General features: G+C 48.8%; 10 protein-coding genes, 1 non-coding gene and 2 pseudogenes across 18 annotated transcripts; 4 read left to right on the forward strand and 9 right to left on the reverse strand.

Moving 5' to 3' along the window:
- Nucleotides 1-6,967: 6,967 nt before the first annotated feature.
- GPR3 (G protein-coupled receptor 3) lies at nucleotides 6,968-10,150 on the reverse strand. The gene is made up of 2 exons (XM_054498727.2): nucleotides 10,035-10,150; nucleotides 6,968-8,988 (listed from the first exon to the last, which is right to left on the reverse strand). Exon 2 carries the CDS (start codon nucleotides 8,978-8,980, stop codon nucleotides 7,991-7,993), a length of 990 nt encoding a protein of 329 aa, XP_054354702.1. The 5' UTR covers nucleotides 8,981-8,988; nucleotides 10,035-10,150; the 3' UTR covers nucleotides 6,968-7,990.
- Nucleotides 10,151-19,615: 9,465 nt separating this feature from the next.
- CD164L2 (CD164 molecule like 2) lies at nucleotides 19,616-23,774 on the forward strand. Of its 3 annotated transcripts, XR_008504149.1 has the most exons (7): nucleotides 19,616-19,802; nucleotides 20,285-20,452; nucleotides 20,551-20,622; nucleotides 21,130-21,174; nucleotides 22,756-22,900; nucleotides 23,442-23,519; nucleotides 23,640-23,769. XR_008504149.1 is itself a non-coding variant. In XM_054498738.1 (6 exons), exons 1-6 carry the CDS (start codon nucleotides 19,715-19,717, stop codon nucleotides 23,446-23,448), a joined length of 525 nt encoding a protein of 174 aa, XP_054354713.1. In that variant the 5' UTR covers nucleotides 19,616-19,714; the 3' UTR covers nucleotides 23,449-23,774. The 3 variants fall into 3 exon arrangements, 2 of the variants coding, with proteins under 2 accessions (XP_054354713.1, XP_063523319.1); XM_054498738.1 differs by having other exon boundaries at nucleotides 23,442-23,774; XM_063667249.1 differs by lacking the exon at nucleotides 21,130-21,174 and having other exon boundaries at nucleotides 23,442-23,769.
- A 4,349-nt stretch (nucleotides 23,775-28,123) lies between these two features.
- Nucleotides 28,124-33,686, forward strand: FCN3 (ficolin 3). Its single transcript, XM_054498788.1, has 8 exons — nucleotides 28,124-28,220; nucleotides 28,497-28,592; nucleotides 28,939-28,983; nucleotides 29,283-29,315; nucleotides 29,541-29,668; nucleotides 31,825-31,954; nucleotides 32,067-32,201; nucleotides 33,319-33,686. Exons 1-8 carry the CDS (start codon nucleotides 28,130-28,132, stop codon nucleotides 33,558-33,560), a joined length of 900 nt encoding a protein of 299 aa, XP_054354763.1. The 5' UTR covers nucleotides 28,124-28,129; the 3' UTR covers nucleotides 33,561-33,686.
- A 1,811-nt stretch (nucleotides 33,687-35,497) lies between these two features.
- Nucleotides 35,498-47,249, forward strand: MAP3K6 (mitogen-activated protein kinase kinase kinase 6). Of its 4 annotated transcripts, XM_054498776.2 has the most exons (30): nucleotides 36,111-36,228; nucleotides 36,613-36,742; nucleotides 37,584-37,723; nucleotides 37,812-37,835; nucleotides 38,101-38,291; nucleotides 38,410-38,578; nucleotides 38,950-39,056; nucleotides 39,475-39,645; nucleotides 39,743-39,855; nucleotides 40,246-40,405; nucleotides 40,629-40,791; nucleotides 40,869-40,976; nucleotides 41,101-41,150; nucleotides 41,244-41,339; nucleotides 41,486-41,573; nucleotides 41,655-41,788; nucleotides 42,155-42,282; nucleotides 42,530-42,666; nucleotides 43,002-43,107; nucleotides 43,658-43,815; nucleotides 43,913-44,105; nucleotides 44,205-44,343; nucleotides 44,648-44,813; nucleotides 44,948-45,124; nucleotides 45,410-45,515; nucleotides 45,781-45,940; nucleotides 46,030-46,142; nucleotides 46,335-46,408; nucleotides 46,690-46,766; nucleotides 46,964-47,249. In XM_054498776.2, exons 3-30 carry the CDS (start codon nucleotides 37,664-37,666, stop codon nucleotides 47,040-47,042), a joined length of 3,447 nt encoding a protein of 1,148 aa, XP_054354751.1. In that variant the 5' UTR covers nucleotides 36,111-36,228; nucleotides 36,613-36,742; nucleotides 37,584-37,663; the 3' UTR covers nucleotides 47,043-47,249. The 4 variants fall into 4 exon arrangements, with proteins under 4 accessions (XP_054354726.1, XP_054354743.1, XP_054354734.1 ...); XM_054498751.2 differs by lacking the exon at nucleotides 36,613-36,742 and having other exon boundaries at nucleotides 35,498-36,228; XM_054498768.2 differs by lacking the exons at nucleotides 36,613-36,742; nucleotides 39,475-39,645 and having other exon boundaries at nucleotides 35,498-36,228.
- A 1,242-nt stretch (nucleotides 47,250-48,491) lies between these two features.
- Nucleotides 48,492-60,602, reverse strand: SYTL1 (synaptotagmin like 1). Of its 2 annotated transcripts, XM_054498798.1 has the most exons (15): nucleotides 60,474-60,602; nucleotides 57,078-57,306; nucleotides 55,043-55,191; nucleotides 54,732-54,804; nucleotides 54,600-54,645; nucleotides 53,300-53,372; nucleotides 52,954-53,054; nucleotides 52,687-52,800; nucleotides 52,320-52,480; nucleotides 51,967-52,063; nucleotides 51,501-51,659; nucleotides 51,117-51,195; nucleotides 50,912-51,011; nucleotides 48,936-49,141; nucleotides 48,492-48,711 (listed from the first exon to the last, which is right to left on the reverse strand). In XM_054498798.1, exons 2-15 carry the CDS (start codon nucleotides 57,266-57,268, stop codon nucleotides 48,572-48,574), a joined length of 1,689 nt encoding a protein of 562 aa, XP_054354773.1. In that variant the 5' UTR covers nucleotides 57,269-57,306; nucleotides 60,474-60,602; the 3' UTR covers nucleotides 48,492-48,571. The 2 variants fall into 2 exon arrangements, with proteins under 2 accessions (XP_054354773.1, XP_054354780.1); XM_054498805.2 differs by lacking the exon at nucleotides 48,492-48,711 and having other exon boundaries at nucleotides 49,024-50,815; nucleotides 60,474-60,600.
- A 5,554-nt stretch (nucleotides 60,603-66,156) lies between these two features.
- Nucleotides 66,157-80,383, reverse strand: TMEM222 (transmembrane protein 222). 2 transcript variants are annotated; one of them, XM_054498822.1, is made up of 6 exons: nucleotides 80,022-80,383; nucleotides 71,778-71,862; nucleotides 70,478-70,509; nucleotides 68,522-68,618; nucleotides 68,295-68,425; nucleotides 66,157-67,207 (listed from the first exon to the last, which is right to left on the reverse strand). In XM_054498822.1, the coding sequence occupies exons 1-6, from the start codon at nucleotides 80,213-80,215 to the stop codon at nucleotides 67,120-67,122; spliced, it is 627 nt and encodes a 208-aa protein (XP_054354797.1). In that variant the 5' UTR covers nucleotides 80,216-80,383; the 3' UTR covers nucleotides 66,157-67,119. The 2 variants fall into 2 exon arrangements, with proteins under 2 accessions (XP_054354797.1, XP_054354791.1); XM_054498816.1 differs by having other exon boundaries at nucleotides 68,295-68,618; nucleotides 80,022-80,259.
- LOC129042612 (actin, alpha skeletal muscle-like) lies at nucleotides 71,874-80,010 on the reverse strand. The gene has a single exon (XM_063657896.1). It carries the CDS (start codon nucleotides 77,213-77,215, stop codon nucleotides 76,622-76,624), a length of 594 nt encoding a protein of 197 aa, XP_063513966.1. The 5' UTR covers nucleotides 77,216-80,010; the 3' UTR covers nucleotides 71,874-76,621.
- LOC129022953 (U6 spliceosomal RNA) lies at nucleotides 77,093-77,199 on the reverse strand. Its single transcript, XR_008496613.1, has one exon. It is a non-coding gene; the product is annotated as a U6 spliceosomal RNA (small nuclear RNA).
- Nucleotides 80,384-94,128: 13,745 nt separating the features above from the next.
- On the reverse strand, nucleotides 94,129-167,290 carry WDTC1 (WD and tetratricopeptide repeats 1). The gene is made up of 16 exons (XM_054498840.2): nucleotides 166,945-167,290; nucleotides 139,658-139,804; nucleotides 137,522-137,605; nucleotides 118,365-118,411; nucleotides 117,202-117,313; nucleotides 112,810-112,997; nucleotides 110,015-110,197; nucleotides 108,276-108,370; nucleotides 107,763-107,878; nucleotides 105,944-106,019; nucleotides 105,216-105,324; nucleotides 104,265-104,438; nucleotides 100,918-101,153; nucleotides 98,574-98,748; nucleotides 97,176-97,368; nucleotides 94,129-96,174 (listed from the first exon to the last, which is right to left on the reverse strand). Exons 2-16 carry the CDS (start codon nucleotides 139,703-139,705, stop codon nucleotides 95,977-95,979), a joined length of 2,034 nt encoding a protein of 677 aa, XP_054354815.1. The 5' UTR covers nucleotides 139,706-139,804; nucleotides 166,945-167,290; the 3' UTR covers nucleotides 94,129-95,976.
- Nucleotides 157,236-157,482, reverse strand: LOC129042625 (small ribosomal subunit protein uS14). The gene has a single exon (XM_054498851.2). It carries the CDS (start codon nucleotides 157,452-157,454, stop codon nucleotides 157,284-157,286), a length of 171 nt encoding a protein of 56 aa, XP_054354826.1. The 5' UTR covers nucleotides 157,455-157,482; the 3' UTR covers nucleotides 157,236-157,283.
- Nucleotides 167,291-192,991: 25,701 nt separating the features above from the next.
- LOC129006849 (nucleophosmin-like) lies at nucleotides 192,992-193,981 on the reverse strand. Its single transcript, XM_054437085.2, has one exon. It carries the CDS (start codon nucleotides 193,979-193,981, stop codon nucleotides 193,280-193,282), a length of 702 nt encoding a protein of 233 aa, XP_054293060.1. The 3' UTR covers nucleotides 192,992-193,279.
- Nucleotides 193,982-196,869: 2,888 nt separating this feature from the next.
- On the forward strand, nucleotides 196,870-200,284 carry LOC129006900 (MICOS complex subunit MIC19-like; annotated as a pseudogene).
- Nucleotides 200,285-223,428: 23,144 nt separating this feature from the next.
- On the reverse strand, nucleotides 223,429-223,984 carry LOC129042632 (large ribosomal subunit protein eL20-like; annotated as a pseudogene).
- Nucleotides 223,985-231,872: the final 7,888 nt, after the last annotated feature.

Below are 231,872 nucleotides of genomic sequence, written 5' to 3' on the forward strand. Positions count from 1 at the left end.
TATCCCAGACCTTTAGAGCAGGAAGTGCCTGCACCCTTGGCTACCTAAGAAGAAAGTGGATTCCCTGTTACAGGTATGGGCTGGGGCTTCACAGAGACACGTGAGTGGGCACACGAGGACCGGCGCACATATCGTGCACAGATCCCTGTTGTTTGCACAAGGACACAAACCAGCACATGATTACAGGAACCCATAATCGCAGGCAGCCCTCACACATTCCTCAGGAGCCGCCCTCCCTACATGCTGCCTCCACCAGTTCCTCACTGCCCCCTCCTGGCTGCCCAGTGGCCAGGGCAACCTGGCACCATTTCCTGGAAGTTCTGCTCGGGACTAGTTGTCACCTAGTTCCCTCCTAGATCATGGGGCTGGGAGCAGTTTCAGGTGCTCCACCTGAACTGCCCCTCAGCCCCAGGAGGTATGGGAGCTTAGAGGGTGCTCTTGAAGCTTAAGGACAAAAAGCCTTTCACGGGCCAGGCGCGGTGGCCTACACCTGTAATCCCAGCACTTTGGGAGGCCAAGGCAGGTGGATCACTTGAAGTCAGGAGTTCAAGACCATCCTGGCCAACCAACATGGTGAAACCTCGTCACTACTAAAAATACAAAAATTAGCCAGACCTGGTGGCGTGCACCCGTAGTCTCAGCTACTCGGGAGGCTGGGGTACAAGAATCGCTTGAACCCGGGAGGTGGAGGCTGCAGTGAGCTGAGATTGTGCCACTACACTCCAGCCTGGGCAACAGAGTGGGACTTCATCTCAAATAAATAAAGAAATAAAAAGCCTTTCACATTCAAAGGAATCTTTTATGGGAGAATTGCCAGTCCCTTGATGACAAGGAGAGCAGTTAATATTTGGGGCAAGGGGTCCTGCCTAGCTGCCTTCCCTGCCTTTACCTAAGAAGCTGTCCGTGCATGTCCACAGTATGCACACACGAGCTCACACTGCACACATCATTAAAAAGGAGCAGATTTCCTGGCTGAGAAGTCAGAGGTCAGATCTAGCGCCCACCTTGGGCCTCAGCTTCCTCACCTATTCAACAAACAGTTGACTGTGATGTATGCAGCCCCTCCACTCTGGCGTTGCACCATCTTGGGAACTGATGCCGCTCCCAGAGTGTGTGTCTTGGAAGGATTACAAATACAATGCCTTTTGTTCTATTTTATAGATGAGGAAACAAGATACAGAGAGCCACAGCAACTTGCCTGAAGTCACACAGCAAGCTAGCAGCAGACATGGAAATAGAAACCTTTTTTCCAATGCCCTAGACTGCCTACAAGAGAGCAGAACACCTTGTGGGCTTGAGCCACAGCCAAGGAGACTGAAACTGCAAGGGAAGCCAGAAGCTCTGGCCTTTGTCTTGGAACCATGACAGGGTCCCTGTGGCTGCCTGAAGGCTTAGGGGGAGTCCAGAGGAGGTCCCAGGACCTCTCCCCAGGAGGCTGGGGAGAGACAGGTTGGAACTTGAGTGGGTTCCATCACTTCCTATCCCCACCAGTAGACTGAGCAAACCTCAAGCTTTTATGTAAAGCCAGAGGCTAGCTAAAGAGGGTTCTCCCTAGCGTGCGGCCGTTTGGTAGCTTGTTCATCAGGGCATATACACGCATGTGAGCGGTGTGCGTGGATGGATGTGCGTGCATATCTGGACTCCACATGTATAAATAACAATGTGGATAGTAGTTGGATGTTGGTGCATGCCTGCAAGTACACTTAGAACCTTCATGGGCATGTGTAATGTGTAAGTGTATGTGTTTGTGAGCCCATATACATGCGACTGCATTTGTGTGTTTGGATGTACATATATAAATGATGTCTGCATATCTGGCAGGTGACTATGAACATGTAAAATTTTGCTTGCATGCATACTTGGTACATTTATGAGTGTACTTGGGTATGTGCAGATGTTCACCTGTTAGTGTGCCGAGCGGGGTGGAATATATCTGCACACATGGCTGGTGAGTGTGTGTAAATGCGCATGCAGGGCTGGCTTCAGGTGACTGTGTAGATAATGAATCATAGGAGTGCCCTCCCAAGAGAGTATGAAGCCAGTGTTCTGCCCAGCCCTGGAATAGGGGGTGCACTGCCTGGCTCCAGTCAGTCACAATGCAGGGCTTGCAGTAGCCCCACCCTCACCCTCTACATGCATAGTATTCCCTAGACCCATCCTGCTTGGCCAATTTGCAGCCTCTTGCTCCCAGCTCCTGAGAAGGCCTGCAGCAAAGACAAGGGGCTGGTGGCCAATTAGCAAGGGGGTTAATCATGGATCGGGGCCCCCCCGGGGGGCGGGAAGCTGAAGGCAGCCATTGGGGTTGGCAGGGCCATGAGCTGCCGGTGATGACGCAAGGGGAGAGGGGAGACAAGGAGCGGAGGTTGAGCCAGCCCGTTGGTTCTGGAAACCGAGGGTCAGCCTGTAAATTCAGGATTGCTGAGCACTGCCAGCAGCGGGGAACATTTGCGAGTGTGTGTACGCTGTGTGTGAAAGGGCGTGCACATGCATTCAAGTCCTTGAATCTGGTGCTGCCTGCAAATGTGTATATATGACTATGGACATTATATACACTTGCAGTTGTGTGTATATGTGACTATGCTAATGGGTTTAGGTATACATGTTTGTTGTTTCTGTGTACACATACACAAGGGTGTGTACATGTGTGCAAGGGCATGTACATTGAAGTGTGTGCTTTGGCACTAAACATGCACAGAAAGTTGACATGGTCAGTGTACACATGTGCAGTGATGTATCTGTGTGCACAGGTGTGTGTGTGCTAGTGTGCAGGTGCGTCTGGGTATACCTACATACATGTCTGCGTGTGTGTGTGTTCTCAGAACAGCCAGGTGCCTAGACATGTGTGCCTGCATGTGACATGAACATGTGTCTGTGCACGCAGGTCTCAGCATGGAAGGAGCTGGGGGATGCGGGACTGGCGGTCTCCAGGCTCCAGGAGGGAATCTGACAGCCGAGCATTGCCGCAGCCCCCAGCCCTGGGAGCCTGTTTTCCAGCCTGCGGAAGCTGTGAGCCCGTGAACTCATCTTATATTAATAGCTACTGTCTCCTCACTTATTGCAAGGAGAGGCGGACATGGCCCCGGCAGGGGCTCAGCACTCAGGGCTGCCCCCACACACCCACACAGGACCAAGGGAGGTGGGGAGGAGAGATGGGCTCCAGCCCCATCCCAGGGCCTACCCCAGCAGGAAGGTGGGGCTCTTGGCCCTAGCCTTGCCTCCCCCAATTCAGGGGGCCACGTCACCAGCTGACCTTCCTGGATCCCTGTAGTTGGGTGGGATCAGGCATGGGGGTTGGAAAGCTGGCAGAGGCAGAGAGGCTGGGAGGTGTGGCTACCCCTCCCCAATTACACACAAGCAAATGCGCATACACGCGTACACACACACACGCGTACACACACACACACACACACACACACACGCGGTGCTGAGCAGCTCCAGGCTGTGAGCACCAGAGAACTCTGAGGCTTGAAGGAGACACAGGAGGCCTCAGTCTGAGTGGGGAAGACACAGTCCTACCCTCAGGGATCCTCAATCTGAGGCAAAAGACATGACCCTGTTCTCAAGAGGCCCCCAGCCTAAGGGAGGAAGCAGCCCAGCTCTCAGAAGTACCCAGCCTGAGGGGGGAGACATGACTTTGTATTCAGGAGCCCCTAGTTCTGAGGAGAGAGAAAGATCTGCCTTCAGGAGCCTTCGGTTTGAGCAGACAGACATCCCTTCTCTCAGGAACCCTCAACTGGAGGAAGGACATACAGCCCTGTCTTCATTCTGAGGAGGGAGGGAAGACTTCTCTATAAATGTTTACTCAGGGGAGGTGTAGTAAGGCGTATTGTATGGATCACGTTCTCACAGCCACAAAATGGCTCAGGCAGGGAGGCTTCCTGGAGGAAGCATGGGGTGGAGGTACTGGGAAGAAGTGCTAAGCTGATCTGCAGAATCCTGGGAGGAGGGAAAAGTCAGCCAGCCCCACCACACACACAGGGACCAACCTGAGGGACAGATTCAAACACCGCTCAAGGTAGGCCCAGGACCCAAAGCAGAAACCCCAGATCCAGACTGCCAGAAACACCTCAGCTCCAGCCCACAGCCACCCCCAGAGAGACAGAGGAAGCCCCTCGGTGCAGGGGCCTGACACAGGCCCTCCCAGACACAAGGATGGCCGCAGGTCCCTTCTTGGGCCCTGGAGCTGGAAGCTGGGCTGGGGAAGCAAAGGGCTGAGCCTCACCCAGGGTAGGTTGGGCACCTGGCCCCTCTCCTCTGGACCTTGGTGGGGCTCCTCAGGAGCATGATGGTGGAGGCAGCAACAAAGCCCTGCCCTGTGCCGTGCCTCCAGAGGTCTGGGTTTAACCTGGAGACCCCCTGCTTTCCCCCAGACTGGGGATTTACCCCAGCTTCCTTGCTTGATGTTTCTGGGTTGTTCCTGAAACACGCTCCCTCATCCAGGAAAGAAAGAGATTTAGAGTCAAATGGACCTGGGTTCAAATCCCAGCTCATCTCCTTACCAACCCTCTGACTTTGGACCAATCCAATGTCACCTCTCAGGGAGGCTTTTCCTGGGCACCCTCATTTAAAAATTACTCACATCCTCCCCATCCTTCTTCCCTTGCTCTTTCTCTGAGGACTCACCACTGTGTAATATTACATTTTTGGAAAAACTTTGTATTACTATTTCCCCCAGCTAGAATTTAAGCTGTCCACAAGGACAGCAGTGAATGAATGAAGGCCCATTACTCTTGGAGCCTCAACTTCTTTTGTAAAATGGGGAAGAGCAATGGTACCCATCTGACAAAGCCACAGTGATGGTATGGAATGTTTGGCGTAGGGGAGGGGCCTGCTGAGTAGGGACTTTTCCCAGGGACCTCTCAGGAGGGTGGGGATAGAATAAAGCTTGGCCTGACCTGGTGCGGCCTCCCGACTTTGTGCCTGGGCCTATTGGCATGACAACTCTCCTCAGACTACTGGGCAGGGATTTTTTTTTTGGAGGAGGGGACAGAATCTCACTCTGTTGCCCAGGCTGGAGTGCAATGGCGCGATCTTGGCTCATGGCTCACTGCAACCTCTGCCTCCCAGGCTCAAGCAATTTTCCTGCCTCAGCCTCCCGAGTAGCTGGGATTACAGGATCCAACTCCAGCTAATTTTTTGTATTTTTAGTAGAGACAGGGTTTCATGATGTTGACCAGGCTGGTCTCGAACTCCTGACTCAGGTGATCTGCCTGCCTCGGCCTCCCAAAGTGCTGGGATTACGGGCATAAGCCACCGCACCTGGCCAAGGGAGGGATCTTTACACCAGACAAAAGGGCTTTAACTCTGCCAGGGAAATGGAGAAAGGCCTGTGTCCTAGCCTGGCACAGCTGTGCGAGTTTGAGCAAATGGCTGCTCCTCTTTGGGCCTCGGGCTCCCTGTCTGTATACGGAGGAGTGAGCCAGAAATGCTCTGAGAGCCCTACCTCCAAGCTTTGCCCAACAATAAGGCTTGGGAAGCTGGGAGGCTTGGCCAGTCAAAGCTTCCTCTTCAGCCACACCCCAAACCTGCGGCTGCCCTGGCCTGATAGACACATTCTTTCTGGGGTCAGCTTCCTCTCCTCAAATACCCAAACTCTGGGTCCTGCACACATATGTCCCCAAAGGCACACACTGATAGTCACTCACCTTTGCGTAGAAAAGCTCTTCTGACTCCAAAATGACCAGACCCCCTCCGACCACTTCCCAAATGTGGCCCTAAAAATGAACCCCAAAATAAATCAGGGTCCAGCTGGGCACGGTGGCTCATGCCTGTAATCCCAGCACTTTGGGAGGCCGAGGCGGGCAGATCGCCTGAGGTGGGGAGTTCGAGACCAGCCTGGCCAACATGGTGAAACCCCCGTCTCTACTAAAAATACAAAAATTAGCCAGGCGTGGTGGCAGGTGCCTGTAATCCCAGCTACTTGGAAAGCTGAGGCAGGAGAATCGCTTGAACCCGGGAGGTGGAGGTTGCAACGAGCCAAGATCGTGCCATTGCACTCCAGTCTGGGCAACAGAGCAAGACTCCTTCTCAAAAAAAAAAAAAAAAAAAAAAATCAGGGTCCAGAATGTCCGAAGCTCCAGGCTTGGGAAGGAAGGAAATTGCTCACTACACAGCACAGATTCTGGAAACAGATGTTCCTGGCTCTACCATTTTTTAGCTGTATGGCCTTGGGCCAGCCACTGTCCCTCACTCAGCCTCAGCTCCCTCGTTTGTAAAATGGAGAAGACACTACCGGTGCCATGGGATGCTTATTAGGCATAAGAGAGGTAGCATGTGTGCCAGACACACAGTAGGTACCCACAATTAGAAGGACCTATTATTGGCCAGGCGCATTGGCTCACGCCTGTAATCCCAATACTTTGGGAGGCCGAGACAGGCAGATCACGAGGTCAGGAGATCGAGACCATCCTGGCTAACACGGTGAAACCCCGTCTCTACTAAAAATACAAAAAAAATTAGCCCGGCGTGGTGGTGGGCGCCTGTAGTCCCAGCTACTTGGGAGGCTGAGGCAGGAGAATGGCGTGAACCCAGGAGGTGGAGTTTGCAGTGAGCCGAGATCGCGCCACTGCACTCCAGCCTGGGGGACAGAGTGAGACTCTGTCTCAAAAAAAAAAAAAAAAAAAAGACCTATTATTATTAAGGAAACTGACATGCTTTGAGCATATTCATCATGCCTAAGCCCCACAGTGGCCAATGTGGGCAGGATGTGAGCATCCTTGACCCAGGAACAGCCAAGCACCCAGGTTCCTGTCACCAGGAGGAGGTAAGGTCCTTGCCAGTCAGTGCCCAGGTCTGAGCAGAGGGGCACTGACATCTGAGAAGGAGTCACCTGCCAGCCACCCTCCACCCTCTGTCTAGCTCCCCAGATCCCCCAACAGGCCCCCCAGGCCTGGCTTGACCCTCTCATTCCAGGCCATCCCCCATCAGGCGCCACTCCATACCCTCCACACACACATAGGGAAACATATTTATGACAAAATCATTTTTTATTGAGTTGGGTTGGAGACAGGACCAGGGAATGCACTGGGGGCCATACCCAGGTTGGCAGAGGGGTGGGGTGTTGGCTCGTGCCCCCCCTCCTTTAGGGCACCGCAGGGTGAGGCTTGGCCCCCAGGCCATGGCTGTGGCCCTGGACGCCAGGCTGGAGTGGAGCTGGGATTGCATTCTGGTCCCAGCTGCCTGGCCGGGCTGCAGTTTTCCCCAAATGGCCACCAGAGGGCAGTCGGACCCCAGCGCAGAGGAATTTTTGGTTGCTCAGGTGATGGCTTCTTAAAAAAATAAAAAACCAGAGGCTGGTGTGTTCCCCTTCCAAACCCGCGGAGGGCAGGCCTGGGGAGAAGGCTCTGGTTTCTATGATCTCTTCGATAAAAAATAATCCAAAATAATAACAAAATACGTGGTTTCTCTTTCTCCCTTTCCCCCCTCCAGGAACTGAGGTCAGAAATGGGGGTGAAGGGACAAGGGATACCCTGGTATGGCCTGGATATCAAGGTGTGGGTCTCTTTTTCGCCCCTTACCACCCATAAGTAAATTTATAAATAAATAAATAAATCATAAATAGACACTCTCTTTGTATGTGTGCATATATAATCTTTCTCTCTCCTATTTAGGCAACTATGTGACTAATCTCTCTGACTCTTTAGCTCAGAAATTCAAACGTAAAGTGACATGGTCAAGGTCAAGTTTGGGGGAAGAGGGACATCTGGGACTTGGAATGGCACTGTAAAACTCCCAGCATTCTGGAATTGCAACCCAGCTGGGTTGTGAGACATTTCTGAGTAGAACCCTGACCACCTGAACATTCTGGAACCATGGAGCCAGCTGGGCCCCCATAGAGATCTGAACAGAACCTTGAAACACCCAATGTCCTAGAACTCCAGAACCAGCTGGGTCTGGGGGGTGTGGAGCTGGGGGTTTGGAAAGAAGCCCTGGAGAGCCTAACATTCTGGAATTCTGTAGTAATCAGGGTTGAAGGGTCATGAAGACTCAGCTAGACATCACTGGGGGAGCGGGATCGGAAGGGGATCTTGGAAGAGGAACAGCAGCAGCAGACAGCCCACAGCACTTTCTGCACATCCTGGTTGCGGAAGGCGTAGATGATAGGGTTGATCATGGAGTTGTAGGTGGCAGGGAGCAAGGTAAGATAGGTGTAGAGAGGTGGAGAGTGGGCATCACCCAGCAGGCAGTAGACAGTGAAGGGCAACCAGCAGGCGGCAAAGGCTCCAAGCACCACGGCCAGTGTGGCAATGCCCTTGCGGGTGGCCACATAGTGGGAGGCAGGCAGCAGGTGCCGCTGAAGGGCAATCTGCTGGGCATGGCGGCAGACGATGCGGCAGATTTGGGCGTAGAGCTGCAGCATGATGCCAAACACCATGAAGAAGGCAATGGCCAGGACTACCAGATGGTTCTTGGAGAGTGGATAAACCACGCCACATGTGGTCAGGCCATCCAGGCAGTTCCAGGCCAGCACAGGCAGCAGCCCCAGGCCCAGGGCACCTCCCCACACTAAGACCAGCATCACATAGGTCCGTGTCACTGTTGTCTCTGAATAGTAGGTGAGGGCATTGTACAGAGAAAGGTAGCGGTCGACAGTGATGGCCAGTAGACTGCCGATGCTGGCGGTAAAGGCCATTGCCAGCACACCAACCAGCACCAGGCTCATCTCCGCTGAGCCGATGCAGAAGACAGCAGCAAAGTGCAGGACCAGGCCCAGGCCTGCCAGCAGGTCTGCCACGGCCAGGCTGCCCACCAGCAGGAACATGGGGGCACGGAAGGCGGGAGTGCCCACGATGATGGCCACCACTAGCGCATTCTCGCAGGACACCAGGGTGCCTGAGATGCAGAGCACCACATCCCAGGCCTTAGGCGAGGGCAGTGGTGCGGCTGGACCTGTGGGCCCCTCTGCTGGGCCCACGCTGCTTGCATTCACGTTGCCTGAGCCAGCTGAGAGCCAGGCCAGAGGGCTGCCTGCACCCCACATCCTGGTACCTGCAGGAGAAAGGCCTTGTGAGAAGCTGACCAAGCTGGGTGATGGGAGTTGGGGTCTAGAGGGGGTGAGGTGCCTCTCAGGATACGTGGTGGGAGTCTCTCCTCAGGATACCTGATAGGGTCCCAATGCCTTATCCCCACATTCATGCCCTGGGGCTCTTCCCAGGATACCGCTGTCCCCTCCAATGCCCCCAGGCCTCTAAACAGGGGTCTCTTCCTGGGGATCCCTGTCCTAGGTCCTGCAGGTCTCTTTTTCCCACATGTGTGACCAGAGGAGAGACAGAAGAAGGGGTACTATAAGTGGAAGAGGGCCATAGGATCCAGGGGATGCCCCCGAAGGCTCAAGATTGGGGTAGGGAAACATCTACCCCACCAGGGAGACTGAGCAGCTCCGCTCCCTCCCATCAGAGATGATGATGCTAGCTCGTGCCTGAGGCTCCCAGACCCCTCACGATTTTCAGTACTGCCAGCCTTAGACTCCGCCCCCAGGGAATGCGCGTGAAGCTCCCGCCAGCTACCACCCCGCACTCCCGCGGTAACACCTGGGAACTCAGCTCCCCACCCCCTACCCTTCCAGACTTCTGTTCCCTTCTTTCTGCCTGAATCTCTAGGTCTCTGGGCAGAAACCCCTGCTGGAAGCCTGGATCCCTGAGTCACATGCCTCCTTCTGCCCGGACACCTGGATTTTGGGCCTGACTCTGCCTCCTGCCTGAATACCTGGATTCCTAAATTGGACACCTCCTGCTGTTCGGACCCCTGGGTCCCTGCCCCAGACGCCTTCTGCCGGCTTAACCTCAGATGACCATCAGTCCCTCCAGGGCCTCGGGTCCCTGCAGGAATGCTCACCCTTCGCCGGGTCATCCAACTCAACCCCAGCACTCGAGCACTTGGGCCCACGCCTGCTAACCCAGAATCGCCTAAACCCAGAATTTCCACCTCGAACTCGAACCCTGGCCGGCCACTAGGAGCCTTCCGCCGGCCCAGTGCCCCAGCATCCTGCGTGCCCTCCAGGACCCCTGGTGCCCGCGGCGGGGCCCGCTACTCACCGCTCAGGACCAGGCGCGGCCGGGCCGCGGGGAGGCTCCGCTCGGGTCCTGGCGGCGCAGGGCGTGCGTGGACCCCGAGAAGCCCCCGCGGCCGCGGGAGAAGCGGCGTGAGTCACCCCGCCCCGCCCCGCCCCCGGCCACCGGTTCGGTGACGTCAGCGGTCCGATCAGCCAATGGGCGCGGGGCGCTGGGGCGCAGCGCGCATTGCGCGGCATAGTAATGAGGCCTCGCACCGCCCGCTCCCCCATTCATAAAAAGCGACCGTGGCTGCGGCCCCGCCCCCTCCCGAGTCGGCCAGCGCTGTCCTTGACGCGGCGCCCTCTGCGGGCCGGGGGTTTCAGAGGCGCCGGTGCGAGAGCCTTGAAGTCTCAGAGAGGCTGCAGCGAACGGGGTGGAAGAGTGGAAAGGGGGCCCGGCTAGGCTGTGGGGTGATGGGACCCTTGGGTGGCAGAGAGGCTGACAAGATCCAGGTGACGAAGGAAGAGCTTGTGATGGGGTTGGTTGGGCGTCCCTGGTGAGGATGACAGGGTTGCCAAGATGATGGGGCCCTGAGGTGACGATGACGGGGAGCACGAGGGAGCAGGGAGGTGGGTGGCAGTGACGACATTAGCATGGTGACAGAATCTTGGGGTGGGGGGTGACGGCCGTGGGACGCTAACGGTAGAGGGGAAGCCCTCAGGGCAACCATGGCAGTGTCAGGGTGACTATGCAGCAGGGCCGAGTTCAGGGACTCCGGGATGGCAGAGGCAGCGGCCTGGGAACATGGAGTGTCCAGGTGACTTCAGGTCACCATGACCCTGTCAGAAGGGCTGGGGTACTGAAGCGACAATGCTAAGCCATGAGGGTTGTGGGGCCCTGGAACGAAGATAGCAGGTGGCTGTGGTGAGTGGGCTCCGGGGTGAGGGGCACAGGGTAGAGGGTCTGGACTGACAGTGACCAGGCAGGTAAGTTGCTGCCGGGGCAGGTCCCGTGATGCTGGGACTGGGATAAGAGCTGGGTGACGTCACTCATGTCAGCCCAATAGCGCCCTCACAGCACCGGAGGGGTGGGCCTGGCAAGATTTCAAAACCTGAATTATTTATTCCAGGATCTAGAAAGCCAGTGTGGAGGGGGTGAGGGGTGCACTTCCCCGAAGCAGGAGGAGATGGGGAGCCGGGAAGAACTTGGGAGCAGAAAGCCTGGCAGCTCAGTCCTCAGGGCAGGCCCCTCTCAGCCTCCTATTTTAGGCATCCTGATGGGTGGAGCAAGGAGAAAGAGCTCCCTCTTCCCCAAGGCCGTCTGCCCTTAGTCCAGGGGAACCACTCTGGGCAGACTTCTCCAGATGTGACAGATGTGGTCAGTCCTGCGGCAGGGGGACTGGCTGCTCCTTCTCCCTGTGTCTCTTGCCTTGATGCTCCCTGGAATCATGCAGGCCTGTGGGAGGGGAAGATGAGGTTAAGAGGCCTGAGGATCCCAGGCCCCACTGGACACCCCCATCACAGCACCATCACTGCAGCCCCCATGGTCAGCCTCCACCAGGCAGGTTTTGGGTTTGAGTGCGAGGCAGCAGAAGGTCAAGTGGCAGGGAACATGGGAAGAGGAGGGGGTCGGAGCTGGAGAAGAGGATTCATTTCAGGTTGGATGTGGTGAGTTTAGGGGGCTTAGGGGGCGGAAGTGGTCAAATCTCAGTTTCTCCATTTCCTAGCTGGATGACTTTGGAGAGTTTCTTCAGCTCTCTGTGCCTATTTCCTCATCTAAAACACAGGGATAATATTAGTACCGGCCTCATGGGGTTGTTGAGTGGGTTCTACACACCGTTGGCCATCAATGTTACAGCTGGCTAATGAGGGACACCTGGGAGGTGTAGGCATGCAGGTGGCAACTGATGTTTTAGGGGTAAATGATGTCACCCGGGGCGGGAGCAGAGAGTGAGGAGTGGCTTCAGGGGCTCCTGCTCCTAGGCTCTTGCACCTGACCCTTCTGACAACAACCCTTCTCTTCATCCAGGTCTCTTCTCCCAAGTCACTTCTGAAACACGCTGCTCTGAACTCTCAGATTGCCACTGGCCTCCCCATCACTCTCCCTCCCCTTCTCTTAATTTATTCATTTTCAGAGGATGAAGCGCTCTTGAAATTATAAATGAATTCATGCTTGTTTGTTTTACTACATGTCAGCCCCACTAGAATCTAAGCTCCAAGAGGATACTGACTATGTCCCATTTCTGCTGGAGAACAGTGCCTGACATGTAATGGGTGTTGAAGAAATAATCATGGACTGGATGATTGACCTAAAAGGGAACAACCAGAGGAAAAAAGGAAAACAGACAGAATAGTAATATGCCTGGTTTCCAGGAAGGTGGGGTTGTCAGAGAGAGGATCCAAGGGCATCAGGGCCCCAAGACTCAGGGATCCACTTACTCCCCCATCAGAGCTGGGTCCCTACAGAGTTCTGGTCTCAGTGATGGGTGAAGGCTGCTGGGACGTTGGCACCAAAGGGGAGTATCAGGGACTATCTTCTGCTACTCTGAAGGGCAATTATATATTTTTTAAGTTTTCATAGTTTATTAATCCTCTGGTGAAAAATCTGCACCATTGCTGCAGATAAAGCCATTCCTGTTTGCCAGCACCAGCACTACACCCTTGTGACTCCCTGGCTGTCGTCATTCTGTTCTTGAGTTCCTTTAGCTGTTTTCTTGAGGTCTTTTTCTTTCATGTCTTGCAAGTCTGTGTTTGGATTAATTTTTCTTTGCATAATCCAAGGAATCATAAATCATACCCAAGCCAGTTGTCTTAACACCACCAAAATGGGTTCTGTGTTTTTTTGTTTTTGTTTTTGTTTTTGTTTTTGTTTTTTTGAGACAGGATCTCAGTCTGTCGCCCAGGCTGGAATGTAGTGGTGCAATCACTGCTCACTGTACCTCAACCTCTTGGACTCAAGCAATCCTCCCATCTCGGCCTCCACAGTAACTGGGATTACAAGCACATGCCACCACGCCTGGTGAAGGCGTGTAATTTTTGTAGAGACAGGGTTTCGCCATGTTGCCCAGGCTGGTCTTGTACTCGTAGGTTCAAGTGATCTGCCCACCTTGGCCTCCCAAAGTGCTGGGATTACAGGCATGAGCCACTGTGCCCAGCCCAAAATGGGTTCTAAATACAAAGATGACATCCAGAGTGGTCTTCTACTTTTTGACTAGTTTTCTGTCTTAGGTATTTTTGTCTTCCCAGGGTGAAGGACACGGAAGACCATCATTTCCACTGAAGTATTGGTCATGAACTTCCTGATCCCGATAGTTATCCTGTTGTTTGCAAGGGAAGTTGATCCTAAGGCAGCCAGGGAGGAAAAAGTGCAGTGACATTTCTTTTCTTTCCTTCTTTTTTTTTTTTTTTTTTTTTTTTTTCGAGACAGAGTTTTATTCTTGTTGCCCAGGCTGGAGTGCAGTGGTGCAATCTCGGCTCACTGCAACCTCTGCCTCCTGGGTTCAAGCGATTCTCCTGCCTCAACTTCCCAAGTAGGTGGGATTACAGGTGCCCGCCACCATGCCCAAATATATATATATATTTTTTATTTTCAGTAGAGACAGGGTTTCACCATATTGGTCAGGATGGTCTCGAACTCCTGACCTCAGGTGATCCACTCTGCTCAGCCTCCCCAAAGTGCTGGGATTACAGGTGTGAACCACCACACCCAGCATGCAGTGACATTTCTAACCCTGAGAAACCCAGGAGAGCCAAGAGACTAAAGGGGGGCTATGGGTTTTCACGTGAACCTCATGTGCTCTCCCTCACGCACCGAAAGTGCTCATACCAATCAGGTCTCCATTCCCTGCATACTTGCTCTCTAAAGGAAGAGATAGTTCCTTCTCTCCTATTCTCCTCATGCCCTCTGTCCCTACATCCTGGACACCTCCTCCAACCCTTCCCACCTACCAGGTGCCCAGCCAGAGCCCAAGGCTTACAACAACCTGCAAAAGTGAGGGACTATGTCCCCATTTCTTGGGTGAAGCCCAGGAAAGCCAAGGGACTTGCCCCAAATCACATAGTAAATGGCAGAGCTGGGATCTGAAGCCAGGTCCATCTGTCACCAAGTCCAGTGTGCCTTCCATTCTGGCCTAGATGTCACCTTCTTCCCAGAAGGGGCTGAGGCTAAAGTTGACTAGGGCTGACAATATCTGCAGTTCTCCAGGTGGCCACCAGATGGCTGTGAGGACTCACTTCCAGGTGAGACTTTTTTCCTTGCCTCTTCTGTCTTTACCAGTCGGAGAAATCCCTTGGGGAGGGAGGAATTGGTGGGGAGGGGGTGTTCGTGCATGCGTGCGTGTATGTGTGTGTGTCAGTCATAGATAATCTCCACACCTGAGTCCCTTGTCTAAGACCCAAGGGTCTAGGCATCATCAGTGCCCATATTCTTAGCATAGACCCATTCATTCAGCCATTATTTACTGGCAGTTCTCCTGGGCTTAGGGTTTGTTCAGTGGGTGCCAGGGACAGAAAGATGATCTGGCCACATTCCTGCCTTTTCAATAGTCAATAGACACATTTATTGAGCATCTACTATTTCCCGGGCACGGAGAATACAGCAGTGAACAAAAATCCCTGCCATCTTCAATGAGCTTCAGTTTTACTAATTAATTTATTTAGTTAGTTATTTTGAGACGTAGTCTTGCTCTGTTGCCCAGGCTAGAGTGCAGTGGTGGGATCTCAGCTCACTGCAACTTCTGCCTCCCATGTTCAAGCGATTCTCCTGCTTCAGCCTCCCGAGTAGCTGGGACTACAGGTGCATGCCACCATGCCTGGCTAATTTTTGTATTTTTTAGTAAAGACAGGGTTTCACCATGTTGGCCAGGCTGGTCTCGAACTCCTGGCCTCAGGTGATCCGCCCACCTTGGCCTCCCAAAGTGCTGAGATTACAGGCATGAGCCACTGTGCCAGGCCAAGCTTCAGTTTTAATCCGGAGAGATGGACAATCTACAAATAGATCCTTAAAATCTATTCAAGTAGGGAGCCTTGAATCTATTCAAGTGGGGGCCTCACAGACCAGTGGGACAAACATGTACACAGATGGTCACAACATGGCATAGTAAGGTTACTTAATAAACATCTGGCTGGGCATGGTGGCTCACGCCCATAATTCCTGCACTTTGGGAGGCCGAGGTGGGTGGATCACCTGAGGTCAGGCGTTCGAGACCAGCCTGGCTAACATGATGAAACCCTGTCTCTACCAAAAATGCAAAAAATTAGCCAGGCATAGTGGCAGGCACCTGTAATCCCAGCTACTCAGGAGGCTGAGGCAGGAGAATCACTTGAATCTGGGAGGCAGAGGTTGCAGTGAGACGAGATCACCACTGCACTCCAGTCTGGGCAGCAAGAGCGAAACTCCGTCTCAACAAACAAACAAACAAACAAACAAAAACCCCAACATCTGTTCAGCCCTTACTGTGTGCAAGGAGTTCACTAAGGAGAGAAGATCAACATGGTTCCTGCCTTCATGAAGCTTACAGCCTAGGAAACAAATGAGTAATTAATTATACATTAGCTACCTGCTCTGAAGAACAGAGCAGCTGTTGGGATGTAGAATCACCAGGTGGCCTCTTTTAGGGAGGGAGGTCATGGAACAAGTCACATGAAGAGAGAATAGGAGTCTTAGGAGAGGATATGACAAGTGTAAAGTCCCCAAGAAGAGAAAGCATTGATGGGTGTGAGGACCAGAGAGAGGAAGCTAGTGTGTCTGCAGCTAAATCAGCAAAGGGGAGATGGAGGAGAGGCGAGATGGGTAGAGGCAAGATCATGTGAGGCAGAAGGGAGCTCTTGGGGGCTCACAGACCAGTGGGACAGACAAACATGTACACAGACGGTCACAACATGGTACAGTAAGGTTAACTAATAAACATCTGGCTGAGCACAGTGGCTCATGCCTGTAATTCTTGCACTTTGGGAGGCCAAGGCGGGTGGATCACCTGAGGTCAGGAGTTCGAGACCAGCCTGGTCAATATGATGAAACCCCGTCTCTATTAAAAATACAAAAAATTAGCCGGGTGTGGTAGCGGGTGCCTGTAATCCCAGATCAGTGAGACAGACACCATTGGTGGGAGGCAAGTGTTATGATCTGACCTGACACGTTATCAAAGGGTCACTCTGACTGCTGAGTGCAGAACAGGCTGGAATGGGGAGCAGGAGACCCACTAGGAGGCCACTGCGGTCATTCAGGCAAGAGATGGGGAGGGCTCTCAAGGGAAAAGCAGATGGATTTAGATCTCTAGCTAAGTGCTGCAGCAGCTCAGCCTCATTCTGTGACAGTCACAGAAGGCTTCCTGCAGGAGGTGGTCTTGTAGTGGTGTCCTGAAGAATTAGTTTGCCAGGCAAACGAAGTCCAAGGTTGAGGAGGACCCTCTAGGAGAGAGAACAGCCAGGATAGAGGAAGAGAGGTATGGGGGAAGGCACTGTTCTATCTTCTTAGAGGGTAGGAATGTGATGGAAAGCACCCAGGCTAGGATAGAGAGACTTCTGGAGCCAGAAATCAAAGGGTTGTGGAGGTCAAGCCATTGTTGAAAAGTTGTTAAGTGGGGCCAGGCATGGTGGCTCACACCTGTAATCCCAGCATTTTGGGAGGTCAAGGTGGGTGAATCATTTGAGGTCAAAAGTTCGAAACTGGCCGGGCACGGTGGCTCACGCCTGTAATCCCAGCACTTTGGGAGGCCGAGGCAGGCAGATCACCTGAGGTCAGGAGTTCGAGACCAGCCTGACCAACATGGTGAAACCCCCGTCTCTACTGAAAATACAAAATTAGCTGGGTGTGGTGGCACATGCCTGTAATCCCAGCTACTTGGGAGGCTGAGGCAGGAGAATTGCTTCAACACGGGGGGCAGAGGTTGCGGTGAGCTGAGATTGCACCATTGCATTTCAGCCTGGGCAACAAGAGTGAAACTCCTTCTCAAAAAAGAAAAGTTCAAGACCAGCCTGACCAACATGGTGAAACCCTGTCTCTACTTAAAAAATACAGAAAATTGGCCGGGCACGGTGGCTCACGCCTGTAATCCCAGCACTTTAGAAGGCCGAGGCGGGTGGATCACGAGGTCAGGAGATCGAGACCATCCTGGCTAACATGGTGAAACCCTGTCTCTACTAAAAATACAAAAAATTAGCCGGGCGTGGTGGCAGGTGCCTGTAGTCCCAGCTACTCAGGAGGCTGAGGCAGGAGAATGGTGTGAATCCAGGAGGTGGAGCTTGCAATGAGCCGAGATCGCACCACTGCACTCCAGCCTGGGGACAGAGCAAGACTCCGTCTAAAAAAAAAAATACAGAAAATTAGCCGGGCATGGTGGCACATGCCTGTAATCTCAGAATCTCAGCTACTTGGGAGGCTGAGGCACAAGAATCCCTTGAACCTGGGAGGTGGAGGTTGCAGTGAGCTGAGATTGTGCCACTGCACTCCAGCCTGGGCAGTAGAGTGAGACTCAATCTCAAAAAAAAAAGTTGTTAACTGGAAGAGATATGGTCAAATATATCATTTGTGAGGACCAGCATAGGAGGGGCCTGGAAGCTGCTGAGATGCAGTGAGGTGTACAGAGGGAATACAAGGGGACAGAACCTGAAGGATTTTTTAAAATTAATTAATTTATTTTATTTTTTATTATTTTTATTTTTTTATTATACTTTAAGTTCTAGGGTACACGTACACAATGTGCAGGTTTGATACATAGGTATACATGTGCCATGCTGGTTTGCTGCACCCATCAACTCATCATTTACATTAGGTATTTCTCCTAATGCTATCCCTCCCCAAGCCCCCCACCCCCCAGCAGGCCCTGGTGTGTGATGTTCCCCGCCCTGTGTCCAAGTGATCTCATTGTTCAATTCCCACTTATGAGTGAGAACATGCAGTGTTTGGTTTTCTGTCCTTGTGATACTTTGCTGAGAATGATGGTTTCCAGCTTCATCTGTGTCCCTGCAAAGGACATGAACTCATCCTTTTTTATGGCTGCGTAGTATTCCATGGTGTATATGTGCCACATTTTCTTTTTTTATATATATAATATATATTTTTTATTATACTCTAAGTTCTAGGATATATGTGCACAACGTGCAGGTTTGTTACATATGTATACATGTGCCATGTTGGTGTGCTGCACCCATTAACTTGTCATTTATATTAGATATATCTCCTAATGCTATCCCTCCTCCCTCCCCCAGAACCCGAAGGGTCTCTTTTCCCCTGAGTGGGGAAAAGAGACTGGGCAGTTTTGGGGGCCTCAGGGACACTCAGGTGGAGGTGCCGTGGACCCATAGGAGGCACAGCAGAGGGAGCATGGCCTCCAGCATCATTCAATCCTAGCTCTACATCCTGGCCTGCAGCATTGAAACCCTGTGCCCCTGAGCAGCCTGCAAATGGGAGATGACAAAACTCATGCCTAGAGGGTAGCTGTGGACATTAGATGAAGTTGCATGTAAAAGCTCTCAAAATGTACATTCTGCTAGTAAGGGGTCAATAATTGCTAGCTATATATTGTCAGTTACAGGTGTGGCAGTTGTGAAGTCAGAACTGGCCTGGAGATGATTAAGAGATCTGTTGGCTTAAAAAATTTTTTTAATGGGTGCATAGTGGGTGTATATATTTACTGGGATACGTGACCTGTTGGCATTCATTCATTCATTCAAGACAGGGTTTCACTCTGTCGCACAGGCTGGAGTGCAATGCCATGATCACAGCTCACTACAGCCTCAAATCCCTGGGCTCAAGCGATCCTCCTGCCTAAGCTGTTGGGTTTTAAATGGGGACTGATGGTAGTGGAATGTCCAGGATGACCCCAGGAGAATGTGGAACAGGGCTTGGGACTAACCTGGGCCACCATCGATTAAGAGAGGGTTAGGAGAAGCAGATGGGGGAAGGAGGGGAGAGGAGGGGAGGAGGAAGAGGAAGGAGAGGAAGTGCCCCCTAAGGAGCCTGAGGAGAACCAAAAGAGGCTGGTGCCAGGGCAGGAGTGGTAGCCGTGGGGAAGACTGCGGAGAGGCCCAGTTGGCCTAGTAATGGAGTCACCCCTGACCTGGCCAGAGGGTGTGGTAGGCCGGAGGCAGGCACAACGGATGAGGGGCAGAAGGGAGGCGGGTGGAGGGGTGCAGTGAATGGAGAGGGAGCACCGAAGCTGAGCTTGGGCAGCCAGAGGGCAGGGGCCAGCTGGGGCCCGGCCCAGTGGTCATGGGGCCTGGGTGGAGGGTGTACAAAGCGGGGCCTGCACCGAGCCCTGAAGACAGGGAAGTGACCTCGTCTCGAATCCAGATTTTTGCCACTGCCTCTCTCCGTGACCTCGAACGAGTCACTCATCTTGTCTGAGCCTCAGTTTCCTCACCTGTGAAGCAGGGATCAAAGCAGTCGGTACTTACCAGAATTTTCAAGAAGCTGCCCTTGGAGGCACACAGTAACCACGCCAGCCACCAGTCCTGGACCCCACCTGCTTTAGTCCAAGCCCCGCCCCAGACCTCCGAACTCACCTGGCCGCGCACACTAGCCTCGCCTCTAACTGGCCCCGCCTTCACCTGGCTCCGCCCCGACCGACGAGCCCCGCCCCACCTGCCACTCCCACTGACCACGCCCCCACCTGGCCACGCCCCGGTTGTCCAGGTCTCGCTCCGCACAGGCTCAGCGGAGCCCAGTCTGGGAGGGACGCGCCTGGCCGCTGTCCACCGCCCCCGACCCCCGCCCCCGAGCCCATGGAGGCGCCGGGACCCCGCGCCTTGCGGACTGCGCTCTGTGGCGGCTGTTGCTGCCTCCTCCTGTGTGCCCAGCTGGCTGTGGCTGGTAACTCGCGGCAGGGTCTGGCTAGGGGCCCGACGGGGGCGAGTGGAGCTTGCACCTCAGCCAGCCGTCTCCCCAGCCTGGGCTTGAGGGGAGGGGGCTTTCCGGCCGAGTGCAGGCCTCCAGGAGTGGGAGAGGGGGCTCCAGCTCTGTGTGGAGCCCTGTGTGTAAATATAGGCCCCAGGTGTGGGGGCCTAGGGAGCTTCAGGTGGTCTGGGGGAGGTGGCTCCAATTGAATCTGGGAACCCTAGGTGTATGCAAAGGGAGGGGCTCTGAGTGAATGTGGGGAGGCTCTAGGTGTGTGTAGACCTCTGCTGTGGAAGCTCCAGGTGTGCGCTGGGGCTTGGGGATCCAGGGGTGAGTGTATGTGAGAGCCCAGATGTGTGCAGAGGGGCGAGGGCCACCGGAGTGTTGGGTGGGAGGGTGGGCGGGTGCCACAGCTTGGCTTCGAGGAGTTCTCCCTTCCCACTCCATCGCACTACCAGGTAAAGGAGCTCGAGGCTTTGGGCGGGGAGCCCTGATCCGCCTGAATATCTGGCCGGCGGTCCAAGGGGCCTGCAAACAGCTGGAGGTCTGTGAGCACTGCGTGGAGGGAGACAGAGCGCGCAATCTCTCCGGCTGCGTGTGGGAGCAGTGCCGGCCAGAGGAGCCAGGTATGGAGCTGAGCCCTCCCCAGGTTGAGTGCCCCCAGCTCTGAACCCCAAGGCCCTGGCCCCTCTCCCCAAACCTCCCCCCTGCACCTTCTGCACAGGACACTGTGTGGCCCAAGCTGAGGTGGTCAAGGAAGGTTGCTCCATCTACAACCGCTCAGAGGCATGTCCAGGTAAGGGGGTTCTTGCGCCTAAGCCAAGTTGCATGGGTCTCTCCAACCATAGCCTGCCCCCCAGGAGGAAACAGCCTCTCTCAGGCGGTGGATTTTGCTCACCAATACCTGGGCCCGGTATCAGTTCTACCTTTAGCTCACTGAGAAGTCCCCTCCTCTCTCTGCCTATTTCCTCATCTGAAAATTAGTACAGGTGTGTGGAGGGAATGGGAGCGTTAGCTCTTCTTCTAGTTTAAGGCATAGCAAGGACTTTGGAAGTTCAGAGGGAATGAGAGGGAGTGCTTCCTGGAAGAAGTGGCATCAGTAATGAGCCTGGAAGGTAGAGATGGAGAGAGAGCACATCTGGTGGAGGGAACTGTGTGACTGGGGCTTGCGAGTATGTTGGATGTCTAGAGCAGGGACAGGGCTGCATCTGAATCGGAAGTTTAGTGGTGAGTGGGGGCTGGGGTCTTGATGGGAGTCAACGGGTGGGAAGGCTGCTTTGCTATGGATCCCCTGTCTCCTCAGCTGCTCACCACCACCCCACCTATGAACCGAAGACAGTCACAACAGGTGAGTACTCCCTGGGGACGGGGCAGTGGAAGGAGCAGAGGTGCAGGGGAAGACAGCTCTGGGCTCAGGCACTGACATGCTCTGTGACCTCGGCCCTGCGCCTTCTCCCTCGGAGCCTGTCTCCGCATCTGTGAAATGGGCTGGATGATGGCTTCCTCATAGAGTTGCTCTGCAGGTTTTATGAGAAGCTGTACAGTGCCCACTTCAGTGTCTGACTCACTGAAGGCAATCAAGAAATAACAGTTCCCATCCCTCCTCCCCATGGCCAGTTCTGGGAACTCAAGGTCACCCCTCGGGACTTGTCCTTGGAGGTGAGGGTGTGCGGCTCGAGTTGCTCAGGAGACATCCTCAGTGCCTGCCTACTGCACCCTCCAGGCCCAGAGAGGGTCACAAGGCATGTTCCTGGCGGAGCAGAGGCGAGAATGCCACCCTTTGCTTCCCACTCCCTCTTAGGGGCTGGAGGTCACCAGACTTGGCAGGGATGGCCGAAGAGGCCCTTGGTTAATTAAAGCCAGAAACCGATCTCAGAAGCTGAATTATTGATGGCTCAGCTGCCTCAGCTGGAGCCCCGGGTCAGCCTTGTGTGGCTCATTTCTCCCCTCTTCTGCTCCTCATCCCCAGCTTCCTTTTCTGGGGCTCCCTGAGCGGGAGCTCGGACCGTTGTTTGCCCTTCGTATTGTCAGACTCCTTCCACCCCTTACACCTTCTGAGAGGTGGACCCAGTTCAGGCTGGGCACCTTTCCACTGTCCCAGAATGATCTTCCATCCACCAGCCCTGCCCTGTTCTGGGCACCCAGCCCAGGGCCTGAAATCGAATCCCTGCTGGGAGTGGACAGGTACCATGGCACAGCTGGGAGCCACCCAGGCATAGCCTGGCAACCATGGCCCTAAGGCCCTACCTTCTAAGGAGCAGAGGAGATGGTCAGGGGACCCTGTGTGAGTCTGGCTGTGTCCTGTGAGGTGACTTTGGCCAAGCCTGTCCCTCAGCCGTGTTCCCCCCGACACACGCTGTCCAGTCCTCACTTACCCACTTAGCAGGGTGACAGTTGGGTCCTCCACTTCTCCCCCTGTTCCTTCCCTCTCTGAGGGCTCTGACATTGGGTGACACTGAGGTCTTAGGGCTTAGGAGTCCTAAAAAGGGACTATATCATCTGCATCTTGGCTCTGAACCCTGAGGTCCAAGGCTGAAAGGAATTGTGAGCCGGGGGGTCTGAGTTCTGGCTCTGTCTTCACCCTATTGGGCTAGTGAGGCCCAGGGAGGGTGGGAGCCCAGTCACTGGTCTGAGCCACCTATTGGACCATGTGATCACGAGGCCCAGAGAGAATGTGGGTGGCATAAAAGCCACAGAGCAAGCCAGGAGCAGAGCCAGGGCTGGACAGCACCCCACCCTCCCCTGCCGCTGTTCCCCCCACCAGGCGCTTCCCAACTGCCTGCGGGATCTGGACTAAACTGAGCCCAGGGTTCAAGCACCCCATATTGAGGACCGGGGCCTCCAGGTTACTTGTGCTGGTTATGAGGGTGGGACTGGGATCCTGGTTCACAGTGACTGCTATGACCCCTGCCCTGCCTCACCCCTGCAGGGAGCCCTCCAGTCCCTGAGGTCCACAGCCCTGGATTTGACGGGGCCAGCTTTATCGGAGGTGTCGTGCTGGTGTTGAGCCTACAGGCGGTGGCTTTCTTTGTGCTGCGCTTCCTCAAGGCCAAGGACAGCACCTACCAGACACTGTGAGTACCTGGCCACCAGCAAGTACCTGAGTCCCAGCTCACCTCCTGGTTCCTGCCCCACCGTTCCCCTTCAGTACCCAGGGTGCTGTCTTCTCCATGGGCAAGCCCTCAGGATGGTGACAGCATGCCCCATGTGAGCCACACCCTCTTTGTCTCCTCCAGTTGGGGGGTTTCCTTTGTCAGGTTTTGGCTGGGACCAGGACTCAGCCTGGGCCAGTCTAGGAGCCCAGCTGAACCCTCCTGTGTCTTTTCCCTTCATGCTGCCAGCAGGGAAGAGAACCAGTAGGTGCCAGCCCAGGCAAGCCTGTGGCCCGCGTTTCTGTGGCTGTGGGCAGGAGCTGGGCCGTGTGTCTATTTGGATTTTGCTCTGAGAAGGGGAGCTGTGCCTGAGGCCCTCTGTGTGCCGTGTGTGCTGTGGGGCGGGTCGCCGCAGCCTGTGTTAAAGTGTTTGCTCTTCCTCTGCTGCCTCCTCTCGAGGCAGGGGGTCCTTGGCTGGCTGAAGCAGAGTCACCTCCCTGAGTGTCCTCTTTGGCCTCTGCAGAATCTGACCCCTTTGGGCCTGGACTCCATCCTGAGGGGAAAGGAGGATGCAGAGGCTGGCCTCTGGGCACCCTTGTGGGTAAGCGGGGGGCGGGGGCGGGAAAAACTCTGGCCGCCAGTTTTTGGCTCCTGCGGGCACCAAGCAGGCTCAGTGTCTGATGCCTGACATCTCCTCCTGTCCTGGTCCTGGAACCTGCAGCTGAGAGCATCCCTCAACCGCCTCGTCTCCTCCATCGCCCCTGCTGGGCCCCCCAGCCTGACACTGGGTTGTGTCCCTTCCTCTTCCCACCAACTGGCCTGGGCACTGCCCCCAAATAAAGGAACTCTGCACTGCGCTTCATGTCCTGTGTCTTGGGCTGTGTGTGGATTGGATGGGGTGAGGGTACAGCCATTGTCCTCTTCTTAACGGGAATTCCACCTAGGACTGTCGCTGTTACCTTTTAAAGTATTTTCATCTGGCCAGGCACAGTGGCTCATGCCTGTAATCCCAGCACTTTGGGAGGCCGAGGCGGGTGAATCACCTGAGGTCAGGAGTTCAAGACCAGCCTGACCAACATGGTGAAGCCCCATCTCTACTAAAAATACAAAATTAGCCGGGCGTGGTGGCACATGCCTGTAATCCCAGCTACTCGGGAGGCTGAGACAGGAGAATCCCTTGAACCCGGGAGGCGGAGGTTGCAGTGACCCAAGATCATGCCATTGCACTCCAGTTTGGGCAACAAGAGTGAAACTCTGTCTCAAAAAAAAAAAAAAAATGTTCATCTTTGACACCTGCTTAACCCCCACCCCTTGCCCCTTTACAGATGAGGGTACGGAGACTCAGGTAAGTACACATGCTCAAGTCACACAGCTGGACAGGGCAGGGCTGGGGTTTCAATTCAGGCTTTTCTGGGCTGGGCGTCGTAGTTTGTGCCTAAAATCCCAGCACTTTGGGAGGCTGAGGTGGGCGGATTGCCTGAGTCCAGGACACCAGCCTAGGCACCACAGTTGAGACCCCATCGATTAAAAAAAAAAAAAAAAAAAAAAAGTAAAATTAAAATAAAAAATAAAATGAATTCAGGCTTTTCTCACTCCAGAGTGAGCAGAACAGCATTCCGGAGGCATCTCCAGGCTCTCTCAGCCTCCAAAAGTTAGGTCTGTGCCCCCGCGCCAAGGGGCAAAGGGCCTCAGGGACTCCACGCAGCCATTCCTGGCCTTCCTCTCTCAGGCTGTCCTGGGAAGCCCTGCCTTCTGTCCCCAGGCACCGAAGTCTTCCCTGATGGTAACATCGCCCATGGATGGGCGCTTGCCAGGAGCCAGGCATGTAGCTGCGAGTTTTATAACTTTTTATTTTATTTTATTTTATTTTTCCTTTTCTTTTTTTTTTTTTTTTTGAGACAGTCTCACTGCGTCGCCCAGGCTAGAGTAGAGTGGTGAGATCCTGGCTCACTGCAACCTCCACTTCCCCCTGCCAACCACAGTCCACCTCCTCACCCTTCCCTTGCACCCTCACTTCCGCCAAAGCTCCAAGCCTCTGGAAATCAGCCTCCCCTTTGTGCACTCCCCCGTCTTCCTAGAGTCCCTGCTGCTTCCCCGGTATGGGATATGATAACACCCTGTCTGCCTTGCCTTCTCTCTTCTCTAGGCTTCTGCATGAGCAGCTCCTCCTGCCTGGGTCACCCTGCCCTTGTTTCTCCCCCAGCATGAGTTTTCTTCTTCACCCTCTTCCTTTATTGGATGCTTTCTTTTTCTTGCAAAAGTAGTAAATGCCTGTGAGGGTTTGGAAAAGGACTATACAGAAGTTTATATGAAGAGTGAGAACTGGGCTGGGTGCGGTGGCTCATCTCAGCACTTTGGGAGGCCGAGGCAGGAGGACTGCTTGAGCTCAGGAGTTGGAGTCAGCCTGGTCAGCCTGGGCAGCATGGCGAAACCCCATCTCTACTAAAAGTATAAAAATTAGCTGGGTGTGGTGGTACACACCTGTAGTCCCAAGTACTCAGGAGGCTGAGGTGGGAGGATCACTTGAGCCCGAGAGGTCCAGGCTGCAGTGAGCCAAGATCATGCCACTGCACTCCAGCCTGGGTGACAGAGTGAGACCCCGTATATATTAAAAAATAAAAAACTGGCCAGGAGGTAGAGTGGCTCACACCTGTAATTCCAGCACTTTGGGAGACTGAGGCGGGATGATTGTTTGAAGCCAGGAGTTTGAGACCAGCCTGGGCAATAGAGTGACAACCCATCTCTACAAAAAATAAAAATTTAGGTGAGGCGCAGTGGCTCACACCTGTAATCCCAGCACTTTGGGAGGCCAAGGCGGGTGGATCACTTGAGGTCAGAAGTTTGAGACCAGCCAGACCAACATAGTGAAACCCTATCTCTACTAAAAATACAAAAATTAGCTGGGCGTGGTGGCACACACCTGTAATCCCAGCTACTTGGGAGACTGAGGCAGGAGAATCACTTGAATCCAGGAGGCGGAGGTTGCAATGAGCCAAGATCGAGTCACTGCACTCCAGCCTGGGCAACACAGCAAGACTTTGTCTCAAAATAAATAAATAAAATAAAAATTTAGCCCAGTGTGGAGGCTCTGCCTGGAGTCCCAGCTACCTGGGAGACTGAGGTGGGAGGATGGCTTGAGCCCAGGAGGTCAGGGCTGCAGTGAGCTATGATCGCACCACCACACTCTAGCCTAGGTGAGAGAGTGAGACCCTGTCTCCAAAAAAAAAAAAAAAAAAAAGAACCACTCTTCCCCTGGTCCTACTCTCCAGAAATAACCACAGTTCACAAGGTCTGTGTCAGACCTTTTTCTGTGAATTTACAAAATACATATATACACACCTCTAGCATTTTAAAAATACAAAGTGGGATAATGCTGTGCATATGTTTTGCATTTTTGCCCCGCTCATTTTAGATCAGATTCACCCTATGAGTTGTCTGAATGGTCCTAATTCATGTGAATGCCATCAATGGCTGGTTGGGTCATTTCCACGCTGATGCTTACCAAAAGCACCATGGTAAACAGGCTTGTCTGTAGATCTTGGCATACTCATGGGACAGTCTGGGGAAGACAGATTCCTAGAACTGGAATTGCGGTCTCAGGATATCCCTCTCGCGGACACATCCTATCAGGCAAACACAGCCTCCACTTCCCCTGACACCTCTTGCACCTCAGCCCTCTCCACCAGCACTGGGGAGGTGCAGAGGAGGCCTTGAGGAAGGGTTTGCTGAATGAGTGAATGAATGAGCCCTTCCTCTCCTCCCTTATCACCTGAGGTCCCTATCCAGCTCAGGCCTGATCCTTCACATCTGGACCCCGGCTGCTGCGTCCTCCCTGGCCTCCTGGCCTCCAGGCCTTCCTACTTGGGCTTCCCGCTTGATTGGCCTACATTAGCAGCTGTTTCCTAAGCCTCATAGGACTCAAGGTTGAGCATGGAGTCACTTTCTTTTTTTTTGAGATGGAGATTTTGCTCTTTCGCCCAGGCTGGAGTGCAGTGGTGCGATCTCGGCTCATTGCAACCTCTGCCTTCCAGTTTCAAGTGATTCTCTTGCCTCAGCCTCCTGAGTAGCTGGGATTACAGGTGCATGTCACCAAGCCCGGCTGATTTTTGTATTTTTAGTAGAGACGGGGTTTCACCATGTTAGCCAAGCTGGTCTTGAACCCCTGACCTCAGGTGATCTGCCTGCCTCGGACTCCCAAAGTCCTGGGATGACAGACATGAGCCACCGCAGCCAGCCAGAATCACTTTCTTAATGGTGCTTTTCCCTGTTGGGGGCATGGGGTTTGGGTAAAACTCTGTGGCTCTCAGCATATAAGTGGCCAAGAGAACAGAAGTCACGTCCCATCCCTGGGCCTCAGTTTCTCTTTCCTTATTCATTCAACTCTTTCTTACTGAGCACCCATTTTGTACCAGGCCCATAACGCAATAATAAGGATTAATAGCAAGTCCACGTGAGGATCGGAGGTGACGTCAGTATGACGCTGGAATGCAGTAGATGCTCAGGAAATGGTAGCAGTTGTCACTATTCATAGCATTGACAAGGATCAGGGAAGGACTCCCAGTGGAGATGGCTGTAGAGCTAGACCTTCATGGACAATGGGGCTTCACAGGTAGAGATGACTGTGAATGTAAAGGTCTGGAGAGATGGCTGGGGAGCCCTGGAAGCCAGGATCAGAAGTTGGACTCTTTCAGCGTGCGGTGGCTCACGCCTGTAATCCTAGCACTTTGGGAGGCCGAGGTAGGTGGATCACCTAAGGTCAGGATTTCAAGACCAGCCTGGCCAACATGGTGAAACCCCGTCTATACTAAAAAAAAAATACAAAAAATTAGCTGGGCATGGTGGCGTGCACCCATCATCCCAGCTACTTGGGAGGCTGAGGCAGGAGAATCACTTGAACCCGGGGGGCAGAGGTTGCATTGGTTGCATTGAGCTGAGAGCACACCATTGCGTTCCAGCCTGGGCAACAACAGTGAAACTCTGTCTCAAAAAAAAAACAAAAAACAAAAGGATGTTGGACTCCATCCTGGTTAGATAGGGCAGGGATAATGCCCTTTCTCTCTAGGGCTGAGGGAGGAAATACTCCAACCCACTGCTGGCTCCAGTCTGGGTAGGGTGTCCCTGGGGGACAATGGGAGGAAGTCTTGTTTCATGTCCTCCCACCAGCCTGGCCCCCTTATAATCTGGCATCCTTCCCCTGGTGGCCCCAGCAAGATGGATCTCCTGTGGATCTCGCCCTCCCTGTGGCTGCTCCTGCTTGGGGGGCCTGCCTGCCTGAAGACCCAGGAACACCCCAGCTGCCCAGGTAGGCACCTAGGGTGCCCTCCTCACCAACCCACTCCTCATTCCCTCGCTGGGTGTCCCCCCACCAAGGCTCATCAACCTCAAGGAGCAGGGTGGGAGTTTCATAATCTGGGCTTTGCATGTAAATATATGCAAATGGATGCAAAGCACGTGAAACCTTGCCAGCTCAGGAGACAAGCATCCTGACAGTGGGAATCTGGGAGACAGGAAGAGAACTGAAGAGGGGTCTGGAAGAGACAGTCTACCCTGTGTCCACCCTGCCTGTGTCTCCCTGTAGGACCCAGGGAACTGGAAGCCAGCAAAGTTGTCCTCCTGCCCAGTTGTCCCGGAGCTCCAGGAAGTCCTGGGGAGAAGGGAGCCCCAGGTCCTCAAGGTGAGAGAGGCTGGGGAGGAGGCTGGGATCTTGGGAACGGGGAAGGCAGGAATGTGGCAAGTTTTGTCTGTGCTGAGGGGCCACGACAAAGGAGCAAGGAACCTACTCTGTGCCAGCTCCAGGCTGGGCACCCGGCATCCTAAGATCAACTCTGCCAGGTAGGTGGTTTCATCCCTATTCTGCTGAGGAGGAAAGGGAGGTTCAGAGAGGATAAGATATTTGCCCTCAATCACAAAGTGAGTGAAGGGTGAAACTGGGATTTGAACCTCTGGCTCCAAGTCTCTTGTTTCTTTTTGGTCCTGGGCATGGGGTGGGACTCAGGAAATCTCTGCCTTTGAGATTTCAGGGCAACCTGGACCACCAGGCAAGATGGGCCCCAAGGGTGAGCCGGGTGAGTAAGTGGGGCTGGAGGCCTTCCCGCTTTCTTTACCTCTGTCCCTGGACTCTAGGGTGGGATCTCTGCTTGGTGCTGCACCTATGATGGCTCTCTCACAGGGGAATGGATGGCTGGGAGGAGTGGAGAGGATTAGGAGAAGGGCCTGGGTACCCTATGATGGCCCTCCTACAGGGTATGGAAGGCTGGGAGGAGTGGGAAGGATTCGGAAAAGGGCCAGGGTACCGGCTCCGCTGGTGGCTCAGCGCTGGGGTGCAGAGACATCAGAGCCAACACTCGTCCCTTCTCTGGGGCAGGAGATCCAGTGAACCTGCTCCGGTGCCAGAAAGGTGAGGCAGCCCTTGCAGGAGCCAGGAACTTGGGATCACACGGTGTTGGGTGTTGGCAGACCCCCAAGTGTGGCCAAGCCCCTCCCCACAGCCTCCTTAGAACCCTTCTTCAGGGACCTGAAGGAGCCAAGAGGGTCCCTAGGGTCCCACGCTTGTTCCAGTGCCTGGGGGTGGGGGTCAGGGAATAACCTGGGCACCACCCCCAGTCCATCTCCCCTTTCCCAGGCCCCAGAAACTGCCGGGAGCTGTTGAGCCAGGGCGCCACCTTGAGCGGCTGGTATCATCTGTGCCTACCTGAGGGCAGGGCCCTCCCAGTCTTTTGTGACATGGACACTGAAGGGGGCGGCTGGCTGGTGAGTGTCTGAGAAATGGGCTAACAGGCCAGGCCCAGTGGTCACTTCTCCCCCTTGGCCCCTAGGGGAGCCAGAGCCCACCAGAGCAAGGCATTTCCTAGAGGAATTCACTGACAAATGTTTAGTGAGCCCCCAATGGGACCTGAAGAAGTATGAGGGCTTCACAGAGGAGGTGCCATTTGAAAAGACCTGGAGTCAGGTGCAGTAGCTCACGCCTGTAATCCCAGCTACTTGGGAGGCTGAGGCAAGAGAACTGCTTGAACCCAGGAGGCGGAGGTTGCAGTGAGCCGAGATCTCGCCATTGCACTCCAGCCTGGGTGACAAGAGTGAAACTCTGTCTCAAAAAAAAAAAAAAAAAAAAAAAATTGGGTAGGGAGGGGCATTCCAGCTAGAAGTAAAGATAAACTTAGGGAGGCAGCAGAGTAAAAGAAGGTTTGCAGGGAGCGTGTGAGTGAACTGAGAGCAGGCGTGGGTGTCGGCTAAAGTCTGCCGGCACTGATGGAACATGGATTGAGGACCTCTGTAAAGGCCAGTTCATGGAAGGCACTAAATGATCAACTTAAGAAGTGTGCAGGGCACCCAGGCGCGGTGGTTGGCTGGACATGGTGGCTCACGCCTGTAATCCCAGCACTTTGGGAGGCCAAGGTGGGCAGATCACCTGAGGTCAAGAGTTTCAGATCGGCCTGGCCAGCATGGTGAAATCCCATCTTTACTAAAAATATAAAAATTAGCCGGGCATGGTAGTGCGCGCCTGTAATCCCAGTTATTCAGGAGGCTGAGGTGGGAGAATTGCTTGAACCCAGGAGGTGGCGGTTGCAGTGAGTCAAGATTGAGTCACTGCACTCCAGCCTGGGCAATGGAGTGAGACTCTGTCTTAAAAAAAGAAGAGTGTGCAGGGCAATGGGTAGCCCCAGGAGAGTTTTAAGCAGGGGAGGGGCCAAGTAGAACTTCTATTTTAAAAAGATGATTTGGGCTACACCATGAAAGATGCACTGCACGGGGGGACCAGTGGAGGCAGGGACATGGTTTAGGAAGACAGCAAGGAGCCAGGCAGTAAAGACAGTGGAGCAGGCCTGACGCAGTGGCTCACGCCTGTAATCCCAGCACTCTGGGAGGCCGAGGTGGGCGGATTGCCTGAGCTCAGGAGTTCAAGACCAGCCTGGGCAACATGGTGAAACCCCGTCTCTACTAAAAATACAAAAAATTAGCTGGGCGTGGTGGCAGGTGCCTGTAATCCCAGCTATGCAGAAAGCTAAGGCAGGAGAATTGCTTGAACCAGGGAGGCAGAGGTTGCAGTGAGCCAGGATCACGCCACTGCACTCCAGCCTGGTAACAGGGTGAGACTCTATCTCAAAAAAATAAATAAATAAAATAAGACAGTGGAACAATGGAAATAGAGGTATTTAGGTTGACAACTCTACAGGACCTGGGGCCTGCTTGGCTTGGAGGCGGAGGTGGAAGACATTAGGGTAAGGCCAGGGGTCCAGCTTGGGCTGTGGGGGTGGCCTCTCTAATGTAAATATCTTGGTTCTTTTTTTTTTGAGACGGAGTCTTGCTCTGCCGCCCAGGCGGGAGTGCAGTGGTGTGATCTTGGTTCACTGCAACCTCCACCTCCCAGGTTCAAGCAGTTCTCCTGCCTCAGCCTCCCAAGTAGCTAGGATTACAGGTGCATGCCACCACACCCAGCTAACTGTTTTTGTATTTTTAGTAGAGATGGGATTTCACCATGTTGGCCAGGCTGGTTTCAAACTCCTGACCTCAAGTGATTGGCCTGCCTCGGCCTCCCAAAGTGCTGGAATTACAGGCATGAGCCACCGAGCGCAGCCAAATATCTTGGTTCTTATAGTAAATGAAATTGGGTTATTTTGACTGACTCCCAGCAGTGCTGGCCATCTCCTGTGGGTGGGGACAGTGTTTTGTCAATTAAATCTTCCCAGGGCTTGCAAGGCTGTGGCATGAAGTTGAGTGTTAGTAAAAGTTAATAAGGGAATGTAGAGTTCATAGAAATATTCTAAGCTAAATTGAAGGATCCCCATTTTATCAACAGGCCCCAATCCAAACAGAGAGTGGGTATCCACCCACCCCTCACAGTTCCTGCACCCTCAGCTGCCAGTGCCCAGCCTGGAGTAATAGCTGCTGTGCCTGCCCTCCCCCAGGTGTTTCAGAGGCGCCAGGATGGTTCTGTGGATTTCTTCCGCTCTTGGTCCTCCTACAAAGCAGGTTTTGGGAACCAAGAGTCTGAATTCTGGCTGGGAAATGAGAATTTGCACCAGCTTACTCTCCAGGGTGAGTTCCCAGCAGGGTCCTGGAGTCTGGGGGTTACTGTCTGCCATCCTGAATCCCTGCCCCACCCCCAAGATCTGAGGATTCCTCCATCCCTGCCTCCCCTTCTTTCCAGGTAACTGGGAGCTGCTGGTAGAGCTGGAAGACTTTAATGGCAACCGTACTTTCGCCCACTATGCGACCTTCCGCCTCCGCGGCGAGGTAGACCACTACCAGCTGGTACTGGGCAAGTTCTCAGAGGGCACTGCAGGTGAGTGAGCCTAAGGGGAGCAGAGGAAGGAGGCTGGATCCTTTCACAGTGCTGCCACTGCCCCCATGAATGACCCAGGGCAATCCTGTCTCCTCGGTGGGCCTTAGTTTCCGCATCTGAGAAATGGCAATCACGAAGCAGGATGGTGCAACAGTGAAGAATTTGGGCTCTGGAGGCAAACAGACCTGAGTTTGAATCCATCTCTGCCATTTAGTACTTATGTGACCTTGGGCAAGTCCTACCCCTCCACTGAGCCTCAGTTTCCTCCTCTATAAAATGGGCAGGGAGGCCGGGCGCAGTGGCTCATGCCTGTAACCCTAGCACTCTGGGAGGCTGAGAAGGGCAGATAACTTGAGGTCAGGAGTTCAAACCCAACCTGGCCAACATGGTGAAACCCCGTCTCTACTAAAAATACAAAAAAATTAGCCGGGCGTGGTGGAGGGCGCCTATAATCCCAGCTACTCGAGAGGCTGAGGCAGGAGAATCACTTAAACCAGGGAGGCACAGGTTGCAGCGAGCCAAGAGAGTGCCACTGCACTCCAGCCTGGGCGACAGAGCGAGACTCCATCTCAGAAAAAAAAAAAAGCAGTGGCGGGGGCAGGGAGGCAAGGAGGAAGTTTTGGGTGCCGCCTGAGGCTCTGTTGAGTGTTAGTGTTCTCTGCTTTGGAAGAGGAACCACGGAAGTCTTCTTTCAGAGAAATAGTGACTGTTGGGGAGAGATTTAAAAGAGGGAAGTGGTTATGAGGGAGTGTCTCAGGGAACCACCTTTCCCGGCCAGGCACCTAAGAGATTCCTCCCAGCTTTTCCTAGCAGAGTTGCTCAGACTGGATGGGAGCTGAGAGAAGACAAAGGAGCTAGAGGGAGGCTGGGGATTCTGGAGGGGGTAAGACAGGGGGAAAAGCTGGGAGCTTTGGAGCCAGACAGTCCCGAGTTCAAGTCCTGCCGCTGCTTCGACTAGCTGAGTGACTCTGCGCAAACAACCTGGCCCCTTGGTGTTGCTCGTGGGGCCTGATAAAATTCAACTCTTAGCTGCTTTGAGATTCCCATGGCATTATATCTCCAAAGGTGCCAGGCATGGTGCTGGGCACCAAGGTGCTTTCCATCCCTTCCCTGCTAGGGGATTCCCTGAGCTTCCACAGTGGGAGGCCCTTCACCACCTATGACGCTGACCACGATTCAAGCAACAGCAACTGTGCAGTGATTGTCCAGGGTGCCTGGTGGTATGCATCCTGTTACCGATCAAATCTCAATGGTCGCTACGCAGTATCTGAGGCTGCCGCCCACAAATATGGCATTGACTGGGCCTCAGGCCGTGGTGTGGGCCACCCCTACCGCAGGGTTCGGATGATGCTTCGATAGGGCACTCTGGCAGCCAGTGCCCTTATCTCTCCTGTACAGCTTCCGGATCCTCAGCCACCTTGCCTTTGCCAACCACCTCTGCTTGCCTGTCCACATTTAAAAATAAACTCATTTTAGCCCTTTCAAGACCCTTTTGTTTGTTTTTTTTTTTTTGAGATGGTCTCGCTCTGTCGCCCAGGCTGGATGGAGTCCAGTGGCGCGATCTCGGCTCACTGCAAGCTCCGCCTCCCGGGTTCACGCCATTCTCCTGCCTCAGCCTCCCAGGTAGCTGGAACTACAGGCGCCCGCCACCACACCCGGCTAATTTTTTTGTATTTTTAGTAGAGACGGGGTTTCATCATGTTAGCCAGGATGGTCTCGATCTCCTGACCTCATGATCCGCCCTCCTCAGCCTCCCAAAGTGCTGGGATTACAGGCATGAGCCACCGTGCCCGGCTGCCTTTTTTTTTTTTTTTGAGATGGAGTCTTGCTCTGTCACCCCGCCCAGGCTGGAGTGCAGTAAGCCAGAGGGGCATACAGTGGAAAGATTGGAGGAGATTCAAGCATCCATTGACAATTTCCCAAGGCCCTCTGGGTCCTGCAAGTGGATGGCTTTGTGGCAGGAATTGCACAATTGCATAGCTTTTTTTTTTTTTTTTTTTTGAGATGGAGTCTTGCTCTGTTGCCCTGCCCAGGCTGGAGTGCAATGGCACCCAGCTACTTTTTTTTGTATTTTTAGTAGAGACGGGGTTTCACCACGTTGGCCAGGCTGGTCTCGAACTCCTGACCTCGTAATCCACCCGTCTTGGCCTCCCAAAGTGGGATTACAGGCGTAAGCCACCGCCCCGGCTGGGAATTGCACAGCTTTCTCAGCCTGTCGGTTGCCCATGCCTGTCCCTTGTAAGTTGTCTGTTTTCCACTCCAGCCTCTGTTGCAGGCCAAGTTCTCAAACTCTACCACTTCCTGCCTGTCCCATTGCGTGCTAGTTCGAATCCAAGGTCAAACCAAGGATTTGCTTGGATTTACTTCGAATCCAAGGTCAAACCAAGGAAGGTTTGCACCCTCCAAGGTACATTTTTCTTCCACAAGGCAACAGGGCAATGAAACAGCCATTGAGTAGCATTTAAGCAGTTTATTTGCCCAAAGCCACATTCTAGTAAGTGGCAGAATTAAACAGTTAAGAGTCTGACAGGCGGTCCTGGGTTTGCACCCTGCTCTGTCATGCGCTGAGTGATCCTGGACAAGTTATTCAACTTAAGTCCCCAGTTCTTGGTTTCAGGGTCCACTGAGGCTTATACCAGGTTGCTGCCTCACTCATTAATTCACACAAGAAAGTTGGGGATTCTTGGGGATTTGAAGCTGAGAAGCTGTTGTAGTGCAAAGGGCTGGGGTTGACTCCTTCAAGGGGTGGCTAAAGAAATGTTTAGAGTTGTTTAGAGTAGGAAGTGCTTCTCAGGTCCCATGGTCACGTTCTGCATAGAAGTCAAAGGTCAGCGGGGGTCCACAGCAGGTTGGGTCCTGGGGAAAGCAGCCCCCTAGCGACAGTAAAGGCTCAGATGCCAAGTCCCACTCCAGGACTGAAGGCTTTCGGGCAAGCGGCCTAGGGTGTAGGTTTCCCCCATCCCAGTCCCTCCCTGCCTTCACTCACTGGGCCCGGGAGGACACCCATTGTTCATCATGCTCTGCGCACCCTGATGTCTCTAGAGAGCCATTCATTCAACAGATACCTGCAGAGCAGGGCCTGCGTATCCAACCTTTTCCCTAGCCCTGGCCTCCTCACACACTTTATGTGCGCTTGCTGTGAGCAGTCCACAGTCTTTGGCGTGCATAGGGGCACAGGCTGTTCCGGAAGCCGCCAGTCTCCAAAGTTCTGGCGGGAGAGAAGGGAGGGGAGAGGCTGAGTCTCAAGCCGCTAGGGAGCGGCTCTGCCCCAGGGCCGAGGGTGGAGCTTTCTGGGTCGGCCGGGAAAGGGCTGGGCTCAGCCTACAAGTGAAGGCAGGACAGCGTTGGCGGGCGCTCCCTTGAGAAGTCCAGGTGGCGGGCACCTCCGGGCCGATTCCCAGGATCCCCCAAGTGGCTCTGAGCTGCCGATCACCGGATGCCCCAGATTTCTGGGACCCAGTCCCGGATTTCAGAACCTCAGGACCTTGCAAGTCCGAGCTAGGATTTCTCCCTGGACTTTAGATTCCTGGAACGGGACGTCAGGCCGGATTCCGGATCCCTAGATCCCGTGGGAGATTCTCCGATTCCGAACGGATTCCGGATCCCAAGATTCCTGATCTGCCGGCCCAGGCTCCTGCCCTGCCTCGGGTTCCCAGTGCGCGGCGCCCCGCGCCTGAGCGCCCCCGCATGGCGGGGCCGTGTCCCCGGTCCGGGGCGGAGCGCGCCGGCAGCTGCTGGCAGGACCCGCTGGCCGTGGCGCTGAGCCGGGGCCGGCCGCTCGCGGCGCCCCCGGGCCGGGGCTGCGCGCGGAGCCGGCCACTCAGCGTGGTCTACGTGCTGACCCGGGAGCCGCAGCCCGGGCTGGAGCCTCGGGAGGGAACCGAGGGGGAGCCGCTGCCCCTGCGCTGCCTGCGCGAGGCTTGCGCGCAGGTCCCTCGGCCGCGGCCGCCCCCGCAGCTGCGCAGCCTGCCCTTCGGGACGCTGGAGCTAGGCGACACCGCGGCTCTGGATGCCTTCTACAACGCGGGTGAGCGCGCTGGGGGCGGGGCCGGATCCAGGCGGGACTCGGTCCTGGGAGGGGACCAAGCCGGGCTCGAAGGCTCAAGGGAGGGGCCGAGAGGGGTACCGGGTCTAGAGGACTTAAAGAGAGCTAAAGCTGAAGGGCTTGGGACAGGGCCTTGAAAAAAGTGGGATTTAGGGGATCTGGGGCGCGGCCGGGCTCGGGACGAGACAGGGATCCGGGCGCGGCTCCAGGGCTCGAGGTTGGGGCTTAGGCACCCTTCAGTCGGAGCGGTGCCCAGCCAGCGGGGCAAGGATGGGGAGGGGCTTTGGAACTCTGGGGCGGGGCGGGGAGCGGCGCGGGGCTGTGGTGTCTCAGGGGTGGGGTTGGAGAACTCAGCCTCACCCTCAGGAGAATGTCACGCGGATCTCTTGAGGACAATTACTGGGAGAGGAGCTTGGACTTAGGGAAAGGGGCTGCACCCGGGAGGCTGGAGTTCAGGAGTCCTAGCATACTACTTCCGAGGATCGGGCTAGGAAAGGTAAAAAGAGAAGCGAAGGGGCCCCGACGGGACTGGATACTGGGTGAGGGAGCTTAGGTTAAGTGGCCTCAGTGGCCAAGAAAGAATGGGCGGGGAAGGGGCGGGGAAGTGGGCGGGAAAGGATGGGTCAGGGGCGGGGCTAGAAGGAGGCTATTCCCCCGCGAGTCACTCCTCCCTCCAGCCAGCCCGGATGCTCGGCCCCCACCCATACTTACTTGCTCATGCTAGAGTCCAGTAGCTGTGCTTCCTGGATGTCCATGAAATCGTAGCCTAAAATGAAGGCTGACCCGACCACTCCGACACAAAAATACAATTATCGACAGACACAAATCGCATACATGTTGACTCATGCAGGCCCTAGCAGACGCTGTCATACACACAGATACAGTCAGACATAGTAAGCTATACATGTCACAGATATACACATACATACATTTAGGCACAGCGTTGTCTATGCACACTGATGGTAGCCCCTTTCAAGAGCCTGTGCTGAAGACCAAAGGGAGGGGGACTTCTATGTTTGCGCAACTCCCACCTCCTAAATGGCCTGTAACAGACTCAGCTGGTCCACAGCCTCCCTTCCCCCATGCCAGGTGCTCACAGGCTCTGAACCATGGCCTGAGGGTCCCAACCCAGTGAGCCCAACTCCTCTCCTGCAACACCACAGAGATCAGTTCTGTGAAAGTGCCAGGGGGACCCTAAAAAGGGCCAACTGAAGCCCAAGGCAGAACCAGACCCTACTGGAGTCCCACAGCAAGGCAGGTCAAGCCAGGATGGACCCCAGCTCCTTCCCCATCAAGCTGGGCTTCAGGGATCAGCGCCACCCCCTCTGTGCCTGCAGACGTGGTGGTGCTGGAGGTGAGCAGCTCGCTGGTACAGCCCTCCCTGTTCTACCACCTTGGTGTGCGTGAGAGCTTCAGCATGACCAACAATGTGCTCCTCTGCTCCCAGGCCAACCTCCCTGACCTACAGGCCCTGCGGGTAGGTGGCCTGGGGCTGGTGGAGGCAGGCACAGGGCTGGGGTAAGGCCTACACAGAACACCAGTATCTGACTGTCTGCCTCCTGCAGGAGGATGTTTTCCAGAAGAACTCGGTGAGCAGAATCCACCTCTCACTCAAAAGTGCCCTTTGACTTCCACTATGACCTCTGACCTCCACTAATCCTCCTGGCCTCCTCAGTCACCTAACGCCCCCCGACATCCCAAGTATTCCTCTGTTTCCTGTTGCCTCCTCTCATGATGGGTGCCCCTTTCCTGCGATTCCAATTCCCACTGGTGCTGACCTTTGATGCTCTCACTCCCCTTGTCTAGCCCTGTGCTGACCTCTGACCTCACTGATTCCTGCCTCCCTCCCACCAGGATTGCGTTGGCAGCTACACACTGATCCCCTATGTGGTGACGGCCACTGGTCGGGTGCTGTGTGGTGATGCAGGCCTTCTGCGGGGCCTGGCTGATGGGCTGGTACAGGCCGGAGTGGGGACCGAGGCCCTGCTCACTCCCCTGGTGGGCCGGCTTGCCCGCCTGCTGGAGGCCACACCCACAGACTCTTGGTAATGAGGGCCCCCAGGGAGGGTCCTCCAGGAGGGGGCTGGTGAGGGTACGGTGGGCTGGGGTTGAGGTACAGGCCCCACCATTCTCTCTCCCTGCCTCCCCTGCCCTGGGCATCAGTGGCTATTTCCGGGAGACCATTCGGCGGGACATCCGGCAGGCACGGGAGCGGTTCAGTGGGCCACAGCTGCGGCAGGAGCTGGCTCGCCTGCAGCGGAGACTGGACAGCGTGGAGCTGCTGAGCCCCGACATCATCATGAACTTGCTGCTCTCCTACCGCGATGTGCAGGTGCCTGGTGTTCAGAGAGGCAGTAGGGCAGCTGGCATTTGAGGTCAGACAAACCCAAGTTCAGTTCCTGGCTGGGCCACTTGCTCACTGGTGGCTTTGGGCAAATTATCAAATGTCTCTGAGTGTTGGCTTCCTTATTTGTTAGAGCGGATGAGCATGTCGCTGCCTCCTGGGGCAGTTGTGGGGTTGGGAACGCCCAGCATGGGGCATACAGTAGGTTCTCCCTGTGAGGTGTGGTGTCCGCTGGGCCTGAGGGAGGCGTGCAAAAGATGGTGGCTGGGTGGGATGTCAGGGATGGGACAGGACCCTGGCTCAAGGTTCCTTGGGGCCTGAAGGCCCATGATGCCAGTGCTTGCCGTTCCCTGATGCAGGACTACTCGGCCATCATTGAGCTGGTGGAGACGCTGCAGGCCTTGCCCACCTGTGATGTGGCCGAGCAGCATAATGTCTGCTTCCACTACACTTTTGCCCTCAACCGGTGAGTGGCAGAGCAAGGGTTAGGTCTTAGCCACATAAAGGTTTCCGAAACCTGGGTCTCTGCGTGCAAAGCCATTGCTGTCTGGCATCACTGCTGTTCGGGGAATTTGCTGATCAGGGTCACTGATGTCAATAGGTCCCTGTTGTTCTGAGTTACTGCTTCCTGGGTCGGGGTGGGGGAGGTGGTGCTGCCTGTGGTATGGTCACCACTGTCCAAGATCACTGCTCCTAAGAGTCATTGCATCTAGGAATCACTTCCATCTAGGTCAGTAGAGAGGTCAGTGCTGGCCAGGGTCACTATCATTTTGAGGTCATTATTGTCAGGCCCCTGGAAGGGTCCCTGCTGTTCAGTGTCTAGAGGTCCCTGGACAGAGTAGGCCAGGGCCATCAGGGAGGGCCTGAGCCCATATTTTCCCTAGGAGGAACAGGCCTGGGGACCGGGCGAAGGCCCTGGCCGTGCTGCTGCCGCTGGTACAGCTTGAGGGCTCTGTGGCGCCTGATCTGTACTGCATGTGTGGCCGTATCTACAAGGACATGTTCTTCAGCTCGGGTTTCCAGGATGCTGGGCACCGGGAGCAGGCCTATCACTGGTAAAGAGCACAGTGAATGGCTGGTGGGCTAAGCTGTGAGATGAGGGATGGTGCTGTGGGCATCAGTCTGGCTCTGTTCCCCCTACCCCCACCCCAGGTATCGCAAGGCTTTTGACGTAGAGCCTAGCCTCCACTCAGGCATCAACGCAGCTGTGCTCCTCATTGCTGCCGGGCAGCACTTTGAGGATTCCAAGGAGCTCCGGTTAATAGGTGAGCACAGATCCTGGCTCTTGTCTCCTCACTCACAGGGGTTCAGAGGGGCCTGGGAAGAGGGCAGGGAGAGAGCACACTGGGCAAGAGCTAGGATGAGCTCATCCATTTCGGACTGTCCTGCCCCTACCCACACCTGGGTCCTAATGCCTGTTCTGGGCCCTCAGGAGCCCTCAAACCCACAAATGTTCCCAAACTCACATCTGCGTGTTCATTACATCCTGAATTCCACATATACCTGTGCCTGAGCTCCTGTTCCCACCCGAGATCTTGCCATACCCAATGATTTACTCATATCTATGTTCATGTCCACACTCAGGCCCACAGAAATGGTGGGCCTCACTCACCCCTGCACCCACACTCACTGGAGCCCATGCCCCTCTCCCCCAGGCATGAAGCTGGGCTGCCTGCTGGCCCGCAAAGGCTGCGTGGAGAAGATGCAGTATTACTGGGATGTGGGTTTCTACCTGGGAGCCCAGATCCTCGCCAATGACCCCACCCAGGTGGTGCTGGCTGCAGAGCAGCTGTATAAGCTCAATGCCCCCATATGGTAGGTGGCCCCCTCTGCATTCTTGGCCTGACCTGGGCTGTCGGCTCCTGCACCTATGTCCGTTGGCATGCTAGACTGAACCCTGAGCCAATGACCTGGCTACTTTTAGACCAGTGCCCATGGCACCCCATGCCAACGTTCTAGCTATATCCAGGCCAGTTTCCTCTCCCTGGCAGTGCTGTTTGGTGCCTGGGCTGAACTGAGGATGCGGCTTTGCGTGCAGGTACCTGGTATCTGTGATGGAGACCTTCCTGCTCTACCAGCACTTCAGGCCCATGCCAGAGCCCCCTGGAGGGCCACAACGCCGTGCCCACTTCTGGCTCCACTTCTTGCTACAGTCCTGCCAACCATTCAAGACGGCCTGTCCCCAGGGCGACCAGTGCTTGGTGAGGCCTGTAGGGGTGGTGGACCTGGGAAAGGGGTAAGCCCCTTCTGACTCACCCCACTCCCCCACTGCCTGCAGGTGCTGATCCTGGAGAGGAACAAGGTGCTACTGCCTGCAAAGCTCGAGGTTCGGGGTACTGACCCAGTAAGCACAGTGACCCTGAGCCTGCTGGAGCCTGAGACCCAGGTGAAGTTGCTGCTGAGGCCCCTCACTCACCTTTGCTGGGACTTTTTCTGTGGAGCCTTTCTCCCATCCTCAGACCCCTCTCCTGTCACCAGCACCCCCCATCACACCCCATTTCTTCTTGCAGGACATTCCCTCCAGCTGGACCTTCCCAGTCGCCTCCATATGCGGAGTCAGGTGATAGGCAGGACCTGGGGCGACTGGAAAGACGGGAGGTGAGGGTCGCTGCCACCCAGCCTGACACTCACTGGGTTCTTCATCCCTTCCCAGCGCCTCCAAGCGCGACGAGCGCTGCTGCTTCCTCTATGCACTCCCCCCGGCTCAGGACGTCCAGCTGTGCTTCCCCAGCGTAGGGCACTGCCAGTGGTGCGCAGCCTTTCATGGTCGGGGTACTCTGAGGGCCAGGATGCCGGGGGGAGTGGGGGAAAGAAAGGGACGACGTCCCTTGGATGCTCCGGCTTAGATGGGGACCAAGACGCCCCTCCCGCGGGTCTGACCTCCCCCACCTTCAGGTTCTGCGGCCTGATCCAGGCCTGGGTGACGAACCCGGATTCCACGGCGCCCGCGGAGGAGGCGGAGGGCGTGGGGGAGATGTTGGAGGTGAGGACGCGGGACTGGGAGCTCGCGGAGGGCGAGGGGCCGCGGGCTTGCTGAACTCCCATCTCACCCCGCGCCCGGCAGTTTGATTATGAGTACACGGAGACGGGCGAGCGGCTGGTGCTGGGCAAGGGCACGTATGGGGTGGTGTACGCGGGCCGCGATCGCCACACGAGGGTGCGCATCGCCATCAAGGAGATCCCGGAGCGGGACAGCAGGTGCGGTGCGTGGCCGCGCGGGTGGGGCTGAGGGCTCGCGAGGGCCGAGTGAGCCGGGCCACGAGCGGAGCGGCTCCTGTGGGCGGGGCCACGAGCGGAGCGGCTCCTGTGGGCGGGGCCTAGTGGGCGGGCTCGTAGGACCTGAGAGTTCGAGCCCTGTGGACTGGGCCCGTGGGCGGAACAGCCAGGACCGTGCGGGCGGGATTGAGGTCTGGAGGGTCCTATGGGCAGGGTAGTAAGGGTGGGGAAGGTCGGAGAGGGCTTGTGGGCGGGGCGGGTCCTTGGGGCGGGGCCAGGCTGGAGTGGGATGGGCGGGGCTTCTCTGCCCACCTCGGTCCCTTTCCTCTCTCCCCTACCTCCCCCCAGGTTCTCTCAGCCCCTGCATGAAGAGATCGCTCTTCACAAACGCCTGCGCCACAAGAACATAGTGCGCTATCTGGGCTCAGCTAGCCAGGGCGGCTACCTTAAGATCTTCATGGAGGAAGTGCCTGGAGGTACCTGCCCTCTGTGGGATGGGAATGAAACCGAGGTGTGAGGCACGGGACCGAGGCAGGCAGGGGTAGAGAGCCCTAGGGGGAAATGTACCCTAGTGCGTGTGGGTGGTGTAGCCTAGAATTAGCTGAGGAGTGGCGCTGGGTGATGGAGTTGGGGCTACAACATGGGTGTGTCTGGGCCTTGAGCAGAGAGATGTGGGCTGGAGCCAGTGGGTGGGAAGAATCAACTTGGACTGTCCCCATCCAGGCAGCCTGTCCTCCTTGCTGCGGTCAGTGTGGGGACCCCTGAAGGACAACGAGAGCACCATCAGTTTCTACACCCGCCAGATCCTGCAGGGACTTGGCTACTTGCACGACAACCACATCGTGCACAGGGACATCAAGGTAAGCCCTGGGGCTGGCCCGCCCTCATCTGCTGGGGGTGGCGGGGAAGGAGACATGGTCCCAGACGCAGGCTGGCAGTTTAGATTAAGTGAGCAGAACTGTTGCAAAGGGTAGGGAATTCATCAGGGAGGCTCCTTAGAGAAGGAGGGGAGAAGTTCAGCTCTGAAGCCAAACCAATTGTCAGCTCCCAGAGGGGCATATAAGTGGGATGGCAACGGGAGAGTGTTGACAGAGGCAGGACCAGGCTGGGATCTCCAGGAGATGGGATCCCAGAAAGAGGGTCTAGTTCTGCTGGCAGGGGCCCAGCCCAGTGTCCACTAATGGCTATCAATCAGGGGGACAATGTGCTGATCAACACCTTCAGTGGGCTGCTCAAGATTTCTGACTTCGGCACCTCCAAGCGGCTGGCAGGCATCACACCTTGCACTGAGACCTTCACAGGTAACAAGGTGTGGGGGTGGTGAGTGGGGATGCTGACCTGGGGCAGAAGATCTCTTGGAACTTTCCAGGGAATGCAGTTTCTCCTAGGCATGGAGTTAGAGTCCTAATGGGGAATGAAACCCAGGGTGAGTGATTGGGCCAGGGCTGAGGTGATGGCATCTAGAACTGGAGCTTGGATAAGTGATGAAATTGACTTTAGCACTTGAGGAGTGTTGATGTAGGCCAAGGTGGGAGTTGGAGGGAAAAGCGGGTGATGGAGTTCCGGGGGATGATGCAATCCAGTATGTGTGCTGGAGCGCTACTGTGGGTGATGGAGTCTGTGAATGTGGTGGAGCCCAGGATGAATGACGGAAGCCTTGGCAGGTGATGGAGCCCAGGGTGGTGATGGAACTCAGGATAGATGTTTGATGACCAGGATAAGTGTTGAGGTACGTTTTGGATGATAGGTTCAGTATGGGTGCAGTCGGCCTGAGGATGATGGCATTCCCCTCCCTGCTCCAACCCCATGATGAAGCCTAGGTGGGCATTGGTGCTCCTGTTTCTGTGCTAGGAACTCTGCAGTATATGGCCCCAGAAATCATTGACCAGGGCCCACGCGGGTATGGGAAAGCAGCTGACATCTGGTCGCTGGGCTGCACTGTCATTGAGATGGCCACAGGTCACCCCCCCTTCCACGAGCTAGGGAGCCCACAGGCTGCCATGTTTCAGGTGAGACCCCTTTGGACCTGGCCCATGGAAGTGGCATAGGGCCAGCCTGGGCCTTGGACACCTCTGAATGTCACCCTTGTTCACCCTCCCCCAACAGGTGGGTATGTACAAGGTCCATCCGCCAATGCCCAGCTCTCTGTCGGCCGAGGCCCAAGCCTTTCTCCTCCGAACTTTTGAGCCAGACCCCCGCCTCCGAGCCAGCGCCCAGACACTGCTGGGGGACCCCTTCCTGCAGCCTGGGAAAAGGAGCCGCAGCCCCAGCTCCCCACAACATGCTCCACGGCCCTCAGGTGCTTGGGGGTGGCGGGATGGGCACACTGGAGGGCAGAGGAGTTGTGGAGCTGTGAGGGTGGAGGAGAGCCCAGCTGACAGCTCTGTCCCTCCCTCAGATGCCCCTTCCGCCAGTCCCACTCCTTCAGCCAACTCAACCACCCAGTCTCAGACATTCCCACGCCCTCAGGCACCCTCTCAGCACCCGCCCAGCCCCCCGAAGCGCTGCCTCAGTTATGGGGGCACCAGCCAGCTCCGGTGAGACCTAGGTTCCTGGGATGGGTTCCCTTTGCCTGGTTTTGCCTTTTTCTCCCCTCCTACAAGAGCCCTCCCTGGGGACCTGGGCACCTTGACCACTTGTGAATGTGGCATTTGGTGCCTCCCCATGCCCTGTTCTGGCAACTCTAACTTGGACTTGTTGTGTCCTCTCAGTGCGGGGTTTATCTATGTTCATGCCTGTGAGGTAGGCATAAAAGTAGGAGAGCCAGGATTCAAACCCGGCAACAGAGGTGACTGGCGGGTTGCTGCCCGTCCTCAATCAGCAGCTCGCCCTTGTGCCCAGGGTGCCCGAGGAGCCTGCGGCCGAGGAGCCTGCGTCTCCGGAGGAGAGCTCGGGGCTGAGCCTGCTGCACCAGGAGAGCAAGCGTCGGGCCATGCTGGCCGCGGTATTGGAGCAGGAACTGCCAGCGCTGGCGGAGAATCTGCACCAGGAGCAGGAGCAAGAGCAGGTGGGCGGCCCACCCTAGCGCCCCCTGGTGGTCGCACAGGGTCAGGACACCTGTTGATGTCCCCGCCCCCCACCTCCGTGGCAGCGTCTCTTTTGGCTGAAACACTCGCTGACAACCCCTCTCTTCCTTCTCAGGGGGCCCGTCTGGGCAGAAACCATGTGGAAGAGCTGCTGCGCTGCCTCGGGGCACACATCCACACTCCCAACCGCCGGCAGCTGGCCCAGGAGCTGCGGGCGCTGCAAGGACGGCTGAGGGCCCAGGGCCTTGGGCCTGCGCTTCTGCACAGACCGCTGTTTGCCTTCCCGGATGCGGTGAGGGCGCCTTCTGGTAGTTAGAGCTGCCCAACAACAGGTAGTGAGCTCCCCGTGCCTGGTGAGGTGCCAGGACTTGACGTTCCAAGATTCCCTGTCTCCTCCGTGAAGATCAGGCCTGCAGCAAAAAACCGTCTGCCCAGTCCTAGCTTCCCAGGCCTTCCCTGGACCTCAAGCCCGCCCACCCCACTCGCCTCTCGCCGAAGACTTTCTAGGCCTTTCCAGCTCAAGCCCTGCCTCTAGTTGAGGCTCAGCTGTCTCAGCGGCGCCTCCCTCCCCCTGCAGGTGAAGCAGATCCTCCGCAAGCGCCAGATCCGTCCACACTGGATGTTCGTTCTGGACTCACTGCTCAGCCGTGCTGTGCGGGCAGCCCTGGCTGTGCTAGGCCCGGGTAGGAGGGGAATGCCACGGGCCTCCTGCCAGCGAGGGTGTGGTGCTTGCTGGGCGCGGTGAACGTCGAATGGGGCCAGTGGGGGCCAGGCGGGACAGGGGCGGGCAGGCGCCGGTGGGGGCGTGACTAAATGGACATCTCCCATACCGGCACCGCCTGGGGCCTGCCCAGAGCTGGGCACCCTACCCCCGCACTCCCTTGCTGGGGTCTGGGGTTCCTAAACGGGCGTTGTAGCCTTGCCTGAGTTCATCGCACTGGGCTGCAGAGGTGGAGAAGGAGGCGGTCTCACCGAGGTCAGAGGAGCTGAGTAAAGAAGGGGACTCCCAGCAGAGCCCAGGCCAGCAGAGCCTGCTTCCAGTGGAGCCCGAGCAGGGCCCCGCTCCTCTGATGGTGCAGCTGAGCCTCTTGAGAGCAGAGACTGATCGGTAAAGCCCCTTGGAATCGCTCATAGCCTCTGCCGGGCTTCAACCTACTCACCACTCACCGCTCCTTCCTACTCTTCTGCGCCCCACAGGCTGCGCGAAGTCCTGGCGGGGAAGGAACGGGAGTACCAGGCCCTGGTGCAGCGGGCTCTACAGCGGCTGAATGAGGAAGCCCGGACCTATGCCCTGGCCCCAGAGCCTCCAAGTGAGTGGGCCTTGGCTGGAGAACATTATTGGTGGGTTCGAGGCAGCTTCTAGCACAAGGCACCCTTGGGCTCATCACCTGACTTGGGCTCATCACCTGAGCTGGCCTTGGCTGGAGAACACTGTTGGTGGGTTCGAGGCAGCTTCTAGCAGGAGGCACTCTTGGGCTCATCACCTGACTGCTTCTTGACAGCTGCTCTTTCAACCGACCAAGGCCTGGTGCAGTGGCTACAGGAACTGAATGTGGATTCAGGCACCATCCAAATGGTGAGTCGGGGAGTGCTTGGCTATCCCTGACCTCACCAGCCAAAGCCTCCATCTCTGTCCATCTTCCTGCTCTTCTCACTGTGCCCTCTGATGCAGAGAATCTCACTACCAGAAGAACACTTAGTATTCTCGTCCCATTGTATGGATGAGAAAACTGAGGCCCAGAAGGGTGTGATCTGCCTCAGTATTTTGGCAACAGAGCAGAGCTAGTACCTGGGTCTCAACACATCTTTCTGTAATTTCTTATTTCCCTGTTTCTGCGGGTCTTTGACCACATCCAGCTGTTGAACCATAGCTTCACCCTCCACACCCTGCTCACCTATGCCACTCGAGATGACCTCATCTACACCCGCATCAGGTACATCCGGGGCCCCCCAAGTGAACCATGCATATGGCCTCATCCTGGCCAACTGCAGGCCTGCCTCGGTTCCTTCCTGGAAACCAAAGGGGCACCTAGGTCCCCTAGGGACAGAGGGGGCACTGGGCAGACAGTGGGTGCAAGAGAGAGTCCAGGGCCACCTTCTGGCTGAGCCACACTGAGTCCATTACCCCCAGGGGAGGGATGGTATGCCGCATCTGGAGGGCCATCTTGGCACAGCGAGCAGGATCTACACCAGTCACCCCTGGACCCTGAGAGCTGAATGAGGGCATCATAGGCCAGACAGACCCAAGGATGGATGAATGGAGAGGACAAAGGCAGCTTCTGACACACCAGCCCCAGGACCTGGGGCAACTGGAGGAAGCCAGGCGAGTGGGGGCCAGGACTGGTTCCAGTGAGAGAAACCAACCACAGGCACCCAAGCACTACCAGATAAAGCGTATTAAACAGAACACTTTTGAACCTTTGTCCTGGCAATTTTGGAGGTGTATGGGGGGAGGGGTATCCTGGGAAGAGCCCCCTAGGTCTTTTTAAAAACATTTTTTTTGCTGTCCGGGCACGGTGGCTCATGCCTGTAATCGCAGCACTTTGGGAGGTCAAGGCGGGCAGATCACGAGGTCAGGAGATCAAGACCATCCTGGCTAACATGCTGAAACCCTGTCTCTACTAAAAATACAAAAAAATTAGCTGGGCGTGCTGGCGGGCACCTGTAGTCCCAGCTACTCGGGAGGCTGAGGCAGGAGAATGGCGTGAACCCGGGAGGCGGAGCTTGCAGTGAGCCGAGATTGTGCCACTGCACTCCAGCCCGGGCAACAGAGCGAGACTTTGTCTCAAAAAAATAAAAATAAAATAAATGAAAAAAAAATGTTTTTAGGCCGGGTGCGGTGGCTCATGCCTGTAATCCCTGCACTTTGGGAGGCCGAGGTGGGTGGATCATGAGGTCAGGAGTTCGAGACCAGCCTGACCAACATGGTGAAACCTCGTCTCTACTAAAAATGCAAAAATTAGCTAGGCGTGGTGGCGTGTGCCTATAATCCCAGCTACTCAGGTGGCTGAGGCAGGAGAATCGCTTGAACCCAGGAGGCAGAGGTTGCAGTGAGCCGAGATCGCGCCATTGCACTCCAGAGTGAGACTCCGTCTCAAAAAAAAAAAACTTTTTTTAGAGACAAGGTCTTACTCTGTCATCCAGGCTGGAGTGCAGTGGCATAGTCGTACTCACTGCAGCCTCAAGCTTCTGGATTCAAGTGATCCTTCCTCCTCAGCCTCCTGAGTAGCTGGGACCACAGCTGTGCACCACCACACCCACCTAATTTTTAAACATTTTTTTGTAGAAATAGCATCTCGCTTTGTGGCATAGCTCACTGCAGCCTTGAACTCCTGGGCACAAGCAATCTGCCTGCCTCAGCCTCCTGAGTAGCTGGGACTACAGGCATGTGACACCACCACCTGCAGCTAATTTTTATAATTTTGTAGAGATGGGGTCTCATTATGTTGCTCAGACTGGTCTTGAACTCTTGAGCTAAAGCAATCCTTCTGCCTCAGCCTCCCAAAGCATTGGGATTACAGGCGTGAACCACTGTGCCTGGCTTCTCTGAAGTCTTTGTGGCAGAGTCTGAAGTTCCTTAATCTGGCCCCTCTTACTTGCCTGACTCTTTCCTACAATCACCTTTCTTCCTCCCTGCCCCAGCAGACACCAGCCTTCTATTGCTCTTAGAACAGACTTTATTGACTTTAGCCAAGGGCAGGCCCTGAGATGGGGGTCCAGAGAGAGAGGCTTGGTGGGGCTACGTCCTGGGGGCCAGGTTGGTTCTGAGGGGTAGAAGGCCGTCCACCCACTCGCGTGGCTGCTCCAGGAGGGCTTGCCACAGCCGCTTCTCCTCAGGTGTGGAATCCATCCAGGGCACCTGCAGCCCATAGCTGCTGCCTGGATGTGGGCGGGCAGGGGTTGAGGGCATGATCACACTGGACACCTTGGGGCCCCCAAACACCTGTCTGGTCCCAGATTATGCACTGTCCCCCGTTACCACCCTCAGTTCTCAGTAGATATCAAAGCTCAAGAAAGGACAGAGAGGTATCCAGGGCCACACACTGAGCCCCCATCTCTCAGGGCCTGTCCCAGGGCCTGTCTCAGGGTGCTGTCCCACTTACCGGTGCCCAGGCTGAGGCGTGTGCCCCCCAGCTGGCGGTTGGCCAGGGCCCCATGGTCCCAGAGGGAGAGCTCGGCACAAGCCTGGCGCAGGTCAGCAGGCCCAAAGCCATCGTACACCATGGTGTGATTGAACACAGGGCTGAGGCTGCGTCGCACAACCCTTGTACGCTGGCGGCTGGCCCGGCTGTCATCAGGCAGCACGAAGCTGTGCGGGAGGTGGCCTGGCATCAGGTGACCACCCCTCACACTCCCTAGAGTCATCCAGTCACCATGTCCCACTCATTCTCCCTCACATATGTCCATGTCCCCTGGCTCCTGCCTGCCTGGCCTTAGACCCTCACTGCCCTGGGAACTTTGCACCAGCCTCCTCTCAGGTCTCCTGGCTTTAAAAGTTACAACTCCTGGCTGGGTGAGGTTGCTCACGCCTGTAATCCCAGCAGTTTGGGAGGCCGAGGTGGGTGGATCACCTGAGGTCAGAAGTTCGAGACTAGCCTGGCCAACATGGTGAAACCCCATCTCTACTAAAAATACAAAAATTAGCTGGGCATGGTGGCATGCACCTGTAATCCCAGCTACTTGGGAGGCTGAGGCAGGAGAATCGCTGGAGCCCAGGAGACTGCGGCTGCAGTGAGCTGAAATCACACCACTGCACTCCAGCCTAGGCAACAGAGCGAGACTGCATCTTAAAAAAAATAATAGCCGGGCGCGGTGGCTCATGCCTGTAATCCCAGCACTTTGGGAGGCCGAGGCGGACGGATCACGAGGTCAGGAGATTGAGACCATCCTGGTTAACATGGTGAAACTCCGTCTCTACTAAAAATACAAAAAAATTAGCTGGGCGTGGTAGCGGGCGCCTGTAGTCCCAGCTACTCAGGAGGCTGAGGCAGGAGAATGGCGTGAACCCGGGAGGCGGAGCTTGCAGTGCTCCAAGATGGTGCCACTGCACTCCAGCCTAGGCAACAGAGCGAGACTCCGTCTCAAAAAAAAAAAAAAATAATAATAATAATAATAAAAAAAATAATAATAAGTTGCAACTCCTATTCACAGGGCTGCAGAACAATGTCTCTGAAATGCAGCTCTGCTATTCTCACCGGCTCAGTGACTTTTATTATCTCCCTGTTGCTCCACCACCACCCCTCCTCAAGCAGTTTCCAAGGTTTTTTTTTTTATTTTTCGAGACGGAGTCTCGCTCTGTTTTGCCCAGCTGGAGTGCAGTGGCCCAGGCTGGAGTGCAGTGGCGTGATCTTGGCTCACTGCAGCCTTCCAGGTTCGAGTGATTCTCCCGCCTCAGTCTCTCAAGTAGCTGGGATTACAGGCACCCACCACCACTGCCGGATAATTTCTTGTACTTTTAATAGAGACGGGGTTTCACCATGTTGGTCAGGCTGGTCTTGAACTCCTGACCTCAGGTGATCCACCCGCCTCAGCCTCTTAAAGTGCTGGGATTACAGGCATAAGCCACCGTGCCTGGCCTGTTTCCAAGGTTTTCAAAGCCTGGGAACCCCCTCTGCAAAATACAGTGTTGCTCAGAAGTACAGTACCTCTGTACTGCAGCCTCTGGCTGCATCAGGGTGGACACCCAGAAGTGACCCGCCCACCTCCATTTCACTCTCTAAGAGTGGGGGCAGCACCTGGAGGCACCCCTAGAAGTCCCCTAGAAGCTTACACTGAACTATAAGTTCCCGGCCAAGCCCCACAGCCTGGCCTCCCAGGTTCTCTACGGAAGGACACTTGCAGACCTCAGCCTCAGCTTTTCAACAAGTCCTATAGGCGCCAGTCACGCTGAAATGCAGCTCCTCAAAGGTGTCCTCAACTTTCCTGACTCCAGGCCTTTGCTCAAACCGTCCCCTTCACCCCTGCTCAGTGGTGAAAGCCCAGGCTGCGTGATCAAGGGTTGATTAGTAAGGGTTTGTCGAGGTTGGGCACTCCACTGCAGGCAAAAGAAGGGGAAGCCCGGAGGGCCAGCACTCCTCACCATTGTACGTAAGTGTCCAGGGATCCTGCCCGCAGCGGCAGGAGGTCCCGAGCCTCTTTCACCCAGAAGTGCAGCTCCCCGCTCGGGGGCAGTCCTGCGCCTGCGGAGAGACTCGGCTCAGGTCCGCACACGGATGGCGTCCACCGCCCCCAAACCCGGGGACAGGAGTCTCCCGCTTTTCAGGGCCTCTCCGGCTGTCACTCACCCTCGGAGCCGGCGGGGACGTACTTGATGGACAGGGCGAGTAACCCGCGGCTCGGAAGGTCGTCGGGAGAGGGTGGGACCTGCGAGAGGCGGGCTTATGGTGGAGCAGGGGCTAATGGAAAGGGGCCTCAGGAGGGTGGGGTCTGCAGACCCGGATGGGGTGCGGCTAGCAGAGACGGCGGGGCCTGCAGGGGCAGAACCTAGGGGTCCTAGCGCCCTCAGAGAAGGGGCCGCGGCCGGCCAGGCTTCGCCTGGGGCCGTGAGGTTGAGAGGTTGAGGGGAGGCTCTGTCGAAGGCGGGGTGTGAGGGGGCTGCGGGAGAGCCTGGTGGGGTAAATGCAGGAGACCCGGGCCGCAGGTCTCCCCACGCGGTCTGGCTGCCTCACCCGGGGCTGCAGGGGGAGCCAGGTGGGCTCAGAGCCCCAGTCCCACGTGTCCAGGGGCACTTCAACTTCGCCCAGAAAGATGTTGCGACCCAGGCTTTCGCGGTGCCACACGGACAGGCTCAGCACGCGGCCCTGGAGCTCGGCCTGAGGGACGGAGTACTGAGGACAGGAGGTGCACTTTAGCGGAGCACTGCTGGTGGCCCAAGTAGATGCTGCGCGAGTTGGCTGGGGCGGGTCCTACCGCGTTCCTACCATGATGGAATTCTGGGGAGCCCCGAAGGGCATTAATGGGGGCCTGCACTATCACCACGCCCACCACAAGGCTGACAACACTGGATAACGAGTTAATGGGCCCCCCCCGCCGATCCTCCGGGCAATGACGTTACTGGCTGCCCTTGCCACCTAGCCCCGCAGGAAGGGGCGTCCTGTTCATTAACGGGGAACCGCATCGTGGTCGCAGCCTCACCCGGAGAGTCTCGTTGAAAACCGGATTCTGATTCCGTTTCTTCACCGCCGTCTTGCGCTTGCTCTGCTTATCCGGGAGGAGGTAGCTTTTGACGTAGCTGGGGAGGTGAGAACCCGAGGTGAAGAGGGGCCCTTCCAGAGCCTTCTCCCCTGCCTGTGGGCTCCCCCAGCCACCACCCCGAACACGTGCCAGCCCTCGTGCTAAGCGCTTTACAGGGATTGTCTCACTTAATCCCACGCCTCCCAATAACGCTGTTGTTCCCATTTTGAAGATGAGGACGAGGAGGCCGAGACCCTGTGAATGGTGGGCTGGGCTGTGACTGCCGCTCCCCGCTTGGCTGGCTGGGCACTCACGGGTCCGAGCGGCGGCGCCGGGCGGCGGCCAGGCCCTGGCACTGGATCACGTGCACGCGCAGCTCGGCGGCGCCCGGCTCGTAGTGCAGCGCGAAGTGCACGGAGCCGCGGACCTGCACCGCCTCCGCCTCGCCTGACAGGCTCATCTGGCTGCCGCTCAGCTGCAGACGGTAGTGGGTGGGAGTCAGGGCCGCTCGCAGGGCTCACGTCGGGGCCGGGGGCAGCGCGGAGGCTTCAGACCCGGGTCATGGGTGGCAGGCCGGGGGGCTGCAGCGTTGGGTCCCGCGGCGAGGGAGGGGCAGGCAGGGGCTACGCATCGGAACGGGTCCACCCCCCGGCCGCCTGGGTCCCCTCCCTCCCGCCTCACCGTGGAGGAGTTAAGGCTGGACACGGAGGAGCTGCTGCTGAGCATGCGGTCGAGTGAGGGGTCGGGCCCCGGGGCCTCCTCCCCGTTCTCCAAGATCTGGGACGCGGCCTTGGTCTGCAGAGGGGGCAAGTGACGGGGCGCCCCTTCTTTCCCCGCCCCTGCCCCGAGCGCCCTGGGTCGAGGGCGGCTTGCAGCCCTGGGCAGGAGCCCTCCCCGCCCGGAGTCCGCTCCGGATGTTGAGAGCAGCCACGGGCCACTCCCGCCTACCTGGGCTTGCGGGGGCCGCGGCTCCTGCTCTCCCCCCGACGCGGGCTCCAGCTCCGGGTCCGCCTCCTCGGCACAGACCTGTTGGTCTCCTTGGCCAGGATCTGGGGTGGGGCACGAGATGCTAAGCGAGCCCTCTCCTGCCCGCCCCTAAGCAAATTTGGAGGAACTGGTTTACAACCCCAGCGAGCTGCAGATTCAGGCCCCGGTGCTGCCCTGGGATCATCCCCTCCTCCGACGCGGGGTGGGAGTGCGGGTGACGAAGGTGAACACAGGTGGTTGGGGCCCCTTAGGGCTGCCTCTGACCCGCGAAACCTCTCCGTGCTCCCCAACAGGCGCTCCCACTCACCTTCCTGGGCCTGGGACGCCTCCTCAGGATCTGAAGCCTTTAGGGGGACAGAAGGCGATGGGAAATCAGGTACCTGAAGGAAGAAAGGGGTAGAGGTCACAGTACGGGGGCTGGTGAGGAAGAGGTCAAAGGTCATATTGGGGTCAGAGATCATAGGGCTTCAGCCAGCTACCCCAATTTCAGGTTTAGGGCAGCCCTCCGGGCAGGGCTGGCAGCCAGCTGCAGGAGCGGTGAGACCAGTGCTTCATAGCCCACCCCGCAGGGCTTGTGCCGCCTGACTCCCTGCTCCCATTGGTGGGGGCATTCGTACCTGAGTCCTCCACCTCTGCCAGGCCAGGCCAGTCCCAGTCCTTCCTCACTCCTTTTTTTATTTTTTATTTTTTATATTGACCCATTGGTAGACAACCTTTTTTCTTTTTTTTGAAATTTATTATTATTATTTTTAATTGAGACAGAGTTTCACTCTTGTTGCCCAGGCTGGAGTGCAATGGTGCGATCTTGGCTCACTGCAACCTCCGCCTCCTGGGTTCAAGCGATTCTCCTGCCTCAGCCTCCCAAGTAGCTGAGATTCCAGGTTATGCACTATCATGCCTGGCTAATTTTGTATTTTTGTAGAGATGGGGTTTCTCCATGTTAGTCAGGCTGGTCTTGAACTCCTGACCTCAGGTGATCTCGGCTTCCCAAAGTGCTGGGATTGTAGGCATGAGCTGCCATGACGGGCCTTTTTTTTAAATTTATTTTTTATAGACATGGGGGGCATTTTGCTATGTTGCCCAGGCTGGTCTTGAACTCCTCGGCTCAAGCGATCCTCCCGCATCAGCCTCCCAAAATGCTGGGATTACAGGCATGAGCCACCGCACCTGGCCCCACTTCACCCCTTAATAGCCAGATTCAGAAGTTCCCTTAGAGGCTGGGTCCATATACCACTGTTCACCACCATTCACCACTGTTTACCACTGTTCACCACCATTCACCACTGTTTACCACTGTTCACCACCATTCACCACTGTTTACCACTGTTCACCACCATTCACCACTGTTTACCACTGTTCACCACCATTCACCACTGTTTACCACTGTTCACCACCGTTCACCACTGTTTACCACCATTCACCACTGTTTACCACCATTCACCACCGTTCACCACTGTTCCACCCAGGAGGTGATGAGGTGCAGACACAGGAAGGGACATGTCCAGGGTCTCCCCATTCCCAGGCTGGGGCTCTTTCCCCACTGCCCCTCCACATTCCACCTCCCCTCCAGGGACACTGTACTCACATGTTGGCCCATTCACTCTTACCTCAGTCTCCCTGAGCCTCTCCTGAGGGGCCTCATCAACGGTGAGCCTAGGAGTAGGGAGAGGACGCTCTCAGAGGAAGGGACCCTGGTGACTGGTGGGCACCGTCTCCCCCTTCCTGAGACTCCTCCTCACCTGGGCTCTGGCCCCTCTTCCTTCTCTTTCACAGCAGCCTCAGCCTCCCCATCGCGGCCTGGAGCCTGGTCTCCTGGGCGCAGGTGAGAAGTTCTGTGAGCCCCCATGCTCAGGAAGCCTGGCTGTGACTCGGGAGAGGCCCTGGGAGATACCCACCCACCCCATGCCCACGGAGGGGCATTGCCCACTCAAAGACACACAGTACTGGGGGCAGCCAGGACTGGAGCCCTAGTGGTCCTCTCTCCCTGTCCACATACAGCCAGCGCCCTGGATGGCACATGGCTTGCCCTGCCCCAAGGATCTCCTCTCACCCCTGGCGCTCTTCTTCCTGCGCATAGACGCTCGGACAAGGTCAGAGCCGAAGTGGGCATTGTGGTGCCGCTGGGAGCGTGCTTCCTGGAACCAGTCCCCTGTCAGGATCTTCAGCTGCCCAGGGTCTGCCAGTGAGGCCCGGAGCTTGCTGGAGGAAGGGGGAGGGTGTGGCTGTCATGACTCACCCAAGCAACATTCCCGCCACCCACATTGTAACAGGCTTGGGACCAGGGGCCAGGGACCCAACAGCAAATCAGACTTGATCTGTGCTGTGGAGGAGCTCAGGCTGCTGGGGAGACCAAGTCCAGAAGAGACAAGTACACTATAGTGAGCTGGATGATGTGATAGAAGTAAGAAGAGCCAGCTCTGCCTATGAGAATCCAGAAGGGCTTCCCAGAGGAGGTGACATTTGAATTGCCTTTATTTACTTATTTACTTAATTATTTTGAGATGGGGTCTCCCTCTATGCCCAGGCTGGAGTGCTGTGGCGCAATCTCGGCTCACTGCAACTTTCACCTCCCAGGCTCAAGTGATCCTCCCACCTCAGCCTCCTGAGTAGCTGGGACTACAGGCGCGTGCCACCATGCCCAGCTAATTTTTTATATATTTTTTTGTAGAGACAGGGCTTTTCCATGTTGCCCAGGCTGGTCTCTAACTCCTGGACTCAAGCAATCCACCTGCCTCAGCCTCCCACAATGTTGTAAGTCACCATGCCCAGCCTTGAATTTCTTCTTAAAAGACAAATTGGAATTCTCCAGGTAGAGAAGGATAATAATTATTATACTTTTTATTTTATTATTATTTTTTTGAGACAGGGTCTTGCTCTGTTGCCCGGGCTGGAGTGCAGTGGCATGATCATAGCTCATTGCAGCCTGACCTCCTGGGTTCAAGTAATCCTCTCACCTCAGCTGCCTAAATAGCTGGGACTACAGGCACATACCACCACACCAGGCTAATTTTTTATATTTTGTAGAAATGGGGTCTCACTGTGTTGTCCAGGCTGGTCTTGAATTCCTGGGCTCAAGCAATCCTCCCGTCTCAGCCTCTCAAAGTGTTAGGATTACAGGCGTTGCCACTATCTCTGGCTGATTCCTCTTAAATCAGTGAAGTAGGACTCCTTAGCCCCATTTTACAGACGAGGAACATGGTGCTCAAGGAGGTCAGGTGAGTTGCCAAGGCTACATAGCTAGGAAGTGTCTGTCCCCAAACATTGCTTGTAATGCCCATGCTCTTCTACCACTGTGCTCTTCCAGGAAGAAGTGCCAGCGTAGGCATAGAACTGAAGAGTGGGTTCAGGGACTGGGGAGCACCTGAGCGGCTGGAGGGGTCACTTTGTGTCTGTGTGTCGGGTCGGGGTTATGGTGAAAGAGGAGATGGTGGGGGCTGGCAAGGACCGACCAGGGAGACCCAGTGGACCATGCCTAGGAGCTTGCCCTTGACACTGGGGAGCCAGGGGAAGTTTTCAGCGGGGATATTAAGGACAGATCTGGCCAGGCACGGTGGCTCGCGTCTGTAATCCCAGCACTTTGGGAGGCTGAGGTGGGTGGATCATCTGAGATCAGAGGTTCGAGACCAGCTTGACCAACATGGTGAAAACCCATCTCTACTAAAAATACAAAAATTAGCTGGGCGTGGTGGCGTGTGCCTATAATCCCAGCTATTTGGGAGGCTGTGGCAGGAGAATCACTTGAACCCGGAGGGGTGGAGGTTGCAGTGAGCCAAGATTGTGCCACTTCACTCCAGCCTGGGCGAAAAAATGAAACTCTGTCTCAAAAAAAAGAAGACAGATCTGGGGAGCACCAGCTGCAGGAGGTGGGCCCAAGAGGCAAGCCTGGAGGCAGGGAGGCTGGCGAGAAAGCTGGTGCAGTCACCCCTGGAGAAGTGATGAGCTGTGAGCTGGCCAAGGCCAGAGGAGACTAAAGGGCGAAACCAAGAACCACACAGACATCTGACAGGCAGTGGTGTCGGTAGGGAGCAGGATGGGGGCCACTCAAGCCTCTTGGTGCTCCCCGGCCAGGGTCTGCCCTGCCTTACCTGACTCGCCCCTCCTCCAGCTGGCGCAGGCGGGCATCTCGTTGGAGGACGCCAGCAATGGCCTCCTGCTCCTCCTCTGTCAGGAAGCTGAGGTCCAACAGTCCTTCAGTCTCAGGCTTTGGCCCATGCGCCATGGGGAGGGAGGGCAGAGCCCAAAGCCCCTCTTGTGATGGGTGGCCCCTCTGGGGCATCAGCTGGGGCTGTGCCCCAGCTGGGCACACGTAGCTTCCTGGGGGCAGACCGAGGGTCAGGTCAAGCCCTGCACAAATGCTTGGCACATCCTAGAACCAACAGCCCTTTTCTCCCCAAACACTTGGCCGGGTATGGGTAGGGTGCCACCCCAGGACGGCTGAGCTCAAGGTGGGGTGAGAGACACTCATGCACACATGCATACACTAGCCCTTGAACACACTCAGGGACACAGTGGAAGAAGCAAGAGACACACATGCACACACCCTGAGGTAGGGCCACACCGAACTGCAGCGATGGAACACACAGACACACGTGCACACGTGGATCCATGTAGGCATAGATATGCTCACACATGCACATGGACACCTGCATAAAGACAGGCGCATGAACAGCTGTTCCCCCAGAAAGGTCCCTCTGCAGACACAGACCCGGACCCGTGCCCACGAGAGACATGCACACACATTCTTTTTTTTTTTTTTTTTTTGAGGAGACTTGCTTTGTTGCCCAGGCTGGAGTACAGTGGCGCGATCTCATCTCACTGCAACCTCCGCCTGACGGGTTCAATCCGCCTGACGGGTTCAAACCTCCTGCCTCAGCCTCCTGAGTAGCTGGGATTATAGGCACGCACCATCACGCCCAAATAATTTTTGTATTTTTAGTAGAGACGGGGTTTGACCATGTTGGCCAGGCTGGCCTTGAACTCCTGACCTCGTGATCTGCCAGCCTCAGCCTCCCAAAGTGCTGGGAGTACAGGCGTGAGCCACCATGCCCGGCCCTACACATGTTCTTAAATCTGCACACAGTGGCCAGGTGCAGTGGCTCATGCCTGTAATCCCAACACTTTGGGAGGCCAAGGTGGGCCGATCACCTGAGGTCAGGAGTTTGAGACTAGCCTGGCCAACATGGTGAAACCCCCGTCTCTACTAAAAATACAAAAATTATGGCCGGATACAGTGGCTCACCCCTGTAATCCCAGCACTTTGGGAGGCCAAGGCGGGCAGATCACCTGAGGTCAGGAGTTTGAGACCAGCCTGACCAACGCGGAGAAACCCCGTCTCTACTAAAAATACAAAATTAGCTGGGCATGGTGGTATATGCCTTTAATCCCAGCTACTCGGGAGGCTGAGGTGGGAGAATTGCTTGAAACTGGGAGGCAGAGGTTATGGTAAACTGAGATCACACCATTGCACTCCAGCCTGGGCAAAAAGAGTGAAACTCCTCCAAAAAAAAAAAATGAAAAGGAAAGAACAATTAGCTGGGCGTGGTGGCACATGCCTGTAATTCCAACTACTTGGGAAGCTAGGCAGGAGAATCACTTGAACCTGAGAGGAGGAGGTTGCAGTGAGCTGAGATGGCGCCACTGCACTCCAGCCTGGGCAACAGAGTGAGACTCTGTCTTAAAACAAAAACAAACAAACAAAAAAACCTGCACACAGCATATGCACACCAATGGGGATAGGCCCACCCGGATGGGTTCACCTAGACAAGAACAAGTCTGGGGACAAATATGTCCCTCAATAAAGATGTACATAAAAATCACACAGACTTTGGCACACATACATTGCCCAGCTAACTGGGTTGTGAGCTCCTTGGAGGCAGGGAGAGGGAGTCACCCTCAAAGCCATTACTTTGCACACAACAGATGGTTGGTAAAAGTTTGATTAATTAAATGCAGAAATATGCCTGCACACACATGGGAATGCACACATACAACCACCCACCTAGACAGACAGACACACACACACGTACACACACACACATCTGCTCACTCCCCTGCACCAGGAACCTCACAGCCTGGGTCCCCTCCTGCCACCACCTCCACCCTGCCCTAGCCCGCTTGGCCTTCCTGTCTGAGGCAACCTCCTCCTCAGCCCACACCCCCAACTTCCTCTCCTGAGGTAACTGCCGCACCCACTCCCATGGAGGCCTCCAACCCAGGGATGCCCCGGCCTCCAGCCCTGCCCTCTTGCCTGGAGCCACCAGGCCCCTCTGCTCTGGCCACACAGTTCTCCCAAGACCAGTCTGGGGTCCCGGCGGTGGAGGCCTAGGCTGGCACAGCAGCCCATGCTCAGGTACCACAGTGACTCCGGAAAGAAAACATTTGCCCAGCGCTGAGGGGCATGTAGACGTGGCAAGGGGCCCATGACTTGGTCAGGGCTGTGTGCTGAGTCCACTGGGCGGCCTCTCCTCTCTTTCCCGCCCCTTCCATGCCACGGCTCCAGGTGGGGCTGAGACCGGCGGAGGCAGCTTGGCGGGCAGGTCCTGGCTTGCGTCCGCCGCCTGCTATGGTCTGTCCCCTCCCAGCTGAGTCAGTGGCCGAGCCCCAGCGATCCCTCTTGACACCCTCAGGAGCAGAAGGCCTTGGCATGGCTGCACGGTGTGCATTCACTCTGTGGATACCTGTGTGCTCCACAACAGCAGTTTCCCTGAACTTCTATGGCCAAGGTGTGGGTCTTGCAAACGCACAGTTTGGCCTCCCCTGTGTATTGGGGTGTGAGCCCACGTTCGGGCTCCCCTGTGGATTGGGGTGTGAGCCCACGTCCCTCTCTGTGCCCTGTTGTGTGGCTCTGTGGGTCCGAGTCTGGTGGGCATGTCTGCATAGCGTGGGTCTGTGAGCTGAGTAGTTGCTGCGTGTGTCTTTGTGTCCTGCTGCGGTGTGGTGCTGCTGCAGTGTTATTCTGCATGGTGACTATATTGTCTGTGTGGTGTGTTCAGTGACTTTCTAGGTGACAGCGCCGTGTGGGGTGTGTACAGTATGCATTGTGCATTTCCTCCTGTGCTGTACGTGTGACTGGGCTGTGTGCTGTGGGGTGTCCCCTCATGCCTTAGGGGCCACCAGGTGTGTGTGTCTGAGTATGGATGGAGGCCGGGGGGACGTTTGGCAGAACTGAGCCTATTTCTGTCCTGCAGGCCTGCCTGAGCTGGGCCATGGGCATCAGCCCAGCGTCCTCAGCAGTGCCCCCTCCCTGAAGTCCCCTCTCCTGCCAGAGGCAGAATCAAGTGTTTGGTCTTCCCTGCTGTTTTGACACCGTGGGACAGACCCATTGGTCAAGAGGAGGGTCTGTCCATCTGTCCGGCTGTTCCAGTTCCAGACATGTGCCCACCTCCCCCAACCCCAAGGTGCTGGAGGGTGCTCAGGATACCAGGTGGCAGTGCCTGCGTCTCTGGACCCTGGCAGGGGACCCTGGCACCGACATGTGTTACCTGTAGGGGTCCAGTATGGGAGGACACCTTCGCAGGTGGCTCCAGCTCCCCTGGCAGCCGAGTTTCAGGGACTGGGAGAAGAGCCGTGAGGGAAGAAGGCTGACTCAACAGGCAGCCCAGCCAGCAGCTGCCCCACACTGAGGAGGAGGAAACACCTCGGCAGGGCCTGATGCAAAACCGGGCCTGGACTCCCGGCACCCCGGGGTGCGCCCCCGCAGCTGACTGGAGAGGCCCGGCTTGGCCCCAGCTCCACTGAGCAGGCCCCAGCCACTCTCTAGAATGGGTAGCAGCCCCACCTTGCCCACAACAGAGCTGATAGGAACTCACTTTGAAAGCAAGTTAGAAACCTTTCTTTTCCAGCCCCAAGGGGAATGGAAGGATGGCAGACTTTGCAGTTAGACCACCCTGCGCAGAGTCCCTGCTCTGCCACTGGGCGTGCGACCTTAAGCAGGTCTCTTCCATTTCTTCTGATGCAAACTGTGGGTAGCAGAGTGCAAGGAGCTTATACTAAGGGAAGTGAAAGTGGCCGGTGCGAGCTGACATAGTCGGGGTGAGGTGTCCCCACTCCAGCACAGTCTAATGCCCACGGCCATTTCAGCAGCTGCTGCCCTCTATACCCACATGCACTTCTGGGACATGCTGGCAGAGCAGCCCTCTCTGTCCCCTCTGCTGTCCTGGGCCCCATCTGTTTGAGGAGGCCTGAACTCTTCCAGTGCCAAGGTGAGGGTCCCACATCCTCTGTCTATGGGGAGCCCCCCTGAACACCACATTCTACACCCAGATTCTGCCCACCCTGAGATTAGAAGGTTTGGGCCCTAGATTACATTGGCTTCAGGACCATGACCTCCTGGGTTGTCTTGGGCACAAGAGGCCACACCAAAGCTTTCTGACTCCCCCCAAGTCCACTTCACTTCCCATGGCCTGCCCTGGCCCGACCCCCTCCCCTGAACCTAGGGCCATGGATTAAAGATTAGTGGGCTCCTCATAGACCCCTGGGAGAGGTAGGACAAGGGGTGGATTCTAAGAACCATTCTGGGCACGGTGACTTATGCCTGTAATCCCAGTACTTTAAGAGGTCGAGGTGGGCAGATCACTCTAGGACAGGAGTTTGAGACCAGTCTGGCCAACCTAGTGAAACCCCGTCTCTACTCAAAATACAAAAATTAACTGGGCATGGTGGCAGGTGCTTGCAGTCCCAGCTACTCGGGAGGCTGAGGCAGGAGACTTGCTTGAACCCAGGAGGCAGAGGTTGCAGTGAGCCGAGATCGCACCACTGCACTCCAGCCTGGGCAACACAGCAAGACTCCGTTTCAGAAAAGCAAACAAGGCTGGGTGTGGTGGCTCACGTCTGTAATCCCAGCACTTTGGGAGGCCGAGATTGGTGGATCACGAGGTCAGGAGATAGAGACCATCCTGGCTAACACGGTGAAACCCCGTCTCTACTAAAGATACAAAAAAAATTAGCTGGGTGTGGTTGTGGGTGCCTGTAGTCCCAGCTATTTCCCGAGTAGCTGAGGCAGGAGAATGGCATGAACCCGGGAGGCGGAGCTTGCAGTGAGCTGAGATCGCACCACTGCACTCCAGCCTGGGCAACAGAGCGAGACTCCGTCTCAAAAAAAAAAAAAAGAAAAAAGAAAAGAAAAGCAAACAAAACACCCACTCTTCCTCCCTGTAATCAGAACCGGCTCCCACCACCACTGAGAGACAGAGGACCCTTCTCCACCTCAGCCCACAGTGGAGGCTTCCCTACTTATTTTTTGCAAGTTAATCTTATTTTTCTCATCTGTTAAATGGGGGTAATAATCCCTCCTCAGAGGGTTTTCTTGCAGACTTTTTTTTTTTTTTAGATGGAGTCTCACTCTGTTGCCCAGGCTGGAGTGCAGTGGCACGTTCTTGGCTCACTGTAGCCTCCACCTCCTGGGTTCAAGTGATTCTCATACCTTAGCCTCCCAAGTAGCTGGCACTACAGGCATCTGCCACCACGCCTGGCTAATTTTTGTATTTTGAGTAGAGATGGGGTTTCACCATGTTGGCCAGGCTGGTCTTGAACTCCTGGCCTCATGTGATCTGCCTGCCTCAGCCTTCCAAAGTGCTAGGACTACAGGTGTGAGCCACCTTGCCCAGCCGCAGGAGACTCTTGATTAATGCATTTATGCACCCACACACACAGTACCCATTGAGCAGCTGCTGTGGGACCGTTACTGTGATGCTGCCTCCTCCATTAAGGCCCTCAAAATGGAAGGAGAGTGGCCAACAACATCCGCACCCCTTCCTGCCCTCCTGGTCCTGGCGCCCCCAAGGATGTTTCTCTGTCCCCCTCTCACCTCCTCAGCAGCTCTCCTTCCTGGAAGGCATGAAACTTCATTATCTGGTCTTCGGGTTTCTAAATTTCCCTTCCTTTCTCTGCTCTCCTGTCCTTCCTATAGCTGTGACTCCCTGACGCTGATACTTCCAGCCATCTCTCCTGCTGTGTCTCAGCCTGCATTCCTCTGGCCTCTTCCCCACTTGAAACCTATTTCCAAGTTTCCACCTCTGTAACCAGTCCCCATCATCCTGGCCCCTGGCCTCCTGGGGCTTCCTGACACCTCCAGGTGCTGTCCACACTTCACTCCAGGTGCCCTCCCATCTTTCTGTCTCCGCTGTCCTCCCCCTGCCCAGGTCTCAGTCCCCACTCAGCCTCTTCCGGAAGCCTCCTCTTCTCCCGCCTCCTTACGGCCACACGAGGCCCCTCTGGCCCTTTGTTGTACAACTTTCGAACATAACTTTTCTTTGTCATCCTCTGGTTTGGAAGGTGCCAGCAGACAGCCAGGCCATCCCTCGGGCCCATTCACACATTTCCAAACCAGTCCAGTCCCCTTTAGACACGTCCTGAGATAGATGGAAGCCTCACCACTTCCCAGGACGGCCTGGCCCTCCGCCTGACCCTCAGGATTGCTGCCCTTACTCTGGCTTTCTCCCCTTCGTCACCTATACCCGTAGAGCCTTAGCTATGGGCTATTTCCTGTCCTTCAACACCCCTGGGACTTCTGTGCTCCCTGTGGGAATACTTTTCCCCAGCTCCAGGCCTAGCTCAGCCTCCTCCAGAGTTCAGTGCCCCTGCGCTGCAGCCAGTCTCTAGGCAACATCCCTCTGTTAAGAGGGACATTAAGAGGCAGGCTCCTAGAGGCCAGCAGATCTGGGTTAAAATCTGGCTCTGCCGCATGGTTCCCTGTGGCCTGGGATCAATGACAATCCCTGTAAGCCTCACTCTCTTCCTTTATGAAGCGGGGACAACAGCCATCTCACAGGCCTGCTGCTGTCAGGAGAGCTTGTTTTTCACCTCCGCGGCCATTCTCCTTTTGCATCACAGCACCTCTCATTTCCACTCCTGTGCTCCAGTGAGGCCATTGCACAGGGTGGCTCTGAGTGGGGACTCTGGAGCCCAGCTGCTGGGTTTGAACCATAGTTCCACTCTTCCTACCTCTGTGACCTGGGGCAAATCACTACTTCTCTGCTTACTTCTTCATGTTGCAGGGCTGTTGTGAGGCTAAGATGGTATTTTATTACAAGGCCTAGCACAGAGTAGGCACTCACTAACTGTTGGTGACTTTTTTTTTTTAAGAGATGGGGCTTTAGGCCGGCATGGTGACTCACACCTGTAATCCCAGCACTTTGGGAGGCCGAGGCAGGCGGATCATGAGGTCAGGAGTTTGAGACCAGCCTGGCCAACATGATGAAACCCTGTCTCTACTGAAAATACAAAAATTAGCCGGGCGTGTTGGCGGGCGCCTGTAATCCCAGCTACTCGGGAGGCTGAGGCAGGAGAATCGCTTGAATCTGGGAGGCGGAGGTTGCAGTGAGCTGAGATTGTGCCATTGCATTCCAGCCTGGGTGACAAGAGCAAGACTCCGTTTCAAAAAAAAAAAAAAGAGAGAGAGAGACGGGGTCTTGCTCTGTCACCCTTGACCTCCTGGGCTCAAGCATTCCTCCCATTTCAGTCTCTTGAGTAGCTGGGGCTACAGGTATGCACCATCACGCCCGGCTAACTTTCTTTTTTTATTTTTTGTAGAGATGGGATCTCACTTTGTTGCCGAAGCTGGTCTCAAGCTCTTGGGCTCCCTCCCTCCTCCAGCCTTGGCCTCCCAAAGTGCTGGACGCTGTGGCTGACCCTGTTGGTGACTTCTATGGCACAATTTTATGTCCTGTTTCCCCCAGGCAAATTTTAAATTCTGCTAGGCTAACGCGGGCCTTAAACCTTTTTTCTATCTAGTCTACTGTGGCTGTCTTCGGGGTTTTTTTTTTTTTTTTTTTTTTTTTTTTGAGACGGAGTCTCACTCTGTCGCCCAGGCTGGAGTGCAGTGATGTGATCTCGGCTCACTGCAAGCTTCGCCTCCTGGGTTCACGCCATTCTCCTGCCTCAGCCTCCTGAGTAGCTGGGACTACATGCGCCCGCCACCACGCCCGGCTAATTTTTTGTGTTTTTAGTAGAGATGGGGTTTCACCGTGTTAGCCAGGATGGTCTCGCTCTCCTGACCTCGTGATCCGCCTGCCTCAGCCTCCCAAAGTGCTGGGATTACAGGCGTGAGCCACCGCAACCGGCCCGTCTTTGGTATTGAATTTGTCCCCCTCAATCAACTCTTGATGGACCCAATATGCAAAACAGGTTTTTGAAAATGGAATTGCTGGGGCCAGGCGTAATGGCTTATGCCTGTAATCCCAGCACTTTGGGAGGCTGAGGCGGGCGGGTCACCTGAGGAGTTCAAGATCAGCCTGGCCAACATGGTAAAACCCCGTCTCTCCTAAAAATACAAATATTAGCCCAGCGTGGTGGCGGGCACCTGTAATCCCAGCTATTTGGGAGGCCGAGGCACGAGAATTACTTGCACTCAGGAGGCAGACGTTATAGTGAGCCGAGGTCATGCCATTGCACTCCAGCTTGGGCAACGGAGTGAGATTCTGTCTCCAAAAAAATACATAAATAAGTAAATAAGAAAGAAAAAAAAAGAAAAATGGAACTGCTCTGAAGTGGGGAGAGGGCACCTCTGCCTTGCCCAGGCTTGCAGACCACAGCACTGCAGGGTCTGGGGTGAGCTGGCAGATGCCTGACCAGGGACCCCATGGCCAGCTGCTAGAGCATGTCCTCAAGGCCACCTTCGAGACCAAATCCTTGGCTAGTTCAACTGAAGTGATGCATGGACAGGGTTGGGAAAGGCTTCAGGGAGGAAGCGGCTTTTAAGCTGGGCCTTGGTTAGGCAGGGCCGCCATGAGAGGGATGGTGGAGAGCAAAGGATCAGAGGCAGGTGAAGGCTGGATGGATGCAGGGGCCAGAGGCTGGCAGTGCTGTTCGCTCATCCCCAACTCTGCACCCCGGGGGCAGTGGGGACAGCAGTGGAGGCCCTACTCAGCCCTAACCCCAAGCCTACAAGTCCTTCCCAACAGGGACGATGGAAGGGGTTTCAATGCTCACCTGCCTCAAGAGGAAAGCTTTAGAATGGGGAATGCAGAATGGCAGGGAATTCCCAGACTGCAGGGGTGGGATATACCTGAGGGAGGCTGATGGCTCCAGACACTGGACACAGACTCAACCACGGCGCTGGCAACCAGACCCTTGTCAAGGGTAAGAGAGTCCCAAGAATACCAAGACGCTATGAACTAAGGGGCAAGGGGGCCCCAGAGAGGGAGAAAACAATGACAGGGCACCAACTGGAGTCAAAACTTTATTGTCCTGCCCAGGGAGCCCTTCCCAAAGGAATCCACAGAGCAGGGGGGCGAGGCGGGCGGCACAGAGCCTTGGTGACAACGTGAAGAAAGGGGGAGCTGGAGTTAGGTGGGGGACAACCCCTTCAGCTCCCTGATGGCACTGGCTGTGATAGCAGGCCACCCAGGGGAGCCATCACCAGCGTGAGGTCCACACCTGGGGCTGGGGCTGAGTGCTGTCTACAGTGCTCTGTCTACACGGTTACTCTGGCACTTGTCAGGTCCACTCACCTCTCTGGCCTCAAACTGCAGGGGGAGATGGGTCCAATGCTGGGAGGCACTGGGAGGCTGTGGGACAGTGACGAGCGGACTGCACGGGCTGGAGGACGCCAGATGGGCGCACATGTCCCCCAGGGCGGCTGCCAGCAGAAGTCTGACAAAGGGACTCAGCCAGCCCCTCTGGACCATTCTAGAGGCCAGTGGTGAAGGTCCTGAAGCAGCTTGGCTTATAGAGACACGTAAGTGTACCCCACCCCATGCTGGGACCAGAGCTAATGCAGAAAGACAGGCTCCCAATCCAGCTCTGGTCCCAGGGCCACCTTGACAGGTGAGCCCAAATGTCCTCCTCTCCCTGTACTGGGCACTGGGCTGAGGCAGGACCCCAGCAGGCGGTGGCGGGAGCAGCTCTACAGAGGGAAGCCAAAGCCTTTCAGCAGAAGAACAAAGGGGCTTCCAGGACCGGAGTCACAGGCCTGGGGAGGAGGGGACAGGGTGCTTCTGAGAGGCAGGGAGACAACAAACCCCCACCTCATGCTGGTCCTCAGTCCTTCCATCCTGCCAGCCCCGACCCCCGGTCCGCAACAGCAGGCCCAACCCTGCCTTTTGGGGTGAGGAGAAAAAAATCTGGAACCAAAAGGGATGGTGGCTGTTTCCTCGGGACCCTGGTGGGTGTGAAGCCACCAAGCAGCCATCACCGGAGGTTAAAGACCAGGCTGACGGTGAGGATGATGCCCAGGAGAAGGATGAAGGGCAGCCAGGTCTTCACGAAGGCCCCAACGCTGACAGAGAGAAAGGAGCGGGCATAGGTGGGCAGGGCCTGGTGAGCAGGCATGCGGCCTGCAGCCCTGTGCACCCACAGACCCCAATAGGGCTGCCATCCCTAAGGAAAACCCTACAACCACCCCCTCACCCTAAACTTGGTCAATCAAGGAAGCAGGCTGGGCCTGGTTGCCCACTATGGGGGATCACCAGCTACGGTCCCAGGCAGGGGCTGCTCTGTGCTCCTGGTGATTTACTGACACCTCGCTGCTTGGGAACAGGAGACATGCTCCCCATTTCTAGGCCTCACTGGCTCCATTTATAGCCACACCTCTGGGGTCTCCAGCAAGAGGACCAGGAATTGCAGTTTGGGTATGGAAGCCACGTGTGTCCTCTGCCTATGGACTTCATAAGGGGGACTACTGGGAGCTCTGGGGCTGGAAGGGTCAGCAGTGTTGTGGCTGGAGCCAAGCAGCTTGGAGCCGGGGGTCTGGGTTCAACCTCTGTGTGATCACAGTTATTTTCAGGGGACTTCTAAAAGCCATGCAGTACTTAAAATATCCCTAAAAGTCTTCTTTTCAGAAGCTCTTAATGATGAACATGGCTAAGAGGAAAGCTTGGAGAGGCGGCCAGATCAGCACTAGCCTATGCTGGCTCACGAGTCTGGGCTCTGCTGTGGGGACCATGGGCGACTCACTCAATCTCTCTGCCTAGGAAGGGATCTGTGGGGCAGTCATTATGAGAGGATCTATCTGCTCACTTTACCGGAGTGCAGGGATCTGTAGAAGCCTCCCTGAGGAGCCAGAATCATTGCCTGCATTTCACCAAGGACAGCTGTGGCTGAGAAAGACCAAGGCAGTTGCCCATGGTCTCACAGCGGGCAAGTGCCAGAGCTGCATTTGGGGCCCAGGTGGAGCTGGACTTCAGCACAGCCACCTCCCTCTCCATCAGGCCCTCAGCTCGTCACTCTAGAACCACCATGGCTCCAACTGGCATCTGTTCCAACTGTCCCGGCTGACTGAAGGACACTAGGAATGGTCTTTCTAGGATCCTTGGGAGAGCAGCCTCTGGACAGTGTGTGGGTGGGCGGGCAGGAGGGCAGCTCACCTGACGTACTTCCCATAGAGCAGGCAGAAGAAGCAGAGCGTCACCATATTCCAGTTGGTGCTGTTGTTGTAGCGCATCAGATTCAGGGCCAATGCCACGTGCGAGTGGCAGTTGTCACAGCAGAGATTGTGCTGGAGGCACCGGAAGGGCTGTTCAGCATGGGCTGCAGGGGAGCCTCCCCCCTGGTCCCCACCTGGGGAGTGCTGGTGCCGCCCTGGCCCACCTACCATGCGGTGCTTATACTCCTCAGAGGCGTCGTGCACAGCCGTGTCCCATGCGTTGGGCCCGCTAGCATAGACCTGAGCAGGGTCCAACTTCCAGTACCTGGGGGGAGAGAAGGGCTCTGGACACTTGCTTGGCTCCTTTGTGCCCTCAGCTCTATGCACGTCCTCTGAGGCCTGCCCCGTGCCCGGGCCTGACCTGGATGCTGAGGTGTACACTAAGCCAGATCTGGGGCAAGTGTTATGTGGCAGTCAACTGTGACACAGGGTGAGGTGGCCGGGGCCATGGGGGATCCTGGGGGGATATGGAATGAAATTGGGGGTGCTATGCTCTGAAAGTCTGTGTCCCCAAGTTCATATGTTGAAATCTTAACCCCCAAGGTGATGGTATGAGGAGGTGGGGCCTTTGGGAGGTGATTAGGCCATGGGGTGATTAGCTCTCACGAATGCAACCCGTGTCCTTATAAAAGAGCCCTGAGGGAGACCCCTCACCCCTCCACCATGTGGGGGACACAGTGGAAAGGCACCTCAGGCCTTCACCAGACACTGACTCTACCAGCACCTGCACCCAGGACTGTCCAGTCTTCAGAACTGTGAGAAATACATTTCTGTTGTTTCTAAGATGCCCAATTGATGAGATTTTGTTATGGCAGCCAGAATGGACTAAGATGGGGTGTGAGAAGGCTTCCTGGAGGTGACACCTGGGTCCAGTCTGAAGGAAGAGGGTTAGGCAGGCATAGAAAGAAGAGGTGGGCACTCCAGGCTGAGGGAACAGCTTAAGCTAAGTGACAGGCATAAAACTGTGCAGCATGTCCCATAACTGAAGTGACTGCGCCCTCCTGGAGGATGCGGAAGGAGAAACACGGTGATGGAATGCTGGCAGCTAAGGCTGGAGATGCAGGTGAGGCCACATCATGCAGGGAGTTTACCCAGCAGCAAGCACTGTCCTCTAGTCTCCACGCAGCTTGCCAGGGTGAGTGGCAGGGAAGCTGATGGTGCTAAAGCCCATAAACCTCAAGGTGGGTGAGAACTGCTGTTCCAAGCACCAGAGTGCCCGGTGGGTCTCAGGCCAAGGAGAGCTGGGAGGTCAGGTCGCCCCCTGGCTGTTGTGTAGGGGAATGGCTTGGTGGAGGAGTCTAGAGACCATGGCCTGGACTGGGGCCGCTTAGGGGCTACTGCTTGGAAAATGATGCCCTTAAAACTATCCTTGAAGAGCAGTCTGGCAGCGAACACCTGGTGGCCCAGAGACTCCTGGACTACAATGCCGCCTGCCGGAGGAAGCCAGAGCAGGCAGCAGGAAGCCCTGCTCCAGGCCATCTCGGCTGTGTGGGAAAACCAACTCCTCCTCGGCCCAGTCCCTCCTCCCATTGCAGCCTTGGGCAACAGGTCACCTGAGGACACTGATGACTGAGGCACTATCACCAGGCCCACAGCTGAGGTGGGCACCTGACACTGCAAAGATGAAGACCAAACGTCCCAAACCAAACCAGCAAAATAGCTCCCAGAAGGCTGAACGGTTTTTATTCTCTCCAACCAGAACTTTCCAGCAGAGCTCCAAACAATGCCTCTCTTCTACCTTCCATGCCTCATTTGTTCCCAAAGGGCAGGAGAGTGAGTCTAGAGGGAGACAGATCTGGGTGTGGGTCCCAGCTCTGCCACTTCCTATGTGACCTTGATCAAGTCCCTTCCCTTTCCTCACCCTTGCCATGGAGTTAAAAATACAAACCTGAAGAGCTGTGGCAAGGCCCAGATGGTCTACAGGTAAAGGCCCTAGCCAGGGGCTGGTGCGGCAGGCACTCTGTACGGGGCTGCCATGCTCTGGTGGACACTGGCTGATCTCTCCCCCGACCCCAAATACTCTATTCTCAGGGTGCTGGCTCCTGCTGTGCCCCAGAAGCCCTGGCCCGCCCGGGCAGGAGCAATCTGCCTCTACAGCCAGTCACATGGGTGTTCATCACTTACTTGGCAGGCTTTCCAAAGGCCATATTGTCCTCCTGTTGAGGGACAAAAGCAGAGGTCAGTGAGGAACTTACATTTGGGCCAGATGACAAACCTGGGTAGGTGGCAGAAGTGCAGTGACTTAGAAGAGGGTATGTCGGGGGTTGGGGGGGCCAGAAGTGGGGCCTGGGCCCTGCCCCGGGGCTGGCATAGCATCTAAAGAGCTAGCGGCTGTTCTGCAGGAAGAAGGCAGTGTGGCACAAGTGCACAGAGCACTGCATCAGGGACCAAAGACCTGGGGCTCCAGCTGCCACTGTCCCTTGGTGTGGCACCCAGGAATTCTCTTGCCCTCTCTGGGCCTCATTTTCTCCAAGTTCTCTGGTCAGTCTTTCTCTGATCTCTGAGGACTGGCAGGAGGTTTCCATCATGGTCTGGCCTCCTGACTCAACAGTGGTGGCCCACATGGAGACCATCTCCGCGCCCAGCAGTCTGACTGCATTCATAGCAGGGCGGGGGCGCTGGGCCCAGAGGGACTTCCTGTGAGGGAGACACTGCAGTGAAGTCCTAGGCTCATCACATTATTCCTGGGGTACAGGAGTTACACAGAGACAGACTCTGGGTTCAGATCAGGGAGACCCTGCTGACAGACCTGGTCAATGATTAATCACCATAAAAATATATGATAAAGTAATGGATGTGAAAGTATTTTTAAGTACAAAGTGACAGACCTTTGTCGTGTTAAGATGATCATGACAACTATTAATATAAACAGGTTGGTGCCACCACACCCCTTCAGTCCAGCCTCTGACACCTGGAGACAGGATGATGCATGCTCCTCTGCTGCTAGCCCACTGGACCAGTCTTGGTCACATCCCCAGGGAACAGACCTGAGAACACAGCTGGTTCATTCTAAAGCCCCACCCCCTCTTCTCCATGGCCACACCCAGGGAACCGAATCAGCCTCCCCTGTCCCCCCACCTTGACTCCCACCTTCTGAAGGTCCAGAGATGTGGTTCCTGGATGGTCTGACTCTCCACTCTTGCCTCTAATCCCTACCCATGTCTCGGTACCCCAGGGGTGGGGGCAAAGGGCTGGGTCAGTTACTTAAGAATCCTTCTGGCCACACTGCCCTCCCGGCCTGTCCTGGAGGCAAGAGAAGGGGGAAAGGGGTCAAACACTGGTGAGGGGCAGAGGGCCAGGGCCAGGACTGCGGGTTATCTGCATTCTCCTGGGTCTGGGGAGACGAAGCCTGCCTGCAGGCAAGACAGGACAGCCTTCCACTTAAACCTTGGAACCCCCCGGGGTGGGCAGAATGGGGACTCACCGAGACAAAGTAGGGGCCCGCGAAGTCCCGAATGACTCCTGTGGATGTGCAGATGCCCATGTGGCCGATGATGGGGAAAAACCACCTGTGAGGAAAAGGACGGGGAAGGGACAGAGCTTAGGAGATCTTTCAGCCAGTTAGACGGACGCCGGGGACCCTTCATACAGTGCAGAAGCATGTGAATATTACGTTTCATTGATGAGTGGCCATTAGGGTGGTCCAGAAGGCTGGGGAAGCACAGACAAGGGTAACTGCAAACAGAGAGCACAATGGGATACCTCGGCACCCCGCCAGGATGGCTGTAACTCAAACGACAGCAACACCAATGCAGGTGAGGGCAAGGGACAATCAGAGCTCTCATTCACTGCTGGTGGGAGGGATAAACTGTTTCTACCATTTTTTTTTTTTTTTTCAAATGGAGTCTCACTCTGTTGCCCAGGCTGGAGTGCAGTGGCACAATCTTGGCTCACTGCAACCTCCTGAGTTCAAGCAATTCTCCTGCCTCAGCCTCCTGAGTAGCTGGGACTACAGGTGTGCACCACCATGCCTGGGTAATTTTTGTATTTTTAGTAGAGATGGGGTTTCACCATGTTGGCCAGGATGGTCTCGATCTCTCGACCTCGTGATCTGCGTGCCTTGGCCTGCCAAAGTGCTGGGATTACAGGCATAAGCCACCGCACCCGGCCTACCATTTTGTTTTTGAGATGGAGTCTCGCTTCAGTCACCGGCTGAAGTGCGGTGGCACAATCTCAGCTCACTGCAACCTCTGCCTCCTGGGTTCAAGCGATTCTCCTGCCTCAGCCTCCCGAGTAGCTGGGACTACAGGAGTGCACCACCATGCCTGGCTAATTTTTGTATTTTTAGTAGACACGAGGTTTCATCATGTTGGCCAGGCTGGTCTCAAACTCCTGACCTCAAGTCATCTGACTGCCTCGGCCTCCCAAAGTGCTGGAATTACAGGAGTGAGCCACTGCACCCGGCCTGTTTCTACCATTCTGGAAAACAGTTTGGCATTATACTATATGCCTCAGCAGTTTCACTTTCAGAACCTTCTTTGCCCTCACCCCTGGGAAATGATATTTGCCAAAACTCATTGAACTGTACTCTTAAAATGTGTGCATTTTATTGTATGTAAACTATAATTCAATAAAATTGATAAAAACAACTAGAAAGAATCCAAATGTTCAACAACAGTACGATGAATAAGTGTGGTATAGCTATACATTGAAATAGTCCATAACAATGAAAGAGTGTCACTTCTGCTACACACAACATAGGCTTTCGCAGACCTAAGGGTGAATGAAGGAAATCTTACACAGAGTACGTAACATAGCACTCTGTTTACATGAAGTCCAAGAAAAGGCAAAACTCATCTATGGCTAGAGGTCCACAGCGGGGTGGAATCTGTGGTAGAACTGACTGGGAGGGTACAGGGGAGTCCTCTGGGTCTTAGCATCGCTTTCTAGCCCCCGTCTGGGTGGTGGTTACATGAGTGTGTGATATGCAAAAATTCTTCCTGCTGTATAGTTGAGATTCGTGCACCGTTTGGTACATAAATTATACCTCAATAAGAAAGTTAAAAAAAAAAGGTGGGCGGACATGACACCAATGTGGGTGGGGGAGTTCACGAAAGGCTTCCCTGAGGAAATAATGAAGAAACAGAATGTGCAAGGGTAGAAATTGGAACAGAAGCATGGTGTATGCCAGGAAATAAAAGTTCCTTTTTTAAAAAACCATGGGCATTAAAAAACAACAACAAATCTCAGATGCACCCCAATATGTCACACATAGGAACCCCAGACCTGCCTGCGTTCTAAGAACCATGGCCCTACAGGACCTGGGTGCTGGAGAGACTAATCCAGTTTAAGGAGAACTCACAGGGCCAGTGGCCGAGTCCTGGCCTCAATGCTGTCTGGGCACGAGCACAAAGCACCTGGCTAGAGGTGGAGGCCAAGCCTCCAGAGACCCAGTTTAAAAAAGCAGTTACATAGGGCTGGGGTGGAGTCAGTAAAGACTTCACAGAGGAGGTGACTTTTAACCTTGACATGTGAAAGGACACAACATCAACAGGCAGAAAACAACACTGCAGAGCAAGAAAGCGGTACATGTGCCTGGAAGAATGAAAGGGGGAGAGGCCAGCTCAGGGGCTACTGCTGTACCACTGGCAAGAGATGATGGAGGTCCTGACTAGAGCATCAGGGGCAGGGTGGTGAGAAGCACATGGATTCAAAAGATCTTTCAAATGAAGGCTGGAGAGTTTACGACTGACAGGATGGGGGTCTTCCAGGTCTACAGCTTGAGCGCTTGAGACGATGATGGGGCCAGAGTGGTCTTTTGAGAATTGAACTCGGATTCCATCATTCCCCTGTTCAACACCTATTAATGGCTTCATACTACACTTATAATACACTTCAAACTTCTTCCAACACTGTGGTGCTAATTATCCCTTGAACCTCATCTCAGTCCCCTCTCTAGCTACACTGCCTGCTTGTGGCCTCAAACACGCCGAATCCTCCCACCCCATGCTTTCTCTGTATCTGCCCTCTCGTCCGTCTGGAACACTCTTCCCGGAGAGCATGGCACAGCTGACTCCTCACTGATTAGGCCTCAGCCTCACTGTCACCTTTGGAGGTCTTGCCTGAACAGTGTCTTCCAGCACAGCCACCCAATCCCAGATCCCACTACAATGCTTTACTTCCCTCATAGTATCTACTACTATCCAAAATTATCTTGGTTATTTACATGCTGTCTCTCCACTAGAACATAAGCTCCAAGAGAGACAGGATTTTGTCTTGTTTACTACGGCAGTGCCTGCATATAGCTGCAACTCACTAAATATTTGTTGACTAAATAATGAATGAACATCCTGCATTTAAGAGTAGAGTCTGGGGCTGGGTGCTGTGGCTCACGCCTATAATCATAGCACTTTGGAAGGCCAAGGCAGTTGGATTGCTTGAGCCCAGGAATTTGAGACCAGCCTGGGCAACACAGTGAGACCCTGTATCTAAAAAAATCTAAAAATTAGCTGGAGGATCGCTTGATCCAAGGAAGTTGAGGCTGTAGTGAGCCAAGGCCGGGCCCAGGAAGTTGAGGCTGCAGTGAGCCAAGGCTGGGCTCAGTGGCTCACGCCTGTAATCCCAGCACTTTGGGAGGCAGAGGCCGGTGGATGACTTGAGGTCAGGAGTTTGAGACCAGCCTGGCAAACATGGCGAAACCCTGTCTATACTAAAAATACAAAAATTAGCTGGGCATGGTGGCATGTGCCTGTAATCCCAGCTACTCAAGAGGCTGAGGCACGAGAATCACTTGAACCCCAGAGGCGGAGGTTGCAGTGAGCTGAGATCACGCCACTGCACTCCAGCCTGGGTGACAGAGCAAGACTCTGTCTCAAAATAAATAAAAAAGAAAAAAAAAATTAAAAACAACAAACAAACGCCAAGAGTGAAGTCATGCTCAGATATCATCTGGGTTGAGGCTTGCCTTTGTTCTGGGCAAGTTACTAATTCCCATCTCTCTGTGGATAGTAAAAATTACCTTAATGAGGAGCTATTGTGAGGATTAAATGGATAGACTTATCCATTTACACAATGCCTAGGACCCTGCCTTCCGCTTGGCAGCTGCTCAATGTTGTCATCTCGAGGTGTTCAATACATAAGCACCATCTGACTGACTGCACTAACATAGAATAAGTTGCAGAAGATCCACAGGCCACGGGATGGACATTCAGAATTATGGGGAAGTAGCTCATCCTGATCTCAGGACTGCCCTCCACCCCCATCTCTGCCCCCCATTCCTTTCATCTGCTTGGGAGGAAGTCTCGGTCCAACCAGGATTCCACACGCCACAGCTGTGCTGGCACCAGTGGATGGAAATCAGAGTAAAGGCTGGAAGCCCCAGAGAATACACCCTCAAAGTGGTTTGTCAGCCTGGAAGCTCCAGGAAGGCAGCTCCAGAGCCGCTTTGTGGACTACCTTCTATTCAGGACCTAGTACATAACAGGTGCTTTATAAACATACAATGAATGAATAAATGACTCACTCATCCTGGAGCTCAATCTGGGAAGGTAGGCTAACTCAGCAAAAAAGCACCACACTGGCTTCTAAGCCTTACTTCCTCATCTATAAGATGGGGACAACAGTATCTACTTTCATAGGTTGACATTAGGATTGAGTGAGTGAACATACAATGTTTAGGACAGAGTAAGCATCTAATCTTAGCTGTTTTTATTAGTAGCAGCAGCTATTAAACTGGTTTCTTATTTTTTCCTTTTTTTTTGGTTACAAAGGCACTTTTATTTTTCCTCACACAATGACGTACTGCTGGGGCCTAATGTTCTCACATAACAGTAGAAAACCAAAATCTGTTTTCATCTCCTTAAAGAATCAAGAATTGCATACAAAAAAAAAACTTACATAAATTAAAAGGATGAATACATTTACAGGTGTAAATGCAAACTGCTTCCAACTCAAGGCAAGTAACAGCCCACAGTGTTCTGGCAGGAAAACATCAGCTAAGAAAGGAAACTGGGTCCTATGGCTTGGACTTTCCAACCCTGACAGACCAGCAGGACAGAAACAACTGGTTCAGGAGCACTTGTCAGCCTGAACATGTACAGGGTATTAAACAAATACCAAGGGGAACAGTTAACTTGAATACAAGGTCAAAATCAGCAACAAGTTCTACAATCCAGTGCTGGTATTAGATACAAGCTTCAACGACAATTTCTTTTCGAAGGCTTATTCATTTTCGTGAGGCTAGCATGAGGTATATGCATCTGCCAGGGGCAAATTTATACTTCTGAATTAACCCATGCAGCAAATGCTATGCATCGGCTCGCAGTCCATTTAGAAGCATTTGCGGTGGACAATACAGGGGCCTGACTCGTCATACTCCTGCTTGCTAATCCACATCTGCTGGAAGGTGGACAGTGAGGCCAGGATGGAGCCGCTGATCCACACAGAGTACTTGTACTCTGGGGGTACAATGAGCTTAATCTTCATGGTGCTGGGTGCCAGGGCGTTAATCTCCTTCTGCATCCTGTCGGTGATGCCCCGGTACATGGTGGTGCCGCTGAACAGCCCCATTTTGGTGTACAGGTCTTTGCGGATGTCCACGTCACACTTCACGATGGAGTTGAACGTAGTCTCGTGGATGCCGCAAGATTCCATACCCAGGAAGGCAGGCTGGAACAGCGCCTCTGGACACTGGAACCGCTTGTTGCTGATGGTGATGACCTGACCATTGGGCAGCTCGTATCTCTTCTCCAGGGAGGAGGATGCGGTAGTGGCCATCTCTTGCTCAAAGTCCAGGGAGACAAAAATACGGAACGCTTCACGAATCTGCATGTCATCCTTGCGCAGGGGCCATGCTAATCTTCTCTGTATTGTTCCAATTTTAGTGTATGTGCTGCCGAGGCGAGCACTAAACTGGTTTTTCATGCAGAATTACCAACATCTCTGAGGGGGTAGACAGATCTTTGGGTTCCATTTCCTCCTCTGATCTCTCCTCCAAAGACAGGTGACAGTTCCTTGCGCCACATCTATGCCTAGCTCTGCAATCATCACTATACAGTAATACTACAATGGTTAATTGACCTTTCTCTCCCTCCTGCTGGAGGTGAGTCCTTTGAAGGTGACATGGTTTGGATCTGTCCCCACCAAATCTCCTGTCAAACTGTAGTCCCCATATTGGAGGTGGGGGCTGGTGGTGGGATCATGAGGCTGGTTTTCTCATAAATGGTTCAGCACCATCCCTTTGGTGCTGTTCTCGTGATAGTGAGTTTTCCCAAGATCTGGTTGTTTAAAAGTATGTAGCATCTCCCCCCTCACTCCCTCTTGCTCCTAATCCCATGTAAGATGCCTCCCTCCCCCTTTGCCTTACACCATAACTGGAAGCTTCCTGAGGTCTCCCCAGAAGCAGAAGCCGCTATGCTTCCTGTATAGCCTGCAGAAGCATGAGTCAATTAAACCTCTTTTCTTTACAAATTATCCAGTCTCAAGTATTAGTGCAAGAATGGACTAACACAGAAGGGAACATGAACCCTTTGACAGGAACACAGTGTCTTATTCATCTTGGTCTTATGAACACCTGTACACAGATCTGAATAGAAATGGGCTATGAGCTGCTTTTGGCCCAGATGACCAGGGATTGTGGTGCCTCCATCTCACACTGCTACCATTCTCTGCAGAGGACCATGCCACAAATGGTGTTTTTGAGAATAAGAAAGGCTAAAGAGAGTTTAGAATCACAAGACAGGTTTTAAGAAAACCAATACATTTCCTGAGTATCCCTCCCAGTTACTTTCTTTTTTTTGAAACAGAGTTTCGCTCTTGTTGCCCAGGCTGGAGTGCGAAGGCACGATCTTGGCTCACCACAACCTCCACCTCCCGGATTCAAGCGATTCTCCTGCCTCAGCCTCCTGAGTAGCTAGGATTACAGGCATGCGCCACCACCCCGGCTAATTTTGTATTTTTAGTAGAGATGGGGTTTCTCCATGTTGGTCAGGCTGGTCTTGAATTCCTGACCTCAGGCGATTTGCCCGCCTGGGCCCCCCAAAGTGCTGGGATTACAGGCGTGAGCCACCACACCCAGCCCCTGTTATTTTCACACTAATATTTTATTTTCTTCACAGCACTAATCACAAAATCAGGTGCTCTTTTATTAGCTTACTCGTTTACTGTCTATCTCCTTCCACTATGACTTAAACTCTCAAAAGTGTAAAGACCATATCTCCTTTATTCATCACTGTATATTCGCATCACCTAGAACTATCTGGGAACACAGGGGTCACTTAGCACATGTGTTAGAAGAACACTGAATGAATTAATGTACACATTTTCCTAAGATTTTATTTCATTATTTCATTTTGAGACGGAGTTTCACTGTGTTGCCCATGCTGAAGTGCGGTGGTGCGATCTCGGCTCACTGCAAACTCCACTTCCCGGGTTCAGGCGATTCTCCTGCCTCAGCTTCCGGAGCAGCTGGGATTACAGGCACGTGCCACTATGCCCAGCTAATTTTTGTATTTTTAGTAGAGACGGGTTTCACCACGTTGGCCAGGTTGGTCTCGAACTCCCGATCCACCCTCCTCTGCCTCCCAGAATGCTGGGATTACAGGCATGAGCCACCACGCCTGTCCCAATATTTTATTTTTAAAGAACAGATTTGGATGCTCTTATATGCATAAGTATTTGAAAACACAAAATAATTCAAGTATTTTAACATAATTCAAAAACTACGATCTTTTTAGAATCAGCAACACCTAAGGCCCCAAATGATCCCTTCTCCACATCACCACTGGCTGTTATTGATAGGAGAACAAGCTATCCCATCAGGTGAGAGTAGATAAGATGTAGTGCAAAGAGCAAGTTAGATCAGAAGACTGAGCTCTTCATGCCTTTGCTTATTGGGGTGCGAACCTGATCAAGACACTTAACGCTACAAGCAGCTCAACTTCACCATCTGAGAAGATAACCTACCTTAGAAAATGGATGTTTAATTCTGAGAAAATGGGTGTTTAAGAGCTTGGCAAACTGTCCAGCATGGTGAGGAGGGGTTACGTTTATCAGCTGTCAAGGCTGAAGCAGGAGGGCAAACCACCTCTCCCCATATGAGAGCTCCTCCCAAAAGGCGGCAAGTAGTACCAGAGCACTTGCTTCTCCCCTGACAAAGGCTGATATTATAGAAAGAACTTTGGTCTGGGAGGCAGACAACCCGGGATCTAAACCCGCTTTGCAACTGAGATGGCACATGAGACAAAGGGTTGGACTCTCAGATCTCTGGGGGCCCTTCCAATGTTGACATCCCAGGATCTCGTGTGGTCCCAACCAAACTCCCACTCTTGCTCCCAGACCCAGCAGGATGTCTTGAATATGGTAAGCGACCAGTAAGCATTTGCTCAATGAGAGAATAAATCAGTGAATTAATAAAAATGTCTCTTCAGATCCGATAAGGGATTCCCTCTTCTACACACTCACAGCTCGAGTCTCCCAGCCACTTGCCCTTTCCTGCTGGCCTACAACTCTCTCCCCGGCTACGCCAGGTGTATTGAGAGCAGGGAGCGTGTCCCAGCCGTGTGCACAAACTGGCACTGCATGGATGGCGGGGTTCTGCTGACTGGGCGAGGCGTGCGGGCCAGACCCGAGGAAAAGGATTGCTGCGCGTCGGGGCCGGAGGCTAGCCCGGCCCGACTCCGGCTCTCCCTGGGCCCTCCTCGTCCCCAGGCGGATGCCGGAAGAGACTCACGTGAGCACCGGGATGGGCGTCCACACCACGCAGTACGGGAAGCGACTCCGTTCCACATCCATGGCGACGCCGCCGGAGCCGTGATATTGCTTCATGTCCGTCTCGGCCGCCGTCGGCACCTCCACTTCCGCCATCCTGGGCGGGGGTGGCGGCGGCGGCAACAAGAGCAGAGAACTCCCTTCCGCTTCCGCCATGCGGCGCCCCGCTCCGACTGGCCCCGGCTCTGGTGCCGCTGGTCCCCAGCGCGTCACTTCCCGGAGATGGGGTCCGCCCAGCTTGGCCTTCCTCCGGGAATCCAAGCCGCGTCCCTCTGGGCCCGGCCAGCCCCGCCCCACTCCCTATGCGCCTTCCAGTTTACGCCCCGCGGCTTTGCCGCTTACGCCCCGCGGCTGCAGAAGGGATGCCCTCAGGCAATTCGCAGTCTAGCGCCGGAGACTTATAAAGAACTCTTAATTCAGTACGCTGAGGGCTCCTAGGAGGTGTGGTACAGTCGATATTTATTGAGCACTTCTTAGGTGCCAAGCACTTGACATGAATTGTTTCTAATCCCCATAAACTAATTAGACATCCAAATTAGGTATTCCCTCCTGTTACAAGTGAGAAACTGAGGCTCAAAAGGTGAGGTGAGAGACCACGATTCAAACCCAAGTCTTTTTTTTTTTTTTTTCTGAGGCGGAATTTTTTCTCTTGTTGCCCAGGCTGGAGGGCAATGGCACAATCTCGGCTCACTGCAACCTCCACCTCCCATGTTCAGGCGATCCTCCTGCCTCAGCCTCCCGAGTAGCTGGGATTACAGGCGCGTGCCACCACGCCCGGCTAATTTTTGTATTTTTAGTAGAGGTGGGGTTTCACCGTGTTAGCCAGGATGGTCTCAAACTCCTAACCTTGTGATCCGCCCGCCTTGGCCTCCCAAAGTGCTGGGATTACAGGCGTGAGCCACCGCGCCCGGCCCAAACCCAAGTCTTATACCTCCCTTGCCCTTTTCATTCTGTGGCCCTCTCCACGAGGTAGTGGTAGCATAAAGGAAGACTACAGTTGTGTGTGCGCACGTGTGTGTGTGTTTTATTGGATGTACAGGGAAGACTTGCTGGAAGATAGGATATTATTGAGTTGAGTCTTGATGTTTGCCATGTGGTACAGGAGTGGAAGTATGAGTGCAGCGGTGCAAAGAAAGGAAGGCCGTGCGGAGCAGCGTGTGCAAGAGTGTGAATACTTACTGGAGTAAATCATAAGCCTTAGATGTCATCCAATCCCTTCATTGTACAAATGGGAAAATGGGCTCAGGGAAGTTAATTGTTTGAGATCACACACAACCATACTTAGAGAGAAGCCAGGCTCAAATGTTGGAGCCTTTTGGCTTTTTAAAGGATGTCAAGACAAAGAAAATGAAGTCTACTGGGGTGGGGAGGGGAAGTGGGGGACAGCCCAAAGTCAGAAGGAAGGCTGCCACTAAAAATCAGGCTTAAAGAAAAAAAAAAAAAAGAATAAAGAGTAATCGTAAAGGAAGGTATGGACAAATGCAGTCAGGAAGTTAGGAGCTTCCCATTTGGGGAAGGTCCTTCTTCCACTGAATTACCCTCCCTCAATGCTGATCTATGGAGAGCTTGCTGTCCTGTTTGTAGCACCTAATATTTTCATGTTTTTTTGTGGGGGATGTCTGTCTCTGCTATGGAACTCTAAGGTCCTTGACTTCAGTAGCTGGCACAGTTCCTGGTGCAAAGCATATGCCCACTAGATGTTTACTGATTCATTAGGTGATTGAACAAATGGATGTTTTATAAAGACCTCACAGATTCACAGGTGTGATAATGATTACAGTGGGTTAGAAAATGATTCTAACCCACTCCAAATTCTTTGAGCACATTTGTACCTCTCCTTGACCCCTGTGCAGTGTGTGATCCTTGAAGGGCAACAACCAGCATCCAGCACAGGGTTTGGAATAGATTAGGTGTGTAGTTTACAGTTGTTGAGAATAAATTACATGACTTCTTGATTCAATCACTGTAGTTATCTAATCTCTTCTGGACCACAGGCTGTCAGGAAGGTCTGTGCCTTAGACATCTCCCTACCGTGACTGTCAACCCATAATTCTAGCACAGGGTTGCTGGGTACCCTTTAAACATTTATTGTAGGTATTGATGAATAAACAACCAAAGTAAGTCTCTCAGGGCCTGCCACGAGTTTGGTAGTACTAATACACGTACCACATTTAATCTGCCAACCTTCAATGGCTTCCCATTGCACTTCGTATGAAACACAAATATCTTACTATGGCTCACAAAGCCCTGCACCATCTGGACCCATGCCCCTTCCTTATTTACTATACTACAGCCATCCTGGCCTTTTCTTTCAGTTCCTCTCATGCACTCCTTCATATTCCAGGGACTTGGCACACACTGTTCCCCTCTGCCTGAAATACTACTCCTATCCACTTAAAGCGGCTAACTTTCATTCTTCCAGTCTCAGATCAAATATTACTTTCTCAGCCCATCTCTGGTCTCCCAATCTAAATGAGAAAGCCCCCGTTAATCTCCTGTTCTTTTTCTTCATAGCTTCTTTGTAGCTATGTACTATTTGCCTCCCCCACTTGACTGGAAACTCTATTTGTCTTGCTAACGTGTGTATACTCAATGCCCAGTATAGTGCCTAGCACATGGTATTTGTTTAATCAATATTTGTTAAATTGAATGAAAGGCAAATACTTACAGGCTTGGTATCACATGCTGGTTACAGTCTAAACGCAGGAACCTGCTACCTCTTGGTGTCCCAAGCCTTTTTAATGGGCTTGGGTTGGTGGGAACAGTGCTCAGGCAGAGGGTCAGACGACAGAGCCCTGGCTCCTTTCCTAAGGTCCACATCATCCTATCCTTGGCCTAGGCAGCTGCAGAAACGTGGCATGAGGAGGGCCAGGTACCTGGAGGTAGAAGCCAGATCCTCTGGGCCCTGTCTCCCAGGCTTGCCCCGCACCACAACCCATCCACAAGATTTTTTTTTTTCTTTTTTTTGAGACAGAGTCTCACTCTGTCACCAGGCTGGAGTGCAGTGGCACGATCGTGGCTCACTGCAACCTTTGCCTCCCGGGTTCAAGTGATTCTCCTGCCTCAGCCTCCCCGAGTAGCTGGGACTACAGGTGTGCAACACCACACCCAGCTAATTTTTGTATTTTTAGTAGAGATGGGGTTTCACCATGTTTAGCCAGGACAGTCTCGATCTTTTGACCTCGTGATCCACCTGCCTCAGCCTCCCAAAGTGCTGGGATTACAGGCGTGAGCCACCGCGCCCGGCCTTTTCTTTTCTTTCTTTTTTTTTTTTTTTTTAAATAATGGATTCATCCCTGCAGAACACTCCTTCTCACATATACACCTTGGTTCTCTCACCCAATTGTAAGAGTCTGTCTGGCCTGTGCCCTGGACTCCTCTGCTGTTGCTTCCTTATCACCCATAAACAGATGGGAAATCTCCATCAAAGACTAATATTTCCTTCCAGGCTCACAGGATCACAGCAGGGTCCTGGAGGAAGCTCCTGTTATGGCTGAGCTTGGGACAGGATTGATAGGTTTCAGAGCTATCCCTCCCCCAACACACACCCCAACCTAAAATAGGAATGACCATCTGGATCCACTTATGGGTTTGGCTGGGGGAGGGAAGGATGCCAGAGCTGAAACTGTCAAGCTAGGAAACCTTTGAGGGTAAGATGCTGCTTGTTTGAAGGGTGAGCTTGGGGCATTTCCTCTCTTGGTGGGAGTCAGAGCACCCCCTCAACTGGCCCCATGTATAAGTCCCCAGGACTCACAAATCTCCTCTCTCAGGATATCTCGCTCCTGGCATTCAAGGCCTCTCATAATGCCCTCAAATTTTCTTTCCAGCCTCATTTCTCACAGTCTCCTTCGGGACTTGCCTGGAGTTAGCCTCACTGGCCTGTTTGCCCTTCACAGAACGAGTCCTGAACTTCATACCCCATGTGTTTGCTCACACCATTCCCTCATCGGGGACGTCCTTCCTCTCCTCTTCTACACTACTTTCAAGGTTTCAGGCAAATGCTCCCTCTTTGCTCCCAGAGCACGAAGGCTGTGTTTCCACCTATTGAATATTCATGTGTACTTGCATTAGCATTAGCTGTTTACATGTCTGTCGCTCCCAAGAGACTGTGAACTCCTTGAGAAGGGGACTAACTGGATCTATTGGTCCCTGTATCCAGCTAGGCAACTGGCAGAGAGGAAGTGCTCAGGTAATGTCACTGGAGTTATTTGTTGACTGTAGATGGTCTCCTTAAGGGCTCTGGGGAAGAATCACCTCAATTCGGGGAAAGAGCCTAAGCCAGGGGCATGCTGCAGTATATGTAGCATGTGGGAGGGCAGCGTACTCTCTTCTGCTCAGCTTCATCATTGCCCTCTCTGGTCCCTGGAAGCTGGGCCTCTCTCCATTATGACTCCAAACCTTCCCATGGTGGGGAGGAGATGAAGGGGACAAACTCAGTGCAATAAACTATTTCAGAGCAAACCCACTGGTCGTTTAGACATCAGAGTTCACAAAACGACTTCCTTTTCCATTCCATTTTTTTGTTTTATTTGGAAATGGAGTCTCCCTTTGTCGCCCTGGCTGGAGTGCAGTGCATCTCAGGTCACTGCAACCTCTGCCTCACGGGTTCAAGTGATTCTCCTGCCTCAGCCTCCTTAGTAGCTGGGATTACAGGTGCACACCACCACACCCAGCTAATTTTTTTTTTTTTTTTGAGATGGAGTCTTGCTCTGTCGCCCAGGCTGGAACGCAGTGGCACTATCTCGGCTCTCTGCAGCTTCTGCCTCCCAGGTTTAAGCGATTCTCCTGCTTCAGCCTCCTGAGTAGCTGGGACTATACGTGTGCACCACCATGCCTACAAATTTTTGTATTTTTCATAGAGACAGGGTTTCACTGTGTTGGCCAGGCTGGTCTAGAACCCCTGACCTCAGGTGATCTGCCCACCTTGGCCTCCTGAAGTGATGGGATTACAGGCGTGGGTCACCATGCCCGGCCCCAGCTAATTTTTGTATTTTTACTAGAGGTGGGGTTTCACCATGTTGGCCAGGCTGGCCTTAACTCCTGACCTCAAGTGATCCATCCACTTCGGCCTCCTAAAGTGCTGGGATTACTGGCGTGAGCCACTGCACCTGGCCTCCATTCCATTTTATAGGTGGGCTAAGTTACCCAAGGTTATAGAAAGCACAGCTAGGACCAGCATATGTCTCCCACTTTGGGGTGCCCAGGAAAGCATGATGGCTACACATGTGGACTCAGGAGTCAGCCAGCTCAGTGTTGGAACTTAAGCTTTGTCAATATCTGTTGCACCTTAGGAAAGTAGCAGAATCTGTTAGGGCATCAGTTTCCTTCTCTCTAAAATAAGAAATAGGCTGGGGGTGGTGGTTCACACCTGTAATCCCAAGACTCTGGAAGGCCAAGAGGGGAGGATTGCCTGAGCTCAGGAGTTTGAGACCAGCCTGGGCAACATAGCAAGACCTCATCTCTACTAAAAAAAAAAAAAAAATTAGCTGGGCATTGTGGCACATGCCTATAATTCCAGCTACTCGGGAGGATTGCTTGAGCCTGGGGGGGCCGCAGTGAGCCACTGTTTGTTTCTTTATTTATTTGAGATGGAGTTTCACTCTTGTTGCCCAGGCTGGAGTGCAATGGCGCGATCTGGCTCACTGCAACCTCTGCCTCCCAGGTTCAAGTGATTCTCCCTGTCTCAGCCTCCCAAATAGCTGGGATTACAGGTGCATGCCACCATGCCTGGCTAATTTTTGTATCTTTAGTAGAGACGGGGGTTTTACCATATTGGTCAGGCTAGTCTCGAACTCCTGACCTCAGGTGATCCACCCACCTCGGCCTTCCAAAGTGCTGGGATTACAGGCGTGAGCCACCACGCCTGGCCAGTGAGCCATTATTAATTTCATCATCCAGGTATTAAGCCTGGATGTTGATAGTTATCTTTTCTGCTCCTCTCCCTCCTCCCACCCTCCACCCTCCAGCAGACCCCAGTGTCTGTTGTCTCCTCCTTTGCGTTCCTTTTTTTTTTGAGACAAAGTCTTGCTCTGTCACCTAGGCTGGAATGCAGTGGCACAATCTCGGCTCACTGCAACCTCTGCCTCCTGGGTTCAATTGATTCTCATGCCTCAGCCACCCAAGTAGCTGGGATTACAGGCACGCACCACCATGCCCGGATAATTTTTGTATTTGTAGTAGAGATGGGGCTTCACCATGTTGACTGGGCTGGTGTTGAACTCCTGGCCTCAAGTGATCCTCCTGCCTCACCCTCCCAAAGTGCTGGGATTACAGGTGTGAGCCACTACATTTGGCCTGGTGACGACCCCTTTTAGGACTTACTAGAGTGATGAGGGGAGACCAGCGTGAGAGTCTCTAAATCACTGTAAAATCGGGGTAAACTATGGCCTCATTAGGACCAGGACCTTATTTTATACGTAAAAAAGAACTGGGTGGGAGCAGGAGGCACAGCAACCAAGTGGCACATTCCTTCTTCGGGCCGCCACCCCTGCCAGACATGTTAATATCCCTAGACCTGACAAAGAACCTGGCACGTGTGGGGCACTGAATGATGGCAGAATATACTGGGGAGGACTCACATTTCACAGTAAAATCCAGTGTTCAGCAACCATGCACAATCCCTGTATTTGCTATTCCTCCAGATAATCTGGAGGCTCCAGGAAGGCAAGGAATATGTTGTGTACAATTTTGTTATGCCAGTGCCTGGCCCAATGCCAGACACAGAATAGGAGCTCAAAAGTATCATGGGCCGGGCATGGTGGCTCACACCTGTAATACCAGCATTTAGGGAAGCTGAGGCAGGAGGATCACTTGAGGCCAGGAGTTTGAGACCTTCCTGGGCAATATGGCAAGACCCTGTCTCTATTTAAAGAGAAAAAAAAGTATTGTGACCTATTATAAGAAAATGGTTTATAAAGAATTGTACTAGGCCAGGCGTGATGGCTCACGCCTGTAATCCCAGCACTTTGGGAAGCCAAGGCAGGCGATCACCTGAGGTCAGGAGTTCGAGACCAGCCTAGCAAACATGGAAAAACTCTATCTCTACTAAAAATACAAAAATTAATTGGGCGTGGTGGCACATGCTTGTAATCCCAGCTACTCGGGAGGCTGAGGCAGGAGAATTGTTTGAACCTGGGTGGCAGAAGTTGCAGTGAGCCGAAATATCACGCCCTGTACTCCAGCCTGGGCCACAGAGTGAGACTCCATCTCAAAAAAAAAAAAAAAAAAAAAAGAATTGGACTAGGAATTAGGGATCAGGAATCCAGTCCTGACTTTGGTTCTAATTCACTAGGGTGCCTCAGGCAACCCCATCCCTTTTCCTGCCCCTCTTTGAAACTTATGGTCCCTATCTGTACAATGTGGAGACAGAGCTAGATCAGTGGTTCTCAGCTCTGGCTGCATATTAAAATGAACCTGGGATGATTTAAAACAATGGATGCCAGCCCAGGTCAGGAATGGAGCAGGACAAAACTCCCATGCTGTTTAGTAGTGGGAGTGCCTGTGAACAGCCACTGCACTCCAGCCAGCGTAACAAAGCAAGACCCTATCTCTTAAAAAAAAAAAAAAAAAAAAGACGGATGCCTGGGCTCTACCTCAGACCAATTAAAACAGAATCTCTGGGGTGGGTCATGGAAAGTTATAAAAGCATCCTGGGTGATTCTGATTTACAGCTAGAGCTGAGAGCCTCTGAGCTAGATGACTTCTCGTCACCTTTTAAGTTCTGCAACAATATTTGGGAATGCTCTTAAGCAGAGACAAGAGCAGCCCTCTGGGGCCACACTTGCCCTCCACAAATGCAGAAGTCCCTATTTCTAATCTCTGCTTTACTATACCTTCACAGTATGGGCTCATCTGAGCCCCAGACTCTCTTATCAGCAAGGCTCATGAATGCTTTGGATGAATCACACATGTGGACACTCTTAAAAAATGGAGCACCACTGATCTTTTTGCTGTCTCTGTAGTTTCGCCTTTTCCAGGAAGTTATCTAGTTGGAATCATACAGGATGTAGCCCGTACAGTCTGGCTTCTTTCATAAAGCAATAAACATTTAAGTTTCCTCCGTATCTTTCTGTGGCTTGATAGCTCATGTCTGTTTATCATGAATAATATTCTATTTTATGGCTGTATCAGTTTGTTTATCCATTCACTTTTTTTTTTTTTTTTTTAAATTGAGACGGAGTCTTGCTCTGTCGTTGCCCAGGCTGGAATGCAGTGGCGCGATCTTGGCTCACTGTGACCTCCACCTCCCAGGTTCAAGCAATTTGCCTGCCTCAGCTTCCCAAGTAGCTGGGATAACAGGCACGTGCCACCACACCCGGTTCATCTTAGTATTTTTAGTAGAGAAAGAGTTTCGCCATGTTGGCCGGGCTGGTCTCAAACTCCTGATCTCAAGTGATCTACCTGCCTCAGCCTCCCAAAGTGCTGGGATTATAGGCATGAACCACCGCTCCTGGCCTCCATTCACCTTTTGAGGGACATCTTGGTTGCTTCCAGTTTTGGCAATCATGAATAAAGCCGATATAAACATTCATGTACAGGATTTTACATGGTCATGTTTTCATCCCCTTTAGTTAAATACAAGGAGAGCGACTGCTGCATTGTATGGTAAGAGTATGTTTAGCTTTGTAAGAAACTGCCAAACTGTCTTCCAAAGTGGCTGTACAGTTTTGCATTTCCTCTGGCAATGAATGAGAGTTCCTGTTCCTCTACATCCTTGTCAGTATTTGCTGTGGACAGTTTTAACATTTTAGCTATCCTAGTAAGTGTGCAATGTGCAACGGTATCTCATTGTTTTAATTTGCAATTCCCTAATGACATAATGTTAAACATCTTTTCATATGCTTACTAGTCACCTGTAAATCATCTTTGGTGTGGTGTTCGGATCTTTTGCCCATTTTGAAATTGGGTTGTTCCCATATCGTTGAGTTTTAAGAGTTCTTGGCCAGGCGCGGTGGCTCATGCCTGTAATCCCAGCACTTTGCGAGGCTGAGGCGGGCGGATCACGAGGTCAGGAGATCGAGACCATCCTGGCTAACATGGTGAAACCCTGTCTCTACTAAAAATACAAAAAATTAGCCAGGTGTGGTGGCGGGCGCCTTTAGTTCCAGCTCCTTGGGAGGCTGAGGCAGGAGAATAGCATGAACCCGGGAGGCGGAGCTTGCAGTGAGCTGAGATTGTGCCACTGCACTCCAGCCTGGGTGACAGAGCGAGACTCCGTCTCAAAAAAAAAAAGATTGTGTATTTTGAATACAAATCCTTTATCTGTGTTTTACAAATATTTCTCCGAGTCCTTGGCTTTTCTTTTCATTCTCTCCACTGTCTTTAACTGAGAAATTTTTTATTTTAATGAAGTCCAACTTGCCAATTTTTTTCTTTCATGGATTGAGGTTTTGGTGTTGTATCTAAAAACTCATTGCCAAATCCAACAAAATAAGTGGCTGGGACTGCAACTTGGATTATGTTAAAGCTATAGATCAAGTTGGATTTTTTCCTATGTTATCTTCTAGAAGTTTTCATAGTTTTGTATTTTAAATTTAGGTCTGTCATCTATTTTGAGTTAACTTTTGTAAACAGTGTTAGGTCAGTGTTTAGATTTTTTTTTGCATATGGATGTCCAGTTGTTCCATCACTGTTTGTTGATAAGACTATCGTTTCTCCATTGAATTGACTTTACTGCCTTGTCAAAGATCAGCTGACTGTAATTGTGTGCGTCTATTCCTGGGTTCTCTATTTGTTCCATTGGCCTATTTGTCTATTCTTTTGCCAGTACCACACTGTCTTGATTATTGTAGCTTGATAGTAAGTCTTGAAGTCAGCAGTGTTAATCCTCTGAATTTGTTTTTCGTAAGTATTATGTTGGTTATTCTGGGTCTTTCTTCTTTTTCTCCATTTTTAACAAGAAGTTTATTTAAACAACAAGATGCTTGACTTAAAAGGAAAACTATTTAGGATTCTTTTTTTTTTAAGAGTAATTTATCTCTAGTTAAAGACAGATTGCCCTACATGTAAGAGCTATATACACAAAAGTTATAAAATTGTCCTTGGTTTTACAATGATAAATGAAAAACATTAAAATTCTCCAACTGAATAAGGTATGCAAGGATTTTTTTTTGTTAAAATAGTGAGAGCAAAATAACATTGCAATGTAAGATAAGAGTTGAATGAGCATGCCACTGATGGAGAAAGGGAGGTAATTTTCAAGAATCAGTATTTTTCCCCACGGGTATGTTTTGATTGACATCAAGTGGATGTCATTGGCCATTTAATATTTAATACAGCAAAATGCTTGTGAACATACACCCATTATTTTATGTACAATAAAGGAATGGGTAAGGGAAAAATAATAGAGAAAACTATACTATAGTAATAGTCATGATGTGGTGAAACCAAATTGCAGTTTTCTAATTGAGAATGTAATCTTGGTCTATAAGAACAAAGTTCTAGAGTAAAGAGGCAGGTTCCTTTTTCAGTAGACACTTCTTGTCTGTTGCTGAAACACATCAATTGTATCTTCATCCTCCATTTCCAACTGTGCAGGTGTGTCTGTTTCATTGACTGGTTGCCTGTCAAACTAGAATCTGATCTGCCTCACTGACAAACTCTGTCATTCACAATAGACTTTCATTACTCTATTAAGTGGTATATGACTCTTTTTTTTTCTTTTATGAGATGGCATCTCGTTCTGTCACCTAGGCTGGAGGGCAGTGGCGCGATCTTGGCTCACTGCAACTTCCATCTCCCGGGTTCAAGCAATTCTCCTGCTTCAGCTTCCCAAATAGCTGAGACTACAGGCACATACCACCATGTCCAGCTATTTTTTTGTATTTTTAGTAAAGACGGGGTTTCACCATATTGGTCAGGCTGGTCTCAAACTCCAGACCTCAGGTGATCCACCCACCTTGGCCTCCCAGAGTGCTGGGATTATAGGTGTGAGCCACCACACCAGGCCGGTATATGACTTTTAATTTTAAACTGCACCACGGAACAATCCTGCCCTATTACCTTCACATTAATAAGATTGTTATTCTCAGTCTTGACTCCTTTCTTGGGCTTTTCATCAGCCATCCGAGTGCTGGAGTCTCCTCAGCTGCTGCTTCACAAATGAGGCACCAGGTCTGCACAGAATGAATGAGCACACAAACGGCACCAGGAGAGGCAGAAGGAGGTAGAACAGTGGAACTATTCTGGGTCTTCTACATTCTCATGTAAACTTTAGAATCAGTTGGTGATACTCACAAAATAACTTGCTGGGACTATGAGCAGGATCACGTTGAACCTATAGATCAAGTTGGAAAGAACTGACATCCTAATATTGAGTTTTCCTATCCGTGAACATGGACCATCTCTCCATTTACTTGATCTTCTTTGGTTTATCAGTTTTGTAGTTTTGCTCATACAAACCTTGTACATATGTTGTTAGATTTATTCCTAAGTACTTTTTTTGGGGAATGCTAATGAGGGCTGAATAGGTGGAAGACAAGGTGCTTTTAGAACAGTGAAACTATTCTGTATGACTATGTAATGGTGGATACGAGACATGCATTTGTCAAAACCCATAGAACTCTGCAACACAAAGAGTGAACCGTAATGTAAACTATGGACTTCAGTTATCATAATGTAGCAATACTGGTTCATTAATTACAACAACATACTAATGCAAGATGTTAATAGTTGGGAAAATAGAGCTGGGGAAAGAGGGGTATATGAAACTCATACTATCTGCTCAATTTTCTGTAAGCCTAAAACTGCTCTAGAAAGTAGAGGCTATTAATTTTTTAAAAAATGGAGTACCAACTCCAAATGAAATGGAGACCCTCGTGAAGTCTTCCAATGCCTCCCTTGCCTACAGGATCGAGTCTGTGGTCTCTCACCAGGCACAGGAAGTCCTTCACAGTTTGACTGCCCCTCCAGTCTACCCTCTACAATCCGACCAAATGGAGTCACTCAGGGTTCATGAAGAAACCTGAGACTCTGCACTACTCCCTGGTCTGGAACATTGTCCCTCCTTTGCCTGGTCTGGAAATGCCTTCAAAAAGCTTCTGTAGACGTTAATTTGGGTACACAGAGGAATGATACCAGCCCACAGTATCTGTTTTATAATACCACCTATTGTGTCTCTGGCAGGACCTCTCAGTAGTTTCAGTAGTGAAACTACTGTTCCCACAGACTAAACCATAGTTCCCAAACTGTGCATCAAGGTGCCTGAGGGCACCCACAGCAAATTCACAAGGGCAAAGTAGGATATTTTGAAAGACATTTAACATCTTTGGCTAATGAGAGAACTACTAGCTCAAGGTAGTTCACAGTTCCATTATTAAATTATGCCATAATCCTTTTGATTATGTCATCTTTAAGAAGCTGGGTCTTGGCCGGGCGCAGTGGCTCACGCCTGTAATCCCAGCACTTTGGGAGGCCGAGGTGGGTGGATCACAAAGTCAGGAGATCGAGACCATCTTGGCTAACGCGGTGAAACCCCATCTCTACTAAAAATACAAAAAATAAGCCAAGTCTGGTGGCAGGTGCCTGTAGTCCCGGCTACTTGGGAGGCTGAGGCAGGAGAATGGCGTGAACTCAGAAGGTGGAGCTTGCGGTGAGCCAAGGTCGCACCACTGCACTCCAGCCTGGGCGACAGAGCAAGACTCTGCCTCAAAAAAGAAAAAAAAAAAAAAAAAAAAAAAAGAAGCTGGGTCTTTAGTGGTTGCTGTGATAAAAAGCAAATGAAAATCAATGTGGGACAGGAAATGAAGGTAGCAGTGTCTGCTTTGATTAGAAAATTTAACAAGTTGTTCAGTGCCCAATGGGCAGCACAGATCCCATTAGTAATTGCAGTTGTTTAAGAATGAAGGCTGGGCGCGGTGGCTCACACCTGTAATCCCAGCACTTTGGGAGGTTGAGGCGGGCAGATCACCTGAGGTCAGGAGTTTGAGACCAGCCTGGCCAAGGTGGTGAAACCCCATCTCTACTAAAAATACAAAAAATTTTGTAGCTGGGTGCGGTGGCGGGCACCTGTAATCCCAGCTACTTGGGAGGCTGAGGCAGGAGAATTGCTTGAACCCAGGAGGCGGAGGTTGCAGTGAGCCGTGATTGCACAATTGCACTCCAGCGTGGACGACAAAAACGAAACTGTCTCAAAAAAAATAAATAAATAAAAATAAAAATACAAAAAAAAATAGCTGGGCGTGGTGGCACATGCCTGTAATCCCAGCTACTTGGGAGGCTGAGGTAGGAGAATCACTTGAACCCGGGAGGCGGTGGTTGTGGTGAGCTGAGATTGTGCCACTGCACTCCAGCCTGGGCAACAGAGCAAGACTCCGTCTCAAAAAAAAAAAAAAAAAAAAAAAAAGAATGAAATAAATATTGTTTCTTCCAATTCAGGTGTATTATTTTTTAAATGGCAACTAACTTGTTAGGACATAAGTACTTTTTAAGTGATTTGGACTTAACTACTTAATAAATTTAACTGTTATTTCTTTTGACTTAGAAGCTCCATGAAAAAATTACTGAGATGGTAATGGTGCTGTGAGCTAAGAAAGTTCAGGAACCTCTAGTATAAGAGATTATCTAATCCAGGGCACTTCAAAAACTTGCATATGTGAAATCAATTTAGTGGGTTATAACCATATTTTTTTCCCTAATAAAACAGAAAGGTAAGCAGAGTACACTGCATATAGCAAGGGTAAATATTATTGTGTAAAACTTTTGTTCATTTTTTATATATATACACACACACACACACACACACATATATCTACAAGTAATCATGTGTATATTGGGTCACAATGTAAAATGGTTTGAAAAACCACTAAGATTCCAAGCCCCTTATTTTACTGATGAGAAAACAGCCAGAGAGTGAAAGCTGATGATTACAAATCACAGCCATGAGAGGTGGGCTCTGCACTCAGCCCTGCTGGGCTGGGTGGCCACTGCTCACAGTGACCCTTCAAGGCAGTCCTCATTCTGCCCAGTAGAGGTGTCGTTACTAAGTCATAGAGCTACAGAGGTGAGGGACCAGGTGCCCTCACTTTGGTTCCAAGACCCATCTGCACCCCACAAATGCCACCAGCCACACCTAGAACAAAATGGTTTTAATTAATTGCGTCACCCTCACTCTCCTGGGAGCGGAGCAACAAAAAGGCTCGGCTCCTGCCCCCAGAGGACAGTAAGGCTTATGTGTCTCTCCACACTGCAGGGCCCAGGCTGGGCAGTCAGGGGGTGGGAAGCAGGACAGGGGGAGGAAGGGAGGCAGGGAGGAAATGGCAGGTGGCTGGAACACAAGAAAGCAAAGGGGACCCAGCTGGTCCTTGGGCCCCAGGGCCCAGCCCCAATACTCCTGCTCTCCCTTCTCCCTGGCTAGAGAAAGGTCACGGAGAAGAGACAGGGGAGCAGGTCCCAGCAGCAGGAGAAGCAGCAGCAGCTGTTTCCTTCACCAATAAATATACTTCATTACCAAGCTAGAAGAGAGGGGTGGGAAGAGGGACTGGGGTGGGAAGGAAGGGGGAGAAGCTGCCACCTGTGTTGCTGGGATTAAAGCAATGAGATGGTGCCAGACCCCCCACCACTATCCTCACCCTCCCCTTGTCTTCTTAAAACTGTGAAAAAGCTTTTAACATGGCCCTCCTGTCTCCAGGGCTGCTCTGAAGCCTGACTGAGAGGAGGCACCTGGCAGAGACAGGGGCTGAGGGAGGGAGCGAGGGAGTAGAGGGAGAGGAGAAGGGAGGCTGCTTTTCCCCAGGGGCTGCAGCTGGAGGGCTGGAGCCAAGTAAGCACTGAGGGGAAGCAGGGAGGGAGAGAGGGGGAAGGATGAACCAACTACCTGGAGCAGCTGGAGCTAAGAGCCAGGGGGCAGAGGGGAGGGGAGGCCTGGTGAGTGGTGGGTTGATCGCTGCATCCAGTGTAAAGCTTGGGGCTGCTGGGGAGGGAGGGGCCGAGTAAGGGACTTTCCCATCTGAGTGGCTCAGGAGACCCACCCCTCTCCCCTCAGAGCAGCAGGGGACAGAGAAAAGCCATCACTTCTTTGGTCTTTGTGGCGGCTCAGCATGTGGGATGGGAAGTAGGGCAGAAAGGGCAGAGAAGGGCCCTTAGCAGGAAGCGCCACCTCAGCAGAGTAGGCCTGGCTGGGAGCTCTGGCAGAAAGGTCACAGTGAGGCTGAGGAGCGCCCAAGAGGAGAACGGCCATAGTGCAGAAGTGCTGGCATGGATGGGTGGGGTAAGGTGCAGTGCCCCACCCTCTGCCAGGGCCCTTGGGAAAGGCAGAGCCTCCAGAGGTGGCCAGTGAGAGTAGGTGCAGGGCCAGAGCTAGTAGCCAGGAGAGGAGCGAGGGTGCTCCACAGTGACCTCAGCAGGTGGCCTGGTCTTGCCCACTCCAGGGCTCCCATCCTTCCTTTTGGTTCCGCTCTAACACTGGTGGCTCTGGAGGGAGGCTGGGACCCATCCTTTTTCAAAACCTTTCCTGAAGACCACAGGGGAGCTAGCCTTGCAGGCTAGGGAGCAAGAGTGGCAACAGGCCAAGGCGAGCCCTTACCAATTGGGAATCCCACTCCTCCTCCTGCTGCCAGCTAAAGGGCAGGACAGTCCCTAAAGACAGTTCAGCTTGTTCCTCCCCACCTGAGGCAGAAGGGGTTTTGAGGCAGGCCAGAGCCCTCCAGGGACATGAAAGCAGGAGATGGGGGGGGCATATGGAGGGTTGTCCCCTCCTGCTCTTTTTTTCAGGGCTGGGGATAGTCAGGGGACAATCAGCCCAGAGTCTGAAAGCCAGCAAGTTGTAGCAACCTCCACCCCTAACGCCAAACTAACAAACAAAACAGGGGAAATGAAAAAAAGAGGGGTGGGGAAGACAAACCAAAACAGAATCCCCTGACCTCCTGCCCAGGGCAGAGGGTCCAGCCAGTAGCAGGGGCTGGGGACCAGGGCTGGAGGGTCTAGCTGGGCCGGCACTGCACCTGGCCCTCAGAGCTGTCCTCATCATCAGAGGCCCCGGCACCCCCACTGCTCAGGCCTGTGATCCGGTAGCCCATGTTGAGCAGCATCACCTCCAACGGGTCTGCATTCATGCGCCGCTGGTTGGCCTGTGAAGCACCCTCCATATCTTCCACGACTCGGCCTGTGAGGTCTTCACTCTGTGGTGGAGAAAGAGGTGACACACGTGGGGCTCAGGGAGGGAGAGACACCAGGGTACATGTATAGGGGTGGGGGAGGGAAATACACAGATTAAACTATCTATAGGGGGAGGTACACGTACGTGCCAGGAGGTGTGTATGGTGGAGGGGAACACACAACCTTGGCTACATATTGTTGGGGGTGCTCACACTGGAATATATATGGGGGGACACGCCACCTCAGGATATACACGCAGGTCATAACATGCTGGGATATACGTGGGGGACAGTACACACCAGGATATGTTGGACACACATACTGGGATACCTGGGACAAGGGGCAGATACAACTTCCCCACCCCATTCTGTTTTGTTGCCACAACTCTTGCTTCATCTTTCTTTCTCCTCTCCTCTCAATGGGGAAGCCTATAGGGATCCTCTCTTTAAAAGTCACAGCAAATTATCTTGGGAATCAGACATACCACTTGACTTTTGTTTTGCCAGCTGGGAAGAGGGAAGCAGTAGGGCAGAGGGGAAGGGGAGGCACCAAGCCAGCTTCCCTGGCTACCCACCCTGGGAGTGGAGGGGACTCCACTGTCCTAAGTGTCCTTGTGGGCTGGACACTTCACAGGCATCTCTTCTTTACTCCTCACCACAACCTTTCAAGGTGGTACTATTCCCGTGCCCAATGTACAGATGATTAAAAGCCTGGGTCAGAGATGGTGAAGTCTCTCAGGCAGCGAGTGAGGAGACTGGATTCAAACAGGCCTACCAGATGCCAAAGCCTGCATAGTTCCCTTGTGACCAGGCCCTCTGCACAGCTTCTGGAGAATTGCCGCTGCATTTGGAGCTTCTGGAATCTGAGGACACAGCCTTGGGCCCCGGGGTAAGGCTTACTCAGCAGCTTCTAGCCTCTGGGTGGCTCATTTCTCTTCCCCACGCCAGCAAGCTCCACTGGAGCCTTCCACAGAGTCCCTCCCCTCCTCTCTGCTTGGCTTTGGTCACCTTGCCTGCACCCTCACCTCTGGTCGGGGGTTCCAGAGCCGCACAACAGGATCAATGCCACTAGTGGCCAGGAAGCAGTAGCTGGGGTGTGGCTGCAGGCAGTTGACAATGGACTCATCCCCTTGGAGCACACGGACCAGGTTGGTGGTCTCCTTTTCCCAGATGAAGAAGGAGCCATCGTCAGAGCCACTGACGATATATTGAGCGTTGCTGGCGGGGGGGCAAAGGGCAGGGAGGTCAGGTGGGGTACTGCCCTACAGCCTCACGTAGAGGCTGCATGGCCTAGGTAAAGGGGGAGCAAGGAAGTCTGCAGCCACTCAGTCCCCCACACGCTGGGGTGTGCACTTGACCCAGAATTCCTCCATGTATATAGCCCTGGTCACTGTTCTCTTAAACCCAGGGCCAGCGACTACCTGGATTTCTCCAAGACAGTCTCCCCTACAGTTCATTATTACCTCCTTGGGCCAGGATCATCTTACATCATCTCTTGGGTCTCTAAAATACCCTGTTTTAAGCCTCCCCTGAGCAGTCCCAGGCTTCTGGCATCCAGACTCCCCGTGCCCCTCACACACCACTGACATTTAGAGGGCATCTTGATGGATTCTTTTTTTTCCTTAGAGACAGGGTCTCATTCTGTCACCCAAGCTGGAATACAGTGGCATGATCATGACTGACCGTGGCCTTAACTGGTCCTCCAATGTCAGCCTCCTGAATAGCTGGGACTACAGGTGCATGTCACCACACCCAGATAATTAAAAAAATTTTTTGTAGAGATGGGGGTCTAAGCTGTCCAGGCTGGTCTCAAACTCCTGGGCTCAAGAGATCCTCCCGCTTCAGCCTCCCCAAGTGCTGGGATTACAGGCATGAGCCACTGTGCCTGGCCTATGGAGAGATTCTTGATTCATGTTCATGTGTCTCACCTACCCAAAGAAAGTACATCTACAAATGAGGGGTGGGGGTGATGGTGTCTGAAACACAGAGTTTGTCCCTTAGTACACAGGGCACAGTTTTGAGCACAAAACAGATGTGCCAAGATTACCAGCCTTGGAGGGCTGCTGCCTCATACTCTCAAGCAGAGGGAGGTTCCTTGAATGCAGATAAAGAAACCAAGCTCTGGCACATGCAGACAGAGGGAGAAGGAGGTGGGGGATGAAGGAGTAGTCCAGGCACTGTGCTGGAGGCTCTACTTGGGTTATCTTATTAGCCCTTGTTATGGCCTCATAAATGGGCATGGCAGGTTGGTCATTTCATAGATTAAAAAACTTTAGAGGCTGACAAAGGTGAAGCCATTTGCCCAAGGGTACAGAGGTAGAGCAGGGATTTGAGATTCTTCTCTAAAACCATTATGCCCCAACACTCCCCACTCAACCTCCCGCTGCCATCTGGGCTGCACCCTCCTCTTCAGGGCCTCGGACCTGCCAAAGAAATTGGCCTCTTTGATATCCGTGGTGGTGTTGCAGTGGCCGCAGTAGCGGAACTGATAGTCGTAGCTTCGCTCCCGCAGCACCATTTCATCCTCTGAGATGGAGTCCTTGCGGCTCGTGCTGCGGAGGCGGACTGGGGCGCCGCCACCAGGTCCCTTCTTCTCCTCTGGGGGCAGAGATCCAGAAAAGGTAAGCGCCTTGTTCCTTTCTCTCCTTCCCTATTTTCCCCCACCCATGGCTCTGTTTTCAGTCCAAAGTCTGACAACATAGAGCTACCTGCCTCCACCCTTATCCTGGAAAATTGGGGAAAGGTTGTGAGGAAGATGCATCTTTGGATCTAGCCCCTGAGGATGTTCAAGAGGAGACGTTTGATGCCAGGAGGGCCCTGGTTCAGGTCCCTAAATGAGGGCCTGAAAGCCCCAAAGATGCAGAGACTCAAAGTCTGTTTCTGTGAAGGTAAGAGGCAGGGGAGGGTAGAGTGAGGCACTAGCAAAGAGAGAATGGATGACTTTTTTTTTTTTTTTTGAGATGGAGTCTTGCTCTGTCACGCAGGCTGGAGTGCAGTGGCGTGATCTTGGCTCGCTGCAACCTCCACCTCCAAGGTTCAAACGATTCTCCTGCCTCAGCCTCCTGAGTAGCTGGGACTACCAGGCACGTGCCACCATGCCCAGCTAATTTTTGTATTTTTAGTAGAGACAGGGTTTCGCCACGTTGGCCAGGCTGGTCTCGAACTCCTGACCTCAGGTGATCCACCTGCCTCGGCCTCCCAAAGTGCTGGGATTACAGGCGTGAGCCACCGAGCCCAGCCTGAGTGACTTTTATAAACAGATTCATAGCACTTAGGGCAGTAAGGACCATGCCCTTACCCTCTGGAAGACAAGTTATTAGGGTCCCAAATGAGAGTCACTGATCAGTTAAGTGACAGGTAAAGTCACACAAGTTTTCTCAGTTCCTTAAAAGTGACTCACTCATACCTGCTTCAGGGCCTTGGAGCATGCTGGTCCGTATGCCAGGAGCTCTGCATCTCCCACAGCTACACTTTGTTGTTGTTGTTGTTTGAGACAGGATTTTGCTCTGTCACCCAGGCTGGAGTGCAGTGGTGTGATCATGGCTCACTGTAGCCTTGACCTCCTGGGCTCAAGTGATCCTCCTGCCTCAGCTGTCTGAGGAGCTGGGACTACAGGTGTGTGCCACCACCCCTGGCTAATTTTTTTAAATTTTTCTTTTGTTGAGATGGGATCTTGCTATGTTGTCCTAGCTGATATTGAACTCCTGGGCTCAAGCAATTTTCCCACATCAGCCTCCCAAAGTGCTGGGATTATAAGCGTGAGCCACCGTGCTAGGCCACACAGCTATATTTTGTATCTAGTTAATGCTTCCTTTGGATCCTTTAGATCTTAGTTTGAATGTTTCTTCCTGAAGAACCCCAGAATGCCATCAAGCCCCCACCTCCCAACATGCACACCATTCAGGTCCCCATGGCACTTGTCATACTTTTTGTTTCTCCTTTATCACTTGGTTCCTTCACTAGACTGTAAATGCCATAAACACAGAAATTCCATGTGACTTAGTCACAGCTCTATTCCCAGGACCCAGCACAGTGCCTGGCACATGGCAGGTGTCTGATAACTATTCATTAAACAAATGAATTTATCACGTGGTTGGTAAACTGCAAAGGAGAGAGGTGAAGATCCATGTCTGCCTCCTATGAGCTCACCGTTCACGTTTACAGACCACACTCCAATGGCCCAGTTCATTCTCCAGCACACTGAGGTGAGCTCTTTGTGCTCTTTGTGCAGGTAAGGCAGTAGGTAGAGAGGCTGTGCTTTCTCCAAGGCCACACAGTCACATGGTGGAGCTGCATTTGGAACCGAGGCCCCACATTCCAAGCCTGAGGCATTTCTACTGCTCTGCCCTATTGTCTCTGCTGCACTTGTACACTCGGAACAAACACAACGACCAGCTTCTGCCTCTCAGATGCCCAGGTGGAACCACCAGGGCCCTGTCTAAGCGGGTGTGAATGCCTAGCCGAAGCCTGACTGAGCTCAGCTTCCTCCTATCCTGGGCACCAGGCACTCCCCCAGGTGCTTTAGACATGCCATTTAAACATGCTGATCCTCAATAGAAACGCTCAGTGGGAGGTACTGGCATGTCTCCTTTTCAGACCAGGCAACACTCTCAGAGAGAGACTAAGTAACTGCCCCAAAGTTGCATGGTTTCTGAATCAACATCTGAACCCAGGTCTCTCCAATCCCAGAACCATGACTTCTCCAGAATGTCATGCAGCATCTCAAAGACAAAGAGTAACAGCACCCCCTCCTCAGTGCCCACTCACCACCATCATTTTTAGAGAAGAGGGCAGCTGTGATGTCGCGGCCCAATGCATCACAAGCGCTGCTGTGGGCCTGCTCCGGAAATTTCCCTTTGAAGTCGTCCAGGCACTCCAGGGCTTCAGCCACATACTTGAGCTCAAAGAGGCAGCGGGCCAGGCGAAAGTGTGCCTTCAGGTGGCATGGGTTTAGGGAGATGGCCTTGAGGCAGTCCCTCAGGGCATCATAGTGGTCACCATCCCTGGGAAGGCAGGGAAGAGTGGCTTGGAGGTGGAGCCATGTGGCAAGCAAGGGGTCCCCATTCAGTCTCCTCTGCTTCCTGTGGCCACCCCAGCCCACCACTGACAGATCTCATGGCAAGGGGACTTGAGGACGAAGAGAATCCTGGCTCAGCCCAGGCCTCCCCCATCAGGAGACAGAGTATGGTTAAGGAGCAAGCCAGGAAACCCTGAGGTCTTGAGGGTGGCAAAAGCTGGTGTCAGGCTGCCCTCTGCTGGGCACAGAGTGCAACTGCACACTGGCTCACCCCAGGCACCCGCAGCTCTGCAGCAGAAGGCCTGGCATCTTGCCCACCACAGGCTCCCCAAGCCCTCCTTCTCTCTTCTCCCATCTACCTTCTCAAATCACCCCCGGCTGGCCTTCAAAGCCACGTCCAAGGCAGGGGGCCCTCAAGGACAGTTCTGTGGTCTGGGGAAGCCAGAAGTGTCAGGCTGGGGATGCAGGGTCTGACCAGCAGGCAGCAAGCCCTCAGCCAGACCCCCCTCTGTCCTGGCTGACTGATCCACAGCAGCTGTGGCCTCTACCTCCTGGGGCTGGAGGATGGGGCCTGACAGTCTGGCAGAGTCAGCTCTCTGGAAGCTGATGGTAAGGGGGGTTGTGCACACCAGGAGCTCCAAATCATCCCCACTCACTTCTCCAACCTCCTGAAGCATGGATGAAGGGAAGTGGGAGTGCTTTTGATGGGGAAGCGGGGAAAGAGGAAGTGAAAGGAGGTCAGAGAAGCCCCTCCTTTTCCCACCCTGTGCCAGAATATAGGAAGCACACTCCCCCAGCACCCACAGACCTGTCCTTGCCTCTTGTCTGGAGAGCCAGACAGGCCACAGGAACTGCTTCTTCAGAAGCCTTTTTTTTTTTTTTTCAGCTGGGCTGGAGTAGGCCTAGGACCCAACTGTGCCAAGCAGCAGTAAGAGGCACCCCTTAGAGTTAATGGCCCCTTCTCCAAGGGCACAGCTCACAACAATCCGGCATGGCTAAGGCAGGCCTGACATGGGAAGGTTCTTCCTGAGCCTCCTTCTGCAGCACTCAGAGGGAGCACCCAGTCCTCGGAGCAGCCACGCTCAGACCAGGAACCAGCAGCTCAGCCCATGTGGGGGCAGGCAGGAAACAGAGCTGCTTCAATGGCGTGGCCTGCGTCAGGATGAGCGGCTGTGACGAAGGAGCAGGCACTGTTTGGAAACCCAATTACTGCCTGCAAGGTGCCCCTCTGAGCTCCTGGGGAGAGCCAGACCAGAGACCAGCCAGGAGCCAGAGGGTGACAGCTCCCACTGCATCCAGGAGCAGATGGCAGCCGTGGGGAGACTGGCCTAGGACAGAATGTGACATTCTAGGGGTCACTGGCAGGCATGTGGGGATGGGGGTAGAGAGCAGGCTGGCTCCAGGGCTTACCCTTCCTAGACTCACTGCCAGATCAATCTCCCTGAAAGGACAGCCCTCGGCACATCCCTCTCCTGCTCAGAACTCTCCAGTAGCTGCCCATCATGCACTGAATCGAGGCCAACGTCACCGCTCTGTATTCCAAGCCCTCCCTAGGCCGGCCCCAGGCTACCTCACAGACTCATCTCCTGCCAGTCCCTTTCCGAACCCTCTGCTCCAGCCAAATGGATTTGCTGTTCTGCAAACAAGCTCTTCAGTCAGTCCCCCACCCCCACGCCTTTGTTCACACCATTTCATCTCCCTGGAATGTCCTTCCCCCACAGGCCCCTCCTCTCCTTCATCTCCTGTCTAAGCCTGCCTACACTTAAAGCCCATTCAGACGCCATGTCTTTCTGATGCTTCCCTGTTCCCCAGCTAAAGCGACCCAACTTTTCTTGATGCCCACAGCCCTTTACCTGACCATTCACAAGACTCACTGCTTCCTATCTCTTTAATGCTGAACTATGTTCACCACTTTACCCACTGTCCGGAGGCTCCTCTGGAGCACAGGAACTCAGAGTGATAGAACTTTGTGTTCCTAGTACCTAGCACATAGTAGGAGCTCAGAGAACATGCTGAGGGCACATATGGATTGGGAAATCACCAACCTCTCTTAGAAAGAAGGCAGGAGTGAAGCTGAGCTCTTAGCCTACAGCCTGGATGAGGACCACTGAGTTCCACCCAACTGTTGGACAGAGAGGTGAATCAACTCACGATTCACCCAAAACAGTCATCTCCTGGGTCTGGCTGCCACCTGAGCCCTTGGCCAACTCCTGATGCCTTAGCTAAGGCCGGGGGACAGCATCTTCCCCACCCCCACCTAGCACTACCATCCTGCTGACTTGGGTGGGTTTCTTAAGCTTCCCTCTCTGGCCTGCCTAGTTGCAGCCAGACGATGGCACACCAGCTGGCCTGTCTGTCTGGGCAGAGCCGACGGATGCCAGACGGAGCAGAAATGGCTGTGGGCCCAGCTCTATCCATCTCTAGTCCTGGCCCTGGCTGGGGGATGGGGGGGCGGGGTCTGCATGTCTGCTTGCCTGCTGGTGCTGCAGGCAGAAGGGCTGGGGGCCCTGATGGTCTCCAAAGATGAGGAGTTCTTTCAGATATGGTCTACTTCTTTATTACCAGCCACCATACCCTAGCGTGACCCATAGCCAGCTTTGGATCTCTGGGATATGGTTTGTACTCAGTCCAAAGGGTCTAAGAACACAGAAAGCAAGCCTTAGGGGGGCAAGGGACTGCAGAATATTTTAGACACATACCAACTGAATTCACCAAACCCCTCATTTCCACTTAGCAAGATTCCACTGCTCTTCAAAGTCCAATTCTCCAACAGTTGGGACTAACAATCCTCAACTCCTACTTCCCCAGGGGCCACAGCACTTTATAATAATATGCCATGTAGAAACTAGTTTTGAACATGTTCCACGTAACTGTGAGCTTCCTTAGTGCTTGAGACTTCCTGATTAATGGGTCAGGTGCCTGCCCACCATTAGCCTGGAGGTGGGGAGGAGAGGCCAAGAAGCCCTAAGAGGCAGCAATATGTTCTTGCCACTTTCCCTGGATGCCTTGGCAACTTGGCTCCATCAGGCCCCTGCCTTCTGGTCCAGCTGCTTTCTCCCTCATCCTGACCCAGATCCCCTCTGCAGTGGCCACTCACCACTTGCGCTTCATGTAGGCTGCTGCTCGGTTTCCATAAAGCATGGCATTGTGAGGGGCCCTCTGCACAGCCTTGCTGTAAAGCTGAATGGCTTGGGTCCACTGCTGGCAGGCAAAAGCCTCATTGGCTTGCTGTTTCACACGCTCTAGGTATGGTGGTAGCTCTACTTGGGGGCTGCAGGGGAAATAGAGCCAAGTCAGAACAGTCAAAGAAGGTCAGAGCAGACCCTCAGGGAATCTCTAACATGGCCTGAGGGCCACCCAGGTTTTCTTGGCCCCTGGGATCTGACTGCTATCTGGAAGAGGGGACCACTACTCTGGTCTGGGATATTACCTATTACTGTGATAGGGAATACCATTTGGAATTCCATTCCAAATACCATTCCAAATACTATCAGCCAGTGAAAAGAAGGGCAGAAATGAAGCTGTACTTAAACTCCTGGGCATGGTAGTAGCTGATACCACCTGCCTCCATGCTGAGCTGAACCTTATGACCACCCGAGTCCCTCCTATGGATCGCTGTCTAGAGAACTCTATTTCTCTCAAGGCTAGGGAATTTGAGCATCTCTGTATCCAAAGCCCAGCACAGAGCCTGGCAGAGAAAAGACAAGGATATGCTATAGGATGGGGAATAATATAAAGGGGAGGCCCATTTGTATGCAGCCCCTTTTTGGAGAGAGCTCAGTGCTAAGAGGCAGCTAGCCCCTAAGTCCTGACCCCAGTTACTGGTACCAACAGGCTAGAGCTAGTCTGACCATGACTAGTGTCCTGCCAGGAAGAGGGGCACTGGAAACACTAGCCACCCTCCAAGAAGGCTCTTTGCCTTGGTCCTCACTCTCTGGAATGCATGAGTAGGTGTAGGTCAGGAGGAAGATTTACAGGTTATGTCCCTCCCTCCAGTCCATATAGTGTAACTGGGGCTTGGAGGGCTGGACAAGCCAGCTGGCCTCACCTGACATGTCCCCTACTCTCCGGCAGCCGGAAGCCATTGCTATGAAGGTGCAGGCCATTGGACACACCGTTGGACACACCGTTGGTGGACATCTTGCCATTCTGGACTTCTGGCAGGAGATAGTGAGAAAGTGACAGCAACAACTCAGGAAGAGGACCCATTTCTTCCTGGCAGCCCTCTAGCTTCCATCACGGGGTCTGATGTTTCCATCATGGGACTATTCTCCCAGAGTAAGATCCATTCCCAGAAAGCAAGTTCTGACATAAAGAAAAGCCCGTGCGCCCTCTGCTGGCTGGCGAGGGACACAACTTCACCGTGGCATTACTCAGCTGGGGCTGGGGCTAGGGCTGGGGCTGGGGCTAGGGCTGGGGCTGGGGGTGGGAATGGAGTGAGGAGGTGCCTAAATCAACTGTAGGCCCCAGGAAGAAATCAATGAGAAGACTGGGCCAGGATACAAAGGAGAGGGGAACTACTTCAGGTTCTCAAGAGCCAAGCCATGGAAGGAACCTGTCTTTTCAGAGGGAAGCAAAAAGGGCAGTGATGCAAAGCTCTTGAAGAGATCTCCGCTCTATTGTCATCTTTCTTACTGCATAGGTGGGGTTATTTCAGAGATCTGCTCTTTTTGGAGGATCACAGTCCACAGTAAAGGGCAGGCTTCTCAGCAGGTGTAGCATGAACTGAAGCTCCCCTACACCACCTCAGCAGAGATACCCTAAGGGAGAACTTACCCCCTGAGGAGTGGCATTTTCTAGGCAAGAGGAAGGTGTACGGCCGCTGCTTGTAAGTCAAGTCAAACAAATAGACCTAGAGTTGAGGGGGGCAAAAAAAGAGATGGAAGCTGTGAGGTAAGGATGTGGTTGAACCAGTAACCAGGACTTGGCTTCTCAAGAACCACAGTCTTGGAACACAGTGAGTGTTGAGCAGAGAACCATCAGGCTATCCTAAGAGGTACTTCCAGCAAACCTCAGGCTGGAAAATCTTCCTAGCTCTAGCATTCAGGGTGGGCTATCTGATCTACCCAAAGTCCTGCTTGAAATACTATCATTAATTAGAATCACATTTGGCTGGGCATGGTGGCGTAGCCTGTAATTCTAGCACTTTAGGAGGCTGAGGCAGGAGGGTGGTTGCTTGAGCCCAGGAGTTTGAGACCAGCTTGGGCAACATGGCGAAACCCCATCTTTACAAAAAATACAAAAACTAGCCAGGTGTGGTGGCGTGTGCCTGTGGTCCCAGCTACTCAGGAGGCTGAGGTGGGGGGATCACTTGAGCCTGGGATGTCGAGGCTGCAGTGATCCAAGATTGTACCACTGCACTCCAGCCTGGGTGACAGAGTGAGACCCTGCCTCAAAACAAACAAACAAACAAACAACAACAACAAAAAAAAAGGTCAGGTGCGGTGGCTCATGCCTGTAATCCCAGCACTTTGGGAGGGTGAGGTGGGCGGATCACCCGAGGTCAAAGGTCAGGAGTTCGAGACTAGCCTGACCAACATTGTGAAACCCCATCTCTACTAAAAATACAAAATTAGCCAGGTGTGGTGGCACGTGCCTGTAATTCCAGCTACTTGGAAGGCTGAGGCAGGAGAATTGCTTAAATCCAGGAGGCAGAGCGGAGGTTGCAGTGAGCCGAGATTGCACCATTGCACTCCGACCTGGGCAACAAGAGCGAAACTCCAACTCAAAAAAAAAAAAAAAAAAAGAAAAGAAAGAAAAAAAAAACACGTCACATGTTTAAAAAGATGAAGAAGTCCTCAAAGGTCACAAAGCCAAATGTCTCATTTTATATTACTAGCACTACTCCTGAGCTTTTCATGATTCCTTGGACAGGTCCAGGAATATCTGGCTTATCCTCACCTATTCTGCATCCTGTTTCATTTGTACATATTTGGGCCTTGCCTTGTAATGTCATTAACTGTTTCATTTGTCATGTCTCCCATCAGCCTGGGGATGGATCATATTTCCCACTTGTCTCTCTTATATTTATAATAATGCTAGTCCCAGAGTAAGTGCTCAGTGTTGGTAGAGTAAATAAATGTATGCAAGGCTTACTAAATATCCCGAGAGCACACAAACAGAAGGTTTAGCAACCTGCCAGTATCAAAGAACACTTCCCAAAGCTGGCACTAACCCACAGCTTGCTCTGAGCTGTATGCTCTGAGCCCCAGGGATTTCCTCCTAGGAAAATAGCAGATGAGGAAACTGAGGCTCAGAAAAATAAAGAGATTTGCTCAAAGTCACAGTAAACAGCTGCTAAACAGCAGGCCAGCATGTGAACAGAAGTCTGTCAATTCCAAAGCCTATATTCTTAACCAAAATGTCATACTATCATACTTCTGTCTACTTCATTAAGAAAAAATGAAATAAAAAGACTGAGCTAGGACATCTCTCTGGGAACTCCAATGATGCCACATCACCACACATTTCAATGTAACATCATTTACCATAAGGCTGTTGCATCTTGTCTGCCTCAGCAGTGAACTTAAGGTACATGCCCCTGGCTGCTGGGCATGGAATGGTGATGGGGCAGAACCACCTTATGTGTACATACCTGTTCCCCACCCATGTTGACTAGTAGCTCTGTGCCATTGGGGCTGAAGGTCACATAGGTGGCAACCAACACTCTCAAACGGTTGTTGTAGTCAGGAAGCTTCACTGGCAGGTGACCTGCAGGGAACAGCCCAGTCATAGTAGTGTCCCAGTCCCCTTCAAAGGGGCATGAGATTGTGTGAAATCAGTCATATCAAAAATGATACCAATCAACTTTAGCATAAAAGCAGCTACAAGTGTTGAGCCCTTACTATATGCACTGGGCTAGCTGCTTCATATATTTTATCTCATTTAGTCATTATAACCCCATTTTACTTAACCTTGATGAGTTTCTTTTCTGTAATTTGCTGAAGGTGACATAGCTTGTCAATGGCAGAGTTGGGATTAAAACTCAGGTCTGTCTGACTCTAAAACCCTTGCTCTTGACCACCATGCCATGCTGTCTCCCTGGACTGCCCCCAAAAGAGTCAGCATCTAGCCGAGAGTTTGGGGCCAGAGCTGTGCTGAGCACTACCTGCTACGTAATACTGGGCTGCACCGTCCGGAAGGGGTTTCTGCCGGTCACAGAAGGTGTGCACACCCGCTGAAGGGCTCTGCTTCATACTCTTTCTGGTGGGAAGGAAAATCATATAGGTTAAAGTCACAGCACTGCCCCTGGCTAGACCAGACCACACTCACTAGAAGAAAGCTTACATTTGTATCTGAGAGATACAGGAGGTATTTTTCTTCCTTACCTAAGCAATCCCAAAGGCCCACCAACTAGACAATTACAGACATATACATTACAGTGCTTTACCAAGTAGGTCCTATAAGCTGTCTGGGTCTTCATGACCACCTTATCTTTCCCATTTTACAAACAAGCAAGCTAAGGTTCAAGACCCGCTCCAAGCCATGCAGTGTGTGAGGCACAGCAGTGGTCACCAAGCCCATGAATGAAAATAAACAGGCGACATTCCTGCATCCATCCCAAGAATCATGGAAAGCCCAGGCTGGAGAGACAACTCAGGTCTGAGAGTGCTGTGGGGGTTCTGAGTGTTATAAGAACTAGCAGGAAATATTATATACAGTGATTTCTTTGAGAAAGACACTGTAAGAGATTTATATAAGAAATTATAAGAAGAAATAAATATAAGGAAATTATAAGGAATTTATATAAGAGATTATGGGTAATTTATACTTTTCTTTTTTTTTTTTTTTATTGAGACTGAGTCTTGCTCTGTCGCCCAGGCTGGAGTGCAGTGGCAGGATCTCCACTCACTACAAGCTCCGCCTCCCGGGTTCATGCCATTCTCCTGCCTCAGCCTCCCCAGTAGCTGGGACTACAGGCGCTCGCCACCATGCCCGGCTAATTTTTTGTATTTTTAGTAGAGACGGGGTTTCACCGTGTTAGCCAGGATGGTCTTGATCTCTTGACCTCATGATCCGCCCGCCTCAGCCTCCCAAAGTGCTGGGATTACAGGCGTGAGCCACCGCGCCCGGCCTAATTTATACTTTTCATATTTTTCAACATAAGCAAGGATTAAGTTTTTTAAAAATCACAAAATTGAAGAAAGTCCATTTCATAAAGAAGTGGCCAGGCTGGGTGTGGTGGCTGATGTCTGTAATCCCAACACTTTGGGAGGCCGAGGTGGGCAGATCACCTGAGGTTAGGAGTTCAAGACTAGCCTGGTCAACATGGTGAAACCCCGTCTTTACTAATAATACAAAAATTAGTCAGGTGTGGTGGCAGGTGCCTGTAATCCCAGCTACTTGGGAGGCTGAAGCAGGACAACAGCTTGAACCCGGGAGGCAGAGGTTGCAGTGAGCTGAGATTGTGCCACTGTGCTCCAACATGGTGACAGAGCAAGACTCTGTCTCAAAAAAAAAAAAAAAAAAAAAGTAAAAAATAAATAAATAAATAAATAAATAAAAGAAGGGGCCAGGCACAGTGGCTCATGCTTGTAGTCCCAGCACTTTGGGAGGTCGAGGTGGGAAGATTGCTTTAGCTCAGGAGTTTGAGACCAGCCTGGGCAACATGGAAAGACCCTGCCTCTACAAAAAAATTAAAAAATTAGCCAAGCGAGGTGGCGTGTGACTGCAGTCTCAGCTACTTGAGAGGCTGAGATGGAAGGATCGCTTGAGCCGGGGAGGTGGAGGTTGAGGCTGCAGTGAGCTGTGATAGAAGAAGAGGGCATGGCAATGGCAGTGAGGGAAAGGGGCAGCAGGTTCTCCGGGGACTTACTCACAGGAGACAGGAGGCTGAACTATTCATACCTGTGGTTATGGATCATGCGGATGTCATAAAGCCTCACGAAGGGCCCGCTGGCCCCAACTGCCAGGCAGTTGTTGTCCTGGGGGTTGACGGTGAGGCACTTGGCCTCCACCAGCTGGCCACAGTACTCTGTCAGGTCAATCAGCACCTCCGAGTGTTTGCTGTTCTCTCGAAGGTCATACTGGCTGTGAGAGAGGACAGAGTTAGGGAATTGGGGCTTGGGGTCCTTGCGAGGAAGGCGGGGGAAAAGACAAGTTCTTGTTATGCAAGAGGATTGGGAGGGACTTTGGACCTGTTTCTAAATAAGAATGTCAAAAACAACTCCCATTTCTTGAGTGCCCACAGTGTGCCAGGTACCTGTAGTAGGCTTCTCACACATTCTATTTCATTCTACTAGAACTCCTAAGGTGGATACTACTGTACATATTCTACAGATGTCAGTATTATTGCTACTATTATACTACTACTGATTACCAACACTTAGTGAAAATGTGCTTTATGTCCAGTATTGCCCCTTAATTAATTCCTAACGTCATCCCTAGGTATCATTAGAATACTGAGATTCAAAGATGTTGAATAACCTGACTGAGATGACACTGCTAGTAAGTGCAGAGCTGGGGAAACTTTCTGAGACTGCATCTTAAACACTGCTCCACTCCTACCTAATTTAGTTTCTTTCATGAAACAAGGTATGGAGGTGACAGAAAAGAGAATCTGCAGATCATCTAAGAGCTATCTAGATATACCATGGGCCAAGGCAAGCCTAAAAGTCTCATCCACGCAGTAAAGGTAATGCCAAAAAGTCTACCAAACAGCAGCAAACTCCCACCGCTCCAGACGGGGAAACTTTGTGCTGCCAATACACAGGTATCCTCAGAGAGTGGTGGGTAGGGGGGACATCACCTATATGCTCACCCCTCTTGCCTAGACATCTGTTATCACCTCTTTGCTGTTCACCTTGTCTTTCTAAGCCATCTTCACCAGGCTGCTCTTCCTAAAATATTATTTTACATCACTCTCCTGCTCAAAAAATTGCAGATTCCTCAATACTTTTAGCACAAGTTTACTTTTACCAAACTCCTCAGTCTGGTTTTCAAGACTCAATTTCACATCTCTCTCCAACCTTATTCCTCAGTTTTCTAAATGTGGGTCAATTATAACTACAGAATTCTTTATCCTGCACATGCCATGTTTATTTCTGCCTTTGCAAACTCTGCTCAAGCTGGGGAATACACTCTGCTTTTCCTTGCCCATCCAAATCCTGTCTGTTCTGGAAGGCCCAGCTTATGTTCACCTTCTGCTAGGACACCTTCTCTGACTGTGCCTATGCCTAAACACTTAGGATCCTACCCGATGTGCTAGACGCTCAGCTTCTACCAGCTGGCCCTGGCAAAATCTGGTCAGCCAAGGTCAAAAAGTGCTACACAGAGTTGGACCTGCCACTGACCAAGTGCATTCTGTAGTCTGAGGTTCAGGGATGCAGTGACTTATCCCAGTCAAATACTGAGTGAGAGAGCTAGGATTTGACCCCAGGTCTGTCTGACTTCATTGCCTTGCTCTTGACTATGTTATAATTTATGTATGACTTAGATATTCCTCATCTGTAAAAGGAAAGAGGGCACAAAGTCCTACAGGAACTCAAGGGAGACAGATTAAAGCAGGCTGCGGAGATGAGAAGAAGTTCTAAGGTCATATCTGAAGGAGTTAAAGAAGAGCAACAACACCATTTTAGAATGAAGGGAAGTAGAGGCAAACGTGTAACAATGCAGGGCACTGGAAAAGGGGACAGTCCATTTTACCATTTCTGGCTGGCTTGCCCCTCCCAGGTACATAGCCAGTGACCAACTCTTCAAGAGAAATGTATCAAGTGGCTCTATGTGCCAGGCGCTGTGCTGGGCTCTAGGGACACAACCAAAAACAACATAGACATGGAGTTGTTCTAAGACAGTTTACTTTTACTATTTAGTGAGGATACAGACAAAAAAGTAAACCGATAAGTAAAAATAAAATAAGGCCAGGTGTGGTAGCTCACACCAGTAATCCTAGCACTGTGGGAGGCCGAGGAGGGAGGATCACTTGAGCCCAGGAGTTCGAGACCTGCCTGGGCAACACAGAGAAACCCTATCTCTACAAAAGAAATTAGAAAAATTAGCCAAGCATGGTGGAGTGTGTCTGTAGTCCCAGATATTCAGGAGGCTGAGGTGGGAGAATCACCTGAGCCCAGGAAGTCAAGGCTGCCGTGAGCCATGATCACGCCACTGCACTCCAACCTCGGCAATAGAATGGAGTGAGACCCTGTCTCAAAAAATAAATTAATTAATAAAAATAAAGTAACTACAGGTGGCAATTAGAGTTACAGAGGATATAATTGTTAAAACAAGCAATAACGTCTGTCTACTTTAGACAGGATGGTCAGAGAAGGTGCTTCTGAAGAGGTAACTCAAGCTGATCTCCTTAGGATAAGAAAGAGTCTGACATGGGAAGAGCTGGGGACAGAGAATCTCAAGTAGAGGAAAGAGTAACGTGAATGCCCAGAGGCAGTAGAGACCCTGGACACCTGAGGTGGTGAGAAAAAGCTTGTGGGCCTAGAGGTAGTGCAAAAGAGGGCAAAGAGGGAGGAAGGTGAGGGCGGAGTAAGCAAATGTTCCCAGTGGAGTCTGTACACAGACAACTGCCCTGGGCAGACAAAGGAGGTTAGATCTCTGCTGGAGGGAAACAGCTAGGTCTGCAGAAGGAAACACTATAGGATGATGGGATGGGGGAGCGACAGGCCCCACTAGATGCCCCAGACTCTTACCGGATAAGCCCATCCTCAGCAGCACTCCAGAATGTGTTGGGCCACATGGGCGCTGTGGCGATGCGCTTCACCCGGTTTGTGTGGTCTCCAAACATGTGGATGGTCTCCTTTACCGTCAGGTCGTGCACATGCACCTTAGAGTCGGCTGCCCCCGTGATCAAGATGCGGTCCCCAGCGTGAGGCAAGAACTATTTAGGAGAAATGGAGGAAGGGGTGGGTGGTGAGAGTAGAAATGGCCACGGAAGGAGGCTAGCCTGGATGTCTGCACCCTTTTCTCTCCATGTCAGATAAAGAGAATGAGCCCATGCAGGCTGGGCGCGGTGGCTCATGCCTGTAATCCCAGCTGCTCAGCAGGCTGAGGCAGGAAAATCCCTTGAACCTGGGAGGCAGAGGCTACAGGAAGGCAGAGGCTGCAGTGAGCTGAGATTGTGCCACTGTACTCCAGCCTGGGCAACAGAGCGAGATTGTCTCAAAAAAAAAACAAACAAAAAAAACAAAACAAACCCTTGAGGTTCAGCAGTAATATACAGCAAGATTGTGTTTAAGCCCAAGTCTGTCTGACTCCCACATGCCCTACTTGCCTCATGATGACTACTTAGTAACCTAGAGATTAAGTAATAAATTAGTCCTGAAGTGAAAAAGACTTTGAGTGTTTTAAGGGAATGGGTGTGTGTGGTTGTTTTTTTTTTTTTTTTTTGAGACAGAGTCTTGCTCTGTCACCCAGGCTGGAGTGCAGTGGTGCAATCTCGGTTCACTGCAACTTCCACCTCCCAGGTTCAAGCGATTCTCCTGTGTCAGCCTCCTGAGTAGCTGGGATTACAGGTGTGCACCACCATGCCCAGCTAATTTTTGTATTTTTAGTAGAGACAGGGTTTCACCATGTTGGCCAGGCTGGTCTCGAACTCCTGACCTCAGGTGATCCACCTGCCTAGGCCTCCCAAAGTGCTGGGATTGTAGGCATGAGCCAGAATGCCCTGTTGGGAATGAGTGTTTTAAATTAGTTTCACTGCTTCTGAAAAACAATCTGGTAATAGTAACAAAGATTAAAAACAATTTCTATCTTTTGACTCAAAACTTCCACTTCCAAGAAATAATCCAGGCCAGGCATGGTGGGTCACGCCTGTAATCCCAGCACTTTGGGAGGCCGAGGCTTGCAGGTCACAAGGTCAGGAGATCCAGACCATCCTGGCTAACACGGTGAACCCCCGTCTCTACTAAAAATACAAAAAAAATTAGCTGGGCGTGCGCCTGTAGTCCCAGCTACTCGGGAGGCTGAGGCAGGAGAATGGCGTGAACCTGGGAGGCGGAGCTTGCAGTGAGCCGAGATCGCGCCACTGCACTCCAGCCTGGGCAACAGAGCGAGACTCCGTTTCAAAAAAAAAAAAAAAAAAAAGGAAAATAATCCAAAAAGAAAAAAGGGGCCTGGTCAGAAATGCTTGGATGCCTCTTATAATAGCAAATATTGGAAACAGCTCAAATGTTGGACCATAGGGAAGGGCTGAGCATCAAGAGGATACATCTCTATGCAGTATTTATTTAAAAAAAAACAAAACAAAACACAGGCCAGGTGCTGTGGCTCACACCTGTAATCTCAACACTTTGGGAGGCCGAGGTGGGTGGATCACCTGAGGTCAGGAGTTTGAGACCACTCTGGCCAACATGGTGAAACCCCGTCTTTACTACAAAAAAAAATTAGCCGGATGTGGTGCTGTGCACCTGTAATCCCAGCTGCTCAGAAGGTTGAAGCAGGAGAATCACTTGAACCCGGAAGGTGGAGGTTGCAGTGAGCTGAGATGGCATCACTGCACTCCAGACTGGGTGACAGCAAACAAGACTCCATCTCAAAAAAAAAAAACAACAAAAAACCACCATCCTGATAAAGGCAAGAACAAAATGCTCCAGATGACATCTGATAAGAAAAAAACAGCTGCAACCATAGCTTCAAATAATGAAAAAAGAAAGTATGCAGTTCTGGGCTGGGCACTGTGGCTCACACCTGTAATCCCAGCACTTTGGGAGGCGGAGGCAGGTGGATCACCTGAGGTTGGTAAGACCAGCCTTACCAACATGGAGAAACCCTGTCTCTACTAAAAATACAAAAAATTAGCCGGGTGTGGTGGCGTATGCCTGTAGTCCTAGCTACTCGGCGGTGAGCCGAGATCTTGCCACTGCACTCCAGCCTGGGCAACAAGAGCGAGACTCTGTCTCAAAAAAAAAAAAAAAAAAAAAAAAAAAAAAAAAAAAAAAGGAAAGAAAAAAGAAAGAAAGAAAGAAAGAAAGTATGTAGCTCTATCACATAACTTTGAGGATGAAAAATATTTGAGAGTGGTGTTGAATTCTCGTGTGAGTTCAAAAAATTGAAATATCTTTTTTTTTTAATTTAAAAGTTCCTCCCCACAACAAGGCTGAGTGGTAGTGTTGGGGAAGGGGCAATGTCCTACACTGAAACAGCTGATGTCCCACTTGACTTTAAATGTTCACAAACAGCAACAATTCACTCTTTCCACATAGGCTTCTCTAAGGGCTCATTAGAACAAGGTCTAGCCAGGCACCGTGGCTCACGCCTGTAATCCCAACACTTTGGGAGGCTGAGGTGGGTGGATAACCTGAGGTCAGGAGTTTGAAACTGGCCTGGCCAACATGGTGAAACCCTATCTCTACTAAAAATACAAAAATTTGCCAGGCGTGGTGGTGCACACCTGTAATCCCAGCTACTCAGGAGGCTGAGGCACAAGAATTGCTTGAACCCAGAGGCGGAGGTGGCAGTGAGCCAAGATTGTGCCAACTGCACTCCAGCCTGGGCGACATTCAGAGTAAGACTCAGCCTCAAAAAAAAAAAAAAAGAACAAGGTCTAGATGAAATAAACATGATTTAATTATTTTAGGGACAACCAGTAGTCTTTAATCCTGTCTAGAGACAGCATACACTCAATGCACAGCAGAAATAAACTGGGGAGCCCTTGTCATGATCTTGTGGCTGCTGCCACATGCATCGCACACCATAGTCACCACCAGGGGGAGCGCATGAGTTAAATAAATATACATCTGCAGTGTTTCCACTACCTAAAGAAAGAAGAATTCCTTTTTGGGTTTTTTTTTTTTTTTTTTTTTTTTAATAGAAGAGGAGGCTGAGAGTCAGCATGTAAGTGCCTTTCCCAAGGTCTTACCGTTAGGGAGTATCAAGACTATTAAGAAATTCTGGTGTTAGAACTCAATGTCTTGTGCTCTGATGCTAAACTAATGGCTTAGGTCCCCTTCCCCAGGCCTAACTGTACAGACTAAAATTGGACCTAAACTCTTTGCAGGGGCAGAAAGCAGTTTCCGTTAGTCATGTAAGAGGTAAATCTTCATTGTTCTGTCTCTAAAGGTGAGAATCACAGCTTGAGGAGAAAAAAGCGTTTAGGAAAACAAGTAGGTTTGGAGCTATCATCTTGTTCAGGTATCTTGTAATTCCTCTTGATATTAATTAGGAAAACATTTCTTAGAATAGTGAGACTTTCCGAAGGACAACTTCATTCTCACATCTATCCATTATAGAATCTCAGAGCTGGGAAGGCCCTTCCTTGCAGGCCATTTCTTCCAACTTTAAACCTTGGAGATAAAGCACCTGGCGAGTGGACAAGTGCAGAGACAGGACATTTACTCATCTCCTCCAGGGGCCCATTCTACATTTTTCAAAGAGCTCTACGCATTAGACAGTTCTTTCTTTCCTCAGGCCCACATTTAATTCTGTGGACTTATAGCCACTAGTCCTAGGTCTGTTTTCCGCAACAAAAAAAAAATGTCTCATGTCATTTCCAGGGCTTCAACAGAGCTTCAAAGGTCTGAAGACACTTTAAGTCCCCTTCTCACCTCTCCTCAGCTCAACTCTCCTCCTCCAACAAATCAAAATATTCATTTCCTATGAAGGGGTAGAACAGATAAAAAGCACTAGGCACATACTTTATTTTTATCAATTATCTCATTGAACTGTCACAACCCTGTAGAATGTTATTTCCTTTTTAAAAAATTAATTTGTTTACAAATCTGGGAGATTTTCCTTCGCTGCTTCCTTTTTAAAGATGAGCAAACAGGCTCAGACAGGTCAGGTGATTTGCCCAAGAAGCAGATAAGGGAGTCAAACCCAGGTATACCTGCTCTCTAAGTTCATGTTCAGAACCATACCCCCACCACTACCATTCACATAAAGATAAATTCATCTAGAATTGGCCGCTTAGCTCTAAAAGAGGAAGAAGAACATGGAAGAGAAATGAGGTTTCAGGAATCACCAACAGATAGTTAGATCATAAGGTTGTCTGTGACCCTAGGCGGTATATGGGACACACACATACCAACATGGCATGGCCACAGCCCAGTCACTCTTGTGCTTGCTCTGTAGCTTGTCCTGCTCACCTTGACAGAGAAGATATTTGCGGTGTGTCCCGTGTGCATGGAGAGCAGCTTCTTGTGGTGCAGCGGGTCCCACACAATCGTGTGCTGGTCATCAGAACCAGAGGCCAGCAAGCTGAAAGCAGAGTGAGGGATTGTGATCTCTCCTCAAATTCCTAAGCTCCCTTTCCCCATCCCATGTTCTGTTTACAAGGAGTTAGGTTACAGAATTTGAAGAACAGTAAATGTCACAGAATTTAAGGTTGCCTTGTAAACAGCTGATTCTCTTCTATTTTGTCCTAAGACATTTCCATTATTCTTTTGTTTTTTTGAAATGGAGTCTCGCTCTGTCCCCCAGGCTGGAGTGCAGTGGCGCGATCTCGGCTCACTGCAAGCTCCACCTCCCAGGTTCACGCCATTCTCCTGCCTCAGCCTCCCGAGTAGCTGGGACTACAGGTGCCCGCCACCACACCTGGCTAATTTTTTGTTTTTTTGTAGAGACGGGATTTCACCATGTTAGGCAGGATGGTCTCAATCTCCTGACCTCGTGATCCACCCACCTCGGCCTCCCAAAGTGCTAGGATTACAGGCGTGAGCCACTACACCCGGCCAAGAAATTTCCATTATTCTTAAACACATTGGCTTATTAAAAAAACAGGGTTTTGGGCCGGGCGCGGTGGTTCATGCCTGTAATACTAGCACTTTGGGAGGCTGAGGCGGGTGGATTACCTGAGCTCAGGAGTTTGAGACCAGCCTGGGCAACATGGCAAGACCTCGTCTCTACTAAAAATACAAAAAATTAGCCAGGCATGGTGGCGTGTGCCTGTAGTCCCAGTTACTTGGGAGGCTGATTAAGGAGAATCGCTTGAACCTGAAAGACGGAGGTTGCAGTGAGCCAAGATCACGCCATTGCACTCCAGCCTGGGTGACAGAGCGAGACTCTGTCTCTAAAACAAAACAAAACAAAACAAAACAGGGTTTGGATGGTCATCCAACTTTCCATCTATCTGAGATTAATTGTTTAATTGTGTTGAAAATTACGGGCTAAGCTGAAGAACAGCAGAAAGCAGCAGTCTCTTTTCATCTGGGTCCACTCTTTTCCTTGGATCCACTCAGGAGGAGCCTTCTTGTTCCACCCTCCTCACTTCCTTCCCCAGCACCCTTCAGGTGCTCTAGCTCATACTTACTCTCCTTTCTCATTCCATTCCAGACAGTTGACACATCCTGAGTGACCCTGGGGGAGCAAATGAAAAGAGACAGGAAGAGAGTTGGTTAGGGGTTCTCCTGGGGAACTCAACACCAAGAAGTGGAACTGAACAGGTAAACCAGTCTTTCCATTTTCAATATTTTCCAAGTGCATGTGAGTGGCCAGAGTGGACTTAAACTGACTAGTGTCTTACAATATATAAAGTACTTTCATATTCATGATCTCACTTGATACTGGGCAATTCTGAGCCATAAAGGACAGGTTTCATTGATCCCGTTTTGCAGAAAAGTAAACTGAAGTTCAGACAGTAGGAAGCAGTAAAAGTGAGATCCAAACACATTTCTGCTTTTACCATTAGAAGGAGTACGTCAGCCAGGCACAGAGGCTCACACCTGTAATCCTAGTGCTTTGGGAGGCTGCCCAATGTGCTTTGGGCAGATTGCTTGAGCTCAGGAGTTGGAATCAACCTGGGCAACATGGCGAAACCCCATCTCTACAAAAAATACAAAAATTAGTTGGGTGTGGTGGCATGTGCCTGTAGTCCAAGCTACTTGGGAGGCTGAGGTTGGGAGGATGACTTGAGCCTGGGAGGTGGAGGCTGGAGTGAGCTGAGATCGCACCGCTGCACTCCAGCCTGGGCAACAGAGCCAGACCGTGTCTCAAACAAAACAAAACAAAAACAGAAAAAGAGATATGTCTGAAACAGTACCTTCAAGGGACATCCTCTCAGTCACAGAAAATTTGCCAGGAAACATTCAATCCAAGGACAGCCAATTAACTAGAAGGCTAATCTTTTATTCACCCCGCATTTTTTTTTTTTTTTTTTTTTTTTTTTTTGAGACAGAGTCAGGCTGGAGTGCAGTGGCACAATCTCGGCTCACTGCAACCTCCGCCTCCCGGGTTCACGCCATTCTCCTGCCTCAGCCTCCTGAGTGGCTGAGACTACAGGTGCCTGCCAACACGCCCGGCTAATTTTTTGTATTTTTAGTAGAGACAGGCGTTTCACCATGTTAGCCAGGATGGTCTCGATCTCCTGACCTCGTGATCTGCCCACCTCGGCCTCCCAAAGTGCTAGGATTACAGGCAAGCCACCGCGCCCAGCCTCACCCAGCATATTATTCATCAAGCACCTACTGCATGCCAGGTACTGTTCAGATGCTGGGGGTACAGGAGTATAAAAAACTCCTTGGATCTTCCAGAGCTTAATTCAAATAGGTAGAGCCTGGTGCAGTAAGGTAAATTAGGTCACAGTCTTTATCTTGGGGATTTGAAAAAAAAGAGAGAGAGACTCTGTCTCAAAAAAAAAAAAAATAATAAAATAAAAATAAGAAAAAGAAAAAGGAGAGAGATACCAAACAAACCCAGAAAAAAACAGGAATGTCAGGCTTTAGGAACAGGCTTAAAGGATCTTTGAGAACATTTTCTGACTTTCAGGCAAAGCCTGTGATCCAGTTTGTGTAGCTACACATAAAGACCCTCTCTTAACTACAACCCAGTGAGATTCATCATATACACATTTAACGTACCTGCTGACTTCAGGCCTAAACCCTTGTGTAATGAGGCTCAACCTAAAGGGTCAATGTCAAAGAGCATGAAAGTTACAGATATTTAATGAAGCCTCCACAAAAAATGCCAACTAGGAAAGACAGGAAGCAGACAGCCAAGTGCTTCTCTCTAACTTCTTTAAAAACAGCATGAATGAGTCTGAACAAGCAAGATTTAGATTAAAATCCAGCAAAATTAACAGAACACTTACTAAATGCCAGGGTAGATGCTAAGCTTTCACTTTTGTCAATTTATTTAAGCTTCACAATACACATACTTATTACCATGTATTAAGGTTATGTAGGTGCAATATTTTAACAGAATGGAGTAAGTTCTGACAGCAAATAAAACTTTAAAAAATTCCTCACTCACTCTCCATTGACTTAATGATATGTTGTCTTAAAGTCAGAATGATTTGAATATCCAGACATTTCCATAAAGTCTTTTCTTTTGTTCCTTCTTTAATCTAGCTCAATGTTTTCTCAAATTTTAGTGTGCCTAGGAATTACTTATATGGAGTAGTAATAATTATAAGAATAAGTAAACTTAGCTTACTATGTCAGGCCCTGTCCTAAGTACGTCACATAATTACCCTTGAAAATCCATTAAGTTGTCCATAAAATACAACAAATATTGTTTTATGTGTACAAGCTGTATTTCCTTGAGCAAGTTCTTTAACCTCTGTGTCTCAGGCTCTACATCAGTAAAAAAGATAATAATTGTAGATAGCCTCATAGGGTTGTTGTGGGAAACGAACAGTATTTGTAAAGCACTTTGAGTGGTTACTTTGATAGCTGAGTGGCAGAATCAGAAATAAAATCCAAATATGTCTTTTCCATTGCACCAAGAGAGTTCAAGACTTACAGCATAGGCTGGGCATGGTGGCTCACACCAGTAATCTCAGCACTTTGGGAGGCTAGGCAGGAGGATTGCTTGAGCCCAGGAGTTGGAGACTAGTCTGGGTAACATAGTGAGATGCTAGCTCTACAAAAATTTAAAAAATTAGCCAGGTGTGGTGGTGTGCGCCTGTAGTCCCAGCTACTGGGGAGGCTAAGGTGGGAGGATCACTTGAATCCGGGAGGTGGAGGCTACAGTGAGCCATGATCATGTCACTGCACTCCAGCCTGGGCAACAGAGCAAGGCTCTGTCTCACAAAAACAAAAAAAAATCCCAAGAAAGAAAAAATGTAAGCACAGCCCAGTGTGAACTATATTGGAGAAAGAAAAATCCTCCTAAAAGTCATGAAAAGGAGCGATCATATTTCTGGTCGGGCTCCAGCGATCCTCCCACCTCAGCCTCTTGAGTAGCTAGCTGGGACTAGAGATGCATGCCACCACACCTGGTTAATTTTTGTATTTTTTGTAGAGATGGGGTTTCACCATGTTGACCAGGCTGGCTGGATTCGAACTCCTGGGCTCAAGTGATCTGCCTGCCTCAGCCTCTCAAAGTGCTGGGATTATAGGTGTGAGCCACTGTGTCTGGCCTTAATTCAATCTTTTAACAATTATTCAAGTACCTATTATATACTAGGCATTCTTACACATGCAAAGGTTGTTGTGGAAATTAAGAGAACTCTAGTAGGGTAAGAGAGAAAATAAACAAACATACAAATCAGTAAGACGAATTCAGATGGTGCTAAGTGTGATGAATATACGTTATTTATTTTTATTTTTTGAGACAGTGTATTACTGTGTCACCCAGGCTGGAGTGCAGTGGCGCAATCTCAGCTCACTGCAACGTCTGCCTCCCAGGTTCAAGTAATTCTCTGCCTCAGTCTCTCAAGTAGCTGGGGTTACAGGCGCGCATCACTGCGCCTGGCTAATTTTTGTATTTTTAGTAGAGACGGGGTTTTGCCATGTTGGCCAGGCTGGTCTCGAACTCCTGACCTCAGGTGATTCACCCATCTTGGCCTCCCAAGGTGCTGGGATTACAGGCATGAGCCACCACGCCTGGCCTGGGTATACTTTAGACATAGTGGTCAGGGAAAGCCACTCTGAGGAATTAATATTTGAGGTGAAATCTCAATGCTGAGAAGTAGCAAGTTACACAAAGATGTGAAGGAAAAGCATTTCAGGCATATGGAAGAACGAGTATAAAAATAACAGGCCTGATAATGCCAAAGAAACAGAATGAAAGCCAATGTGGTTAGAGCATAGTGATGAAGGGGACAGAGTAAGATGAGCAAGATGGGCTCAGGGAGGTGAGCAGAGGCCAGATCCTAAGGGTGTTTTACAGGTCATAGCAAAAAGCTTCATGGGGCCAGGAATTGTGTTGGTCTTATTCACTGCTATATTCTTTTCCCAGTGTCTAGAACATTTCTGTCATATAGTAGGCATTCAATATTTGCTTGAAAATATGACTGAATTAATGAATAGTTCCTAGTTCTGCCCTCTGGTACTTCAATGCATGAGTTTACTCCATCATCTAAAGCAGAGGTCAGCAATCTTTTCTGTAAAGGCTCAGATAGTAAATATTTTAGGTCTTGCAGGCCATATGGTCTATATCACTACTACTCAATTCTACCACTGAATCACTAGAGCAAACATAAGCAATACATAAGTGAGTATGCTGTGTTCCAATAAAACTTTACTTATAAAAACAGGTGGCAATAAATTTGAATTTAAAGCTCATATGGACCAGGTGTGGTGGCTCACGCCTATAATCCCAGCACTTTGGGAGGCTGAGTTGGGCTGATCATTTGAGGTCAGGGGTTTGAGACCAGCCTGGCCAACATGGTGAAACCCCATCTCTACTAAAACACAAAAAAAATTAGCCAGGTGTCATCATGCATGCCTGTAATCCCAGCTACACAGGAGGCTGAGGCAGGAGAATTGCTTGAAACCAGGAAGCGGAGGTTGCGGTGAGCCAAGATCATGCCACTGCACTCCAGCCTGGGCGACAGAGTGAGACTCTGCCTCAAAAAAATTTTTTCAAATTAAAATAAAATAAAGCTCATATGGAAATACCAGAGACCCAGAATAGACAAAACAATCTTGAAAAATGAACAAAGTTGAAAGACTCATACCTCCCAATTTTATAACTTACTACAACGCTACAGCAATCAAAACAGTGTGGTACTGGCATAAGAACAGACATTTAGATCAATGGACTAGAGTTGAGAGTTGATAAATACATCCTTAAATTTATAGTCAATTGATTTCTGATAAAAGTATCAAGACAGGCTGGGAACAGAGGCTTGCACCTATAATCCCAGCTATTTGGGAGACTAAGACAGGAGGATCACTTGAGACTAAGAGTTTGAGAACAGCCTGTGCAACACAGCCAGACTCCGTCTCTTAAAAAAAAAAAAAAAGAGTGTCAAGCAATTAAGTAGAAGGAAAGAATAGTCTTTTCAGCACATTGTGCCGGGACAAGTGGATGTCCACATGTAAAAGAATGAAGTTGGATCCCTACCTCACACCATACATAAAAATTAATTCAAATGGATCAAAGACCTACATATAAAATCTAAAACTATAAAACTCTTAGAAGAAAACACAGGTGTATATATTCATGACCTTGGATTAGGCAATGTTTTTTAAGACACAACACCAAAAGCACCAGCAACAAAAGAAAAAAAGTTTAGTTGGGCATGGTGGTGTGTGCCTGCAGTCCCAGCTACTCAAGAGGCTGAGATGGGAGGATTGATTGAGCCTTGGAGGGTAAGGCTGCAGCAAGCCATGACTGTGCCACTGCACTCCAGTGAGCGTTACAGAGAGAGATCCCATATCAATTAAAAAAAAAGATAAAACATAAATTGAATTTCATTAAAATTAAAACTTTTATGCAAAGTCACCATTAAAAAATGAAAAGACAACACACAAAGGAAAAGAAACAAAATTTCAAATCATACATATCTTATAACTCAACAACAAAAAAGGGCAACCCAATTAAAAAATGAGTGAAGGATCTGAATAGACATTTCTCCAAAGAAAATACACAAATCTGACAACAAGCACATGAAAACATGGTCAACATCATTAGTCATTAGGGAAAAGAAAATCAAAACCACAATGAGATACCACTTCACATCCACCAGGAGGGCTATAATAAAAAAATTTTTTTCTTTTCTTTTTTTTTTTTTTGAGACGAAATCTCGCTCTGTCACCCAGGCTGGAGTGCAGTGGCGCAATCTCGGCTCACTGCAACCTCCGCCTCCTGGGTTCAAGCAATTCTCCTGCCTCAGCCTCCCAAGTAGCTGGGACTACAGGTGTGTGCCACCACGCCTGGCTAAGTTTTGTATTTTTAGTAGAGATGGGGTTTCACTGTGTTAGCCAGCATGGTCTCGATCTCCTGACCTCGTGATCTGCCTGCTTCGGCCTCCCAAAGTGCTGGGATTATAGGCATGAGCCACCACACCTGGCCTATAATAAAAAATATTGATAATAAGAAGTGTTGGCAAGGATGCAGACAAATTGGAACCCTCACACATTTCTGTTGGGAATGTAAAATGGTGGTACCACTTTGGAAAACAGTTTGGCAGTTCCTCAAAAAAGTTAAACACTGAGTTATCATATGACCCATCAATTCCACCCTTGGGTATATACCAAGAAAAGTGAAGAAAACATGTCCACACAAAAACTGGTACATGAATGTTCATAGCAGCATTATTTATAATAGCCAAAAAATAGAAACAACCACATGTTCCACCAACTGATGAATGGATAGACAGAATGTGGTATATCCAAATGATGGAATGCGATTTGGCCGCAAAAAAGAAAAGTACAGATTCATACTATAACATAGATGAATCTTAAAAGCGTTATGCTAAAAAGCCACACACTTTATAATTTCATTTACGTGAAATGTTCAGAATAGGAAAATCCATTGCAACAGAAAATAGATTAGTGTTTTCTGGGGTAGGGCCAGTATGGCAGAAGGAAGTGACTGCTAAGATGGGTAAGAGGTTCCTTTTTGGGGTGATGAAAACATCCTGGAATTAGATAGCAGGGATGGTTGCAAAACTTTGTGAATATAGTTTGTGAACAGTCAAAACCACTCAATTAAATAAAATAACAAACGAGCAAACAGGCGACTTTCTGGATTTGGCCCACTGGCCACAAATAGCTGATCCGGATTTAAAGGACAGTCCTCACGAAAGGAAATCTCTCACAAAATCAGATCCCCACTCCATCTTTTTCTTTCTTTCTTTCTTCCTTCCTTCCTTCTTTCTTTCTTTCTTTCCCTCCCTCCCTCCCTCCCTTCCTTTCTTTCTTTTTTTTGAGACAGAATCTCACTCTGTCGCCCAGGTTAGAGTGCAGTAGTGCAATCTCGGCTCACTGCAACCTCCGCCTCCTGGGTTCAAGCAATTCTCCTGCCTCAGCCTCCCGAGTAGCTGGGATTACGGGTGCCTGCCATCATGCTTGGCTAATTTTTCGTATTTTTAGTAGAGAAGGGGTTTCACCATGTTGGCCAGGCTGGCATCTTTTTCTTTAAACATGACTGTTTAATGAACTTGGTATCTAGTTTACTTCTCTAAAATGGTATTACCTTAAAAAGCTCTGACAAGCCTTTGTTAGAATAAGGTTACACTATGCCCATGGAACTGCTCTGGTCTACCAAAGCTATTCACAAAGGAAATCAATCTAGTTTCATATGACTTGTTTCCATAAATTCATAATTTGAATGTATGCTAAAATGATATAAGAAACAAAATGGAACAAGCAAGCAGGCCAGATTGTAAAGGTGAGATAGATACATAATGTTTGCAATTGTTTAAGGATAATATGAAGAAAACTAATAAAGCAAGAGAATAAATCCGCCAAGCCAGGAACTATCTATTAAGCCATTTTTAAAACAGACACATGGTTGAGGTGGAAAGGATATGAACTCTGGAGCCAGATAAGCCTGATACAAATCTTTTAAATCTTATTTCTACCACTTATATGACCTTAGAAATGCTGAGTTTTACTCTGATTTGTAAAGTGAGATTCCTTTCTTCTTCTCTCTACCATGTGTCTAATACTGTGCCAAGAAATCCCACAAGTGAATGAAATAGCAGGAATCAAAGTGTGATCACAACTTCCAAGGTGATCTTGGAAGATCCCTGGTAATATATACAAAATGAAAGCAAGCAACTCCCCAAAAAAGTGAGGACTGCAGGCCATGGCTGGAATCCCAGGATATTTGGTTCTTGTCCAGTTGTGACAATAAAACTCATGAGATGAGCTGGCACATGTAACTAAAGAGGGATGTGGAATGCTCAGCAAAAATGTCCAAGGAAAGTGGAAAACTGATTGGGTCTTATATACTAGAACGGCTTAAATTAATCCTCATTAATTTAAATTTAAATTGTTTAATCTCAACCTCCCTTCTGGCTCTCTTACTTGGTTGCTGCCACTACAACAGTTCTTTTGTATTTTATTTTACTTTTAAAAAATATTTTATGGAGATGAGGTCTTGCTGTGTTGCCCAGGCTGTTCTCAAACTCCTGGCCTCAAATGATTCTCCTGACTGCCAAAGTGCTGGGATTATAGGCATGAGCCACTGTGCCCCAACCAGTTCTTTGTATTTTCTTTCCTTTTTTCTTTATCTCTCTCTCTCTTTTTTTAAGACAGTGTCTCCTTCCGTTGCCCAGGCTGGAGTAAGTGGTATGATCATGGCTCACTGCAGCCTCAACCCCCTACGCTCAAGCAATCCTCCCATGTTAGACTACCTAGTAGCTGGGAGTACGGGCACACACCACCACACCTGGTTAATCTTTGTATTTTTTTGTAGAGATGAGGTCTTGTTATGTTGCCCAGGCTGGTCACAACTCTGGGCTCAAGTGATCCTCCCACCTCAGCCTCCAAAGTGATAGGATTACAGGCGTGAGCCACTATGCTCAGCCCTTTGTATTTTCCCAATGAACAATTTAAACTTTCTATTTTGAAACAATTTCAAACATAAAAAGTTTACAAGAATAGTATAAGAATGCCCATATATACGTTTTACCTAATTGATAAATTAAATAATCTTTTTCCCTCTCCCTCCCTCTCCTCTCTCTCTTTCTACACACGCACGCACACAGACACACACACACACACACACGTGTAAAGTACTTTTTTTTCTGAACCATTTGAGAAATCAGTTGTAGACTTCAGGACCCCTTAACTACTTCAGTGTATAATTCTTAAGAACATTGGTCATTCTTTTATTTAACCAGCGCATATTTATCAAAATCAGAAAATTTAACACTGATACAATACTGTTGTCTAACATATAGTCCATATTCAAATTTCACTAACTGTCCAATAATGTCCATTTTATTTTCCTCATTCAGAATCCAATCCAGGATCACACACTGCATTTGGTTTATGTTTTCTTAATGTCATTAAGAAAATTAGTCACTGGCTGGGCACGGTGGCTCACGCCTGTAATCCCAACACTTTGGGAGGCTAAGGCAGGCAGATCACAAGGTCAGGAGATCAAGACCATCCTGGCTAACATGGTGAAACCTTGTCTCTACTAAAAATAGAAAAAATTAGCTGGGCGTGCTGGCGGGCGCCTGTAGTCCCAGCTACTCGGTAGGCTGAGGCAGGAGAATGGCGTGAACCTGGGAGGCAGAGGTTGCAGTGAGCTGAGATCGTGCCTATGCACTCCAGCCGGGCCGACAGAGCGAGACTCCATCTCAAAAAAAAAAAAAAAAAAAAAAAGAAAAAGAAAATTAGTCATTTTCTCTGTTTTTTTTTAATCTGAGACAGTTCCTCAGCCCTTTTTTGTTTCCTATGACACTGAAATTTTTGAAGACTATATCAACTTTTGCCCTGTCCCAGGACTAGAATTAGTTATTTCTCCAAGGATCCCTGCTTCCTTTTAATAGAGAATGGTATTTAGAAACTAGTAACCCATAATTACTATGGTATCACTGCTTCTAAATTACCTTTGCGTGGACAGAGCTGGAAATAATAGATAAATACAAATTTCTATATATGTAGTTTATTTTTATTTTTTTTAGAGACAAGGTCTCACTCTGTTGCCCAGGCTGGGGTGTAACGGCGCAATCATAGCTCACTGCCACCTTGACCTCCTGGGCTCAAGTGATTCCCCTGCCTCAACCTCCTGAGTAGCTAGAAATACAGACATGTGTAACCATGCCCAGCTATTTTTTATTTGTGGAGATAGGGATCTCACTATGTTACTCAGGCTGGTCTCCAACTCCTGGCCTCAAGCTATACGTGTTTTTAAAATCATGAGTTTATATTGAAACAGGCTAATTCCAATCCAGTACCTCAGAGTTCTTCCTCGTCTTTCCCTATTCCATATTTGAATTTCTCTTCTACAGTGAGAACTCTGGCTCCCAACAATATTGACTTCTTTATTCAATTCTGTAACATACACAAAGTAGTTACAGAATTGCTACAGCAATACTACTACAAATGACAAATCTACTAAGTAGAGCTCAAGATTTCTTTGAAGTTCATTTTATCTTTACACTGAAAATATATACAAAGTATCATGTTAAAAAATTGGCTGGGCATGGTGGCTCACACCTCATCCCAGCACTGTGGGAGTACTTGGGAGGCCAAGGCGGGATCACTTGAGCCCAGGAGTTTGAGACCAGCCTGGGCAACACAGCAAAACCTTGTCTCTACTAAAAAAAATTTTTTTTTTTTTAAGACAGAGTTTCACTCTTGTTGCCCAGGCTGGAGTGCAATGGCGCGATCTCAGCTCAACACAACCTCTGCCTGCCAGGTTCAAGCGATTCTCCTGCCTCAGCCTCCCAAGCAGCTGGGATTACAGGCGTGCACCACCTCGCACGGCTAATTTTTGTATTTTTAGTAGAGACGGGGTTTCACCACATTGGCCAGGCTGGTCTCGAACTCCCAACCTCAGGTGATCCGCCCGCCTCGGCCTCCCAAAGTGCTGGGATTACAGGAGTGAGCCACCATGCCTGGCCTATTTTTTATTCAAAAAAAAAAAAAAAAACTTTTAGGCCGGGCACAGTGGCTTATGCCTGTAATCCCAGCACTTTGGGAGGCTGAGGCGGGCGGATCACCTGAGACTGGGAGTTCGAGATCAGCCTGACCAACATGGAGAAACCCCGTCTCTACTAAAAATACAAAAATCACCGGGCATGGTAGCACACGCCTGTAATCCCAGCTGCTTGGGAGGCTGAGGCAGGAGAATCACTTGAACCCAGGAGGCGGAGGTTGTGGTGAGATGAGATCGTGCCATTGCACTCCAGCCTGGGCAACAGAGTGAGACTCCATCTCAAATAAAATAACATAACATAACATAACATAAAACATAACATAACATAAAATTAAAATAAAATAAAATAAAATACAAAAAGTAAATTACATGAGTTAGTTGGCATCCCACTTCCCAACTTTGTTGATTTAATTTTATTTTTTGAAAACGTAAAGTCTCAACATGGTTCTAAAAGTAAACAGGCATGGTGGCTCGCACCTGTAATCCCAACATCTTGGGAGGCTGTGGCAGGCAGGTCACTTGAGGCCAGGAATTTGAGACCAGCCTAGCAAACATGGTGAAACCTTGTCTCTACTCAAAATACAAAAATTAGCTGGGCATGGTGGCAGATGCCTGTCATCCCAGCTACTCAGGAGGTTGAGGCACATGAATTGCTTGAACCCAGGAGGCAGAGGTTGCAGTGAGCCAAGATCATGCCACTGCACTCTAGCCTGGGCAACAGAGACAGGCTCTGTCTCAAAATAAAAATAAAATAAATAAAAGTAAAAACTACAAAAAGGTCCACAGAAGAGTTACTCACCTTTCTCTACCCTTCTACCTTATACCTCCCACCCGCTGGAGTGACCAATTTCATTAGTTTCTCCTTATCCATCCTGTGCTTCTGTTTACAAAAACCATACAGATGCATATATCAATTCTTATTCTCCCTCCTTTGTTACACCAAAATTGGCAAAAATTATATTAAAATGGCCCTCAAGCATATGGAATATATATTAAACTTCATTCATAAGAGAAATGTAACTTAAAACTATACTGAGACACTTTTCACTAGTTAGAATGATAAAAAAAATTCAAAAGCTCAACCACACGGTCTACTGATGAGTTATGGAGAAACAGGCACATTCATGCATTGCCAGTGGGAAGACAAAATGGTGCAACTCCCATGCTGAAGAATTTGGCAACATCTGTTTTTTGTTTGTTCTTTTGTTTGTTTGTTTTTGAGATAGGATCTTACTCTGTTTCCTAGGCTGTTTTATTATTTTAATTTTTAATTTTTTGAGGGAGAGTCGCTCTGTTGCCCAGGCTGGAGTGCAGTGGCACAATCTTGGCTCACCGCAACCTCCACATCCTCCCAGGCTCAAGCGATTGTTGTGCCTCAGGCTCCCAAGTAGCTGGGACCACAGGGGTGTGTCACCACCCCTGGCTAATTTTTGTATTTTTAGTAGAGGTGGGGTTTCACCATGTTAGCCAGGCTGGTCTCGAACTCCTGAGCTCAAGTAATCCGCCTGCCTTGGCCCCCCAAATTGCTGGGATTACAGCACTTGCCCTAATTATACCTCTTAAATGTCTCTCAAATCCACTGACTTCTCTCCATCCAAATTACTGTTATTTTAGTTCAGGTAACCCATCACCTCTTCCTGAATCACTGTCATAACCTCTTAACTGGTTCTGCCTGTCTCCAGTTTAAACACCTGCAATCTATTCTTCATTTTGAAGCCAACATTAATTTTTTAAAAAGCATAACTCTGCCCAGGCATGGTGGCTCATGTCTGTAATCCCAGCACTTTGCGAGGCCAAGGTGGGTGGACTACAAGAGCCTAGGGGTTCAAAACCAGCCTGGGCAACACGGTAAAACCCTATTTCTAACTAGCTGGGCATGGTGGTGCATGTCTGTAGTCCCAGCTACTCAGGAGGCTGAGGTAGGAGGATCACCCAAAGCCCAGGAGGTCAAGGCTATCGTGAGCCACGATCGCACCACTGCACTCCAGCCTGGGTGACAGAGCAAGACCCTGTCTCAAAAACAACAACAACAACAACAACAAAAAAGGCCGGGCGCGGTGGCTCATGCCTGTAATCCCACCACTTTGGGAGGCCGAGGCGGGCGGATCACAAGGTCAGGCGTTCAAGACCAGCCTGGCCAATATGGTGAAACGTCGTCTTTACTAAAAATACAAAAATTAGCCAGGAGTGGTGGTGCACACCTGTAGTCCCAGCTACTCAGGAGGCTGAGGCAGAATTCCTTGAACCCAGGAGGCGGAGGTTACAGTAAGCCGAGATTGTGCCACTGCACTCCAGCCTGGGTGACAGAGCAATTCCATCTCAAAAAACAAAACAAAACAAAACAAAACAAAAAAACTCTGATCATGTCGCTCTTATGGTCAAAACCATTCAAGGACTCTCCATTGTCCACAGTCTTCCACGTACCTTACAACATCCTTCATTACAAATAGCCCATCCACACTTACCTCACCAACCTCATTTCTCATCCCTCTTCCACTTGGACTTTGTGACTAATTGTTCTCTTGAACTGAGTATTCTCTATTCTCTCTCTCTATTCTCTCTTGCCACACTCATATGTTAGCCTAACATATTTACTGTTTTGTACTTTTTTTTTTTTTTGAGGCAGTCCCACTCTGTTGTCCAAGTTGGAGTGCAGTGGTGTGATCATGGCTCACTGCAGCCTCAACCTCCTGGGCTCAAGCGATCCTACTGCTTCAGCCTCCCAAGTAGCTGGGACTATAGGCATGTGCCTCCACACCTGGCTGATTTTTTTTTGGAGAAACAAGGCCTCCTTATGTTACCCAGGCTGGTCTTGAACTCCTTTCAGGACTCGCCATCCTCTCATCTCAGCCTCCCAAAGTGTTGGGATTTACAGTCATAAGCCACTGCACCCAGCCTACATTTTTAATTTTAAAAAGTATCTTGGGCTGGGCGCAGTGGCTTACACCTGTAATCCCAGCACTTTGGGAGGCTGAGGAGGGTGGACCACCTGAGGTCAGGAGTTCAAGACCAGCCTGGCCAACATAGTGAAACCCCATCTCTACTAAAAATACAAAAATTAGCTGGGTGTGGTGGCGTGCACCTGTAGTCCCAGCTACTTGGGAGGCTGAGGCAGGAGAATCACTTGAACCCGGGAGACAAAGGTTGCAGTGAGCCAAGATTGTGCCACTGCACTCCAGCCTGAGCGACAGAGTGAGACTGTCTCAAAAAAACTAAAAAATCGGCTAGGCACAGTGGCTCACACCTGTAATCCCAGCACCTGGGAGGCCAAGGTGGGTGAATCACAAGGTCAGGAGTTCGAGACCAGCCTGACCAACATGGTGAAACCCCACCTCTACTAAAAATACAAAAATTAGCCAGGCATGGAGGCACGCGCCTGTAATCCCAGCTACTCGGGAGGCTGGGGCAGGAGAATCACTTGAACCTGGGAGGCAGAGGTTGCAGTGAGCCAAGATCGCGCCACTGCACTCCAGCCTGGGTGACAGGGCAAGACTCCGTCACAAAACACACACACACACACACACACACACACAAAAAAAAACCTAAAAACTTAAATAATTAAAAAAAAGGTATCTTGAAAGCCAATCTGTGATCTCTCTGGCCTATCATTCTGCACTCATCTGTGAAATCTCTCTTTTTTTATGTTTTCATTTTTGATGGTATAGAGACAGGGGTCTTGCCATGTTGCCCAGGCTGGTCTCGAACTCCTGAGCTCAAGCGATCCGCCTGCCACAGCCTCACAAAGTACTGAGATTACAGGAGTGAGCCACCATACCTCGCCTGTGAAATTTCTCAAAATGATGATGAACACATTGGGGTTTGAAAGAGAGTATTTGTTGAGCATTATGTTTGATATAAGACTGAAGGAGTATGATAGGAGCAAAAGTTGGTACAAACACCATGGAAGGCAATTTTGGTAATATTTATCAAAATCACAGATGCGTATATCCTCTGACCTACAAATTCCACCCCAGGTATTCATCTGATAGAGATATAACCGCATGTGCCAAATGATGTCATAAGGAATAACCTTGTACATGCAAAAAATTGTAAGTAATCTACATGTTTATTGGTATGGATAATTTAAGTAAATTATGGGTCTACATACACAACAGAACACTCTGAACCATGAAAGAGTTAGAAATTAGAAATATCTTATGTATGAATATGGCAAAATTATGAAAGTATCTTTTTAAAGATACTTCACTGTTTTAGACCTTATTTTTTTAGTAAGTTGTCGATTTTCTTACTGAAACAGTAAATATGTTAGGCTAACATTTGTGAGAAAAGGTAAGAATTTTATGCATAAAATTCCTCTGAAAGGATACTAAAACTCATTATATTAGTTGATTCCATGTAAGTGGATTAGGTAGCTGGGAAAAATAATGAGGAGATGACTTTTTAAACTTTTGAATTTGAACCATATGAATGTTGACCTATTAAAAAATAAGGTGAGTGGATCACTTGAGGACAGGAGTTTGAGACCAGCCTGGCCAACTTGGCAAAACTCCATCTCTAGCAAAATAAAAAAATTAGCTGGGTGTGGTGGCACACGCCTGTAATCCCAGCTACTCAGAAGGCTGAGGCACGAGAATTGCTTCAGCCCAGGAGGCAGAGGTTGCACTGAGACGAGACTGGCCACTGCACTACAGCCTAGGCGACAGAGTGAGGCCCTGTTGCCAAAAAAAAACAAAAAAAAAGAAAGTAATCCAAGTTAACTTGGAGGCTTTTTGAACTGTCAGCTCTGTAGGTACAAATTCTATCAACATACAGGAAGGGTAACAAATATCAAGACTAGCTAAAGTCTGAATTTTAAACGGACATAAAATGTAAACTATAAAGTCAAAAAGTAAAAATCAGACCAGATTATTAAGGCAGAAGCTAGAGAAATCGCATGGTTGAATAGGGATAAGGTTATGAAAGCTAACTCTAATGTGGAAAATCAAAAAAGCCAATCACACCAACAGGTTTTTATTGAGCATCTACTAAACGTTTGACACTATGTCATAATAGTTCTCTTTCAGCTTCCTTTTGCATTTTTCAAAAGCATACAGAGTAGAAAGTTGGAAAACCCAGGAAAAAATATTTGCCCAGATCGTAAAGAAAACATAACCAGTAACCACCAAAAGGCAGGAGCTTTTACTGTTGATTTTCCCTCTTATCCCACCCTTACCTCCCACTAATCACCTTTTCTTAATGCCAGAGATAACCTATTATTGACAAACATGAGGTCCATATGTGACAATGATAGAAATAAAACAGGGAAGGAAATGACTGAAGAAGTTTTAAATAGCTAGATGCCATCAAATCAGCATCTTGGGACTGGCATCTTAGGAAACTTTAAGAGCTTTCCATAAATAACAACAATAATAGCAGCTAATGTTTGTTGTATGCCATGGACTTATACAATCTACTGGACACTGTGCTAGGTCCTTTACATAAATTAACTGACTTACACCTAAGAGACATTATTTTACAGATGAAGAAATGGCCTTTAGAAGTTAAACGACTTCTCCAAGTTCACATTGCTTATAGAGGTATTTTAATTACTATTTGGGGTAATGCAAATAGTATTCCCTCCAACTCCAAACCAGGAAAGAGGAAAAGAGATGGCTTTTTGAGAGTTAGACTGTAAAAATCAACACATTTGAGCTTTTTCTCCTCCTTGGCTACTGTGATACCATGTTCTCCTCAGACCTCTATGGCTATTCTTTCTGTCTTCAGTGGGTAGAGGAAGAGGAAAAGTAGGTACTCTCTAAATGCTGAAACACCTTGGTTCTTGGTCCTGGACCCTTTTCTTGCTCCTCCTGCTTTTCCCCCGGGTGATATTATTCAGGCATCCCATTCCATGGCTCTATAGAGCAGTGGTTCTTAACATTTTCAGTTTCAGGACCCCTTTATGCTATTAAAAATTACTGACGATCCCTAAGAGCTTTTGTTTATATGGGTGATATCTGTCATATTTATCATATTAGAAATTTATCATATTAGAAATTAAAACAATTTTTTTCTGAGATGGAGTTTTGTGCTTGTTGCCCAGGCCTGGACTGCAATGGCAAGATCCTGGCTCACTGCAACCTCCACCTCCGGGGTTCAAGCAATTCTCCCGCCTCAGCCTCCCAAGTTGCTGGGATTACAGGCACGCACCACCATGGCCGACTGATTTTTGTATTTTTTTGTAGAGATGGGCTTTCTCCATGTTGGTCAGGCTGGTCTCAAACTCCTGACCTCAGGTGATCCGCCCGCCTCAGCCTCCCTAAGTGCTGGGATTACAGGTGTGAGCCACTGCGCCCAGCAATTTTTTTTTTTTTTAAACAGGGTCTCACTCTGTCACCCAGGCTGGAGTGCAGTGGCACAATCACAGCTCACTGCAGCCTTAACCTCCTGGGCCCAAGCGATTCTCCCATTTTAGCCTCCGAAACAGTTGGGACAAGTATGCACCACCATGCTTGGCTAATTCATTTTTTAAAAAATGTTTAGTAGAGACAAGGTCTCGCTATGTTGCCCAGGCTGGCATATTATTAATTCGCTAAAAAACAACAATAAAAAACACATTTTAAATGAAATAACTGTATTTTCCAAGGCAAAGAATTTAATGAGAAGAGTGGCATTGTTTTACATTTTTGCAAACTTCTTTAATGTCTAGTTTAATGGAAGACCAGTAGAGTCTCTGCTTTTATATTCAGCCCATTGCAATGTCATTTTTGGTTGAAATATATGAAAAAAATCCAGCCTCACAAAGAAGCTGGAATTGGAAGGAATATTTGAATAGCCTTTTCAGGTAACTGTGTATATCTTTCTTTGATACTATGCCAAAACTCAACAAGTACTAATTTCTTTTAAGATTACAGTGTGGGCTAGGCACAGTAGCTCACACCTGTAATCCAAGCACTTTGGGTGGTTGAGGCAGGTGAATGGCTTGAGCTCAGGAGTTTGAGACCAGCCTGGGCAACATGGTGAAACCTTGTCTCTACAAAAAAATACAAAAATTAGCTGGGCATGGTGGCATGTATCTGTAATCCCAGCTATTCAGGGGGCTGAGGCAGGAGGATCACTTGAGCCCAGGAAGTTGAGGCTGCAGTGAGCCATGATGGCACCACTGCATTCCAGCCTGGGCAACAATGCAAAACACTGTTTCAAAAAAAAAAAAATTAGATTCAAAATGTGATCTTGGCTGGGTGAGGTGGCTCACGCCTGAATTCCCAGCACTTTGGGAGGCCAAGGTGAGAGACCTGTTTGAGGTCAGGAATTGGAGATCAGCTTGGGCAACACGGCAAGACCCCAACTCTACCAAAAACAAAACAAAACAAAAGACCCACAAAACACATGATGTTGAGGAAGAAAAGAGAATGGAACTAACATTATGGAGTCTCTACGTCAGACACAATGAAAAAGCTGAATTTCTGGACCAAAGGTCTGGCCTATCCATGGACTGGACAGGACAGACTTGAACAAGCATTTTGGTTTTTGGTTTTGTGTTTTTTTTTTAAACATTTTATTATTTTATTTTAATTTTTAGAGACGAGGTCTTGCTATATAGCTCAGGCTGGACTTGAACTCCTGGGCTCAAGCAATCCTGTCTCAGCCTCCCAAATAGCTGGGACTATAGGCATGTGTCAATGAACCTGGCTTTCTTTTATTTTTTTCTTTTCTGAGACAGAGTCTCACTCTGTTGTCCAGGATGGAGTGCAGTGGCACTATCTTGGCTCACTGCAACTTCCGCCTCCTGGGTTCAAGCAATTCTCGTGCCTTAGCCTCCCAAATAGCTGGGATTACAGGCATGCACCACCATGCCTGACTAATTTTGTATTTTTAGTAGAGTTGAGATTTCACCATGTTGGCCAGGCTGGTCTCAAACTCCTGACCTCAAGTGATCCACCCTCCTTGACCTCCCAAAGTGCTGCGAATACAGGCATGAGCCGGTCTTTTTTTTTTTAAATACCTATTCTCAGTCTACATCCCTACAGCATTGCTTTGATGCTAAAATAAGAAAGTGTGTGTGTTTGTGTGTGTGTGTGCACGTATACATTATGTGTATATGTATATGAAAACAGTATAAATTCTATATTCCTATATACAAGTAGGAATCTGTATTCACTGCCCAAGCCAATAGTAAAAATAGTGGTATGGAACTGAACAAACTTTTTTAAAGCACAAAGCAAATAATATGTCCAAAAAAATAATTTAAGGCCAGGCGCGGTGGCTCACACCTGTAATCCCAGTGGGAGGCCAAGGCGGGTGGATCACGAGGCCAGGAGATCAAGACCATCCTGGCTAACATGTTGAAACCCCGTCTCTACTAAAACTACAAAAAGTTAGCCGGGCATGGTGGCAGGCGCCTGTAGTCCCAGCTACTCGGGAGGCTGAGGCAGGAGAATGGCGTGAACCCGGGAGGCGGAGCTTGCAGTGAGGGAGATCGCGCCACTGCACTCCAGACTGGGTGACAGAGCGAGACTCCATCTCAAAAAATAAAATAAAATAAAAAAATAATAATTTATACGTGACTATGTCAATTGCTGATCTTGATTCAGATTTAGCTGTCTACTGAAGGAGAAGTAACTGTCAGATATGGCCTGCAGAGAAACACTTGTTTACGCCTTGATAAGGCCAAGAGGATTTCTGCAGGCAGAGAATAGACAGCAGGCCATCTGCATCTAGGGTGTAAACTGGATCTCTTACCTGCAGCTCTGCTTCCAGGCCCAGCCGCCGGATAAAGGGGTCAGTGACATGGTAGCGCCGCTCAAAGCTCAGGGCACCCCGCTCCTAGGGGACAGAAACAAATTCGTGATTTCATTGATTCAATTAAATATGATTTATTATGTGCCTATTATATATCCAGCCCTTTCCTGGGCACCACAGGAGCTAAAGAAGACAGCAAGGAACTGGCCTACAGGACTTTGTATTATTCTTGGGCAAGGATTAGAGAAGAATTGAAGACAGTAGTATATAATTAAGCAGTAAGTTGTGCTGTTTTTTTTTTTTTTTTTAAAGAAAGCAAGAAATTTTTAAAAAGGAAAGAAGAAAAATTGGAAACAACAATAGGGAATAGTTCCATATTTAGGTTGGACAGGGTGGGCATCATCTTTAGGACACATATTGCACACAAAGGGAAAAAAAACCCCTGCTGATTCTGTGCCTCTAGGAAATGGCTCCTGTCTTTGAGGACCACTCAGTCTAATGAAATCACACACAAAAAACTTCCACAAATGGACAAAGCTAAAAGGATTCAGGGGCTGGGCATGGTGGCTCATGCCTGTAATCCCAGTACTTTGGGACGCCAAGGAGGGCAGATCACCTGAGGTCAGGAGTTCAAGACCAGCCTGGCCAACATGGTATAACCCCATCTCTACTAAAAATACAAAATTAGCCAGGCATAGTGACACGTGCCTGTAATCCCAGCTACTCGGGAGGCTGAGGCAGGAGAATCACTCAAACCCGGGAGGTGGAGGTTGCAGTGAGCCAAGATCATGCCACTGCACTCCAGCCTGGGCAACAAGAGCAAAACTCTGCCTCAAAAAATAAAAATAAGAATAAGATAAATAAAAGGATTCAGGGATGCAGGGAAAAATACATAAATATGCCAAGTACATGGCTCATGTAGAGGCACATACTCTATCCTTCTAAATGGTGACCACAGCTTATGCTGCATGCCACTTGATTTTTTAAAAATTTTTAGTTAAAAATTTTTTTAGGTCAGGCATGGTGGCTCACGCCTGTAATCCCAGCACTTTGGGAGGACAAGGCGGGTGGATCACGAGGTCAGGAGATCAAGATCTCCTGAGTAACACGATGAAACCCCCTCTCTACTAAAAATACAAAAAATTAGCTGGGCGTGGTGGCACGTGCCTGTAGTCCCAGCTACTTGGGAGGCTGAGGCAAGAGAATCGCTTGAACTTGGGAGGCAGAGGTTGCAGTGAGCTGAGATCACACCATTGCACTCCAGCCTGGGCAACAGAGCGACACTCCGTCTCAAAAAAAAAAAAAAAAAAATTTTTTTTTTAGTACTTTTTAGCACTTAACTTGTCAAAGAACTTTCTCAAGCTCATTCAGATTTCATTCTCAAGGTCAGCCTACAGGCAGACAGCCATTATCATCATTTAACAACATAAAACTGAGGCACAGGAGGTAAAATGACTAAAGACCTATAGTTAGTTAATTAGGGCAGTGGTGAGATGAAGCTCCTGACTCCAGCTGGGGATTCTTACCAGCGCTGGAGCACATCATGCCTTGGTTTAATCTATTCCATTAAACCTCTATGGCTCCTTTTCTGAGGGTTTCTCTAACAAAGCCTGGGGCTACTTCACTAACTGAACTTGACTGCCCAGTCATCCATTTATCTCACAAGTATCAGAGTGTCTTCTACATACAAACTGCAGAGGACAGGCTTTAGCACAGGAGAGCCTCAAAGAGAATACAAGCTGAACTGGGACTAATACTCTCCCAGGATCTCTTACATATACAACTTGGCAGCTGGAGCAACATGAAGAAGTTGTATTTGCTCTTGTGCACCACCTGCCCAACACAAGGATGTGTATGTATCTGCACGACACATTGACAGCTCCCCTCCCTTGCCAGCCTGCATTAATCTCAGCAGCCCAGGCACAAGTATGTGGACAGAGTCTCCATGAAATCCATGTTCTTAGACAATACAAGATGGAGAGAAAGAGACCTTGATTCTAGTCCTGGGTCTGCCACTAACTAGCTATGTGACTTTAGGCAAGTCACAGACTATAGATTTCAGTTTTTTCATCTGTAAAATCAATCTGTGGGAAAGAAAGGATCTCATGATCTGGTTCAGAAGTCTGGGCTGCTTACCTTGATCTGCCTACGGATGAGGTCTCTAGTTATGTTGACTTTTGCCATCTTTTCTTAATGGTTCAATAGAAGGAAGCTATAAAAGGATCTTCAGGACCCCTGAGCATTCCAGCCAAGCCCAGGTCCACAAAATACACATTTAATTACCTGGGGGAAAAAAAATCATCAAACTTTGGAGGATGGGATAATAAGGTGACTCCTAAGACCTAATTCCACCCCTAAAACAGCCCACCCAGTGAACTGGCCCTTGCCTGTCATTTGTGGCATGGTGGGCTGGCCCTGCTCCATAGTGTTGAAAAACCTCTGGAATGAGTGAAGTGGGTGGGGAGAACAGTAGCACAGTCCCAACAAGCATTGGAACAAACACGGAAGGAATGTTATGCTTCATCAGAAAATGGCAGGTTGGGTACAAGCATGAAGGATAATGGTAGCATATCCTTAAAGTTAGAACAAGGCAAAGCTAGAAAGACATCAAGTTTCACTTGCTCAGTAGGCATCTGTGGCAGCTCGTCTGAACTTTTAGTTATGCTTCAAATCTCTGATCCTCAGCTTGGCTCTCCCCGAAACCAAATCAATATCACAGACAGAAATCTCAAGCCTCCAGTAGATTGACAGAATCAAACAGTGTAAAGGAAATGTAATGGTGACCGTGTCCAAGACCCAACCTAATAAAGAAATCCTTCTTTAACATCCTCGTAGGGCCGGGCGCGGTGGCTCACGCCTGTAATCTCAGCACTTTGGGAGGCCGAGGTAGGCAGATCACAAGGTCAGGAGATCGAGACCATCCTGGCTAACATGGTGAAACCCCGTCCCTACTAAAAATACAAAAAAATTAGCTGGGCGTGGTGGTGGGTGCCTGTAGTCCCAGCTACTCGGAAGGCTGAGGCAGGAGAATGGCGTGAACCTGGGAGGCGGAGCTTGCAGTGAGCCGAGATTGCGCCACCGCACTCCAGCCTGGGTGACAGAGCAAGACTGCATCTCAAAACAAAACAAAACAAAAAAACAAAAACAAAAAACAAACAAAAAAACATCCTGGTAGGTAGGCTTTTAGTCTCACTACTCTTTTTTTCTTTTTGAGACAGGGTCTCACTCTGTCACCCAAGCTGCAGTGCAGTGGCATGATCATGGCTCACTGTAGCCTCAACTTCCAAGGCTCAAGTGATCCTCCCATCTCAGCCTCCTGAGTAACTGAGATCACAGATGCACACCACCTCTCCCAGCTAATTTTTTCTTTTTTCTTTTTTTTTTTTTTTTGTAGAGATGGAGTCTCGCCATCTTGCTGAAGCTGGTATTGAAATCCTGGGCTCAAGAGATCTGCCTACCTCAGCTTCCCAAAGTGCTGGGATTACAGGCATGAGCCACTGCACCTGGCCTAGCCTTACCACTTGTTGAAGCAACCTATTCCTGTGTTATACAACTCTGATTGTTAAAAATAATAAGCAATTCTATTTCTGAGGATTTGCCATAAGAAAAAGAAAAGTCAGGTGTGGTGGTGCAGTGCTGTGCACCTGTAGTCCCAACTACTCAGGAGGCTGAGACAGGAGAATCACTTGAGCCCAGGAGTTCAAGTCCTCCTTGGGCAACATAGCGACACTCTGCCTCTAAAAAAGGAAAACAATTTTATCGTAAGAAAACTCAAAATATGGCTGGGCACAGTGGCTCATGCCTGTAATCCCAGCACTTTGGGAGGTTGAGGTGGGAGGACTACTTGAAGCCAGGTGTTAGAGACCAGCCTGGGCAGCAAAGCGAGACCTTATCTATACCAACAACAACAACAACCAAAAAAAAAAAAAAAAGTTGGGCATGGTGGCATGTGCCTGTAGTCCCAGCTACTCAGGAGGCTGAGGTGGGAAGATCACTTGAGCCCGGGAGTTTGAGGCTGCAGTGAGCTATGATGACACCACTGCACTCCTGCCTGGGTGACAGAACAAGACCCTGTCTCTAAACAAATTAAAAATAAGTAAAATAATAAAAAGAAAACAATGGCTCTCTTTGGTTAATGATACGGCTTTTTCTACTTTTTAATATTTTCAAAATTATTCTATAAAAGCACACTAATTTGTAATCAGATTTAAAAATACTAGACTTTCTTTTTTTTTTGAGACAGAGTCTTGCTGTCACCCAGGCTGGAGTGCAGTGGCACGATCTCGGCTCACTGCAGGCTCCGCCCCCCGGGGTTCACGCCATTCTCCTGCCTCAGCCTCCTGAGTAGCTGGGACTACAGGTGCCCGCCACCACGCCCGGCTAATTTTTTGTAGTTTTAGTAGAGACGGGGTTTCACAGTGTTACCCAGGATGGTCTCGATCTCCTGACCTTGTGATCCACCTGCCTTGGCCTACCAAAGTGCTGGGATTACAGGCATGAGCCACCGTGCCCGGCCAAAAATACTAGACTTTCAAGGAAAGTTCTGCCTCCTGTCATTTTCACCTTTTAGTCCTGGTTCCACCTCTGAAGCCACACAGAAGTTTAGTCTTTCTTCCTAATGATGGCCCTTTGTGCTCAGAAGACGGCTCTCAGGGTCCACCAGTTCTCTCTGCCAACCCTGCCAGTCATTAGGACCTCGCAAGGCTACATTTCAATCTCTCACCAGCTGGCCTCCTCTCCTGAAATCACGTTTTTCACCTGATCTGTGAGCAGACTCCTTCCTTTCCTCTGTCATTTAACCACAAAAGAAGACTCGACACCTAAACATTATGTTATTGCAGATTTTGTTTTCCTTTAGTGCTAGGCATGCAGTAGGACAATAAAAAAAACTCGCTGCCAAATTAGATGTTCTCATTCAGCCCGAGTTCTTTGGGGCTAACGCCTCCATAATCAATTTTGGGATAACAAGCTCTTTCTTTCCTTTCTTTCCTTCCCTCCCTCCCTCCCTTCCTTTCCTTTTTTTTTTTTTTTTTTTTGGCAGAGTCTCGCTCTGTTGCTCAGGCTGGAGTGTAGTGGCATAATCTTGCCTCACTGCAACCTCTGCCTCCCGGGTTCAAGTGATTCTCATGCCTCAGCCTCCCAAGTAGCTGGCACTATAGGCACCTGCCATCATGCCCGGCTAGTTTTTGTATTTTTAGCAGAGGCAGGGTTTCACTGTGTTGACCAGGCTGGTCTCGAACTCCCGACCTCAGGTGATCCACCCGCCTCAGTCTCCCAAAGTGCTGGGATTACAGGTGTGAGCCACCGTGCCCAGCCATTTTTGTTTGTTTGTTTTGTAATTGAGATGGGGCCTCATTATGTTGCCCAGGCTGTCTCAAACTCCTGGGCTCAAGCAACCCTCTCACCTCGGCCTCCCAAAGTGCTGGGATTACAGGCATGAGCCACCGTGCCTGGCAGGATCATAAGCTCTTTAAAAGACAAGAACCGCCAGGCGCAGTGGCTCATGCCTTAATCTCAGCACTTTGGGAGGCCGAGGCGGGCGGATCACGAGGTCAGGAGTTTAAGACCAGCCTGGCCAATATGGTGAAACCCTGTCTCTACTAAAAATACAAAAATTAGCCAGGTGTGGTGGCACACGCCTGTAGTCCCAGCTACTCAGGAGGCTGAGGCAGGATAATCATTTGAACCCGGGAGGCGGAGGTTGCAGTGAGCCTAGTCTGCACCACTGCACTCCAGCCTGGGTGACAGAGCAAGACTCTGTCTCAAAAAGAAAAAAACAAACAAAAAAACAGGCAAGAACCTTCCCTTACAACATGAAGCCATTCAGCATTGCCATCTTAGTGTCATTACCAGGGAGATATGGCAGTCGCTGGCATTTTTAAGAGTAAGCATCAAGAACACCAGGAATACCAGTTGAGAACTATAGTTTCATGATGATTTTTGCAGGAGTCTTTGGTCATCAAATTAAAAATGTGAATTTGAACAAATTAATGTAAGCTAAACACTAGCCTGAAATGGCATCTATAGCTCTGCTTTGTGATATACTGGTCAAAGCCAAACAACAACAATAATTTCCCCACAATCACCAAGAATATGAGGTGAGGACGATTACATTGGAAATAACACCAAAGAAGTGAGTATATCTGGTATTAAGAAAGAACAGTTGTGTGGCCTTGCCTAAGTCTCTTAATCTTTCCAAGTAGACACTCATTCCTGTGACTCACAGGCATAGGACGCATTGGAACAAACACTGATGCGGTTATGTACGCTTCACCCGAAAAAGGCTCATTCCTTACCCCCAATACCCTTTTCCTTGGAAGACTGCTGTGGAGGTCAAATGAAACAATGTAAGTCAAAAGGTTTTTCTTTTAAGAATATAAATGTTTTAATTTGCTAAGAAATATATGTTGCCAGGCTGGGCGCAGTGGCTCACACCTGTAATCCCAGCATTTTGGGAGGCCGAGGCGGGCGGATCACGAGGTCAAGAGATCGAGACCATCTTGGCTAACATGGTGAAACCCCATCTCTACAAAAACTACAAAAAATTAGCTGGGCGTAGTGGCGGGCGTCTGTAGTCCCAGCTACTCGGGAGGCAGAGGCAGGAGAATGGCGTGAATCTGGGAGGCGGAGCTTGCAGTGAGCGAGATCGTGCCACTGCACTCTAGCCTGGGTGACAGAGTGAGACTCCATCTCAAAAAAAAAAAAAAAAAAAAGAAAGAAATATATGTTGCCAAAAGTGAAGCACTTACTATGTGCCAGGCATTGTGCTGAGGGTTTTATAGTCATTCATTCAACAAATGAACATAAGGAGCTTTTACTACATGCCAGGTGCTGTTCCTGGCACAGAATGAAGGGATATACCAATGAGCAAAACAGGCAATGTCCTTGCTCATGGTACTTACATTCTAACAGGAGGGGACAGACAATAAACAATGAAATAAATAAAAATAAGAAAATATCCAGTAGTGGAAAGTGTATGATGACAATAACACAAGTTGAAGTGACAATGACTGGTGAGCTACTTTTAGACTTCAGGTCAAAGAAACTGTAGTGGACATTTGTCGAATTTTCTGGCTTCTCAGCATTTGAACACTTCCTATATTTTGGGAATTCCCCTTTTGAATCTAGTGGGAAGCAGAGCCCCTTACCACTATAAAGTGAGAAAGGAGGTGACTGAGATTCTCTTTCTGAGGCTCCCTTGCAGCTACAATGTGAATATATGGCCCAGGCTATGCCAACCAGACACATCACCCCTAAACCTTGAACTGGGATCTAGTGTCTCAGAGTCAGAGGACCACAGAGAGTCCAGCTGGAGTGTAGCAAGGGGTGGCCACAGTGGCCATTAAGTCCAGTGCAGCAGGTGGTGTTAGCTGTGTAAGTAGTGGTGGCAACAGTGTGTTCACCAGGCTGTTTATGAATGATTTTAGTTGTGGATCCTGCCTGCTGCCCAGTTTCTCTTGTTCTAGCATTCTTCAAGCATGACTCTATGACCTTCCCTGATGTTTTGTGAATTTCCTTAATATATTTTCAATAATCAGCCAGAGTTGGTTTCTGTCGCATACAACTACAAATCCTGCCTGATAGAGAGGGGTTCTCTGAGAAGACGACATTTAGGCTGAAACATGAATGACAAGAAGCAGCAAAGAACTGGGGGAAAACCACTTCCAGGGAGAGAGTGCTAAGACCCCAGAAGAAGAGTGGTTCAAAAAGTTTTGGCCGGGTGCGGTGGTTCACGCCTGTAATCCAAGCACTTTGGGAGGCTGAGATGGGCGGATCAACTGAGGTCAGGAGTTCGAGACCAGCCCGGCCAACATGGTGAAACTCCATCTCTACTAAAAATACAAAAATTAGCTGCATGTGGTGGAGCATGCCTGTAATCCCAGCTACTAAGGAGGCTGAGGCAGGAGAATCGCGTGAACCTGGGAGGCAGAAGTTGCAGTGTGCTGAGATTGTGCCACTGCACTCTGGCTTGGGCGACAGAGCGAGACTCCATCTCAGCAAAAAAAAGTTTTATGGCCTGGTCCAAAGGTACCAAGTTATCTCAATTGATTATTCACAGTTACATATTGAACTCCTTGTTCTACTGTTTCCCCTCTTGTCACTACTGCACTTGTCTTAAACAAAAAAACCTTGTAGGATAGATGCTCTTACTGTCATAATTTTACATATGAGGAAACATATTCATAGACATGCAACAATTTTCACAATGTTACACAGCTAAAACTGGAGCTGGAACAGGAACTCAAACCCAGGGCCATGTGATTCCAAAGTCCATTCTCTTGACAACTATGGTATGTAATTTCCTGGAGTAGCAATCACTATGAGAATCCACCAAAAGAGCCCACTAAATTGCCATGACTTATTCATTAATTTTCTTAAAACTTTAATTGGGTATTTACCTAGCACCAAGCACTGAGATAGACAAGGAGGAATAATGAGATGAAACACATAGTAGCCATACTAAGAGAGCTCAGTACCAAAGACAAGGGGTTTTTAGCTAAGACTGGTGTGTGGCTTGGAAATACTAAAAGGAACAAGAATGGGGAAAAGAGAAACCAGACAAGCAGGAAACCACAATTCAGGTAAATGGTAAAATGGAAGTTGGGATCAAATTGGTAGACAGGTTTAAAAAAAAAAAACAAAATGTCAAATTTGGCTAGGTGCGGTGGCTTACGCCTGTAATCCCAGCACTTTGGGAGGCGGAGGTGGGCAGATCACCTGACGTCAGGAGTTCAAGGCCAACAGGGTGAAACCACGTCTCTACTAAAAATACAAAAAAAATTAGTCAGGTGTGGTGGTGCACGCCTGTAATCCCAGCTACTGGGGAGGCTGAGGCAGGAGAATCATTTTAACCCAGGAGGCGGAGGTTGCAGTGAGCCGAGATCGCGCCACTGCATTCCACCCTGGACGACAGAGCGAAACTCCATCTCAAAAAAAAAAAAGTCAAAATTTAATACAACTGATGCCTAGTTAGCATTCTTTTTTTTTTTTTGAAACACAGTCTCACTCTGTCACCCAGGCTGGAGTGCAGTGGCGCAATAGCTCACTGTAACCACTGCCTCTCAGGTTCAAGCCGTTCTCGTGCTTCAGCCTCCCAAGTAGCTGAGATTACAGGAGTGCATCATCATGTTTAGCTATTTTTTATGTATTTTTTGCAGAGACAGGGTTTCGCCATGTTGGTCAGGCTGATCTTGAACTCCTGACCTCAACTGATCCACCCGCCTCCACTTCCCGAAGTGCTGGGATTACAGGCGTGAGCCACCACGCCTGGCCTGGTTAGCATTCTGGTGAATATTTCTGCTCCTGTCCTGAGAAGAAATGATAGCATACTGGTAGAGAGCTCATCTTGGAGCATGCCTATCTTCTCTCCTCTCAAGAAAAGGGACTCAGTGCCTTTCCACAAGCTTTTACAGGCAGACAAACACAACCAGAAACACTTTATTTTAAAAAATCTTTTTTTTTCTTTTTTTGTTTTTGTTTTTAAAACTGGAAACACTTCTAAGTAGAGATTATTTAAAAGGTTCACACCAGGAAGGAAATACCCTTAAATCTACCAAGGGGCATAACAAGTTTCATACTTCAGTCCAAAAGTCTCTCAAACACAAATAATCAGATCAATAAATCAATAGTTATTTGAGGATGAGAAGATTTAATCATGATCAAATTTTAAAAGCATTATTTTAAGGAGGGCTTTGAGCTCAGATATAAAGTGACATGAATGAGAGATTTGGAATTGACACAATAAAGTTACATATATGATTAAACACTAGAAAAGACTACATCAAGGGGATTTCTATCTGTGCAGTATGCAAATTACATAATGTTCAGTTCTGCTAAGAGGCAAAAAGGCTGAAATTAGTGACTAAGAATTCATAAAATAAAATTTTCAATGCCTATTATGCCAGGCACTGTGATAAACTTTGAAAATATAGCAGATGCCTGAATGCGGTGGCTCAAGCCTATAATCCCAGCATTTTGGGAGGCAGAAGTGGGAAGATCGCTTGAGGTCAGGACTTCGAAACCAGCCTGAGTAATACAGCAAGACCTTGTCTGTTAAAAAAAAAAAAAAGAAGAAAGAAGAAAGAGAGAAGAGGAAGAGGAAGAAGGAGAAGGAGAAGGGAGAAGGAGAAGGGAGGAGGAGCAGGAGGAGCAGGAGGAGGAGGAGGAGGAGAAGGAGAAGGAGAAGAAGAAGGAGGAGGAGAAGAAGAAGAAGAAGCAGCAGCAACAGAGAGAAGGCCAGGCGCAGTGGCTCACACCTGTAATCCCAGCAATTTGGAAGGCCAAGGTGGGCAGATCACGAGGTCAGGAGATCGAGACCATCCTGGCTAACACAGTGAAACCCCGTCTCTACTAAAAGTACAAAAAATTAGCCAGGTGTGGTGGCACACGCCTGTAGTCCCAGCTACTTGGGAGGCTGAGGCAGGAGAATCACTTAAACCCAGGAGGCGGAGGTTGCAGTGAGCTGAGATTGCACCACTGCACTCCAGCCTGGGTGACAGAGTGAGACTCCATCTTAAAAAAAAACAAAAGAAAAATGCAGCAGAAACTAAACCAAACACAGATACTTCTCTTCAAAGACACACAATAGGCTGGACATGGTGGCTCACGCCTGTAATCCCAGCACTTTGGGGGGCTGAGGCAGGCAGATCACCTGAGGTCAGAAGTTCGAGAACAGCTTGGCCAACACGGTGAAACCCCGTCTCTACCAAAAATACAAAAATTTGCCAGGTGTACAGTCGGGCGCCTGTAGTCCCAACTACTCGGGAGGCTGAGGCAGGACAATTACTTGAACCTGGGAGGTGGAGGTTGCAGTGAGCAGAGATCGCACCACTGCACTCCAGACTGGGTGACAGAGTGAGAATCAGTCTCAAAAAAAAAAAAAAAAAAAAAAACCCAACAACAAAAAGCAAAGACAGGCAATACAGTTGTCCTTCACTGACTACAAGGCCATTGTAATCAGAGCACCATAAAGAGACTAAAAAAGGGAAATGTAATCAAATGACCAAAAGACATAGGTAGGACACTAAATTCAGAAAAAACTTAGGCCGGGCGCCGTGGCTCACGCCTATAATCCCAGCACTTTGGGAGGCCGAGGCGGGCAGATCACAAGGTCAGGAGATCGAGACACCATCCTGGCTAACATGGTGAAATCCCATCTCTACTAAAAATACAAAAAAGTAGCCCAGTGTGGTGGCGGGTGCCTGTAGTACCAGCTACTTGGGAGGCTGAGGCAGAAGAATGGCATGAACCGGGGAGGCAGAGCTTGCAGTGAGCCGAGATTGAGCCACTGCACTCCAGCCTGGGTGACAGAGCAAGACTCCATCTCAAAAAAAAAAAAAAAAAAAACAAACAAACCAGAAAGAACAACATGAATTAATAAGTTAAACCTTCTTTATACTCATTTGTTCCTACATCTTAGAAGCACAAAAATGACAGTGAGGGAAATGAACTAAACACATCACAGTAGAATAAGAAAGACAACTTAGAAAACTGTAATGGAAAAAAGGGACCACAGGGACTAAAACAGACCACAAGTGACTTTTTTTTTTTCTTTTTCTTTTTCTGAGACGGAGTCTTGGTCTGTCACCCAGGCTGGAGTGCAGTGGTGCGATCTCAGCTCAATGCAGCCTCCACCTCCTGGGTTCAAGCAATTCTCATACCTCTGCCTCCCGAGTAGCTGGGATTACAGGCATGTGCCACCAAGCCTGGCTAATTTTTGCATTTTTTGCAGAGAAAGGGTTTCACCATGTTGCCCAGGCTGGTCTTGAATGCCTGGCCTCAAGTAATCTGCCTGCCTCGCCCTCCCAAAGTGCTGAGATATGCCTGGGTACAAGTAACCTTTAATGTGTATTCTTCATTCTAAAGAGAGCACACTTAACAATATACCCTGATTTGCATACTTGAAGCTCTAATAACATTAATGGCTAATTTGTCTGCAGAATATAAAAGCTCAACAAAAAATTTCTCTAGCTAGAGGACGAAGGTTTTTTAATTTAATTTTTGTTTTTTGAGACAGGATCTCGCTCAGTTGCCTAGGCTGGAGTGCAGTGGTGCAATCACTGCATCACTGCACTCTAGCCTAGACCTCCCCAGCTGAAGCAATCCTGCCACCTCCCTCCTGAGTAGCTGGGACTACATGTGTGTGCCACCATGCCCACCTAATTTTTAAAATTTTTTGTAGAGACATGACCTCACCATGCTGCCCAGGCTGGTCTCCAACTCCTGGGCTCAAGCAATCCTCTCGTCTCAGCCTCCCAAAGTGCTAGGATTACAGGCATGAGCTACCACACCTGGCAGGTTTTTTTTTTTATATCTGAGACAGAGTCTTGCTCTATCTATCACTCAGGCTGGAGTGCAGTGGCATGATCTCGGCTCACTGTAGCCTCTGCCTCCCGGGTTCAAGCAATTCTCCTGCCTCAGCCTCCCGAGTAGCTGGGATTACAGATGCCCCCACCATGCCCAGCTAATTTTTGTATTTTTAGTAGAGACGAGGTTTCACCATGTTGGCAAGGCTGACACGCCTGGCAGATTTTGATTTTTTTAATAGAGGCAGGGTCTTACTCTATCACCACTATATAGTGGTGCGATCATAGCATACTATAACCTTGAACTCCTGGGCTCACACAGTCCTTCTTCCCACCTCAGACTCCCAAGTAGCTAGGACTACAGGCATGCACCACCATTCCCAGCTAATTATTGTTTTTTTCTAAATTCAGGGTCTTGCTATGTTGCCCAGGTTGGTCTCGACTGCCTGGCTAGCTTCAAGCAATCCTCCTGCCTCAGCCCCCCAAACTGCTGGAATGACAGGCATGAGGCACTGTGCCTGGGCCCAAAGGTCTACTATAAGTTAGGATATTGTGGAACAGCTCTAGTAGATACTCAATGAATTAAGGAGAAAGAAAGCAGCTGATTTCTGGGAGCTGGGATTATGAAAAATACAAAAATACTTAAGGCACAGAAGAAGACACAAGACATAATGTTACAAAGAAAATATGAGTTGCTATGCAGATGTTATACCTCCCAAAAGGTATTCTATTCCTGGAGCTCTAAAATGCCTAGCATATCACCATGTAACCCCATCATTTCTATAAACTTTTAACTTAGGCTACTGGAAAACTTTCTTCTATAAGCCTATCTCTATGATTTTAAAGGATACTAACAAGAAAATAGAAGTCTGGCTAGGTGTGGTCACTCACACCTGTAATCCCAGCACTTTGGGAGGCCAAGGTGGGCAAATCACCTGTGGTCAGGAGTTCCAGACCAGCCTGGCCAATATGGTGAAACCCTGTCTCTACTAAAAAAAAAAAAAAAAAAAAAAAAAAAAAAAAAAAAAAAATTAGCCAGGAGTGGTGGTGCGCGCCAGTAATCCCAGCTACTCGGGAGGCTGAGGCAGGAGAATCACTTGAACCTGGGAGGCAGAGGGTGCAGTGAGCCAAGATCACACCACTGCACTCCAGCCTGGGTGACAGAGTGAGACTCTGTCTCAAAAAAGAAAAAAAAAAAAAGTCAATTAACAGCTCGATTTGGAGGAATTAGTCTAATCATAATGCCAAGGTGATCAGTAATATAATAGCCTGAGGTTAACATGATTTAGAACAAAGTACATTTGTGAGGATCACTCATCTAGAACCAAGAATTGAATGGTAATATCCAAATATGAAGAACCACTCCTTTCATGTGTGCTATAGTCCTTGTTTGGCTCTGGATAATGCAGCAGAAAGAGAAAAACATATAATACTTAGGCACCTGGGCCTGAATTCCAGCTTCCCCCTCAGTGTACCAATTAGTACCTACGTAGGGAAGTTACTTAAATTTTCTGAGTTTCAATTTCCTCATTTGTAAAATGGGGATGCTAACACCTACTTTAATGGGTTGTTGTGAATACATGATAAAATATATATGAAAACACATAACAGGGCCAGGTGTGGTGGCTCACGCCTGTAATCCCAGCACTTTGGGATGCTGAGGTGGGTGGATCACCTGAGGTCAGGAATTTGAGACCAGCCTGGTCAACATGGCAAAACCCCGTTTCTACTAAAAATACAAAGTTACTTGGGAGGCTGAAGCAGGAGAATCTCTTGAACCTGGGAGGCGGAGGTTGCAGTGAGCTGAGATTGCACCACTGCACTCCAGCCTAGGGGATACAGCGAGACTCTTGTCTCCAAAAAAAAAAAAAAAAAAATAACAGTATCGTATCTGGATTGTAGTAGGTGCTCAACAAATGTTAGCTAAATTTGAATTCTACTAAAACCTGGTAACCCCTGTTATATTTGCTCAGTAGCATGGATTATAACATTTCCCCTGCCCCAATTTCCCTACCAGAGATGAAGCTGACAAGGGGTATTTCATTGTAGGATGGCAGGGGCAGAGTATAGGATGTCTTTATCACCTGTTAGGTTTGAAATGCAAGATCAGAAGGAAAATCGTGACTTTGTTAAAAGTGAAGAAACGCCACACAAAAATCTGTGCAAGAATGTATTTATAGCAAGGCCAGGTGCACTGGCTCACACCTGTAATCCCAGTGCTTTGGGAGGCCGAGGGAGAATCACTTGAGGCCAAGAATTTAAGACCAGCCTGGGCAACATAGCAAAATCCCGTCTCTACAAAAAATAAAATTAGCCAGGTGTGGTGGCCATGCATCTACAGCCCTAGCTACTCAGGAGGCTGAGGCAGAAGGATTGCTTGAACCCAGGAGTTTGAAGTTACAGTGAGCTATGATCATGCCACTCCAGCCTTAGTGAGAGTGAGATTCAGTCTCAAAAAGAAAAAAAAAGTTTAGAGCAGCATTATTCACAATAGCCAAAAGGTGGAAACATCCATCAACTGATAAATAGATAAACAAAATGTGGTATATCCATACAATGGAATGTTATTTGGCCATAAGAAGGAATGAAGTACTGATACATGCTACAACATAGATGAACTCTAAAAATATTACGCCAAGTGAAAGAAGCCTACATATTGCATAATTCCATTTATATAAAATAGAACAAAATAGAATAGAAATAGGAAGTAGATTAATGGTTGCTTAGGGCTGAAGGGAATGGGGGGGGATAGAGAACTGACAGCTAAAGGATATGGCTTTTTCTTTTTTTTTGAGACAGTCTCACTCTGTTGCCCAGGCTGGAGTGCAGTGATGCCATCTCGGCTCACTACAGCCTCTGCCTCTCAAGTTCAAGTGATTCTCGTGCCTCAGCCTCCGGAGTAGCTGGGATTACACGCATGTGCCATCATGCTCGGCTAACTTTTCGTATTTTTAGTAGAGATGGGGTTTCGCCATGTTGGCTAAGCTTGTCTTGAGCTACTGGCCTCAAGTGATCTGCCTGCCTCAGCCTCCCAAAGTGCTGGAATTACAGGTGTGAGCCACTGAGCCCGGCCAGGATATGGTTTCTTTTTAAAAAATTTAAGGCTGGGTGCCGTGGCTCATGTCTATAATCCCAGCATTTTGGGAGACCAATGTGGGAAGATTGCTTGAGCCCAGGAGTTTGAGACCAGCTGGGAAACATGGTGAAACCCTGTCTCTACAAAAAGTTAAAAAATTAGCTGGGCATGGTGGCACACCTACAGTCCCAGTTACTTGGGAGGCTGAGGTGGGAGGACTGCTTGAGCCCAGGAGGTTTCGGCTATAGTGAGCCAAGATCACACCACTGCACTCCAGCCTGGGTGACAGGGCAAGGCTCTGAATCAAAAAAAAAAAAATTTTTTTTTAAGTGAAATTCACATAAGATGAAACTAATCATTTTAAAGTGTATCATTAACAGACAACCTATAGAACGGGAGAAAATATTTGCAAACTATGCATCTGACAAAGGTCTAATATCCAGCATCTATAAGGAACTTAAACGAATGTGCAAGAAAAAAACAATCCCATCAAGTGGGCAAAGGACATGAACAGACACTTTTCAAAAGAAGACATACATGCAGCCAACAAGCATATGAAAAAAAGCTCAGTATCACTGATCATTAGGGAAATGCAAGTCAAAACCACAATGAGATACCATCTCACACTAGTCAGGATGGCTATTATTAAAAAGTCAAAAAATTACAGATGCTGGTGAGGTTGCAGAGAAAAGGCAACACTTTTACACTGTTAGTGGGAGTGTAAATTAGTTCAACCATTGTGGAAAGCAGTATGAAGATTCCTCAAAGAGCTAAAAACAGAACTACCATTTGCCCTAGCAATCCTATTACTGGGTATATACCCAAAGGAATATAAATAGTTTCACCATAAAGACACACACACTGTGCAGCATGTTCATTGTGGCACTATTCACCATAGCCAAGACGTAGAATCAACCTAAATGCTCATCAACGGCAGATGGGATAAAGATGTGGTACAGGCTGGGCACAGTGGCTCACGCCTGTAATCCCAGCACTTTGGGAGGCCGAGGCGGGCAGATCACCTGAGGTCAGGAGTTCAAGACCAGCCTGGCCAACGTGGAGAAAACCCGTCTCTACTAAAACTACAAAATTAGGCAGGCATGGTGTCAGGTGCCTATAATCCCAGCTACCTGGGAGGCTGAGGCAGGAGAATCACTTGAACCCGGGAGGCAGAGGTTGTACTGAGCTGAGACTACGCCATTGCACTCCAGGCTGGGCAACAAGAGCGAAACTACATCTCACAAGGAAAAAAAAAAAAAGAAAGAAAGAAAATGTGGTACATGTACACCATGGAATGACCATGCAGCCATAAGAATGAGATCATATCCTTTGCAGGAACATGAATGGAGCCGGAGGCCATTATCCTCAGCAAACTAAAGCAGAAACAGCAAACCAAATATGGCATGTTCTAACTTGTAAGTCGAAGCTAAATGATGAGGCTTCATGGACACAAAGAAGGGAACAACAGACACTGGAACCTACTTGAGGGTGGAGGGTGGGAAGAGGGAGAGGATCAGAAAAAATAACTATTGGGTACTAGGCTTAGTACCTGGGTAACAAAATAATCTGCACAACAAACCACCATGACATGAGTTTACCTGTATAAAAAACCTGCACAAGGTCAGGCACTGTGGCTCACACCTCTAATCCTAGCATTTTGGAAGGCTGAGGCAGGTGGATCACTTGAGGTCAGAAGTTCAAGACCAGCCTAGCCAACGTGGTAAAACCTCGTCTCTACTAAAAATACAAAAATTAACTGGGCGTGGTGGCAGGCACCTGTAATCCCAGCTACTCGAGCGGCTGAGGCAGGAGAATCGCTTAAACCCAGGAGGCAGAGGTTGCAGTGAGCTGAGATCATGCCACTGCGCTCCAGCCTGGGCAACAGAGAGAGACTCTGTCTCAAAAAAATTTTTAATTAATTAAATAAATAATAATGCAGAAATAGGCTGGGTGTGGTGGCTCACGTCTGTAATCCCAGCACTTTGGGAGTCCAAGGCAGGAGGATTACTTAGGCCTAGGAGTTTGAGGCTGCAGTGAGCTATGTTTGTGGCACTGGACTCCAGGCTGGGTGACAGAGTGAGACCCTGTTTAAAAAAAAAAAAAAAAGGCTGGGCGTGGTGGCTCATGCCTGTAATCCCAGCACTTTGGGAGGCCGAGGTGGGCAGATCACCTGAGGTCAGGAGTTCGAGACCAGCCTGGCCAACATGGTGAAACCCCATCTCTACTAAAAATACAAAAATTAGCTAGGCATGGTGGCGGGCGCCTGTAATCCCAGCTACTCGGGAGGCTGAGGCAGAAGAATCGCTTAAACCTGGAAGGCGGAGGTTGCAGTAAGCCGAGATCGTGCCATTGCACTCCAGCCTGGGTGACAAAGCAAGACTCAGTCTTAAAAAAAAAAAAAAAAAAGAAAACACATGTCCATACAAAAAGCTGTACATAAATACTCAGAGCAGCATTATTCATAATAGCCCAAATCAGAAACAACCCCAAGTGGCCATCAATTGATGAATAAATATAATGCGTTAATATCCACTGTAATGGAATATTATGCAGCCATAAAAAGGAATGAGGTACTAATTCATACAACAACATGGAAGAAACTTCAAAACATTCTGCTAAGTGAAGGAAGCCCAGTCACAAAAGACTACATATTGTATGGTTCTATTTATGTGAAATGTCAAGAATAGGAAAACCTACAGAGACAGAAAGATGGGAGTGTTGGGGAGGAATGTGATAGCTCAAGGGTATGTGTTTCTTTTTTAGGTGATGAAAATGTTTTGGAATTAGATAGTGGTGACAAGTTGCACAACTTTGTGACTATATTAAAACCAATGAATTGTATAATTTAAGAGAGTTTCTATTTTATGGTACGTGAATTATATGTCAATAAAGAAGAAATACCTTAAAACCCTTTCTTGGCCAGGTGCGGTGGCTCATGCCTGTAATCCCAGCACTTTGGGAGGCCGAGGCAGGTGGACCACGAGGTCAGGAGTTCGAGACCAGCCTGGCCAACGTGGTGAAAGCTCATCTCTACTAAAAATACCGAAATTAGCTGTGCATGGTGGCAGGCACCTATAATCCCAGCTACTCGCAAAGCTGAGGCAGGAGAATTGTCTGAACCCGGGAGGCGAAGGTTGCAGTGAGCCAAGATCGCGCCATTGCACTCCACCCTGGGTGACAGGGCAAGACTCCGTCTCAAAAAAAAACAAAAACAAAAACAAAAACCCTTTCTTTTCTCTACCTCAAAATCACAGGTTATGGAAAGAAAATTTCATTCTTAGCCTTTCCTTCATCTGTCTCCTATCTTGAGCTGTGGTTATTTACGTGGCTTCTCTTTCTTAGAAGATTAAAAGCATGCTGAGGGCCTGCTCTTCATCCGATTCATCCATTGATCCCCCTGGTCTTCCAGGAGTGATGTAAGCTTAGCAGGCACCAATAAATATTTGCTGAATGAATAATGGCATGACTGCCTTACATACATACAATGCTTTATACCTATGAAAGCACTTTTGTTCAAGCTTTTAATTTGAACTTTGCACAATCCTTTGAGGAAGCTAGAAAGCTAATATAACGCTGCTATGAATGATGCTGCTATGAATATTCATGTACGATAATAATCCCCATTTAACAAGGGAGAAGTGAAGCAGAATACTACATGGTACTGAGGAAGAAGCACTGGACTGGGAGATCCAGGGTCTTGTGCTCCAGGCCAGCCTCTGCCTTTAACTGGCTGTATGACCCTGAGTGAGACATTTTGCTCTCTCAGTCTATTCTGCCATTTGTAAAATGAGAGGTGGACTCTGAGATAAGCTACAAAACCCCTTCCGATGACACTATGCTGGGATTTTAAGTAGACACTACTGGTTAGCAGCAGACCAGAGATGGAACCTAAAACATCTGTATTCTCTTTCCTCTGGACATGCTACTTCCCATAGCAGAGACGTGCCCCCAACCAGGGTGACAACTAACCCCCTTTCAACATTCTGAATTATGCAAACACGTATGCAAGTTTCCCTTCACTCTATTTATAGTGGTTCTATTGGAGCAATCCTACAAAAAAGATGAAAGATGCAATGAAGCGAGGACTCAACTTCACTTTCAATGCATAAAGGTCATTGGAAATAGCATAAGGCCAGGTGTGGTAGCTCATGCCTGTAATCTCAGTGCTTTGGGAGGCCGAGGCAGGAGGATCACTTGAAGGCCAGGAGGTCGAGAGCAGTCTGGGCAACAGAGTAAGACCCTGTCTCTACAAAAAATTTTTTTTTTTTTTTTTTTTTTGTTTTTTGTTTTTTGTTTTTTCAAATGTTTATTTTATGTACAAAGAATTATCATGGTTTTTCACTGAGTAGATGCCTCGGATAATCCTCTGAAGGAAGATCATTTAGTCCAACTTAATGAAACCGATATCCTTCGCGTACTGACGGAAACACTGGCGGCACATATTGAGGCCATATTTCCGGATCAGACCGTGCCGGTTTGAACAGACGCGACAAGAGCGAGAACCCTGGCCGAATTTTCGCGGGTGGCTCCAGTACAGCTGCTGGTGACCCATCTTGCTCTCAGCAGTGCAACGAGGTAAAAAAGCTACAAAAAATTTTTTAAAAAATTAGCCAGGCATGGTGGCACACTCCTGTAGTCCTAGCTACTAGGAAGGCTGAGGCAGGAGGGAGGAGGGAGGATTGCTTGAGCCCAGGAGTTTGAGGTTATATTGAGCTATGATTGTGCTTCTGCACTCCAGCCTATGTGACAAAGTGAGACGCTGTCTCAAAAACAAAACAAAACAAAAGAAAAAAAGAGCACAATAAAATGAAGAGTGTAGCTGTGGACCTAACAGATCTTAGGTTCAAATACCAGTTCTGACACCTATTTTCTGTGTGACTTGACATTTCTTTAAAATTTTTTTTTTCTTTTCTACACCTCTTAGATTCTCATCTTTTTAATTTTTTTTAAAAAAAATTTTATTTATTTGTTTTGAGACAGGGTCTGGCTCTGTCACCCAGGCTGGTGCGTGGTAGCATGATCTCAGCTCACTGCAACATCTGCCTCCCGGGCCCAAGAGATCCTCCCATCTCATCAGCCTCCCGAGCAGCTGGGACCACGGGCATGTGCCACCACACCTGGCTAATTTTTGCATTTTTTTTTTGTAGAGATGGGGTTTCACCATGCTGCCCAGGCTGGTCTTGAACTCCTGGGCTCAAGCGATCTGCCCACCTCAGCCTCCCAAAGTGTTGGGATTATAAGCATGAGTCACCGTGCCAGACCCTGACTTGACATTTCTAAACCTTAGTTTCCTAATCTGATAACACCTACCTCTGCAGGGTTAGGAGGAACAGAAGCACTTGCATGTAAAATGCCTGACACTGATCCTATTAAATAATATTTATTGAACATTCTAACATTTTACAAGTGTCATCTCATAGACTCCTCATAATAATCCTATGAGACAGGTGCTATTGTTATCCTCATCTTACACATGCAGGATCTGAGGCACAGAAAAGTGAAGTTGCCAAAGTTACACAGTTCTTAGACAGAGAGTCAATCTATACAGTCTGACTCCAGGGGCCAGGCCATTGGCCACTAAAAAATAATTACTGGGCCGGGTGTGGTGGCTCACACCTGTAATCCAGCACTTTGGGAGGCGAAGGCGAGCAGATCACTTGAGGTCAGGAGTTCCAGACCAGCCTGGCCAATGTGATGAAACCCTGTCTCTATTAAAAATATAAAAATTAGCCGGACATGGTGGCAGGCGCCTGTAATCCCAGCTGCTCAGGAGGCTGAGGCAGGAGAATCACTTGAACTCAGGAGGCACAGGTTGCAGTGAGCCAAGATCGAGATCATGCCACTGCACTTCAGTCTGGGCAACAGAGTGAGACATTGTCTCAAAAAAAAAAAAAAAAATTACTGGCCAGGGAGCAGTGGCTCACGCCTGTAATATCAGTATCCATACAATTTCAGGAAGCTGCTGAAACTTTGTCTGTTACCATTCCTTAGGGTTAAGCTGCCTTGACTCTGCTGATCTCAAACACAAATTTAAAGAGTGCCATTTCAGGGTCATGGACTAAGTTGGCACAAGGACAGTTTCTGGGAAAGGTTTTGCTGGTAGGATAGACTCATCACCAAAGCATCTTTAGGAAACTTCTTAGCCATCTTTGAGGCTCCTGGCTTAAATAATCCCATGTAGGACTGCTTGAGGTTTTCTCTGTAGAAGAGAGATGCTTCTAAGCAATGCTTTACTTTCTGGGAAGCTTTAGATAAAAACTCACCTTGATGTCCTCTCCCCTGCCCAATGGGCTCTGTATTGCTGTTTGAGCTTTTAAGAGACAGGGTTGCCTGAGTGCGGTGGCTCATGCCTGTAATCCCAGCACTTTGGGAGGCCGAGGTGGGTGAATCACCTGAGGTCAGGAGTTTGAGGCCAGCCTGACCAACATGGTGAAACGCTGTCTCTACTAAATACAATAAATTTGCCTGGCATGGTGGTGCACACCCGTAATCCCAGCTACTCGGGAGGCTGAGGCAGGAGAATCACTTGAACCCAGGAGGCAGAGGTTGCAGTGAGCCGAGATTGCACCATTGCACTCCAGCCTGGGTAACAAGAGCGAAACTCCGTCTCCGTCTCAAAAAAAACCGACAGGGTCTAGCTCTGTTCCCCAGGCTGGAATGGAATATAGCGCTATCACCGTTTACTGCAACTTTGAACTCCTAGGCTTAAGGGATCCTCCTGCCTCAGCCTCTTGAGTAGCTAGGATTATAGGTGCAAATCACCATGCCTGACTAATTTTATTTTTTGTACAGATGGGGGTCTCATCATTTTGCCCAGGCTGTTCTTGAAGTCCAGGCCTCAAACAATCCTCCCATCTCACCCTCCCAAAGTGCTAGGGTTACAAGTGCGAGCCATCTGGCCAGGCACGGTGGCTCATCTCCGTAATCCCAACACTTTGGGAGGCCAAAGCAGGAGGATCACTGGAGGTCAGGAGTTCGAGACCAGCCTGGCCAACATGGTAAAACCCTGTCTCTACTAAAAATACAAAAATTAGCCGGGCGTGATGGCACACGCCTGTAATCCTAGCTACTCAGGAGGCGGAGGCAAGAGAATCGCTTGAACCCAGGAGGCTGGGGCTGCAGTGAGCCAAGATTGCACCACTGCAACTCCATCTTGGGTGACACAGCGAGACTCTCAAAAAAAAAAAAAAAAACAGTGTGAGACATCACACCCAGCCACTTGTTTGAGCTTTGTGAAAATTTTTTCTGGATGTTTTCAGAAATTTGTTTTCCAATGATCATAGCTAATTTTCCTGTCTGCTCTTAGGCCCCACAATTACCTTAAGATAGTGGAAGGAAACAGAGAAAAGGGAGCATATTTTGATAATGCTATACTCTCTCACTATTTAAAAGCATCTGCAGTCTTTAACTTGCATCCTGACAAATCCTGCCACAATTCAAAATATCTCTTGTAGAGAAGGCTCTGGAGTTTCATCCTGTAACTCTACTACTAGCTGCAAGGTCAAGGAAAACTAAACCATTCAATTTAGAAATGTTTCCTTTCTAACTCAGTGACAGTTGTGTTACATCCAGATGTGTGACTCAAAAGGGAACCAGGTAGGCCATCAGCACCCAAACACTCAGGCCTCAACTATGAAGCTCCCTGACCAGGAATGCCTAGCTCCCATTCTCAGGAAGGCCCCCTAAGAGGTTCAAGGATAAGCAGTTTTATAGAATTGGGGGGTCATGAATAAGGACAAAATTGTACAAAAGTCCTGATCCAAACACTGCCCTCAACAGCCTCTGGAGAGCTCACTGGGCAAGGTCTGATCCTGTTCCCCACCCCACCTCCATGAAAATGGGGTTAATACCTCCCCAGATGGCTACACGGAGGATTAAGGGTCATTATTCTTGGCACTGAGCTCTGTTACAGCTCTAGCAGTTGTGACCTTGTATCCTAAAAGAAGATAATAAATACAAAAATGCCAACAGTGACCCTCAAATCTGGCTCTGCAGTAGTAGCTGAGAATTTCCTTTGCACAGGGCCTCTGACACTGCCTCCTATACACTCTGGCCTTTTGACTGCATCCTCCCCTTATTCAGGCTTAAAGTTTTTTTTTTTTTTGAGATGGAGTCTCACTCTGTCGGCCAGGCTGGAGTACAGTGTTGCAATCTCAACTCACTGCAACCTCCGCCTTCTGAGTTCATGCGATTCTCCTGCCGCAGCCTCCTGAGTAGCTGGGACTACAGACACCCGCCACCACGCCAGGCTAATTTTTGTATTTTTAGTAGAGACAGGGTTTCACCATATTGGCCAGGCTGGTCTCAAACTCCTGACCTTGTGATCCGCCCACCTCAGCCTCCCAAAGTTCTGGGATTACAGGCATGAGCCACTGCGCCCAGCCCAGGCTTAAAAGTTTTTAAGATATTAGTCTTCAATGCCACAAAGCCCTTCAAGGAGTCAGCAGCTATTACTTAATAGCACAAAGAATGGGCCCCAGAACTCTCAGAGTTACACATAGGCCTGAATTTACCCAGAAGAAGCCAACTAAGTGGTACTCCCTTACATCCAAGCCCTGGCTCTTGAGGGCAATCAATGAGGTCTAGTAAAAAGGATATATTTCATCATTTAGTCCTCAAAAACCCACTAAAAAGTAGGTACTACAATAAGCCTCATTTTATAGGTGAAACTATAGCTCTGAGAGGATACATGATTGACCCTAGGTCACAGAGCTAAGGAGGAGACATGGGTTCAAATATCAGCCCTACACTACTAGTTGTGTAACCTCCAGCATATTCCTTAACTTTAGTCTAGAGTCTCAGTTTCTCATCTGTAAAGTGGGGATAATGGTAATACCTTCCTTCCAGGGGAGCTCTGAAGATTACAACAGACATTGTAGAAAAAGTAGAGCTGGGCCTGGTGGCTCACGCCTGTAATCCCAGCACTTTCGGGGGGCCAAGGTGAGTGGATCACCTGAGGTCAGGAGTTCAAGACCAGCTTGGCCAACATGGTGAAACCCCATCTCTACTAAAAAAATACAAAAATTATCCAGGCATGGTGGTGTGCACCTATAATCTCAGCTACTCAGAAGGCTGAGGCAGGAGAATCACTTGAACCTGGGAGGCGGAGGTTGCAGTGAGCAGAGATCGTGTGCACTCCAGCCTGGGCAACAAGGCAAAACTCTGTCTTAAAAAAAAAAAAGAAAAAGTATCTAGCAAGTGCCTGGTATATACTAAATATTCAATACATGTTAGTTTTTTGGTTTTTTTTTTTTTTTTTTTTGAGACAGAGTCTCACTCTGTCCCCCCGACTGGAGTGCACACGATCTTGGCTCACTGCAACCTCTGCCTCCCAGGTTCAAGCAATTCTCATGACTCAGCCTCCCAAGTAGCGGGGATTACAGGTGTGCGCCACCACGGCTGGCTAATTTTTTGTATTTTTAGTAGAGACAGGTTTTGCCATGTTGCCCAGGCTGGCCTCCAACTCCTGAGCTCCGCCCACATCAGCTTCCCAAAGTGCTAGGATTACAGGCATGAGCCACCGCGCAATTGGCTTTTTTTTTTTTTTTGAGACAGGGTCTCTGTTGCCCATGCTGGAGTTCAGTAGTGCAGTCTTGGCTCACTGCAACCTCTGCCTCCTGCACTCAAGTGATCCCCCCACCTCAGATTCCCGGGTAGATGGGAATATAGGCACACGCTACCACACCTGGCTAATTTTTAAATTTTTTTTTGTAGAGACGGGGTTTCACTATGTTGCTTAGGCTGGTCTCAAACTCCTGGGCTCAAGCAATCCACCCACCTGGGCCTCCCAAAGTGCTGGGATTACAGGTGTGAGCCACCGTGCCAAGCCATGTTAGGTTTTACAGATTAAACAGACAGAGAGGCTGGGCATGGTGGCTCACACCTGTATTCCCAGGACTTTGGGAGGCTGAGGTGGGCAGACTGCTTGAGCCCAGGAGTTTGAGACCAGCCTGAGCAACATAGTGAAACCCCATCTCTATGAAAAAATTAAAAAATTAGCCAGGCGTGATGGCACACACCTGTATTCCCATCTACCCCGTCTCATTAAAAAAAAAAAAAAAAAAAAAAAAAAGCCAGGAGCGGTGGCTCATGCCTGTAATCCTAGCACTTTGGGAGGCCGAGGCAGGTGAAACTCAGGAGTTCAAGACCAGCCTGGGCAACATGGCAAAACCCTGTCTCTACTAAAAATACAAAAAAAATTAGCCGGGGCTGGGCGCAGTGGCTCACGCCTGTAATCCCAGCACTTTGGGAGGCTGAGGCGGGCAGATCACCTGAGGTCAGGAGTTCAAGACCAGTCTGGCCAACACGGTGAAACCCCATCTTTACAAAAATACAAAAATTAGCTGGGCATGGTGGTACATGCCTGTAATTCCAGCTACTTGGGAGGCTGAGGCATGAGAATCACTTGAACCTGGGAGGCAGAGGTTGCAGTGAACCGAGATCATGCTACTGTACTCCAGCCTGGATGATGAAGTGAGACTCTGTCTCAAAGAAAAAAAAAAGATGTGGCAAACTCTCTGCTTGAATATCTGCAATGATGGGTAACTCACTCCCTCACAAGGCAGCCCATTTTGTTTTTAGAAAGCTACATTATCTCCTATCAAACCAAAGTCTACCCTCTTGGAAATTATGTCATTTAATCCTGAGATGCCTTCTAGAATCACAGAGAACATCCAGTTTCCCTTCCCCATGACAATTCTTCAAGTATTTTAATGAGGTATCATGTTCCCCCAGGCTCTTAGCCTTGGTCTTTTCAGTTCTTCCTCATGTGTCACAGTCCCAGAGGCAATTCAATATCACAGAGCAGACAGACCTGGGTTTGAATTCCAGTCCTTCCTCTTACTTGCTGTGTGACCTTAAGCAAACTACTTAATTTCTCTGAATCTGTTTCTTCATAGGTATAATAGGGAAAATGATTCTCACCTCACAGGACAGTCATGAAGGTTACACTGGATAAAGTAAAAATACTAGCTAGCACTGAGCCCAAGATATACCAGGTCCTGAATAAAATGTCAGTCACTTTTTAGGACATATCCCAACTGGCAAATACCTCTCAAAGTAAATTAACTACACCAAGGAACTGGTTTCTTTTTTTTTTTTTTTTTTTTTTGAGATGGAGTTTCACTTTTGTTGCCCAGGCTGGAGTGCAATGGCACAATCACAGCTCACCGCAACCTCCACCTCCTGGGTTCAAGCGATTTTCCTGCCTTAGCCTCCTGAGTAGCTGGGACTACAGGCGCGTGCCACCACGCCCGGCTAATTTTTTTTGTATTTTTAGTAGAGATGGGGTTTCACCGTGTTAGCCAGGATGGTCTCAATCTCCTGACCTTGTGCTCTGCCCACCTCAGCCTCCCAAAGTGCTGGGATTACAGGCGTGAGCCACCGCGCTCAGCCAGGAACTGGTTTCTAATAGCAACTGCCAGAACTTTGGCTTTTGAAGAGATGATAGCTAAGAAAGTACAATCTAAGGGTTTTGTGGGCCCAGCAATCTGCAATGGCAGCCTAAAGATGCAGTGGAGCATCTGGAAAGGTGAGGTGGAAAGAAGAAAGGAAACAGAATAGATAACTAAACCAGTGACCCAAAGAAAACACAAGTATCACCAGATTACATGTTCTGTTTGACTTCCTCTCTGAGACTCAGAACTGCACATGTCAGCAACATTCCTTAATTTTTAAAAGGAGAGAAGAGAGTGGTCATGGAAGACGTGTCTGTAGTCCCAGCTACTAGGGAGGCAGAGGTACGAGAATCCCTTGAGCTCAGGAGTTCGAGACCAGCCTGGGCAAGAGTGAGACCCCATTTCAAAAAATAAAAATAAAAGGAGAGAGGCCGGGCGCGGTGGCTCACACCTGTAATCCCAGCACTCTGGGAGGCTGAGGTCGGTGGATCACGACGTCAGGAGTTCAAGACCAGCCTGGCCAAGATGGCGAAACCCCATCTCTACTAAAAATACAAAAATTAGCCGGGCATGGTGGCAGGCACCTGCAATCCCAGCTACTTGGGAGGCTGAAGCAAAGAATTGCTTGAACCCAGGAGGCCGAGGTTGTAGTGAGCTGAGATCGTGCCACTGCACTTCAGCCTGGGCAACAGAGCAAGACTCCATCTCAAAAAATAAATAAATACATACATACATACAATTTTAAAAAGGAGAAAAAAATAAAAATAATTAAAGACCAAGTCATAGTCTAGATCTTCCTTAGCAGTTGGCCCCTCAAGATCCACAAATGTTTGGCAGTGGGCTTCAAGATTTTCAGTTGTCTTTCCAGATCCTAAAGTCTAGGTGTGCAAAAACACCCTACATAAGATGCCCAATGAGTCAATACTGAACTCCTCCCGGCTAAAAAAAACTGTCAATTGTATGAAACTGGTAAATGGTCATTAACATCATCATCATAATATTTACACGTGTTCTCTCTTTCCCTCGTGACCCTCAGGGAAGGTGTCCCAGGCAGAAATATGGGCTACTGCTCAATTATTCTGCAGAGTTGATCCAAAAGCACTGTTCCTTCAAATTGAGATAAGACTCGAACAGAAGTGCCCCCACATAGGACAAAAAAGGAAAGGAGAGCAGGACTCCAGCCTTAAAGCAGCATGATCACAAACTATGATGGAAAAGGTCATTTCCCACCTGCCAATGAAATACAACAACCTACAATGAAATACAACAACCTACAATGAAGAAATCTCAGTAAGTCTCAGACTTGGCCCAAAGGAGCCCCACTAGTTACTCCCTGGTCTGTTATAGAGGATCTGGCTATTAAACTCAACAGCAAAAATTCAATTCAATCCCGCTAAAGATATAAGAATCACAAGGAAGAATAAGCCAGAACTCAAGACAGAAATAGCATTAAGTAGTTCCTTCAGTACAGTGCGCAGAAGCTGGCCACTCAACGACTCTAAAAGACACAGAAAAGTTTAGTAGGGACCACTTGGGCATACCGGTGTCCTAGGTGGGGATTTCATAACGTCTTTGAGTCAGAAGCTGCCCTCAAAATAGTTTTCTTCTCAAAACGGTTTCAGGCTTTGTTAGAAAGGGAAGACTTCACTGCCACTTTACCCAGATCATCGACCCCATCCTTGGAATGAATGGGGATGCTTCAGCCACCCTACCAGGCTCCTAAAATCACCAACTTGAGAGAAAAACTATAACGTTGCTCTACCAGTACTTCAGGAGGTTAAAGAAAGTCACAGAAGAAAAGAACTTTGGGGAAAACAGTCAAATTCGGCTGTTAAGGCATTAGTCACAGGCCTCTGTACCTCTCCTCTAGAAACCCTGGGAGTACACCCGCAGAGGAGAGAGAGCCCAAGGCACCAAGCAAAGTCAACCAGTCTGGCAAGGGGGCGTCCCACTGCGGCTTTCAGTCCAAGAAGTGGATCCTGCTGGTTCACAGTCTCTCTTCTATCTCCTCACTTCCTATTTACCCTTTGAAGTTGGTACTGAATAGCCCATTCCCAAGCAGAGGCCCTTTGTATACGGGGTGCTACAGTCGCCTGGTGGAAACACCTTGGCAGAGTTGTTTGGTGCCAGGATGGGCCACTGAAGGCATCTGCGGTGGACACACACACACACACACACACACACACACACACACACACACGAGAGAGAGAGAGAGAGAGAGAAACAGAAAGAGAGAGCGAGAAGCTAAGAGAGCAGGTCAGGTCGGCGTTGCCCTCCCAGCACTTACACCTGCCCCTTCTTCCTGACTCCGGCGCCAGATCAGATGTCAAACAAAAACTCCGCAAAAAAGTCCCATGATGGAATGACTTCCACCTCTCCCTCCGCAGAGCCTCCGCGGACTCCCACAGCCTCCCCCCGCATCCCGACCAAACCCTCCGCCCCCACCCCGCCCCCGGACCACTCTGCCCTCCGCCCCGGCGAGGCCTGGCCCATCTCGGGACACCCGGGGCCCCGAGGCGGGTAGGCTCAGGCCCCCAGGCCGGCAGGGCTGGAGCCGGCCCAGAGCGGGCGGCCCGTTCGCCGGGGCTGCGGGAGCTGGTCCCCGCCTCGGCGCCCGCGGAGGGCAGGGGCCGCGGTGACCCGTACCTGTCAGGTCTCTTCCCCCGACCGGCAGCGGCGCAACTTCAGGAGCCCATGTCCGACCGGGGGGGGCGGCCCCTCTCCCGGGAGGGGGGGCGCGGATCCCGGGGAGGGGGCTGGGGGGCTCGAGCAGCTCTAGCCCCTTCCCATGCTCCCCGCCCGGCGCCTGGCCGGGGCCGGACAGCGCCTCCGCCCGCCCCTGCGCACCGCCTCACACCCGCGCTCACACACACTCACACTCCCTCGCGCGCTCTCACACACGCACTCCCCTCCCTCCTCCTCCTCTGTTTATCTCCTCCAGCTGTCTGGGGACCCAGGAGAAGCCCAGCAACGCGCCTGCGCCACGCAGTCTCCGCCTCCGCCCCGCGCCTCGCCGCCGGCGGGTACGCTACGGAGACTGCGCTAGGCCGCTTCCAGAATGGCTAGCGGCCGGTCAACGTCTGCTGCCGGCGGCGCCCACTAACATGCTAGTGGGGGAGCCCCGCACCGCCGTGGCCAATGGGCTTCGCCGCTTGCGGGACCGGCAGCCAGTGGGCGGGCGGGAAAGCTGGGCTAAGCCCCGGGGCACCCTGGGAGTCGTAGTTTTTCGCCGTCGAGGAGTTCCTGCCGAGCGGGCTCACCCCGCCCGGTTGCCATTAGTTACCCGGACGCACCTCCCACCCCACCGGGTAAAACGCTCCTCACACCGCTTCTGGGACACCCGCCCACACGCCCGCCCACTGACCCCCAGGCCCCCTCACAGCCCCTTAAGAGCTCCTAAGACTTCCTCTCAGCCCCCGAATTGTGGGACCTCTCAGGCTAGGGCCCCGGGGACTCCTCAGCCCACTCCTTCCTGCTCTGGGGGCTGCTGAAGTTGCACAGTCCTCACTCACGTCTCCTGGGCCTTAAGGAAGAGAATGAAAGAGAATCGGTCCTACACTGAGTAGCCTGGAGAGGAGTCAGCCACACACACTCTGGGTGCCCTCGGGGTGTTGGGAGCGACTAGGTCCATTTGACCCTAGCGGAGTCACTGCTGCTCCCACCTCTGAGGAAGAGACGCAGTTCCAGCCTTGTGGAGTCCCGGGTCTGATGGAGGAGAGACCCTCCCCTTTTTAAGGAAGTTCCCAAGGTGACAAGGGTGGCACTAAGCCTATCTTCTTAAGGCAGAGACCAGGCCCCACCCGTGAAACCTCAAGTCAGAAAGGGAAGACTTGTCACCTTCTGACAAGGGAAACTTGTCACCCATAGGGTGCCATTTGTCAGATACTAACAATAATTCACTTTTATTCGCACTGGATTGGGTACAGTCCCTTAGCTAGGTACTATTGCTGTCTGTGTTTTGCAGAAAAGGAAAGAAGCTGAAGCAGAAAGGCTAAAAGCAACTTGCCCCCAGGGTCCTGATAAGTTGGCAAATTGGGAATTAGACCCAGATCTGCCTGACACCAGAGTCTGAGCCTTTGAACACAGCCTGTCTTTCCTGTGAAAACCAGACAGCACCCGCTCTCAGTAAGGACTGAATATATGTATTTGGCACTTACAGTGTTTATCACTCCGTGTGTCGCTTTTTTTTTTTTTTTCCAATTCTGCTCACATCATGAGTACGAATTTGTCTGTGAATACCTGAATACTCCCAGAGACAAAGGTAGTATTCCAATTGCTGGTGATTTCTCCCCAAGGGAGATTTCTCCCCATTTAGAGGAGTAAGAACCTACCCTTGTGAAACCGCTCACAAAGCCTTTTATGCCTTTCTCCTAAAAATGTTGTGGGTCATTCCCCCTGAACTCTCCACCACAGCTGTTCCACTGAATATAAAAAAATCATAGACTTTGGGACTAGAAGAAAGCTTTGAGATCGTCTATCTGTAGCTCCCCAGGTTCAGGCTGCAACCTTGGTTAGGGTCATTGGGTTAATTAAACTGAATAATAGCTAACATTTATTGAATACTTACCATGGGAGATAAGAGCTTACTGGTGGATTAAGAAACACTGCCAGGCTGGGCGCGGTGGCTCACGCCTGTAATCCCAGCACTTTGGGAGGCCGAGGAGGAGGGATCACGAGGTCAGGAGATAGAGACCACCCTGGCTAACACGGTGAAACCCCCTCTCTACTAAAAATACAAAAAAATTAGCCGGGCGTGGTGGCGGGCGCCTGTAGACCCAGCTTCTCTGGAGGCTGAGGCAGGAGAATGGCGTGAACCTGGGAGGCGGAGCTTGCAGTGAGCCGAGATCGCGTCACTGCACTCCAGCCTGGGTGACAGAGCGAGACTCCGTCTCAAAAAAAAAAAAAAAAAGTAAAAAAAAAAAAAGAAACCACTCCCGGCCGGGCGCGGTGGCTCACGCCTGTAATACCAGCACTTTGGGAGGCCAAGGGCGGGTGGATCTCCTGAGGTCGGGAGTTCAAGACCAACCTGGCCAGCACGGTGAAACCCTGTCTCTACTAAAAATACAAAAATTACCTGGGCGTGGTGGCGCATGCCTGTAATCCCAGCTACTCAGGAGGCTGAGGCAGAAGAATCACTTGAACCCTAGAGGCGAAGGTTGCAGTGAGCCGAGATTGTGCCACTGCACTCCAGCCTGGGCAACAGAGAGAGACTCCATCTCGAAAAAAAGAAAAAAAGAAAAGAAAGAAAGACAGACTCCCACAATCACATAGCTAGGAAGTGGTACAGTTGGGATTAAAGCCTAGACTATTCAAATTCAGAACCCCCATTTTTAAATCATTTTAGCATCCTGCTTTTTGGCAGAGAACCCCCCCCCCTCCTTTTTTTTTTTTTCTTTTTTTGAGACGGAGTCTCGCTCTGTCGCCCAGGCCGGAGTGCAGTGGTGCGATCTCCGCTCACTGCAAGCTCCGCCTCCCGGGTTCACACCATTCTCCTGCCTCAGCCTCCCGAGTAGCTGGGACTACAGGCGCCCTCCACCACTTCGTCATTTCTTTTAGTAGAGACGGGGTTTCACCGGACTAGTCAGAATAGTCTCGATCTCCTGACCTCGTGATCCGCCCACCTCTGCCTCCCAAAGTGCTGTCACTACAGACGTGAGCCACTGCGCCCGGCCAGAGAACCCCCATTTTAAAGTCTTGTTTAATGCTGGCAAGGTCACAGAGGATCTTAGATATACCGACAGAGAAGAGTGGGTGATGTTTCTGTGACTCCTAGCACAGTCTATGGCACATAGCAGAAACTCAGTAAATATTTGTTGTCAGAATGAACTTTCGTTGGTGGAGACTGATGACAGGAAGAAGACTATTTCTTTTGAGATGGAGTCTTGCTCTGTCGCCCAGGCTGGAGTATAGTGGTGCAATCTCGGCTCACTGCAACCTCCACTTCCTGGGTTCAAGCGATTCTCCTGTCTCAGCCTCCTGAGTAGCTGGGACTACAGGTGCACACCATGACGCCGGGCTAATTTTTGTATTTTTAGTAGAGATGGGGTTTCACCATAATTGGTCAGGCTGGTTTCAAACTTCTGACCTCAGGTGATCCACCTGCCTTGGCCTCTCAAAATGCTGGGATTACAGGCATGAGCCACCTCGCCCCACCAGGAAGAAGACTATTAACAACTGCAGTAACTATTTATTATTTTCTAATAGATACTCACTCGTACTCTTAAACTTGCTTGAGTTTCTCTCTTTCTCACTTCCTCTCTCTCCATATAGGCAGAGACCTATACATAAATCTATATATACATATGTGTACACACACACACACATATACACATTAACACACACTAACTCATTTGCTTCTCCCAACCACGTTGTGAGTTAGGTATGATTCTTACTCCCGTTTTACATAGAAACAGAGACTTGGCCAGGCATGGAGGCTCACGCCTGTAATCCCAACGTTTTGGTTCCAGACCAGCCTGGGCAATACAGCAAAACCCTGTCTCTACAAAAAATATAAACATTGGCCAGGCGCGGTGGCTCACGCCTGTAATCCCAGCACTTTGGGAGGCCGAAGCAGGCAGATCACGAGATCAGGAGCTCGAGACAAGCCTGGCCAACATAGTGAAACCCTGTCTCTACTAAAAATACAAAAATCAGCTGGGCATGGTGGTGCATGCCTGTAATCCCAGCTACTTGGGAGGATGAGGCAGGAGAATCGCTTGAACCCTGGAGGCAGAGGTTGTGGTGAGCCAAGATCACGCCCCTGCATTCCAACCTGGGCAACAGAGCAAGACTTCATCTAAAAAAAAAAAAAAATTAGGGTGGGCATGGTGGCTGGGCCGGCTGTGGCTCATGGCTGTAATTCTATCACTTTGGAAGGCCGAGGTGGGAGGATCACTTAAGGTCAGGAGTTTGAGACCAGCCTGGCCAACATGGCCAAACACTGTCTCTATTAAAAATACAAAAAAAAAAAAAAAAAAATTAGCCAGTTGTGGTGACATGTGCCTGTAGTCCCAGCTACTTGGGAGACTGAGATAGGAGGATTGCTTAAGCCTGGGAAGCAGAGGTTGCAGTGAGCCAAGATGGCACCACTGCACTCCAGCCTGGTACACAGAACGAGACCCTGTCTGGAAAAAAAAAAAAGAAGAAGAAGATGGTTAAATTCAAAATCAGACACACACTTCCCAGCCACATATGTTTTCAGATTATGAAATAATTTTGTTTTTCTTTTTCTTTTTTCAGACGGAGTCTCACTTTGTCACCTGGGCTGGAATGCAGTGGCAAGATCTCGGCTCATCACAACCTCCGCCTCCCAGGTTCAAGTGATTCTCCTGCCTCAGTCTCCCAAGTAGTTGGGATTACAGGTGCACACCACCACACCAAGCTAATTTTTTTATTTTCAGTAGAGACAGGGTTTCACTATGTTGGCCAGTCTGATCTCGAACTCCTGACCTCATGATCTGCCCGCCTCGGCCTCACAAAGTGCTGGAATTACAGGTGTGAGCCACCATGCCCGGCCTAAAATAATTTTCTAACCAATAGAGTTGGACTGCTTTGAGAGGTTGTAAGTTCTTTGTTTCTGGTAGTATTCAAGTACAGGCTATATACACATGTGTCCAAGATACTCTAGAAGCAATTATTGTATTAGGTAGATAATTAAGTGACCATTTCCAATTTTTTTATTTGGCTCTTGGAAACAGACAAGGATTATTCAAATAAAGCTATGGCAGTGAATGTTGCTGTTTTTTCTCTCCTAAGAGCATGAGATGATGCCTCAACTGATCACCAGCTCTGCAGAGGCAGTCACTGATACCATCATTTTCATCTCCTAATTGGATTCCTAGGCAAAAGTGGACATATTCAACCTACAATTAAAGATGCTTATATTTTACAACCCAGCAATTCTACTTCTGATACCTTAGGGGAACTATTGCATGTGTGCACGAGGAGACATTGGCAAGAATACTCCTTCCAACTGTATTATAATAGCAAAAATGTTGAAACAACCTGTCTTTCTGTAAGGGGAATCAATGGATGAATTGTGGGTTAGTCATACAATGGAGTACCATACAACCAATTAATGATTTACATGTAATCGAGATAGATAAATCTTAAAAACATAATGAGTGAAGGAAGTTTAAAGATAACACATTCAGTATGGCATTTATGTAAAATTTAACACAAAAATGTCATATATTTATAAACATATATGTAGAAAAATACAAAAAGTTAAATGGGAAAGACAGCAATTTTGGGAGAGTGCTTACTTCTTTTTTTTTTTAACAGTACTACTTCTGGCCAGGCTGGGTAGCTCACACCTGTAATCCTAGCACTTTGGGAGGCCAAGGTGGGGTGGAGGCTTGAGTCCACGGGTTTGAGACCAGCCTGGGCAACATGGCAAAACCCCATCTCTACTAAAAAATAAAAATAAAAAAAAAATTAACTGGGCGTGGTGGCACACCTGTAGTCCCACCTACTAGGGAGCCTGAGGTGGAAGAATCACCTGAGCCCGGGAGGTTGAGGCTGCAGTGAGCCCAGATCATGCCACTGCACTCCAGCCAGGGCAACTGGAGTGACACCCTGTCTCACAAAAGCCCCCCAAACCCCGCAAAACAGTACTGCTGCTTGTGGAGCAGGGCTAACTAACTCATAGGCAGTACATTCTGAGTCAACCAGAGAGTATGCTCACTTCTAAGAAAGAGGAAGAAAAGAGGTGGGGACGGGGTTTTAGCTATATTTATATCATTTTATCTCTTAAAAAGATTAGAAAAAAAAGATTAGAACTAAATATAGTATTTATATTAAATATTAAACAAAATGTTAAACATCACTTTTATCTTCGTGGTTATATTATCTGTAGATTTCTGAATATTTGAAGTAGTTTCTAATTAAATATTACCAATTTTTTTTTTTTTTTTTGAGACAGAGTTTCACTCTTGTCGCCCAGGCTGGAGGACAGTGGCGTGATCTCGGCTCACTGCAACCTCTGCCTTCCAGGTTCAAGCAATTCTCCTGCCTCAGCCTCCCAAGTAGCTGGGACTACAGGCACGAGCCACCATGCCTGGCTAATTTTTGTATTTTTAGTAGAGACAGGGTTTCACCAGGGTTTTTAATTAAATGAGGCGGGTGGATCAGCTGAGGTCAGGAGTTGGAGACCAGCCTGGCCAACATGGGGAAACCCCTGTCTCTACTAAAAATACAAAAATTAGTGGGGCATAGTGGCGTGCACCTGTAATCCCAGCTACCCAGGAGGCTGAGGCAGGAGAATTGCTGGACCCGGGAGGCGGAGGCTGCAGTGAGCCGGTATCTGTGCCACTGCACTCCAGCCTGGATGACAGAGCAAGACTGTGTCTCAAAAAAAAAAAAAAAAAGAAAAACAAAACACAGTAACAACGAAGAAGTATTACCTCCTTTTATTTCATTTAGGACTTCTGGTTGCAAAGCGTCTTGGGAGTACAATCTAAGTCACCATGAGAAAAGATAGAGACCCACTGATTTTAGTTAGCTCCTTCGTTTAACCAAGGAGAAAACTGTGGCCTAGAGCAATTTGGTAACTTGCTTAAAGTCACAAATCACCAAGAGCCCAAACTCTAAACTCTAGTCCAACCCATTGAGAGTTTCCAAACTTCTCTTGTGCATATACTGTACCTGTGTTCCAGCTGTGCCTTCCACTTAGAATCACTCTCCTACTCCCATCTCTGTTCCTTCTCTAAAATTCTACTTAGCTAAGCTAAGAAAGAATTAGCCAATCTAGGCCAGGTGCAGTGGCTCACGCCTGTAATTCCAGCACTTTGGGAGGCCAAGGTGGGCAGATCATGAGGTCAGGAGTTCAAGACCAGCCTGGCCAACATAGTAAAACCCTGTCTCTACTAAAAATACAAAAAATTAGCTGGGCGTGGTGGCACATGCCTGTAATCCCAGCTACTCAGGAGGCTGAGGCAGGAGAATCACTTGGACCTGGGAGGCAGAGGTTGCCATGAGCAGAGATGGTGCACTGCACTCCAGCCTGAGCGACAGTATAAGACTCTGTCTCCAAAAAAAAAAAAAGAAGAAAGAAAGAAAGAAAAATTAGCCAATCTTACTCCCCAGACTTGAGTCTGAATCTTAGGTTCGAGTGGGCCCCAATCAGCTTCCCTTCTCTGTACCTTCACTTCTCTGCTCAACCTTTTAAAATTTTCATTTACTAAATTTTATTTTATTTTTTTGTAGAAACAGGATCTCACTTTTTTGCCCAGGATGGTCTTGAATTCCTGGCCTCAAGCAATCCTTCTGACTCAGCCTCCCAAAGTGCTGGGATTAAAGGTTGAGTCTCTTCACTCCGTCAGCAGCACGTTTTCTTGTTGGAATTATTCTGATCGTTAAGCAGTTCTTCTTAATGATAAAGTTCTAACTTCCACTTATTTGTCCCAACTCTGTTATCTGTGGCAACGTAGGTTTTGTATATTAAATGAGGTGATTTTTGTGTAAACTGTAAAGGTCTGGGACAATTTGGGGGGATTAGCAGGAGTGGTAGTCATAATGATCCCTTTTGCCCTTAATAAAGCTTCAAGGGCTGGGTGCAGTGGCTCATGCCTGTAATTCTAGCAGTTTTGGAGGCTAAGGCAGGAGGATTGCTTGATCCCAGGAGTCTGAGGCCAGCCTGGGCAATACAGCGAGAGCCTGTCTCTCCAAAAACAAACAAACAAACAAACAAACAAAAATAAAACCTTCAGCGTGTGGTGGCTCACACCTGTAATCCCAGCTACTTGGGAGGCCTAGACAGAAAGATAGTTTGAGGCCAGGAGTTTGAGACCAACCTGGGCAACACAGAGAGACCTTGTCTCCGAAAATACTTTTTTAAAATATTAACCAGGCATGGTGGCATGGTGGCATGTGCCTGTAGTCCTAGCTATGTAGGAGGATGCCTTGAACCCAGGAGTTCAAGGTTACAGTGAGCTATGATCGTGCCACTGCACTCCAGCCCAGGTGACAAAGTGAGACCCTGTTTCTAAAATAAAAATAAAAATAACTTCAGGCAATGAAACTCTCATGTCCCCACTAAGACTTCTGTTTCCTAAGCTAAACGTCTCCATTCCAATCCAGCCAACAAAGGCAAAGATTGCCACCAGTGAAAACATTCATGAGACTATGTCAGGAAAACCTGTGGCATTTCCAGGAGTCATTCCAAAGATGTCTATGCAATGATGGCCCCACTAGAATAGTTAGATCTGTTAAGATTGTTTTCAGTTGCAAATAACATGCAATCCAACTAGCAGTGGCTTAAACATATGAGGTTGAGTTTTCTCACACAGCAAGTCCCGAAGTTATTATTGTAAGTAGTTCAGCCATTCAACATAATTTATTTCTATCTTTTTTCTGTTCCAGAATCCTAAGTTTTAGTTTTTCACTATAGTTACAAAATGGCTGCTGTAGCACCAAGCGTCTCAACTATGTTCAAGGCAAAACAAACAAGAGAAAGGGAGAGGCACTAGCTGCTTTTTATCAAAAAAGCAAAAGCTTTTTCGAAGACCCCAAACAGATTTCTATTTGTATCTCACTTGCCAGAGCTACGTCTTGTAACGACCTCTATCTACAAGGTAGATCTGGGAAAGTCTGGTAAGCAATTGTTTAGTATTCCTAGCCTCTATATGACAAGAGAAGGCAAAGGAAAATAAATTGAGGCATGGATTTGAGCTAGCCAACCAGGAATATCTGCCACAGAACATTTCAAGGTGATAATTTTGGGCAGAACTCAAATCCACGGCTCAAACCTAGTTCCATATGGACAGACTCTCAGCTGTGTCAGTCAAAATCAGGGGGGGATAGGCCACGCACAGTGGCCCACACCTGTAATCCCAACACTTTGGGAGGCTGAAGCAGGAGGATTGCTTGAGCCCAGGAGTTCGAGACTAGCCTCGGCAACATAGCAAAAACCCATCTCTACAAAACAAAACAAAACAAATCAGGGGTACAACTTCTGCTAGTCAAACTCAGAAAGGACATATCAAATAGAATTCCAGGGGCCAGACGTGGTGGCTCACGCCTGTAATCCCAGCACTTTGGGAGGCCGAGGAAGGGGGATCACTTGAGGTCAAGAGTCCGAGAACAGCCTGGCCAACATGGTGAAACCTCATCTCTACTAAAAATTTTAAAATTAGCTGGGTGTGGTGGCACGCACCTATAGTCCCAGCTACTTGGGAGACTGATAGCAGGAGAATTGCTTGAACTCAGGAGGTGGAGGTTATAGTGAGCTGAGGTTGCACCACTGCACTCCAGCCTGGATGACAGAACAAGACACCATCTCAAAAATAAACAAACAAATGAACCAAAACAACAGAATTCCAGTGTTTTAATGTGCTGTGGGGAATAGTTGTTAACCTTGCTTGACAATAGAGACAGAGCATGGTTCCTCTCTCAGGGAGCAGGCTAGTGCATCAAGGCACTGAAAAACGAAGACTGTTACCTGTTAGATGAGCAGGTTATTTAGCCTTTTTATATCTTGTAAATAGGGTATACCATATGTCACCACCTACTTGACAAGAATTATAAATAGAAATTCACAGTATGCTTGTAGAACACATTGAAATAATGAATTTCAAATTTTAAAACTGACACCACCCAACTTCCAGATTACTATAAAGCTACAATAATTGGCCAGGTGTGGTGGCTCACGCCTATAATCCCATCACTTTGGGAGGCCGAGGCGGGCGGATCACCTAAGATCAGGAGTTGGAGATCAGCCTGGCCAACATGGCGAAACCTCGTCTCTACTAAAAATACAAAAATTAGCTGGGTGTGGTGGCACACACCTGTAATCCCAGCTACTTGGGAGGCTGAGGCAGGAGAATCACTTGAATCCAGGAGGCGGAGATTGCAATGAGCCGAGATCATGCCACTATACTCCAGCCTGGGTGACAGAATGAGACTGTCTCAAAAAAAGAAAAAAAAAGCTACAATAATCAAGAGAGTGTGGTACGGGTGAAAGAATAGACAGATTAATGGAACAGAATACAGAACTCAGAAACAGACCCACACAAAGGCAATTCAATGGAGAAAGGATAATTTTTTTTTTTTTTTTTTGAGACAGAGTCTCACTCTGTCACCCAGGCTGGAGTGCAGCGGCATGATCACAGCTCACTGCAACCTCAACTTCCTAGGCTCAGGAGATCCTCCCACCTTAGCCTCACAAGTAGTTGGGACTACAGGTGTGCACCACGACACCTGGCTAATTTTTGTAATTTTTGGTAGAGATAGGGTTTTGCCATGTTGCCCAGGTTGGTCTCCAACTCTTGGGCCCAAGCAATCTGCCCACCTCAGATTCCCAAAGTGCTGGGATTACAGGCGTGAGCCACCATGCCTGGCTGTGGGTAGTTTTCTTAAGAAATGATGGGGCCAGGCGTGGTGGCTCATGCCTGTAATCCCAGCACTTTGGGAGGCCGAGGTGGGTGGATCATGAGGTCAGGAGTTCGAGACCAGCCTGACCAACATGGTGAAACCCCATCTCTAGTAAAAAAAAAAAAAACAAAAAAAGAAAAAAAGAAAAAAAAGAAAAGAAAAGAAAAAGAAATGATGCTAGAGGCTGAGCACGGTGGCTCACGCCTGTAATCCCAGCACTTTGGGAGGCCAAGACGGGCAGATCACAAGGTCAGGAGTTCGAGACCAGCCTGACCAATGTGGTGAAACCCCATCTGTACTAAAAATACAAATTAGCCAGTTGCGGTGGCAGGCGCCTGTAGTCCCAGCTACTCGGGAGGCTGAGGCAGGAGAATCGTTTGAACTCAGGAGGCGGAAGTTGCAGTGAGCAGAGATCGCGCCACTGCACTCCAGCTTGGGCAACAGAGCAAGACTCCATCTCAAAACAAAACAAAACAAAAAAAGAAATGATGCTAGAACAACTGGACATCCACATGTAAAAAATGAACTGAACACTATGATTTGAACATTTGTGTTCCCCAAAAATTAGTATGTTGAAATCCTAACCCCCAAAGTGATGGTATTAGGAGGTGGGGCATTTGAGAGGTGATTAGATCACGAGAGTAAAGCCCGCATGAATTAATGCTTTTATGAAAGAGACCCCAGAGAGCTCCTTTGCTTCCTACTGTCATGTGAGGACACAGCAAAAAGATGGTACATATACCAGGAAGTGGGCCTTCACCAGACTTCAAATCTGCTAGCGCCTTGATCTCGGACTTCCCAGCCTCAAGAACTGCAAAAAATAAACTTCTGTTGCTTATGAGCTATCCAGTCTATGTTACAGCAGCCCAAAGAGACTAGGACATCCAGACACTAACTTTGTAACTTTGACAAAAACCAGCCAGGCATGGTGGCTCACGCCTGTAATCTCAACACTTTGAGAGCCCAAGGCGGGCGGAGCACTTGAGGTCAGGAGTTTGAGACCAGGCTGGCCAACATGACAAAACCCTGTCTCTACTGAAAATTCAAAAAATAGCTGGGTGTGATGGCGTGTGCCTGTAGTACCAGCTACTAAGGGGGCTGAGGCAGGATAACCCCTTGAACCCGGGAGGCAGAGGTTACAGTGAGCCGAGATCGCACCACTGCATTCCAGCCTGGGAAACAGAGCGAGACCCTACCTCAAAAAAAACCAAAACAAAACAAAAAAACTTTCACAAAAATAAACTCAAAGTGGATCATAAACCTGAATGCAAACGCAAAATCATAAACTTCTTCAAGATAACATAGGAGAAAATGTAGGTGACCTTGAGTTTGATGATGAATTTTTAGATTCATGAAAGGATAAATTGCTATGTTGGACTTCATTAAAATTTAAAACCTGCTCTATAAAAGATGTTGTTAGGAGAATGTAAAGACAAACCACAACTGGGAAAAAACATTTGCAAAAGACAAAGTACTCTTAAAACTCAACAATAAGATCGGGCATGGTGGTTCATGCCTATAATCCCAGCATTCTGGGAGGCCAAGGTCGGAGGATTGCTTAAGGCCAGGAGTTCAAGACCAGCCTGGTCAACAGAGCAAGATCATGTCTCTAAAAAAATTTAAAAATTTGCTGTGCGCGGTGGCTCATGCCTGTAATCCCAGCACTTTGGGAGGCCAAGGCGGGCGGATCATGAGGTCAGGAGATTGAGACCATCCTGGCTAACACGGTGAAACCCCTTCTCTACTAAAAAATAGAAAAAATTAGCCAGACGTGGTGGTGGACGCCTATAGTCCCAGCTACTCGGGAGGCTGAGGCAGGAGAATGGCGTGAACCCGGGAGGCGGAGCTTGCAGTGAGCCAAGACCGCGCCACTGCACTCCAGCCTGGGCGACAGAGCGAGACTCTGTCTCAAAAAAAAAAAAAAAAAAAAAAAAAATTAAAAATTAAAAAAAATTAGCCAGGCATGGTGGCGCATGCCTGTAGTCCCAGCTACACCAATTACCCGGAAGCCTGAGGTGGATCACTTGAGCCAGGAGTACAAGATTGCAGTAAGCTATGATCATGCCACTGCATTCCACCCTGGGCGACAAAGCAAGACCCAGTCTCAAAAAACTAAAACAAAACAAAACACCAAAAAACCTCAACAATAAGAAAATAACCCAATTAAAAAATGGGCAAAAGGTCTAAACAGACATCTCATGAAAGAAAATATACAAGTGGCAAATAAGCATATGGAAAGATGCCAAACCACATATGTCATTAGGGAATCGTAACTTAAAATGAGATACCACTACACACCTATTGGAATGGCTAAAATCCAAAAAACTAACAATAACAAATGCTGGCAAGGCTATGGAGCAACAAGAACTCTCATTCATTGCTGGTGGAAATGCACAATGGTACAGCCACTTTGGAAGACAGTTTGCCAGTTTCTTACAAAGCCAAAAATAGTCTTACCCCACCATCCTGCAATCGCACTCCTAGGTAAATACCTAGGAGTATTTACTAGGGTAAATAGTAGTTTATTTACTTTAATAAATACCCTAATGAACCAAAAAGACTTATATCCACATAAAAACCTGCACATGAACATTTATCTAGCTTTATTCATAATTGCCCCAAACTGGAAGCAGCCAAGATGTCTTTCAAAAAGTGAATGGATAAACAAACTGTGGTACATTCATACGACGGAATGTTATTCAGTGATAAATGAGCTATCAAGCCACAAAAAGATATGGAGGGAAGTTAAATGCATATTGCTTTCTGAAAGAAGCCAGTCTGTAAAGGCTTCCTATTGTATGATTGTAAATACATGACTTCCTGGAAAAAACAAAACTGTAGAGACAGTAAAAAGATCAGTGGCTGCCAGATGATCAAGGGGAAAAGAAGGGGAGGGATAAAAAGAGGATTTTTAGGGCAATGAAACTATATTATGTGATACTATAATGGTGGATATGTGACATTATGCATTTTTTTCAAAACCCATATTGCTATGTGACACAGTGAACCTTAATGTAAACTATGGACTTTAGCTAATAATAATAATATATTCAAATTATGATTAATAATAATATATCCATGTTGGTTTAATTAGTATGGTACAAATGTATCACACTAATGTAATTATAATAGGGGAAACTGTGAGGGAGGGAGTGGAAAGGAGGTATATGGGAACTCTGCTATCTGCTCAGTTTCCTATAAATCTTTCTTTTTTCTTTTTCAGACCGAGTCTCGCTCTGTCACCTAGGCTGGAGTGCAATGGCACGATCTCGGCTCACTGTAGCCTCCGCCTGCTGAGTTCAAGCAATTCTCCTGCCTCAGCCTCCTGAGTAGCTGGGATTACAGGCACCTGCCACCATGCCCAGCTAATTTTTTTTTTGTTTTGTATTTTTAGTAGAGATGGGCTTTTGCCATGTTGGCCAGGCTCTCAAACTCCTGACCTCAGGTGATCCGCCCGCTTCAGCCTCCCCAAGTGCTGGGATTACAGGCATGAGCCACTGCACCTGGCCAGTTTCCTGTAAATCTAAAACTACTCTAGAAAAAGAAAACACAGCCGGGCGCAGTGGCTCACACCTGTAATCCCAGCACTTTGGGAGGCTGAGGCGGGCGGATCCCTGGAGGTCAGGAGTTCGAGACTAGCCTGGCCAACATGGCAAAAGCCTGTCTCTACTAAAAATACAAATATTAGCCAGTTGTGGTGGCTCACACCTGTAGTTCCAGCTACTCAGGAGGCTGAGGCACAAGAATTGCTTGAACCCAGGAGGTGGAGGTTGCAGTGAGCTGAGATCACACCACTGCACTCCAGCCTGGGCAACAGAGTGAGAGTTGGTTTCAAAAAAGAAAAGAAAAGAAAAAAAGAAAAAAGAAACACACATGCACATAAATAAATAAATAAGTAAATAATAAAACTACTCTAAAAAATAAATTCTCATGTGGCTCACACCTATAATCCCAGCCCTTTGGGGGGCCGAGGCAGGTGGATTCCTTGAGCTCATGAATTCCAGACCAGCCTAGGCAACATGGCAAAACCCTCTCTCTACAAAAAATACAAAAATTAGTCAGCTGTGATGGTGCATGCCTACAGTTCTAGCTACTCAGGAGACTGAGGTGGGAGGATGGCTGGAGCCTGGGATGGCAGTGAGCCAAGATTGTGCCACTCACTCTGGCCTAGGCTGTAGAGCCAGAAATTGTCTCAAAAAACAAAAATAAATAAATAATTCTATTAATTAAGAGATATACAGTGGGCTGGGCATGGTGGCTCATGCCTGTAATCCCAGCACTTTGGGAGGCTGAGGCAGGCAGATCACCTGAGGTCAGGAGTTCCAGACCAGCCTAGCCAACATGGTGAAACCCCACCTTTACTGAAAATACAAAAATTAGCTGGGTGTGGTGGCATGCGCCTGTAATCCCAGCTACTCAGGAGGCTGAGGCAGGAGAATCACTTGAACCCGGGAGGCAGAGGTTGCAGTGAGCCCAGATTGCGCCATTGCACTCCAGCTTGGGAGACATGTGTGAAACTCTGTCTCAAAAAAAAAAAAAAGGAAAAGAAAAAAGGAAATATACAGTGGTTTTTGCTTGTTGGCAAAAATATGTTTTTTAGACTGCATTTCTTTCTTTCTTTCTTTTTTTTATTTTTTTGAGATGGAGTCTCCCTCTATTGCCCAGGCTGGAGTACAGTGGTGTGATCTTGGCTCACTGCAACCTCTGCCTCCTGGGTTCAAGCGATTCTCTTGCCTCAGCCTCCCGAGTAGCTGATTACAGGTGCCCACCACCACACCCAGCTAATTTTTGTGTAGTTTTTTTCTTGTTTGTTTGTTTAGTAGAGATGGGATTTCACTATGTTGGCCAGGCTGGTCTCAAACTCCTGACCTCAGGTGATCCACCCACCTCAGCCTCCCAACGTGCTGGGATTAAGGCAGGAGCCACCACACCCGACCTACATTGCATTTTAATGCTGGCAAAGATGAGGAAGGATGGGCAACCTTACATATTGCTAAAATAAAAAGGCAAATCACAAAGAGGGAGAAGATATTTACAACACATGTAAATACACATGTATTCAGGATATACTGTATAAAGAATCACTATAAATCAATAAGGAAAAAGATGACTCTAGCCAGGCTTGGTGGCTCATGCCTGTAATCTCAGCACTTTGGGAGGCTGGGGCAGGTGGATCACCTGAGGTCAGGAGTTTGAGACCAGCCTGGCCAACATGGTGAAACCCCGTCTCTACTAAAAATACAAAAATTAGCTGGGCATGGTGGTGGACTCCTGTAATCCCAGCTACTCAGGAGGCTGAGGCTGGACAATCGCCCAGGAGGTGGAGGTTGCAGTGAGCTGAGATTGCGCCACTGCACTCCAGCCTGGGTGAGAGAGCGAGACTCTGTCTCAAAAAAAAAAAAAAGAAAGAAAAGAAAGAAAAAAGATGACTCGATAAAAAATGAGCAAGCTGCTTGAACAGGAACATCACTGACAGAAAATTCATACGATTATTAAACATATGAAAAGTTTATCAATCTCAAGTCATGAGAGAAATACAAATTAAAAGTACAATGAGAGCTCACTACTCACCTACCAAAATGGCTAAAATGTAAAATATTGACACTACCAAGTTTTGCTGAGGTTGTGAAGCAACTGGTACTCTTATTCACTGTTTGTAGGAGTGTAGAAGGGTACAATCACTTTCAAAACTATCTGACAGTATCAAATAAAGCTGAACACACATATGCATATCCTACACTCTAAGTGGATTGTGAATATATGTTCATATGTATACCAAGGTATGCACAAGAATATTTATAACAGCCAACGCAACCATCACAACCAAAAGTTGAAAACAACCCAAATGATCATCAATAGTAGAGTGGATAAATAAATGTGTATATAAATTGCAGTGTTATTCATACAGGGGGTTACTATATGGCAACAAGGAGAAAACTACCACCACATGTAACTGTCTAGCAGGGTCTCACAAACATAACACTGTAGGAAGAAGTCAGGCATGCTTCCTCCTACATGATTTCATTTATCCAGCTTGACCTTCCCAGACCTAGCTCATTTAACAGCCATGTAGTATACCACGGAGTAAAGATCCCATAAATGTTGTTTAACCTTTCCTGTATTGATAAACATAAACATTTAGGGTACTTTCAGTGTTCTTTGCAATTTTAAAAAATGCTACAATGGGATTGATTTCAACTTCCCAAACCGGACACCTTCTTGTGAGACATATTAAGCATTTATATATTGGATAAATAAATATAGATTGGAACTGGGTGTGGTGGCTCATGCCAGTAATCCCAGCACTTCAGGAGGCCGAGGCAGGCAGATTGCTTGAGCTCAGGAGTTTGAGATCAGTCTGGGCAACATGGCATTCTGTCTCTACAAAAAATGTAAAAATTAGCCGGGCATGGTGGTGCGTGCCTGTAGTGAAGGCTACTCAGGAGACTGAAGCAGGCAGATCGATTGAACCCAGGAGGCTGAGGCTGCAGTCAGTTGTGACCATGCCACTGCACTCCAGCCTGGACAACAGAAAGAGACCCTGACTCGGAAAAAAAAAAAAATTGGATAAATCTCTTATTCCTAGGAAATAGCATGTGATATCATGTAATATTTGATTCCAGAATTTCAACTGATGGTCAGCAGCATAAGCAAATGTCTGCTGGTAAAACAGAGTTTGGCAGACAGGTGTTAATAAGGAGATTATCTTGGCTACAGCCAAATTTCCCAGGAGATCAGTTTGGGTAGGGGAGGTGAGGCCTAATGGAAATAATTGGAAAGCCCATATGAAGAGTTGAGATTATATCTCCACACACACTGGGGAGTCTGAAAATGCCTGATCGGGGAAATGCACTCAGTCATCAGAGATTCAGTAAATACCCACACTGCATCAAGCACTGAACTGGGTAGAGATCAGACTTACAAAGACAAAAGGCACTGGTTTCCTAGATACTCATAAGATAGTGGCAAAGATCAATACATCTATGATCAAAGCAATAAATTCACTAAGTTTTGTAGAGGTTTATGTAGTTTGTCCACAGGAAGGAGCAACAGACTCTGTCCTAGGGAGAGAGAGTCAGGGAGGGGTTTAAGATGAGCCTCAAGTTTGATAGTCGAAAACTTAAAGCATGGCATGAAGTTAGAAACACCGAGAACTTTAATTTGTGCAGCAGCAATGAAAAAAAGAAACTCATAACTGACATTCAGGAAGTGGCTACCTTCCTAGGTGAGAAACAGAGTGGCTCCGGGAAAGGGGAGAGGAGGTTTACTTTTCATTCCTATACCTTTCAGTACTCTTTTTTTCCTTTCTTTTTTTTTTTTTTTTTTGAGCCAGAGTCTCACTCTGTCACCCGGGCTGGAGTGTAGTGGCACGATCTCGGCTCACTGCAAACTCTGCCTCCTGGGTTCAAGCGATTCTCCTGGCTCAGCCTCCTGAGTAGCTGGGATTACAGGCGCCCACCACTATGCCCAGCTAACTTTTTGTATTTTTATTTATTTATTTATTTTATTTGTTTTGAGATGGACTCTTGCTCTGTTGCCCTGGCTGGAGCGCAGCGGCGTGATCTCAGCTCACTGCAACCTCCGCCTCCCAGTTTCAAGCAATTCTCCTGCCTCAGCCTCCCAAGTAGCTGGGATTACAGGCACCTCCACCATGCCTGGCTAATTTGTTTTTGTGTTTTTAGTAGAGATGGGATTTTGCCATGTTAGCCAGGCTGATCTCAAACTCCTGACCTCATGTGATCCGCCCGCCTCGACTTCCCAAAGTGCTGGGATTACTGGTGTAAGCCACCGTACTCAGCCAATTTTTTTGTATTTTTAGTGGAGACAGGGTTTCACCATGTTGGCCAGGCTGGTCTTGAACTCCTGATCTCGTGATTTGACTGCTTCAGCCTCCCTAGTACTTTTTTTTCCTAAGTTTTTAAACTTTTTATTTGCATATTTTAAAAATTGTGCATTCCAAGGCCGGGCTCACTAGCTCACGCCTGTAATCCCAACACTTTGGGAGGCCAAGGCGGGCAGATCACTTGAGGTCAGGAGTTCGAGACCAGCCTGGCCAACATGGCCAAAGCCTGTCTCTACTAAAAATACAAAAATTAGCTGGGTGTAGTGGCATGTGCCTGTAATCCCAGCTACTTGGGAGGCTGAGGCAGGAGAATTGCTTGAACCTGGGAGGCGAAAGTTGCTGTGAGCCAAGATCGAGCCACTGCACTTCAGCCTGGGCAACAGAGCAAGGCTCTGTCTCAAAAATAAATAAATAAATAAATAAATAAATAAATATAAAAAATAAAAAATGGTACATTCCAATAATTAAAAGCATTTGAACAAAATAATGGTACTCTGATTAAAATGCATTTTACAGCCTATACCTACTTTTGAATTTTACACATGCATTGGTAATTTGTCCAAAGCTCTACAGCAAAGTCTGTGTAACTCCGATCCATGGTGTTAATCACTATGCTAGGCTACCTCCCAAGTAATAATCTCACGCCTTGTCCACTTGGAAGGCAAAAGAGAGGTGGTTGAGATTTGGTGGCACTGACTGTGATGATGAAGGAGACAGAACTTAAACAAAATCCTTAGTTTGAACCGTGGGTCACTGCAGGAGGATAATGTCTGTGAAGGTTGATTATATGAATTGGGTCATTTTTGTCATACCCAACTAAAACAGAGTTGAGGAGCTAAGGGGAAAAGCACTCAGGACACATTTTGTTCCAAAAATGTAATTCTCTGAAAGCCTGGCTGCTGAAAGTGTCTATTGTCACCTGAAACCAGTTTTATCTAATAGTTGCTGAAATGACTCTAAAACTAATTTTACCCACTGCCATCACTCACCAATCAAAGTGAGTGTGGCAATCAAAGGTTGCCAGCTCCCCAGAACCTTGCTAGTGCCAATGAACTTTCTCTTTTTTTTTTTTTTGAAATGGAGCTTTGCCCTGTCACCCAGGCTGGAGTGCAGTGGTGCAGTCTCAGCTCACTGCAACCTCTGCCTCCCAGGTTCAAGCAATTCTCCTGCTTCCACATTCCGAGTAGCTGGGACTACAGGTGCCCACCACCACGCCCGGCTAATTTTTGTATTTTTAGTAGAGGCAGGGTTTCACTATGTTGGCTAGGCTGGTCTCGAACTCCTGACCTCAGGTGATCTGCACGCCTCGGCCTCCCCAAGTGTTAAGATTACTGGTGTGAGCCACCATGTCCAGCCAACTTTCTCTTTGTTGGAGACAGGGTCTCACCCTGTCACCCAGACTGGAGTGCAGTGGTGCAATCACAGCTCACTGCAGCCTCGACCTCCTGGGCTCAAGTGATCCTCTCACCTCAGCCTCTGGAGTAGTTGGGACCACAGGTGCACACCACCAGCAGCTAATTTTTAAATTTTTTTGTAGAGATGGGGTCTCACTCTGTTGCCCAGTCTTATCTTGAACTCCCGGGCTCAAGCAGTCCTCCCACTGCGGCCTCCCAAAGTGCTGGAATTACTAGTGTGAGCCACTGCACCTGGCCAAAAATTTTCAAAGAGCAATACATTTCTCTTCTTAAATAAAATCTCCAACCTTCTCTTTGTTCTTCAGACATACTGAAGACTACCCTGTCTGCATATATGCCCCAAATTACAATTCTTTCTTCACAAATAAAATGTTAAATTTAGAGATTCATCTCTACATTTTTTTGTTTGTTTGTTTGTTTGTTTGAGACATAGTCTCGCTCTGTCGCCCAGGCTAGAGTGCAATGGCATGATCTTGGCTCACTGTAACCTCCGCCTCCTGGGTTCAAGCAGTTCTCCTGCCTCAGCCTCCCAAGTAGCTGGGATTACAGGCGCACACCACCACACCTGGCTACTTTTTTTTTTTTTTTTTTTGTATTTTTAGTAGAGACGGGGTTTCATCATGCTGGCCAGGCTGGTCTCGAACTCCTGACCTCAGGTGATCCACCTGCCTCGGCCTCCTAAAGTGCTGGGATTACAGGCGTGAGCCACCACACATGGTCTACGTTTTTATTTTAACTTCAAAGTGTTAATGACCATAATGTGGACCCTGTGAGAATCTGTTGGTTTGGAAAAGAAGATGATGAGTTTGCTTTGGAAAGGGTGAATCAGAAATTTGGGCCGGGCGTGGTAGCTCAAGCCTGTAATCCCAGCACTTTGGGAGGCCAAGGTGGGCGGATCACGAGGTCAGGAGATCGAGACCATCCTGGCTAACATGGTGAAACCCCGTCTCTACTAAAAATACAAAAAAGTTAGCCGGGCATGGTGGCGAGCACCTGTAGTCCCAGCTACTCGGGAGGCTGAGGCAGGAGAATGGCGTGTACCCGGGAGGTGGAGCTTGCAGTGAGCTGAGATTGCACCACTGCACTCCAGCCTGGGTGACAGAGCAAGACTCCGTCTCAAAAAAAAAAAAAAGAAAAAAAGAAAAGAAATTTGGCAGAAACATTTAGACAAAGATGTCCTGTAGTCCATTCCTCCAAGACCTTTTCAGTGGGTCTGCAAAGTCAAAACAATATCCATAATAGTGCTAAAAAGTTATTTGCCTTTTCCACAGTGGTTCTCTCATGAGGGTACAATGGAGTTTTCCAGAGGCTACAAGACATGTGATTATATCAATCTCATGGCTAATGGTATCTGTGCTTGAGTATTCCTGTGAAATTTTTTCAGTTTTAATTCCAGTATGGTAAATATCAATAGACATAATCTACAAAAAACAGACATTTTTGGAGGGTTCTCCATAATTTTTAAGATTGTAAAGGGATCTTGGGACCACAAGGTTTCAGATGCTCTGCTAGTCAACAGCTTTCAACCTCTTTAACAATACCTTACAAAGAGAAATCCATTTTACATTGTGACCCAGTATCCACGTATATATGCAGATGTGTAATTGAATAAGAGTCTCACAAAACGGTATTCTGGTGCACTATTTGGGATGCACCAGGTGTTTTCTATTTCATTAAAAAAAATTAAATTGCTGATAACGGCTTACTAAATTGATTTCATGACCTGCTAATGAACAATGACCTGCAACTTGAAAAACCCTGCTCTAGGGTATAGATGAGTGGAAATATGGAAGGAAGCTGGAGCATGAGGAGGAGCCATTCCTGACAGAATGTGGTGTACACTTCATATTTGTGGAGGAAGTGGATGGATGCATGGTTCCTTGAGTTTCCAGTTCTCCGACTGTGTAACCTTTGCAAAAAGCCAGGAGGTTATTGTGAGGATCAAATTTTAAAAATGTAGGTGAAGTCTCTTTGTATACCGTAAAATACTACAGAGAGAAGAGGGACTGCTGTTAGAAGAAGCTGATAGAAAGTCTAGGCTGGGCACGGTGGCTCACACCTGTAATCCCAGCACTTTGGGAGGCTAAGGCGGGTGGATCACCTGAGATTGGGAGTTCGAGGCCAGCCTGACCAACATGGAGTAACACCGTCTCCACTAAAAATACAAAATTAGCCGGGTGTGGTGGCGCACACTGGTAATCCCAGCTTCTCGGGAGGCTGAGGCAGGAGAATCGCTTGAACCCAGGAGGCGGAGGTTGTGGTGAGCTGAGATTGCACCGTTGCACTCCAGCCTGGGCAACAAGAGCGAAATTCTGTCTCAAAAAAAAATTTAAAAAAAAAAGAAAGAAATATCAACCCAGTTGTTTTCTTGACTTTGTTTTAGAATGAATCCCTTCTGCATCATCTAATACAAGGTTCATATATTCATCAAAACCAATGATACAGCCTTCTATCCGCATATTCACTTGCTCATAGAGCCACACCTGAATCTGGGATCTGTTTTGTAAATATCTGAAGAGAGGTTGATGGGCTGCACCATAACCTTCTGCACTTTCTGGCCCTGGCCACGGTACGCCGAAATGAAATCTCACAAAGAGGACACTGACCCACACGCTACCTCAGAGAGCAACTTCCAGAATAATAACTAACATTTCTTGAGTACTTACTGTTTGCCTGGTATGGTGCTAAACTTCAGTAATAAATGTTTAATTCATTTAATCCTTACCACAGTTTTATTGCGTGGGCACTGTCATGGATTGTCTTCACTTTACATACAAGGAAACTGAGGCTCAGAGAGCTAAGATAATTTACAAAGTTACTTAGTATAGTGAACTTTAATTTTTTTTTCTTTTTTTTTTTTTTTGTTTGTTTTTTATAGATACGGGGTCTTGCTATGTTGCCCAGGCTGGTTTTAAACTCCTAGGCTCAAGCGATCCTCCTGCCTCAGCCTCCCAAAGTGCTGAGCACCATGCCCAGCCCCAGACTTTAAATTTTTGTTAGCTTGTTTGTCTATCCAGCATCTGATCTCTTTTCTTCTTTGAAGAACACCTGGATTTTCCTTAAGGAACCATGCCTCCCACACATTCAGTCCACGAGGTTTGGGAACTTGGCTTCACCTCTTGGATTCTAGGCTGCATATATAACTTTCCTACAACAATGGCAAAGAGGTATCTCTTTCCTCTGGGCTGGTAGCTATGAGGATATAACCCTAGAGCTACAGTAGCCACCTTGCCAATGCTGGGTGGGAGGTCATCTGAGGACAGATCAACACAGAGCAGGGCTGAGATGTTGCAGGGTGAGAGGTGCAGGAGGGAACAAAGGAGAGAGAGAGAGAGAGAGAGAGCTGATGACAAACTTTGAGCTCTCAGATCCACTGTGAAGACAGATACCCATGAACTTTTCAGTTAGAAGAGCCAGGACATTCCCTTTTATGCTTAAGTCAGTTAATTTAATTTAGTTATTTAACAAACACTTATGTAGAACTTACTAAGTGCCAAGAACTATTGTAGGCACTATACAAATATCAACTAATTTAGTCTTCATGACAACCCTATGAAAGGAGGTAATATAATTATTTTCATTTTATTTATTATTTATTTATTTATTTGATACAGAGTCTCTCTCTCCCTCTGTCACCCAGGCTGGAGTGCAGTGGTGTAATCATGGCTCTGCCACCTGGATCTCTTGGGGTCAAGCAATCGCTCCAGCTTAGCCTCCTGAGTAGCTTAGGACTACAGGCGTGTGCTATGACGCCTGGCTTTTTTTTTTTTTTTTTTTTTTTAACTTTCTTTTTCTTTTTTTTAGAGACAGGAGTCTCACAATGTTGCCCAGGCTGATCTCAAACTCCTGAGCTCAAGTGATCTTCTTGCCTTGGCCTCCCAAAAGATTATAAGCATGAGACAGTGCTCCTGGCCATAATTTATTTTTTAAATTTTGTATAGAGACAAGGGTCTCGCTGTGTTGCCAGGGCTGGTTTCAAAACCCTGGTCTCAAACAATCCTCCTACCTTGGCCTTCCGAAGTGCTAGGATTACAAGCATGAGCCACCACGCCCAGCCTATTTTCATTTTAAAGATGAGAAAACTGAGGCACAGGGAAGCTAAATAACTTGCCTGGGTCTTTGTTGGGGTGTTTACTTTTGGAAACTAGCCAGGATTTGCTCTCGTTCCAGATCCCACGTGCTGAATCCTTTGCCAGGATTTCTTAAACGCTCCTCATTTACCTTCCATCTTTATCATTATGACCATAGTCACAGACCTTCTACCAGGGCATCCAATCTTTTGGCTTCCTGGGCCACACTGGAAGAAGAATTGTCTTGGGCCACACTAACTAAACTAAACACTAACTAAAATACACTAATGATAGCTGATGAGCTTAAAAAAAAAAAAAAACTCATAATTTTTTTTTTTTTTTTTTTAAGACAGAGTCTCACTCTGTCACCCAAGCTGGAATGCAGTGGCATGATCTCGGCTCACTGCAATCTCTGCCCCCTGGGTTCAAGTGATTCTCCTGCCTCAGCCTCCCGAGTAGCTGGGATTACAGGTGCCTGCTACTGCACTCGGCTATTTTTTGTATGTTTAGTAGAGATGGGGTTTCACCATCTTGGCCAGGCTGGTCTCGAACTCCTGACCTCGTGATCCGCCTGCCTCAGCCTCCCAAAGTGCTGGGATTACAGGCATGAGCTACTGTGCCTGGCCTAAAATCTCATAATATTTTAAGAAAATTTATGAATTTGTGTTGGGCCGCATTCAAAGCCATTGTGGGCCGTATGCAGCTCACAGGACGCAGGTCGCAAGTTGTACAAGTTATTGTTTTTTTTGAGACAGAGTCTCGCTCTGTCGCCCAGGCTGGAGTGCAGTGGCTCGATATCGGTTCACTGCAACCTCCGCCTCCCAGGTTCAAGCGATTCTCCTGTCTCAGCCTCCTAAGTAGCTGGGATTACAGGCACCCACCATCACGCCCAGCTAATTTTTGTATTTTTAGTTGAGATGGGGATTCACCATGTTGGCCAGGCTGATCTCCAACTCCTGACCTCAGGTGATCCACCCATCACAGCCTCCCAAAGCACTGGGATTACACGCATGAGCCACTGCACCTGGCCTGACATTAACTATTTTTTTTCACTTTATTAAAATATTGAGTTTTATTTCACAGGTATATTTTTGTCTTCCCACAATTTCCATGTCTGACCACCGCTACTACTATGTCCTATCATAACATTCCATACATACTTAAAACCAAGCAAAGGGTGGAGTTCCATCTTTAAAAACTAAACAGGCATTTTGGACAACACATTCTTGGCAATGGAACCTGGACAACATTTATCAAACACGGTAGGGAAAGTTCTCACTCTGCATTATTAAAAGGACAGCCATGTGACTTTATAGCAGCATGTTGCTATAAAGTCACATGCACACGTATGTTTATTGCGGCACTATTCACAATAGCAAAGACTTGGAACCAACCCAAATGTCCAACAATGATCGACTGGATTAAGAAACTGTGGCACATATACACCATGGAATACTATGCAGCCATAAAAAATGATGAGTTCATGTCCTTTGTAGGGACATGGATGAAGCTAGAAACCATCATTCTCAGCAAACTATCGCAGGGACAAAAAACCAAGCACCACATGTTCTAACTCATAGGTGGCAATTGAACAATGAGAACACATGGATGCAGGAAGGGGAACATCACACACTGGGGACTGTGGTGGGGTAGGGGGAGGGGGGAGGGATAGCATTAGGAGATATACCTAATGCTAAATGATGAGGTGATGGGTGCAGCACACCAATATGGCACATGTATACATATGTAACAAACCTGCACGTTGTGCACATGTACCCTAAAACTTAAAGTATAATAATAATAAAATTTTAAAAAAAACTTTAATTAAAAAAAATTTTATTCAAATTAAGTGAAATATTGTATGTATAAAATAAATTTTGCAATTGACAAACAAAAGTAAAAAAAAAGAAAAAAGGACAGCCAGATATCAACTGTTGCAGAAATGAAATATGATGGAAAATTTTTAACAAATTGTTGAAACTATTTTCTTAAAGAGACTTCCTCCACTGCCAGAGATCTTCAATAGCCTCTTGGTCAGTCATCCAGAAGCAATTCTTCACATAATTGATGAACTCGGCTTCCACCTTGGGAAGAGAACCACATTTTTCTATATTTGCTTGCATTTTTGCTTTAATGTCTTCTATAGAACTAGATCCTTTTGGTGTTTTAGGAGTTTTTTCCTGTTTTTTGAAGGATTCTTGTCCTTTTGATCTTGGTGTTGATGGTGGTTTTGAGTCTTTTCCATTCTGATTTGACTTGTGTGCATTTTTGGCTGGAGTATCTCATATAGATTTCTTCACTTGCGCTTTTTCTTCAGCTTCCTCATCATCAAAATCATCATCATCATCATCTTCATCATCATCATCTTCATCATCATCATCATCTTCATCAACAGCAAGTTTTACTTTTTTCTGTGGAAACTTGCTACCACCTCCAGGGGCAGACCGCTTTCCAGATATACTTAAGAGTTTCACATCCTCCTCCTCTTCATCTTCTGACTCTGCATCTTCCTCCACAGCTACTAAGTGCTGTCCACTAATATCCACTAGCCCTGAACCACACTTAAATCTTAAGACCACTGGTGGTGTTATTTCAAAGCCCCCAAGGGAAACCGTTGGCTGTGCAGACATTTTCAAAGTTGCCAGTGTTACTTTAATTGGACTGCCTTCGTAATTCATTGCCTCTGCTTCAACAATGTACAATTCATCCTTTGCACCAGCCCCTAAACTGACCATTCTTAAAGATAACTGGTGCTCATTTTCATCATTATCCCCCTTAAAGTGATCATCTTTGTCAGCCTTTAGTTCACAACCAAAAAGATAGTTCTGGGGCCTCAGGGGGCTCATGTCCCTGTCCATCGAATCTTCTATCGGGTGGCGGCACACACTTAGGTAGGACAGAAGGCGGACGGAGATAAACGAACGCTGCTCGAGAGAACAGCCACTCCAGATGGAATCATAACAGGAGACATTAACTATTAACATGTAAGATGTTTATCCACGTGACACCTAAAATTGCTGTGAGTAGTCCTGCCCCACTGTGTTGCCTCCCAGTTCACGTCACTGATGCTTAGTTTCTTCGTCTTTATAGGGCTAAGCATACATCCCTCATAGGACTGTTGTTTGAAACAAATGAGGAAAGAACTGAGGCATTGCTCTGTGGCTTATAAAGCATTAAATAGAAAGGAGGCACCATAGCTGTTAAGATGATACACTTCTTCAGGGCGAGAATGAGGATGTTGGTTTTTGACCTCGTAAGCCTCATTTTCTACCAGTCTCCTCTTGGCTAGCCTTACCAGGCTCCTTTTCTGTCTTAGGGTGTGCCCTGCCTTCTCTCACTGGAAGATTTTTGCTCAAGCATTCTCTCACACTGAAACACTCTTCCCTCTGTGGCAGATTGTGTTTTCCAAGAACGGCCATGGCAATATTTCTGCTCTTCCAGAATCTTGCCGCTCCCTCATCAAGAGATGGAGTCTGTTTTTGTTTCCCCTCCCCTTGAAATGGAATGGGACTCTTGTTGACCGCCTCAACAATTAGAAGACAGGAGACAGAATGCCGAGTGACTACTGAAGTTGGGTCATAAAAGGTGATATTACTTCTGCCTGAGTCTCTTTCTTGGGATGTTTGCCCTTGGAACCTAGTCCTGTGCTGAGGAAGCCCAAACTGGCCCACGTGGAGCAATCACTCAAAGAAGCCCATGTGCAGAGGAGCTGAGGCCCCTAGCCAACAGCAGACATCAACCACCATCTTTAGATGATTCCAGGTTTCAGCCTTTAAGTGCTCCAGCTAGTCCCCAGACACTGGCGCAGAGATAAGCTACCTGTGGTGTCTTGCCTGAATTCCTGACCCAGAGAACTCGTGATTGTAATAAACGGCTGTTTTATGCCAATAAGCATTGGAGAAATTTGGTATGCACCCATCATAACTAGAACACTTCCTCTCTTTGTCTGGCTGAGTCCTAAGTATCCTGCAGCTCTCAGCTAAAATGCCTGTTCTTTAGGAAGGCCTTTCTTTTTTTTTTTTTTTTTAGATGGAGTCTCGCTCTGTCACCCAGGCTGGAGTGCAGGGTTGCGATCTTGGCTCACCGCAACCTCTGCCTCCCGGGTTCAAGCGATTCTCCTACCTCAGTCTCCCGAGTAGCTAGGATTACAGGCACCCACCACCATGCCCTGTTAATTTTTTTTTTTTTTTTTTTGTATTTTCAGTAGAGATGGGTTTCACCATTTGGCCAGGCTGGTTTCAAACTCCTGACCTCAAGTGATCCATCCATCTTGGCCTCCCAAAATGCTAGGATTACAGACATGAGCCACCGTGCCCGGCCAGGAAGGCCTTTCTTGAACAGGACTAGGTTGGTTCCCTAGTCATAATCTCCCACAGTGTCCTCTACTTCCCCTTTTGTAACACCACATCTGTTGTGATGTTTTTCCCCACTATCTGCTTTGCCATACTCTGAGCCATACTCATGAAGGCCAGGACCAGGTCTGCCTATAGAATCTCCAGCAGCTAGCCTGGTAGATATGTGTACATGGGATGCTCTCAGTAAACACTTACCAGGTGAATGGACGAGTACCTTGCCCCACAGTGCCTGGCACAAATGCTTGGATGCAGCAAGAGATGGACCCATCCTTGAGGGTTTGGGAATTATTTCTGAAAATATTCCTAGCCAGGAGTGGTGGCTCTCGCCTGTAATCCCAGCACTTTGGGAGGCCAAGGTGGGCAGATCACCTGAGGTCAGGAGTTCAAGACCAGCCTGGCCAACATGGTGAAACCCCGTCTCTACTAAAAATACAAAGATTAGCCAGGCGTGGTGGCGCACGCCTGTAGTCCCAGCTACTCTGGAGGCTGAGGCAGGAGAATTGTTTGACCCAGGAGCCGGAGGTTGCAGTGAGCCAAGACCACACCACTTCACTCCAGCCTGGGTGACAGAGGGAGACCCTGTCTCAAAAAACAAAAAACAAACAAACAAAAAATGCCAAGCACGGTGGCTCATGTCTGTAATCCCAGCACTTTGGGAGGCCAAGGCGGGCGGATCACCTGAGGTCAGGAGTTCAAGGCCAGCCTGACCAACATGGAGAAACCCGATCTCTACTAAAAATACAAAATATTAGCTGGGCATGGCGGCGTGTGCCTGTAATCCCAGCTACTTGGGAGGCTGAGGCAAGAGAATCTCTTGAACCCGGGAGGCAGAGGTTGCAGTGAGCCGAGATCGTGCCACTGCACTCCAGCCTGGGCGACAGAGCGAGATTCTGTCTCAAAAAAAAAAAAGAGAATATTCCTATGTAGGGTACTCCATTGCAGCCAAGGTGGTACCGAAACACTATGTAAATCCCTTGTTATTGCCATGAAAGATATCCAAGATATGTTGTTCATTAATAAAAAGTAAGTTTCAAGGAAGATTTTAGGCTTCCACTCTCACCTGGAATGAAGAAAGTGGCAAAGAACATTGCTCCTCCCTTAACAATGAGGAAAAGGCAGATAATTTATGAAGTCCTAATTTTTCTTAAGCTCATCAGAGAGCTAAGTTTGCAAGGCAACCAAGTCAATTGAATTTCAAAGAGATACAAGCCTCTCACAGATGTGATGGAACACACAAATTGCATTACCTTTGTCAGAGCATGGGGGAATGTGGTGGCTGCCATTCAAGTGGGTAAAAGAAAATCAGCTAAAGCTTAAAAAAAAGTTTAAGCACCAAGTGTGCGCCAGCATATCAGTTTGGTACAGACTGGGGCCTAGACACAAGGGGAGTTTGCACTCACTCCAAGCTCTTTTTCATGGGCCTCCAGTGGGTCCTCACAAGACTGGAGGCAGGGCAGGAGACCAGAGAGAGCCCCCTCAGTGGCGCGGGTGTGCAGGTGGTAGGCTGTAGTTGAGGGATGAGCATGAAGTCCCACAAGCTGCTTTTCAAGGGGGCAAAGGTGTCTGCGGGACGGAAAGCAGACCCTCTCATGCCACAGCTCACCAAAGATTTATTGCTTCTAGAAAGGAGTAGAAGCAAAACTCATTTGCCTTTGGTGTTGGGTGGGTAGGAAACACTCTCACCCCGTGACCCACTGCACCTGGGAGAAGGGTAGAAGCAAAAATCCTCTACATTTTCAGGGGGGCTGGAAGCCATCTGGAGCCCAGGATCCTACAGCAATAATAAGCTGAGAACTGCTAACACTGCAGATAACCAAAAATACATGGAGGAGAGGCAGGAATGCTGAGAAGGCTCCAGCCTAAGTCCTGGATGTATTGAGTCTGCCTAAGACGAAGGCTGGGTCAGGACAACAGAGAAACCCATCCCACTTCCTGAGGATCCCAGTACCAAGGAACAAGCAAAGGCAGTCTACCACAGGGGGAGACGTGGGAGCATGGGGAAGGAGCTCGGCTGGGGTGCAAGTGTGCAGGGGTGGCTGAAAGTTGACCAAGCAACAAACAAAAGCTGGGAAAAATCATTGTCAGCAGACCTACAATGAGAAAAGGTAAAGGAGATTCCTCATGCAGAAGGTATATGATACCAGATGGAACTTGGATCTACACAAAGAAATGAAGAGTACTGAAAATGGTAAAAATACAAGGTAAAGATGAAAAATATTATTCTTTTTTTTTTTTTATTTTGAGATGGAGTTTCACTCTTGTTGCCCAGGCTGGAGTGCAATGGCACTATCTCGGCTAACTGCAACCTCCGCCTCCCGAGTTCTAGCGATTCTCCTGCCTCAGACTCCTGAGTAGCTGGGATTACAGGCATGCGCCACCACACCCAGCTAATTTTTGTAATTTTAGCAGAGATGGGGTTTCACCACGTTGGTCAGGCTGGTCTCAAACTCCCAACTTTAGATGATCCACCCACCTCGGCCTCCCAAAGTGCTGGGATTACAGGTGTGAGCCACCACGCCTGGCCCATTATTCTTATTTTTAATATCTTTAAAATATAATTGGCCAAGCGCAGTGGCTCACGCCTGTAATCCCAGCACTTTGGAACGCCAAGGTGAGAGGATTGCTTGAGCCCAGGAGTCCAAGACCAGCCTGGGTAATTTAGCGAGACTCTATCTTAAGAAAAAAAAGAAAAAGATTAAGAAGAGTACCAAAGGTGGTAGGAAGGAACTGGAAGTATATTGTTGTGAGGTTCTTGCAATATATGGGAAATGGTTTAATATTATTTGAAAGTAGATTCTGGGCCAGGTGCGGCGGCTCATGTCTGTAATCCCAGCACTTTGAGAGTCCGAGGCGGGCAGATCACGAAGTCAGGAGTTGAGGCCAACCTGACCAATATGGTGAAACCCTGTATCTACTAAAAATACAAAAATTAGCTGGGCTTAGTGGCACATGCCTGTAGTCCCAGCTATTCAGGAGGCTGGGGCAGAAGAATCGCTTGAATCCGGGAGGTGGAAGTTGCAGTGAGCTGAGATCACACCATTGCACTTCAGCCTCGGCAACAGAGCGAGACTCTGTCTCAAAAAAAAAAAAAAAAAAAAGTAGACTGTGGTAAGTTAAATATATGCATTGTAAGTCCTAGGGTAACCACTGAAAATTTAAAAATAGGTATAACTTGTAAGCCAATACTGGAGATAAAGTGAAATTTTTTTTTTTTTTTTGAGACAGAGTCTTGCTCTGTCACCCAGGCTGGAGTGCAGTGGTGCAATCTTGGCTCACTGCAACCTCTGCCTCCCTGGTTCAAGTTTACGACCAGCCTGGGCAACATAGCAAGATCTCATCTCTACTTTTTTTTTGGTAGAGACAGAGTTTTGCCATGTTGTTGCCCAGGCTGATCTTGAACTCCTGAGCTCAAGTAATCTGCCTGCTACTCAGCTACTCAGGAGGCTGAGGCAGGAGAATCGCTTGAACCTGGGAGGTGGAGGCTGAGATTGCGCCAATGCACTCCAGCCTGAGTGACAGAGCAGGACTCTGTCTCAGAAAAAAAAAAGAGGGGGATTTTTCCTCTCAGAAGTCCCCCCTCTCTCACTAGAGAGAGAGCTGTTTTCCTTTCTTTCTCTTTCTCTTGCCTATTAAACCTCTGCTCCTAAACTCCTCATGTGTGTCCATGTCCTAAATTTTCTTGGCATGAGATGATGAACCCTAGGTACTTACCCAGACAACATAGTTGCTTAATATTGGGGACCTTGTCCAGGATACCAAGGTACATCATTCATTGAAACAGTGAGTAGGGGCCGTGGCCTTGCTCCCGCTGTGTGGGAAAAGAATCCAGGCCCTTCCACGCGCGTGTGGGCGCGGGGGCCCCGAAGTGCTCGTGGTTCCGCGCTTGGTCTCCGCTGGGGCAGGAACCGGGGCCACGGGTGGGACTACCAGCACCCGCCGGGTCACCTTCGAGGCGGACGAGAATGAGAACATCACCGTGGTGAAGGGCATCCGGCTTTCGGAAAATGTGATTGATTGAATGAAGGAATCCTCTATCTGGTTCGAAGTCTCAGCGGTATTCTGGTGCTTATGGTGCCTCAGTTTCTGATGAAGAATTGAAAAGAAGAGTAGCTGAGGAGCTGGCATTGGAGCAAGCCAAGAAAGAATCTGAAGATCAGAAACGACTAAAGCAAGCCAAAGAGCTGGACCGAGAGAGGGCTGCTGCCAATGAGCAGTTAACCAGAGCCATCCTTTGGGAGAGGATATCTAGCCAGGAGGAATGCACTAAGGCAAAGCACCTGGCTAGGCAGCTGGAAGAGAAAGACCGAGTGCTAAAGAAGCAGGATGCATTCTACAAAGAACAGCTGGCTAGACTGGAGGAGAGGAGCTCAGAGTTCTACAGAGTCACCACTGAACAATATCAGAAAGCTGCTGAAGAGGTGGAAGCAAAGTTCAAGTGGTATGAGTCTCATCCAGTCTGTGTGATCTGCAGGCCAAAATTCTTCAGTGTTACCGTGAGAACACCCACCAGACTCTCAAATGCTCCGTTCTGGCCACCCAGTATATGCACTGTGTCAATCATGCCACACAGAGCATGCTTGAGAAGGGAGGATAAAAACCTTCAGAATGAGCAAAACATCATCAACGTTAATTCCAGAGGCGGAACATTTTTTTCCTAGTGAGAAAACAACCCCTTTGAAGAGAAGACCACTAATGAGAAGACCACTAAAGAGAGACACCAAGAATGGATTCAGCAGAGTCATTTCACATTTTGAACAGCAGCAATTTGAAGGGCCAAAGCCTTGATCAGGGATCAGTCATTAAGGGACACTCTTCACTATTAGTAAACCCTCTTATGATGATTAAAAGAGAAGGGCAGCCCTCTCCACCTTTTGGTACTTTCTATTCAACTTCCACTGACCATAAAATGTTTCTCTTCTGAACAAGCCCCATCATTTGGGTGAAACTCCACCCTAACAAAGTAGGATGGGGTGGGGGGCTAAATTAATTGGAGTGGGCGAGGAGAGAGCCAGAAAACATAGATCTGGGGGCAGCAGTGCTGGGTGGAGAGAGCCAGAAAACAGATCTGGAGGCAGCAGTGCTGGATGGAATTGTCTAGGCTGTGGCATGTTGGTTTTGTTTCTCTTTCTTTTCTCCTTTGATTATATAAGAGCTATTTCATTTTAACTTATTATGGTGATTATAGAGTCAAGAAGACAAAAAGAGAAAATGTACCTCTTCTACTAGAATAATGTTTATGATTACAAGTGAGATAAGGTATTTTTATCAATATGAAGGCAACCTTGGCTGATATAACCTCTATAGTGAATACTCACATCTTTACTTCACTCACTATCAATAATAAATATATTTTCTGACAAAGACTGGCAAAAAAACAAAACAAACAAAAAAAAAACAAAAAAAAAAAACAGTGAGTAGAGGAGCATACTCCAAGTCTGTCCTTTCATTTTGGGGCTCTCAGATTTTATTTTATTTATTTTATTTTATTTTGAGGCAGGATCTTCCTCTGTGACCCAGGCTGGAATGCAGTGGTATAATCTCAGCTCACAGCAACCTCCACCTCCCAGGTTCAAATGGTTCTCCTGCCTCAGCCTCCCAAGTAGCTGGGATTACAGGCCTGCACCACCATGCTGAGCTAATTTTGTATTGTTAGTAGAGATGGGGTTTTGTCATGTTGGCCAGGCTGGTCTTGAACTTCTGATGTCAGGTGATCTGTCCGCCTCAGCCTACCAAAATGATGGGATACCAGGTGTGAGCCACACCGTGTCAGGCCTCCATTTTAGAACCAAATCAAATCACTAACAGGCATCCTTCAGCCATTTAAGAATGCGATTAGCATGGCTGTGTTCTTAAAGACTTAGATGTGAGGCTTGCTGAGAATACGGAGAATCCCCCAGTACCCACAGATTGCTGGGCATATTAGCCATGTTTGAACCAGCTTCCTTTCACAGAGGACTTAGCTGTCATGTGGGGCTGGAAGAGGTCCTGGAAGTAACTGAGGATTTCTGGCTGAGGCTACCCACTGGTGTTATCCAAAGGCTTATAGACTGACCCCAGCCTCTGACCACCCGATGGGGTGTCAGCAACAGGATCTCCAGCTTTTCTATCGTAATCTCCTTCTTTTCTGTCCATGACTGCCATGTCTCCTATCCTTTCTGTGTATGCAGACAGCACCTCCTCAAGCCTGCATATAAAATCCAGTGCATCCACCACTGGCCAGCCTTTTCCTCTCAGAAGTCCCCTCTCTTTCACTAGAGAAGAGAGCTGTTTTCCTTTCTCTTTCTCTTACCTATTAAACTTCTGCTCCTAAAAAACAAAAAACAAACCAAAACAAAACAAAACCCAGGCACAGTGGCTCACACCTGTAATCCCAGCATTCTGGGAGGCTGAGGCGGGCGAGCCATTTGAGATCAGGAGTTCGAGACCAGCCTGGCCAACATGGTGAAACCCCATCTCTACTAAAAATACAAAAAAATGAGCTGAGCATGGTGGTGCATGCCTGTAATCTCAGCTATTCGAGAGGCTGAGGCAGGAGAATCACTTGAGTCTGGGAGGCAGAGGTTGCAGTGAACGAAGATCATGCCACTGCACTCTAGCCTGGGTGACAGAGTGAGACTCCATCTCAAACAAAAAAAGAAAAATATAAAAACGAGGCTGGGCGCGGTGGCTTACGCCTGTAATCCCAGCACTTTGGGAAACCGAGGCGGGCACATCACCTGAGGTCAGCAGTTCGAGACCAGCATGGCCAATATGGTGAAACCCCCGTCTCTATTAATAATACAAAAATTAGCTGGGCGCGGTGACACGCCCCCATAGTCCCAACTACTCGGGAGGCTGAGGCAGAAAAATCACTTGAACCCTGGAGGCGGAGGTTGCAGTGAGCTGAGATCACGTCATTGCACTCCAGCCTGGGCAACAAGAGCAAAACTCCATCTCAAAAAAAAAGAAAAAGAAAAAGAAAACCAGATCTAGACTAGTCCTACACTCTATGGTCAGGAAGACTGAGACCCAGAAATACATCAGTGACTTGAGTAAGATCACACCATGCAATGAGTGGGAATCTGTAGATGTGATTTGGTGAGCATTACAGGTTAAGTGCACCAGACTTAGAAACAGACAGACCTGGGTCTCTGGTACTGACTTAACCACAAAATTCTACAACTTGGATAACTTCTCTGGACCTCATATCTCTTCTGTAAAAGGAGGCGTTTACTTTGCATTTCTCTGCTGTAAAATCTCTTCTAATCCTTCACATCCAGAGGTTCTAATTTGGTACTTTGTGTGCCCTCCTCTCACAGTGCCACCTCGTGGCTCACTATGAACCCTGCATCTTCTCTTCCTGAATTAAAATCTTTGTCATAGAGGATTGAAACCCTTGTGAGTAATAGCAGACCATTCCCTTACTGTGAGTGATGTGGCTAACAGATCCCACTCCAATCTACTTTCCATGTGTAAGATGTGGGCATCACTTCAGTGCTGACACAACTAGAAGATGTCGCAGGGCTTTTCCTGACCACCTGTCACACCCTGCATTCACAGAACCAGGGCTTTGTGACAGTGCTTTGGTGGAGCTGTATCTTAATTTTCATTTTAAAAGTCTCCTCCTGGCTGGGTGCGGTGGCTCACGCCTGTAATCCCAGCATTTTGGGGGGCCGAGGCGGGAGGATCACCTGAGGTCAGGAGTTCAAGACCAACCTGGCCAACATGGTGAAACCCCATCTCTACTAAAAATATAAAAATTAGCCAGGCATGGTGGTGGGCCCCTGTAATCCCAGCTACTCAGTAGGCTGAGGCAGGAGAATTGCTTGAACCCAGGAGATGGAGGTTGCAGTGAGCCGACACGGTGCCACTGCACTCCAACCTGGGTGACAGGGTGAGGCTCCATCTCAAAAAAAAAAAAAAAAAAAAAAAAAAAGTCTCCTCTTGTCCGGGCGCAGTGGCCCATGCCTGTAATCCTAGCACTTTGGGAGGGCGAGGCAGACAGATCACCTGAGGTCAGGAGTTCAAGACCAGCCTGGCTAACATGGTGAAATCCCATCTCTACTAAAAATACAAAAATTAGCTGGGCATGGTGGCAGGCACCTGTAATCCCAGCTACTTGGGAAGCTAAGGCAGGAGAATCACTTGAACCTGGGAGGCAGAGGTTGCAATGAGCTGAGATTTCACCACTGCACTCCAGCCTGGGCAACAAGAGTGAAACTCTGTCTCAAAAATAAAATAAAATAAAATAAAAGTCTCCTCCTGCCCTGTGTCTGGTCTGTGGCATGACACTCACCTCCTTTGCCAGGCCCCAAGTTTGATTTATTTTTTCTCTTTCTCTGGACACAGCTCAGCTTATGACCAAGAGAGGAAACGGCAGGAGGAAGGCCATGAGCCTGTTAACATCAAGCTGGGGGAAGTGCCAGAAAGATTCCCAAGGTCCCTAACCTCAACAGCTCTGTGACCTTGGACAAGTTATTTCATTTTTCTTTTTCTTTTTTTTTTTTTTTTTGAGACGGAGTCTCGCTCTGTCACCCAGGCTGGAGTGCAGTGGCACGATCTCAGCTCACTGCAACCTCCGCCTCCCGGGTTCAAGCAATTCTCCTGCCTCAGCCTCCCGAGTAGCTGGGACTACAGGCGCACGCTGCCACGCCCAGCTAATTTTTTGTATTTTATTAGAGACGGGGTTTCACCATGTTGCCCAGGCTGTTCTCGAACTCCTGAACTCAGGCAATCCGCCCGCCCTGGCCTCTCAAAGTGCTAGCATTACAGGTGTGAGCCACCGCGACCGGCAAGTTATTTAATTTTTCTAAGCCTTAGGTTGTATCGTGGAGATAAAATTACTTGTCTCTCAGGTAGTTCTGAGAATTAGAAATATAGCTATGCGGGCCAGGTGTGGTGGCTCAAGCCTGTAATCCCAGAACTTTGGGAGGCCGAGGCAGGCGGATCACGAGGTCAGGAGTTCGAGACCAGCCTGGCTAATATGGTGAAACCCCATTTCTACTAAAAATACAAAAATTCGCCAGGCGTGGTGGCGCATGCCTGTAGTCCCAGCTACTTGGGAGGCTGAGGCAGAAGAATCACTTGAACCTGGGAGGTGGAGGTTGCAGTGAGCCAAGATCGCGCCACTACACTCCAGCCTGGGTGACAGGTGACAGAGTGAGACTCCATCTCAAAAAAAAAAAAAAAAAAAGAAAAGAAAAAAGAAAAAGAAAAAGAAATACAGCTATGCGTTACTTAACAACAAGGATACATTCTGAGAAATGCGTTATTAGGCGATTTCATCGTGTAAACATCATAGAGTTTACTTACACAAACCTAGATAGTATGGCCTCCTACACATCTAGGCTATATGGCATAGCCTATTGCTTCTAAGCTACAAACCTATACACCATGTTAGCATACCGAACACTGTAGGCAATTGTAACACAGTGGTAAGTATTTGTGTATCTAAACATACCCAAACATAAAAAAGGTACAATAAAAACATGGTATTCCAATCTTATGGAACCACTGCTGTATATGTGGTCTGTAGTTGAGTAAAACATCATTATGCAGTGCCTGACTGTAATATATGTAAAGTAATTAGTGCATAGTAGGTGATAAATAAATGGTAGTTGGTTATAATCACATACACCTTCTATTTGCTCACCACTAATCTCTGAACTCCAGGGGATGCGGAAGAGCTAGAGAAGAGAACCTAGCTGGCTTCCACACTGGTTGCAGAGAGCAGATCACTGGAGGCAGGATATAATGAAATGCAAATGGCAGGTCACGGCCTGTGAGTGCTGCAGGAGCACAGTGCCAGCAGAGAATAATCATCCTCACGTCTCCATAACACATCGCAGTGTTTACATTGTCCTTTAACATCTTTCTTTCTTTTTTTTTTTTTGAGATGGAGTTTCGCTCCTGTCGCCTAGGCTACAGTGCAATGGCACGATCTTGGCTCACTGCAACCTCCAACTCCCAGGTTCAAGCAATTCTCCTGCCTCAGCCTCCTGAGTAGCTGAAATTACAGGCACGTGCCACCACGCCCTACTAATTTTTGTGTTTTTAGTAGAGACAGGGTTTCGCCGTGATCCGTTCGCCTTGGCCTCCCAAAGTGATGGGATTCTAGGCGTGAGCCACTGCGCCCAGCCAATTGTCCTTTAACATTTATAATTTTACTTATAACAACTGTGAGGTAGATATTAATGTTATCATCTCCATTTTACAGTGACATGCCCAAGGTTGTATCACTAAGAAGTGGCAGAGGTGGCTTGAGCTTGGGGCATCCTCACTTAGAGTCTGCCTTCTTTTTACTCCCCAGAGAGTTTTCTAGATAACGAGTCTAGAAAGATAGGTCTTGAAGGGTGAGAGGCATCAGAGAAGCAGAGAAGGCTATTTAAGCAGTGACACCAATCAAGAAACGGAAAAGGGTGGAAATTGGACCAGTGACCACTGGCAGTCCTCCAGATAGGGAGAATGCCCTGATTCTATACCCTAAGATATACTAAGGACCTCTAGCCCAGCCTAGTTGGACAGAAGAAGTCAGGGAGGCTTTCCTGGAGAAAGCAACATCTGAGCTGAGGCCTGAATGATGAGCAGGAGTTGGCCTGAGCTCCCAGGCAAAATAACTATCAGGAGCACATTTGGGGAACTGGAAATAGTTCAAACAGGCAGGAGCAGAGTATGGCTAAGAATGAGGCTGTGGTCAGATGGGGCAGGGCTTTGCAACCCACATTAAGATCTTGGGCTTTATCTCAGGCCACTAAGGACTCAATGCTTTGTTTACCGAGGCAATTTGAGCTTTAGACCAATCACTGATTGCAATGTGGAGACTGACTAGCAGGGGCCAAACTGGAGGCAGGAGGCTGGTGAGAAAGTTGGTGCAGTAACCCAGAGAAAATAGGAGGGTTGCCTGGTAGAGGGGGTGTAGCAAAGATTGGGAGATATGAGCAGATTTAGGAGATAATTAAGAGGCAGAATGGAGGCCAGGCACGGTGGCTCATGCCTATAACCCCAGAATTTGGGAGGCAGAGGTGGGAGGACTACTTGAGCCCAGAAGTTCGAGACCAGCCTGGGCAACAGAGTGAGACCCTGTCCCAAAAAAGTTTTAAAAAGAGGCAGAGTGGACTGGAGTTGGTGATTAATTGAACACTGGAAGTAATGGGGAGTCGGGGGGCAGAGGTGGGAGAAAGAAGGAGGAGGTGAGGGTATCTTCCAGTTCCTGGCTGGAGCAGCTGGTTGGGTGGCTGTGTCAATCCCTGGGCTGGGGAAGATGAGGGAGAAGTCCCTGAAGAGAGGACAAAGGAGCAAGGCTTTGAGGGGTAAGACGAATTTAGCAGCTGATGGAAGTGGAAGTGTCAAATACTCTTAGTGAAAGCAAGCTGAATTTTCCGTTTGTATTCATTCAACACATATTTGTGACTGGGGGTGGGGGCTCATGCCTGTAATCCCAGCACTTTGGGAAGCTGAGATGGGTGGATCACTTGAGGCCATGAGTTCAAGACCAGCCTGGCCAACATGGTGAAACCTCTGCCCCTACTTAAAATACAAAAATTAGTGAGGCATGGTGGCAAAGGCATGTAATCCCAGCTACTCAGGAGGCTAAAGCAGGAGAATCGCTTGAACCTGGGAGTTGGAGGTTGCAGTGAGCCGAGATCGTGCCACTGCACTGCAACCTGGGTGACAGAGCAATACTCTGTCTCAAAAAAAAAAAAAAAAAAAAAAAAAAACCAAACAAACAAAAAAAACCCCACATATTTGTTAGGGGCCTACTATATGTCAGGCACCATCCCAGGCATTGAGAATACAGCAGTGAACAAAACAGACCAGGTCCTGTCCTCCTGGAGTTTACATTCTAGTAGGTGGAGACAGACAATAAGCAAAGAAATGTCTATAAATATGTCAAGGCGTGGTAAGTGCTATGAAGACAAATTAGACTGATTATGAGGCTACACATGGAGGTTGTCATTTGGATAGTGTGATCAGAAAAGGCTTCTCTGGTTTTTAGGCAGAGACCTGAATGAAGTGAGGAGGGACACATGCAGATATGGGGACGCACCCTTCTGGGCAAAAAGAAGGGCGTGGCTTTGAGGTGAGAGATTCTCTCCATGCTGTGACCACTCCAGTCACGGCAGGGGTCAGAAATGGGCGCTGAATACCCTGAAAGGAATAAGGATTTTACTATAAAACCATTTCCTTCTCCCCTGAAAGATGAAATTCCCCCAGAGCACTTTTAAACCCATGCAGTCTTCTGAAGACTTGAATTGGTTTTGCTCTTTGCCAGCTCTATCACATACTAGTTGCATAAACCTGGGCACATCATTACCTTCTCCAAGCCTCAGTTTTCTCATTTATAAAATGGGTATACTAATACAGATTTGCCATGAGGAACAAATGAAGTTATGCATACAGTGCCTGGCACAGAACAGATTGTTTAATAATGTTAGCCTTTTGTTAACAACCAGGATGGAGAAAACTGGCTTAATTGGGGTGTGAGAATCTAGTTAATTCTAGCCTTGAACTCTCATTGCTGCTATTGCTGGCAGGAAAAAAGTACACAAATACATTTATTCCCCTTCAACTCCTTTTTCTATCCAACTTCCTTCCCCCCAGCTTCTGACCTGGGCATATGTGTGGTTTCAAGAAGGCCTGTTGAAGAGAGAATTGACAATTCTCCTGGTGGCGCAATATTCTGGTTTAGTCTTGAAGCCCCGTCTTCTTCTGCTGCTGAGCCCCCTTCCTCCACCGATGTACTGGACTTATCTCACTGGGGGAGGAGAGAGTGAGCAGAGCGGGTGTGGTGGAAGAAATGACTCAACATAGAACTTGTGGAATTTTGCATAAGGCTCCACCCTGCAACTCCCTGCCCAAGGGGTCTCTGTGCTGGGTCGGTGGAATGGTGCCAGCCCTAACCAGGTGTGGCATGTTGAGATTCTAAATGTTGAGCCTCACCGGTAGTCTCAGCTACTCAAGAGACTGAGGCAGAAGGATCACTGGAGCACAGGAGTTTGAAGTTGCAGTGAGGTATATGATTGCGCCACTGCACTCCAGCCTGGGCAACAGAGCGAGAATAAAAAATAAATGTTGAGGGTCAGGCGTGGTGGCTCACACCTGTAATCTCAGCACTTTGGGAGGCCAAGGCAGGTGGAGGCCAGGAGTTCGAGACCTGGCCAACACAGTGAAACCCTGTCTCTACTAGTTGGGTGTGGTGGCACGCATCTGTAATCCCAGCTACTCTGGAAGCTGAGGCATGAGAAACATTTGAATCTGGGAGGCGAGGGTTACAGTGAGCCGAGATTGCGCCACTGCAGCTTGCGGGACAGAGACTGCTTCTCAAAACAAACAAAAAAAGAAATGTTGAGTCTTTAAAGACACCTGAACAAGGCTAGGGCAGGTGTGGGCAGTGGAGGTGATCATCTTTATGCTAGTGACTTAGAGTCATGCCAGAACTAGGCCTCTGGAGGCAAAAAAGGAAGAGCACGTGGAAGGGAGGGGCAGTGGGTAGGGGGAGGAAAGGATCGAGGGAAGCTGGACTGTGTGACCTTGGCTGAATCACTATGTAATCAGGCCACACCCTTGCTCAATAGCCTTCAATGACTCCCCATGCCACAGGATAAAGTCCCAAAAACTTAACCCTGATCCAACCTACAATTTCATTTGGCTTACTACTCTACTCCACCCCTTCCCCATGCTTCCTGAAATGCAGCCTCAGAGGTCTCTGCTTGGTCTCTTTTCTTTTTTTTTTTTTTTCTTTTTCATTTTTTTTCTTTGTTATTCAACCAGAGCCAAGTCAGAATCTTTTTTTTATTATTGCCTTTCCCCCCAGGATTCCTAATATGATACACACAATATATAATATCTATGTTTAATAAACTTTTTATTTGGAATCATTTTAGATTTACAGAGAAGTTGCAGAGATAGTCAAGGGAGCTGGGTGCAGCGGCTCACCCCTGTAATCTCAAATCTCAGCACTCTGGGAGGCTGAGGTGGGAGGATCCCTTGAGGCCAGAAGTTTGAGACCAGCCTGAGCGACATAGCAAGACTCTGTCTCTCTTTTTTTTTTTTTGAGACAGAGTCTTGCTCTGTCACTCAGGCTGCAGTGCGGTGCTGCAGTCTTGGCTCACTGCAACCTCCACCTCCTGAGTTCAAGCGATTCTCCTGCCTCAGCCTCCTGAGGAGCTGGGATTAACAGCCCGGCTGATTCTGTCTTTAAAAAAAAAAAAAAAAAAAGGCCAGGCGCGGTGGCTCACGCCTGTAATCCCAGCACTTTGGGAGGCCAAGGCAGGCGGATCACGAGGTCAGGAGATCGAGATCATCCTGGCTAACATGGTGAAACCCCGTCTCTATTTAAAAATACAAAAAAATTAGCCGGGCGTGGTGGCAGGTGCTGTAGTCCCAGCTACTCGGGAGGCTGAGGCAGGAAAATGGCCTGAACCCGGGAGGCGGAGCTTGCAGGGAGCCAAGATGGCACCACTGCACTCCAGCCTGGGCGACAGAGTGAGACTCTGTCTCACAAAAAAAAAAAAAAAAAATCAGGAGGCTGGCGCAGTGGCTCATGCCTGTAATCCCAGCACTTTGCAGAAAAAGCCTAAAGACGAAACAAAGTCAGCATTATTTTACCATCTAGGGGAAAACTTCCTATCAGAGTGGTCTGAGGATGGAATAGGATCCCTGTAAGTCTGTGCTTCATTCACCAGCCCAATGTGGCTAATGAGCACATGAAATTGTCTACATGGAGATGATTTTTTAAATTTATTATTTATTATGATGATGACTATTTTTGAGACAGGTTCTTGCTCTGTCACCCAGGCTGGAGTGCAGTGGCTCGATCATGGCTCACTGCAGCCTTGACCTCCTGGGCTCAAGCAGTCCTCCCACCTCAGCCTCCTTAGTAGCTGGGATTATAGGCATGTGCCACCATGCCCAACTAATTTTTGTATTTTTTATAGAGACAGAGTCTTGCCATCTTGCCCAGGCTGGTCTCGAACTCCCAGACTCATACAGTTGTCCCACTTTGACCTCCCAAAGTACTAGGATTATAGGCGTGAGCCACCACACCTGGCAAGACAATTTAATACAAAAAAAACTCCATAACAATTTTTTATAATCAGATCATGTTGAAAGATAATATTTCAGATTTGCTGAGTTAAATAAAATATATTATTAAAATTAATTTCACCTCTTTCTTTTTACTTTTTTGGTAGTTACCAGAATGTGTTCAATTATCTACATGGCTTGTGTTAGACATATTTGAGCACTGAATAGATTTGGGTGTAGGGTGGCAGGTGGTGGTAGCGGAGTTTGGATTCGGTGATTTTCTTTTAATTACTAAAAAGTATGTTTTGTTGGCCGGGTGCGGTGGCTCACGCCTCTAATCCCAGCACTTTGGGAGGCTGACGGGGGCAGGTCATGAGGTCAGGAGCTCAAGACCATCCTGGCTAACACGGTGAAACCCCATCTCTACTAAAAATACAAAAAAATTAGCCAGGCGTGGTGGTGGGTGCCTGTAGTCCCAGCTACTTGGGAGGCTGAGGCAGGAGAATGGCATGAATCCGGGATGCAGAGCTTGCAGGGAGCCAAGATGGCGCCACTGCACTCCAGCCTGGGCGACAGAGCGAGATTCCGTCTCAAAAAAAAACAAAAGTATGTTTTGTTTTGTGGGTTTTTTTTTTTTTTCGAGACGGAGTCTCGCTCTGTCTCCCAGGCTGGAGTGCAGTGGTGCCATCTCGGCTCACCGCAACCTCTGCCTCCTAGGTTCAAGCAATTCTCCTGCTTTAGCCTCCCGAGTAGCTGGGACTACAGCTGCGTGCCACCACGCCCAGCTAATTTTTGTATTTTTAGTAGAGATGAGATTTCACTATGTTGGCCAGGCTGGTCTAGAACTCCTGACCTCGGGATCAGCTGTCCTCCGCCTTCCAAAATGCTGGGATTACAGGTGTGAACCACCACACCCAGCCCATTATATCATTCTTATGCCTTTGCATCCTTATGTAACCGGTGGAGGGTGTCCAGGTTCTTGGTGTCTTGAACAAAGAATTGGACCAAACACACAAACAAAGCAAGGAAAGAATGCAGCAACAAAAGCAGAGATTTGCTGGGCGCGGTGGCTCACGCCTGTAATCCCAGCACTTTGGAGGGCCAAGGCAGGTGGATCACGAGGTCAGGAGATAGAGACCAGCCTGGCCAGCATGGTGAAACCCTGTCTCTACTAAAAATACAAAAATTAGCTGGACATGGTGGTGTGCGCCTGTAATCCCAGCTACTCAGGAGGCTGAGGCAGGAGAATCACTTGAACCTAGGAGTCAGAGGTTGCAGTGAGCCAAGATCAAGCCATCGCACTCCAGCCTGGCGACAGAGCGAGACTCCCTTTGAAAAGAAGAAAAGAAAAGAAAAGAAAAAAGAGCCCAGGCAGGTGGATTGCCTGAGCTCAGGAGTTCGAGACCAGCCTGACCAACATGGCGAAAGCCTGTCTCTACTAAAAATACAAAAAATTAACTGGGTGTGGTGGCGGGCGCCTGTAGTCCCAGCTACTTGGGAGGCTGAGGCAGGAGAATCGTTTGAACTCAGGAGGCGGAGGTTGCAGTGAGCCGATAGCATGCCACTGCACTCCAGCCTGGGTGACAGAGTGAGACTCCATCCCCCAAAAAAAAAAAAAAAAAAAAGGAAAAAGAAAAAAAAAGCAATGAAAGTACATTCCACAGGGTGGGAGCGGGCCTGGACATAGGGGCTCAAGAGCCCTGTTATGGAATTTTCTGGGATTTAAATACCCTCTAGAGGTTTCCATTGGTTACTTGGTGTACCCCCTATGTAAATGAAGAGGATGAAGTAAAGTTACAAAGTTATTGGCCAGGCACAGTGGCTCACGCCTGTAATCCTGTGGGAGGCTGAGGAGGGTGGATCGCTTGAGGTCAGGAGTTCAAGACCAGCCTGGCTAACATGGTGAAACCCCATCTCTACTAAAAATACAAAAATTAAGAGTGGGCGTGGTGGCTCACGCCTGTAATCCCAGCACTTTGGGAGGCCAAGGCAGGCGGATCACCTGAGGTCAGGAGTTCAAGACCAGCCTGACCAACATGGAGAAAACTGGTCTGTACTAAAAAATACAAAAACTAGCTGGGTGTGGTGGTGCATGCCTGTAATCCCAGCTACTCGGGTGGCTGAGGCAGGAGAATCGCTTGAACCCTGGAGGCGGAGGTTGCGGTGAGCCGAGATCGCTCCATTGCACTCCAGCCTGGGCAACAAGAGTGAAACTCCATCTCAAAAAAAAAAAAAGAAAGAAAGAAAAGAAAAGGCCGGGTGCAGTGGCTCACGCCTGTAATCCCAGCACTTTGGGAGGCCGAGGCGGGAGGTTCACGAGGTCAGGAGTTTGAGCAGCCTGACCAACATGGTGAAACCTCTGTCTCTACTAAAAATACAAAAATTAGCCAGGCATGGTGGTGGGTGCCTGTAATCCCAGCTACTTGGCAGGCTGAGGCAGGAGAATCGCCTGAACCCGGGAGGTGGTGGTTGCAGTGAGCTGAAATTGTGCCATTGCACTCCAGCCTGGGCAACAAGAGCGAAACTCTGTCTCAAAAAAAAAAAAAAAAAAAAAAAAAATTAGCCAGGCATGGTGGCACATGCTGTAATCCCTGCCAACTGGGAGGCTAAGGCAGGAGAATCACTTGAACCAAGGAGGCGGAGGTTGCAGTAAGCTGAGATTGCACCACTGCACTCCAGCCTGGGCAACAAAGTGAGACTCCATCTCAAAAGAAAAAAAAAAAAAAAGAAAGAAAAAAAGCCATTTATTCTGTGTACACCCCATGTAAATCAAGAGGATATTTCCTGTCATAGCTGAAGTGTTTCCATTTGATTTAGTTCTAGGAAGTCCTTAAGTTCCCTGCCTCCAGGCCCTATTCTCCTGCCTCATTTCCCCCTTGAAAGACGTGATTCCCATAAATCTTTATAGGAGGCAGAGGGACGGATGGTGTTTTTTCTGTAACTGCTTCATGCTGGCTTGGGGCATAGTGCCCCCCTATTGGGGACCACAGAACTCTCACCCTGCTCTGTCTAGTGGAGGCAGGGTAGCTCCTTGAAGGCCAGGGGTGGTGTCTTCACCAGGAACTGGCTGGAACAGTTGTCACATGATCATCTGAAGCTTAATGGTCTCTAGGTGAGAGGAAATGAATTTGGTTAAAAGAGTTAATGGTAACTTCATGGGGTGGATAGCTATGCTGTCAGGAATGTTTGTTATAGAGATCTGCAGGAGAAAAACAAAACCTGGTCTGTTGTCTGTTCTAGGATCTATGTGTTTCCTTAAAGTCTTAGCATGAGCAACTCCATTTTGGTCTGGTTTGATCTGTTGGGGCCTAGTGCATGAGCTCAATCCAAAACAATGGCCTCTCATAATTTTGTTTTTAAAAATTCCCCCTTTTTGGTCAGGTTCTCACTTAGGTGAGAGTGACCAAAACTTAGGGCCTTAGTGCTACTGTTGGTTACCATCATTTTGAGTTTCTGGTCTCGGCACGTCATTCATAGGTTACAGTATCCTCATGGTCACACATTTCTTTTAGCTCTTGTCATTCCAGTTGAAGAGAGACCATTTGACATTCTAGAGATAGCTGCATGCAAACATTTCAAACCTTCGAGAGAATACAGCGCACCAAGGGTTTGAAGTATTCTCCTTACCCAGGGTCCTCATAAACCAAATCTCCTAAAATCAAATAGATCAAAGAATGAGCTGAAGAGTCTACTCACCTAACTAAGAAATCTCTTCGCTAATCCCCTACCACTGAATCTCTATAATCTTCATTTGATGTATTTTTCCATAGGCCACAAGTGCCAGCAGCTGTACAGATATTTGTTAGCCAATTTTAACTTTCACAAGAGAATTTAAAGTCTATTGTGTGGCCAGGCGTGGTGGCTCACACCTGTAATCCCAGCACTTTGGGAGGCCAAGGTAGGCATATCACTTGAGGTCAGGAGTTTGAGACCAGCCTGGCCAACATGGCAAAACCCTGTCTCTACTAAAAATACAAAAATTAGCCGGGGATGGTGGCGGGCCCCTGTAATCCCTGCTACTTTGGAGGCTGAGGTGGGAGAATCGCTTGAACCCAGGAAGTGAAGGTTGTGGTGAGCCGAGATTGTGCCACTGCACTCCAGCCTTGGCGACAGAGTAATACTCTGTTTCAAAAATAAAATAAAATAAATAAAGTCTATCATGTAACTATAGCCTTTGCAGTAGAATCTGCTATAGAGCCTATCATGAGGGATATATGTCTAATCATTGCATTTCCAAACCATGGAAAAAGGACCTAACAAATAATGCCCTTTCAGAAGAGTGAAGGCCTCCTGACAATGTTCTCTTTAACCCACTATGTGGGTGAAGAGGAGTGAACTAATTTTCTGTTTCTGACTGATTACGAGGCAATGTATGTATCATTAAAGTTTCTCACCTACATTGGGCCTTCATCTTTTATCTGTCAAAGTATAAGCTTATCCATTTATAAGACTGGCTGCAAAACCCTTCATAAATAAAAGTATGCCCCACGAGTACACACAACAGACCCCTTTTCCATTTCTATTGTTCACAGAGGCATAAGCTAGGAAAAAATATTCAAAGAGTCTCATGATAGTAGAGAAGTCTTGAATCTCATGATGGTAGAGAAGTCTTTTTTATTTATTTATTTTTTGAGACGGAGTCTTGCCCTTTTGCCCAGGCTGGAGTGCAATGGCATCATCTCGGCTCACTGAAACCTCCGCCTCCTGGGTTGAAGCAATTCTTCTGCCTCAGCCTCCCAAGTAGCTGGGATTACAGGCATGCACCACCACACTCGGCTAATTTTTTGTATTTTTAGTAGAGACAGGGTTTCGCCATGTTGGCCAGGCTGGTTCAAACTCCTGACCTCGTGATCCTCCTGCCTTGGCCTCCCAAAGTGCTGGGATTACAGGCATGAGCCACCACTCCCAGCCGGTAGAGAAGTCTTGATCCATGATCTTGGGAAAAGCTGTTCACATCAAGGATGCCATCTTCTTCTGGGGAGAAACTTCCCTGGTTAGCATTATCTTAAGGGTTCCAATGGGTGTACAGTTCCAAGAATGTGGAGGGACCCTTCTGAGTTGTGAGATTATGAATCCAAAATTCAAGGTCCCAAAGTTTTGCTGTAGTGTGGATGGCAAGGGGAGTCTTTCTCTGATGTTCTTAGAAGATCCAGTCTTTGTGTTCTAGATTGTGAAGGGGTTGATTGTCCTGTCGGTGAACTATAAAAAGCTTTCTTTACCTGGTGAAAATACACTGTAGCATAATAATCTACTGTTATAACATCAGCCTTCTTGCATGGGAAAGCTATTATATAACCAGAAAACAGGCATTGAAGATGACAATTGAAATGTTTAAATGGCCCATCAGGTAGCCAAATGTACCTGAAGCTTTGGGGCCAGGTGCAGTGGCTCACGCCTGTAATCCTAACACTTTGGGAGGCCAAGGCGGGTGAACTGAAGCTTTGATTGTCTTCCCAAGAATATGAATTTGACAAACCAAACATTGGTTATAAACTGCGTTAGCAATGTATAAGTCAGCACACCAATATATATTTAATTTGGATCATTTTATCTTTTCCATGATGAGTCATGGAATGCATAACCTTTAATAACAAAAGCTTTAAGGACTCAGGAAGGACAGGTGGCTGTCCTGGTTCTCCATGAGTCCATGCTTAACATTGGACTTATGTCCTTTTGAATATCAGTTGTTTCTCCAATTTAGGTGCATAGCACTGATAACTAATGGGTTATCACAGGTAATTTGACTTAGACCATGGAGTTTATTCAAATTGTATATCTAAACAATTTCAGTATCAGCTGATTTAGCATGCAAATCTGGGAATGTATCTTCTTGGTATTCAATTAATTTTTGTTCTACTTGGGTTAGCAGTTTTATACAAGGAAATTTGCTTATTTCTGTAGTCTACAGTAACTCAACATAATAAACATAATTATGGTTGATAGCATATACTCAGACATTTAGAATTTTAGAAATCCCATACAATTTTCTAACATACATTAATATTTACCAAAATATAATGTGAAGAAGATTAAACTTTTTTTTATTTTGACAGTGCTTCCCAGGTAACTAAACATATCAAATAATTCTGTTTACCTCTCTTTTGAATGCTTCAGGAGCTCTCTATAGTATCTCAAAGTTAGAGGTCAAAAAGAACATTTTGTAATCCCAGCACTTTGGAAAGTCGAGATGGGCAAATCACCTGAGGTTAGGAGTTCAAGACCAGCCTGGCCAACATGGTGAAACCCTGTCTCTACTAAAAATACAAAAAATTAGCTTGGCATGGTGGTGTGCACCTGTAGTCCCAGCTACTCGGGAGGCTGAGGCTGGAGAATCATTGGAAGACTGATGTTGCAGTGAGCCAAGATAGCACCACTGCACTCCAGTCTGGGCAACAGAGTAAGACTCCCTCTTAAAGAAAAAAAAGAAAAAGAAAAGAAAAGACAATTTCGAAGCTGAAATTTGATTTTGGGAAGCCTATTAAATAAGTTAAAGGTGAGTTAATGAAGTTAAATAAGTTAAAGACTCCATCTCAAAAAAAAAGATTGGAAAGATTTGTCTATAAGGTTTTATTAAAAATTGGGTTTGGGGTTGACATTAATAGTACAGTAATGCAAGGGTGAAATTTGGCTTTCTCTCTTGAACAAGATTTCCATGTAATTTTAAATGATAATGAAAGATTTTTGTTTGCCTTTCTAATAAACTACTGAAAAAAAAAAAAAAGAAGGGAAAGACAAGAGACAGATTGTTTGGAAAGCTAAATCTTCCCTCTATCAATGAGTAAAGGTTTTTGCCTTTCAAAAGTTTTTTAGTCATCATTTTGGCTAAATGAATGACTTATGGTAACCTGGAATTCTATTTCATAATATTAAGTGTTTTAAACCTTTAACATTATTATTATTATCATTATCATTATTATTATGAGATGGAGTTTTCACTCTGTCGCCCAGGCTGGAGTGCAGTGGCATGATCTTGGCTCACTGCAAGCTCTGCCTCCTGGGTTCACACCATTCTCCTGCCTCAGCCTTCCGAGTAGCTGGGACTACAGGCGCCCACCACCATGCCTGGCTAATTTTTTGTATTTTTAGTGGAGATGAGGTTTCACCATGTTGGCCAGGCTGGTCTCAAACTCTTTTTTCTTTTTTTTTTTGAGACCTAGTCTCGCTCTGTCACCAGGATGCAGCACAGTGGCGTGATCTCAGCTCATTGCAACCTCCGCCTCCCAGGTTCAAGTGATTCTCCTGCCGCAGCATCCCAAGTAGCTGGGACTACAGGTGCATGCCACCATGCCCAGCTAATTTTTGTATTTTTAGTAGAGATGAGGTTTTACCCTGTTGGCCAGTATGGTCTCGAACTCTAGACCTCAGGTGATCCACCTGCCTCAGCCTCCTAAAGTGCTAGGATTACAAGCGTGAGCCATTGCACTTGGCCCAGAATTTTTTACAAGATTAATTTTTTTTACAAACCTTTCACAACTTGTTCAAACCTTTAGCTTTATCTTAACTTAAAACAATCCTTTAACTCTTTAGGCAAAAAAATCCATATTACCATGCTGGCTTATAATCTTTTACAAAAAGACATTTCACTTTTCTTACATACCTTGCATGTAAAACCATTTCTTCAGTAGTCTCAATTACAGGTTACAATGTTAACTCTTAGTGACTTTTGCTTTTGTTGAAAACCTTGGTAAGTTAGGGATTTTAATTATGTATCAGGTGTGGAGCCTAGGACCCAGAGAGAAGTGCAGATGAGGTTTGACTCTTTCCAGCATCTAACACCACGTGTCCCAGGCCTTAGCTACCTGTAAAGCAGGCAAGTTGTACAGTTAAAGAGTCATGGTGGCATCTTATGAAGTAGTTACGAGGCCTAATCATTTTTAAATTGTTCAACATTTCTTGCATAAATTCTCTTTCATAAATTCTTTCACAGCTGGGCGCAGTGGCTCACGCCTGTAATCCCAGCACTTTGGGAGGCCGAGGCAGGCAGATCACCTGAGGTCAGGAGTTCAAGACCAGTCTGGCCAACATGGTGAAACCCTGTCTCTACTAAAACTACAAAAATTAGCTGGGCATGGTGGTGGGCACCTGTAATCCCAGCTACTTGGGAGGCTGAGGCAGGAGAATCGCTTGAATCCAGGAGGTGGAGATTGCAGTGAGCTGAGATCACGCCATTGCACTCCAGCCTGGACCACAAGAGTGAAACTCCATCTCAAAACATAAATAAATAAATAAATAGATAGATAGATAAATAAATAAATCCTTTCATGACTTACACAGACCATGTATGACATGCTTGGACTTTCTGACTTGTCCTAAACATCCCTTTTTTTCTTTTTCTTTTTTTTCTGAGATGGAGTCTTGCTCTGTCACCCAGGCTGGAGTGCAATGGCATGATCTCAGCTCACTGCAACCTCTGCCTCCCAGGTTCAAGCAATTCTCCTGCCTCAGCCTCCTGAGTAGCTGGGATTACAGGCGTGTTCCACCCACACCCGGCTATTTTTTTGGTGTGTGTATTTTTAGTAGAGATGGGGTTTCACCATGTTGGCCAGGCTGATCTTGAACTCCTGACCTCATGATCTACCCACCTCGGCCTCCCAAAGTGCTGGGATTACAGGCGTGAGCCATGTGCTTGGCCAACATCCCTCTTTTTAAACAACCAGTTATTTTACTTTAGGACAAGAATTTACGATAAAAGATCCTTTCTTATATAAAAACTCTTTTCTTTATAACCTTCTTTGCATAGCTAGGGGGCATGGCTAATTTCACATGTCCCCAGGCCTTATATAGAATCTAATGTTCCGTCCGGGCATGGTGGCTCACACCTGCCTGTAATCCCAGCACTTTGGGAGGCCAAAGTGGGTGAATTACCTGAGGTTGGGAGTTCGAGATCAGCCTGACCAACATGGAGAAACCCCGTCTCTACTAAAAATACAAAAAAATTAGCCAGGCGTGGTGGCGCATGCCTGTAATCCCAGCTACTTGGGAGGCTGAGGCATGAGAATCACTTGAACCTGGGAGGCAGAGGTTGTGGTGAGCAAAGATCACGCCACTGCACTCCATCATAGGCAACAGAGGGAGATTCTGTCTCAAAAAAAAAAAAAAGAATCTAATGTTCCAAAATAAATTAAACAATCTTTAAAAATCAAAGAATCAGTTTATGACCTTAAAGCATTTAGCAAACCTAATATCTGACCTGCATAATTTAGACCAAATGTTCACATATTTGAAGATATTTTTATTTTACCAATAATCTTTAAACTCTCTTTGGCCAGACTCTGTGGCTCATGCCTGTAATCCCAGCACTTTGGGAGGCCAAGGCAGGTGTATCACCTGAGGTCAGGAATTTGAGACCGGCCTGGCCAACATGGTGAAACCCAGTCTCTGCTGAAAAAAAAAAAAAAAAAAAAAAAATTAGCCAGGCATGGTGGCACACACCTGTAATCCCAGCTACTTGGGAGGCTGAGGCAGGAAAATTGCTTGAACCTGGGAAGCAGAGGTTGCAGATTGTGCCACTACACTCTAGCCTGGGTGACAGAGCAAGACTCCATCTCACAAAACAAACAAACAAATAAAAAACTTCCTTTATTTCCCAAAGATTACTTAAGTCACATAAACTAAATAAAAGGCGTTACACCTTTTACTTTTCAGACAAAATATTTGATTTAAGCTCTTATTAAAGTAATTATTTAAATCTCTTTTATGGTATATATAGAAGACATATAAATACACAGACAGACAGAAAATAAAGGACTCATTCCCTAAGTCAGGAATTGAACCCTAAACCCAGGCTGCCATTGTGAAAAGAGAAAGCATGGCCACGTGGTTACAAGGTCAAGCTCTCAAGGACATGACTGACCAGTTTGCTGGGCCATCTTGAAGAGCGAACCTATGGGGTCCTAGGCATGCATTTTATCCTAAGGTACCCCTCTTTATGACAGAACAATATAGAAAAACACACAAAGCACACCAGATTCACTACAGCTTAAGAACAGCCTCAGAATTCTTTTTTGTAATAATCAAAACTTTACAGGGTTGATAAACAGTGACTTTTACCCTTCATTAAACCAGTTTGCACAGACAGAGAGAGGCCAGAGTAAGTAAGGTAAGAAATTCTTACCCTTTTGCCGGCATGTCAGGTTTCTGGGTTCTCTCTGAGAAGCCCTAGCAACCCTGCTCGACTGTATGCAAACAAACACATTGCCATGAATTAAGAATATTCACAAATAGTTTAGAAATTTTGGAGAAACTAGGCAGAGAGAGAAATATGACTCAAATTCTATCTATGAAAGTATACTTAACACACTTAAAGTATCAGGAAGCCTAAACTCCAAAAAGTTAGTTTAAGGTTAAAAAGTTGGTGTGCTGCATTAATTCCTGCAGGCCTGGTAAAGGTAGCCTAGGAATTCCAGATAAATGGAACAAATGATGACTTGCTAGAAATGCATAGGAAACAAAATAATTATTGATAGAACCAAATAAAAGCCTTCCACTATAAACTTAAAAAAAATCATGGTTTTATATATACACATACACAAGCAAAGCCTAGAGGACAATAAACAGCAAATGAATGACAATTAGAAGCAAATAAACAACCAACTCTTAATTTTCCTACTGAATCTACCCTGGAGGCTACAGTGTTACCCATAATGAATATTTTATTCCTGATACACAATTGAATATCCTTAAGTCCACTAATATCACCATAAGTCTTGTACAATCAAGAAATTCACTCTAGGTGCATGAAAAATAAGTACTCCAGTGCCAGCACTATCCAGGCAAAACAGTAAACATAGTTGGAAGCAATCCCAGCATGTATGTGAAATTTGGCTCCATACCAAATCCGGCTTCATGCTTAACTACATTTAAAAAAGAATGGCCAAACTGCCAATGTGTTTCTTTACAATACTTCTTTTTTTTTTTTTTTTTTTTTTGAGATGGAGTCTCACTCTGTCACCCAGGCTGGAGTACAGTGGTGCTCTCTCAGCTCACTGCAACCTCCGCCTCCTGGGTTCAAGCAATTCTCCTGCCTAAGCCTCCCAAGTAGCTGGGACTACAGGTGCCCGCCACCATGCCTGGCTAATTTTCGTATTTTTATTAGAGACAGGGTTTCAGCTTATTGGCCAGGCTAGTCTTGAACTCCTAACCTTGTGATCCACCTGCCTCAGCCTCCCAAAGTGCTGGGATTACAGGCGTGAACCACCGCACCCAGCCTACAATACTCCTTATTTTACTTTAATCAAGACTAAGAGCTTTAACTATGAAAATGTTAATTAGCCAAATGTCTTCAATTCTCTGTCAGGTTTGTTTGTTTGAGATGGAGTCTCGCTCTGTCACCCAGGCTGGAGTGCAGTGGTGCCATCTCGGCTCACTGCAACCTCTGCCTCTTGGGTTCAAGCAATTCTCCTGCCTCAGCCTCCCGAGTAGCTGGGATTACAGCTGTATGCCACCACGCCCAGCTAATTTTTGTTTTTTTTAGTAGAGATGAGGTTTCACTATGTTGGCCAGGCTGGTCTCAAACTCCTGACCTCGTGATCAGCTCTCCTCCGCCTCCCAAAATGCTGGGATTACAGGTGTGAGCCACCACACCTCACCCATTATATCATTCTTATGCCTTTGCATCCTCATGTAACCAGTGGAGGGTGTCCAGGTTCTTGGCATCTTGAACAAAGAATTGGACAAAACACACAAACAAAGCAAGGAAAGAATGAAGCAACCAAATAAGAGATTTATTGAAAATGAAAGTACACTCCATAGGGTGGGAGCGGGGCTGGACACAGGGGCTCAAGAGCCCCGTTACATAATTTTCTGTGGTTTAAATACCCTCTAGAGGTTTCCATTGGTTATTTGGTATAGTCCCTATGTAAATGAAGAGGATGAAATAAAGTTACAAAGTTATTTACTTGATGTACACCCTATGTAAATGAAGAAGATATTTCCTGTCATAGCTGAAGTGTTTCCATTTGATTTATTTCTAGGAAGTCCTTAGGTTCCCTGCCCCCAGACCCTATTCTCCTGCCTCACTCATAGCTTAGCTTCAGGATTAGGTGATCTTTATGATACATTTTTTTTTTTTTGAGATGGAGTTTTGCTCTTGCTGCCCAGGCTGGAATGCAATGGCATGATCTCAGCTCATTGCAACCTACGCCTCCCAGGTTCAAGCGATTCTCCTGCCTCAGCCTCCCGAGTAGCTGGGATTACAGGCATGCGCCACCATGCCCGCCTAATTTTGTATTTTTAGTAGAGACGGGTTTCTCTGTGTTGGTCAGGCTGGTCTTGAACTCCCGACCTCAGGTGATTCGCCTGCCTCAGCCTCCCAAAGTGCTGGGATTACAGGCATAAGCCACTGTGCCCAGCCTTCATTTCTTAATTTTAAATTATGTTTTTAATTTTCTCAGGAATACTCATTCTCTTGTTTCCTATAGTCAAGTGCTACCTGACCTTCAAATGCTATTCGTTCATTCATTCATTCATTCATGCAGCCAGTGAATCAACCATTTCCTGAGCAGTTCCCATGCCCTGGCACTGGGAATTCTCTGGAAAACAAGAATTCTTAGCCCAGAGTGAGAAACAGAAGTGCCCAGCTAGAGGAGCCCTAAGCCAGCATGGGAGGGGGTGATGAGTGCCTTCTCTAATGCACCCTTTTCCCCCATTGCAATTTTCCTTCTACAATGAATCCCCAGGGCCTCTCTCTCTCTTTTTTTTTTCCTTTTTGGAGACAAAGTCTCACTCTGTTGCCCAAGTTGGAGTGCAGTGGCGTGATCTCGGCTCACTGCAAACTTTGCCTCCCGGATTCAAGCAATTCTCATGCCTCAGCCTCCAGAGTAGCTGGGATTACAGACAGGGATGCACCACCACGCCCAACTAATTTTTGTATTTTTAGTAGAGATGGGGTTTCACCATGTTGGCCAGGCTGGTCTGGAACTCCTGACTTCGGGTGATCCGCCCACCTCAGCCTTCCAAAGTGCTGGAATTACAGGTGTGAGCCACCGCGTCCAGAATCTTTCTTTCTTTTTTTCTTTTAATACTGGGGCGTTCCTGAGTTTATTTGGGGCACACACCGGGCAAGGGCCCTGTACCTAGAAGGTGTTGGGTCTCCGGGTGGTGAAGTGTGGCTTGTGCTGACAGGGCAGCACCCGGTGGGGTGGCGGGAACTTGATCTTGGAGTGGTGGAACTGCTTGGCGGCCGGCCGCGGGCACTTGCTGGCTGCGATCTCCTCCACCTTCGTGATCTGGATCCAGGCGCGGTGCCGGGCGCCCATGTCTCGGTAGCACTGGGTGACAGCGCCTGCGGTGTTCAGGTCCCGGTATTCTCAGTACATGTTGTGGGTGGCGCTCCAGGAGTCATAGTGCAGCCAGATGCCGAAGTTCTTCACCCCCGGGGGAACTTCTCAAACACCAGCCCACAGTAGACAATCTCCCCTGAAAACTTCTTCATCTTCTTTAACTGAGATATGAAGTACCAGAAGCGGGACTAGGCGACGACATGATTAGGCGCAAAGATTCCCATGCAGTAGAGGGGCCACACTCCCATGTGTGGCATTTGGGAGTGGGCAGGCAGTGACCCACCACCTTGTACTGTCATAGTGTGCCCAAGGCCTTCATGGCGTCCTCTCGGCGCTGGTTGCCACCCGCAAAAGGACTCTTTCTCTTTTTTTTTAAGTCAGGGTCACACTTTATTGCCCAGGCTGGAGTGCAGTGGTGCCATCCTAGCTCACTGCAGCCTCAACCTCCCAGGTGCAAGTGATCCTCAGCTCCCCTACTCCCAGGGGTCTCACTATGTTGCCCAGGCTGATCTCCAACTCCTGGGCTCAAGGGATCCTCCTACCTCGGCCTCCCAAATTCCTAGGATTACAGGCGTGAGTCACCCTGCCTGGCCAGGTCTCCCTTTTGCATTAGTTTCCTGTGTTCTAGGAAATTGACATCCAGGTCCCCAACCTCCATTGGTTTTCTTTCCTATGATCCATCTTCAGGAGAATTGGCACTGACATCCAGGTGCTGCTTCTTTCCCACCTCCCTCCTCACACTTTGCAAAGGAATTTTACCCTACAGCATTGGGGGTTGGGGACTGGAGAGGGAATGAAAACCTCCAGGGTCACTAATCAAAGGTGAAGGGCTCTATTGACCAAATAACAAGGAGCTTTGCATACCTGGCAGTTGCCAGATCTCTGCTTTCAACAAAGGCAAAGGAGGTTCTAATTCTGTTGTTATTAAAAATAACTTTGGGTGATAGGTCACTACGTGATTTTTGGCTTGTAACCCAGAAGGAATTCAAATAATTAAGTGACATTACTATGGCCAGGCATGGTGGCTCATGCCTATAATCCCAGTACTTTAGGAGGCCGAGCAGGTGGATCACTTGAGGTCAGGAGTTCGAGACCAGCCTGGCCAACATAGTGAAAACTAGTCTCTACTAAAAATACGAAAAACATAGCCAGACATGGTGCCACACAACTGTAATCCTAGCTACTCAGGAGGCTGAGGTGGGAGAATTGCTTGAACCCAGGAGGGAGAGGTTGCAGTGAGCTGAGATCATGACACTACACTCTAGCCTGGGTGACAGAGGAAGACTCCATCTCAAAAAAAAAAAAAAAAAAGCCAGGCATGGTGACTCCCACCTGTAATCCCAGCACTTTGGGAGGCCGAGGTGAACGAATCACTTGAGGTCAGGAGTTCGAGACCAGCCTGGTCAACATGGTGAAACCCTGTCTCTACTAAAATACAAAATTAGCTGGGCATGGTGGCACCTGTAGTCCCAGCTACTCGGGAGGTTGAGGAATGAGAATCGCTTGAACCTGGGAGGTGGAGGTTTCAGTGAGCCAAGACTGTGTCACCACACTCCAGCCTGGGCGACAGACATTATTGTAACAAAATTCCCTCCATTCTTTTTTCTTTTTTTTCTTTTTAAAGACAGGGTCTTGGCCAGGCTCGGTGGCTCACACCTGTAATCCTAGCACTTTGGGAGGCCGAGGCGGGTGGATCACGAGGTCAGGAGTTCAAGACCAGCCTGGCCAACATGGTGAAACGCCCATCTCTACTAAAAATACAAAAATTATCCGGGTGTGGTGGCAGGTGCCTGTAATCCCAGCTACTCGGGAGGCTGAGGCAGAGAACTGCTTGAACCCGGGAGGCAGAGGTTGCAGTGAGCCGAGATCGCACAACTGCCCTCCAGCGTGGGTGACAGAGCGAGACTTTTTTATTTTTCTCAAAAAAAAAGAAAAAAAAAAAGGGCCGGGCACGGTGGCTCACGCCTGTAATCCCAGCACTTTGGGAGGCCGAGGTGGGCAGATCACGAGGTCAGGAGATCGAGCCCATCCTGGCTAACACAGTGAAACCCTGTCTCTACTAAAGACACACACAAAAATTAGCCGGGCATGGTCGCGGGCGCCTGTAGTCCCAGCTACTTGGGAGGCTGAGGCAGGAGAATGTCGTGAACCCGGGAGGTGGAGCTTGCAGTGAGCTGAGATCGCGCCACTGCACTCCTGCCTGGGCAACAGAGTGAGACTCCGTCTCAAAAAAAAAAAAAAAAAAAAAAAAGAGAGAGACAGGTCTTGCTGTGTCACCCAGGCTGGTTTTACCCAGGCTGGAGTGCAGTGATGTGATCATAGCTGACTGCAACTTCAAAATTCTGGGCTTAAGTGATCCTCCTGCTTTGGCCTCCCCAAAGTGTTGGGATTATAGGCATGAGTCTCTGTGTTTGGCCTCCAGTACTTCTTTTTTTTTTTTTTTTTTGAGATGGAGTTTTGATCTTGTTGCCCGGGCTGGAGTACAGTGGCGCAATCTCGGCTCACTGCAATCTCAAATGGGTCGTAAAACAGAAAAGACAACTTCCAACATCAACAGCACATTTGGCCCAGGAACCACTAACAAACATGCAGTGCAGTAGTGGTTCAAGAAGTTTTGCAAAGGAGACGAGAGCCTTGAAGATGAGGAGTGTAGTGACTGGCCATGGGAAGATGACAACGACCAACTGAGAGCAATCATCGAAACTGATCATCTTGCAACTACACAAGAAGTTGCCAAGGAAATCAACGTCGACCATTCTACTGTCATCTGGCATTTGAAGCAAATTGGAAAGGTGAAAAAGCTAGATAAGTGGGTGCCTCATGAGATGAGCGAAAATTAAATAAAATTGTCGTTTTGAAATATTGTTTTCTCTTATTCTACGCAACAACCATTTCTTGATCGGATTGTAACATGGGACAAAAAGTGGATTTTAGACAAGTGGGAACAACCAGCTCAGTGGTTGGACTGAGAAGAAGCTCCAAAGCACTTCCCAAAACCAAACTTGCACCAAAAAAATGATCTGGTCACTGTTTGGTTGTCTGTTGCCGGTCTGATCCACTCCACCTTTCTGAATCCTGGTGAAACCCTTACATCTGGGAAGTATGCTCAGCAAATCGATGAGATGTGCCAAAAACTGCAATGCCTGCAGCCGGCATTGGTCAATAGAAAGGGCCCAATTCTTCTCCACAACATCCAACTGCAGATTGCACAACTAACTCTTCAAAAGTTGAACAAATTAGGCTACAAAGTTTTGCCTCATCTGCCATAGTCACCTGACCACTCGCCAACCGATCACTACTTCTTCAAGCACCTTGACAACTTTTTGCAGGGGAAATGCTTCCACAACCAGCAGGATGCAGAAAATGCTTTCCAAGAGTTCGTAGAATCCTGAAGCACAGGTTTTTACACTACAGGAATAAACAAACTTATTTCTCGTTGGCAAAAATGTGTTGATTGTAATGGTTCCTATTTTGATTAATAAAGATGTGTTTGAGCCTAATTATAATGATTTAAAATTCATGGTCTGAAACCGCAATAACTTTTGCACCAACCTAATATTTTATTATTTATTATTATTTTTATTTCATATATAAATACAATTTTACTTTTTTTTTTTTGAGACGGAATTTTGCTCTTGTTGCCCAGGCTGGAGTGTAATGGTGTGATCTTGGCTCACTGCACAAGCTGAACAACCTCCATCTCCCAGGTTCAAGCTATTCTCCTGTCTCAGCCTCCCAAGTAGCTGGGACTAAAGGTTTGCACCACCACACCCGGCTAATTTTGTATTTTTTAGTAGAGACAGGGTTTCTCCATGTTGGTCAGGCTGGTCTCGAACTCCTGACCTCAGGTGATCCACCAACCTTGGCCTCCCAACGTGCTGGGATTACAGGCATGAGCCACTGCACCTGGCCATAATTTTACTTTTTAAAGATAGCATCTGGCTCTGTCACCCAGGCTGGAGTGCAGTGGTATGACCTCAGCTCACTGCAACCTCTGCCTCCCAGGCTCAAGCAATCCTCACACCTTGGCCTCCCAAGTAGCTGGGACTAAAGGCATGTACCACCATACCTGGTTAACTTTTGTATTTTTTTGTAGAGACAGGGTCTCACTATGTTGCCCAGGCTGGTCTCGAACTCCTGAGCTCAAACAATCCTCCTTGGCCTCCCAAAGTCCTGGGACTATAGGCGTGAGCCACTGCACCTGGCCTATTATTTTTATTTTTTAGAGATGGGGTCTCGCTGAAACCCAGGCTGGAGTGCAGTGATGCAGTCACAGCTCATTATAGTCTCAAACTCCTGGCCTCAAGGTCAAGCGATCCTCCCACCTTGGCCTCCCAAAGTGAGCCACCACCGCCTGACCCCCAAATTTGTAAATTGTAATTTAACACTATATCAATTTCTGTGAAAATATAAATTAGGTGATCAATAACAAGCTTTCTTTTTTCTCGCTCTGTTGCCCAGGTTGGAGCACAGTGGCACACGATCTCGACTCATTGCAACCTCTGCCTCCTAGGTCAAACGATTCTCCTGCCTCAGCCTCCAAAGTACCTGGGATTACAGGTGTGCACCATGGTGCCTGGCTAGTTTTTGTATTTTCAGTAGAGACAGGGTTTTGCCATATTGGCCAGGCTGGTCTTGAACTCCTGACCTCATGGAATCCACTCACTTTGGCTTCCCAAAGTGCTGGGATTACAGGCGTGAGCCACTGTGCCCAGCCAAATAACAAGCTTTCAAGCATAAAATATATTACTCTAGAATACCATTCTGTAAGAGGAAGCAAAATATAACCATACATTCAAGAAGAAAAGTAATGATGTAGCTTTCTGTTTTTTAAAGTAGAGCTTGTTCAGTATTTTCTTTCCTTTGTTTTCCCCCCAGACAGAGTCTTGCTCTGTCGCCAAGGCAGGAGTTCAGTGGCAAAATCTTGGCTCACTGCAACCTTTGCCTCCCGGGTTCAAGTGATTCTCCTGCCTCAGCCTCCTGAGTAGCTGGGACTACAAGCACCTGCCACCAGGCATGGCTAATTTTTGTATTTTTAGAAGAGACAGGATTTCGCCATATTGGCCAGGCTGGTCTCGAACTCCTGACCTCAGGTGATCCGCCTGCCTCGGCCTCCCAAACTGCTGGGATTAGAGGCATGAGCCACCGCACCTGGCCCAGTAATTTCTTTAAATGGGTAATAGTGGAAATCAAATCACCATGGTACTTACATTGAGTCGAGTGATAGAACAGTTTTATTTAAAATATTAATATTGGCTGGGCACAGTGGCTCACGCCTATAATCCCAACACTTTGGGAGGCCGAGGCAGGTGGATCACCTGAGGTCAGGAATTCGAGACCAGCCTGGCCAACATTGGGAAACCCCATCTCTACCAAAAACACAAAAATTAGCCGGACGTGGTGGCAGGCGCCTGTAATCCCAGCTACTTGGGAGGCTGAGGGAGGAGAATCGCTTGAACCCAGGAGGCATAGGTTGCAGTGAGCCAAGATCGTGCCACTGCACTCCAGCCTGGGCAACAGAGCGAGACTCCATCTTAAAAAATTAATTAATTAATTAATTAAAATAAAATAAAATAAATAAAGATAAATAAAATATTAATATTTCCAATATGCTAGGAGGTATAGCCTTGGCAATGATTTGTGTTTAAGGTGAAGAGTTGAGTTGTATCCCTGCAGATCCAGGCTGTGTCCTCCACCCTGCCTCTCCCCTGGTTGGCTGACTTGGATAGAGGATATCAGTGGCTCCTGTGCCTGCTGGTCTTGGGTTCTACTTTGGTTTGGCCACTAGGGAGTCCTGGCAGGAAATCTGAGACAGGGAAAGAAGTGAGGCCAGGATGTATCCCTCTGGTTCCTGCCCTGTGAGGCCCAATGAAGCTGGTCCTGTCCCTGGACAGAAAGTTAGTAGTGCTCCTTTTAAGACAGATGTTTTGCCTCTTCAGGCCTGGGGTGGTAACAGCCTGGCTGCTACCAGTCCCAGCTTCCGGCCCGATCCCCTGTGATTTCCCTATACCCTGATCACACATCCAAATTAGTCGTTTTGTATATATAACCTCCCTGAATTGTCTTGATTGTGCCATTTGTTTCCTGTTAGAATCCTCACAAAGAGGGGGTGCAAAGTTTTAAAAAATTATTTTAAGCCAGGCGTAGTGGCTCATGCCTGTAATCCCAGCACTTTGGGAGGCCTAGGTGGGTGGATCACTTGAGCTCGGGAGTTTGACACCAGCCTGGGCAACATGGTGAAACCTTGTCTCTGCAAAAAATGCAAAAATTAGCCAGGCGTGGTAGCATGCACCTATAGCCTCAGCTGTTCAGGAGACTGAGGTGGAAGGATCACTTGAGCCTGGGAAGTTGAGACTATAGGGAGCTGAGATCGTACCACTGCACTTCAGTCTGGGTGACAGAGCGAGACCCTGTCTCAAAAAATAAATGAAATGATAAAATAAATATAAAAAATTATTTTAGGGGGCACAAGAGAAAAAAGTCCAAGGACCACCGATACAGACGGTAGCCTCATTCATTCGTTCCCTCATTCTTTCTTTCAGTAAACACTGACTGCATCAAGCTCAGTGCTTGGTTAAAGACAAACTGAATAGGGCCCCTCTTCTCAAGTAATAACAAAGTAGTGGGAGCAACAGGCACACAATTAAACAAACGACAATTAACAGAGTGCAATATGTGCTTTAATAAAGATTTGGGGCCAAGTGTGGTGGCTCATGCCTCCAATCCCAGCACTTTGAGAGGCTGAGGTGGGTGAATCAACTGAAGTCAGGAGCTCAAGGCCAGCCTGGTCAACATGGTAAAACCCCATCTCTACTAAAAATACAAAAATTAGCTGGGCTTGGTGGTAAGTGCCTGTAATCCCAGCTACTCGGGAGGCTGAGGCAAGTGAATCGCTTGAACCCGGGAGGTGGAGGTTGCAGTGAGCCGAGATCACGCCATTGCACTCCAGTATGGGCAACAGAGCGAGACTCCATCTCAAAAAAAAAAAAAAAAAAAAGAGAGAGAGAGAGAGATGTACAAGGATGTTTGATACAATATTGTTCATAATAACATAAAATTGGAACAACCTGAATGGCTATTAACAGGGGAACAGAGGCTGGGCTTGGTGGTTCACACCTGTAATTCCAGTACTTTGAGAGGCCGAGGTGGGTGGATTACCTGAGGTCAGGAGTTCGAGACCAGCCTGGCCAACATGGCAAAACCCCATCTCTACTAAAAATACAAAAATTAGCCGGATGTGGTGGCACACACCTGCAATCCCAGCTACTCGGGAGGCTGAAACACGAGAATTGCTTGAACCTGGGAGGCAGAGGTTGCACTGAGCTGAGATTGTGCCACTTCACTCCAGCCTGGGTGCCAGAGGGAGACCCTCTCTCAAAAAAAAAAAAAAAAAAAAAAGAACAGATATAAAAATTGAGGTATATTAATATACGGAATATTTAAAACAGTTAAAAAGACACGATGAGATTTATATGTATCAGCATGGCTTGATGTTATAAATATAATATGTGAAAAAGTAAAGATGAAGAAGAATGTGTATGATATAATGCTATTGATATACATTTTAAGGGCACACAAAAATACCATTGTTTATGTATGCACATGTCTTAATTCATCTCACAAATTTTTTCCTGAATGTCTTATTATGTTCTAAGTGCTATTCTCAGGTCTGGGGATATAGCAGTGAACAACAATAGCTAACAATTATATAGGACTTACCAGGAGCCGGCCAATCATTCCTTTTTTTTTTTTTTAGACAGAGTCTCATTCTATTGCCTAGGCTGGAGTGCAGTAGCACGATCTTGACTCACTGTAAACTCTACCTCCCAGGCTCAGGCAATCCTTCCACCCCAGCCTCCCGAGTAGCTGGGACCACAGGTGTGCACCACCACACTTGGCTAATTTTTTCTGTTTTTAGTAGAGATGGGGTTTCACCATGTTGCCCGGGCTGGTCTTGAACTCCTGAGTCCAAGCAATCTGCCAGCTTTGGCCTCCCAAAATGCTGGGATTACAGACATGAGCCACTGCGCCCAGCCATTCATAAATAATAATAATTGCAGCAAACACTTATGTAGGTACAATTCCAAACAGTTTACATTCATTAACTCATTTAATCCTTACAATATCCTTACAACATAGGTTCTACTATTATCCTTTTTTTTTAGAGACAGAGTCATGCTCTGTTGCTCAGGCTGGAGTGCAGTGGCACGATCTTGGCTGACTGCAACCCAACCTCT

Source organism: Pongo pygmaeus, chromosome 1 (genome assembly GCF_028885625.2).
Source record: "Pongo pygmaeus isolate AG05252 chromosome 1, NHGRI_mPonPyg2-v2.0_pri, whole genome shotgun sequence".
Classification (NCBI taxonomy): domain Eukaryota; kingdom Metazoa; phylum Chordata; class Mammalia; order Primates; family Hominidae; genus Pongo; species Pongo pygmaeus.

Bases quoted from the DNA above. Each gene is read 5' to 3' on its own strand.
- GPR3 (XM_054498727.2), bottom strand. From the start codon at position 8,980: ATGTGGGGTGCAGGCAGCCCTCTGGCCTGGCTCTCAGCTGGCTCAGGC.
- CD164L2 (XM_054498738.1), top strand. From the start codon at position 19,715: ATGGAGGCGCCGGGACCCCGCGCCTTGCGGACTGCGCTCTGTGGCGGC. The intron at 20,453-20,550 runs GTATGGAGCTGA...CCTTCTGCACAG, and splicing joins GTGCCGGCCAGAGGAGCCAG to GACACTGTGTGGCCCAAGCT. The intron at 20,623-21,129 runs GTAAGGGGGTTC...CTGTCTCCTCAG, and splicing joins CCGCTCAGAGGCATGTCCAG to CTGCTCACCACCACCCCACC.
- FCN3 (XM_054498788.1), top strand. From the start codon at position 28,130: ATGGATCTCCTGTGGATCTCGCCCTCCCTGTGGCTGCTCCTGCTTGGG. The intron at 29,669-31,824 runs GTGAGTGTCTGA...GCCCTCCCCCAG, and splicing joins CTGAAGGGGGCGGCTGGCTG to GTGTTTCAGAGGCGCCAGGA. The intron at 32,202-33,318 runs GTGAGTGAGCCT...CTTCCCTGCTAG, and splicing joins GTTCTCAGAGGGCACTGCAG to GGGATTCCCTGAGCTTCCAC.
- MAP3K6 (XM_054498751.2), top strand. From the start codon at position 35,889: ATGGCGGGGCCGTGTCCCCGGTCCGGGGCGGAGCGCGCCGGCAGCTGC. The intron at 37,836-38,100 runs GTGAGCAGAATC...CCCTCCCACCAG, and splicing joins ATGTTTTCCAGAAGAACTCG to GATTGCGTTGGCAGCTACAC. The intron at 42,283-42,529 runs GTACCTGCCCTC...GTCCCCATCCAG, and splicing joins CATGGAGGAAGTGCCTGGAG to GCAGCCTGTCCTCCTTGCTG.
- SYTL1 (XM_054498798.1), bottom strand. From the start codon at position 57,268: ATGCCCCAGAGGGGCCACCCATCACAAGAGGGGCTTTGGGCTCTGCCC. The intron at 55,192-57,077 runs GTAAGGCAGGGC...CCCTTCCTCCAG, and splicing joins CTGGAGGAGGGGCGAGTCAG to CAAGCTCCGGGCCTCACTGG. The intron at 54,646-54,731 runs GTGAGGAGGAGT...CCCTACTCCTAG, and splicing joins GAAGAGGGGCCAGAGCCCAG to GCTCACCGTTGATGAGGCCC.
- LOC129042612 (XM_063657896.1), bottom strand. From the start codon at position 77,215: ATGAAAAACCAGTTTAGTGCTCGCCTCGGCAGCACATACACTAAAATT.
- TMEM222 (XM_054498816.1), bottom strand. From the start codon at position 80,215: ATGGCGGAAGCGGAAGGGAGTTCTCTGCTCTTGTTGCCGCCGCCGCCA. The intron at 70,510-71,777 runs GTGAGTCCCCAT...GTCCCTCAACAG, and splicing joins CGGGCCCCTACTTTGTCTCG to GAGGACAATATGGCCTTTGG. The intron at 67,208-68,294 runs GTGAGCTGCCCT...TCTCTCTGTCAG, and splicing joins CTCTATGGGAAGTACGTCAG to CGTTGGGGCCTTCGTGAAGA.
- WDTC1 (XM_054498840.2), bottom strand. From the start codon at position 139,705: ATGGCAAAAGTCAACATAACTAGAGACCTCATCCGTAGGCAGATCAAG. The intron at 108,371-110,014 runs GTATGAATAGTT...CCTTCCCACCAG, and splicing joins CGCATGATCCATAACCACAG to AAAGAGTATGAAGCAGAGCC. The intron at 105,325-105,943 runs GTAAGTTCTCCC...ATCTCCTGCCAG, and splicing joins AAAATGCCACTCCTCAGGGG to AAGTCCAGAATGGCAAGATG.
- LOC129042625 (XM_054498851.2), bottom strand. From the start codon at position 157,454: ATGGGTCACCAGCAGCTGTACTGGAGCCACCCGCGAAAATTCGGCCAG.
- LOC129006849 (XM_054437085.2), bottom strand. From the start codon at position 193,981: ATGTTAATAGTTAATGTCTCCTGTTATGATTCCATCTGGAGTGGCTGT.